Below are 288,358 nucleotides of genomic sequence, written 5' to 3' on the forward strand. Positions count from 1 at the left end.
TAATTGGGTAAGGATGTCGGGCACACGCATTATGTTAAGAGAAATAATGCAGTCAACCCTACGTTTGTCAGTTTAAATCTTAGTTTGTTATTCAACTAAGACGTTAACAACCACCGACTATCATAAGAGTTTCATGAGTTTGAACTCTTCAATCCGCTGTTGCATGATCATGTTGACACATCAAACATGTCAGCTATGATATTTATCGAGATCATTGATCTAAGACCCTCTGACAAATTGAATTTATCATGGTGCCCTCCCATTGTACTAGATGTTCAATCTCATGATATTGAACATCTTTACCTCCAGTTACTATTTGATGTTGATGCTCAAGAGGATTTTCGGTAGTTTAACAAGATACTTCAACTGGAATTTTCGGTATCTCTAGAGCTGTTATGGACATCAACGTCCGACCTTAGTCAGACAGAAGTGTCTAGGAAGCTCTCACTCAACTTATGAGGTAGCTTTGACGTTTTCATTCATTTTGAAAGAAGTTCGATCCTCTTATTTTCATAAAACCTCGATAACTAATGAAGCGATGATTCAACCTGCGAGAAAAACAATGAAGAACGGGTTTTCAGGGTTATTTGTATCATTATCAAAATAAAAGAAAAAAATACTTTTGGAATTTTCTATATTAAAAATATAATATATATATATATATATATATATATATATATATATATATATATATATATATATATTAAGATGCTATAATAGAAATAGAAAACAACAAATATTTAAAAACAATTGATTTTTAAAACCTCTTTGAAGTCCGAGTTTCATACTGAAATATATAAAAGCCTTCTTACTGAAGCGACCCGTCCTAATCTATAAGGACGAATACAATAACATATGGATACATTGCGAGGTATTTGACCTCTATATGATACATTTTACAAACATTGCATTCATTTTTTAAAGACAAACTTTCATTACATCGAAAGTTGACAGGCATGCATACCATTTCATAATATCCAATCTATAAATGACCTAATCTGTCATTTACTTAATAATAATCTCTGTTGAACTCAACGACTTGAATGCAATGTCTTTTGAAATATGCCATGAATGACTCCAAGTAATATCTTTAAAATGAGCAAACGCACAGCGGAAGATTTCTTTAATACCTGAGAATAAACATGCTTAAAAGTGTCAACCAAAAGGTTGGTAAGTTCATTAGTTTAACGTAATCATTCATTTCCATCATTTTAATAGACCACAAGATTTTCATTTCCATTTCTCATAAATAAACATCCCATACATAGGGATAAAAATCATTCATATGGATTAACTACCTGATAATTGACATTCACAAGATGCATATAGAATATCCCCATCATTCCGGGACATCCTTCGGACATGATAAATTTCGAAGTACTAAAGCATCCTCAACAATGGATGGGGCTTGTTGGGCTCGATAGATCTATCTTTAGGATTCACGTCAATTAGGGGCCAGTTCCCTAATTCTTAGATTACCAGACTAAAAGGGGCATATTCGATTTCGATCATTCAACCATATAATGTAGTTTCAATTACTTGTGTCTATTTTGTCAAATATTTATAAAAGCGCATGTATTCTCAGTCCCAAAAATATATATTACAAAAGCATTTAAAAAGGGAGTAATGAAACTCACGATACTGTATTTTGTAGTAACTATGCATATGACGGCATTGAACAAGTGCAGGGTTGACCTCGGATTCACGATCCTATATCAAATATATATTAACACATATAACGAACACATAATGGTATTCAACCCAGTTTATATATTTTAATTACATACTATGTTACTTATTTAAATTAGTATGTATTTATTATTTCAAATGTTATATATATCTATATATGTTATTTTTATATTAAAATAGTAAAGTAGACATACTTATGATATATGTAATAATTATATATATATTTTTTATATAAGTATCTTTTGTTTGTTAAAATAATAATTATGATAATACTAAAGTAATAATGATACTTATAATAATAATAATGATAATAATTTAATAATAATAGTAATGATATTTATTAATATTGATAATAAACATATTAATAAAAATAATACTTCTAGTAATAATAATAATAATAATAATAATAATAATAATAATATAGTTGTAAAAATAATAATTTCTAATAATAACAACGCTAATAATGATAATAATAATGTTATTAATAATAATAATACTTATAATAATAATAATGGTGATAAAGATAATAATACTTAATGCTTGATAATAATAATAATAATAATAATAATAATAATAATAATAATAATAATAATAATAATAATAATAATAATAATAATAATAATAATAATAATGGTAATGGTAATACTACCTCAAAGAAGTAGCCCTTAAAAAATGCCCAAGTCCGGGTTTGAACCCGCGACGTTCCGCTAACCCCAAAACAATCCTAACCATTCCTCCTATCATTTCGTTTCTGTTTAAACTCATTCGATCACATATGATGCGTATGAACTGCTTAACATATCCCTCATATTTCTATCATCATTACCATATTTTATTACCACCATTGCACATTATCATTTTCATCTTAACATAGCATCAACGTCATTATTATTAATCTTAATCGTTGTTTTCGTTTATCATCTACTTCGTTCATCATTAACGCTATCATCTATTATCGTTATCACGTTCATGTATAATCCTCCGCGAGTCGCGGTATTTCAAGCAGCAAACCCCGCGAGTCGCGGGGTATAATCATATATCATCATCTCGGCCCAAAAATTCAAATAGGGACACGGCCTAACCTGTAAACAGTTTTCGGCCCAGCTTGTAAACAAGTTCACGATGGCCCAACAGGAAAAGAAGGCACTCGGCCCACTTTAAAACAAATCACGGCCAAAAAAACAACGCATGCAAAGTTTAATAATTTGTTTATTTGCAAGTGGTTTGTGGTTGTCGGCCACAAAAACATTTGTTAGGCCAAAGCTTAACACAAGAAATTATACAATATGTTATACGACCACCAGATTGGTTAGGTCTAATCGTGTAATTCGATATCAATCCAATTATTGTGACGTCCACCAATATGATTATGACTAAAAAAATAGCTACGACAAACATATGGTATTTCAAATAGAAACAGTAACGGTATACGTAGCAATCGACCACTTAACAAGTGGGTTTTGACTTTTGGGTTACAACCGAACAAGAAGACAGTTGCAGCAACATGAAATAATTAACAGCTGAAATGGTTCGAAGGTGGGTTTATGGCGACGTTTTCAAGTGGTTTGGTTGATCGTAGCAGATGCAACAGTTAGGAATTCGAATAGCAGCTGCAGGAGAATTGTTTTTATGACGTTAATGACGATTGTAAGGTGGTGTTCTAGTGGTTTAACAACGAAGAGAGGGAAAGATATATATATATATATATATATAGAAGTTCGTTTGGTGATGGTACCGTGGTTGTTTCATGTGAAGGTGAATCATGATCATACACAGAAACAAATAATGGTGGTGGTGATTGTTTGTAATAATTGTTCGGTTAGCCATAGTAGTTGCTCACAATGAAAGTGTCAGGTTGATGTAGCCGGTGGTTTCTTGGTGGGGTTCGACTGAAACAGAAAAGCAGAAAGGGCAGAGAGAAATAGTGAGAGAGAGGAGATGGTGGCGTTTGGGTCGAACAGTTTTACAGAAAATAAGTAGGCAAGTTCAAGTAACAGTAGGTAATCAAATGGGTTTTGTAATTTCGGTTTAGCTTATTTGCAATAGAATCAATGGTGGTTTAGATGGTCTATTCAAACCAAAACGAAAACGAAAGCAACGGTAATATACACATATAGTAGCTGTGATCATTTTAGAAAAAAATGGGTGTTACATTGATTGTTGGTTGATCCAGGTGTTTTATCATGGTGGCCGATGGTTGTATATCACGAAGAAGAAGAACATAAAGTAGAAGAAGAACATAAAGTAGAAGAAGAAGTAAATTTGAGGTGGTGATGTTTATCTTGCATAAGTATATGCGTTTATATAAATAACCCGTATGTCTCTTAAATGTGAGGAGGTCAAACCAAAAACACAAACACCTAATAATAATATAATAATATTTGTCATTCAATTAAGAAATTTAAAATAGTAACCAAATTCAATCAAATGATCAATCAAGGAAAAATGTGGTGTCTAAACAAATTAACAATGATTGAATCTAATAATATCAACAATAGGGTAGCAGCCAGGGATTTGTCTCGTTATCAAATCATTGAGTATTATATCGTGGTACGTTGTTTACCAGTGGCAGATAAAAGTACTCAAATAAATTCCAAATTTTTAGGATAATTATATTTAATTATTTTTATCATTATGGTATAAAATTTGATCATTATTTTATTAAATAAAAATTACATCAACTGTCCCTCTCAATTATGGGTAAAATATAAAAAGTGTTAAAATTTAATAACTAAATCCTAAATACATTTTTAGTAAGCCTAAAATTTATAGAACTCATTTTTGGATCACCGTTTATTTTAAAATCACATAAGTTCATTTTTAACTTAATTAATAACTATCAAGATGACAAACGAGTGCTACGAGCATTTATTAAATAAATTTTAAATCACAGATATATATATTCAATATATTTTTCATATACATAAATAAATAAATAAATAAATATATATATATATATATATATATATATATATATATATATATATATATATATATATATATATATATATATATATATATTTATAGTAATATCATATATTATTTTTTTATTTACACAAATGAATTAAATCACATAAGTTTCTCTTTCATATTTATATATATATATTTAAATATATATGTATTTATTTACAGATAGTGGTTCGTGAATCGTCGGGAATAGTCGAGGGTAATTGCATACATGATAATAGTTCAAAATTTTTAAGTCTCAAGATAACAGACTTTTCTTATCGTGTATGATTCATATAAAGATTAAGTTTAAATTTGGTCCGAAATTTTTGGGTTGTCACACTTACACCCAAATTATTTTGAAAATGATTTTGAATGCCATTTATAGGCATTATCGATTTGACTTATCGACATTGCATTCCATTTTGGTGGTGGGTGGTGGTTAGAGGCGGTGGTTTGTGGTGGTGGTTAGACGCAGTGGGTGGTGGTGGTTGGTGGTGGTGGGTAGTGGAGGTTGGTGGTAGTGGTGGTTAGTAGTAGTAGTAGGTGGTGGTGGTTAGTGGAGGGTGATGGGTGGTGGGTGGTGATGGTTGGTGATGGTGGTGGTCGTAGTGGATGGTGGTAGTGGTAGGTGGTGGGTGGTGATTAGTTGTAGTGTTGGGGGGTGTTGCTGGTGGTTGGTGGTGGTGGTGGGGGTCGGGGTGGGGGTGGGGGTGGTCCATAATATGTTAATTTTGTGTTTTAATTTTATTAATTATAATTATGAAAATTACTATTTTGCCTATTCATTTATTTTAAGCTAAAATGATATTTTATGATAGTTTGTGGTTTACGTTAGCTTATCCCGTTTGTACTCATTTTAAGCTTAGCCACATATCTCGCCCATATATATAGTGTTTTAATTAAGATGGAAGTACTTATTTGGGGGAAGTGGGGGAAGTGGGAGAGGTAATTTTTTCTCTTTTTTGAATTTTTTTCAAACACTAACATCACATGAAAATATGAACATTTAAAAAAGACGCTTGTGATAAATGTTATTATTTTGGAAGGAAAATGCTCGAAAAAATAAATGATAACATGCATCATATATAATGTTTTAATTGAAGTTTTTTTTAAGGGGTTAGAAATTAGGGTTTAGAAATTAGAGTTTAAAAATTAGGGTTCAGAAATTAGGGTTTAGGGTTTAAAAATTAGGGTTTATGGTTTAGATTGAATTTTTAACAAGAACGGTTTAGAGTTTAGGGTTTTGGGTTTAGAGTATTGGGCTTAGGGACTAAACCCAAAACACTAAACCATATACCCTAAACTCTAAACCGGACTAAATTTATTTAAAAAAACTTCACATAAGATGAAAAAAAACTCTAATTAAAACTTCATATTTTCATGTTATCTTAATGTTTAAAAAAAAATATTTCAAAAAAACAAAGAAATAAAAGTAAAAAATTTACTTCTCATTCCCCCAACAAAGTGCTTCCCTCTTGATTATTTTATATATATATATATATATATATATATATATATATATATATATATATATATATATATATATATATATATATATATATATATATATATATATATATATATATATATATATATATAATACATATAATAATAATGATAATAATTAAAAGAAAAAATTACGCGGTTGGTCACTCATGTTTACCCATTATTTCACGTTGACCACTAATGTTTATTTTTGACTTGGTTGGTTACTCAACTATGCACTTGGTTTCGTGATTGGTCACAGAGTCTAACAGCCACTGAAATTTCCGTTAAAGTTAACCATGTGCCAAACACATGAGAGTATTTATGTCATTTTCTCAATTGTTTCATATCACACTTTCACCTTCATTTTGACCTCCATCTGTTCTCCATCTCAAACAATACTCGTATGCCCTAATATTAAATAACCAAATCAAAATATCAAAATCAAACACTAGTAATCAAACTAAAATATAATAATCAAAATCACACACACATTCAATCAAACAAACCCACAATCAACAAACCTCACTCATGACACTGTAAACAATTAAATATTAGGCAACTTCTTTAAAATTTAGGGATCTACAGCAACAAGAGTTAGGGATCTGGAGCCGACACTGTGACGCCCCGTACAAAAACATCGTGTACGGATCTCAACAACAGGTCCATTACAGGGTACAATACTACATGCTGTTTTAAAACAAGTTTTGCATTCATGAAAAGGTGACGTCTTTACCAACGTCAAATGTTTTACAAAGATAACGTGCTTCTACGAATAGAAAGCATTAACATAAGTACATGACACAAGGTCATTACAAAGCCATTATTCGAAAATAACATAAGTTGTGAATGCAAAATAAAAGTTCCATGCTTGAGACATCTCTAAACAATGCAGCAGAAGTCTAACACAGCGAGTCTGTAACAGCAAGACTATAACAACAAGTCTAACAGCGGTAGCAACAACGTCTAAGCACCTGAGAAATACATGCTTAAAAAGTCAACACGAATGTTGGTGAGCTATAGTTTGTCTGTAATCAGTAATGTAATGTAGACCACAAGATTTCGTATTCAAAACAGTATGAAAAGTATATGCTTATCCGTGGGCACCCGGTAACTAACTTAACAAGTAATATCACCCCCTAAAAGTACACCTAACAAGTGCGTAAGTTTACACAGTATCAAACACCTGTTAAATGCTAGCGCGACTAGCCCGAGTGGGGATGTTAAACCCTATGGATCCATATCTAAGATTCGCGTTCACCGGTTCATAAACCAATGACTAAACATTACCGAGCTAAGGGGAATCTTTGTGCCGTTATGTCACCCACACATATATAAAGTTTAAGTACTCATCTCTAGTATGTAAATCATAAAAAGCACATGTATTCTCAGTCCCAAAAATAGTAAAGTAAAAAGGGAAGCTATAACTCACAGTGAATGTGCGGTAAAGTCGATATGAAAAGTATGCAAGTAGTAAGTCGGTCCGAAAGGTCCTCAACCTAACTCAAAGGTTACTAGGTTAGTATATTGTCCCCAAAAGTTTAAAAGTGAATAATTTAAGCCTTAAGTATCATCATCATCATCATCATCATCATTCGTAAAAGATAAAGTAAGTTTTCAACAAGAATAGAGATCTAAACAAAGGCTGAGTTCGGATAGCTTCTATGACCTCTATACAAACCGAAAAGATGCGTGGTCAGTGGTCAAGGCTCCGTATGTGAGTCCTTGTACCGCTATCCAATTTTCATATCCTAACTCAATGTCGTTTGACCGTGGCGACGGTTCAAGCGCGAGTAGGTCAGAATTTTTCAGCACGTCGTTACAAAGGCGTAGTGATTTTCGGAAGGCTATAAATCCTAAACCGTATATCGGATTTAGACAAGTCTTGAACGAAAAGTCATCTACTCGAACTGAAATATCTGAAAATCAACTTTCTAGAAGTCCCAGGAGTCTGATCAGACCACGAAAAACAGAAAACAAGTGCTCCGGTGGGTTTCTTGGTGCTTGATGATTATCACGGTTCTCATCCTTGATGCTTGTAAGCTTCAAGTGTACAACTCTTTGATGTTTTAGCATTACTTTGACCAAGTGTCAACCATCAACACACAACTAAGAGTAAAAGCTAACATTCTACAAGTTTTGAACATCAAGGTTGTCTCTTTATTGCATAAACACAATAAAGCTTCAACCTTTGTCCTTTTGACACAAGTTTATGCATCTTCATCATATGAGATGATGAAGACTTGATTTTTATTACCATAAAAATCATAAAGAAAAGTTCCAAGTAAGTGAGATCTACAATAATAACTTAGATCTTCAAGTATTAAGAAACCCTAAGCTAGAAAGCTTGGATCTTTACAAGATTAATGAGACCATAAGCTAGAAAGCTAAGATCTAGTAAAAGTAATGAGACCATAAGCTAAAAAGATTATATCTTAAACAAAATAATGAAACCCTAAGCTAGAAAGCTTGGATCTTTAATGTTCTTGAAGATCCTTAAAGCAAAAGGCTAGATCTTCAAGTTTCATGAAGATCATAAACACAAGTTTTGATCTTTTTAACAAAATAATGAGATCATAAGCTAGAAAACTTAGATCCAATAAAGTAATGAAGATTCAAAGCTAGAAAGCTTGAATCTTTCATGTTCTTGAATGATTCAAATCAAAGTTTGAATCTTCAAGATATAACAAGATCAAGAAGCTAAAAAGCTTGATCCTTTAATGATGATGATGATGTCGAAAATTAAGAAGGAAGAAGAAGAAGAAAATCAAGAAACTTACAAGTTTTAGTGTGAGAAAGACTAGAGAGAATTAGAGAGCAAGTGTGTGTAAAATATGAATGAGATCAAGTGTGAAATGGGAGGAATGAGCTTGGTATTTATAGTGGAATTGATGAGGGTTGGCCGTGAGCATGGAGAGGGGACAATGGGACACCTTTTTGCTTTTTGCTTAGTGGTGGTCTAAAGGTGGTGCTTATTGTTGGGATCCCATGCAACATGTATGCTAATGGTTAACAAAAATGCTAGTATGTTAGCTCATATTAATGGATTTTTGTCCTACTTCTTAATGATTGATAATCCATTTAAAATTGGGCTAACTTAAAAGTCCAATAACTAAAGTAGGGTGGGCTTAAGTCCAATAAGGTAGAAAGTCTAACAAGACTAACTACTGTGCATTAGTAAATTACTAAGCGTAATTAAGCAACCAATAAGCCAAGTAATTGTCATTAGAAAATAACAATTAGTTTCACGTAGTCATAATATTCCAATTATGACCAAAATTAATCGTGTACAGGGTACATAGCTCGTTCTAAACGTCCAGTGACACCAACGGTCATAAAAGTATTCGAGGATCAAGTTAAGTAACTACGTACTTAATAACACGTTTTAAAATATAAACGAAAGTAATCAACATGAATAATGATCTCAGAATATAATATAGCTCGGTACGCACAAATACGCAGTTTTGTGAAAGTAATAAGCACAATAATATAAGTTGAAAAAGTCGGGTCGTTACATTACCCACCTGTTAAAGAAAATTTCCTCCCAAAATTTTAAGCTGTGGTAGACGGTAGAGTCGGGAAAAGGTGAGGATACTTCTGCATCATCTGATCCTCTCATTCCCAAGTAAACTCGGGTCCTTGTTTAGCATTCCAACGGGCTCGGACAATTAGAATCTTGTTGCGTTTCAAGGTCTTGACCTCACGGTCCATAATTTCAATAGGTTCTTCCACGAAGTGGAGTTTGTCATCAATAATAAGCTCATTCAGTGGTATGATGAGTTCTGGTTCAGCCAGACACTTCTTCAGATTCGACACGTGGAAAGTGGGATGTACTACACTTAATTGAGATGGAAGATCCAAACGGTAAGCGACGGGTCCAATACGCTCCAAAATTTCGAAAGGACCAAAATATTGCGAATTTAGCTTCCCACACTTTCCGAAACAGATTACACCTTTCCAAGTTGTGACTTTTAACATTACGCGGTCACCTACTTGAAATTCGAGATCTTTTTGTTTAAGGTCGGCAAAGCTCTTTTGACGATCACGGACCGTCTTGAGCCTTGCTTGGATTTTGTAACGACCCAACCCGTTATACAAACGAATACGCGTAATATATTATTTTTTTTATAAGAGCAGGGTGCGCGGCGCATAGCCCCTTGTGTGCGCGGCGCGCACAAGGGCTGGCAGCCCGCTGTCCAAAATGTTCAAATTCTGATTAAAGATCTCCCACTTCCCGACACTTTTAGATGAAATGCTTTTCAAATCATATTATAATAGTTAAAACTAACACGTTTCGATGATAAAACAACTTTTACGAAACCGGGCCCACATATGCTGAACTACGAGTTTCGTACAAATATAAGTTTCGACCACATTAGTTTAAATTTCAAACTACACTTTGAGCATGGTGTTTGGGGGTTAAACTACCCAAATCTCGGTCAAACTTCAAAAGGTTAAACGTCCAAAAGCTTCCCCTAACATAACGAAGCGGGATCACTAATCCAAACGAACTCCCTTACCTTTGTCCACGCCGGAGCCTATAAAAAGGTAAACAACGAGAGGGTAAGCAAAACGCTTAGTGAATGCAATAATTATACACATACATATATAATATACCTACTTGCAATCACTTACACACAAACCGCATACATGCTAGTAATAAAATTAGCATACCATCTCAAGTACGAAGCTAATAATCTCCAAAACCGCAACTAGCATAATCAATAGCATATAATTGACATAATATAATATGCTACAATATAATACACAACCATGGTTAACCATTCTAGCATCATGGTGCTACCGGCTCTTTGGTTCACACCATATGCATCGGTTATGATGCTACAGGCTCTTTGGTTCACATCACAACCCGAGTCATACTCGCGCTAAATGCTACTGGCTCTTTGGTTCACAGTATAACACACGCACTATGATGCTACCGGCTCTTTGGTTTACATCATAACACAATCGCACCTACTATGGAACTACCGGCTCTTTGGTTCATACCATAGCATCAAATAAATACATTATATACATACGCATATAATCATCCCACTCACCTTGTATCCAAATCGAAGGTAAGCCCACAAGCTCTTCAACCGTTAACAAAATCAACTATAATATTAATATAAAGTCAACGCTCAACTAGTTGGACTAACACCAACAACCTACACATGTGCATTTAATGACTTAATGCATTAAATCACCCATTTACACCAAAACCATCCAATTAAGGTCAAGACCATCATGAATCACTAAAAACTAGTGATTACGGTCCAACAACGCTAACTACCACAAAATCGGGGTATTTCATAACCATCTTTCCCAATTAGGTCAATCATTGCCCAATTGACCATTTTAAAGTCAACACACCCATTTCGGGTCATCCACTAACCCAACTAACACCCATTTACTTAGTAACTAGGTGTGCTAGTAATTAACTAACCAATTAAGACTCATAAACACCAATCAACACTTTGAAACCCTAGGTTAGTTGTTATTGAGTCCTCATGACTCAATCTTACCCAAGAACACCCAAAATCACCAAATATGGGTTTTATGTTCACCATTCACCCAAACCCTGACCCTTATATAAATCAAAGTAAGGAAATCAAAGTTAGAACATACCACAACAACCAAAACGTAGCTAAAGGCTAGATGAACAACTTTAATACTTGAGCTTTAACCCGAATCAAGCTTCTTCCTCCTTGATTTGAGCTTTCTCTATCTCAAAGGGTTTCTCTCTCTAAAATTGAAGTGGAATTGAAGGTGGTGTTGGTGTTGTGTTGAATGTGTTTCAACCACCACAAAACTGGCCATAAGTGCCCTAAACCCGGCCTCAAGTGAAAATACAACAATGCCCTTCACTAAATCTTAAATTTAAAACAGGAATCTTTGCACAGGGCTAATGCGTGGCGCCACACTTAACCCTGCGCAGCGCACACAAGTGTCTGTGCAGCTTTTGACTTCTGTTTAACTGCACAATGTTACCCATGCTCTATGTACCATATTTACACTGCTGTGCAATAATAAATTAGGTCTTACAACTCTCCCCTACTTGAATCGGAGCACGTCCTCGCGATCCAAGCCGCATGACAAGCGGGAAGATACACTAACACAAACTCTTCGGGCTCCCAAGTAAACTCGGAACCTTTACTACGATGCCATTGAACTTTATAAGTTCTTACCTCTTTATTCCTCAACCGTTTGACCTTCTCATCGAGTATAGCCATCGGCTCCTCAATATACTCCAACTTATTGTTTAGCTCAATTTCGTCTAATGTAATGACCCGCACTTTTTCGATCGTTCTATAATTATAAGATTAATATTTACATAAATTAAACCTTACCAACATGATAAGCAATCCAAATTGTTGAGATTTATGTTTTTGAAAAGAGTTTTACACAACGTTTGACCGTCTAGTTTGACCGATGATATCACGAACTATATAACATATGATAATTATATGTTTGTGTATATATATGTATATATACATATTTAACATGATCTAAGAATGTTTTAATACCTCATTTTGTATTAATAACAATAAGTTATAAGTATATTTTGAAACTACTAATTTAAGTTTTCAAAACGATAACCATACGTAACGTCATTTGACATAAATACTTATGACCTATAATGTTTATACATATATCGTATATATATAATGTATTTAATCACTTTTTAAGGACTTAAATACATAAAACCATATAAGTATATTCACAAAAGATAGCTATATTTGAATCCTCATTCCGTTTTCACAAGATTTCTATACGTATATCTGGAGTATATGTACCCGTATCATACCTAGCTTCTATACGTATTTACTATTGGTATATACACATCAAATCACCACCAACCAGCCCTTGTTCATGCCCTAGGTATAAGGTAATTGGAATTTGGAAGCTTATTGACTAATTACATAAGATAACAAACTAAAATCTTGTCATGAACACCTTAGTTCCACGTTTTTTATAAGCTTCATGGGCACTTCATTTTGATTCAAATTTCTACATCATTTCTTAGTTAAACACACACTCTTCCATAACCCTTAAACACCTTCAACAATTCAGCAAGTTACCATGAAGATCTAGCTCAAAAACAACCCTTAATCATCATAAGAAAAACCTTCCAAGAACACTTCAATAATCCTTTCAAGAATACAAGTTTATTTCCAACCTTTTGATCCAACTCCATTACTCTTTTGGTTCTAGGTTTTTACTCCTCTTTTACAGCAATCTTGTCCAAGTAACTTGAGATAGTAACTTTGTTCATAACCTTATTCGATTCATATATATATAGCTATCTTATTTTATGGTATAAAATTTTAACAACAAGAACATAGTTTGAATGTTTTCAAACTTGTTTGCAAACTAAATAGATCCTTCTAACTTAACTTTTAAAATACTTCAAGACCTGTAATATATCATAAATATATTCTAATTTAACAAGGTATAACTTGGTTTTTCAAAAAATACCTTAAAAACTGTTTTTACGACGTCGGAGTGCAACCGGGGGCTGTTTTGGGTTGGATAATTAAAAACTATCTTGAACCTTGAATTGGAGGTTTATTTTCTGGAAAAATGATAATTACTATGAATATGATAACACATAAAAATTTCATGATTTAACTCAAAGTATAAGTATTTTTAGAAAAATAATCATTTAAGGTTGTTTACATGATGGAAAATGATTAACTTCATAAGTTTCACCAAAGTTTGACCTATGACCTGTGATTTCGAATACAAACTAAGGTATTTACAGTTCATATTCTTAAATAAGGACACGATCCAAGGAAGTGGCAAGTTGAACCAACGAAAACGGAGTTGTAACGAAGAAACTATGACCAAAACAAAATCGGATATCCAAGACTAGTTTAGCCACGAAAATAATTGGAGAAAAATTAAATAAATCACATCTTTTTAAAATAACATGATATTTTATATATATGTACTCATAATTTAATTTTATATATTTCAGGATCACCCGTAAACAATACCAGAAGATTAATCATAAGATCCCATGATTGTACGCAACACGTCATTTGACAACACCGGTACTTTATGTACGCAACACGTCATTTGACAACACCGGTACCGTGGGTCAAGATTAATCCCGACCAATACGAATACGATGGGGGTTTTATTTATTTCGATGGGGGTTTTATTTATTTATTAAACACCTAAATATGAACCATTAAAATTGAATTGCTAACTACGGACTAAGAAGACATTAAAAGTATTATAAGTATATATATGTGCCGATTGTTTAAAATGAAAATATATTGATAAATTATATATGGATAGGTTCGTGATATCAACCGGAGACCAAGTCAAAATATATATATCTTCAAGGCAAAAGTGAGTATATAGTCCCACTTTTAAACTCTAAGTATTTCGGGATGAGAATACATGTATTTTATGTTTTACGTTATGGACACAAGTAACTGAAAAATATATTCTACGTTGAGTTGTACCACTGGCATACTTCCCTGTAGCTTGGTAACTATTATTTACAGCGGTATTGTAAACGCGAATCCTGTTGATAGATCTATCGGGCCTGACAACCCCAACCGGACTGGACGACCAGTATTCAACGGTTGCACAGTAATTCGTTTCGTGACTACACTTGGTACGGTGTAGTAAGATTTCATAATAAAGGGAATATGCGACGTGATTAAATGTTAAGTATGGTTACCAAGTGCTCAACCACTTAGAATATTTTTATTAAAATGTTTATATGTGAAATCTTGTGGTCTATATATATATATATATATTGCTGCCAGCATTAAACCTATATCTCACCAACTTTATGTTGACGTTTTAAACATGTCTATTCTCAGGTGATAACTAAAAGCTTCCGCTGCAACATGTTGAATTTAAACAAGATCTTGAGTATGCATATTTGTGTCAAAAATAAAACTGCATATCGGAGGATTTGTAATGTAAAATATGCTAGAAATCGTATTGTTATCATCACATGTAAAGTTTGTAAGTCTAAGATTATCGCTAAACGATAATCATCTTTTTATTGTCTAAAGCTTGTATTAAAATAAGAGTTATGGTTTGTAATGTAAAATAAATGCAGTTGTTCTTTTAAAAATGTCGCATATAGAGGTCAATACCTCGCAATGAAATCATACGTTATCTAACTTGTTCTTATGGTTAAGGACGGGTTATGACATGTGGTATCAGAGCGGTGGTCTTAGCGAACCAGGTTTGCATTAGTGTGTCTAACTGATAAGTCGTTAGGATACATTAGTAAGTCTGGACTTTGACCGGGTCTGATTTAAAAACCATTGCTTATCATTGTTGGTTAAAATTTATATGTAAATATTATGTAGTACTAATGTGTTAGTTGTTGTGTGATAGATGTCGGGCTCAAAACTTGTTATCACATTCAGCGACTCCGAATCAGAATCTTCAGATGGTGTTCCAGTCATTAACCTATCCGATGACGAAAATGATATCTTTGGGGAAGACTCACAAATTCCGGATGAACCAACTATAAAGAACTCGGAAAGTGAACCCGAGGAGGAAAGTGAACCCGAGGAGGAAAGTGAACCCGAGGAAGAAATACAGGAAATTACGAAAGACAAGTTCGAACTAGGAAAGAAACGAAAGGCTAATGAATTAGAAAATTCAAATCCCGAGTTTAGCGAGGATGATGTGGCACCAACTCCACTAGACACTACCACCCCTATTCCCGCTATTCCTATTCGTTCTATCCCGGCATCCAGTTCTTCAGCCCCACCGCCAAAATATAGGCAGACAGCTAGGATAAGCGTTAGGCCATTCCTTGAACCTAAACGTCCTAGAAAATAGACCAAACGATGCACTGCCGTATTAAACCATGGGATCATATAATGTTTTGTATAATATTACTAGTGTGGTTTGCTTAATATTCGATGTAAGATAAGCATATGTAAAATAGTGAAGTATGAAATACAATAATTTTCCATGGTTAAGTATTATTTAGATGGTAGTAATTGGTTCTGTACTAAGCTATTAAGTATGGACATTAACGGGTAGGTACTACCCTAGATATAATTATAAAATGCTAATAAGAAGAAAAGGCTTTTATAATAATACCTGGTTCATATTATTAACAAGCTATAATGTACTATAAATACACACTACATCTATAATAATCCATGTGAATAATTATTTTCTTTCATTAGGAAATGGCGCGATTGAATCGAATGACGGAACAAGAAGTCGAGGAATTCATCAACCAACGAGTGAACGACAGAATGTTATGGGTCGAGGCTGCAAGAGCTGCTGCAGTTAACCCAAATCCTCGTGTAGGATGTACCTACAAGACTTTTCAAGCTTGCAAGCCCTCATCATTCAGTGGAACGGAAGGACCGATCGGTTTAACCCGGTGGATAGAAAAGATGGAGACTGTGTTTAAAATCAGTGGTTGTGTTGAAAAGGACATGACCAAGTATGCATCATGCACTTTACAAGATAGTGCACTCACGTGGTGGAAAAATTATGTGAAGGCTGTAGGAGGAGATGTAGCTTATGATACTCTATGGGAAGAATTCAAAACAATGTTAATCAACGAATATTGTCCAAGGAACGAAGTTAGGAAGTTGGAAGATGAATTACGAAGTCTGAAGGTTGTTGGTACTGAAATCACCAACTACAATCAGCGATTCATGGAATTAGTTTTGCTATGTCCTGAATTGGTTCTAACCGAAGAACGGAAGATTGAAATGTACAAAGATGGTTTGCCCACAAAGGTCAAGGCAAACGTTACAGCATCGAAACCTAAGACAATTCATGAAGCTATAACCATGGCAAACGAGCTAATGGATCAGGTCATCTTGGATAAAAAAGCATCCAATACTGATGTGAAGGTATCAGGTAACAAAAGAAAGTGGAATGGAAGCTATGATCGAGGTAATCAACAACAATCTTTTAAGAAACAAGAAACCACGCAAGGTGCGGGTAGTGGTTCAGGCTTTGGTTACAAAGGACAAAATCCTTTATGCAACCGATGCCACAAACATCACTTTGGTTACTGTAATGTGGTATGCAACAAATGTAATCGAAAGGGTCATCTGGCTGAAGATTGTAGGGCTCTCGTTACAAATACAAATGGTACCAAGACTCCTGCCACCAATGCAAATAGAACTGCTTTGGCTACCGTTACTTGTTTTGGGTGTGGAAAACAAGGTCATTATAAGAGCCAGTGCCCGAATCCAGAGAAGAATATCGGACCTGCACGTGGGAGAGCATTTGTTATTAATGCTAGAGAGGCATGTGAAGACCCGGAGCTTGTTACGGGTACGTTTACCATTAATAACTTATCAGCATCTATTATATTTGATACTGGTGCCGATAGAAGTTACGTGTGTAGAAATTTTTACACTAAACTGAATTGTTCATCATTACCTCTAGATGCTAAGTACATGATTGAGTTAGCTAATGGTAAACTAATTAAAGCCGATAAAATTTGTCGTGATTGTGAAATAAAGTTAGCCGGAGAAACGTTTAAAATTGACTTGATACCCGTAGAATTAGGAAGTTTTGATGTAATAATCGGCATGGACTAGATGTCCAAAGTAGGAGCTAAAGTTGTGTGTGCCAAGAAGGCAATTCGCATTCCTGGTAAGGATAAAATGCCGGTGATGATTTATGGAGAGAAGGGTAATTCAAAGCTAAAACTCATTAGCTGTTTGAAAGCCAAGAAGTGTTTAGAAAAGGGATGTTATGCTATTCTAGCACATGTTAATAAAGTCGAAAAGAAAGAAAAAGAGAAGTGCATCAACGACGTGCCTGTGGCAAGAGATTTTCCTGAAGTTTTTCCGGAAGAGTTGCCGGGATTACCTCCATTTAGATCTGTAGAATTTCAAATAGATTTAGTACCAGGAGCTGCACCAGTTGCCCGTGCTCCATATAGACTTGCACCGTCCGAGTTAAAAGAACTTCAGAGTCAGTTAAAAGAATTACTGGATCGTGGATTCATACAACCAAGTACTTCACCATGGGGAGCTCCGATTCTATTTGTTAAAAAGAAAGATGGATCTTTTAGGATGTGTATAGATTATCGTGAATTAAATAAGTTAACTATCAAAAATAGGTATCCACTACCGAGAATTGACGACTTATTTGATCAACTCCAAGGATCATGTGTGTACTCGAAAATTGACCTAAGATCGGGCTATCATCAATTACGCGTCAAAGAAGAAGATATACCGAAAACTGCTTTTCGGACACGTTACGGTCATTACGAATTTTTGGTCATGCCGTTTGGTTTGACGAATGCGCCAGCTGTATTCATGGACCTCATGAATCGAGTTTGTAGTCCATATTTAGATAAGTTTGTTATTATTTTCATTGATGACATTCTTATCTATTCCAAGAGTGAGCAAGAGCATGAGCAGCATTTAAGGTTAATATTAGAGTTGTTGAGAAAAGAACAGCTATACGCTAAATTTTCTAAATGTGCTTTCTGGTTGAAAGAAGTGCAATTTCTTGGCCACGTTGTTAGTAGCAAAGGAATTCAGGTTGATCCAGCAAAAATTGAAGCCATTGAAAAATGGGAGACTCCTAAGACACCAATGCAGATACGCCAATTTTTGGGTTTAGCCGGTTATTATAGAAGGTTTATTCAAGATTTTTCCCGAATAGCTAAGCCGTTGACAGCATTAACGCAAAAAGGAAAGAAATACGAATGGACCTCGGAGCAGGAGAACGCATTTCAATTACTGAAGAAGAAGTTAACTACGGCGCCTATTTTATCGTTACCAGAAGGGAACGATGATTTTGAAATATATTGTGACGCTTCGCGACAAGGTTTTGGTTGCGTTCTTATGCAACGGAAGAAAGTTATTGCATACGCATCCCGACAATTGAAGATTCACGAGCGGAATTATACGACGCATGATCTAGAACTGGGAGCAGTCGTGTTTGCATTGAAGATATGGAGACACTACTTGTATGGGGTTAAATGCACTGTGTTTACTGATCATAAAAGTCTTCAACAAATTTTTGATCAGAAACAGTTGAACATGAGGCAACGTAGGTGGGTCGAGCTGATAAACGACTATGATTGTGAAATTCGTTATCATCCCGGGAAAGCGAATGTGGTGGCTGACGCACTAAGCAGAAAGGAACGAGAACCAATTCGAGTACGAGCGATGAACATAAAAATTCGCATGAATCTCAACTCACAAATCAAAGAAGTTCAACGAGAAGCACTTACTAAAGAAAATATAGGAAATGAAATAATGAAGAAGTATGAGAAGCAACTCATTATGCGGGAAGATGGAATTCGATATTTTGCAAATCGTATTTGGGTACCGAAGTTGGGTGGATTAAGGAAGTTGATATTGAATGAGGCACATAAGACAAGATATTCGATACATCCTGGAGTTGGAAAGATGTACCAAGATCTTAAGACACATTATTGGTGGCCTAATTTAAAGACAGACGTTGTAACATATGTTGGGGAGTGTTTAACTTGTTCCAAAGTCAAGGCAGAACACCAGAAGCCGTCAGGGTTACTTCAACAACCAGAAATCCCAGAATGGAAATGGGATGGTATTACCATGGATTTCATCACGAAGTTACCAAAGACTGCCTGGGGATATGACACCATTTGGGTAATTGTTGATCGTCTTACCAAATCTGCACATTTCTTGCCTATAAAGGAAACAGATAGAATGGAGAAATTATTACGATTATATATAAAGGAAATAGTTTCAAGGCATGGAATACCTATTTCCATTATATCCGATCGGGATAGTAGATTTACATCAAAGTTCTGGCAATCACTACAAGAGGCCCTAGGAACTCGTTTAGATATGAGCACCGCATATCATCCGCAAACTGACGGGCAGAGTGAAAGAACAATTCAGACTCTTGAAGACATGCTCAGGGCATGTGTGATCGATTTTGGAAACGGATGGGATAAGTATTTACCATTAGCAGAATTCTCGTATAATAATAGTTATCATGCGAGCATTAAAGCTGCACCATTCGAAGCACTGTATGGAAGGAAGTGTAGATCTCCTATTTGTTGGAATGAAGTAGGAGATCGACAATTAACTGGTCCCGAGATCATACACGAAACGACTGAGAAGATAGTACAAATCAAGGAGAGATTGAAAACAGCCCGTAGTCGCTAAAAGAGCTACGCCGATGTCCGAAGGAAACCATTAGAGTTTCAGATCGGGGACATGGTTATGTTAAAGGTGTCACCGTGGAAAGGTGTAATACGCTTCGGAAAAAGGGGTAAACTAAACCCAAGATATGTAGGCCCGTTCAAGATCATCGAACGCATTGGACCGGTAGCTTATCGACTCGAATTACCACAACAACTCGCCGGAGTACATAATACATTTCACGTCTCGAACCTTAAGAAGTGTCTTGAAAAGGAAGATCTCACCATTCCTCTTGAAGAAATCCATGTCGATGAGAAACTACAATTCATCGAAGAACCAATCGAAATCATGGACCGTGAAGTTAAACAGCTCAAGCAGAGCAACATACCGATCGTTAAGGTTTGTTGGAATGCTCGAAGAGGTCCTGAGTTTACTTGGGAACGAGAGGATCAGATGAAACAAAAGTATCCACACTTGTTTCTCGATGACGCAAAATAGGTACAATTTTAAAATTTCGGGACGAAATTTATTTAACGGGTAGGTACTGTAATGACCCGCACTTTTTCGATCGTTCTATACTTATAAGATTAATATTTACATAAATTAAACCTTACCAACATGATAAGCAATCTAAATTGTTGAGATTTATGTTTTTGAAAAGAGTTTTACACAACGTTTGACCGTCTAGTTTGACCGATGATATCACGAACTATATAACATATGATAATTATAAGTTTGTGTATATATATGTATATATACATATTTAACATGATCTAAGAATGTTTTAATACCTCATTTTGTATTAATAACAATAAGTTATAAGTATATTTTGAAACTACTAACTTAAGTTTTCAAAACGATAACCATACGTAACGTCATTTGACATAAATACTTATGACCTATAATGTTTATACATATATCGTATATATATAATGTATTTAATCACTTTTTAAGGACTTAAATACATAAAACCATATAAGTATATTCACAAAAGATAGCTATATTTGAATCCTCATTCCGTTTTCACAAGATTTCTATACGTATATCTGGAGTATATGTACCCGTATCATACCTAGCTTCTATACGTATTTACTATTGGTATATACACATCAAATCACCACCAACCAGCCCTTGTTCATGCCCTAGGTATAAGGTAATTGGAATTTGGAAGCTTATTGACTAATTACATAAGATAACAAACTAAAATCTTGTCATGAACACCTTAGTTCCACGTTTTTTATAAGCTTCATGGGCACTTCATTTTGATTCAAATTTCTACATCATTTCTTAGTTAAACACACACTCTTCCATAACCCTTAAACACCTTCAACAATTCAGCAAGTTACCATGAAGATCTAGCTCAAAAACAACCCTTGATCATCATAAGAAAAACCTTCCAAGAACACTTCAATAATCCTTTCAAGAATACAAGTTTATTTCCAACCTTTTGATCCAACTCCATTACTCTTTTGGTTCTAGGTTTTTACTCCTCTTTTACAACAATCTTGTCCAAGTAACTTGAGGTAGTAACTTTGTTCATAACCTTATTCGATTCATATATATATAGCTATCTTATTTTATGGTATAAAATTTTAACAACAAGAACATAGTTTGAATGTTTTCAAACTTGTTTGCAAACTAAATAGATCCTTCTAACTTAACTTTTAAAATACTTCAAGACCTGTAATATATCATAAATATATTCTAATTTAACAAGGTATAACTTGGTTTTTCAAAGAACACCTTAAAAACTGTTTTTACGACGTCGGAGTGCAACCGGGGGCTGTTTTGGGTTGGATAATTAAAAACTATCTTGAACCTTGAATTGGAGGTTTATTTTCTGGAAAAATGATATTTACTATGAATATGATAACACATAAAAATTTCATGATTTAACTCAAAGTATAAGTATTTTTAGAAAAATAATCATTTAAGGTTGTTTACATGATGGAAAATGATTAACTTCATAAGTTTCACCAAAGTTTGACCTATGACCTGTGATTTCGAATACAAACTAAGGTATTTACAGTTCATATTCTTAAAGAAGGACTCGATCCAAGGAAGTGGCAAGTTGAACCAACGAAAACGGAGTTGTAATGAAGAAACTATGACCAAAACAAAATCGGATATCCAAGACTAGTTTAGCCACGAAAATAATTGGAGAAAAATTAAATAAATCACATCTTTTTAAAATAACATGATATTATATATATATGTACTTATAATTTAATTTTATATATTTCAGGATCACCCGTAAACAATACGAGAAGATTAATCATAAGATCCCATGATTGTACGCAACACGTCATTTGACAACACCGGTACTTTATGTACGCAACACGTCATTTGACAACACCGGTACCGTGGGTCAAGATTAATCCCGAACAATACGAATACGATGGGGGTTTTATTTATTTCGATGGGGGTTTTATTTATTTATTAAACACCTAAATATGAACCATTAAAATTGAATTGCTAACTACGGACTAAGAAGACATTAAAAGTATTATAAGTATATATATGTGACGATTGTTTAAAATGAAAATATATTGATAAATTATATATGGATAGGTTCGTGATATCAACCGGAGACCAAGTCAAAATATATATATCTTCAAGGCAAAAGTGAGTATATAGTCCCACTTTTAAACTCTAAGTATTTCGGGATGAGAATACATGTATTTTATGTTTTACGTTATGGACACAACTGAAAAATATATTCTACGTTGAGTTGTACCACTGGCATACTTCCCTGTAGCTTGGTAACTATTATTTACAGCGGTATTGTAAACGCGAATCCTGTTGATAGATCTATCGGGCCTGACAACCCCAACCGGACTGGACGACCAGTATTCAACGGTTGCACAGTACTTCATTTCGTGACTACACTTGGTACGGTGTAGTAAGATTTCATAATAAAGGGAATATGCGACGTGATTAAATGTTAAGTATGGTTACCAAGTGCTCAACCACTTAGAATATTTTTATTAAAATGTTTATATGTGAAATCTTGTGGTCTATATATATATTGCTGCCGGCATTAAACCTATATCTCACCAACTTTATGTTGACGTTTTAAACATGTGTATTCTCAGGTGATAACTAAAAGCTTCCGCTGCAACATGTTGAATTTAAACAAGATCTTGAGTATGCATATTTGTGTCAAAAATAAAACTGCATATCGGAGGATTTGTAATGTAAAATATGCTAGAAATCGTATTGTTATCATCACATGTAAAGTTTGTAAGTCTAAGATTATCGCTAAACGATAATCATCTTTTTATTGTCTAAAGCTTGTATTAAAATAAGAGTTATGGTTTGTAATGTAAAATAAATGCAGTTGTTCTTTTAAAAATGTCGCATATAGAGGTCAATACCTCGCAATGAAATCATACGTTATCTAACTCGTTCTTATGGTTAAGGACGGGTTATGACATCTAATGGCATCCATGAAGAGTCATCCACAAGACACTTACGGAGATGGGAAACATGAAATGTATTATGGATCCCCGCAATCTCTTCGGGTAATTCCAAATGATACGCAACTTCACCAACACGAGCTAAAATCTTAAATGTCCCAATAAACCGAGGAGCTAACTTTCCCCGTTTTCGAAACCGAATAATACCCTTCCATGGAGAGACCTTAAGCATCACCATGTCACCTTCTTGGAACTCAATCAGTCGCCTTTGTTTGTCGGCATACGACTTTTGTCTATCTTGAGCCGCTTTCAAATGAGTCCGAATCATCTCAATCATGCTATTCGTCTCTAAAACCAAATCGGTACTCTCGATTTCCCTTTGTCCCACTTCACCCCAAAAAATCGGAGTTCGAAACCTCCGCCCATAAAGCATCTCATAAGGTGGCATCCCGATACAAGTATGATAACTATTATTGTACGAGAATTCCACCAAAGGCAAGTGCTCATCCCAACTACCACCGAAATCAATAATACACGCCCGTAACATATCCTTCAATGTTTGATTCGTACGTTCGGTTTGACCGTTGTTTGAGGATGGTACGCCGTGCTCATTCTCAATTGTGTACCCATATCTTCATGAAACTTATTCCAAAACTGAGATGTGAAACGAGTGTCTCGATCCGAAATAATAGATATAGGGACCCCATGTCTTGATATCACCTCCTTGATAAACAACTTCAACAAAGCCTCCGACGATATCGTTTCCCGAATGGGAAGAAACAAAGCACTTTTCGTCAACCGATCAACTATCACCCAAATCGTATCAAATTGGGTTCTCACCATATTTGGCAACTTTGTAATGAAATCCATGGTAATGTGCTCCCATTTCCATCTCGGGACTTCCAACGGTTGCAACTTACCATACGGCTTTTGGTGCTCGGCCTTAACTTGCAAACACGTGACACATTGTTCAACATACTTTACAACATCACGTTTCATGCCCGGCCACCAATACTCTTTCTTCAAATCGAGATTCATCTTCGTTGCGCCCGGATGAATGAAATACTTTGACTTATGTGCTTCGTCAAGTAGCACTCGTCGATAATCTCCCATTCTAGGCACCCACACTCTTCCTTGAAAAGACAACAAACCATGCGGACCTAAAGTAATAGACTCCGTTTGTCCCACGATTCGTTCCTCATGCTTATTGTTAACAAAAGCTTCAATTTGAATCTCACCGAGCTTTACAAGAAAATCGTTACTAATAATCATGCGTAACGATCCTACTCGTATCGCCGGATGTTGACTCTTTCGACTTAACTCATCCGCGACCACATTCGCCTTACCCGGATGATAAAGTATTTCACAATCATAATCTTTCACCACATCCATCCATCTTCGTTGACGATAGTTCAAATCTCGTTGATCAAAAAGATGTTTCAAACTGTTATGATCCGAATAAATTGTACACTTGACGCCGTACAAGTAGTGGCTCCAAATTTTTAACGCATGTACCACCTTCGCCAATTCAAGATCATGAGTCGATATCTCGTTTCGTGTTCTTTTAATTGTCGAGAGGCATAAGCGATGGCTTTACCTCTTTGCATTAGAACACACCTGAGCCCATTTAAAGACACATCACAATAAACCGTCATGTCTTCTACCCCTTCCGGCAATACTAACACCGGAGCTTGACACAACTTCTCTTTTAACAATTGGAAAGCAATCTCTTGCTCGTTTTCCCAATTAAATCTCGCGTTCTTTCTTGTCAACTTCGTCAATGGAGAAGCAATTTTAGAAAAATCTTGGATAAACCGACGATAATAACCGGCCAATCCGAGAAAACTTCGGATTTTCGTAGGCGTAGTCGGTCGTCCCCAACTCTTTACCGTTTCAATCTTCCCAGGATCTACTTGAATACCATTTTTGTTCACAATATGGCCAAGGAATTGAACTTCCCTTAGCCAAAATTCACATTTGGAGAATTTTGCATACAACTTCTCCTTCCGCAATGTCTTCAACACACCACGCAAATGATGTTCATATTCCTTCATACTCTTCGAATAGACAAGTATGTCGTCAATGAACACAATCACCAACTTGTCCAACATAGGTTGGCACACTCGGTTCATAAGATCCATGAATGCCACTGAAAGGACCCGTCCTAATCCACCTGGACGAAGTCATCAACATTTGGTCCCATTGCGATGATCGGCTCCAAGTAATGTCCTTATATTGAGCAAATGCACAGCGGAAGACTTAATTCGTACCTGAGAATAAACATGCTTTAAAGTGTCAACCAAAAGGTTGGTGAGTTCGTAGGTTTATCATAACAATCATTTTAATATGTTAATAGACCACAAGATTTCATAATCATAAACATAATACACTCGCAAGTGTATGTAAAGCATTCTAAGTGGTTGAGCACTTGGTAACCATACTTAACATTTAATCAACGTCTCATATTCCCTTTATTATGAAATCTCACTACACCGTACCAAGTGTAGTCACCAAAACGAAGTACTGTGCAACCGTTGAATACTGGTCGTCCAGTCCGGTTGGGGTTGTCAGGCCCGATAGATCTATCAACAGGATTCGCGTTTACAATACCCATGTAAATAGTAGTTACCAAGCTACAGGGAAGTATGCTAGTGGTACAACTCAACGTAGAATATATTTTTAAGTACTTGTGTCTATTTCGTAAACATTTATAAAAGTAGCGCATGTATTCTCAGCCCAAAAATATATATTGCAAAAGCAATTAAAAAGGGAGCAAATGAAACTCACTTTTGCCTTGAAGGTATTTAATTCGACTTGATCTCCGATAAATATCACGAACCTAACCATATATATAATATATCAACATATTTTCTTTTTAAGTAATCGTTACATATATATATATATATATATATATATATATATATATATATATATATATATATATATATATATATATATATATATATACTTTTAATACTTTTAATATTTTTCTTAGTCCGTAGTTAGCAGTCCGATGTTAGTGGTCCACAATTAGTTGCTTAAATAAAATAAATAAAGACCCCATCGTATTCGTATTGATCAGAATTAATCTCGACCCATGGTACCATGTTGTTAAATGGCGTGTTGCGTACATAAAGTACCGTGTTGTCAAATGACGTGTTGCGTACAATCATGAGGTCTTATGATTAATCTTCTCGTGTTGTTTACGGGTGGTCCTGAAATATATAAAATCAAATCATAAGTAATTATTATTAATTAGAAAAAATATGATTAATTTACTTTTTCTCCAAATATTTTCGTAGCTAAACTAGCTTCGGATACCCAATCTTGTTTTAGTCGTAGTTTCTTCATTACAACTCCGTTTTTGTTGGTTCAACTTGACACTTCCTTGGATCGAGTCAAATTTTAAGAATATGAACTGAAAATACCTTAGTTTGTATTCGAAATCATAGGTTATAGGTCAAACTTTGGTGAAACTTATGAAAGTGATCATTTTCCATCATAAAAACAATATTTAATGATCATTTTTCTAAAAATACTTACACTTTGAGTTAAACCATAAAATTTTTATGTGTGAACATATTCATAAGAAATATCATTTTTCAAGAACATGAACCTCCAATTCAAAGTTCAAGATGGTTTTTAATTATCCAACCCAAAACAGCCCCCGGTTGCACTCCGACGACGTAGATTCAGTTTTTAAGATGTTCTTTGTAAAACCAAGTTATATCTTGTTAGGTTAGCATATCATTATGATATATTACAGGTCTTGAAGTGTTTAAAAAGTCAAGTTAGAAGGATCTATTTAGTTTGTGAACAAGTTTGAAATCATTCAAACTATGTTCTTGTTGTTAAAATTTTATACCACAAAATAAGATAGCTATATGAATATGAATTGAATAAGATTATGAACAATGTTACTACCTCAAGTTACTTGGACAAAGTTACTGAAAAAGTTAAGAAATAATCTTGGAATCAAAGAGTGGTGGATTTAGATCAAAAGGTTGGAAGTAAACTTCTTCAAATGGGTGGTTATTTTGATATGTTCTTGAAAGAGTTTTCTTATGGTGTTTAAGGCTTGTAATTGAAGCTAAATGATGGGGAAAATGCTTGGAGATGATCAAGTATGAAGTTAAGAGTATTTTGAGAGAGAAATGAGGGTGTAGGTATGAGAAAATGGAGTGAAGAAATGGTGTTCATTTATAAAAACGTTTTTAGTTTATAAAGAAAGAAAAGGATTCCTAATTTTGTTTTCTTACTAATAATTCATACTACTTGACAAATTCTAGTTACCTCATATCTAGGGCAGTAATAATGTTGATTAGGATGTTGATTTGATGTGTATATACCAATAGTAAATACGTATAGAAGCTGGGTATGATACGGGTACATATACCCTAGATATACGTATAGAAATCTTGAGGAAACGGAACGAGAATTTAAATATAGCTATCTTTTGTGAATATACTTATATTGTTTTATGTATTTAAGTCCTTAAAAAGTGATTAAATACATTTTATATACGATACATGTATAAGCATTATAGATTATAAGTATATATATCAAAGAATGTTACGTATAGTTATCGTTTTGAAAACTTAAGTTAGTAGTTTCAAAATACACTTATAACTCATTGTCATTAGTACACAATGAGATGTTAAACCATCCTTAGATCATCTTAAATATATATAAATACATATATATATACACACAAACGTATAATTATCGTATGTTATATAGTTCGTGATATCATCGGTCATATTGGACGGTCAAACGTTGTGTAAAACTCTTTTCAAAAACACAAGTCTCAACAATTTGGATTGCTTATCATGTTGGTATGGTTTAATTTATTTAAATATTAATCTCATAAGTATAATTTGGTCGGAAAATTCCGGGTCATTACAGTACCTACCCGTTAAAGAAATTTCGTCCCCGAAATTTGATAGAGGTTGTTATGGATAACAATAAGAAGGTTTTCATGACAAATATAAGGTGATAATAGAGTTTTATCATCATTGAGTAATGTAGATAAAACGATTCGATTATGCGAAGAATATAAATGAGACTATCGTAAAAGAGTGAGATGAGTAAAATATATTCGTCTTAACCGATGACGTAGTTATGATTGATTTCCGGGATTTAAGGGATTTAAAGAGAATCTTACGTAATAAGATTTGGTTCTTTGGTGATTAAGGAAATCAGGATCTTCTTTGATTATATGCAATAATCTGTTTCGATTGCTCTGTCAGATATTTCGCTATAAATTCACCCCTTCGTTTCCTTATTTTCCACGACTCACACCTTCTATTCTTTCTCCCTTGATTCTTACTTTAAAGCATTCATCAATATGCTCCATCCAGTCCTGATTCTTGATATACTCCTAACTTTTATATCTGTCATTCTTCTTTTTCATCTACCACCAGAAGAATCTATTTACTTCTACTATACTCTTGTGTTTATAGTGTTTCTAATTCTCTCGTGTCTCTATATTGCTATCTGCATCGATATACACGGTTTGTAATTTTGGGGTTATTATCGAAGTTTATATTCTTCATTATTTTTCGGAGCTTCATGCTTTCGTTTTCTCTTCCCGACTTCGAGTCAAGCGAGTAATGGTCCGGAATTTGTAGATATGAAATTCAGAATGAACATAGCTAATGCTCTAAGAAGAAAATGGTAATAGAACGATTTTGATTTGTTAAATTACCAGAATACCCTGGAGAAGACCGAGTCATCCAGAAAAATATTCTCTTGATATGTTTAGAGATTAGATAGAATGTAAGAGTCATGTAAATGGCACATGATGACGGTACTGTGAATCATCATGCTTCATTAGAAACTCAGCATGACTTACTGTAATATAATGACGTTGATCAAGTGTCATTATATTATACTAATCCATGCTTCAGTTCCCAACACTACTTCAAAACATTCATATTTTAAACTCCAAGGTTTCAGAATTTAGAAACTAACACAGTTTCTTTTATGTTGCAGATATTACGGAGAGATAAATGATCTCAGATAAGAATAGTTGTGAAAATATCGCCAGAAATATGGAGGATATTTATAATAGAACATACGAGAATATCTTAGAATTTCTAATATCAATGGATGATGAAGAAGATTTGTCTGTGAAGGTTTAGAATGAGAAATAAGATGCTTGCAAATAAGTTTGAAATCATTCAAACTATGTTCTTGTTGTTAAAATTTTATAGCACAAAATAAGATAGCTATATGAATATGAATTGAATAAGATTATGAACAATATTACTACCTCAAGTTACTTGGACAAAGTTACTGAAAAAGATAAGAAATAATCTTGGAATCAAAGAGTGGTGGATTTAGATCAAAAGGTTGGAAGTAAACTTCTTCAAATGGGTGGTTATTTTGATATGTTCTTGAAAGAGTTTTCTTATGGTGTTTAAGGCTTGTAATTGAAGCTAAATGATGGGGAAAATGCTTGAAGATGATCAAGTATGAAGTTAGGAGTATTTTGAGAGAGAAATGAGGGTGTAGGTATGAGAAAATGGAGTGAAGAAATGGTGTTCATTTATAAAAAAGTTTTTAGTTTATAAAGAAAGAAAATGATTCCTAATTTTGTTTTCTTACTAATAATTCATACTACTTGACAAATTCTAGTTACCTCATATCTAGGGCAGTAATAATGTTGATTAGGATGTTGATTTGATGTGTATATACCAATAGTAAATACGTATAGAAGCTGGGTATGATACGGGTACATATACCCTAGATATACGTATAGAAATCTTGAGGAAACGGAACGAGAATTCAAATATAGCTATCTTTTGTGAATATACTTATATTGTTTTATGTATTTAAGTCCTTAAAAAGTGATTAAATACATTTTATATACGATACATGTATAAGCATTATAGATTATAAGTATATGTAACGACCCGACCAAAACCGTTATTGACGGCGCCGTTAACTTAGGTCCCGTTGCGTGGTCGTAGTCCCTATATGAGACTCGTTTGACCAAAATTATGTCGCATTCATTTGAAAGGTACAAGACTTGCAAGTTTAGTTTACAAAACCGTTCGACAACAAGTCTAAGTTTACAAAAGTCATAAAGTATAAATGAAATAACTTGCGACATAATTAGTTTAAAAACACAGTTGCTATAAATAGCGTAAGTATGTAAACAAAAGTTTGAATCCCAAAGGTGCTATCACTAGCGTATGTATGTATGTATCTTGACTCCAAGCAAATAATCAGAGTGTATGCATGTATGCTTGACCCCAAGCAAGTATGAGTGTACGCGGAAGCATGTATCAAATAGCCAAGTATGAACCTGAGAAACATATAGAAAACTGTCAACGAAAAAACGTTGGTGAAATCATAGGTGTTTGTAATAAACGTTGTTTTTGAACCATAAGATTTAGTATTCCCATAACGTTGATTATCATAATCGTTTGCATTCCAAAAGTATTGTTCGCGAGCACCCAATTATCAAGACTTAACGTTTCCTTCCATAGAACCCCATCACAATAGTGTTAGAACATACATTGTTTCTCGAAAATATATTTCATCCGTAGACGGTAGCGAACCGTCCGTAATGAGGGTTTGTCAAACCCGTATGGCCACACAATATAAGTTCTCGCTTACACCCTGCAAGTGTAACTAATGATAATCGAATTGAGGATTTTTGTTCTAACTCGCTGTGGAATGTTTGTTTCCTTGTACTTGTGTTCAAAGTAATAAAGTATGTAGTATAAAACTGTATATGTTTCTCATCCCATAATTTAAAAGTATAAAAGTTGTTGAAAGATGGGACTATGATCTCACCTCGAGTGCACGAGTATAAAAGTACTTCACAAAGTAACGTATGCATGAAAGTTGCTTAGCCTTGACCTAAACAAGTAAGTTGTATCAATTAACCGGTTACGACACAAGGTCGGGTGAAATGTGTTCAATTAGTCCTATGGCTCGTTACGACTCGATTAGTATAGCATGTGAATCATGTTGTCAAGTTTCATGCAAGAATCACGTATAAAAGCATGTTAGAACATTCGCATAAAAGTTTGGTTAAGTTTGACTAAAAGTCAAACTTGGTCAAAGTCAAAGTCAACGGGGTCGGGTCGGGTATCCGACAATTTTCCCCTGATGAGAAATCATATATGAACACAATAGCCGATTTTCATGTTAATCGGGGTTACGGTTAAGCGAGAAACATTTTGAGAACATTTAAAAACACAATAGCCTGGCCTGGGGGTTTTGCGCGGCGCGCAATGGGTTGCGCGGCGCGCACCCAAGTGTAAAACCAGGTCAGAACTTGACTTAAAGGGCCATTCATCTGGGATTTTGGATTCGCGCGGCGCGCGGTGGTATGCGCGGCGCGCATACCTGGGAAAAATGCTGTTTGCAGAAAAATGGTCCAAGTCACGAACCAAAACATTTTCCAACCCAACTCTTGACCCGCAAACACTTATAATGCCTATCATATATCGTCGAAAAGGTATTTTGACGAGGAATACAACTAACTACCTTTCACAAGCAAAAACATCAATTACAATAATCGAAAACTCGTCAATTGATCAAGAAAGGTTTATTTTCAAAGTTTCAAGTTCGTAAAACGTATTTTATGATTCGGGAATCCAATTTACACATACGATATGCCGTTTCGAAGGTAATTAAGCATACATTGCATCTAAACACTTACTAATAACATTTCATGGCATTTGAAACATCAAAAGCTTGTTTTAAGTCTATCAAACCCTAACCAAAATCCGCAAAAATCAATATTCATGTTTTTGAAGTTTCCTTAATCAACCTACGCATCAAAACGAAGCTAGTGATACTAGTAACACAATTAAAACATGAACTTTAACAATCAAACAAAATTTAATCTTCCAAAATGCAAGATTAAGCAAACCCATTTCCAAGTTCATACTAGTTACTCCAAATCAACAAATCGAGCAAACAAAACATATATTCATGTTATACACGAGCCATAGACACTAACTAACACAATTTCAAGTCAAAAACACGAATTTATAGAAATCTAGAGTTTTTAGAAAGTTACCCAAACTTGATGAAATTGGTATCAAAATGTAGAGGATGAAGAGAGGATCACGAAAATGTAATTTGTTTTGTTGCTAGCTCCCTAAACCGAATTTAGATGATGATTTTGTGTTTGAGGTTTTGAGAGAATAAAAATGGAAGTAATGAAATGGGGAGGTTGAAATGAATGGAGGAGGGTGAAGGTTGACTAGTTGACCTAGTCATCTCTTTGCCCTCTTGGCAAGTTTAGTCCCTCAAGTTTCAAAGCGGGTGCGGGAATTAACCAAACGAATATTTTAAAAACGCTCGAGTAAACGAGTGATGTTATAATTAAATAACGGGAAAATTAAGAACGTTGGTCAACGGAAACTACGAATTTAAATAACGAAAGGTATTATTTTTTAAAAAAAATAGTGTCGCAAATAAATTTAACGGAAAAACGCGGGATGTTATATTACCTACACCTTAAAAGAAATTTCGTCCCGAAATTTAGTTGGAAGTAGTAGTCGTTGAATCTTCCTCGAGATCTTGCATTGTAAATTCTACGGATAAGTGAAGGTACGTCCTTGGGCATTTCAACGAACTTCGACGGTCGGGATTTTTACGTTGGATTGAAGTTTGGTTTCACGATTCATAATTTCAACCGGTTCTCCTAGGAAGTGGAGTGTTATCGTCGATAGTGAGTTCATCAAAGGAGATAACAAGTTCTCGTTTCGCAAAACACGTCTTTGAGTTGATACATCGAATGTAGGATAAACGGAGACCCAAAATGAGTCGGAAAAATCTAAACGGCTAGCGACGGGTCCAAAACACCCCAAGAATTTAAAGGATCGAAATATAGCGGATTTAGCTTCCTACGTTTCCCGAAACGGATTGCACCTTTCCAAGGTGCGACTCTTAACGTGATGCGGTTTCCCATGGAATTCGAAAGGTTTACGTGTAACATCGGCATAGCTCCTGGTGATTACGAGTCGCGTTGGGTCTTGCTTGAATATGAATAAATCCTCTCGATTGCTCATGAATAAGCTCGGCCCCGGTGAATTGATCATCGTTTACTTTGTTCGACAAAAGAGAATGACGTTTCCAGTCACATGTGGTTTCAAAAGGTGTGACGTTAAGAATCGAATGATAACTATCGTGGTAAGAGATTCTGGTTAAAGGCAAGACTTTTCTCAAGTGGTTTGAAGTTGGTAACACAAATTCGTATTACGGTTTCCAAGGTTTGAATCGTATGTTTGTTCGGTCCGTCGGGTTTTGGATGGTACGCGGTACTCATGTCTAAACGTGGTCCCGAGACTTTTTGTGAGGCACTCCAAAATCTAGAAGTGAAACGAGGATCTCGATCCGAAACGGGGTACATTTCCCTAAGGCATATTGAACAAGTTTGCTAGGAATTGAAAACGTTAGCTAGGACAAGTTTCTCAAGAAAATTCGCGTCGCGGAAGATTTATCGGTTTTCAAAAACGTTCGTCGGGACAAATTCTCATCGGTTTCTGAAAAAAAAAACGTTCGTCGGGACTATTCACCCTCGAGGTGAATACTAGTATAACGTGGAGAGTCTCTCCCTCCATTGAGAGTTTAGAGTAAAGATTTCCTGAACCGGAAGTACGAGTGTGATGAGAGAGAAGTTTCCGCCTCGGTGCGAGCATAACGAGTAAATCGCAATTAGTCAATAAGACTGTGCGAGGACGAGATAGTATACACGTGTAACATACGGTTGAAGTCGAGAGGAATCGGTAATTCATTCGGAAGCATAAGTACAGTTCGACAAAAGTCGAAGGGGTGTCCCCAGTATGGTTGTTATCAATATTCTCGGAGTTTTCGGATGTCCAAACCTGAAAATATGAAGTCATGTACATGGCGCATGGTGGTGTTTAGGTTGATCGAGTCTAACCACCATCACGCGTCACTAGAAACTTTGGTATGTCTTACCGTAATATAACCACGTTGATCGAGTGTCGTTATATTAAGCTAACTCATACCTCCATCCCCACATCACTCTATAGATTCAAGTTCGTGTAATCGTGAAGTTTAAAATAAACAAAGTGTAACGACGTCTCTAACGTGACTCGTATTGAATCGAAAGAATTAGTGCAACTATAAAGAAGCGTTCCCCGAGGGAAGTGTATAAATGATTGTTCACGTCAATGTGGTTCGAGTCAGACAATAAGGTATTCAGGTATGAAAAGAGTAACGAGTCATGATAACGAGTAGCACGCAACCGTAGTGATAAATGTTGATGACGATACTCACCTAGAGTAGTGATGGTAGTAACACCAAAAAGTAGATAGTAAGAAACACCAGTGGGAAACCGATAGTAAGTTGAAACGGTGGCAAATAACAATCCGGGAGACAGAGTTCTCGAACAAGTGTGACTAATGCAGTCGTCGTCATCCATACGTGTATGAATCATGAATTTACGTGTGTTACCAAAAAGTGGCGGAATACGAGTTCGTATGATGAAGGTTGGGTACCATTAAAAAGTTTGCCTAAGAATGATTCAAGTATAATGCACAAGTAGTCAAGTAAGTGCTATCTATAGCAAATGTATGTCAGAATGCAAATGCTAACTATCCGGTTGTAGTCTAGACTCACTAATGCGTCCTAACGACTCTGTTAGACACACTAATGCACGTCCTAGTTCCCTACAACCAACGCTCTGATACCACTTGTAACGACCCGACCAAAACCGTTATTGACGGCGCCGTTAACTTAGGTCCCGATGCGTGGTCGTAGTCCCTATATGAGACTCGTTTGACCAAAATTATGTCGCATTCATTTGAAAGGTACAAGACTTGCAAGTTTAGTTTACAAAACCGTTCGACAACAAGTCTAAGTTTACAAAAGTCATAAAGTATAAATGAAATAACTTGCGACATAATTAGTTTAAAAACACAGTTGCTATAAATAGCGTAAGTATGTAAACCAAAGTTTGAATCCCAAAGGTGCTATCACTAGCGTATGTATGTATGTATCTTGACTCCAAGCAAATAATCAGAGTGTATGCATGTATGCTTGACCCCAAGCAAGTATGAGTGTACGCGGAAGCATGTATCAAATAGCCAAGTATGAACCTGAGAAACATATAGAAAACTGTCAACGAAAAAACGTTGGTGAAATCATAGGTGTTTGTAATAAACGTTGTTTTTGAACCACAAGATTTAGTATTCCCATAACGTTGATTATCATAATCGTTTGCATTCCAAAAGTATTGTTCGCGAGCACCCAATTATCAAGACTTAACGTTTTCTTCCATAGAACCCCATCACAATAGTGTTAGAACATACACTGTTTCTCGAAAATATATTTCATCCGTAGACGGTAGCGAACCGTCCGTAATGAGGGTTTGTCAAACCCGTATGGCCACACAATATAAGTTCTCGCTTACACCCTGCAAGTGTAAGTAATGATAATCGAATTGAGGATTTTTGTTCTAACTCGCTGTGGAATGTTTGTTTCCTTGTACTTGTGTTCAAAGTAATAAAGTATGTAGTATAAAACTGTATATGTTTCTCATCCCATAATTTAAAAGTATAAAAGTTGTTGAAAGATGGGACTATGATCTCACCTCGAGTGCACGAGTATAAAAGTACTTCACAAAGTAACGTATGCATGAAAGTTGCTTAGCCTTGACCTAAACAAGTAAGTTGTATCAATTAACCGGTTACGACACAAGGTCGGGTGAAATGTGTTCAATTAGTCCTATGGCTCGTTACGACTCGATTAGTATAGCATGTGAATCATGTTGTCAAGTTTCATGCAAGAATCACGTATAAAAGCATGTTAGAACATTCGCATAAAAGTTTGGTTAAGTTTGACTAAAAGTCAAACTTGGTCAAAGTCAAAGTCAACGGGGTCGGGTCGGGTATCCTACAATTTTCCCCTGATGAGAAATCATATATGAACACAATAGCCGATTTTCATGTTAATCGGGGTTACGGTTAAGCGAGAAACATTTTGAGAACATTTAAAAACACAATAGCCTGGCCTGGGGGTTTTGCGCGGCGCGCAATGGGTTGCGCGGCGCGCAATGGGTTGCGCGGCGCGCACCCAAGTGTAAAACTAGGTCAGAACTTGACTTAAAGGGCCATTCATCTGGGATTTTGGATTCGCGCGGCGCGCGGTGGTATGCGCGGCGCGCATACCTGGGAAAAATGCTGTTTGCAGAAAAATGGTCCAAGTCACGAACCAAAACATTTTCCAACCCAACTCTTGACCCGCAAACACTTATAATGCCTATCATATATCGTCGAAAAGGTATTTTGACGAGGAATACAACTAACTACCTTTCACAAGCAAAAACATCAATTACAATAATCGAAAACTCGTCAATTGATCAAGAAAGGTTTATTTTCAAAGTTTCAAGTTCGTAAAACGTATTTTATGATTCGGGAATCCAATTTACACATACGATATGCCGTTTCGAAGGTAATTAAGCATACATTGCATCTAAACACTTACTAATAACATTTCATGGCATTTGAAACATCAAAAGCTTGTTTTAAGTCTATCAAACCCTAACCAAAATCCGCAAAAATCAATATTCATGTTTTTGAAGTTTCCTTAATCAACCTACGCATCAAAACGAAGCTAGTGATACTAGTAACACAATTAAAACATGAACTTTAACAATCAAACAACATTTAATCTTCCAAAATGCAAGATTAAGCAAACCCATTTCCAAGTTCATACTAGTTACTCCAAATCAACAAATCGAGCAAACAAAACATATATTCATGTTATACACTAGCCATAGACACTAACTAACACAATTTCAAGTCAAAAACACGAATTTATAGAAATCTAGAGTTTTTAGAAAGTTACCCAAACTTGATGAAATTGGTATCAAAATGTAGAGGATGAATAGAGGATCACGAAAATGTAATTTGTTTTGTTGCTAGCTCCCTAAACCGAATTTAGATGATGATTTTGTGTTTGAGGTTTTGAGAGAATAAAAATGGAAGTAATGAAATGGGGAGGTTGAAATGAATGGAGGAGGGTGAAGGTTGACTAGTTGACCTAGTCATCTCTTTGCCCTCTTGGCAAGTTTAGTCCCTCAAGTTTCAAAGCGGGTGCGGGAATTAACCAAACGAATATTTTAAAAACGCTCGAGTAAACGAGTGATGTTATAATTAAATAACGGGAAAATTAAGAACGTTGGTCAACGGAAACTACGAATTTAAATAACGAAAGGTATTATTTTTAAAAAAAAATAGTGTCGCAAATAAATTTAACGGAAAAACGCGGGATGTTACAGTATATATATCAAAGAATGTTACGTATAGTTATCGTTTTGAAAACTTAAGTTAGTAGTTTCAAAATATACTTATAACTCATTGTCATTAGTACACAATGAGATGTTAAACCATCCTTAGATCATCTTAAATATATATAAATACATATATATATATATACACAAATGTATAATTATCGTATGTTATATAGTTCGTGATATCATCGGTCATATTGGACGGTCAAACGTTGTGTAAAACTCTTTTCAAAAACACAAGTCTCAACAATTTGGATTGCTTATCATGTTGGTATGGTTTAATTTATTTAAATATTAATCTCATAAGTATAATTTGGTCAAAAAATTCCGGGTCATTACAGCCACCGGTGCATTCGTAAGACCAAAAGGCATAACTGCAAACTCAAAATGCCCGTAACGCGTTCGAAAGGCCGTTTTCTCAATATCTTCCTCACGGACCCGCATTTGGTGATAGCCGGACCGTAAGTCAATTTTAGAAAAATAAGTCGCGCCTTGAAGTTGATCAAACAAATCGTCAATCCGAGGTAATGGATAGCGATTCTTGATCGTCACTTTATTCAACTCCCGATAATCGATGCGCATCCGCATACTACCATCTTTCTTCTTCACGAATAAAACTAGAGCGCCCCATGGCGAAGCACTCCGTCGGATAAAACCCTTTCAAGCAAATCTTGGGTTTGATTTAACAACTCTTGCATTTCCATTGGTGCTAAATGATAAGGATTTTTAGCAATGGGAGTAGCCCCCGGAACCAACTCAATGTGAAATTCAACTTGTCTTTCCGCCAGAACACCCAGTAATTCATCCGGAAAAATGTCTTAGAATTCACTAATCACCGGAATTTCACGAATGGATGGTGGCTCTTCATGAGTATCAACTACATGAGCAAGAAAAGCCATGCCATCACTAACAAGAAAACGGCGTGCCCGTGCATAAGTGCATAATGGCACATGTCTTCTCCGTCTCTCGCCACAAATAATTAACTCTCCCCCACTTGGGGTCTTCACATGAATAGACTTTTCGCGGCATGCAATATCGGCCCTATAACGATCGAGCTAATCCATACCAACAACAATATCGAATTCACCCAAGGTCATCGGGATATGATCAATTTTAAATGTTTCGGTACCAAACACAATATCACAATCATTACAAACATCAACCTCTAGCACGGTCTTACCATCCGCTATTTCAACTTCTACCGGATGACTCAACTTAGCTAGCGATTTATCAAGCTTAGACACAAATCTTGGAGAAACAAATGATAAATTAGCACCGCTATCAAATAGGATCCTTGTTGGATTAGAGTTAACCATGAAAGTACTTGAGACAACTTCGTTTGATTGCTTGGCCTCAACATGGGTCATTAAGTAATTTCGTCCCCTCCCCGCCGCATTTTCTAGCTTCTTAACTTGATCATTCCTCAAATCGGGACATTCCGTCCTTCGGTGACCCTCTTTATTACAATTAAAACAAACGATTTTGTTGGAAGATTAGTTCGTACAATCACGGGCCATGTGCCCTTGTCGACCACAATTGTAGCACGTGGGTCCAAAACCCTTAGAAGCCCCATTTTTCACACTACTGGCGCTCTCAATCACACTCTTACTCTTCTTGTTTGAGTGGCTAGTAGCTTCAAATTTTCGTTTGCCAAAGGTGAAGTCAGTCTTTCTCGGAGCAAGCGACTCAAAACCCTTAGCGATATCAAACAACTCATCAAAAGTTCTGAATTCCTTCTAATCCTTTCTTGGTAGTTATCATTCAAGGTTCGGTAGAAATCTTCTTTCAACATATGGTCATTCCCGACATACTCCGGGAAAAATTGGGTCTTTGATAAGAAAGTGGACTTGAGAGTGTTCAAATCCATTGACCCTTGCCTCAAAGTACGCAACTCGTCCTTAAGCCTCGAAAGATCAGCCGAAGTTCGGTACTCCTTGAAAAATTCCTCCTTAAACTCGTCCCACGTCAAACTCATGCTTTGTTCTTTGCCATAAAGTCAAATTTTCACATCCCACCACAACTTGGCATCACCCCTCATCATGCTACTACCATACATTGTCCTTTTATCGAGAGGGCACTCACTAGTACGAAAAGCCCCCTCCATGTCGGAGATCCAACGAGCACTATTGAGCGGGTCTCGTTCACCCTCAAAGGTGGGAGGTTGAGCATCTTTGAAATTTTTATAGTGGAAATCTCGCCTTCTAACGTTATCCTCTTGAAGAACAATTTTAACTTGTTCCTTGACTAGATTGACTACTTGCTCATCAATCGAATCCAAGAACATCTTCTTAACATCCTCTAAAAAGGCCGCATGATGCCTTTGCATAATGGCCTCAACCTTGGCCGTAAACTCGACATCCTCACTCGTACCCCCTTCATTGTTCTCGGGTCCGTTTCTCGTCTTCATACTATAAACCGGAAATAGGTTAAACAATGAAACGAAAGGACATAACATAAAAGCATATATGTACATCTCACACCACCCCATCTTGCTCAACAATCGTCGTACATCACTTGTTTGACACGATTTGAACCCGTAACAATGGTAGTCAATCTTTGTTACGCGAGCACGTAGCATTAACTTGCTAGTACAACGTCTATCTCGCTTGATGATTGCAAATACAACACAAAACAATTAGCGCATAGCTAGTTCACCTAAACCTAGGCACTAACAAATCCCCGGTCTGACCCGTCTCCTATAAGTCCCGCATAAAGCGCATTCACAATAAAGTCTAAGTCTAGGCACCTATCTCAAGTCACCTAAATCCCTTAGACCATGCTCTGATACCACTGTAACGACCGAACCCGTTATACAAATGAATACGAGTAATAAAAAAAATTATAACAGCAGGGTGCGCGGCGCGCAGCCCCTTGTGTGCGCGGCGTGCACAAGGGCTGGCAGCCCGCTGTCCAAAATGTTCAAATTCCGATTAAAGATCTCCCACTTCCCGACACTTTTAGACGAAACTCTTTTCACATCATATTATAATAGTTAAAACTAACACGTTTCTTTGATAAAACAAGTTTTACAAAACTGGGCCCACATATGTCGAACTACGAGTTTCGTACAAATATAAGTTTTGACCACATTAGTTTAATTTCCAAACTACACTTTGAGCATGGTATTTGGGGGTTAAACTACCCAAATCTCGGTCAAACTTCAAAAAGCTAAACGTCCAAAAGCTTCCCCTAACATAACGAAGCGGGATCACTAATCCAAACAAACGCCCTTACCCTTGTCCACGCCGGAGCCTATAAAAAGGTAAACAACGAGAGGGTAAGCAAAACACTTAGTGAATGCAATAATTATACACATACATATATAATATACCTACTTGCAATCACTTACACACTAACCGCATACATTCTAGCAATACAATTAGCATACCATTTCAAGTATGAAGCTAATAATCTCCAAAACCGCAACTAGCATAATCAATAACATATAATTGACATGTTACAATATGCTATAATACAATACACAACCATGGTTAACCATTCTCGCGTCATGGTGCTACCGGCTCTTTGGTTCACACCATACGCATCGGTTATGATGCTACCGGCTCTTTGGTTCACATCACAACCCGAGTCATACTCGCGCTAAGTGCTACCGGCTCTTTGGTTCACACTATAACACACACAATATGATGCTACCGGCTCTTTGGTTCACATCATAGCACAATCGCACCTACTATGGCACTACCAGCTCTTTGGTTCATACCATAGCATCAAATAAATACATTATATACATACGCATATAATCATCCCACTCACCTTGTATCCAAAACGAAGGTAACCCCACAAGCTCTTCAACCATCAGCGAAATCACTTATAATATTAATATAAAGTCAACGCTCAACTAGTTGGACTAACACCAACAACTTACGCATGTGCATTTAATGACTTAATGCATTAAATCACCCATTTACACCAAAACCGTCCAATTAAGGTCAAGACCATCATTAATCACTAAAAACTAGTGATTACGGTCCAACAATGCTAACTACCACAAAATCGGGGTATTTCATAACCATCTTTCCCAAATAGGTCAATCATTACCCAATTGACCATTTTAAAGTCAATACACCCATTTCGGGTCATCCACTAACCCAACTAACATCCATTTACTTAGTAACTAGGTGTGCTAGTAATTAACTAACCAATTAAGACTCATAAACACCAATCAACACTTTGAAACCCTAGGTTAGTTGTTATTGAGTCCTCATGACTCAATCTTACCCAAGAACACCCAAAATCACCAAATATGGGTTTTATGTTCACCATTCACCCAAACCCTGACCCTTATTTAAATCAAAGTAAGGAAATCAAAGTTAGAACATACCACCACAACCAAAATGTAGCTAAAGGCTAGATGAACAACTTTAATACTCGAGCTTTAACCCGAATCAAGCTTCTTCCTCCTTGATTTGAGCTTTCTCTATCTCAAAGGGTTTCTCTCTCTAAAATTGAAGTGCAATTGAAGGTGGTGTTGGTAGTTGTGTTGAATGTGTTTCAACCACCACAAAACTGGCCATAAGTGTCCTAAACTCGGCCTCAAGTGAAAAGACAACAATGCCCTTCACTAAATCTTAAATTTAAAAACAGGAATCTCTGCACAGGGCTAGTGCGTGGCGCACACACTTAACCCTGCGTGGTGCGCACAAGTGTCTGGGCAGTTTCTGACTTCTGTTTAACTGTACAATGTTACCCACGCTCTATGTACCATATTTACACTGCTGTGGAATAATAATTTGGGTCTTACAGATTTGGACAATCTTCTCAGTTGTTTCATGGACGAGTTCGGGTCCGGTGATTTATTTTTCACCTACTTCGGACCAACAGATAGGAGAACAGCACTTGCGGCCATATTAAGCTTTGAAAGCTGCGGCCTTAATGCATGCGTGATAACTATTGTTGTAAGAGAATTCGGCCAGCGACAAATGCTTCTCCCAAGCTTTCCCGAAATCAATAACACAAGCTCGTAACATGTCCTCCAAGGTTTGAATCATACGTTCACTTTGTCCGTCGGTTTGCGGGTGATACGCGGTACTCATATCTAAACGTGTTCCCAAAGCTTCTTGTAAAGTACGCCAAAATCTAAAAGCGAAACGGGCATCTCGATCTGAAATAACCGATAAGGGTACACCATGAGGAGATACAGTTTCCTTTATGTATAGATGCGCCAGTCTCTCCATTGTATTGGTTTCCTTCATGGCTAGGAAGTGAGCAGATTTGGTAAGACGGTCAATAATAACCCAGATGGTATCATAACCGCCTACCGTTTTCGGTAACTTCATGATGAAGTCCATCGTTATTCCCTCCCACTTCCATTGCGGGATCTCAGGTTTCTGAAGTAACCCGGATGGCCTCTGATGTTCGTCCTTGATCTTAGAACAAGTTAAACACTTTCCAACGTAAGTCGCAACATCCTTCTTGAGGTTTGGCCACCAATATTGCTCTTTGAGGTCGTGGTACATCTTACCAGCTCCTGGATGAATCAAATACCTTGATTTGTGGGCTTCGTCAAGAATAAGGCTTCGTAAATCCCCATAACTAGGCACCCAAATTCTTCCAGTGAAATATCAGATTCCATTTTCTTTAACCTCGAACCGAGTGACGAGAATGTTCAAGTATTCATGAGAAATATTCTCCTCTTTGAGAGCTTCCTCTTGGGCTACACGGATTTGGCTATTGAGATTCGTGTGAATGGTGACCTTCAAGGCTCGGACACGAAGAGGTACCATTCTTTCCTTTCGGCTCAAGGCATCAGCTACAACATTTGGCTTGCCAGGGTAGTAGCGAAGTTCACAATCATAATCGTTCAACATCTCGATCAACTGTCGCTGCCTCATGTTCAGCTGCTTCTGATCGAATATGTGTTGGAGGCTTTTGTGGTCGGTGAAGATAGTGCTCTTGGTTCCATACAGATAGTGTCTCCACAGTTTGAGTGCAAAGACAACAGCTCCAAGCTCGAGATCGTGAGTCGTGTAGTTTAGCTCGTGAATCTTCAGTTGTCGGGAGGCGTAAGCAATAACCTTCTTCCGTTCATCAACACACACCCAAAACCTTGTCGGGAGGCATCGCAATACACAACGAAGTCATTTTTGCCTTCGGGAAGGGATAAGATAGGTGCGGTGGTTAACGTCTACTTCAGGGTTTGGAATGCCGACTCTTGCTCAGTTGCCCAAACGAACTTCTTCCCTTTGTGAGTTAATGCGGTCAAAGGACGAGCAATCAAAGAGAAACCTTCGATGAATCTACGATAGTAACCGATGAGGCCTAAAAATTGGCGGATATGAGTAGGAGTGGTGGGAGTTTCCGACTTGCTGATGGCTTCGATCTTTGCGGAATCGACTTTGATACCCTGATCGCTCACAATATGACCTAGAAATTGAACCTCCTTCAACCAAAATTCACATTTGGAGAATTTGGCATAGAGTTGCTCCTGTCTCAAGAGTTCAAGCACGAGTCGAAGATGTTGCTCATGTTCTTCTTCGCTTTTGAAATAGATTAGGATATCGTCTACGAATACGATACCTAATTTGTCTAGGTATGGCTTGCATACGCGATTCATGAGATCCATAAATGCCGCAGGTGCATTAATTAAACCGAATGGCATCACGAGAGACTCATAATGACCATAACAAGTTTGGAATGTAGTCTTCAGTACATCACTCTCCTTCACCCTCAACTAGTGATAACCTGATCGTAAATCGATCTTGGAGTAAACGCTGGATCCTTGCAGCTGATCGAACAGATCGTCAATCCTGGGAAGGGGATACCGATTCTTGATCGTCAACTTGTTCATTTCACGATAATCGATACACATGCAGAAAGATCCGTCCTTTTTCTTCACGAACAAAACAGGTGCGCCCCAAGGCGATGAACTCGGTCGGATAAATCTACGGTCTAGCAATTTCTGTAGTTGACTCTGCAACTCTTGCAGTTCGGAAGGTGCTAGTCGATAAGGTGCTTGAGCTACAGGTGCAGCTCCTGGTATTAGATCAATCTGAAACTTCACTGATCGTAGCGGGTGTAATCCTGGCAACTCTTCTGGAAAGACGTCGGGAAATTCGTTCACAATTCGCACTTCATCCACGCTTTTCTCCTCAGTTTCTAATTTCTTCACATGTGCTAAAACAGCAAAACGCCTCTTTTTCATGACCTTTTGTGCCTTTATGCAACTAATAAGGTTCAGCTTCGGGTTACATCTCTCTCCGTAAACAATTAGTGGCTCACCATCTTCGCGAGGTATACGAAGAATCTTCTCTCCTTAAATAACTTCTGCTTTCACCTTGGACAACCAGTCCATACCGACTATCACATCAAAGCTCCCCAACTTAATGGGTATCAAATCAATCTCAAAATCCACACTAACTAAGTTTATTATACCTCCTCGGCCAATTTGATCAACTTTCTCAAGCTTTCCATTGGCTACCTCAACAAGAGTACTCTCCTCCAAAGGAACTAACGACCAATCTATCTTAGAGCAAAAATGTCTACATACATAACTCCTATCGGCACCAGTATCAAATAAGATAGAAGCTAATAGTTTATTGATGGTGAATGTACCTGTAACCAAGTCAGGATCCTCGCGGGCACATCTGGCGTTCATGTTGAAAACTCTTCCACGTGCTGGCCCGACATCCTTCTTCTTGTTAGGATATTCATTCCTGAAGTGGCCCTGCTGACCGCACTCATAGCACTTCCTTGGTCCATTTGGGTTTGTCCTCACGACTGGGGTGTTGCTCTTACAATCTCTGCCGATGTGTCCAGACCTTTTACACTTCTCACACACTACGTTGCAATATCCAGTATGATTCTTGTAGCATCTCTTACACTAGCATCTCTTACACTGAGGAAGGCTACCATTGTAGTTAGGGTTAGGGTTAGGGTTAGGGTTAGGGTGAGGGTTCCTCCAGTCATTGTTTCCCTTAAAGTTCTCATACCTCTTAGCTGGGTTCTAATCAAAACCTTTACCCTTGTTTCCATCCCACTTACGTTTCCCATTACTAGATCCCGATTCTGATTTCACCTTCTCTGGCTCTTGGCGGGTAATTTGATTCATCAGGGTATGCGCCATGCGCATAGCTTCCGGGACATTTACTGATTTCGAAGAAGTGACATTTCCCCGAATGTCCTTGGGAGTCCCTACAAATACCTCTCCATTTGTTTGTACTCCGGAGTAACCATTGTGGGGCACATTAAAGCTAACTCCAAGTACCTTCGGTTATAGCCATCAAGGTCAGTTCTTACAACTTTCAGTTCCCAAAATTTCGCTTCCATTTTCTGAATTTCGGTTCTGGGGCAGAATTCCTCGATCATAGCCCTCTTAAACTCCTCCCAGGGTGTTGCATAAGCTTCGTCAATTCCCTGAGCCTGGGCAAATGTATTCCACCAAGTCAAAGCGCCATCCGAAAGCGTGCACGATGCGAACTTGGTCTTATTCACTTCGGAGCAGTTACTCACACGAAACACAGATTCCAACTTCTCAAACCATCTCGTCAACCCAACTGGTCCTTCTGTTCTACTGAAATTGTGGGACTTATAACTCTGAAATTCCTTGAAAGTGCACCCATTCTGAATGTTCTGGTTAGCCGGTGGAGCTTGGGGGTTGGCATTTACCATAGCTGTGGCTACTCGAGCGGCTATCATCTCCTCAATCTGTGCTGCTGTGGGCATTTCCCTTGGACCTCTTCCATTAGCCATCGGTCTTCCAAACAAAAATTTCGACTTAAGTCAAAATCCATTGACCATTATTTAATAACGTCATAGCAGAGGGTAAACAACATGGAAGCAATACAATACACGTTAACTAAGCATGGCAAACAAGCAGCAGACAGCACAAAAGTCAACATGCAATAACTTAAATTAAACGCCGCACAATAATTCAAATAGCAGTAATTCCATTAATAATAAGAAAATTGCATACAACTTCATAAAGTTCGTACAATACATGAATGAAAAACATGAAACTATCAACGGAGTACATAATGAAATCTAATACAACAGTCCTAGGGTGAAGGTGGGTAAATGATGTCCATCATGTGGGACACCTGGTCCTCGAGCTCAGTCACCTGAGTACGTAAGGCATGCACTTCCCTCGTCAGCTCCTCGATGGTAGGTGGTGCAGGTGGTGCCGGCGGTGCAGATGGTCCAGATGATGCGGATGTAGCACTAGAAGTATACGCCACTAAGTGGGCGATCTTACGCACAAATGGATCGGCAGAATACGGTACAACCCGCTTACGGGCTGTGACCCTAACCAACTATCCATGTGCGTTCACGAACGGCTTACCTCCATTAACCCCTGGAATAACAGTACCATCGTAGCGGTATTGCTTCTTCGGCGGTGTAGAGGATGGCGATACAGGCTCCTCCTCAGAATCCTCGTCAGAATCCTCCTCGGAATCCTCATCAGAATCCTCCTCGGAATCCTCTTCGCTGGTGTCATCGGATGATGATCCGTCTGAATCGTCTGAAGGTAGTGCAGGTACATCACGGGCGGGAGAAAGTGTCTGGGCGGTGGTCATGGTCCGGTATCTGCTAGGTGAAATCGGCATGACTCGTCCGTCAGCGGTGCGTCTGACCCAATGTTCATGCTCAGTACGGAAGGGACCGTCCCCGTTTCCCCCAGGGATGATAGTACCATCAGAATGATGTTGTGGCCCCGGGAGTCTAGGTCTAGGTGGAGCTGGGATCTCTTCGGGTAGCGGTGAGTCAGCAACAATAGTGGGCGGGGTAGCAGATGTATCTGAGTCACTCTCGAAGTCACTGGTCGTGGGCGGCATGTATGACATCTGAACAAGGAAAAATAACTTTTTCCATGTCAGTAAGACATATAGCAAGCACGTAATCAGGCACTACAGCATCCTAGCAGTACATAGCATGGCAATAGTAACAGTATCAAATAAAAGTAACATGCAATCAAAGGCAGATAGTAGCATGCAGTAGTGAGAAAATAGCAGTAGCATACAGCGAGTTCACATAGCAGTAAAAGTAAGCATTAGCATGCAGCAGTTTCGCAGAAACAAGTAAACGAGCAAGTTGTAGATTAGTCCTATTAGTGAATCCTACTCGACTCGGTCAAGACACACTAATTCAATCTAATTCCCTACAACCGATACTCTGATACCAAATGTGACGCCCCGTACAAAACCATCGTGTATGGATCATCAACAACAGGTCCATTACACGGTACAATACTACATGCTATTTTAAAACAAGTTTTGCATTCATGAAAAGGTGACGTCTTTACCAACGTCAAATGTTTTACAAAGATAACGTGCTTGTACGAATAGAAAGCATTAACATAAGTACGTGACACAAGGTCATTACAAAGCCATTATTCGAAAATAACATAAGTTGTGAATGCAAAATAAAAGTTCCATGCTTGAGACATCTCTAAACAATGCAGCGGAAGTCTAAAACAGCAAGTCTGTAACAGCAAGATTATAACAGCAAGTGTAACAACGGTAGCAACAACGTCTAAGCACATGAGAAATACATGCTTAAAAAGTCAACACGAATGTTGGTGAGCTATAGTTTGTCTGTAATCAGTAATGTAATGTAGACCACGAGATTTCGTATTCAAAACAGTGTGAAAAGTATATGCTTATCCGTGGGCACCTGGTAACTAACTTAACAAGTAATATCACCCCCTAAAAGTACACCTGGCAAGTGCATAAGTTTACGAAGTATTAAACACCCGTTGAATGCTAGCGCGACTAGCCCGAGTGGGAATGTCAAACCCTATGGATCCATATCTAAGATTCGCATTCACCGGTTCATAAACCAATGACTAAACGTTACCGAGCTAAGGGGAATCTTTGTGCCGTTATGTCACCCACACATATATAAAGTTTAAGTACTCGTGTCTAGTATGTAAAACATAAAAAGCGCATGTATTCTCAGTCCCAAAAATAGTAAAGTAAAAAGGGAAGCTATAACTCACAGTGAATGTGCGGTAAAGTCGATATGAAAAGTATGCAAGTAGTAAGTCGGTCCGAAAGGTCCTCAACCTAACTCAAAGGTTACTAGGTTAGTATATTGTCCCCAAAAGTTTAAAAGTGAATAATTTAAGCCTTAAGTATCATCATCATCATCATCATCATCATTCGTAAAAGATAAAGTAAGTTTTCAACAAGAATAGAGATCTAAACAAAGGCTGAGTTCGGATAGCTTCTATGACCTCTATACAAACCGAAAAGATGCGTGGTCAGTGGTCAAGGCTCCGTATGTGAGTCCTTGTACCGCTATCCAATTTTCATATCCTAACTCAATGTCGTTTGACCGTGGCGACGGTTCAAGCGCGAGTAGGTCAGAATTTTTCAGCACGTCGTTACAAAGGCGTAGTGATTTTCGGAAGGCTATAAATCCTAAACCGTATATCGGATTTAGACGAGTCTTGAACGAAAAGTCATCTACTCAAACTGAACTATCTGAAAATAAACTTTCCAGAAGTTCCATGAGTCTGATCAAACCCCGAAAAAAAGAAAACAAGTGCTCCGGTGGGTTTCTTGGTGCTTAATGCTTATCACGGTTCTCATCCTTGATGCGTGTAATCTTCAAGTGTACAACCCTTTGATGTTTTAGCATCACTTTGACCAAGTTTCAACCATCAACACACAACTAAGAGTAAAAGCTAACATTCTACAAAGAACATCAAGGTTGTCTCTTTATTGCATAAACATAATAAAGCTTCAATCTTTGTCCTTTTTGACACAAGTTTATGCATCTTCATCATATGAGATGATGAAGACTTGATTTTTATTACCATTAAAATCATAAAAAAAGTTCCAAGTAAGTGAGATCTACAATAATAACTTAGATCTTCAAGTATTAAGAAACCCTAAGCTAGAAAGCTTGGATCTTTACAAGATTAATGAGACCATAAGCTAGAAAGCTAAGATCAAGTAAAAGTAATGAGACCATAAGCTAAAAAGCTTAGATCTTAAATAAAATAATGAAACTCTAAGCTAGAAAGTTTGGATCTTTAATGTTCTTGAAGATCCTTAAAGCAAAAGTAGAACAACCCAACCCGTATTTAAACCGGCCCATAAAATTTTTTCTTTATAAATCATTAAAATCATTAACATTTAGGTCCCAATTATGTTTCCAAAAACATCTTTAATACAATAGTAAGTTTAATAAAATTTAAAACATTTAATACATGAGTTAAATAACCAACAAAACCGAGCATGGTAATTGGGGATACGCTACCCAATCCTAATAATTCCAAAAGCACATCTTCTAAAGTAAACTACGCGAGTCCACTAGTCCCCACGCTTACCCGAGTCACCGACTCCATGAAAATCTATAAAAAATGTAAACAACGAGAGGGTAAGCTAACGCTTAGTGAGTGAGAATATACTACATACATATATATGCATAAAATGGACACGCCACACAAGTAATCAAATAACGCATACCGGAGCATCCAAGCATAAAGGCAAGCTAAGCTAAGCTAAGCATACCGTATGGTCACTAAGCAACTAGCTAAGATAACAACAAATATAAGTTCACCAACGACGGTGTGAACAACGCCAATAAACTACACCCAGAGGGTTAGCTACATCACAACGCACAACCATGGTTAACCAATAGTACAAGGAATGGTACTCGAATTTCCCATCGGTGTTCGCAACAACCATTAGAGTACTTAACACGTCGTACACTAATCCCGCGGGTGGCATCTTAACACGTCGATGCTTCATCCCGGGTGGCGTCTTAACACGTCGACACTTCACCCGCGATAGTCCTTGGAGTGGCATCTTAACACGTCGATACTTTACTCCGAGTGGTGTCATAACACGTCGACACTTCACTCTTCATCTTACCTGAGGTGGCATCTTAAAACGTCGATACTTCACCCCCGAGTGGTGTCTTAACACGTCGACACTTCACTCGTCACGTGAGATGTGGTGTCTTAACACATCGACACTTCACAACTCATGCTACACAAATAAATACATTATATTCGTACACGAATAATTATTCCACTCACTTCTCAATATCAAAACCCACGTCATCAGGGTTACTCATCCACAACTCAATACCAACCCTTCGTCATTGGGGTTATATAATCCACATCACAAGCACATGTGATAATGTACACACAAAGTGTGCACCTCGCCAAAGGTTGTCAACCAAAACGCACAACCGTGCCAATTGGACCTATACACAAGTCCATCAAACCCACCTATATGTGAAGTGGGCTCTATAACCGAGAACCACTTCACCCGACCAGCACCCATCCTACACATACATATGCACATAGGATATTAACACTCACCTTGTCGCCTTGATGAATGCCACCGAATAATCCGCAACTCGCTGATGGAATGTACCTATTCCATTTATCACATAACAAACAACATAATTAGGGTGGAGCACAAACCAACCCATATCGACAACTAGTGCAAATTCGACCCAATTGCACTTCCAAGTCCAAAACGCGCCCAAACTAACCAATAATCACTAACACTAGTGACAATGGTCCTAATGCACCAATTAAACCCAATCACAAGTGTTAAATACCAATCTTGCCCAACTTAACACCTAAACCCTAATTTTGACCCATTTCAAAATTAGTCAACCAAACACACCCAAATGAATTCCAACACTTCCATAATCACTAATTATAGTGATCACACTCAATTTAAAGCCCTAAACAAGGCTAAATCATCAACCAACCCAAAACCTGCCTTCATCACTAATAAACCCGAATCCTAGTTATTATCTTCCATTAACAACTAGTGGGGTTCCAAGTATGAACATACAATCAAACACCCTAAATTTGGATGAAGAACACGAAAACGAAATTTGGAGTTAGAGCTTACCGCTAGTATCATCTTGAAGCTAAAAACAAGGAGAACAAACTTGTCTCTTACGCTTTCGATCAAAACCCGCTTCTTCCTTTCCAAATATCCCTTTGAATCAATTGGGGTTTGAAGTTTTTGAGAGGAAAATGAGAAGAAAAGGAAAAAGAAATGAAGAAATGAAATGAGTGGATGGGATTAAGATCTCAACTCTGGCTCACACGCAAAAAGACCAAAATGCCCTTGAACCTTATTCAAAATTACTAAAATCTGGTACCAGTTCGTCAGTATCGCCGCGCCGCAGCCACCTGTATCACGCCGCGGCATTAGGCGTGGTCTGCTGCCTGTCTTACCATGCCTCCTGATTCTGAATTGCTTGTATTGTCGCGCCGCGACCTTTAACATGGTCTGATCCGTTTTCTAGCACACATGAACTTCGCACACGAACATCTCTCAATTCTTCATACACTAGTCGTACCTACACAATACTCTTATATATCACGTACGGGAAAAAATGGGGTGTTACAAAAAGGCTAGATCTTCAAGTTTCATGAAGATCGTAAACACAATTTTTGATCTTTTTAACAAAATAAAGGGATCATAAGCTAGAAAACTTAGATCCAACAAAGTAATGAAGATTCAAAGCTAGAAAGCTTGAATCTTTCATGTTCTTGAAGGATTCAAATCAAAGTTTGAATCTTCAAGATATAACAAGATCAAGAAGCTAAAAAGCTTGATCCTTTAATGATGATGATGATGTCGAAAATAAAGAAGGAAGAAGAAGAAGAAAATCAAAAAACTTACAAGTTTTAGTGTGAGAAAGACTAGAGAGAGAATTAGAGAGCAAGTGTGTATAAAATGTGAATGAGATCAAGTGTGAAATGGGAGGAATGAGCTTGGTATTTATAGTGGAATTGGTGAGGGTTGTCCGTGGGCATGGGGAGGGGACAAGGGGACACATTTTTGCTTTTTTCTTAGTGGTGGTCTAAAGGTGGTGCTTATTGTTGGGATCCCATGCAACATGTATGCTAATGGTTAACAAAAATGCTAGTATGTTGGCTCATATTAATGGGTTTTTGTCCTACTTTTTAATGGGGCATAATCCATTTAAAATTGGGCTAACTTAAAAGTCCAATAACTAAAGTAGGGTGGGCTTAAGTCCAATAAGGTAGAAAGTCTAACAAGACTAACTAGTGTGTATTAGTAAATTACTAAGCGTAATTAAGCAACCAATAAGCCAAGTAATTGTCATTAGAAAATAACAATTAGTTTCACGTAGTCATAATATTCCAATTATGACCAAAATTAATCGTGTACAGGGTACATAGCTCGTTCTAAACGTCCAGTGACACCAACGGTCATAAAAGCATTCGAGGATCAAGTTAAGTAACTACGTACTTAATAACACGTTTTAAAATATAAACGAAAGTAATCAACATGAATAATAATCCCAGAATATAATATAGCTCAGTACGCACAAATACACAGTTTCGTGAAAGTAATAAGCACAACAATATAAGTCGAAAAAGTCGGGTCGTTACAGCCACAATCCGACCTCCAACAATCGTCGCAATTAGAAATGGATCTGGAGCTTAACAGGATTTAGATCCGGATATGGAGCTTCATCTGAAATTGATATCTCACTGGAGTGCACATATGGATTTGTCAATCTTCAGTAAACACTACGGTGATGATGATTGGAGGAGGCGATGAAGAAAATTGTTAACAAGATATTGATGATGATGATGATGATGATGATGATGATGAAGAAGTTGAATTAAAAGGTAAAGTTGATGATGGAGTTTCATTAATTAGACATTAGACATCACAAACAAATATGAGTGTGGAACCATATTTCGCTCTTTTATTTATGTATAACAACGTGCATAAATTTGTGATTACGGTGATTTGATAAAATTTTGAGATGTTATTTTAATTTTAATTTTGATTTTGATTTGAATTAGTTTGAGAATGTAATGATGATAAAGATGGTTGAAGATCTGATTAGAATATTTAACAGGTATGTGGAAAAGAGAAAGTAAAATGACCAACTTACTCTCACATGAGAGGCATGTGACAACATTTAAGTAAAAATTATAATGCTTGTTAGACCAAGTGACCAACCATGAAACAAGTGTATATTTAGGTGACCAACTACGTCAAAAATAAACAGTAGTAGTTAACGTTAAAAATTGGGTAAACATAAGTGACCAATCGTGTAATTTTTTCTAATTAAAACACAGTGGTTACAACATGTCAGTAGATACATCTATGATATTCGTAATAGAGACTGATATTGAAATATTATAAAAATTAGTAACAATAACAATACTATGAATGAGATGATACTCACACACTCATTTTTGATCCATACACACTTAAGTTACTATTATATCTTTATTTACAATAATGAGAGTTCAACTCCCTAGATAAATTTAGGGATATAATTGTAAGTTTTATGATAAAAAGTGTGTATTGATCAAAACTCGGTGTGTGAGTATCACCTTCTAACATTAGATTATGTACACTAGCATAGTTAATTTACAGAATAATAATAATATAATAATAATTAAAATTTACAATTACAATAAATAAAATATGTATTAATTGATTAAGAAGAGAGTCCGAGTCACTCAAGTTATAGAACGTGAGCCTAAAATTTAGCTTATAAGTTGATCCATATTAATTACCATTCCTCTCAATTTTGTGGGTAATGACCCATTAATTAGTTTAAGGTATTGAGAATTCTTATGATAAACTACCAAACACCTTCAATTATGGTCATATCCATATCTTATGTTCCATTACCCCAACCAAACATGCCCTTAATGATGTTATAATGAAAATCATACAAAGCAATGCATAAAGCATTTCATGACTAAACAAGATACACACCAAACTAAAGTACTACCCGATCTCTCAACACATCATTTTTTTATTTCTTACATTTACATTACATATTACGTAACTAGTTTTATGAGCCCGTGAGTTGCACGATATTTATATAAATTAGTAGCTGATAACGTTAATATTGATATTCATCAAATGTATAATACAATTACAATAAAAGAATCTTTTATTACTGATAACATTTGTATTGAATACATTAGCATTGAATAATAACGCATAAATTATGAGCCCGTCAGTTGGAATCATTTTATGTTCAATTAACAAATAATCGATAAAACACCAAACATGATCCTTAAAAAGTTGTTTTAAAATCGAGCGTTAAGAATAATATTTTATGTACATTTTTAATTGTATATGCTTTTAGTACAAACTAATTACATTATATCAAAATCTCAGACGAAGCAGAACAAGTGTGTTGCACGAAAACGTAAAAATTAAAAAAATAATTACTTATAAGCAACAATCATTATATGAACCCGTCCGCTGAACGGAATTGTAACAAATAATAAATAATCAACATAAGTATAACAATAAATGAGTATTTAAAAATAAAAGAGGTTAGTTTAGTTATGAACTAAAGATATTATAAAAATCAATTGTAAATAGTTTTATGAATCCGTCAGTTGAATGAAAACGTACAAAATACTAAATAATTAATCCTGAGAACAACTATATGCATGAGTCTTTTAAAGATAAAAATAAAATCAACATTTAACAATATTGCAGTAATAAAAATAGAACACGATTTTATCCCCTATTTTAATTAGAATTAAATTTGGTAATAATTTGGAATATGTGATTAGGGGTACGATTTTACTACCTATTTTAATTTAATTAAAATTAAATTTGGAATGCTAAAGTAATATATTATTAAGTTAAATTTATCAAGATTGCATTTGATATACATATACTTCGAGTTGTATTTGATAACTCAAATATATTAATATTAAATATTAATATTTAATTTTTAATTCGATTTTAATAATAAAATGACATGAAAGGATTTGTTTAATTGAGAATTTTACACGTAGGATTATTTAAATTAGATTAATTAAGAGAATGACACGTAGGATTTATTTCACACGTTTTATAATAATGTACTAGTGAAATGACCCATGAAATCACGGGTTTGTTTAAACGAAACAATTTAATGACATGTTTAGGTATTAAGTGAATGTAAATGCTAAGTCATTTATTTTAATGACCCGTTTGACTAAGAAACTTGTCGTTGTTTTTACAAATATATAGAGACATGTATTTTCGCATACATATGTAACGTGATTAATTTCGTAAAAAGAATTAATATTTTAATATTAATAATATAATAATTATAATTATAATTATTATATTAGAAGTAAATAATAATAATAAAGTTAGCTCAAAGTTGAGTATTTATATTTTCAATAATAATAATAATAATTAGTAATAATAAATGCGTGTTAAATGATTTAGAAAATTAAAATATAATTTATTATATATAGGTTGTACAATATGCTTTAAAATTTGGGTGTTATGTAGAAGATTTTATAATTTAAGAGAGATTATTGTTTCCTTTTATAAAAGATTTCGTATTATTTTTTAATTAAATTAATATAAAATTATGACATCATCATTATTAAAATTAAAAGTAATTATCTTAATAATGACATCATCAGTTTAAAGCTTTATATGACTATATAAATAGATAGATAGATATATATTACATAATAATAATAAATATAGCCCTGTGAGTTAAAAAGACAAAATTGCCCTTGTGAACAGTAACTGCTCATCACATATAGTATTATGTATAATAATAATAATAATAATAATAATAATAATAATAATAATAATAATAATAATAATAATAATAATAATAATAATAATAATAATAATAATAATAACAACAATAATAATAATAACTAGAAAAAAATTCGACCGCGCTTGCTGCGGTTGTATTCAACGCGCGGTCAAATTTGGATATACGTTGTATGGTACCTAATATATCTAGTAGGTTGGGTTATTTGTTGGACATGTATGTATATGTATGAAATACAGCCCGAAATATTTAGTTTTTTTACGATGTTCATTTCACGTATAGTTAGTCTCGTTGTGTTCGTAAAATTATTTCGAGTTGAACGGTGGTCTCGGAAAAATTTAACTCGCACCGAACGAGAATATAGGGCCTGTTATTTAGTTTTTTTAACGATGTCCGTTTTGCGTATAGTTAGTCGCGTTGTGTTCATCAGATTTTTTCGAGTTGAACGGTGGTCTCGGAAAAATTTAACTCGCACCGAGCGAGAAGATCGGGCCCGTTAAAAATTCGGGTGGAATTAGTTTCTTTTATTTTAATAAAATTATATAATTACGTTTTCTATCCCCGAAAAAGTGAAAACTCGAGGGACCGTTGTGTAAAGTTAGCCGAAGTTGAGGGACCGATTGTAGTGTGAACGCAAACCTAAAACGAAAATTCGATATAACTGAAACGACGAATCTGACCATGCATTTTAGTATATAGGGATAAAATAAAATAATAATAATAATAATAATAATAATAATAATAATAATAATAATAATAATAATAATAATTTACACCATATTTTTAACCAACTAGCTATTAATTAATTAAACAATAGAAATCAACACGATCTCAATACCCAAAACAGTAACATCCTCACACCCAGTCAACGCAACCAAATTCACGGTCACATACCCTTCGTCATCGATATCCGTATTTTCTAACAACTCGTTTAACCCGAACCTCGCAGCACTTGAGATCCTCATTTTCATCATATTACCAGGGGCAGAACTTAGTGTTGTATAAATGGGTTATCCGCCCCGTCTGGATTTAAACGGAAAAAAAATTTACACTAAAGAAAATTTACCGAAAAATAATGTTTTTAGTGTTTTTAGTGTATGGGGGTTATGTTATATTACCGTGCTCCACAAACCTACTCGCGTACTCCGAATTTAACAGTGTCGCTTCTTCACCACCTTCTTCAACGTTATCATTCACAAACACATCAAATTTAACAAACTTTTCACTACTAAACTCAAGTACCGAGTAATTAATAGGTAAGCCATTGTGTTCTTACTTCGATTGTTATCATCCCTCCATTCATCGGAGGTTTATTCATTTTTAATTCGATTTTATCGAATTACATACAGTTTCATGATTTATTGTGCGCTAGTGTTTCTGTTTCATCCGGCTAAAATTCAACGAAGGCGTATGCCCAAAAACCAACAGATTAAAGTTCGAATGATGCTTCCGATGAGCATTCGATGTAGCACTTGTGGAAATTATATTTATAAAGGTACCAAGTTTAATTCGTGTAAAGAAGACGTTATTGGAGAGGTGTGTTATTGCATACAGTACTTGTATATGTTAAGGATAAAGATGACATTTAAATATCAAACGGATAAACTCAATCTTAGTATTAGAGTCTAATGTGAATACATGTTGTATATCAGATAGCATTAGTTTATCTCCTACTTAGTTGCTAATTTGTTACTTGTACTCCCTTATATATTGTATTCTTCATAATCTAGAGCAGATACGATCTAATTTTTTTTCTCTTTTTCTTCTTCTTCAATCGACCGCAAACTATGTCGTCTCATACAATACCTAATGATGTGGATCCAACTTCGCCCATCATTGTTGTCTCCCTTAACAACATAATCAAACTAACCTCCATGAATTACCTTTCATGGAAGTTGCAAATCCAAGCAATCCTTGATGGCTATGATATGTTTAAGTATCTTGATGGCTCATTCCTTGCACCCACATCGCCACCTCAAACTAATCAGCAACCCTCTGTAAACAAGGCGTATATCACTTGGATGCGTCAAGATAGGCTCCTGTTTGGCGCACTCCTGGGCACCATAGACCCATAGATTGTTCCTCTTGTTTCATCGACTACAACGAGCAAAGCCTTGTGGGATACACTTGCTAGCACCTTTGCTAGTGCGTCCAGAGGACACATCAAGCAACTCAAACTGCGACTCAAAAACATCGCCAAAGGCACTCAATCCATAACGGATTACATGAACTCAATCAAAACATGCATTGATCATCTTGCACTCCTTGGTACAATTACTCCGCCAGAAGATGTCACTGATCGAGTCCTCTAAGGTTTGGGCAATGAATATCAAGGTGTTATTGACGTAGTTAATGCTCGTGACAAGGCAATTTCTTTCACCGAGCTACATGAAAAGCTAATAAATAGAGAGATGGTTATCCAATCGCAACCAATACTCCCAACACTTCCTGTTACAGCCAATTACACGTTTACTCGCTCGAACAATCGAACACCTTCTCAAGCAGCCTCTCGACCGAGCAACTATTAAGCGTCACAGTCCAGGAACAACATGAATTTTACTGGTGCAAGACCTTTCTTAGGCAGGTGTCAATGGTGCAATACTAAGGGGCATTCTCTTCAAAAATGCCCCACCTTCACTGAAAAACATCCTGCTATCACGCCACCATCTCATCGCAACTCACCTCAAATCAATGCAACCACCACCACTTCCGCACAATCATCAACTCAGTAGCTACTCGACTCCGGAGCATCTCATCATGTGACCAACGATCTTGCCAATCTATCACTTCATAATCCCTATAACGGCACAGACGAAATCATTATTGGAGATGGTAAGGGTTTAGTTATCACACATACTGGATCTACTTCGATCCATACAGCTTCCAAATCTCTTTCTGTCTCTAATGTACTATATGCTCCTAATATGCAACAAAATATTTTATCTATATTTCAACTCTGCCTTGATAAGTATCTAATAATTAGCTTTACTTCTGACTTCTATGTTGTGAAGGATCGGCTTACAGGAACCACTTTGATCACGGGGCCACCTAAACATGGAGTATATCAGATTGCTTCATCCATCAACTCCATCGTTGCATATTCAAGCGTTCGAGCATCTCTGAAGGACTGGCACCATCGCCTTGGCCACCCTTCTTCCATTATCTTTAAATCTCTTGTTACTTTGTTAAAATTAGATTTACCTAGTACTGTTTCTTTCCATTGTAATGCGTGTGAGTGCAATAAAAGTCATAAGTTATCGTTTCATATTAACATTGTTCATTCTAATGCACCACTTGATGTTATTTACAAGGATCTTTGGACTTCTCCAATTCACTCATTTGATGGTCACAAATACTATGTTGCCTTTATTGACCACCATACACGCTACTTATGGTTATATCCTCTGAAAAAGAAATCTGACACTAAAGCAGTTTTCAAACGCTTCAAAGCTCTAGTGGAAAAACATTTCAATACACCCATTAAAACCCTATATTCAGACAATGGAGGGGAATATGTTGCCCTTTCTGAATTCTTGGAACATAATGGTATCTCGCAACTAACTACCCCACTACACACCCCTGAACATAATGGTATTGCCGAACGCAAACATCGACATATAGTTGAAACCGGATTATCCCTACTCTCTCATGTAAACTTACCTACGGTATTTTGGTCACTAGCATTCACAATAGCAGCCTACTTAATCAATCTCTTACCTACACCTCTCCTCTCCAACATATCACCCTATCAGTCAATATTCGGGATTGTACCTGATTACCTTAAGCTCCGCAGTTTTGGGTGCCTCTGCTACCCATGACTTCAGCCATACTCACAAACTGGATGCACGCTCCCAACCTTGCATCTTTGTTGGATATTCAGCAACTCAAAGTGCCTACTATTGTCTCGATCCACTAACACACAAGATTTATACATCTCGTCATGTCAAGTTTGTGGAAAATGAATTCCCTTATGCTACTCTCTCCAACACAAATCACCCACCTGAGTCCACAAGCTTAGAACACTGGTGTAATCTTGAGGTGCCACTAATGCCACCTACTGACCCATCATCACCTCCTACAGTATCCACTCCAACTTATGAACCAGTGGCACATGAACCGTCCTCTCCATCTACGGCTACTCCACCACCCTCCCAACAGACGGTTAATCCACCTTCACCTATGTTAGTACAATAACCGGTGATTTGTATTGATATGGGGATATGCAAGTCACTGAGATTGGGATTGAGTAATTATGGTTTTGGTTATGTTTGCTGGCGATTCCCTGAAGGTAACAGTCAGAGGACTGTTTTAGGCCACCGAAGCAAATGGTATAACATGATTATGTTATTATGTGTGTATGGATTGAATGTGGAATATTTCCTGCATTCTATACCATTTATAAGTGGGATGAAACGGCTTTCCATACCAGTTCGCTAGTTCCCAATGATTTTGGATCACTAGTTGACTTTCCCTTTTGGTAAACCTGTAGAGGAAAGTGAGCTTGTCCCCTTTCCTTTGTGGTACAGGCGTGCACCGAGCTAGGAATAGTTTCGCTAGCCTTGACTTTGTAATTGACTGAGGTTTTATGGGCTCCAAGCTCACTATTGTTGCTCCGATTCCATGACCTCGTTCACTATAGCTGAAGTTTCCTTCATTCCATATATTGTAGCCATATCCTCCGAAAAAAACTTTGAAGCTGATAAACGGGTCGGAGGTGGGGTACAGTATCAAGCCCCCCAGTTTAATTTTACGAAGCGTTAATATCCACATATGAGCTTCGTTAAGTTAAACTTAGTAATAATTACTTTTGCTTCATTGATTTGACAATTAACTGCGCCGTTTAATACTTTTGTCCCCGAAATTACCTTTTTGCCCTTAATGAGAGAATCTTGTCTGTCTTGGAGTTGAGGGTACGATCGTCCAATGGTCTTTCGTTTATCGAGGGTACCCTGCAGTTTGATTTGACAGCCACCTTTCTCTTTTCCTTAAGGTTTTAACCCTTCCTCTACTCCCTCTTATCTTTGCTTAATTTCCATTCAAACTTTTACTTTTCTGGAAACCTTTCTTCTTCGCATACTAAGGTACTCTCAATTTCTTCTTACGTTTTTCTTTTTTGTTTATTTTTACCATGTCTAAACGTGGTATTAAGGCCTCTTTTAGCGATGTTAATCCCTCCTTGCTGTCGTATTTGATTGAAATGCTTGGTTTGAAATCTGGCGATATCGTTATTCCAGCTGGCGATAAGCACATCTTGAATCCTCCTAAGGGTTACATTGGTGTGTATACCCAATTGTTTACCGAGTGTAACGTTAGGGTTCCTTTTTCTTCTTTCCTTCTCAGTGTTTTAGACTACTTTAAAGTGAATATTTCTGTTTTTCATCCCTTGGCTGTGAAAAAGGTTATGGTTTTTAAGGTAATGTGTAGGGCTTATGGCGGTGAACCTTCTGTTGATCTTTTTCGCCGCTTCTTTCGCACTGGTGGTACCGGTGATTGGGTTACTGTTCAAAAATGAAAGAGTAGGAGAGGTGCTCCTTCTCCTGTTTATTGCTTCGCTTCCCAATTTCCTGACGTTCGTAATTGGAAGTGTTCTTTCATTTTTCTGAAAAAATCCTTTTTGTATCCGAAAGATTATCCTTTCGTTTATGATCCTGAGAGGGCATTTGTTCCTAAAGAATACAAGGATCCTATCCCTTTTGTTCCTGAAGATGATGCTTTATTTAGGAGGATTTGTAACCATCCCATCATACCTGCTACTTACCCAGACGCTATATTCTTTAAGTTAGGGATGGCACCTGGATGGGAGGAGGGTACTGTTACTCCTGTGTTCTTTTATGGAGAGCAGGGTATGTTTCGTTTTTATTTTTTTTATATCATTGGTTACCTTTCTAACTGCTTACATTTTTCAGTTGTGCTTTTGGCAGAGATGTCTTTGAGGAACGTTGTCAAGGCCCAAGGGTTGAAAGAGTATACTGTTGCTGTCCGAGCTAGGTCGACTGTTGTTAAGGATGTTGGATCCCCTTCACATTCTGGTTTCATGGAGATATCTAGTAAGCCAAAGGCTGATCATGTCGAAGTGAGTTCGTCAAAGGTTAATACTAAGGAACAATTGAAGCGAGTGGAAGCTCCTATTGATGTAGATACTCAAGATGACCAACCTCTTGCATCTCTTTCACCAGGAGTTGGGGCCAGGGTGGCACAACGCTACAAAGCTAAAGGTGTGATGAAGCGAAAGGCCCATCCTGATGTTACTTCTGTTAAAAAGCCAAAGTTCGGCCAGCTTAAAGACGAAGCAAGTGATGACATTGTTACTGCTAACCCTTTGTTTGGTATGCTTTACTTCAAGTTTTGCTTTATTAGTCCTTTCTTGTTGTTTTGTTATTTATTTCTTTGTTTGTTTGCAGATCTGCCCGTGTATTCTGAAGTTCCTGCTCCGAACAACTACTTTGATCTCGTTGATAGTCTCATTCCTGATAACTGGGGGAATTCTTTTCCTGATGACATGAAGAGTTTTCATGATGCCTATTCTGTTATCAATTTTCAAGCTGTTTCTATGGGTCATATTGCTTCTTCCCTCCTACAGAAGCGTACTGCGGAGCTTGAATCTTTGAGGGAGTGTTATGTTTCTATGGCTGAAAGGGTTAAGAAGCTTGAGAAGGAGATATTAATGGCTCCTAGCTATGTAGAGAAATTGAAGGCTGCCTGCGATGAAATTGCAGGTTTACAGAGGCAGGTTAAGGTGGGCGAGGTTCAAAAAGTGGCCATTACTGACGAGTTAAAAGACTACAAGAAGCGTTGTGAGGTGTTGAAGTCTGATTACTCTCAAGTCGTTTCTCAGGTTATTCCTCATGCTTGTCAGCAATTACTAAAAAGTGCAGATTTTGGGCAACTTTTTGGTAACGTGGTGTTAGCTTTAAAAGTTCAGGCCAGGTGTGAGGTGATAGGAGATTTGGCGTCTAAGGGGGTTATGCAGCTTGCTGACTTTGTCGATTATACTGACCAGGGAAAGGCGATGGTTGACTCTGCTTTTAATGAGCTTGAGCAAGATGATTTTGATTATGTCAAGACCATCTCAGCCAAAGTTTATGCCAAGCCTAGTGAGCTTTTGAAGACTCTTGCTACCGTTGTTCCTGCGGTTCATGGAGATGATGAAGAAACTCTTCTGGAGGTTCCTGAAGCTATGGGGGAGTCTGGAAAAGTTGATGCCCCCATTAATTAGTTGTTGTTTGTAATCGTTTGAAACAATTACCTTCTTTTGTTTGGCCTAGGTGCCTGGGCTTTATTGCCCTTTTTATTTGAACAATGGTCATGTATGGCATAACTCTATTTCATTTAATTTTAGCATGCTTTTTATTATGTGTTACCATAGATTTTTATCCTGCTTGGATGGGTAAAAACTATCTACCTTGCAGGATGGTGGTGCAGTGATCACTTTTAAGGAAAACTTGTTTCCTTACGTCGAGTATTCCGGAGCATATTTTGCTTCGTTGCTCGGTATAGTGTGGATTATGACAGGGTTATTTTGCCGGCTGTCATTTTTCTCACATAATTCTCCGTATGGAGTTTTAATTTTGTCAAGACATTAATTTATCAAAAGTAGTTGAGAAATTCATTAAGTTTCGTGTAGGAAGTTTATAGACTTCAACTACCAATATTGCATCTTTCAACTACGTGTTACAAAATAAGAAGTACAAGACTTCTAATAATAAAACTTCTTGAGGTTGGTTGCATTCCATGCCCTTGGTATAGGTTTACCGGTTGTTGTTTCCAGCTTGTATGAGCCTTTCCCAACACTTGTGCAATCACATAGGGGCCTTACCAATTTGGTCCTAATTTTCCTTCGTATTCCACCTTGCTTGCACTGTTTAACCTTAGGACATATTCTCCTACATTGAAGGTTGAGGGTTTTACTCTCTTGTTGTAATAGCCTTCAATTATTCATTTGTATGAGGCCTCCTAAATCACAGCTGCTTCTCTTCTTTCCTCGAGCAGATCCAAGTTAACTCGAAGATTTTCTTCGTTGTTTTCATTGTTCGCCGTTCTTTCTGTTAGTACTTGTGTTTCTGCGGGGAGAACGGCTTCTGTTCCGTATGAAAGGCTGTAAGGGGTTTCACCATTACTTCGTTTTGGAGTTGTCCTATGTGCCCACATCACCAAGGGAAGCTCCTCGACCCACCCCTTTCTGCATTTACCTAAGCGCTTCTCTATTCCTTTGATTATGTCTCGGTTTGTTACCTCCACCTGTCCATTACCTCGGGGATGATATACCGAGGTGAAGCTTTGCTGGGTTTTCAATTGCTTGCAAAATTTTTGGAATATTCCTTCTGCGAATTGTTTCCCATTGTCCGAGACTGTTTCTTGGGGAACTCCAAACCTGCATACGATGTGTGAAATGTCCCGTTCATATTGATTATAAACGTTCCATATTAATTGATTTCGTTGCGAGGTTTTGACCTCTATATGAGATGTTTTTCAAAGACTGCATTCATTTTTAAAACAACCATAACCTTTATTTTATCAATAAAGGTTTCAAAAGCATTACGTAGATTATCAAATAATGATAATCTAAAATATACTGTTTACACACGACCATTACATAATAGTTTACAATAGAAATATATTACATCGACATATGTTTCTTGAATGCAGTTTTTACATAATATCATACAAACATGGACTCCAAATCTTGTTCTTATTTTAGTATGCAACAGCGGAAGCTCTTAATATTCACCTGAGAATAAACATGCTTTAAACGTCAACAAAAATGTTGGTGAGTTATAGGTTTAACCTATATATATCAAATCGTAACAATAGACCACAAGATTTCATATTTCAATATACATCCCATACATAGAGATAAAAATCATTCATATGGTGAACACCTGGTAACCGACATTAACAAGATGCATATATAAGAATATCCCCATCATTCCGGGACACCCTTCGGATATGATATAAATTTCGAAGTACTAAAGCATCCGGTACTTTGGATGGGGTTTGTTTGGCCCAATAGATCTATCTTTAGGATTCGCGTCAATTAGGGTGTCTGTTCCCTAATTCTTAGATTACCAGACTTAATAAAAAGGGGCATATTCGATTTCGATAATTCAACCATAGAATGTAGTTTCACGTACTTGTGTCTATTTTGTAAATCATTTTTAAAACCTGCATGTATTCTCATCCCAAAAATATTAGATTTTAAAAGTGGGACTATAACTCACTTTCACAGATTTTTACTTCGTCGGGAAGTAAGACTTGGCCACTGGTCGATTCACGAACCTATAACAAATATGTACATATATATCAAAGTATATTCAAAATATATTTACAACACTTTTAATACATTTTAATGTTTTAAGTTTATTAAGTCAGCTGTCCTCGTTAGTAACCTACAACTAGTTGTCCAACGTTAGATGTACAGAAAAAAATTGATATATATTATCTTGAATCAATCCACGACCCAGTGTATACACGTCTCAGGCTAGATCACAACTCAAAGTATATATATTTTTGGAATCAACCTCAACCCTGTATAGCTAACTCCCACATTACTGCATATAGAGTGTCTATGGTTGTTCCAAATAATATATACACATGGGTCGATATGATATGTCAAAACATTTGCATACGTGTCTATGGTATCCCAATATTACATAATATATTAGAATACATTATAATACAATATAAGTTAGCTAGGATATGATTAATATAGATTTGTTACCAATTTTCACGTTGCTACAACACGAAAAATTATCCAATCTTGTTTTACCCATAACTTCTTCATTTTAAATCCGTTTTGAGTGAATCCAATTGCTATGGTTTCATATTGAACTATATTTTATGAATCTAAATAGAAAAAGTATAGGTTTATAGTCGGAAATATAAGTTACAAGTCATTTTGTAAAGGTAGTCATTTCAGTCGAAAGAACGACGTCTAGATGACCATTTTAGAAAACATACTTCCACTTTGAGTTTAACCATGATTTTTGGCTATAGTTTCATGTTCATAAGAAAAATAATTTTCCCAGAAGAACAAATTTTAAATCAAAGTTTATCATAGTTTTTAATTAACTAACCCAAAACAGCCCGCGGTGTTACTACGACGGTGTATGTCCGGTTTTACAGTGTTCTTCGTATTTCCAGGTTTTAAATAATTAAGTTAGCATATTATATAGATATAGAACATGTGTTTAGTTAATTTTAAAAGTCAAGTTAGAAGGATTAACTTTTGTTTGCGAACAAGTTTAGAATTAACTAAACTATGTTCTAGTGATTACAAGTTTAAACCTTCGAATAAGATAGCTTTATATATATGAATCGAATGATGTTATGAACATCATTACTACCTCAAGTTTTCTGGATAAAGCTACTGGAAATGAGAAAAATGGATCTAGCTTCAAAGGATCCTTGGATGGCTTGAAAGTTCTTGAAGCAAAATCATGACACGAAAACAAGTTCAAGTAAGATTTTCACTCGAAATAAGATTGTTATAGTTATAGAAATTGAATCAAAGTTTGAATATGAGTATTACCTTGTATTAGAAAGATATCTTACTGTAAATAATAAAGATTTCTTGAGGTTGGATGATCACTCTACAAGATTGGAAGTAAGCTAGCAAACTTGGAAGTATTCTTGATTTTATGAAACTAGAACTTGTAGAATTTATGAAGAACACTTAGAACTTGAAGATAGAACTTGAGAGAGATTAATTAGATGAAGAAAATTGAAGAATGAAAGTGTTTGTAGGTGTTTCTGGTCGTTGGTGTATGGATTAGATATAAAGGATATGTAATTTTGTTTTCATGTAAATAAGTCATGAATGATTACTCATATTTTTGTAATTTTATGAGATATTTCATGCTAGTTGCCAAATGATGGTTCCCACATGTGTTAGGTAACTCACATGGGCTGCTAAGAGCTGATCATTGGAGTGTATATACCAATAGTATATACATCTAAAAGCTGTGTATTGTACGAGTACGAATACGGGTGCATACGAGTAGAATTGTTGATGAAACTGAACAAGGATGTAATTGTAAGAATTTTTGTTAAGTAGAAGTATTTTGATAAGTGTATTGAAGTCTTTCAAAAGTGTATGAATACATATTAAAACACTACATGTATATACATTTTAACTGAGTCGTTAAGTCATCGTTAGTCGTTACATGTAAGTGTTGTTTTGAAACCTTTAGGTTAACGATCTTGTTAAATGTTGTTAACCCAATGTTTATAATATCAAATGAGATTTTAAATTATTATATTATCATGATATTATGATGTATGAATATCTCTTAATATGATATATACATTAAATGTCGTTACAACGATAATCGTTACATATATGTCTCGTTTCAAAATCATTAAGTTAGTAGTCTTGTTTTTTTACATATGTAGTTCATTGTTAATATACTTAATGATATGTTTACTTATCATAATATCATGTTAACTATATATATATCCATATATATGTCATCATATAGTTTTTACAAGTTTTAACGTTCGTGAATCACCGGTCAACTTGGGTGGTCAATTGTCTATATGAAACCTATTTCAATTAATCAAGTCTTAACAAGTTTGATTGCTTAACATGTTGGAAACACTTAATCATGTAAATAACAATTTCATTTAATATATATATAAACATAGAAAAGTTCGGGTCACTACAGTACCTACCCGTTAAATAAATTTCGTCCCGAAATTTTAAGTAGTTGGAGGTGTTGACGTATCTTCTGGAAATAAATGCGGGTATTTCTTATTCATCTGATCTTCTCATTCCCAGGTGAACTCGAGTCCTCTACGAGCATTCCATCAAACCTTAACAATTGGTATCTTTTTTTGCTTAAGTCTTTTAACCTCACGATCCATTATTTCAACGGGTTCTTCGATGAATTGAAGTTTTTCGTTGATTTGGATTTCTTCTAATGGAATAGTGAGATCTTCTTTAGCAAAACATTTCTTCAAATTCGAGACGTGGAAAGTGTTATGTACAGCTGCGAGTTGTTGAGGTAACTCAAGTCGGTAAGCTACTGGACCGACACGATCAATAATCTTGAATGGTCCAATATACCTTGGATTTAATTTCCCTCATTTACCAAATCGAACAACGCCTTTCCAAGGTGCAACTTTAAGTATGGCCATCTCTCTAATTTCAAATTCTATATCTTTTCTTTTATCGACTTTGGGTGGTTTTCAACCGTTGTTGAATTTGGATGATCTTCTCGGTAGTTTCTTGTATTATCTCCGGACCCGTAATCTGTCTATCCCCCACTTCACTCCAACAAATCGAAGACCTGCACTTTCTACCATAAAGTGCTTCAAACGGCGCCATCTCAATGCTTGAATGGTAGCTGTTGTTGTAGGAAAATTCTGCTAATGATAGATGTCGATCCCAACTGTTTTCGAAATCAATAACACATGCTCGTAGCATGTCTTCAAGCGTTTGTATCGTCCTTTCGCTCTGCCCATCAGTTTGTGGATGATAGGCAGTACTCATGTCTAGACGAGTTCCTAATGCTTGCTGTAATGTCTGCCAGAATCTTGAAATAAATCTGCCATCCCTATCAGAGATAATAGAGATTGGTATTCCATGTCTGGCGATGACTTCCTTCAAATACAGTCGTGCTAACTTCTCCATCTTGTCATCTTTTCTTATTGGCAGAAAGTGTGCTGACTTGGTGAGACGATCAACTATTACCTAAATAGTATCATAACCACTTGTAGTCCTTGGCAATTTAGTAATGAAATCCATGGTAATGTTTTCCCATTTCCATTCCGGGATTTCAGGTTGTTGTAGTAGACCTGATGGTTTCTGATGTTCAGCTCTGAACTTAGAACACGTCAAACATTCTCCTACATATTTAGCAATATCGGCTTTCATACCTGACCACCAAAAATGTTTCTTAAGATCCTTGTACATCTTCCCCGTTCCAGGATGTATTGAGTATCTGGTTTTATGAGCTTCTCTAAGTACCATTTCTCTCATATCTCCAAATTTTGGTACCCAAATTCTTTCAGCCCTATACCGGGTTCCATCTTCCCGAATATTAAGATGCTTCTCTGATCCTTTGGGTATTTCATCCTTTAAATTTCCCTCTTTTAAAAATCCTTGTTGCGCCTCTTTTATTTGAGTAGTAAGGTTAGTGTGAATCATTATATTCATAGATTTTACTCTAATGGGTTCTCTGTCCTTTCTACTCAAGGCGTCGGCTACCACATTTGCCTTCTCTGGGTGGTAACGAATCTCAAAGTCGTAATCATTCAACAATTCAATCCACCTACGCTGCCTCATATTCAGTTGTTTCTGATTAAATATGTGTTGAAGACTTTTGTGGTCGGTATATATAATACTTTTGACCCCATATAAGTAGTGCCTCCAAGTCTTTAATGCAAAAACAACTGCGCCTAATTCCAAATCATGCGTCGTATAATTTTGCTCGTGAATCTTCAATTGTCTAGACGCATAAGCAATCAGCTTCGTCCGTTGCATTAATACACAACCGAGACCTTGCTTTGATGCGTCACAATAAATCACAAAATCATCATTCCCTTCAGGCAATGACAATATAGGTGTCGTAGTTAGCTTTTTCTTCAATAATTGAAACGCCTTCTCTTGTTCATCCTTCCATTCAAATTTATTCCCTTTATGCGTTAATGCAGTCAAGGGTTTTGCTATTTTGGAGAAATCTTGGATGAATCTTCTGTAGTAACCAGCCAATCCTAAAAATTGACGTATATGCTTCGGAGTTTTTGGGGTTTCCCACTTTTCAACGGTTTCGATCTTTGCCGGGTCCACTTGGATACCTTCTTTGTTCACTATGTGACCGAGGAATTGAACTTCTTCCAACCAAAATGCACACTTTGAAAACTTAGCGTACAGTTTTTCTTTCCTCAATACTTCTAGCACTTTTATCAAATGTTCTTCGTGCTCTTGATCATTCTTTGAGTAAATAAGTATGTCATCGATGAAAACAATGACAAACTTGTCAAGATATGACCCACACACTCGGTTCATAAGGTCCATGAACACAGCTGGTGCGTTAGTCAATCCAAACGGCATAACCATAAACTCGTAATGACCATAACGCGTCCTAAAAGCAGTTTTTGGAATATCATCCTCCTTTACTCGCATTTGATGATATCCAGAACGTAAATCGATCTTTGAATAAACCGACGAGCCTTGTAGTTGATCAAATAAGTCGTCAATTCTTGGCAGTGGATAACGGTTTTTGATGGTAAGTTTGTTCAACTCTCTGTAGTCAATACACAACCTAAATGTACCATCCTTCTTCTTGACAAACAAAACAGGAGCTCCCCATGGTGATGTGCTTGGTCGAATGAAACCACGTTCTAATAGTTCTTGCAGTTGGCTTTGCAGTTCTTTCCTCTCGCTGGGTGCGAGTCTATAAGGAGCACGAGCTATCGATACAGCTCCTGGTACAAGATCTATTTGAAATTCAATAGATCGATGTGGAGGTAGTCCCGGTAATTCTTTCGGAAATACATCGGGAAATTCTTTTGCAACGGGAACATCATTGATGCTCTTTTCTTCAGTTTGTACTTTCTCAACATGTGCTAGAACAGCATAGCAACCTTTTCTTATTAGTTTTTGTGCCTTCAAATTACTAATAAGATGTAGCTTCGTGTTTCCCTTTTCTCCGTACACCATTAAGGGTTCTCCTTCTTCTCGTACAATGCGAATTGCATTTTTATAACATACGATCTCTGCTTTCACCTTCTTCAGCCAGTCCATGCCAACTATTACATCAAAACTCCCTAACTCTACGGGTATCAAATCAATCTTAAATATTTTGCTACCCAGTTTAATTTCTCGATTCCGGCATATATAATCTGCTGAAATTAATTTACCGTTTGCTAATTCGAGTAAAAATTTACTATCCAACGGCAACAATGGACAACTTAATTTAGCACAAAAATCTCTACTCATATAGCTTCTATCCGCACCCGAATCAAATAAAACGTAAGCAGATTTATTGTCAATAAGAAACGTACCTGTAACAAGCTCCGGGTCTTCTTGTGCCTCTGCCGCATTAATATTGAAAACTCTTCCCCAGCCTTGTCCATTCGTGTTCTCCTGGTTCGGGCAATTTCTAATAATGTGGCCCGATTTTCCACATTTATAACAAACTACATTGGCATAACTTGGTCCGACACTACTTGCTCCGCCATTACTCGTTCTGACACCATTTGTTCCATTCGTTCTGTTAACCCCTGGTCCGTAGACCTCACACTTCACCGCGCTATGACCATTTCTTTTACACTTGTTGCAAAATTTGGTGCAGAATCCCGAGTGATACTTTTCACACCTTTGGCATAGCTGCTTCTGATTGTTGTTGTTGTTGTTGTTGTTGCAGTTATTATTGTTGTTGGGATGATTGTTGTAGTTGTTGTTGTTGTTGTTGTTGTTGTTGTTGTGGTTGTTGTTGTTGTTGTTGTTGGGCCGTTTGTTGTAGTTGCGATTGATGTTGCGATTGTTGGGATAGTTGTTGCGATTATTGTTGTAATTGCTGTTGTTGTTGTATTGGTGATTCTTATCACCGTTTTCCTCCCACTTTCTTTTGACTTGCTTCACATTGGCCTCTTCAGCCGCCTGTTCTTTAATTCTTTCCTCAATCTGGTTCACTAGTTTGTGAGCCATTCTACATGCATGTTGTATGGAGGCGGGCTCGTGTGAACTTATATCTTCTTGGATTCTTTCCGGTAATCCTTTCACAAGCGCGTCGATCTTCTCTTCCTCATCTTCGAACGCTCTCGGATACAATAGGCACAATTCTGTGAATCGTATTTCGTACGTGGTAATATCAAATCCTTGGGTTCGTAACCCTCTAAGTTCTGTCTTGAGCTTATTGACCTCGGTTCTGGGACGGTACTTCTCGTTCATCAAGTGCTTGAATACTGACCACGGTAGTGCGTAAGCATCATCTTGTCCCACTTGGTCTAGATAGGTATTCCACCATGTTAACGCAGTACCTGTGAAGGTATGCGTAGCGTACTTCACTTTGTCCTCTTCAGTACACTTACTTATGGCAAACACCAATTTGACCTTCTCGGTCCACCGTTTCAATCCGATCGGTCCTTCGGTTCCATCAAATTCCAAAGGTTTACAGGCAGTGAATTCTTTGTAGGTGCATCCTACACGATTTCTTGCGCCGTTAGCTGCATTGCTAGATTTGGAGTTATTGTTGGTATGTAGCGCAGCCTGTACTGTGGCTATGTTTGAAGCAAGAAAGGCACGAAATTTCTCTTCGCTCATATTCAAGGTGTGTCGAGTAGTCGGTGCCATTTCCTTCAAAATAGTCAAATGAAACGAGTTAATCATATAGAATATCAAGAGTAGTCAATAGTATTTCGTAGCGTAATATGAACTTATTTATAAAAGCTCTTTCTTCATATTAGCATTTTATACTCTTTAATTCGGGTAGTACCTACCCGTTAAGTTCATACTTAGTAGCTAACATATCATTTCAACTACTACAATTCTATATGAAAAACTAATCACAAAAAAAAAAAAAAAATCATATTCAAACCTTTATACAATAACTTGCAAACTTACAATACCGCTTTTTTTTACATATAGCATGAAATATAGCACATAAAACTTTGATACAAAGTAGTTGCGAAGATAATTCGAGTAAATAAATAAGGCGTTCAGCAAAGGCAATAAAGACACGTAATTCATACGTCCAGAAACAAGTCATGCATTCTGGTTTTACTAATACCACTTCCCATCCTTGGTTTTGTGGAACATAACCATTGTGACCGATAGTAAGACACTGTGTTGTAACATCGTCAAAAGGATGAAGGTTACGTAATGACCAACAATCTCGTAATAACCTAAAAACCTCATTTCTTACCCCAATTACCGACTCCGTCACTTGTGGGAACGTTTTGTTTAATAGTTGTAGCCCGATGTTCTTGTTCTCACTTTGGTGAGAAGCGAACATTACTAACCCGTAAGCATAACATGCTTCTTTATGTTGCATGTTAGCTGCTTTTTCAAAATCACGAAGTCCTATATTCGGATATATTGAGTGAAAATAATTTCTTAACACGTTGCGTAAAATAGCATTTGGGTTCCCCGTAATATATGCGTCAAATTAAACACATCGTAACTTATGGATTTCCCAATGTGATATCCCCCATCTTTCGAACGAAATCCTTTTATAAATCAAGGCATTCTTGGAACGTTCTTCAAATGTCTTACAAACTGATCTCGCCTTAAATAGTTGTGTCGAGGAATTCTGACCGACTCTAGACAAGATTTCATCAATCATGTCTCCGGGTAGGTCTCTTAAAATATTGGGTTGTCTATCCATTTTGTATTTTTATACTGTAAAATAGACAAGAGTTAGATTCATAAAAAATACTTATTAATATAAGCAATTTTTACATATATCATAAAGCATAAGCACACTATATTACATATATTACACCACACGAATACAACTATCTTATTCCGACTCGCTCGTTTCTTCTTCTTCTGTTTTGGTTCGTTTTGCCAAGTTTCTAGTGATATATGATGTTCCCCTAATACGAGCCGTCATTTTCCACATTGGTTTAGAAAAACCTGGTGGTTTAGAGGTTCCCGGGTTATTGTCACAACTTAAGAAATACGGGTGTTGACGATACATATAAAGTTCATCGTGTTTGGAATCAAATTTCTCTATTTTTATGCCCTTTCCCTTATTGTTCTCTTTTGCCTTATTAAATTGTGTTGGGGTAATTTCTATAACATCATCAGAATCCTTGTCGGGATTCGATTCATCGAAGAATTGGTAATCCTCCCAATACTTTGCTTCCTTGGCGGAAACACCATTGACCATAATTAACTTTGGTCGGTTGGTTGAGGATTTTCTTCTACTTAACCGTTTTATTATTTCCCCCACTGGTTCTATTTCTTCTTCCGGTTCCGATTCTTCTTCCGGTTCCGACTCTTCTTCCGGTTCCTCTTCGGGAACTTGTGAATCAGTCCACGAATCATTCCAATTTACATTTGACTCTTCATTATTATTAGGTAAGTCAATGGGACTTGTTCTAAAGGTAGACATCTATCACATAATATCAAACACGTTAAGAGATTAATATATCACATAATATTCACATGTTAAAAATATATAGTTTTTAACAAAAATGTTAAGTAATCATTTTTAAAGAAAACACGGTCGAAGTCCAGACTCACTAATGCATCCTAACAAACTCGATAAGACACACTAATGCAAATTTTCTGGTTCTCTAAGACCATTGTCCGAGACTGTTTCTTGGGGAACTCCAAACCTGCATATGATGTGTGAAATGTCCTGTTCATATTGATTATAAACGTTCCATATTAATTGATTTCGTTGCGAGGTTTTGACCTCTATATGAGACGTTTTTCAAAGACTGCATTCATTTTTAAAACAACCATAACCTTTATTTTATCAATAAAGGTTTCAAAAGCATTACATAGATTATCAAATAATGATAATCTAAAATATACTGTTTACACACGACCATTACATAATGGTTTACAATAGAAATATATTACATCGACATATATTTCTTGAATGCAGTTTTTACATAATATCATACAAACATGGACTCCAAATCTTGTCCTTATTTTAGTATGCAACAGCGGAAGCTCTTAATATTCACCTCAGAATAAACATGCTTTAAACGTCAACAAAAATGTTGGTGAGTTATAGGTTTAACCTATATATATCAAATCGTAACAATAGACCACAAGATTTCATATTTCAATATACATCCCATACATAGAGATAAAAAATCATTCATATGGTGAACACCTGGTAACCGACATTAACAAGATGCATATATAAGAATATCCCCATCATTCCGGGACACCCTTCGGATATGATATAAATTTCGAAGTATTAAAGCATCCGGTACTTTGGATGGGGTTTGTTAGGCCCAATAGATCTATCTTTAGGATTCGCGTCAATTAGGGTGTCTGTTCCCTAATTCTTAGATTACCAGACTTAATAAAAAGAGGCATATTCGATTTCGATAATTCAACCATAGAATGTAGTTTCACGTACTTGTGTCTATTTTGTAAATCATTTATAAAACCTGCATGTATTCTCATCCCAAAAATATTAGATTCTAAAAGTGGGACTATAACTCACTTTCACAGATTTTTACTTCGTCGGGAAGTAAGACTTGGCCACTGGTCGATTCACGAACCTATAACAAATATGTACATATATATCAAAGTATATTCAAAATATATTTACAACACTTTTAATACATTTTGATGTTTTAAGTTTATTAAGTCAGCTGTCCTCGTTAGTAACCTACAACTAGTTGTCCAACGTTAGATGTACAGAAAAAAATTGATATATATATTATCTTGAATCAATCCACGATCTAGTGTATACACGTCTTAGGCTAGATCACAACTCATAATATATATATTTTTGGAATCAACCTCTACCCTGTATAGCTAACTCCCACATTACTGCATATAGAGTGTCTATGGTTGTTCCAAATAATATATACACATGGGTCGATATGATATGTCAAAACATTTGCATACGTGTCTATGGTATCCCAAGATTATATAATATATTAGAATACATGTATAATACAATATAAGTTAGCTAGGATATGATTAATATAGATTTGTTACCAATTTTCACGTTGCTACAACAAGAAAAATTATCCAATCTTGTTTTACCCATAACTTCTTCATTTTAAATCCGCTTTGAGTGAATCAAATTGCTATGGTTTCATATTGAACTATATTTTATGAATCTAAATAGAAAAAGTATAGGTTTATAGTTGGAAATATAAGTTACAATTCATTTTTGTAAAGGTAGTCATTTCAGTCGAAAGAACGACGTCTAGATGACCATTTTAGAAAACATACTTCCACTTTGAGTTTAACCATGATTTTTGGATATAGTTTCATGTTCATAAGAAAAATCATTTTCCCAGAAGAACAAATTTTAAATCAAAGTTTATCATAGTTTTTAATTAACTAACCCAAAACAGCCCGCGGTGTTACTACGACGGCTTATGTCCGGTTTTACAGTGTTCTTCGTGTTTTCAGGTTTTAAATCATTAAGTTAGCATATTATATAGATATAGAACATGTGTTTAGTTGATTTTAAAAGTCAAGTTAGAAGAATTAACTTTTGTTTGCGAACAAGTTTAGAATTAACTAAACTATGTTCAAATGATTACAAGTTTAAACCTTCGAATAAGACAGCTTTATATATATGAATCGAATGATGTTATGAACATCATTACTACCTCAAGTTTTCTGGATAAAGCTACTGGAAATGAGAAAAATGGATCTAGCTTCAAAGGATCCTTGGATGGCTTGAAAGTTCTTGAAGCAGAATCATGACACGAAAACAAGTTCAAGTAAGATTTCCACTCGAAATAAGATTGTTATAGTTATAGAAATTGAATCAAAGTTTGAATATGAGTATTACCTTGTATTAGAAAGATATCTTACTGTAAATAATAAAGATTTCTTGAGGTTGGATGATCACTCTACAAGATTGAAAGTTAGCTAGCAAACTTGGAAGTATTCTGAATTTTATGAAACTAGAACTTGTAGAATTTATGAAGAACACTTAGAACTTGAAGATAAAACTTGCGAAAGATTAATTAGATGAAGAAAATTGAAGAATGAAAGTGTTTGTAGGTGTTTTTGGTCGTTGGTGTATGGATTAGATATAAAGGATATGTAATTTTGTTTTCATGTAAATAAGTCATGAATGATTACTCATATTTTTGTAATTTTATGAGATATTTCATGCTAGTTGCCAAATGATGGTTCTCACATGTGTTAGGTGACTCACATGGGCTGCTAAGAGCTGATCATTGGAGTGTATATACCAATAGTACATACATCTAAAAACAGTGTATTGTACGAGTACGAATACGGGTGCATACGAGTAGAATTGTTGATGAAACTGAACGAGGATGTAATTGTAAGCATTTTTGTTAAGTAGAAGTATTTTGATAAGTGTATTTAAGTCTTTCAAAAGTGTATGAATACATATTAAAACACTACATGTATATACATTTTAACTGAGTCGTTAAGTCATCGTTAGTCGTTACATGTAAGTGTTGTTTTGAAACCTTTAGGTTAACGATCTTGTTAAATGTTGTTAACCCAATGTTTATAATATCAAATGAGATTTTAAATTATTATATTATCATGATATTATGATGTATGAATATCTCTTAATATGATATATATACATTAAATGTCGTTACAACGATAATCGTTACATATATGTCTCGTTTCAAAATCATTAAGTTAGTAGTCTTATTTTTTTACATATGTAGTTCATTGTTAATATACTTAAAGATATGTTTACTTATCATAATATCATATTAACTATATATATATCCATATATATGTCATCATATAGTTTTTACAAGTTTTAACGTTCATGAATCACCGGTCAACTTGGGTGGTCAATTGTCTATATGAAACCTATTTCAATTAATCAAGTCTTAAAAAGTTTGATTGCTTAACATGTTGGAAAAACTTAATCATGTAAATAACAATTTCATTTAATATATATATAAACATGGAAAAGTTCGGGTCACTACAATGTGTTCCCAGACGAATTTCTGTATTTGTTTACCAGTGATTGTTGCCAACGATTTTGCTTTAGCCCACTTGGTGAAGTAGTCAATTGCTACCAGAAGGAATCTTGGGCTTCCTGGTGTATCATTGATGGGTCCAACTATGTCTATTCCTCATTTCACGAAAGGCCACGCAGATGTGACAGAGATTAGTTCTTGTTTGTGCAGCCTCGGGACATTTGAGTGAATTTACAAGACTCACAAGTTTGTAGCACCGTCATGTATCATGGTGTATTGTAGGCCAATAGTACCCTAGCCTCATGATTTTGGTGACTACTGACCTTGGACCGGCTTGTAGACCACATATCCCTTCGTGCATCTCTTGGATTATGACAGTTGCTTGCTTTGGCCCTACACATCGAAGCCATGGGGTGAGGAAGGATCTTCGGTATAATGCTCCGTTCATCATTTTGTACGAAGGTGCTTTTATCCTTATCTTCCTTGCTTCGTTTCTATCTTCTGGTAATTTTCTTGTCTCAAGATATACCTGTAGCGGGGTCATCCATGTTACCTCATCTTCTTGTATGAGGTCATTGACTTCTTCCTCTAGGATTGATTTCTTCTCTAGCACCTCCACCAAAACTTCTTTTGCGAGGTGCTTAAATGTCAGCGAAGCAAGTTTACTCAGTGCGTCTGCCTTCTTATTTTGACTTCTTCGGACATGCTCGATATTGAAACTTTTGAAGCTTTCGATCAGTTCTTTTGCTTTTGACAAGTACTGTTGGATGGTGGGTTGCTTTGCTTCAAAGGTGCCCTTGATCTGGTTGGACACTAGCTGTGAGTCAACAAAGGCTCGGAGATGAAGGATTTTTAATTCCTTCGCCATTCTCAATCCTGCTAGGAGACTTTCGTAGACTTTCGTATTCTGCTTCATTATTGGTTGTATCAAATTCAAAAAGAAGTGCATAAGTGAACTCTTTCCCTTCGAGATTTACTAACATTAGACCAGCACCTGATCCATCGGAGCTTGACGCACCATCGGTGTACAACTTCCACTCTTCATTTTCGATCCTTGGGGTGATGACTTGGGTTGAGTTCTTCGTGTCTTCTTCATTTACACTATCTGTTTCGGCGATGAAATCTGCTAGAACTTGTCCTTTGATTATATGCCTGACCCGGAACTCAATGTCATGCTCTCCTAACTCAATGGCCCATTTGGCCATTCTCCCCGATTTTTCAGGTTTTGAGAGCACTTGCCTGATTGGTTTATTAGTAAGTACCACTATCTGATGTGCTTGGAAGTATCTTCGAAGTTTCCTAGCCGTATAGACGAGTGCTAGAGTGAGTTTCTCGAGTTCTGGATAATTCAGCTCGGCTCCGTGTAGTACTCATCTGATGAAGTATATTGGTACTTGCGTTCTCTCTCGTTCGGTGACCAATACTGTGCTGATGCATTCTTTAGAAGCAGCCATGTATAAGAAGAGTGTTTCTCCTTCTTCGGGAGAGGTTAAGATAGGGAGTTTGGCGATGTATTCCTTCATTTCAATGAATACCCTCTCTGCTTCTTCGTTCCATACAATTTTCTTTTTTCCCAAGCATCCCTTCAGAATTCTAAAGAAGGGTAGTTGTTTCTCTGCTCCCTTTGACACGAATCTACTGAGTGACGCTAGCTTCCCATTCAGGCTCTGCAGCCTTTTATGGTTGTGGGGGTTTGGAGTTGTTTTAGCCTGTCCACTTTTTTCGGATTCTCCTGGATCCCCTTTCTGGTGATGTAATACCCATGGAATTTTCCTTCTTCAACCTCGAAGGAACATTTCTTCGGGTTCAGCTTCATGTTTATTGCCCGAAGCTTGTCAAAAGTTTCCTGAATATCCTCTATTAAATTATCTTCTTTCCGACTTTTGATTACCATGTCATCTACATAGGCTTCCAGATTTCTTCCCAGCTGATTGTGAAAGGCTTTGTCGACTAGCCTTTGATAAGTTGCCCCTGCATTTTTTAGACCGAAGGGCATCTTTTGATACAATAAATTCCCTTGCTGGTGAAGAAGGATGTTTTTTCTTCGTCCTCCTTAGCCATTTTGATTTGATGGTACCCTTTGTAAGCATCTAGGAAGCTTTTGTATCGGTACCTGGTTAAGGATTTGACTTTCCAATCGATTTCGGGTAGAGGGTAACAATCTTTGGGATAGGCTTTGTTGATATTGGTGAAATCAACGCACATTCTCCATCCTCCATCTGACTTTTTTACCATCACGGGATTAGCGACTCACGAGGGATATTTTGCTTCGCGAATTATTCCTGCCTTTAACAGGCCTTCTACTTCTTTACAGGCCGCTTAGTCCCTTTTCGGTGCCAAATTTCGCTTTTTCTGATGCACTGGTTTGAGGTGTTTGTGCTCATTGAGCAGATGCTCCGTTACGAAGGGCGACCCTTGCACATTGATGGTTCGTGGTATCCCGGTCATGTCGCTATTCTCCCAAGCAAATACGTCCACATTGGCTTGAAGTAACTTCCGGAGCTTTTACTTGGTGGATGCTGGCAAGTTTTTTCCTATGCTGATCTGTTGATCCTGAAACATCGGGTTTACTGATATCTTTTCTACTTGGGGATCTTCCTCCGAAGCTTCTAGGACACACTCGGTTGGCTTTTTCATCGTTTCTTTTATGGCTAAGATTACCTTATTCCTGTCTTACATTGATGCGAGGGTGCCGATCCCTCATGGGTATGGAATTTGACCATTTGATGCACCGTGGATACGATTATGCCCATCTTTTTCATAGCTACCCTCCCGAGCAGGATGTTATGTGGGGAGTTTGCTCGGACTACCACGAAATCAATGGTTTCTGTTCTTGCTAATGGTGGTTCCCCTATTGTGAAGTCGAGATCAATTTCTTCGATGGGCCAACACCTCTCTTCGGAGAATCCAACTAAGGGTATTCTTGGGGCGCCTAACCGTACTCTGATAGCGGGACTTAGCCGTTCGAAGCAATGTTCGTACATTACATCATAAGAACTTCCACTGTCGAGGTATATCCTTCGTACCTCTCAGTTGAAAATCTTTCCATTTATGGTGACCGGTAGGTCCGAAGGACATATGGTATCGAGGGCTGGGAACGACACTTCACTCCATTCTCTGGCGATACGGCATCTTTCTCTTTTCTTAAAAGGCTGGTGTGAATCTATTGCCAGGATAGCATTTTCTGGTTCTTGCCTCGTATCCTCTATTTTCTTTTCCTGTACCCTTTCTTTCTTTGGTTCCCGAATTCCCTTTATGAGATGGGACAGTTTGCCCGACTTAACAGCCTACTCAATGGCTGTTTTGAGGTTGAAGCATTCATCCATATCGTGCACAAAATCGTTGTGGAAGTCACAAAACTTGGTCATGTCCCTATTTCTTCCTCTATTGGACATCTTTCCTGGGGCTTTGAATTTGTTGGCAGCTTTCTCTGTTGCTAGGATTTCCTTGGGAGTTTTTATTAATGCCCCTAGGATCCCAGCTCCAGTTTCTCTTCGATAAGGGTAGAATCTCCCCTATCCTCTTTTCTACCATATTTATCGTCCCTTCTTTATGATTTCTCTTTTCGCCTATTCATGGGGGTGTCGTCTAGGACGAAGTTACCAGCTATTTCCTTAGCATCTAACCATATGTATGCCTTTTCTAACAAAGCTTCGTAAGTGCTTGGTAGGTCTCGGCTAAGATGTTCAATGAGAGGCCTGACCCTAGATCCGTAGAGTAACCCAGATATTCTTTGAGATTCTGGAAGGTTGGGGATTTGCTGTGTTTCGTTGGTATACCTAGTGATCAAGGCTCTAGAACCTTCACTATCCTATTGCTTTATCCCATGAGCGGCCACATGATTCTTCTTGTGTCGCTTTCGCTGACTGAACTTAGACGTAAATTGCGTTTTAGGTCGTCGAAGCTAGCTACAGAGTCTTTTGGTAGGGAGTCAAACCAAACCCTAGTATCTCCTTTTAACATGTAAGAGAATGCATGCCATGCTACGGGTATGTCCCATTTAGCCATTCGTGCTGCACCCTCGAATATACTAAGGAAATCATCAGGGTCGTCTTTTCCCTCGTAGTAAATTAGATGCGAGGGTATTTTCATTCCATCGGGGAATGAACAGTTTTGGATGTAAGATACGAACGGGGTTTTTTGGTTTATCCAGAAGTTGCTGTTGACCACGATAGGGGGTAGTATCTGATGACCTTGGGTGTAGCACATCCCCCCTTGGTTAGGAGGATATATCCAGGTGGTGGTCATTTGTTGTGGTGGGTGGTTCCAATTTTGGAAGTTGTAATGACCCGAACTTTTCCATGTTTATATATATATATTAAATGAAATTGTTATTTACATGATTAAGTGTTTCCAACATGTTAAGCAATCAAACTTGTTAAGACTTGATTAATTGAAATAGGTTTCATATAGACAATTGACCACCCAAGTTGATCGGTGATTCACGACCGTTAAAACTTGTAAAAACTATACGATGACATATATATGGTTATATATATAGTTAACATAATTTTATTATAAGTATGTATCTCATTAGGTATTTTAACAATGAGTTATATACATAAAAATGAGACTATTAATTTAAGAAACTCGAAAACGATATATATAACGATTATCGTTATAACAACGTCTTATTAGGTACATATGAATCATATTAAGATATTGATACACTTGGTTAATTATGTTAAATGATAAGTAAATATATTATTAAGTGTATTAACAATGAAATACATATGTAAAAATAAGACTACTAACTTAATGATTTCGAAACGAGACATATATGTAACGATTATCGTTGTAACGACATTTAACTGTATATATATCATACTAAGATATATTATATATCATAATATCATGAAAATATAACAATTTAACATCTCATTTGTTATAATAAACAATGGGTTAACAACATTCAACAAGATCGTTAACCTAAAGGTTTCAAAACAATGTTTACATGTAACGACTAACGATGACTTAACGACTCAGTTAAAATGTATATACATGTAGTGTTTTAATATGTATTCATACACTTTTGAAAGACTTCAAGACACTTATCAAAATACTTCTACTTAACAAAAATGCTTACAATTACATCCTCGTTCAGTTTCATCAACAATTCTACTCGTATGCACCCGTATTCGTACTCGTACAATACACAGCTTTTAGATATATGTACTATTGGTATATACACTCCAATGATCAGCTTTTGCAGCCCATGTGAGTCACCTAACACATGTGGGAGCACTCATTTGGCAACTAGCATGAAATATCTCATAAAATTACAAAAATATGAGTAATCATTCATGACTTATTTACATGAAAACAAAATTACATATCCTTTATATCTAATCCATACACCAACGACCAAAAACACCTACAAACACTTTCATTCTTCAATTTTCTTCATCTAATTGATCTCTCTCAAGTTCTATCTTCAAGTTCCAAGTGTTCTTCATAAATTCCAAAAGTTCTAGTTTCATAAAATCAAGAATACTTCCAAGATTGCAAGTTTACTTCCAAGTTTTCTAAATCCATTCCAAATAATCATCCAAGATCAAGAAATCTTTGTTACTTACAGTAGGTTATCTTTCTAATACAAGGTAATAATCATATTCAATCTTTAATTCAATTTCTATAACTATAACAATCTTATTTCGAGTGGAAATCTTACTTGAAATTGTTTTCGTGTCATGATTCTGCTTCAAGAACTTTTAAGCCATCCAAGGATCCTTTGAAGCTAGATCTATTTTTCTCATTTCCAGTAGGTTTATCCAAGGAACTTGAGGTAGTAATGATGTTCATAACATCATTCAATTCATACATATAAAGCTATCTTATTCGATGGTTTAAACTTGTAATCACTAGAACATAGTTTAGTGAATTCTAAACTTGTTCGCAAATAAAAGTTTATCCTTCTAACTTGACTTTTAAAATCAACTAAACACATGTTCTATATCTATATGATATGCTAACTTAATGATTTAAAACCTGGAAACACGAAAAACACCGTAAAACCGGATTTACGCCGTCGTAGTAACACCGCGGGCTGTTTTGGGTTAGTTAAATAAAAACTATGATAAACTTTGATTTAAAAGTTATTATTCTGGGAAAATGATTTTTATTATGAACATGAAACTATATCCAAAAATTATAGTTAAACTCAAAGTGAAAGTATGTTTTCTAAAATGGTCATCTAGACGTCGTTCTTTCGACTGAAATGACTACCTTTACAAAAATGACTTGTAACTTATTTTTCCGACGATAAACCTATAATTTTTCTGTTTAGATTCATAAAATAGAGTTCAATATGAAACCATAGCAATTTGATTCACTCAAAACGGATTTAAAATGAAGAAGTTATGGGTAAAACAAAATTGGTAAAAACTACTCATTTTAGCTACGTAAAAATTGGTAACAAATCTATTCCAACCATAACTTAATCAACTTGTATTGTATATTATGTAATCTTGAGATACCATAGACGCGTATACAATGTTTTGACCTATCATGTTGACACATCTATATATATTTCGGAACAACCATAGACACTCTATATGTGAATGTTGGAGTTAGCTATACAGGGTTGAGGTTGATTCCAAAATATATATAGTTTGAGTTGTGATTAATATTGAGATACGTATACACTGGGTCGTGGATTGATTCAAGATAATATTTATTGATTTATTTCTGTACATCTAACCGTGGACAACTAGTTGTAGGTTACTAACGAGGACAGCTGACTTAATAAACTTAAAACATCAAAATATTTTAAAACTGTTGTAAATATATTTTGAACATACTTTGATATATATGTATATATTGTTATAGGTTCGTGAATCAACCAGTGGTCAAGTCTTACTTCCCGACGAAGTAAAAATCTGTGAAAGTGAGTTATAGTCCCACTTTTAAAATCTAATATTTTTGGGATGAGAATACATGCAGGTTTTATAAATGATTTACAAAATAGACACAAGTACGTGAAACTACATTCTATGGTTGAATTATTAAAATCGAATATGCCCCTTTTTATTAAGTCTGGTAATCTAAGAATTAGGGAACAGACACCCTAATTGACGCGAATCCTAAAGATAGATCTATTGGGCCTAACAAACCCCATCCAAAGTACCGGATGCTTTAGTACTTCGAAATTTATATCATATCCGAAGGGTGTCCCGGAATGATGGGGATATTCTTATATATGCATCTTGTTAATGTCCGTTACCAGGTGTTCACCATATGAATGATTTTTATCTCTATGTATGGGATGTGTATTGAAATATGAAATCTTGTGGTCTATTGTTACGATTTGATATATATAGGTTAAACCTATAACTCACCAACATTTTTGTTGACGTTTAAAGCATGTTTATTCTCAGGTGAATACTAAGAGCTTTCAATGTTGCATACTAAAATAAGGACAAGATTTGGAGTCCATGTTTGTATGATATTGTGTAAAAACTGCATTCAAGAAACTGATTTCGATGTAACATATTTGTATTGTAAACCATTATGTAATGGTCGTGTGTAAACAGGATATTTTAGATTATCATTATTTGATAATCTACGTAAAGCGTTTTGAACCTTTATTTATAAAATAAAGGTTATGGTTTGTTTTAAAAATGAATGCAGTCTTTGAAAAACGTCTCATATAGAGGTCAAAACCTTGCAACGAAATCAATTAATATGGAACGTTTTTAATCAATAAGAACGGGACATTTCAGTTGGTATCCGAGCGTTGGTCTTAGAGAACCAGAAAATTTGCATTAGTGTGCCTTATCGAGTTTGTTAGGATGCATTAGTGAGTCTGGACTTCGACCGTGTTTTCTTTAAAAATGATTGCTTAACATTTTTGTTGGAAACTATATATTTTTAACATGTGAATATTATGTGATATATTAATCTCTTAACGTGTTTGATATTATGTGATAGATGTCTACCTCTAGAACAAGTCCCATTGACTCACCTAATAATAATGAAGAGTCAAATGTAAATTGGAATGATTCATGGACTGATTCACAAGTTCCCGAAGAAGAACCGGAAGAAGAATCAGAACCGGAAGAAGAATCAGAACCGGAAGAGGAGGAACCGGAGGAAGAAATAGAACCAGTGGGGGAAATAATAAAACGGTTAAGTAAAAGAAAATCCTCAACCAACCGACCAAGGTTAATTATGGTCAATAGTGTTTCCGCCAAGGAAGCAAAATATTGGGAGGATTACCAATTCTCCGATGAATCGGATTCCGACGAGAATTCCGATGATGTTATAGAAATTACCTCAACTGAATTTAAAAACGCAAAAGAAAATAATAAGGGAAAGGGCATAAAAATAGAGAAATCTAATTCCAACCCCGATGAACTTTATGTGTATCGTCAACCCCCGAAGCCCTTAAGTTGTAACAATGACCCGGGAACCTCTAAACCACCAGATTTTTCTAAACCGTTGTGGAAAACGACGGCTCGTATTAGGGGAACATCATATATCCCTAGAAACTTGGCAAAACGAACCAAAACCGAAGAAGAAGAAACGAGCGAGTCGGAAGAAGATAGTTGTATTCGTGTGGTGTAATATATGTAATATAGTGTGCTTATGCTTTATGTTATATGTAAAAATTGCTTGTATTAATAAGTATTTTTTTTTTTGAATCTAACTCTTGTCTATTTTACAGTATAAAAATACAAAATGGATAGACAACCCAATATTTTAAAAGACCTACCCGGAGACATGAATGATGAAATTTTGTCTAGAGTCGGTCAGAATTCCTCGGCACAACTATTTAAGGCGAGATCAGTTTGTAAGACATTCGAAGAACGTTCCAAGAATGCCTTGGTTTATAAAAGACTTTTGTTCGAAAGATGGGGGATATCACATTGGGAAATCCATAAGTTACGATGTGTTTACTTTGACCCATATATTGCGGGGAACCCAAATGCTATTTTACGCAACGGGTTAAGAAATTATTTTGACTCAATATATCCGAATATAGGACTTCGTGATTTAGAAAAAGCGGCTAACATGCAACATAAAGAAGCATGTTATGCTTACGGGTTAGTAATGTTCGCTTCTCACCAAAGTGAGAACAAGAACATCGGGCTACAACTATTAAACAAAAAGTTCCCACAAGTGACGGAGTCGGTAATTGGGGTAAGAAATGAGGTTTTTAGATTGTTACGGGACTGTTGGACATTACGTAACCCTCGTCCCTTTGACGACGTTACAACACGCTGTCTTATCAATGGCCATAACGGTTATGTTCCACAAGACCAAGGATGGGAAGTAGTCCTAGTAAAACCAGAATGCATGACTTGTTTCTGGACGTATGAATTACGTGTCTTTATTGCCTTTGTTGAACGACTTGTGTACTAGCTAGAATTATCTTCACAACCATCTAGTATCAAATTTATTGTGTGCTATATTTCATGCTATATGTAAAATAGCGGTATTGTAAGTTTGTAAAATATTGTGTAAAAGTTTAAACGCGAAATATTATTATGATCAGTTTTTCATATAGAATTGTAGTAGTTGAATTGTATATTAGCTACTAAGTATGAACTTAACGGGTAGGTACTACCCGAATTTAGACTTATAAAACGCTAATATGAAGAAAAAGCTTTTATAAATGAGTTCATATTATGCTATGAGATACTATTGACTACTCTTAATATTCTGTATGATTAACTTGTTCCATTTGAATATTTTGAAGGAAATGGCAATAACTACTCGACACACCGTGAATATGAGTGAAGAGGAATTCCGTACTTTTCTAGCTTCGAACATAGCCGCAGTACAGGCTGCGCTACATACCAACAACAACCTTGGATCTAGCAGTACAGGAAATCGTGTAGGATGCACCTACAAAGAATTCACTGCCTGCAAACCTTTGGAATTTGATGGAACCGAAGGACCGATCGGATTGAAACGGTGGACCGAGAAGGTCGAATCAGTGTTTGCCATAAGTAAGTGTACTGAAGAGGACAAAGTGAAGTACGCTACGCATACCTTCACAGGTTCTATGTTAACATGGTGGAATACCTATCTAGAGTAAGTGGGACAAGATGATGCGTATGCACTACCGTGGTCAGCATTCAAGCACTTGATGACCGAGAAGTACCGTCCCAGAACCGAGGTCAATAAGCTCAAGACAGAACTTAGAGGGTTACGAACCCAAGGATTTGATATTACCACGTACGAAAGACGATTCACAGAATTGTGCCTATTGTGTCCGGGAGCATTCGAAGATGAGGAAGAGAAGATCGACGCATTTGTGAAAGGATTACCGGAAAGAATCCAAGAAGATATAAGTTCACACGAGCCCGCCTCCATACAACAGGCATGTAGAATGGCTCACAAACTAGTGAACCAGATTGAGGAAAGAATTAAAGAACAGATGGCTGAAGAGGCCAATGTGAAGCAAGTCAAAAGAAAGTGGGAGGAAAACGGTGATAAGAATCACCAATACAACAACAACAGCAATTACAATAATAAGCGCAACAATTATCCAACAATCGCAACATCAATCGCAACTACAACAAACGGCCCAACAACAACAACAACAACAACAACAACAACAACAACAACAATCTTCCCAACAACAATAACAACCGCAAAAACAACAACAATCAGAAGCAGCTATGCCAAAGGTGTGAAAAGTATCACTCGGGGTTCCGCACCAAATTTTGCAACAAGTGTAAAAGAAATGGTCATAGCGCGGCGAAGTGTGAGGTCTACGGACCAGGGGTTAACAGAACGAAAGGAACAAATAGTGTCGGAACGAGTAATGGCGGAGCAAGTAGTGTCGGAGCAAGTTATGCCAATGTAGTTTGTTATAAATGTGGAAAACCGGGCCACATTATTAGAAATTGCCCGAACCAGGAGAACACGAATGGACAAGGCCGTGGAAGAGTTTTCAATATTAATGCGGCAGAGGCACAGGAAGACCCGGAGCTTGTTACGGGTACGTTTCTTATTGACAATAAATCTGCTTACGTTTTATTTGATTCGGGTGCGGATAGAAGCTATATGAGTAGAGATTTTTGTGCTAAATTAAGTTGTCCATTGATGCCATTGGATAGTAAATTTTTACTCGAATTAGCAAACGGTAAATTAATTTCAGCAGATAATATATGCCGGAATTGAGAAATTAAACTGGGTAGCGAAATATTTAAGATTGATTTGATACCAGTAGAGCTAGGGAGTTTTGATGTAATAGTTGGCATGGACTGGCTGAAGAAGGTGAAAGCAGAGATCGTATGTTATAAAAATGCAATTCGCATTGTACGAGAAGAAGGAGAACCCTTAATGGTGTACGGAGAAAAGGGCAACATGAAGCTACATCTTATTAGTAATTTGAAGGCACAAAAACTAATAAGAAAAGGTTGCTCTGCTATTCTAGCACACGTCGAGAAAGTACAAACTGAAGAAAAGAGCATCAATGATGTTCCCGTCACAAAAGAATTTCCCGATGTATTTCCGAAAGAATTACCGGGACTACCTCCACATCGATCTGTTGAATTTCAAATAGATCTTGTACCAGGAGCTACACCAATAGCTCGTGCTCCTTATAGACTCGCACCCAGCGAGATGAAAGAACTGCAAAGCCAACTACAAGAACTATTAGAACGTGGTTTCATTCAACCAAGCATATCACCATGGGGAGCTCCTGTTTTGTTTGTCAAGAAGAAGGATGGTACATTTAGGTTGTGTATTGACTACAGAGAGTTGAACAAACTTACCATCAAAAACCGTTATCCACTGCCGAGAATTGACGACTTATTTGATCAACTACAAGGCTCGTCGGTTTATTCAAAGATTGATTTACATTATGGATATCATCAAATGCGAGTAAAGGAGAATGATATTCCAAAAACTGCTTTTAGGACGCGTTATGGTCATTACGAGTTTATGGTTATGCCGTTTGGATTGACTTACGCACCAGCTGTGTTCATGGACCTTATGAACCGAGTGTGTGGGCCATATCTTGACAAGTTTGTCATTGTTTTCATCGATGACATACTTAGTTACTCAAAGAATGATCAAGAGCACGAAGAACATTTGAGAAAAGTGCTAGAAGTATTGAGGAAAGAAAAACTGTACACTAAGTTTTCAAAGTGTGCATTTTGGTTGGAAGAAGTTCAATTCCTCGGTCACATAGTGAACAAAGAAGGTATCCAGGTGGACCCAGCAAAGATCGAAATCGTTGAAAAGTGGGAAACCCCAAAAACTCCGAAGCATATACGTCAATTTTTAGGATTGGCTGGTTACTACAGAAGATTCATCCAAGATTTCTCCAAAATAGCAAAAACCTTGACTGCATTAACGCATAAAGGGAAGAAATTTGAATGGAAGGATGAACAAGAGAAGGCGTTTCAATTATTGAAGAAAAAGCTAACTACGGCACCTATATTGTCATTTCCTGAAGGGAATGATGATTTTGTGATTTATTGTGACGCATCAAAGCAAGGTCTCGGTTGTGTATTAATGCAACGGACGAAGGTGATTGCTTATACGTCTAGACAATTGAAGATTCACGAGCAAAATTATACGACGCATGATTTGGAATTAGGCGCGGTTGTTTTTGCATTAAAGACTTGGAGGCACTACTTATATGGGGTCAAAAGTATTATATATACCTACCACAAAAGTCTTCAACACATATTTAATCAGAAACAACTGAATATGAGGCAGCGTAGGTGGATTGAATTGTTGAATGATTACGACTTTGAGATTCGTTACCACCCGGGGAAGGCAAATGTGGTAGCCGACGCCTTGAGCAGAAAGGACAGAGAACCCATTCGAGTAAAATCTATGAATATAATGATTCACACTAACCTTACTACTCAAATAAAGGAGGCGCAACAAGGAGTTTTAAAAGAGGAAAATTTAAAGGATGAAATACCCAAAGGATCGGAGAAGCATCTTAATATTCGGGAAGACGGAACCCGGTATAGGGCTGAAAGAATTTGGGTACCAAAATTTGGAGATATGAGAGAAATGGTACTTAGAGAAGCTCATAAAACCAGATACTCAATACATCCTGGAACGGGGAAGATGTACAAGGATCTTAAGAAACATTTTTGGTGGCCAGGTATGAAAGCCGATATTGCTAAATATGTAGAAGAATGTTTGATGTGTTCTAAGGTCAAAGCTGAACATCAGAAACCATCAGGTCTACTACAACAACCTGAAATTCCGGAATGGAAATGGGAAAACATTACCATGGATTTCATTACTAAATTGCCAAGGACTGCAAGTGGTTATGATACTATTTGGATAATAGTTGATCGTCTCACCAAGTCAGCACACTTCCTGCCAATAAGAGAAGATGACAAGATGGAGAAGTTAGCACGACTGTATTTGAAGGAAGTCGTCTCCAGGCATGGAATACCAATCTCTATTATCTCTGATAGGGATGGCAGATTTATTTCAAGATTCTGGCAGACATTACAGCAAGCATTGGGAACTCGTCTAGACATGAGTACTGCCTATCATCCACAAACTGATGGGCAGAGCGAAAGGACGATACAAACGCTTGAAGACATGCTACGAGCTTGTGTTATTGATTTCGGAAACAGTTGGGATCGACATCTACCGTTAGCAGAATTTTCCTACAACAACAGCTACCATTCAAGCATTGAGATGGCGCCGTTTGAAGCACATTATGGTAGAAAGTGCAGGTCTCCGATTTGTTGGAGTGAAGTGGGGGATAGACAGATTACGGGTCCGGAGATAATACAAGAAACTACCGAGAAAATCATCCAAATTCAACAAAGATTGAAAATCGCCCAGAGTCGACAAAAGAGCTACGCGAACACTAAAAGAAAAGATATAGAGTTTGAAATTGGAGAAATGGTCATGCTTAAGGTTTCACCTTGGAAAGGCGTTGTTCGATTTGGTAAACGGGGGAAACTAAATCCAAGGTACATTGGACCATTCAAGATTATAGATCGTGTCGGACCAGTAGCTTACCAACTGGAGCTACCTCAACAACTCGCGGCTGTACATAACACTTTCCACGGCTCAAATTTGAAGAAATGTTTTGCTAAAGAAGATCTCACTATTCCGTTGGACGAAATCCAAATCAATGAAAAACTTCAATTCATTGAAGAACCCGTCGAAATAATGGATCGTGAGGTTAAGAGACTTAAACAAAATAAGATACCGATTGTTAAGGTTCGATGGAATGCTCGTAGAGGACCCGAGTTCACCTGGGAGTGTGAAGATCAGATGAAGAAGAAATACCCGCATTTATTTCCAGAAGATACGTCAACACCTCCAACTGCTTAAAATTTCGGGACGAAATTTATTTAACGGGTAGGTACTGTAGTGACCCGAACTTTTCCATGTTTATATATATATTAAATGAAATTGTTATTTACATGATTAAGTGTTTCCAACATGTTAAGCAATCAAACTTGTTAAGACTCGATTAATTGAAATAGGTTTCATATAGACAATTGACCACCCAAGTTGATCGGTGATTCACGAACGTTAAAACTTGTAAAAACTAGACGATGACATATATATGGTTATATATATAGTTAAAATAATTTTATTATAAGTATGTATCTCATTAGGTACTTTAACAATGAGTTATATACATAAAAATGAGACTATTAATTTAAGAAACTCGAAAACGATATATATAACGATTATCGTTATAACAACGTCTTACTAGGTACATATGAATCATATTAAGATATTGATACACTTGGTTAATTATGTTAAATGATAAGTAAATATATTATTAAGTGTATTAACAATGAAATACATATGTAAAAATAAGACTACTAACTTAATGATTTCGAAACGAGACATATATGTAACGATTATCGTTGTAACGACATTTAACTGTATATATATCATACTAACATATATTATATATCATAATATCATGATAATATAACAATTTAACATCTAATTTTTTATAATAAACAATGGGTTAACAACATTCAACAAGATCGTTAACCTAAAGGTTTCAAAACAACGTTTACATGTAACGACTAACGATCACTAAACGACTCAGTTAAAATGTATATACATTAGTGTTTTAATATGTATTCATACACTTTTTAAAGACTTCAAGACACTTATCAAAATACTTCTACTTAACAAAAATGCTTACAATTACATCCTCGTTCAGTTTCATAAACAATTCTACTCGTATGCACCCGTATTCGTACTCGTACAATACACAGCTTTTAGATGTATGTACTATTGGTATATACACTCCAATGATCAGCTCTTAGCAGCCCATGTGAGTCACCTAACACATGTGGGAGCCATCATTTGACAACTAGCATGAAATATCTCATAAAATTATAAAAATATGAGTAATCATTCATGACTTATTTACATGAAAACAAAATTACATATCCTTTATATCTAATCCATACACCAATGACCAAAAACACCTACAAACACTTTCATTCTTCAATTTTCTTCATCTAATTGATCTCTCTCAAGTTCTATCTTCAAGTTCCAAGTGTTCTTCATAAATTCCAAAAGTTCTAGTTTCATAAAATCAAGAATACTTCCAAGATTGCAAGTTTACTTCCAAGTTTTCTAAATCTATTCCAAATAATCATCCAAGATCAAGACATCTTTGTTACTTACAGTAGGTTATCTTTCTAATACAAGGTAATAATCATATTCAATCTTTAATTCAATTTCTATAACTATAACAATCTTATTTCGAGTGGAAATCTTACTTGAAATTGTTTTCGTGTCATGATTCTGCTTCAAGAACTTTCAAGCCATCCAAGGATCCTTTGAAGCTAGATCTATTTTTCTAATTTCCAGTAGGTTTATCCAAGGAACTTGAGGTAGTAATGATGTTCATAACATCATTCGATTCATACATATAAAGCTATCTTATTCGAAGGTTTAAACTTGTAATCACTAGAACATAGTTTAGTTAAATCTAAACTTGTTCGTAAATAAAAGTTAATCCTTCTAACTTGACTTTTAAAATCAACTAAACACATGTTCTATATCTATATGATATGCTAACTTAATGATTTAAAACCTGGAAACACGAAAAACACCGTAAAACTGGATTTACGCCGTCGTAGTAACAACGCGGGCTGTTTTGGGTTAGTTAATTAAAAACTATGATAAACTTTGATTTAAAAGTTGTTATTCTGGGAAAATGTTTTTTATTATGAACATGAAACTATATCCAAAAATTATAGTTAAGCTGAAAGTGGAAGTATGTTTTCTAAAATGGTCATCTAGACGTCGTTCTTTCAACTGAAATGACTACCTTTACAAATAAACCTATACTTTTTCTGTTTAGATTCATAAAATAGAGTTCAATATGAAATCATAGCAATTTGATTCACTCAAAACGGATTTAAAATGAAGAAGTTATGGGTAAAACAAAATTGGTAAAAACTACTCATTTTAGCTACGTGAAAATTGGTAACAAATCTATTCCAACCATAACTTAATCAACTTGTATTGTATATTATGTAATCTTGAGATACCATAGACACGTATACAATGTTTCGACCTATCATGTCGACACATCTATATATATTTCGGAACAACCATAGACACTCTATATGTGAATGTTGGAGTTAGCTATACAGGGTTGAGGTTGATTCCAAAATATATATAGTTTGAGTTGTGATCAATACTGAGATACGTATACACTGGGTCGTGGATTGATTCAAGATAATATTTATCGATTTATTTCTGTACATCTAACCGTGGACAACTAGTTGTAGGTTACTAATGAGGACAGCTGACTTAATAAACTTAAAACATCAAAATATTTTAAAAGTGTTGTAAATATATTTTGAACATACTTTGATATATATGTATATATTGTTATACGTTCGTGAATCAACCAGTGGCCAAGTCTTACTTCCCGACGAAGTAAAAATCTGTGAAAGTGAGTTATAGTCCCACTTTTAAAATCTAATATTTTTGGGATGAGAATACATGCAGGTTTTATAAATGATTTACAAAATAGACACAAGTACGTGAAACTACATTCTATGGTTGAATTATTAAAATCGAATATGCCCCTTTTTATTAAGTCTGGTAATCTAAGAATTAAGGAACAGACACCCTAATTGACGCGAATCCTAAAGATAGATCTATTGGGCCTAACAAACCCCATCCAAAGTACCGGATGCTTTAGTACTTCGAAATTTATATCATATCCGAAGGGTGTCCCAGAATGATAGGGATATTCTTATATATGCATCTTGTTAATGTCGGTTACCAGGTGTTCACCATATGAATAATTTTTATCTCTATGTATGGGATGTGTATTGAAATATGAAATCTTGTGGTCTATTGTTACGATTTGATATATATAGGTTAAACCTATAACTCACCAACATTTTTGTTGACGTTTAAAGCATGTTTATTCTCAGGTGAATACTAAGAGCTTCCGCTGTTGCATACTAAAATAAGGACAAGATTTGGAGTCCATGTTTGTATGATATTGTGTAAAAACTGCATTCAAGAAACTGATTTCGATGTAACATATTTGTATTGTAAACCATTTTGTAATGGTTGTGTGTAAACAGGATATTTTAGATTATAATTATTTGATAATCTACGTAAAGCTTTTTGAACCTTTATTTATGAAATAAAGGTTATGGTTTGTTTTAAAAATGAATGCAGTCTTTGAAAAACGTCTCATATAGAGGTCAAAACCTCGCAACGAAATCAATTAATATGGAACGTTTTTAATCAATAAGAACGAGACATTTCAGAAGTAGGCATGGTTGGTTACTGGTGGTACCGAAGCGTTTGGTTGGTTACTTACAGGGGTTAGCTCCACACATGGTATGTTGGGGGTGACACGGGTAGGTATTGTGACGACCCAGAAATTTCTGACCAAATTTAAACTTAATCTTTATATAATTCCGACTTAATAAGCAATGAATTTTAATAAGTCTTGAACCTCCGGAAAGAGTTTTACACAAGCTTTTGGTCACCCTTTTATTCCGACGATTCACGAACGTCATAACTTGATTTAATTGTTTAATTGTTTAATTATTGTGTATATATATGGATTTATATATATTTAACTTGAAAATATGATAATTAAATATCTCATTAAGTATATTAACAAAGTGTTATATATATATATATATATATATATATATATATATATATATATATATATATATATATATATATATATATATATATATATATATATATATATATATATATATATATATATATATATATATATTCATACTACTAATTTAAAGAGTTTTTTTTGAACAATATATATGTTACTATTTAAACGACGTAATTAACAGATGTTAAAATGTATTTACATATAATGTATTACGAGTGTAAATACATTCTTACAAGTATTGAATACACTTTATAATATAGCAATACATATAAAGGATAGCTATACTCGTATTTCCGTTCAATTTCCTCAAAGAATTCTACTCACATTTATATGGTATTTTTACCCGTATTATACACAGCTTCTAGAAGTATTTACTATTGGTATATACCAATAGAAATCTGCAATTATTTGTGTAATATGTCATCCATGACCTAATAAATTTAATATGTCATGCATGACTTAATACAATTTAACTTATCTTAGATATTTTCACTAAAAGCCAAAATTATAAGCTTATAAATAAGGACCATTTTAACTCATTTTTACTCCACATTTTATTAAACTAAAAATACACACTTGAATGCTCTCATATCATAATTTAATCTCAGCAACTTTCCTCTTCATAATCAAGATAAAATATTTCTCAAAATCCTTGTTCAATTCCTTGTATAGTTGCTATCTTATTATACTTATAAAACTTGTAAAAACTAGAACTTGTTTTGGTGAACACCAAGCTTGTTTGAAAAACTAATCTAATATTTCTAACATAACTCTAATAACACTTATTTATATGTATTATGATGTTATATTAAGTTAATATAAGAACTTATAACTTGTACATATGAAGAACACCTTGAAACTTAACATATATCCTTTAATCTCCATTCGGTAAAAAGCGGGCTGTTTTGGGTTGGGAATTAAAAACCTATCTTAGACTTTGAGTTCGAGGCTAAGACTTTGGAAATATGTTAATATATGTAAATAAGACTTCCAGTATTTTTTTCATGATTTTAGACAAAGTGAAAGTATTTTACCAAAAATCATATATTGGGTGGATGCCGGGATTCTTCCAAATCTGTCCACCGGCACAAAAAGAGGGTAAACCTCTGAATATTAATATATGGGCTGAACTTTTCAAATTTTTTTTGAAAAATTAACTTCTTAAGGAATCCATAGCAATTTTATTCACTTTTAACGGAGTTGTAATGAATATTTGGCGAGTAAAACAAAATCTGCTAAAATTAACGTTGTATGGACGAAATTTATATTGTAAAAACTGTATTAACCATATCCTTGCTAACTTTTCCTATATACTATATATATTTGGACATGTTATCATTAGTATAACAAATTATTATTATCTTAGTTAATTCTGAGATTGTATATATATATAATAATCTTGGTACATTCCTTGACAATAAGTATACAATACGTTTTGATAAATCCTAAGACAATACGTACACAATACATCTTAGTTAATTTTAAGAAAATACGTATACAATACATCTCTGGGTTGATGCAAAGACAATACGTATATAATACGTCATGGGGTAATTCTAAGATTATATAAATATACCGATTAGTGGACTGTTGGACTTTTCGGACTATTTTGGACTACTAACAAAGGACTACTAACAATGGACTACTAACATAAAATGTTAAAAATTATTATATAAGTATTCTATGAACTTGTTTTATTTTATTCATATGTCATATTATTATCTGAATCGTTATTATTGTTATAGGTTCGTGAATCCAAGGACGCCGGTCATATTTTTAATAAGTTGAAAACTTATTATTAATATACTTTTACTACTGTGAGTATATAGTCCCATTTTTAAACTCCAAAAATATTTTGGGATGAGAATACATGCATTTTATGTTTTACGCTATGAACACAAGTACTTAAAATATATTCTACGTTGAGTTGTACCACTTTGCATATTTTTCCCTAATAGCTTGGTAACTAATATTTACATGTTGTAAGAACATGTAAGCGCGAATCCTATTGATAGATCTATCGAGTTTGACAACCCCAACCGGGCTAGTCGCTCTAGTATCGTAAACGGTTGCATAGTACTTCGTTTTTACTACACTTGGTACAGTGTAGGGAGATTTCATAATAAAGGGAATATGCCACATTAATGGTTAAGTATGGTTACCGAAGCGCTCAACAACTTAAAGAATACTTTTATACACTTGCGAGTGTACATATATTTATAACTATGAAATCTTGTGGTCTATATTTATATCGATGCTAAACCTATATATCTCACCAACCATTGTGTTGACTGTTTAAGCATGTTTGTTCTCAGGTCCTTAAGAAAGTCTTCCGCTGTTGCATTATCTGAGCAATTATCTGAGCAAGCTGTGCATGGAGTCTCATGCTTTGGTTTAAATAAAGTGTTGCATTCAATAAAACATTTGTCATGTATTATATTCGATTGTTATGTCACGTGTGTAGTATTTGGAAATCGATGTATTTTGGGGAATATTTCTTAAATAATCACCCATTTGTTTAAAACATGCATTATGTATAATAATGGTGTGTTTTTTTAGAAACGAATGCAATATTTTCTAAAACGTATCATATATATGTCAAATACCTCGCTATGGGACCAATGAATAATGTACCGCGTTTATAGTAATATGTATGGGTCGTTTCAATTGGTATCAGAGCGGTGGTCTTAGCGAACCATGTCTTGCATTAGTGTGTCTAACGGATAGTTATTAAGATGCCTTAGTTGTAGTGACCCGAACTTTTCCATGTATATATATATATATATATATATATATATATATATATATATATATATATTAATTGAGATTGATATTTACATGACTAAATGTTTCCAACATGTTAAACAATTAAACTTGTTAAGACTTGATTAAATGAAATAAGTTTCATATAGACAATTGATCACCCAAGTTGACCGGCGATTCACGAACGTTACAAATTTGTAAAAACTACATGTTGTGGTATATATAGACATGTATATATGGTTGACATGAGATTATGATGAGTAAGTATCTCACTAAGTATATTAACAATGTGTGATATACATAAGAAATGAGATTACTAAGTTAAGAAACTCGAAATGATATATATAACGATTATCGTTATGATAACGTCTACTAAATACATATGTATCATATTAAGATATTGATACACTTTATTTAACATGATAAAATGATATTTAAATATATCATTAAGTGTGTTAACAATGAACTACATATGTAAAAACAAGACTACTAACTTAATGATTTCGAAACGAGACATATATGTAACGATTATCGTTGTAACGACATTTAAATGTATATATATCATATTAAGATATATTAATATATCATAATATCATGATAATATAATAATTTAACATCTCATTAGATATAATAAACATTGGGTTAACAACATTTAACAAGATCGTTAACTTAAAGGTTTCAAATCAACATTTACATGTAACGACTAACGATGAATTAATGACTCAGTTAAAATGTATATACATGTAGTGTTTTAATATGTATTCATACACTTTTGAAAGACTTTAAGACACTTATCAAAATACTTCTATTTAACAAAAATGCTTACAATTACATCCTCGTTCAGTTTCATCAACAATTCTACTCGTATGCACCCGTATTCGTACTAGTACAATACACAGCTTTTAGATGTATGTACTATTGGTATATACACTCCAATGATCAGCTCTTAGCAGCCCATTTGAGTCACCTAATACATGTGGGAACCATCATTTGGCAACTAGCATGAAATATCTTATAAAATTACAAAAATATGAGTAATCATTCATGACTTATTTACATGAAAACAAAATTACATATCCTTTATATCTAATCCATATGTCAATGACCAAAAACACCTACAAACACTTTCATTCTTCAATTTTATTCATCTAAGTGATCTCTCTCAAGTTCTATCTTTAAGTTCTAAGTGTTCTTCATAAATTCTATAAGTTCTAGTTTCATAAAATCAAGAATACTTCCAAGTTTGCTAGCTTACTTTCAATCTTGTAAAGTGATCATCCAACTTCAAGAAATCTTTCTTATTTATAGTAAGATATCTTTCTAATACAAGGTAATACTCATATTCAAACTTTGATTCAATTTCTATAACTATAACAATCTTATTTCGAGTGGAAATCTTACTTGAACTTGTTTTCGTGTCATGATTCTGCTTCAAGAACTTTCAAGCCATCCAAGGATCCTTTGAAGCTAGATCCATTTTTCTCATTTTCAGTAGTTTTATCCAGAAAACTTGAGGTAGTAATGATGTTCATAACATCATTCGATTCATACATATAAAGCTATCTTATTCGAAGGTTTAAACTTGTAATCACTAGAACATAGTTTAGTTAATTCTAAACTTGTTCGCAAACAAAAGTTAATCCTTCTAACTTGACTTTTAAAATCAACTAAACACATTTTCTATATCTATATGATATGCTAACTTAATGATTTAAAACATGGAAACACGATGAACACCATAAAATCGGATATACGCCGTTGTAGTAACACCGCGGGCTGTTTTGGGTTAGTTAATTAAAAACTATGATAAATTTTGATTTAAAAGTTGTTCTTCTGGGAAAAATGATTTTTCTTATGAACATGAAACTATATCCAAAAATCATGGTTAAACTCAAAGTGGAAGTATGTTTTCCAAAATGGTCATCTAGACGTCGTTCTTTCGACTGAAATGACTATCTTTACAAAAACGACTTGTAACCTATAATTCCGACTATAAACTTATACTTTTTCTGTATAGATTCATAAACTTAAGTTCAATATGAAATCATAGTAATTAGATTCACTCAAAACGGATTTAAAACGAAGAAGTTATGGGTAAAACAAGATTGGATATTTTTGATCTTTTTAGCTACGGGAAATGTTTAACAAATCTATACAAATCATATCTAGCTAACTTATATTGTATTATACATGTATTCTAATATATTATGTAATCTTAGGATACCATAGACACGTATGCAAATGTTTTGACATATCATATCGACCTATGTATATATATTATTTGGAACAACCATAGACACTCTAAATGCAGTAATGTTGGAGTTAGCTATACAGGGTTGAGGTTGATTCCAAAAAATATATATACTTTGAGTTGTGATCTAGCCTGATACGTGTATACACTGGGTCGTGGATTGATTCAAGATAATATATATCGATTTATTTCTGTACATCTAATTATGGACAACTAGTTGTAGGTTACTAACAAGGACAGCTGACTTAATAAACTTAAAACAGTAAAATGTATTAAAAATGTTGTAAATATATTTTGAACATACTTTGATATATATGTACATATTTGTTATAGGTTCGTGAATCGACCAGTGGCCAAGTCTTACTTCCCGACGAAGTAAAAATTTGTGAAAGTGAGTTATAATCCCACTTTTAAAATCTAATATTTTTGGGATGAGAATACATGCAGGTTTTATAAATGATTTACAAAATAGACACAAGTACGTGAAACTACATTCTATGGTTGAATTATCGAAATCGAATATGCCCCTTTTTATTAAGTCTGGTAATCTAAGAATTAGAGAACAGACACCCTAATTGACGCGAATCCTAAAGATAGATCTATTGGGCCTAACAAACCCCATCCAAAGTACCGGATGCTTTAGTACTTCGAAATTTATATCATATCCGAAGGGTGTCCCGGAATGATGGGGATATTCTTATATATGCATCTTGTTAATGTCGGTTACCAGGTGTTCACCATATGAATGATTTTTATCTCTATGTATGGGTTGTATATTAAAATATGAAATCTTGTGGTCTATTGTTACGATTTGATATATATAGGTTAAACCTATAACTCACCAACATTTTTGTTGACGTTTAAAGCATGTTTATTCTCAGGTGAAAATTAAGAGCTTCCGCTGTTGCATACTAAAATAAGGACAAGATTTGGAGTCCATGTTTGTATGATATTATGTAAAAACTGCATTCAAGAAACATATGTCGATATAATATATTTCTATTGTAAACCATTATGTAATGGTCGTGTGTAAACAGTATATTTTAGATTATCATTATTTGATAATCTACGTAATGCTTTTGAAACCTTTATTGATAAAATAAAGGTTATGGTTATTTTAAAAATGAATGCAGTCTTTGAAAAACGTCTCATATAGAGGTCAAAACCTCGCAACGAAATCAATTAATATGGAACGTTTATAATCAATATGAACGGGACATTTCTATTGGTATCCGAGCGTTGGTCTTAGTGAACCAGAAAATTTACATTAGTGTGTCTTACCGAGTTTGTTAGGATGCATTAGTGAGTCTGGACTTCGACCGTGTTTTCTTTAAAAATGATTGCTTAACATTTTTGTTGGAAACTATATATTATTAACATGTAAATATTATGTGATATATTAATCTCTTAACATGTTTAATATTGTGTGATAGATGTCTACCTCTAGCACAAATCCCATTGACTCACCTAATAACAACGAATAGTCGAATATATATTGGCAAGATTCACAAGTTCCCGAAGAACAGGAAGAAGAGGAAACGGAACCGGAAGAAGAGGAACCGGAAGAAGAGGAACCGGAAGAAGAGGAACCAGAAGAAGAAGAGGTTCCGGAGGGGGGGAATAGTAGGAACCATAGAAAACCGGTCAAATAAAATAAAATCCTCAACCAATGGACCAAAGTTAATAATGGTCAATGGTGTTTCCATTAAGGAAGCAAAATATTGGGAAAATTACCAATTTTCTGATGAATCGCATCCTGATGAGGATTCCGATGATGTTATAGAAATTACCCCGACCTAATTTAATGAGGCAAAAGAAAATAATAAGGGAAAATGCATCAAAATAGAGAAATCTGATTCCGATCCCGATGAACTTTATATATACCGTTAACACCCGTATTTTCAATATCGTGACAATAACCCGGAAACCTCTAAACCACCAGGTTTTTCTAAACCAATGCGGAAAATGACGACTCGTATTAGAGGAACATCATATATGTGACGACCCGGGAATTTCCGACCAAATTTATACTTAAATCTTTAAATGAATTCGACACGATAAGCAAAGTTAGTTATATTGAAGTCTCATAAACTTTGAACTTTGTTCATGCATACATTTGACCTTTGAACTATTTTATGTAATCAATTACCCTTTAACTATTACCAACGATTCACGGAAAATTATTTATAAATAAATATGTATATATATATTAATTTGGAATATTGAAATGAAATTAAATGATTAGAAGTAAGAATGTAAAATAATTTATAAGATAATAAGATGATTAATAAACTAAAGCTATAAAATATATATGATTTCTCTAAATAATTATTATGTATATTGGTTATATATATAAAAGGTTTAAATATCATATCTTATTATTAGTAAAAAGTATATAACATATAAAATTACTATATTAAATGTAATTACAAGTTTAAAATATAATTGTATTACTAAAATTATTATTGTTACCATTATTAATATTAATATTAATATTAATACTAATATTAAAATCAGTATTAAGGAAAGTATTATTTCACTATATGTAATGTCAGATAAACTAAAATTAATAATATTACTATTTAGTACTTCCTTATGATTAAAAATAGATATTAATAATAATAATAATATCATTATTATTAAATAATAAATATGGAATTTAATACAATTATTTTGTTATATCACCGTTATTATTAATAATATTACTATCATTATTAATATCATCAATAATATTATCATTAATATAAACAAAATTATAACTTTAATTATTTTAATTAATGTTATTATTAGATATTATTATTATTAATATCATTAGTTATATTGAGAACTCATACAATCTATTATTATTATCAATACTAATATAATTATTATCATTTTTATGATTTATATTATCATTATTATAAATTACTATTATTAATATAATTATTACTTATTAACTATTAATTATTAATTATTGGATAAAATCATACGCATAGAATCCAATCAGATTTAGGTCTGCATCAAGTTTTATTTTGTGACGATCCGGAAATTTCCGATCAAATTTAAACTTTATCTTTATATTATTCCGAAACGATAAGCAAAGTGTGTTAAGTTAAATCTCAAGAATTTTAAATTGTGTTCATACATTCATTATAACCTCGACCAAATTCCGACGATTCACGAACCGTTATATATAAATAAATATGTATATATATGTATATATATATATATATATATATATATATATTATAACTTAAAAATATTAATAAAGTATTAAACGTATAATACTTTACATGAACGTATTTGTTTCAATATGTTTATCGATGGAATTAGAAGATAATATCAAATGATTGATTTATCAGATACATTGTGATATGATTACGGGTCTATGTTATAAGGTCCACTGTGATTTAAGAAATCTATTCTCTTTGATGACATTCGGAAAATGGTAAAGTGATTTATAAGTAAGAACGTGGAGTGTAAATAACTTAGATGTTGGATATCGACAAGTTAAGTAACTCGACATTTTTCATTAAGATTATTTCATACGTTTATTTAACCTTTGAACTTTATCGCATTCTTCACCAACAGACTGTAATTTAAAAACTTGAAACCTATTATGAAAATATATGATTTTACTTTTCTAAAACGTTTTATGATATAACGATTTCCATTATTTTAACCTTTAAACAAAATGCTTCTTAAATATATTTAGTTTTGGAAAACAAAATTATCATATTTATTTGATTTAGTTTCAAACGTACAAAAATGTTTTCAGTTTAAAAAGAACTTTATTATTAAAACGTATATAACTTTTATAAATATCTAGAACCATTTTTAACAACTCATTACTTAACCAGTATGATAAAGATAACGATATTTATATTTTATTTTATTAAATATATAACAATTTAAATTAATATTATATATATTTATACGCGTATTATACGTACATAGTTTTATACTTTTACTATACTTAAACTTTACCTTTACTTTATTTTTACTTTACCTTAACTTTAATAATTCATACTTTAATAATTCACTTTAATAATTCATACTTTAATAATTCACTTTAATAATTCATACTTTAATAATTCACTTTAATAATTCATACTTTAATAATTTACTTTAATAATTCATACTTTAATAATTCACTTTAATAATTCATACTTTAATAATTCATACTTTAATAATTCACTTTAATAATTCATACTTTAATAATTCACTTTAATAATTCAAAAATCTATTATAAATAGAATTCAATAGGTTTCATTATTTGATAGAAACTTGAAAATATTTTCTCTAAAATCCCTCAATCAATTTACATATATATATATATTTACTCCGTATTATTTCAAGATATTATCAGTATACATAAAATATTACGACGGAGTGCTGTCCGAGTGATTTCGAAATTGTTTTTCGAGCGGGATAGAGCTAAGGAAATTATGGGTTAAAGCTATGGAGGTTATGGGTATGGTTCGGGAGTATTGCTCGTGAGTCAAACTAGTGTTTATCATCTCCGTTGCGTCTACATACTTCTTCTGCAATATTGAATCTCAATATTGATACGTTCGTGAATCCAAGGCCAACATTGCACTTGTTCTATGACGTCATATGTATTTTTACTACAAAATACAGAATTGTGAGTTTCATTTGCTCCCTTTTATATATATTTTTGGGACTGAGAATACATGCGCTGTTTTTATAAATGTTTTACGAAATAGGCACAAGTACTAAAACTAATTCTACGTGGGTTTAAACCAGAAATATACCCTTAGCTTGGTAACATTAAACTACTTGTCTATGTACGGTAGGCGTGAATCCTAAAGATAGATCTATTGGGCCTGACAAACCCCATCCTGACTATGAGATGCTTTAGTACTTCGAGGTTATTTTAAACACACCTGATCTGGTGTACTTCAGAGGGTAAAACATGAACGTTAAGGCTTGTTACCAGGTGCCTACAACTTATAGAATACTTTTATACACCTGCGAGTGTACATATATTTATAAACGGAAATCTTGTGGTCTATTAATATATTGAAATGATTGTTATGATAAACCTATGAACTCACCAACCTTTTGGTTGACACTTTAAAGCATGTTTATTCTCAGGTATTAAAGAAATCGTCAACGACTCTACCCTATGGAGCATGGCACAACTATTCGACCTTAACACTTATGCAAGTCCTAAACCGCTTATCATTTCATAACAATGGTTTAAGCCTAGATAATCCCTATCGTGGGTTATCCAAGTCCCTTAAACCACAGCTCTGATACCAACTTTTAACGCCTTTAAACGAGTAAAATTTTTTTTTTTTTTTTTTTTTTGAAAAACAGAGTCACTGCCCGGACAAGGCATATGCCGCGGCGCGGTTTGCCTTGTCGCGGCGCGACACAACGCGGGAAACTTTACACATCTTAACCCAGTTTCTGATATCAACTTCAGGCCATTGCCGCGGCGCGGAGGGCTTTGCCGCGGCGCGACACAACTCGTGTCCAGGATCTGACCTGCAACTTTTTATTTAAACCAAATTTTACACCTTTCATCATTTTTCCAACACAATCAAAACTGCATAATTCATACACAAACTTAAGGAAATAGTTTCTAATATCATTAAACATTCGCAAACATCTTTTAAACATCAAAACATGTTTTCATAATCTAAACCATCATTTGGTCCCAAATTTGACAATAACAAACATGACACATTCAAAACACTAGGCGTTGATAAGCGGTAACCGTAGAGCGTGTTTACAAAAGGGACTTGCAATACCACTTACACTAATGCCAATGCTCCCCTAGCGCTTCAAACGGGCTCCTTACCTTCGCGATGAACCTTAGCACTTAAAACATAAAACATCATGGGAGTAAGCTTTTACACTTAGTGAGTTATAGGAAAGTAGTAAAACATAAAACATAACACTTATCCTTCAACCCATCGGTTGTTTGCTTACTTTCGGATCTGATTCATTCATACCATAGGCATGACTTACTAGGCCAACCCTAGTAATCATACCTAAGCTAACCATAGATATACTAAATATGCCTAAGCTATCATCATTTCATTTCATCATCATTTCAAACATAGACATTTAATGTGTCTAAGCTAAAACAAACCATAGGCAAGATTACTAGCAATGTAATAACCTTGCCTAAGCTAAACATCAACCATAGATACAATTATTAGGCTAACCTAATAATTCTATCTAAGCTACATATATAGTGCACTTAGTCGTTACTCTCTTGCACGGATGCAATCCGAGAACACTAAGCCACTCTTGACCCGCCCATATTACCCCCTATAAACTCACCTTGCTTAATTGAATTTCCTTGATCACTTGTAACCTCTTTTCCTTGATTAGCACCTATACATGAGCTAATCCCATTAATCACACAACTCAACAAAATCACAACTTTCATGAATCATTGCATCTTTCTATACTTATACATACATTCTAGCCTTGATCTCATCTTTTCTAAGATAAGAATATTACCAATTGAACTTCATAACTTTAATCATGTACATTACTAGTTCATCTCTTTTAGTAATACATGCAACTTTCCACCAATCTTTTCATTATTCATTTAATAAGTTGCATACAATCCAATTCCATTACTAACACCCTTAAGTTATTACTTAATCAAATTCCATAACTTACAATAATAACAATAACTCAAACATGAACATCCTTCTTCAAAATTACTAACTAAAACACATGAACATCTCATTGAGACATTTTATCAAACACTTGGTGTGCATGACTAGAAATTTAACTAGAACATCACTAAATTCATCATATTCATACCATAAATCCAAAATGCAAGTTCATGCTTAATTCTTCTTCCAAATCAATGACAATTTCATTTTAACTCAAACAATTGTGCACCATTCAACAACTAGCAACTTCTTAAGCATAAATCTCATCATTATCACACAATAAAAGCAATACATAGACATAAAATTCATACCTTGACTTTTAGAGTTTAAGAACCCTAATTGTGCACAAAGAGAGTGAAATTGGAAGATTAAAGCTTGCTAGAGTGATTAAGGTGTGTTAGATTTCACAAATCTTCAATTGCATGAGCCTAATTTCAACAATTTGTGGTTTCTTCCTCCTTCTCCCTCAACATCGACATACACACACATACAGGAGGTTTTTCTGTATAATTTTTGTGAATAACTCAATTTCCAGCATTTTAATTCCTTTTTATTTAAATTAACTTTGGCCTAATTGCACTTTCTACCCTCCCCATCACATCTATAGCTAGGAAGGTCCTTAATTCTAACTTTGCACCATTAGTCCTTCTTAACTTAACCAATAAACTTAACTTTTGTCCATTTAACATAAAATAACTTTTACCAATTAATTTCTTAGCAATAAAATTTCACATAAAATAATACCTTAAATAATTGGGATGTTACAACTCTCCCCCTCTTGGATCGTTAGCGTCCTCGCGAACCATTCTTGATGCAACGACGGATAATACTTCATGAGCCATTCTTCGGGTTCCCATGTACATTCGGAACCTTTTCTAAATTGCCATAATACCTTCAACAATATAACCGACTTATTTCTCAAGCGCTTAACCTTTTGCTCCAAAATCTTTATTGGCTTCTCCGCATATCTTAACTTATTATCGACCTCAATTTCATTCAAAGGAACATAGGTTGATTCATCCGCCAAACACTTTCTCAATTGCGACACGTGAAACGTGTCATGTATATTACTCAATTCTTCGGGTAAAGCCAAACGGTAGGCTACCTTCCCAACTTTCGCCACTATCTCAAATGGTCCCACGAACCTTGGACCCAATTTTCCCCTCTTTCTAAAACGAATGATGCCTTTCCATGGAGAAACTTTTAGCATCACTCTATCACCTACTTGAAATTCTATCGGTTTTCTCCTTTTATCTACATAAGACTTTTGTCGATCTTGTGCCGCCTTCATTCTTTCACAAATTTGGTCGATCATCTCGGTGGTTTGTTGTACTATTTCCGTGCTTCCTAATTCTCGTTGACCCACTTCGCCCCAACAAGTCGGGGTTCTACACCTTCTTCCATACAACATCTCATATGGTGCCATTCCAATTGTAGAGTGATAACTATTGTTGTATGAAAACTCAACTAAAGGTAAATGAGTATCCCAACTTCCACCGAAATCGATGACACATGCTCTCAACATATCCTCAAGAGTTTGTATAGTCCGTTCACTTTAACCATCCGTTTGCGGGTGAAACGCGGTACTTATATATAACTTAGTACCCATTTCCTCTTGAAACTTTCTCCAATATCGTGAGGTAAATCGGGTGTCTCGATCCGAAACTATAGAAACCGGCACTCCATGCCTTGCAACAACTTCCTTCATATACAACTTAGACATTGCTTCCGATGACGAAGCTTCTCTTATTGCCAAGAATAATGCACTCTTAGTCAATCTATCAACAATAACCCAAATTGCATCGTGTTGTCTAGGGGTCTTAGGCAACTTAGTCACTAAATCCATGGTAATATGCTCCCATTTCCAAACCGGTACCTCTAAAGGTTGCATCTTACCATAAGGCATTTGATGATCGGCTTTCACTTGAAGACAAGTAAGACACTTGTGCACATACTTAACTATATCCCTCTTCATTCCCGGCCACCAATAGTCTTTCCTTAAATCTCTATACATTTTCGTAGCACCGGGGTGAATCGAATACTTAGATTTGTGAGCTAAGTCAAGGAGCTCACTTCTAACACCACTTTGCAAAGGTACCCAAATTCTCCCATATCCAAGTCTTAATCCACGAGAATCTACCACAAAATCATCAACTTGCCCCTTGATCCTTTCTTTTCTCACGTTTTCGGGCGATAATGCTTCACCTTGTGCAACACGAATATCATCAAATATTTGAGGTGATATTACCATGGCCAAACTCGTTATCTTAATCGGTTGATGACTCGACTTCCTACTAAGAGCATCCGCTACCACGTTCGCTTTTCCGGGGTGATATAAGATCTCACAATCATAATCTTTCACCAAATCGAGACCTCTCCTTTGCCTATCATTCAGATCCCTTTGATCAAATAAATATTTTAAGTTCTTATGATCGGTATAAATGGAAAACTTAACACCATAAAGATAATGACGCCAAATCTTTAAAGCAAAAACTACGGCCGTTAATTCTAAATCATGCGTAGGATAACGTTTCTCGTGTTCCTTCAATTGTCGGGAAGCATAAGCTATGACCTTCCCATTTTGCATCAATACACACCCTAAGCCTTTCTTAGAAGCATCACAATAAACCGTCATGTTCTCATTCCCTTCCGGTAAAACCAATATGGGCGCTTGAACAAGCTTCTCCTTAAGGAGTTGAAACGCTTGTTCTTGCTTTTCTTCCCATTTCCATGGCACACTTTTACGAGTCAACTTGGTGAGTGGGGTGGCTATTCTAGAAAAATCTTGTATAAACCGTCGATAATACCCCGCTAAGCCTAGAAAACTCCTAACCTCGGTAGGATTCGTAGGTGGTTCCCATCTCATAATTGCTTCTATCTTTACCGGATCAACACAAATACCCTTCTCATTAATGACATGACCCAAAAATTGAACTTCACGAAGCCAAAACTCGCATTTAGAGAACTTAGCAAACAACCTTTCTCTTCTTAAAGTCTCTAATACTTGTCTTAAATGCACCGCATGTTCCTCTTCATTCTTAGAATATACCAAAATGTCATCAATGAATACAATTACAAATCTATCAAGCATCGGTCGACAAACTCTATTCATCAAATCCATAAACGCGGCCGGAGCATTTGTTAACCCAAACGGCATAACCACAAACTCATAATGACCATACCTCGTTCGAAAAGCCGTTTTAGGAACATCTTTTTCCCTCACTTTCAATTGATGGTAACCCGACCTTAAATCTATCTTTGAAAAGAAACTTGCACCTTGTAGTTGATCAAACAAATCGTCTATCCTCGGCAACGGATACTTATTCTTAATAGTGACCTTATTCAATTCTCTATAATCAATGCACATTCTCATAGTTCCATCCTTCTTTTTCACAAATAAAACCGGAGCTCCCCATGGTGAACTACTGGGACGTATAAAACCTTTATCTATCAAATCTTGTAATTGAGTCATCATTTCTCTCATCTCCGACGGGGCTAATCGATAGGGAGCTTTGGCAATTGGCATGGCCCCGGGTATCAAATCTATTCTAAACTCTACCTCTCGTTCGGGAGGTACACCGGGCAATTCACTTGGAAACACATCCGGAAACTCGTTAACTATCGGTACATCATCTAATTCAACAATTTTTTTCGAATTATCAACAACATGTGCTAAAAACGCACAACATCCATGAGACAAAAATCTTTTAGCCCTAGCATACGTGCATATAGGAATAGCACGCCTAGCTCGCTCCCCATAAATCCATATAACTTTCCCATTTGGCGATTGAACTAACACAATTTTCTTACGACACAAAATTATCCCTTCATTGTCATCTAACCAATCCATACCCACAATTACTTGAAATTCCCCCATATGCATGGGTATTAAATCAATGACAAACTTTTCATCATCCAAAACAATTTCACACCCCTTAATGATACTATATACCATCACGGTTTTATTATCCACTATTTCAACCTCTAATGGGTGTTCTAACATACTTGGGGTCATATTAAAATGCTTACAAAAAGAATACGATACAAACGACCGCGTAGCACCGGAATCAAACAAAACATGCGCAGGTAAAGAGTTTACAATAAAGGTACCTGACACCACATTTTGGGACTCCTTCGCTTCGAGTGCGGTAATCTGATGAGCTCGGGCCCTTGGTCGGCTATCACTAGTCTTCGGTTCCGTCTTAACCTCTTTCTTAACGCTACCACTAGCTAAATCCTTCTTGTATTCCGGACATTCGGCTTGAAAGTGACCTTTCTCAAAACAATAATAACATTGCTTACCTTTCTTAGGACATTCGGCGGCCCTATGACCCGGCTTCCCGCAAGAGTAACAATCAGTGGTACCCGCTTTACATTCACCTGTATGATTCTTACCACACCTAGTACACGACTTGGCTTCTTTCCCACCGCTCTTACCCGACACAAAACTCCCTTTTGACTTGTGCGGGGATTCGGAACCAAACTTACCCTTCTTCGGACTAACATTATGCATCGCCTTAGAGTCTTGATCTAACTTTCGCTTAAACGCCGCCTTCTTCCTAAGTTCATGCTCTCTAACTAGTGCTCTATTCATCATTTCGGCTAAGGTCTTATAGGTGCTCTTGTCGATAAATTCACTTATCTCGGGATTCAACTTTTCATGATAATGATCCATCATCAACTTGGGACTTGACACAAAGTCCGGACAAAAACGAGACTTATCATTGAACTCGGCATTAAACTCGGTCACCGATTTACTTCCATGCTCTATATTCATAAACTCGGATTTCAACCTACTAACCTCGGCGGGTGGAGCAAATTGGGTCATAAACATTTCACGGAACTTGTCCCATGAGAAACTTATAGCCACGTCTCGCCCATGAGACTTAACTATGAAATTCCACCACTCATAACCACTACCCTTCATTTGATGAGCCGCATAAATTACCTTTAAATGCTCGGGGCATTCACACAACATAAAAGTTTCTTCAATCTCATCGATCCATCTTTGACTAACAATTGGGTCAACCTTACCATGAAACTCCGGGGGATGGCAATTTGCAAAGTTCTTATATTCAAATCGATCATCCTTCCTTCTTGGGGCTTCTACCTCTTCTTGTCTTACCCCACTTCCCCCTTCGCCTCTTAAAGTAGGGTTATTAGCAATAAGAGTCTTTAACTTCTCGTCTAATTGATCGTTTATCAATGTCTTGATCTTTTCTAACAAGGTTGGGGTATAACGTATCAAGGCTTGCCCTATTTGCCCTGAAATGTCATTTGGCATGTTAACTTCTTCGGATTCATTTTGAGAGTCTTCAGTAGACTCCATGGATAGGGTGTGGACGTACTCGTCGTCCTCCTCATTACCTCTATTCGGTGATACAATAGCCATTCTAAAAATTACATTCAACTCGTTAGTTCAAATACCTACATCATCATCATAACCAAACAAATCGAAAGAATTCCTAACTCGATTCACCATGACCATAGTAGACGTTCATGTGTACTAAAATGAAGTAATAACAATGGCCTGTTGTTATTACACCATTCCATTACACATTTAATCTACTAAGACATCATGGCTAACGAGTATCAAACTCCTTACATAAACCAATCAAAATCTCAATCATTAAACTACAAGTCTCGTCAACGACTCTACCCTATGGAGCATGGCACAACTATTCGACCTTAACACTTATGCAAGTCCTAAACCGCTTATCATTTCATAACAATGGTTTAAGCCTAGATAATCCCTATCGTGGGTTATCCAAGTCCCTTAAACCACAGCTCTGATACCAACTTTTAACGCCTTTAAACGAGTAAATTTTTTTTTTTTTTTTTTTTTTTTGAAAAACAGAGTCACTGCCCGGACAAGGCATATGCCGCGGCGCGGTTTGCCTTGTCGCGGCGCGACACAACGCGGGAAACTTTACACATCTTAACCCAGTTTCTGATATCAACTTCAGGCCATTGCCGCGGCGCGGAGGGCTTTGCCGCGGCGCGACACAACTCGTGTCCAGGATCTGACCTGCAACTTTTTATTTAAACCAAATTTTACACCTTTCATCATTTTTCCAACACAATCAAAACTGCATAATTCATACACAAACTTAAGGAAACAGTTTCTAATATCATTAAACATTCGCAAACATCTTTTAAACATCAAAACATGTTTTCATAATCTAAACCATCATTTGGTCCCAAATTTGACAATAACAAACATGACACATTCAAAACACTAGGCGTTGATAAGCGGTAACCGTAGAGCGTGTTTACAAAAGGGACTTGCAATACCACTTACACTAATGCCAATGCTCCCCTAGCGCTTCAAACGGGCTCCTTACCTTCGCGATGAACCTTAGCACCTAAAACATAAAACATCATGGGAGTAAGCTTTTACACTTAGTGAGTTATAGGAAAGTAGTAAAACATAAAACATAACACTTATCCTTCAACCCATCGGTTGTTTGCTTACTTTCGGATCCGATTCATTCATACCATAGGCATGACTTACTAGGCCAACCTTAGTAATCATACCTAAGCTAACCATAGACATACTAAATATGCCTAAGCTATCATCATTTCATTTCATCATCATTTCAAACATAGACATTTAATGTGTCTAAGCTAAAACAAACCATAGGCAAGATTACTAGCAATGTAATAACCTTGCCTAAGCTAAACATCAACCATATATACAATTATTAGGCTAACCTAATAATTCTATCTAAGCTACATATATAGTGCACTTAGTCGTTACTCTCTTGCACGGATGCAATCCGAGAACACTAAGCCACTCTTGACCCGCCCATATTACCCCCTATAAACTCACCTTGCTTAATTGAATTTCCTTGATCACTTGTAACCTCTTTTCCTTTATTAGCACCTATACATGAGCTAATCCCATTAATCACACAACTCAACAAAATCACAACTTTCATGAATCATTGCATCTTTCTATACTTATACATACATTCTAGCCTTGATCTCATCTTTTCTAAGATAAGAATATTACCAATTAAACTTCATAACTTTAATCATGTACATTACTAGTTCATCTCTTTTAGTAATACATGCAACTTTCCACCAATCTTTTCATTATTCATTTAATAAGTTGCATACAATCCAATTCCATTACTAACACCCTTAAGTTATTACTTAATCAAATTCCATAACTTACAATAATAACAATAACTCAAACATGAACATCCTTCTTCAAAATTACTAACTAAAACACATGAACATCTCATTGAGACATTTTATCAAACACTTGGTGTGCATGACTAGAAATTTAACTAGAACATCACTAAATTCATCATATTCATACCATACATCCAAAATGCAAGTTCATACTTAATTCTTCTTCCAAATCAATGACAATTTCATTTTAACTCAAACAATTGTGCACCATTCAACAACTAGCAACTTCTTAAGCATAAATCTCATCATTATCACACAATAAAAGCAATACATAGACATAAAATTTATACCTTGACTTTTAGAGTTTAAGAACTCTAATTGTGCACAAAGAGAGTGAAATTGGAAGATTAAAGCTTGCTAGAGTGATTAAGGTGTGTTAGATTTCACAAATCTTCAATTGCATGAGTCTAATTTCAACAATTTGTGGTTTCTTCCTCCTTCTCCCTCAACATCGACATACACACACATACAGGAGGTTTTTCTGTATAATTTTTGTGAATAACTCAATTTCTAGCATTTTAATTCCTTTTTATTTAAATTAACTTTGGCCTAATTGCACTTTCTACCCTCCCCATCACATCTATAGCTAGGAAGGTCCTTAATTCTAACTTTGCACCATTAGTCCTTCTTAACTTAACCAATAAACTTAACTTTTGTCCATTTAACATAAAATAACTTTTACCAATTAATTTCTTAGCAATAAAATTTCACATAAAATAATACCTTAAATAATTGGGATGTTACATATTGTGAATCGTTTATAATGTATATGAACGGGTCCTTTCATATTTGCGTTTTGTTTTTTTTTGGACTACAAATCCTCTATTTCAGATTCCATTACAAAATAGAAGAGTCCAACAATCTATACATATCATTGTCTCATTTATTTATTCTCTTTATTTTTTTTCTCTGACTTCATATATGTGGAAGATTTAGAGTTGCCATTTTCAATTTATAATCGTCAAATTCCTTGAATTATTGGAGAATTATTTTTGTCATAAATTATCATTATCAATCATTAATACCAGTAGTCTATATGAATCGAAAAAAAAAATCAAACTGATGCAAAATAAATAAAAATAAAAATCGCTGGTTCTTTGCTGCTTCATCTTTTTTTGCCATAATTCGAATACGAACTGATTTTAAAAATCTAATAACGCAATCTTGTTAGGAATCATACACCTAAACTATCTATAAGTTTTCATTACTTAATTTCTCCATTTGATTATGAATTTCGAAGTCAAAGTTTCTGCAACAAAAAGTCAAACATTGTTCTTCAATTAAATTTGAGTTATCTGTTGTAATTCAGGTCCAATTGAGAATTTGGAAAGTTTATATGAACGATTCAGGTCCAATTTGAGTTCTCTATTTCATGTTATGACCTTGGTCCAAAACATTCTTAAAAATTGAAATCGTATTTTTTTTTTGTATTGAAACAGCGACATCAGCATCTTTCAATGGGAGTTGTTTTAATTTTTTTTTTTGTTTATCAAACTGAGATAACGAGTATAAGCGTTTATATATTGTTATGAAATCCAAAAACCAAATTAATGTTAGGATTAATTGTACCACAGGTTGAGCTGTTATGATTATGAAGAAGATGTAATGGGAAAACGGGTTATATATATATTAGTGGGCTTTAAAAACAGAAATGAATGAGGTGGAGTTATGGTCGTGGGTGCTAGCGTGTAGGTGAGAGGTCTTAGGTTCGAGACTCGACTGAGCCATTATTTTTTTTAAATCCGATTAACTTGAGGTAGTTTCATCTTTTCATTATTATTATTATTATTATTATTATTATTATTATTATTATTATTATTATTATTATTATTATTATTATTATTATTATTATTTGAATATTAATGATTATCATGATATTAAGTATAATTTTGAGAGTATTATAAATGCTAGTAGTATTATTATCCTAAATACTAGTATTACAATTAGTATGGTAATTATTATTGTAAGTATCATAATTGTTAACTTTATTATAACTACAAGTGTTATATCTATTATTGTTTTTATTATAAATATTAACTATGATATTATTATAGATTTCGAAACTTTAATATTAGTATTATTATGATGAATATGAAAATAATATAAATTATTATTATAGATATTAGTATTAATATCTCTTTATGAACAAAAATTAACATAAGTAATATTAGTTATATTATCACAAGTATCATTATTATGTAATTACTAAAATTAGTATCATGATTTTCATTAACAAGTGAATTTAATATTTTACAAGTAATCAAAACTATCATTTTATTTCAAATAGCTACTTTGTACCAAAAAATATACTTAATACATATATTATAATTATATTAATAGTTTATATACTTACATATCAAACATAATAACAATAGTTATATAAATATTTATATATAACAAACTAATTATATATATATATATTTTTTTTGTAATACTAACCATAAATATATAGATATATTAATATGACTAAATATATAGATATTAAATATTTTGAACATATACACAAACTAAATAACATAACAAAATTAATACTTTTACATTATAAAATGAATCTAAATTATTAATATAAAAATAACATAATTAATAAAGTTATATCAATATAATTTTGATCAATTACAGTTATGTGTATTAATAAATATACAAATGATATAGGTTCGTGAATCCGAGGCCAACCCTGTATTGTTCAGTTGTTCAATGTCGTCATATGTATTTTTACTACAAAATACAATAGGTGAGTTTCATTTGCTCCCTTTTTAAATGCTTTTGCAATATATATTTTTGGGACTGAGAATACATGCGCTGCTTTTATAAATGCTTTACGAAATAGACACAAGTAATCGAAACTACATTCTATGGTTGGATTATCTAATCGAATATGCCCTTTTTATTAAGTCTGGTAATCTAAGAATTAGGGAACAGACACCCTAATTGACGCGAACTCTAAAGATAGATCTATCAGGCCCAACAAGCCCCATCCAAAGTACCGGATGCTTTAGTACTTCGAAATTTATATCATGTCCGATGGAGGATCCTGGAATGATGGGGATATTCTTATATGCATATTGTGAATGTCGGTTACCAGGTGTTCAATCCATATGAATGATATTTTTGTCTCTATGCACGGGACGTATGTTTATGAGAAATGGAAATATGAAATCTTGTGGTCTATTAAATTTATGAAATGATTATTTATGTTAAACTAATGAACTCACCAACCTTTTGGTTGACACTTTAAAGCATGTTCATTCTCAGGTACGAAAGAAATCTTCCGTTGTGCATTTGCTCATCTTAAAGATATTATTTGGAGTCATTCATGACATATTTCAAAAGACGTTGCATTCGAGTCGTTGAGTTCATCAAGATTATTATTAAGTCAATTATAGTAAGATATATTACGAAATGGTATGCATGTTGTCAACTTTCGATGTAATGAAAGATTGTCTTTTCAAAAACGAATGCAATGTTTGTAAAATGTATCATATAGAGGTCAAGTACCTCGCAATGTAATCAACTGTTGTGATTCGTTTAGAATCGATATGGACTTCGTCCGGATGGATTAGGACGGGTCCTTTCAATATATCCCTAGGAGATTAGGAAAAGGAACCAAGTCCGAAGAAGAAGAAACCAGTGATTCAGATTAGAGGGGTGTGAGCATGTTGTGTAATAAATGTATTGTAGTGTGCTTGTAATTTTATGTTCTATGTAAAAATTGCTTGTATTGTTTGTTTTTACGAATCTAATCCTTGTCTATTTTACAGTATAAAAACAAAATGGACGTTAAGGGTAGACAACCGAATATTTTAGAAGACCTACCAGAGGATATGATTGAGGAAATCTTGTCTAGAGTTGGTCAGAATTCATCAGCACATTTAGTTATGGCAAAATTAACTTGTCAAACATTTAAAAGACTTTCTAGAAATGCCTTAGTTTATAAAAGGGTTTCCTTTGATAGGTGGGGTATATCGCATTGGGGAGACCGTAAGTTACGCCGTGTTTTCTTTAAAGCGTTAAATGCGGGGAACCCAAATGCAATTTTACGCTACGGGTTAAGAACCTAATTTGACTCAACATATCCCAACATAGGATTTCGTGAATTAGAAAGAGCTTCTAACATGCAACATAAAGATGCATGTTATGCTTACGGGTTAGTGATGTTCGCTTCTTACCAAAGTGAGAAAAAGAACATCGGATTGCAGCTTTTAAATAAAACTTTCCCACAAGTGACGGATTCAATAGTTGGGGTGAGAAACAAGGTTTTTAGATTATTACGGGGCTGTTGGACATTACGAAACCCTCGTCCTTTTGATGACATTACAACATGCTGCCTAGCTAATGGTCATAACGGTTATTTTCTACAAGACCAAGGATGGGAAGTCGTCTTAGTAAAACCAGAATGCATGACTTGTTTCAGGATGTATGAATTACGTGTCTTTATTGCCTTTGCTGAACGCCTTATTTATTAACTAGAATTATCTTTGCAACTACTTTGTATCAAAGTTTTATGTGCTATATTTCACGCTATATGTAAAAAAAAAGTGGTATTGTAAGTTTGCAAGTTATTGTATAAAGGTTTGAATATGATATTTTTTTTTTTGTGATTAGTTTTTCATATAGAATTGTAGTAGTTGAAATGGTATGTTAGCTACTAAGTATGAACTTAACGGGTAGGTACTACCCGAATTAAAGAGTATAAAATGCTAATATGAAGAAAGAGCTTTTATAAATAAGTTCATATTACGCTACGAAATACTATTGACTACTCTTGATATTCTATATGATTAACTCGTTTCATTTGACTATTTTGAAGGAAATGGCATCGACTACTCGACACACCTTGAATATGAGCGAAGAGGAATTTCGTGCCTTTCTTGCTTCAAACATAGCCGCAGTACAGGCTGCGCTACATACCAATAATAACTACGAATCTAGCAATGCAGCTAACGGCACAAGAAATCGTGTAGGATGCACCTACAAAGAATTTACTGCCTGCAAACCTTTGGAATTTGATGGAACCGAAGGACCGATCGGATTGAAACGGTGGACCGAGAAGGTCGAATCGGTGTTTGCCATAAGTAAGTGTACTGAAGAGGACAAAGTGAAGTACGCTACGCATACCTTCATAGGTACTGCGTTAACATGGTGGAATACCTATCTAGAGCAAGTGGGACAAGATGATGCTTACGCACTACCGTGGTCAGCATTCAAGCACTTGATGAACGAGAAGTACCATCCCAGAACCGTGGTCAATAAGCTCAAGACAGAACTTAGAGGGTTACGAACCCGAGGATTTGATATTACCACGTACGAAAGACGATTCACAGAATTGTGCCTATTGTGTCCGAGAGCGTTCGAAGATGAGGAAGAGAAGATCGACGCATTTGTGAAAGGATTAACAGAAAGAATCCAAGAAGATATAAGTTCACACGAGCCTGCCTCCATACAACAGGCATGTAGAATGGCTCACAAACTAGTGAACTAGATTGAGGAAAGAATTAAAGAACAGGCGGCTGAAGAGGCCAATGTGAAGAAAGTCAAAAGAAAGTGGGAGGAAAACGGTGATAAGAATCACCAATACAACAACAACAGCAATTACAACAATAATCGCAACAACTATCCCAACAATCGCAACATCAATCGTAACTACAACAAACGGCCCAACAACAACAACAACAACAGCAACTACAACAATCATCCCAATAACAATAACAACCGCAACAACAACAACAATCAGAAGCAGCTATGCCAAAGGTGTGAAAAGTATCACTCGGGGTTCTGCACCAAATTTTGCAACAAGTGTAAAAGAAATGGTCATAGCGCGGCGAAGTGAGAGGTCTACAGACCAGGGGTTAACAGAACGAAAGGAACAAATGGTGTCAGAACGAGTAATGGCGGAGCAAGTAGTGTCGGAGCAAGTTATGCCAATGTAGTTTGTTATAAATGTTGTAAACCGGGCCACATTATTAGAAATTGCCCGAACCAGGAGAACAAGAATGGACAAGGCCGTGGAAGAGTTTTCAATATTAATGCGATAGAGGCACAGGAAGACCCGGAGCTTGTTACGGGTACGTTTCTTATTGACAATAAATCTGCTTACGTTTTATTTGATTCGGGTGCAGATAGAAGCTATATGAGTAGAGATTTTTGTGCTAAATTAAGTTGTCCATTGACACCGTTGGATAGTAAATTTTTACTCGAATTAGCAAACGGTAAATTAATTTCAGCAGATTATATATGCCGGAATCGAGAAATTAAACTGGGTAGCGAAATATTTAAGATTGATTTGATACCCGTAGAGTTAGGGAGTTTTGATGTAATAGTTGGCATGGACTGGCTAAAGAAGGTGAAAGCAGAGATCGTATGTTATAAAAATGCAATTCGCATTGTACGAGAAGAAGGAGAACCCTTAATGGTGTATGGAGAAAAGGGCAACACGAAGCTACATCTTATTAGTAATTTGAAGGCACAAAAACTAATAAGAAAAGGTTGCTATGCTGTTCTAGCACACGTCGAGAAAGTACAAACTGAAGAAAAGAGCATCAATGATGTTCCCGTCGCAAAAGAATTTCCCGATGTATTTCCGAAAGAATTACCGGGACTACCTCCACATCGATCTGTTGAATTTCAAATAGATCTTGTACCAGGAGCTGCACCAATAGCTCGTGCTCCTTATAGACTCGCACCCAGCGAGATAAAAGACCTGCAAAGCCAACTGCAAGAACTATTAGAACGTGGTTTCATTCGACCAAGCACATCACCATGGGGAGCTCCTATTTTGTTTGTCAAGAAGAAGGATGGTACATTTAGGTTGTGTATTAACTACAGAGAGTTGAACAAACTTACCATCAAAGACCGTTATCCACTGCCAAGAATTGACGACTTATTTGATCAACTACAAGGCTCGTCGGTTTATTCGAAGATCGATTTACGTTCTGGATATCATCAAATGCGAGTAAAGGAGGATGATATTCCAAAAACTGCTTTTAGGACGCGTTATGGTCATTACGAGTTTATGGTTATGCCGTTTGGATTGACTAACGCACCAGCTGTGTTCATGGACCTTATGAACCTAGTGTGTGGGCCATATCTTGACAAGTTTGTCATTGTTTTCATCGATGACATACTTATTTACTCAAAGAATGATCAAGAGCACGAAGAACATTTGAGAAAAGTGCTAGAAGTATTGAGGAAAGAAAAACTGTTCGCTAAGTTTTCAAAGTGTGCATTTTGGTTGGAAGAAGTTCAATTCCTCGGTCACATAGTGAACAAAGAAGGTATCCAGCTGGACCCGGCAAAGATCGAAACCGTTGAAAGGTGGGAAACCCCAAAAACTCCGAAGCATATACGTCAATTTTTAGGATTGGCTGGTTACTACAGAAAATTCATCCAAGATTTCTCCAAAATAGCAAAACCCTTGACTGCATTAACGCATAAAGGGAAGAAATTTGAATGGAAGGATGAACAAGAGAAGGCGTTTCAATTATTGAAGAAAAAGCTAACTACGGCACCTATATTGTCATTGCCTAAAGGGAATGATGATTTTGTGATTTATTGTGACGCATCAAAGCAAGGTCTCAGTTGTGTATTAATGCAACGGACGAAGGTGATTGCTTATGCATCTAGACAATTGAAGATTCACGAGCAAAATTATACGACGCATGATTTGGAATTAGGAGCGGTTGTTTTTGCATTAAAGACTTGAAGGCACTACTTATATAGGGTCAAAAGTATTATATATACCGAACACAAAAGTCTTCAACACATATTTAATCAGAAACAACTGAATATGAGGCAGCGTAGGTGGATTGAATTGTTGAATGATTACGACTTTGAGATTCGTTACCACCCGGGGAAGGCAAATGTGGTAGCAGACGCCTTGAGCAGAAAGGACAGAGAACCCATTCGAGTAAAATCTATGAATATAATGATTCACACTAACTTTACTACTCAAATAAAGGAGGCGCAACAAGGGGTTTTAAAAGAGGGAAATTTAAAGGATGAAATACCCAAAGGATTGGAGAAGCATCTTAATATTCGGGAAGACGGAACCCGGTATAGGGCTGAAAGAATTTGGGTACCAAAATTTCGAGATATGAGAGAAATGGTACTTAGAGAAGCTCATAAAACCAGATACTCAATACATCCTGGAACGGGGAAGATGTACAAAGATCTTAAGAAACATTTTTGGTGGCCAGGTATGAAAGCCGATATTGCTAAATATGTAGGAGAATATTTGACGTGTTCTAAGGTCAAAGCTGAACATCAGAAACCATCAAGTCTACTACAACAACCTGAAGTCCCGGAATGGAAATGGGAAAACATTACCATGGATTTCATTACTAAATTGCCAAGGACTGCAAGTGGTTATGATACTATTTGGGTAATAGTTGATCGTCTCACCAAGTCAGCACACTTTCTGCCAATAAGAGAAGATGACAAGATGGAGAAGTTAGCACGACTGTATTTGAAGGAAGTCGTCTCCAGACATGGAATACCAATCTCTATTATCTCTGATAGGGATGGCAGATTTATTTCAAGATTTTGGCAGACATTACAGCAAGCATTAGGAACTCGTCTAGACATGAGTACTGCCTATCATCCACAAACTGATGGGCAGAGCGAAAGGACGATACAAACGCTTGAAGAGATGCTACGAGCATGTGTTATTGATTTCGGAAACAGTTGGGATCGACATCTACCGTTAGCAGAATTTTCCTACAACAACAGCTATCATTCAAGCATTGAGATGGTGCCGTTTGAAGCACTTTATGGTAGAAAGTGCAGGTCTCCGATTTGTTGGAGTGAAGTGGGGGATAGACAGATTATGGGTCCGGAGATAATACAAGAAACTACCGAGAAAATCATCCAAATTCAACAACGATTGAAAACTGCCCAGAGTCGACAAAAGAGCTACGCGAACAGTAAAAGAAAAGATATAGAGTTTGAAATTGGAGAAATGGTCATGCTTAAAGTTTCACCTTGGAAAGGCGTTGTTCAATTTTGTAAACGGGGGAAACTAAATCCAAGGTACATTGGACCATTCAAGATTATAGATCGTGTCGGACCAGTAGCTTACCAACTGGAGCTACCTCAACAACTCGCGGCTGTACATAACACTTTCCACGTCTCGAATTTGAAGAAATGTTTTGCTAAAGAAGATCTCACTATTCCGTTGGACGAAATCCAAATCAATGAAAAACTTCAATTCATTGAAGAACCCGTCGAAATAATGGATCGTGAGGTTAAGAGACTTAAGCAAAACAAGATACCGATTGTTAAGGTTCGATGGAATGCTCGTAGAGGACCCGAGTTCACCTGGGAGCGTGAAGATCAGATGAAGAAGAAATACCCGCATCTATTTTCAGAAGATTCGTCAACACCTTCAACAGCTTAAAATTTCGGGACGAAATTTATTTAACGGGTAGTGTAACATCCTCTATCGGGCCTAGATGTAAGATTACTAAAGTGCCCTTAAGTTAGTATTGTGTTATTATATGCTTTTATTTTTATTTAATATTTATTATTATTTAATGATGTGGTTAGGACCAGTTTGTGACAAGGGTCACAGAACAAGTTTGTTTATTTATTTTGGACTTCGTTTGAGCTGCCAAATGATGTACGAAAGATATCAGATAACTGATAAATACCCGTGTGTTGCACAGTGTGGGAATTTAACCCAATTAAGTGACTAGTGTGCTGGTTCCTTTCTCATTTTCCAGACTCTTCCACACACACCCGTTCTTCATCTCCCTCACCTACCAAACCCTAATCCTTGATACTTGTTTTAGAGCTCAAATTGTTTATATTATTGTGTTCCTTGTGATTCACTGATTCTTTTAAGGTAAGGTTTGTATCATTTCGTGAATTAATCTTTGAGAAAATGGAGTTTTTGTGTTAGTTTTTCATAAAAGTGTAAATTGGGTCAAAATGGGTTGATTTGGTGTTGTTAGTGTCAAAACCTTGTGGGTTTGTGTTTCTAAATGATCAGTGTACTTGATTTGGCAAGTTTTAAGGTTAAAAACGAGCTCTAGGTCGAGAATTGGTGAGTTTGGTGAGAAACCCGTCACTTTGGCAGCTGCTGCTGCAGATGAACTACCCTCGGCCGACGGTCTCTGACCCTCGACCGATGGTGTCTGACGATCGGCCGAAGGACTAGACCCTCGACCGATGGTGTGAGTCCTTCGACCAACGGTTAAAATTTTAACTATCGACCGATGGTGTAGTCCCTCGACCGATGGTGTAGTGACGATCGGCCGACAGTCCCCGACGATCGGCCGATGGTCTTAGACAGTGAAAATTTTACTAAGTGTTGATTTTTAGCCGTTATGATGCCTGTTTGTATTTTGGTGTTCAGGATGTAAATTTTGAAAGTGCACAAGTGTTAAGCAAAAAATTTTAGCGGACAGATTTTCTGACAAAAATTTCTGTATTGCGTTATTTGATGTTAATGGACAAAAACTAACTTGTGTATATGTCTTTCTCAGGAGAAAAGGAGAAAGAGAAGGTTCAGTGATTAGATAGCAGAATACCTTCTCGTTGGCTGGTAATCGATGAGTGGGACTAACTGGAGAATATAGTATATAGAAGCATGTTATATTATGATTGCCATGCTTGTTAGATATACTTATTGTTGTGGTTAGTTAGTTCCTTGTGATGACTGCATGTTAGTTGATGCTTGTCTGCTGGAGCCCAGTGCGTCCCTATTGTGTGGTAGCCTCGGTAGGAGAGATCAACCAGTGGGTTGGGTTCCTCTGTGGTAGCCTAGACAGCCGTGGTGTATATATATGTGAATGACGCGTCCGTCGCGTGTGGATTATGTATATACATACGGTGGTGGAGGAACTTCTGGTAAGACCCAGTCCGATCAGCTGGTGGTTAATGGTTTGGCCGAGCTGCCAGAGTCTCTGTAGATGGCACTTGGGTGATGTTTATGTGTTAGACTATTGAGACATGATTAGTGTAACACTTATGTATGCTATGGCCTGTAGTTAGTCGTACTCACTTAGCTTCGTGCTAATTCCCCTCTATCTCCTCCCTGCAGGTTGTTAGCTTTTGTAGATAGTGTTTTTGGGAGAAGACGAGCATGATGATGTTATGTTTGACAGGGTTAACTCTGATGTGGTCTTTTAGAATACGAACCTTGTACTTTTGAAAACAGAATGTATTTACGTCTTCTCCGTATTAACATGTATTTTGTAATCACACGTGACACTGGTTGTCTTAGCAATAGTTAATGTTTATTTCGTAATTAATAAATCAATGCTTCCGCCACGTTTAAAAAAAATAGCGGTGTCACAAGTTGGTATCAGAGCTGAGTTTGGCAGCATGTGCATTGTGATCTAAATGTCATGTTCCCAAACTTAGAAGAGTCATGTCAAACATAACATGTTGGGGATGGGTTAAGTGAGTACTAGGACAGGTTATGTGTTAGTTGTTAGTACTAACAGAGTTTATACTAAGCTTTAGTGTGAGTGTTGTGGTAGTGCAGTAATGGCAGATAACGAAGCTAATGTAACTGGCCCTGCTGCCCCTGGAACTGGTACATTTAGAGCTCCTGACGAAGATGGACATGTGTCTTCAGAAGAAGAAACTTCTCAAGAAGTAATAGAACTTCAGAGTCGGTTACTAGAAGCTCAGGAGAAAATTAAGGAATTGGAACAAGAACGGGCGCAATGGAACCTTAATACCACTGCGTTAAACACAACCTTTCCTCCTAACCTTTATAATCAAGCCGGTGGCAGTTCCCAATCACAGTTTCCACAAAATACCTATCAAAACTATCAAATGCCATTTCCGTTTAACCAGACTTTTCCTAATCAAATGATGTACCCATTTCAAGTCCCTGAGATAAGAAGGAAGTGTACCTATAAACAATTTATGGACTGCAAACCTCCTGAGTACAGCGGACACACAAACCCTACGATGACCCTCAATTGGCTAAGAGAAGTGGAGAGGGCGTTAGAAGCATGTTTTTGTGAGCCAGAATCCATGGTGTTATTTGCTAGTAGGCTTCTCAAAGGTGAAGCAATGGAATGGTGGGACTCTATCACTGCATATTTACCTAAAGAACAGATCAGTCAAATTACCTGGGAACAATTTGCTGCTAAAGTTCGTGAGCAGTATTGTTCTGAGTATGAGATGGAAAGATTGAAAACTGAATTTCTGAGTATGAAGATGATAGAAAGTATGACAATTGATGAAGTTTTCAGAGATTTTACATCTAAGTTAAGGTTTGTTCAGCAACGGGTACCAACTGAGAAGGATAAGATCCAGCATTTCATGCGGGTAATTAAGCCAGAGTATAGAACAGTTGCGAGATTTGCAACAACCTTGGCGCAGGCTCATGAGATGGCTAAGGTTACTGAAGGTGATGTAATGGCAGCTAAAAGAGAAAGTTCAAAAAGTGGATCTTTTGGGGGAAAATCAGAAAGTCAATCGGGTGGTCAGTCTGTTCAGCAATCAAGTAAGCAATCAGGATTTCGTGGTAAGAAGTCAGGTGGGTTTAAACAGAAAAGTAAGTCTGGTATGAGTGGGTCGGGTTCAACTCAGTCTGGGTGGTGTAATGTTTGTAAGTCAACCCATACCGGCCCGTGTTCTCCAATGACCAGAAGGTGTTTGAAATGTGGAGTGTTATGTCATGAATCAACAGCTTGTTCTTTTAAGTCTAATGTTTGTTGGAGTTGCCATCAAGAGGGGCATAGATCTGCAAATTGTCCATCTGCGTCAATATCCAGTTCTGGGGCAGGGTCAGGGGCGAGGTCGGTTACCTCTGGGGGATCTTCTGCTTCTACTGCCGGGCAGAAGAGAAAGAATCCTCCAACAGCAGAGGCAAGGGCTTTTCAGATGACGGTAGACACTGCAACCGCTACCGATGACGTCATTACCGGTATGTTCTTGGTTAATTCCTTGCCAGCTCGTGTGTTATTTGATTCTGGAGCGAATCGTTCTTTTATGTCCTTAGGCTTTTGTGATAAGTTGAAGTTGCCTGTTAGGATGTTAGATGCGCCTTTGGGGATAGAAGTAGCTGATGGTAAAATGGTTCCATGCACATCATCTGTGTCTGGAATTACCATCGAAATTGATGGCCATTCCTTTCCCTTAACCTGTTTGTTGATGCCTATACTTAGCTTTGATGTAGTCAGAGGCATGAATTGGTTAAGAGCTAATAGGGCTAATATTAAGTGTGATAAGAAGATGATTTCTTTCCGTTTGGCTGACGGATCCCGAGTGATAGCTAGGGGAGAGCGCAGTGGACTTAACTTCCTTATGGTTTCCTTAATGAAAGTTCAGAAGGCAATATCGAAAGGGTGTGATTCATTCTTAGCCTATGTGATTGATGTTAAGAAAGAGAAGAAGCAGGTGACCGATATTTCCGTTGTGTCAGAATTTCCAGAAGTATTTCCAAATGATTTACCAGGGTTACCTCCAGTACGTGAAGTAGAGTATAAAATTGATTTGGTTCCCGGTGCTACGCCAGTTGCAAAAGCTCCTTACAGATTAGATCCGTCAGAAATCCGAGAAATGATGTCTCAGATTCAGGAACTGTTAGATAAGGGGTTTATCCGACCAAGTTCTTCACCGTAGGGTGCTCCTGTTTTATTTGTGAAAAAAGAAAGATGGGTCTCTTCGTATGTGTATAGATTACCGCGACTTAAATAAGAGAACAATCAAGAATAAGTATCCGTTACCAAGAATAGATGAGTTATTTGATCAGCTACAGGGTGCTTCCTACTTCTCAAAGATTGATTTACGTTCAGGGTATCATCAGGTACGTGTTGCAGAGAGTGATATACCGAAAACAGCGTTCAGAACTAGATATGGTCATTACAAATTTTTAGTTATGCCATTTGGATTAACAAACGCGCCAGTAGTGTTTATGGATCTCATGAACATGGTGTGTCGTCAGTATCTTGACAAGTTTGTGATTGTCTTCATAGATGATATCTTGATATATTCGAAAACCGAGAAAGATCATGCTACGCATCTGAGATTGGTGTTAGAACTTCTGAAACAGGAACAGTTGTACGCTAAGTTCTCCAAATGTGAATTTTGGCTGCGGGAAATAGAGTTTCTGGGTCATGTGATTTGTGAACAGGGTATTAAAGTAGATCAGTCTAAGATAGAGGCCGTAATGAATTGGAACTCACCGAAAACGCCGACAGAAATTAAGAGTTTTCTGGGTTTAGCAGGTTATTACCGCAGATTTATTAAAGATTTTTCTAAAATAGCAGGTCCGTTGAATAAGTTAACTAGAAAAGATGTAACCTTTCGATGGACTTATAACAAGAAAAGGCTTTTCAGACTCTCAAACAGTTGTTATGTCAAGCGCCAGTTTTAGCTTTACCAGAGGGAACAGAAGATTTTGTGGTTTACTGTGATGCGTCGTGTGCAGGTCTGGGTTGTGTTTTGATGCAGAGAAATAAAGTCATAGCGTTTGCTTCACGACAGTTAAAGAATCATGAACGAAATTACTCTACTCATGATTTAGAGTTAACTGCAGTTGTGTTTGCCTTGAAGCTTTGGAGACACTATTTGTATGGTACGCATTGTGAAATCTATACAGATCATAAGAGTCTTCAATATATTTTTTCGCAGAAAGAATTAAATATGCGTCAACGTCGATGTTTAGAATTGATTAAAGACTATGACTATGAGATTAAATACCATCCGGGTAAAGCAAATGTGGTCGCAGATGCTCTGAGTCGCAAGAAAACAATCGAAAATGTTAGATTTATGAGAATTGAGATAGTTTCAGACTTGATTGATCGATTGAAAACCGTTCAGTTAGTAGCTTTGAATGACGAAATCCTAAAGACTGAGCAAATGACTAAAAGAAAATTTGACCTATGTAATGATTCTAGAGGATTAAAGACCTATAAGGACCGAATTTAGGTGCCTATGCTTGGATATTTGAGGGATTTAATCCTTACTGAAGCGCATAAATCGAGATTATCAGTGCATCCTAGTAGTACAAAGATGTATAGAGACTTGAAAACATTGTATTGGTGGCCGACAATGAAGACAGATGTTGCAAATTTTGTCGAAAAATGTCATATTTGTGCGCAAGTTAAGGTAGAACATCAGAAACCGTTTGGATCTCTAAGACAGTTAGAAATTCCTCAGCGGAAATGGGATCATATAATGATGGATTTTGTAACCAAGTTACCCCGAACCCAGAAAGGTCACGACATGATCTGGGTGATAGTGGATCTCCTGACAAAGAGTGCTCACTTCTTAGCTACTCGTGAAACTGCTTCGTTGAGTGATTTGGCAGAGTTGTACTTAAAAGAAATAGTTAGTAGACATGGTGTACCGTTATCTATAGTTTCCGACAGAGATACTCGGTTTGTATCTGAAAGGACCCGTTCATATACATTATAAACGATTCACAATAGTTGATTACATTGCAAGGTATTTGACCTCTATATGATACATTTTACAAACATTGCATTCGTTTTTAAAAGACAATCTTTCTTTACATCGAAAATTGACAGGCATGCATACCATTTCATAATATCCACTATCCAACTATAAATTGATTTAATAATAATCTTTGATGAACTCAATGACTCGAATGCAACGTTCTTCGAAATATGCTATGAAAGACTCCAAGTAATATCTTTAAAATGAGCAAATGTACAGCGGAAGATTTCTTTAACACCTGAGAATAAACATGCTTTAAAGTGTCAACTAAAAGGTTGGTGAGTTCATTAGTTTATCATAATCATTTATTTCCATCATTTTAATAGACCACAAGAATTTCATTTCCAGTTCTCATAAATATACGTCCCATGCATAGAGACAAAAATAATCATTCATATGAATTGAACACCTGGTAACCGACATTCACAATATGCATATAAGAATATCCCCATCATTCCGGGATCCTCCTTCGGACATGATATAAATTTCGAAGTACTAAAGCATCCGGTACTTTGGATGGGGCTTGTTAGGCCCGATAGATCTATCTTTAGGATTTGCGTCAATTAGGGTGTCTGTTCCCTAATTCTTAGATTACCAGACTAAATAAAAAGGGGCATATTCGATTTCGATAATTCAACCATATAATGTAGTTTCGATTACTTGTGTCTATTTCGTAAAACATTTATAAAAATTGCGCATGTATTCTCAGCCCAAAAATATAAAGGGTAAAAAGGCAAATGAAACTCACCATACTGTATTTCGTAGTAAAAATATATATAACGTCATTGAACAAGTGCAAGGTTGGCCTCGGATTCACGAACCTAAATTAATTGTATATATTTATGTGTTGGTCAATATTTGTCTAACAAATTAGGTCAAGTCATAGTGTACCACAATCCTAATGCTCGAGACTAATATGCAAAAGTCAACAAAAGTAAATTTGACTCAAAATAATTTCCAAAAATCTATACATGATTAATATATAGTTTAAATATCGTTGTTTTATATTTTTAAATATTTTTAAAAGATTTATTAGAGTAAATAATATAATTTATTTATTAATAAATAAAATTTTATATTAAATTTATATAATAAAATATACTTTTATATATATTAAGTAATAAAATTTATAGAGTTCATTTAATATCATAAAGATAATATGATTGGTATTATTAAAGTAAGTTATTACACGTAGTAAAATATGTTTGTATCACATATTTATTTTATAAAATGATATATGTAATGATAGTAAGTAAAAGTTGTATTATTTTGTAATAATAATTATTATTATAAAAATATCAATATTTATAATTACTAAGATGACGTTATGATAAAACGATAATTCTAATTATGATAACTTTAATATTTACAATAATTTTTAATATTATCTTTAAAATAATAATTCTATTTAAAATAATAATAATAATGATATTTTATAGTAACAATGACATTTCTATTAAAATGATAATTTTTGTTAAAATGATAGTTTTAATACTAACGATACTTTTAATAATAATAGTAACGATAAAAATAATAAGAACGATAATTTTATCTAAATCAATATCTTATAATATTTTAATTTCATCATGATACTCTTACCCATTATTTCCTAATCGTTTCGTTTAATAGCTTTTAATCGTCTTTTATATCGTGTTCATAATAATGATAATAATAGTAATCAAAATAATTAGGTGTTACAAATATTTGTTTTAATTACACTAATATTAATAATGATAGTTACTATAACATTATTAACGATAATACTAATAATTATCTTAAAATATAGTAATAATAATAATAACAATAACAATAACCATTTTTAAATAATGATATATATATATTAATAATGATAATAATAATAATACCAATAATAATAATAATAATAATAATAATAATAATAATAATAATAATAATAATAATAATAATAATAATAATAATAATAATAATTGGATAATTGGATAATAATAATAATAATACTAATTATAACTTTAACGATAATAACGATAGTAATAATAAAAAAAATAACAATTTTTAATGATAAATCCCTTTTATTGATAAAGATAATAATAATGATAATAATAAGATAAAACTAGAACGATGATAAAAATGACGATAATAATAATCATTTTTAATAAAAATATCGAAAATTCAATTGATTATAACTTCTAATCCGTTCATCGAAACCATTCGATATCTAAAGGAAAAGTTCTTAATTTTTCGCTAGCTTTCCAAGGACATGCATATCTTATACCTTATCTCAACCGCAAGTGTAACTAATTCAACATTCAACCTAACCTGTCTAATGGCAATATCAAAAGTACAAGCATGCATAATCCTAAATACTCGAGCACTAGTCAGGGATACACTATTAGTATGTAAAAGTTAAATTATGAGTACTCACGTATCAATATTGAGATTCAATATTGCAGGAAAGGTACGTAGATGCAACGGAAATGATAAACACTATATTGACCTCACGAGCATACCCATGAACCATACTCAATCACCTCCATAGCTATAACCCATAATTTCCTTAATCCTATCTCACTCAAAAAACAATTTCAAAATCACTCGGACAGCACTCCGTCGTAATATTTTATGTATACTAATAATATCTTGAAATAATACGAAGTAAATATATATATGTAAATCGATTGAGAGAGTTTAGAGAAAAATATTTTCAAGTTTCTATGAAATAATGAAACCTATTGAATTCTATTTATAATAGATTTTTGAATTATTAAAGTATGAATTATTAAAGTATGAATTATTAAAGTGAATTATTAAAGTATGAATTATTAAAGTGAATTATTAAAGTGAATTATTAAAGTATGAATTATTAAAGTGAATTATTAAAGTTAAAGTAAAGTAAAAATAAAGTAAAGGTAAAGTTTAAGTATAGTAAAAGTATAAAACTATGTACGTATAATACGCGTATAAATATATAATATTAATTTAAATCGTTATATATATTTAATAAAATAAAATATAAATATCGTTATCTTTATCATACTAGTTAAGTAATGAGTTGTCAAAAGTGGTTCTAGATATTTATAAAAGTTATGTACGTTTTAATAATAAAGTTCTTTTTAAACTGAAAACGTTTTTATACGTTTGAAACTAAATAGATCAATCGAGTCTTTATGAGATTCAATCTTTCACTATCCTTTGTCTAGTTCTCAATGATTAACAATTTGTTCTTATTTATAAATCAGTTTACCATTTTCCGAATATTGTTAAAATGGAAAGATTTCTCAAATTAACGTGGGCCTTTCAACAGAGACTTGTAATCATAATTCAATATATCTGATAATTCAATCATTTGATCTTTTCTTCTAATTTCATTGATAAACATTTTGAAACAGATACAATCATATAAAGTATTTAATCTAATATTTTGTTTACGTTTCAAGTTATAATATATATACACATATACATATATAATCATATTTGTTTAATGGTTCGTGAATCGTTGGAACTTGGTCGAGGTTTAATGAATGTATGAACATAGTTTAAAATTCTTGAAATTTAACTTAACAAATATTGCTTATCGTGTCGGAAAAATATAAAGATTAAAGTTTAAATTTGGTTGGAAATTTCCGGGTTGTCACAGTACCTACCCGTTAAAGAAATTTCGTCCCGAAATTTGAGTGGAAAGGTCGTGAATGATAATAAGTATGTTTTCATGATGCATACGGGCTGAAAATTAGAGTTTTATTATCAGCGAATAATTTGGATAAACAATCCATTTATATGAAGAGTACGAATGAAGCTAACATAGAAGAGTGAAATGAGTAAGTGTAGATTCATCTTATCATTTGACGTAGATATGATTGATTCCCAGATTTCAAGGGATTTAAAGAAAATCTTCTTAATAAGATTTGACTCTCCGGTAATCAAGGGAATTAGGATCCGCTTTAAATGTGATCGTCCATTTTAATTGTTCTGTCGGAGATTTTCTTATAAATTCACCTCCTTCGTTTCCTTACAACTCACACCTTCTGTTGATGCATTTTATGCAAGTCCCTAGACATCTACCCACGTCCATTACAGGTACAACAGTTTATAGGCCACCGTGATTGCTCGTTATTATCCTATCCGTGTTTGTATGTGGTTACAGGAACTGCAGGAACGAGATTTAGATGTTTGACTATGTTAGACTTAGTCAGACGTACGAGTGAAGCCTCACTAGTACGGCTGACAGGCTCATACGCACGGTTGATGCTGAGCTAAGTCACAATTACAACCTAAATGAGAAGACACGAGTGAGTGATCACCCGTACGGCTGATGAAGCCAACTCGTACGTGTGATGAATGAATCGTATGGGTGAGTCAACATCAGGGGTATATAAAGTCTTATGTTCTTCATTTAAGGTTAAGCCTCTCATTTGTTACACACACTCAGATCTAGTGAGCTCCTCCGATTTTCTCTCAGTCCAAATCACCCAGGTGGTGAATAATAGCTCTAGGTGTTGATCTAATCACACTTGATTTAGTTGTGGTTTGACTAAATTAATCAAAAAAAACTTAACCTATTCACTAGAGGGTTTGATTCACTTATTCCGCCATTGTGTGAGTTAAATCTGTTAATTTCTAAGTTCCTAGTCATGTTTTATCACCTTCTATTCTTTCCCCCTCAACTCATATTTTAAAGTATTCATCAATATGCTCCATCCAGTTCTGATTCTCGATATACTTCTAACTTTTATATCGGCCATTCTTCTTTTTCATCTACCGCCGGAAGAATCTATTTACTTCTACTATACTCTTGGGTTTATAGTGTTTCTAGTTCTCTCGTGTCTTTATATTGCTATATGCATCGATATATATGGTTTATAATTTCTGGTTTGTCGTTGGGCTTTATATGTTTCCTTATATTTCAAAGTCTCTGCTTCTGTCTTCTATAATCATTATCATTCACAGTTAATGCTCTCTTTTATTTCTGCAATTTATACCCCAATTTCTATTTCGGAGTTTTGTCCTTTTGTTTCTTCTTCTTGCGATTAAGCACCGCTTGTAATGGTCCAGAATTCATAGATATGAATTTCAGAATGAACATTGTTAATGTTCTAGGAAGGAAATTGTGATGGCACGATATTGACTTGTCAAATTACTAGAATACCTTGGAAAAGGCCGAATCATCAAGAAATATTTTCTTGATATTTTAGAGGTTAAATAGAATACAAGAGTCGTATAACATGGCACATGATGATATTATGATCTGTGAATCATCACGTTCCATTTAGAAACTCAGCATGACTTACTGTAATATAATCACGTTGATCAAGTGTCATTATATTATACTAATTCATGCTTCAGTTCCCAACACTACTTCAAAATATTCCTATTTTAAACTTGAATGTTTCAGAATTTAGAAACTAAAATAGTTTATTTTATGATGTAATACAGATAGTGCGAAGAGGTAAATGATTTCAAATAAGAAAAATTAAGAAAATATCTTCATAAATATGGAGGATATTTATAATGAAAGATATGATGATATTTTAGAATTTCTAATATCAAAGGATGATGAACAATATTGTCCGTAGGGGTTTAGAGTCAGGAGCAAGGTATTCGTTAATGACTTCAGCAGGTACTGAATCATTTGGATCCTTTGAAGTCAAGTTCGGTCTTTGTAATTTGTCCAAAGCCTCCTTCCTACTTTGCTCAATCCGTTTTCCAGTTCCAAAACTTCTCTTTTTCTGCGCTTTGCCAGCACACTTCATCATTATCATCCGGCTTTTACCGTTTAAAGTCGTTTTTAGTTTTTGCTGCTTCATCAGCATTTTTTTCCATTTTCGGAGAACCAATTCTTAGTTCGGAGTGTTTTTCAGAAACTTCACATTCAAATTAAGTCCAGAAGATAGACGTTATATATACACATATAACTGTTGGCGTAGACATGCTGCGAGATTTCAAAATACTGATTGCTAATTCCCAATGATTCGTATGGCAATTCTCATTACAAGATACGAATGAGTAAATGATGGGGTTTCAATAAATAATTATAATGACTTTTTGGAGAGGCTAAAGTCAAAGGGTAATGAAGTTGTTGGTACATCTGCTAATAATGTGGTGGAATGTAAAAGGTTCCCTGGTAACGATGGTGTATATCTCAAGGTTATAATAAGGTTAGTCTGACTGAAAAGTTGAAGTTGACTTGGTGGAGCTGTGACAAACCTGGCTACTTTGAATAGGAGTCGGAAAGTTATTTTTGCTAATAAATGCCAAAGAATCTGACGCGGATACGTTGTTTAAACTTTTACTTTGGTTTCAAGAGTTTTTCGGGTACATAACTGTGGGTAACATGTGGTTGGATCATCATCTCTATTGCTCATCATTCGAAGTGTCTTCAAAAATTTTCGAAGGGTTTGAACACAGATTGTAATCGTTAACATACATTTGATGTTCTAACACAGTTTTGAAGTCAAAATATAGCTTGGGAAAGATGTAAGGATCTAAGAGTGATGATTTTGGTCATATCTCAAGTTGAATTTTGAGATTTCAAAATCAGAATATGTAATTAAATTTTGAATGAGTATGGTTGTTTTGATTTCTATAAAAGAATGTATATTGTTGTGAAAGTAGGGAGTATAATGGATGATTTGCTGAATCAGATTCGAAGAATGTAACATATTAATTGTGAATTTATATATCTCTCGGGTATTACCTACCCGTTAAAAAAAATTCACAATTAATATTTTGTACAAAAGAATTTTATTACAGTCTTTATGAATATATATATATATATATATATATATATATATATATATATATATATATATATATATATATATATATATATATATGTATATTTTCTTCAGATGTAACATAGATTTAATGAGTTAATGTTAAATTAAACTCATTTGATTTACGGTTGAAACTAGAATTGAATAATCCCTAAAGGCTTTAAAAAGTACATAACTTTTACGCAGTATTTCTTTAATGACATTGAAATTATGAATCAATACTTCGTTATTTGTTGATGTATGATGTTCGGTTCGTGGAATTCTTGTGAATTTCGCAAAGTACGAATGATGTTATCTGAAAAGGTTCGGGTACATCGATGATGAAAGTGTAAAATCAAATATATACTTGATTTATTATGAATTGGAATTTGTTGAATTTCGACAGAGATTGTAGTTAACGCTGGTTAAGTTGCGGCCGAAGGACGTACATTATTGCATATTTGTAATATGAATTAACCGAGTAGTTAAGATTCACACACAATAGTTTAGCACGGAAAGATTTATTTCAATATATATATATATATATATATATATATATATATATATATATATATAATATACATATAATTTCTTCAGAGGGAATGAGTTACTTCTTCATAACTCGTTGATACAATATACACGTTATTGATTCATAATGATGTCCACAGTGATTCTTGAACTGACGGAGTTTGTGATGTTATCGGTGTTGTTGATTCGGATGTTGACTGTACTGACGATGCTGGTAACTCTGACGGTACTGCTGATGCTGTTGGTAAAGCAAGTTTAGCTTGTTAATCACACACCATTTTTATCAGGGTTTCTACTCTTCCTTCTATCATTTTTGGTTCGCTTAACTGATTTATGGTTAGGGCTAGATTAGATAATCTCTAACACTTTAGAGATTACATAATCGCCGCAGAATGTTTCTCCAATGACGTTATGAATTAATACTTCGTCAGTTATTGTTGTTGGTACTCCTTGGTATCTATGGTGCGTATGACGTTGATGCTCGTGGGACAGATTGTGAAGTTGAGGTTTACGACGCGGTTGTGGTTGGAGGTGGTAATGGTACTGTTGGCGTTGATGATGGTGGTACTGGTTATGCTGCTGATGCTGCTGCTGGTGTTTGTAATCTCTGCACCATATTCTCCAAAGTCACTACCCGAGCGCGAAGCTCGTTGACTTCTTCTATTACACCGGGGTGATTGTCGGTTCGGACGAGCGGATAAATAAAATCTAAAATTTGATGTAATATATAATCGTGACGAGATACTCTGGAAATGAGCGAGAACATGGTGTTTCGGACAGGTTCGCCGGTAAGTGCTTCAGGTTCTTCGTCAAGAGGGCAATGTGGTGGATGGAAGGGATCACCTTCTTCTTGTCTCCAATGATTGAGGAGGCTACGAACCCATCCCCAATTCATCCAAAATAGGTGATGACTGATTGGTTGATCTATTCCGGTCACACTGCTTCCGGAGCTTGAATGGGATTCCATTTCGGAATCTGAGTGACTTGAACTGATGACGAATTCCATTTCGTACGATTGGATAAAAGATTTTTTTTCTCGATATGAAATGATTTTGGCTAACGGATGGTATTCTAATTACATAGAATATATATATATATATATATATATATATATATATATATATATATATATATATATATATATATATATATATATATATATATATATATATATATATATATATATATATATATATATATATAGATCAAAAGATTCCGTAGATTACGGAGGACTTTGCGGGATATGTCAGGCAAAGGTTAAAGTAACAGATACGATAAGATATGATTTAGCAGATATGCTAAGATATGAATTTTTGTCTATACACTATTCATGCAATCAATGCAGCAAGACGTGTCTTAGACTAAAAATGATAAGCAGGTAATTTCCTGAGGATGATAAGTAATTAATTTTCGACACAAAATGATTAGCAAAACTTTTGACATGCAGACACGGTCAAAGTCCAGACTCACTAATGCATCCTATCGACTTATCAGTTAGACACACTAATGAAGACCTGGTTCGCTAAGACCACCGCTCTGATACCAACTGAAAGGACCCGTTCATATACATTATAAACGATTCACAATAGTTGATTACATTGCAAGGTATTTGACCTCTATATGATACATTTTACAAACATTGCATTCGTTTTTAAAAGACAATCTTTCTTTACATCGAAAATTGACAGGCATGCATACCATTTCATAATATCCACTATCCAACTATAAATTGATTTAATAATAATCTTTGATGAACTCAATGACTCGAATGCAACATTCTTCGAAATATGCTATGAAAGACTCCAAGTAATATCTTTAAAATGAGCAAATGCACAGCGGAAGATTTCTTTAACACCTGAGAATAAACATGCTTTAAAGTGTCAACCAAAAGGTTGGTGAGTTCATTAGTTGATCATAATCATTTATTTCCATCATTTTAATAGACCACAAGAATTTCATTTCCAGTTCTCATAAATATACGTCCCATGCATAGAGACAAAAATAATCATTCATATGAATTGAACACCTGGTAACCGACATTCACAATATGCATATAAGAATATCCCCATTATTCCGGGATCCTCCTTCGGACATGATATAAATTTCGAAGTACTAAAGCATCCGGTACTTTGGATGGGGCTTGTTGGGCCCGATAGATCTATCTTTAGGATTCGCGTCAATTAGGGTGTCTGTTCCCTAATTCTTAGATTACCAGACTTAATAAAAAGGGGCATATTCGATTTCGATAATTCAACCATATAATGTAGTTTCGATTACTTGTGTCTATTTCGTAAAATATTTATAAAAATTGCGCATGTATTCTCAGCCCAAAAATATAAAGGGTAAAAATTCAAAAATGAAACTCACCATACTGTATTTCGTAGTAAAAATACATATAACGTCATTGAACAAGTGCAAGGTTGGCCTCGGATTCACGAACCTAAATTAATTGTATATATTTATGTGTTGGTCAATATTTGTCTAACAAATTAGGTCAAGTCATAGTGTACCACAATCCTAATGCTCGAGACTAATATGCAAAAGTCAACAAAAGTAAATTTGACTCAAAATAATTTTCAAAAATCTATACATGATTAATATATAGTTTAAATATCGTTGTTTTATATTTTTAAATATTTTTAAAAGATTTATTAGAGTAAATAATATAATTTATTTAATAATAAATAAAATTTTATATTAAATTTATATAATAAAATATACTTTTATATATATTAAGTAATAAAATTTATAGAGTTCATTTAATATCATAAAGATAATATGATAGGTATTATTAAAGTAAGTTATTACACGTAGTAAAATATGTTTGTATCACATATTTATTTTATAAAATGATATATGTAATGATAGTAAGTAAAAGTTGTATTATTTTGTAATAATAATTATTATTATAAAAATATCAATATTTATAATTACTAAGATGACGTTATGATAAAACGATAATTCTAATTATGATAACTTTAATATTTACGATAATTTTTAATATTATCTTTAAAATAATAATTCTATTTAAAATAATAATAATAATGATATTTTATAGTAACAATGACATTTCTATTAAAATGATAATTTTTGTTAAAATGATAGTTTTAATACTAACGATACTTTTAATAATAATAGTAATGATAAAAATAATAAGAACGATAATTTTATCTAAATCAATATCTTATAATATTTTAATTTCATCATGATACTCTTACCCATTATTTCCTAATCGTTTCGTTTAATAGCGTTTAATCGTCTTTTATATCGTGTTCATAATAATGATAATAATAGTAATCAAAATAATTAGGGGTTACAAATATTTGTTTTAATTACACTAATATTAATAATGATAGTTACTATAACATTATTAACGATAATACTAATAATTATCTTAATGATAATATAGTAATAATAATAATAACAATAACAATAACCATTTTTAAATAATGATATATATATTAATAATGATAATAATAATAATACCAATAATAATAATAATAATAATAATAATAATAATAATAATAATAATAATAATAATAATAATAATAATAATAATAATAATAATAATAATAATAATTGGATAATAATAATAATACTAATTATAACTTTAACGATAATAACGATAGTAATAATAAAAAAAATAACAATTTTTAATGATAAATCCCTTTTATTGATAAAGATAATAATAATGATAATAATAAGATAAAACTAGAACGACGATAAAAACGACGATAATAATAATCATTTTTAATAAAAATATCGAAAATTCAATTGATTATAACTTCTAATCCGTTCATCGAAACCATTCGATATCTAAAGGAAAAGTTCTTAATTTTTCGCTAGCTTTCCAAGGACATGCATATCTTATACCTTATCTCAACCGCAAGTGTAACTAATTCAACATTCAACCTAACCTGTCTAATGGCAATATCAAAAGTACAAGCATGCATAATCCTAAATACTCGAGCACTAGTCAGGGATACACTATTAGTATGTAAAAGTTAAATTATGAGTACTCACGTATCAATATTGAGATTCAATATTGCAGGAAAGGTACGTAGATGCAACGGAAATGATAAACACTATATTGACCTCACGAGCATACCCATGAACCATACTCAATCACCTCCATAGCTATAACCCATAATTTCCTTAATCCTATCTCACTCAAAAAACAATTTCAAAATCACTCGGACAGCACTCCGTCGTAATATTTTATGTATACTAATAATATCTTGAAATAATACGAAGTAAATATATATATGTAAATCGATTGAGAGAGTTTAGAGAAAAATATTTTCAAGTTTCTATGAAATAATGAAACCTATTGAATTTTATTTATAATAGATTTTTGAATTATTAAAGTATGAATTATTAAAGTATGAATTATTAAAGTGAATTATTAAAGTATGAATTATTAAAGTGAATTATTAAAGTATGAATTATTAAAGTGAATTATTAAAGTATGAATTATTAAAGTGAATTATTAAAGTTAAAGTAAAGTAAAAATAAAGTAAAGGTAAAGTTTAAGTATAGTAAAAGTATAAAACTATGTACGTATAATACGCGTATAAATATATAATATTAATTTAAATCGTTATATATATTTAATAAAATAAAATATAAATATCGTTATCTTTATCATACTAGTTAAGTAATGAGTTGTCAAAAGTGGTTCTAGATATTTATAAAAGTTATGTACGTTTTAATAATAAAGTTCTTTTTAAACTGAAAACGTTTTTGTACGTTTGAAACTAAATAGATCAATCGAGTCTTTATGAGATTCAATCTTCCACTATCCTTTGTCTAGTTCTCAATGATTGACAATTTGTTCTTATTTATAAATCAGTTTACCATTTTCCGAATATTGATAAAATGGAAAGATTTCTCAAATTAACGTGGGCCTTTCAAGAGAGACTTGTAATCATAATTCAATATATCTGATAATTCAATCATTTGATCTTTTCTTCTAATTCCATTGATAAACATTTTGAAACAGATACAATCATATAAAGTATTTAATCTAATATTTTGTTTACGTTTCAAGTTATAATATATATACACATATACATATATAATCATATTCGTTTAATGGTTCGTGAATCGTTGGAACTTGGTCGAGGTTTAATGAATGTATGAACATAGTTTAAAATTCTTGAAATTTAACTTAACAAATATTGCTTATCGTGTCGGAAACATATAAAGATTAAAGTTTAAATTTGGTTGGAAATTTCCGGGTTGTCACAGTATCGAACTTATGGAACAGTTTACAACAGAATCTGGGTACGCGTGTGAATCTGAGTACGGCTTATCATCCACAAACAGACGGTCAGAGTGAACGAACGATTCAAACGTTAGAAGACATGTTGAGAGCGTGTGTCTTAGAATATGGTGGTTCTTGGGATTCACATCTTCCACTTATAGAGTTTGCTTACAACAATTCATATCATTCGAGTATCGGAATGCCACTGTATGAAATGTTGTATGGTCGAAAATGCAGAACTCCTACGTGTTGGTTAGAAGCAGGTGAGAAACAATTTGCAGGTCCTGAAATTGTTCATATAACCGCGGAAAAGGTCAAAATTGCACGTGAGAAATTGAAAGCAGCCAGAGACCGACAAAAGATGTATGCTGATCCGCGCAGACGTCCTGTGACATTTAATGTTGGTGATCGTGTATACCTAAAAGTTTTCCCATGGAAAGGGGTGATCAGATTCGGTAAACATGGTAAATTAGCGCCGAGATTTATTGGGCCATTTCTAATCATAGAAATTCTGAATGATCAAACTGTTGAAACAACGATTGAAAACCGCCCAGAGTCAACAAAAGAGCTACGCAGACAGTAAAAGAAAAGATATAGAGTTTGAAATTGGAGAAATGGTCATGCTTAACGCTTCACCTTGGAAAGGCGTTGTTCGATTTGGTAAACGGGGGAAACTAAATCCAAGGTACATTGGACCATTCAAGATTATAGATCGTGTCGGACCAGTAGCTTACCAACTAGAGCTACCTCAACAACTCACGACTGTACATAACACTTTCCACGTCTCGAATTTGAAGAAATGTTTTGCTAAAGAAGATCTCACTCTTCCGTTGGACGAAATCTAAATTAATGAAAAACTTCAATTCATTGAAGAACCCTTCGAAATAATGGATCGTGAGGTTAAGAGACTTAAGCAAAACAAGATATCGATTGTTAAGGTTCGATGGAATGCTCGTAGAGGACCCGAGTTCACCTGCGAGCGTGAAGATCAGATGAAGAAGAAAAACCCGCATCTATTTCCAGAAGATTCGTCAACACCTTCAAAAGTTTAAAATTTCGGGACGAAATTTATTTAACGAGTAGTGTAACATCCTCTATCGGGCCTAGATGTAAGATTACTAAAGTGCCCTTAAGTTAGTATTGTGTTATTATATGCTTTTATTTTTATTTAATATTTATTATTATTTAATGATGTGGTTAGGACCAGTTTGTGACAAGAGTCACAGAACAGGGTTGTTTATTTATTTTGGACTTCGTTTGGGCTGCCAAATGATGTACGAAAGATATCAGACTATTGATAAATACCCGTGTGTTGTACAGTGTGGGAATTTAACCCAATTAAGTGACTAGTGTGCTGGTTCCTTTCTCATTTTCCAGACTCTTCCACACATACCCGTTCTTCATCTTCCTCACCTACCAAACCCAAATCCTTGATTCTTGTTTTAGAGCTCAAATCGTTTATATTATTGTGTTCCTTGTGATTCACTGATTCTTTTAAGGTAAGGTTTGTATCATTTCGTGAATTAATCTTTGAGAAAATGGAGTTTTTGTGTTAGTTTTTCATAAAAGTGTAAATTGGGTCAAAATGGGTTGATTTGGTGTTGTTAGTGTCAAAACCTTATGGGTTTGTGTTTCTAAATGATCAGTGTACTTGATTTGGCAAGTTTTAAGGTTAAAAACGAGCTCTAGGTCGAGAATTGGTGAGTTTGGTGAGAAACCTGTCACTTTGGCAGCTGCTGCTGCAGATGAACTACCCTCGGCCGACGGTCTCTGACCCTCGACCGATGGTGTCTGACGATCGGCCGAATGACTAGACCCTCGACCGATGGTGTGAGTCCTTCGACCAACGGTTGAAATTTTAACTATCGACCGATGGTGTAGTCCCTCGACCGATGGTGTAGTGACGATCGGCCGATGGTCTTAGACAGTGAAAATTTTACTAAGTGTTGATTTTTAGCCGTTATGATGCCTATTTGTATTTTGGTGTTCAGGATGTAAATTTTGAAAGTGCATAAGTGTTAAGCAAAAAATTTCAGCGGACAGATTTTCTGACAAAAATTTCTGTATTGCGTTATTTGATGTTAATGGACAAAAACTAACTTGTGTATATGTCTTTCTCAGGAGAAAAGGAGAAAGAGAAGGTTCAGTGATTAGATAGCTGAATACCTTCTCGTTGGCTGGTAATCGGTGAGTGGGACTAACTGGAGAATATAGTATATAGAAGCATGTTATATTATGATTGCCATGCTTGTTAGATATACTTATTGTTGTGGTTAGTTAGTTCCTTGTGATGACTGCATGTTAGTTGATTCTTGTCTGCTGGAGCCCAGTGCGTCCCTATTGTGTGGTAGCCTCGGTAGGAGAGATCAACCTGCGGGTTGGGTTCCTCTGTGGTAGCCTAGACAGCCGTGGTGTATATATATGTGAATGACGCGTCCGTCGCGTGTGGATTATGTATATACATACGGTGGTGGAGGAACTTCTGGTAAGCCCCAGTCCGATCAGCTGGTGGTTAATGGTTTGGCCGAGCTGCCAGAGTCTCTGTAGATGGCACTTGGGTGATGTTTGTGTGTTAGACTATTGAGACATGATTAGTGTAACACTTATGTATGCTATGGCCTGTAGTTAGTCGTACTCACTTAGCTTCGTGCTAATTCCCCTCTATCTCCTCCCTGCAGGTTGTTAGCTTTTGTAGATAGTGTTTTTGGGAGAAGACGGGCATGATGATGTTATGTTTGACATGGTTAACTCTGATGTGATCTTTTAGAATATGAACCTTGTACTTTTGAAAACAGAATGTATTTACGTCTTCTCCGTATTAACATGTATTTTGTAATCACACGTGACATTGGTTGTCTTAGCAATAGATAATGTTTATTTCGTAATTAATAAATCAATGCTTCCGCCACGTTTTAAAAAAAAAAAATAGCGGTGTCACAGGTAGGTACTATAGTGACCCGAACTTTTCCATGTTTATATATATTAATTGAGATTGATATTTATATGACTAAATGTTTCCAACGTGTTAAGTAATCAAACTTGTTAAGACTTGATTAAATGAAAAAAGTTTCATATAGACAATTGATCACCCAAGTTGACCGGCGATTCACGACCGTTACAAATTTGTAAAAACTACATGTTGTGGTATATATAGACATGTATATATGTTTGACATGAGATTATGATGAGTAAGTATCTCACTAAGTATATTAACAATGTGTGATATACATAAGAAATGAGATTACTAAGTTAAGAAACTCGAAATGATATATATAACGATTATCGTTATGATAACGTCTACTAAATACATATGTATCATATTAAGATATTGATACACTTTATTTAACATAATAAAATGATATTTAAATATATCATTAAGTGTGTTAACAATGAACTACATATGTAAAAACAAGACTACTAACTTAATGATTTCGAAACGAGACATATATGTAACGATTATCGTTGTAACGACATTTAAATGTATATATATCATATTAAGATATATTAATATATCATAATATCATGATAATATAATAATTTAACATCTCATTAGATATAATAAACATTGGGTTAACAACATTTAACAAGATCGTTAACTTAAAGGTTTCAAATCAACATTTACATGTAACGACTAACGATGACTTAACGACTCAGTTAAAATGTATATACATGTAGTGTTTTAATATGTATTCATACACTTTTGAAAGACTTCAAGACACTTATCAAAATACTTCTACTTAACAAAAATGCTTACAATTACGTCCTCGTTCAGTTTCATCAACAATTCTACTCGTATGCACCCGTATTCGTACTCGTACAATACACAGCTTTTAGATGTATGTTCTATTGGTATATACACTCCAATGATCAGCTCTTATCAGCCCATGTGAGTCACCTAACACATATGGGAACCATCATTTGGCAACTAGCATGAAATATCTCATAAAATTACAAAAATATGAGTAATCATTCATGACTTATTTACATGAAAACAAAATTACATATCCTTTATATCTAATCCATATACCAATGACCAAAACCACCTACAAACACTTTCATTCTTCAATTTTCTTCATCTAAGTGATCTCTCTCAAATTCTATCTTCAAGTTCTAAGTGTTCTTCATAAATTCTATAAGTTCTAGTTTCATAAAATCAAGAATACTTCCAAGTTTGCTAGCTTACTTTCAATCTTGTAAAGTGATCATCCAACTTCAAGAAATCTTTCTTATTTATAGTAATATATCTTTCTAATACAAGGTAATACTCATATTCAAACTTTGATTCAATTTCTATAACTATAACAATCTTATTTCGAGTGGAAATCTTACTTGAACTTGTTTTCGTGTCATGATTCTGCTTCAAGAACTTTCAAGCCATCCAAGGATCCTTTGAAGCTAGATCCATTTTTCTCATTTCTAGTAGTTTTATCCAGAAAACTTGAGGTAGTAATGATGTTCATAACATCATTCGATTCATACATATAAAGCTATCTTATTCGAAGGTTTAAACTTGTAATCACTAGAACATAGTTTAGTTAATTCTAAACTTGTTCGCAAACAAAAGTTAATCCTTCTAACTTGACTTTTAAAATCAGCTAAACACATGTTCTATATCTATATGATATGCTAACTTAATGATTTAAAACATGAAAACACAATGAACACCATAAAATCGGATATACGCCGTTGTAGTAACACCGCGGGCTGTTTTGGGTTAGTTAATTAAAAACTATGATAAATTTTGATTTAAAAGTTGTTCTTCTGGGAAAATGATTTTTCTTATGAACATGAAACTATATCCAAAAATAATGGTTAAACTCAAAGTGGAAGTATGTTTTCCAAAATGGTCATCTAGACGTCGTTCTTTCGACTGAAATGACTACCTTTACAAAAACGACTTGTAACCTGTAATTCCGAATATAAACTTATAATTTTTCTGTATAGATTCATAAACTTAAGTTCAATATGAAATCATAGCAACTAGATTCACTCAAAATGGATTTAAAACGAAGAAGTTATGGGTAAAACAAGATTGAATATTTTTGATCTTTTTAGCTACGGGAAATGTTTAACAAATCTATACAAATAATATCCTAGCTAACTTATATTGTATTATACATGTATTCTAATATATTATGTATTCTTGGGATACCATAGACACGTATGCAAATGTTTTGACATATCATATCGACCCATGTATATATATTATTTGGAACAACCATAGACACTCTATATGCAGTAATGTTGGAGTTAGCTATACAGGGTTGAGGTTGATTCCAAAAAATATATATACTTTAAGTTGTGATCTAGCCTGATACGTGTATACACTGGGTCGTGGATTGATTCAAGATGATATATATATCGATTTATTTCTGTACATCTAATTATGGACAACTAGTTGTAGGTTACTAACAAGGACAGCTGACTTAATAAACTTAAAACAGTAAAACGTATTAAAAATGTTGTAAATATATTTTGAACATACTTTAATATATATGTACATATTTGTTATAGGTTCGTGAATCGATCAGTGGCCAAGTCTTACTTCCCGACGAAGTAAAAATCTGTGAAAGTGAGTTATAGTCCCACTTTTAAAATCTAATATTTTTGGGATGAGAATACATGCAGGTTTTATAAATGATTTACAAAATAGACACAAGTACGTGAAACTACATTCTATGGTTGAATTATCGAAATCGAATATGCCCCTTTTTATTAAGTCTGGTAATCTAAGAATTAGGGAACAGACACCCTAATTGACGCGAATCCTAAAGATAGATCTATTGGGCCTAACAAACCCCATCCAAAGTACCGGATGCTTTAGTACTTCGAAATTTATATCATATCCGAAGGGTATCCCGGAATGATGGGGATATTCTTATATATGCATCTTGTTAATGTCGGTTACCAGGTGTTCACCATATGAATGATTTTTATCTCTATGTATGGGATGTATATTGAAATATGAAATCTTGTGGTCTATTGTTACGATTTTATATATATAGGTTAAACCTATAACTCACCAACATTTTTGTTGACATTTAAAGCATGTTTATTCTCAGGTGAATATTAAGAGCTTTCGCTGTTGCATACTAAAATAAGGACAAGATTTGGAGTCCATGTTTGTATGATATTATGTAAAAACTGCATTCAAGAAACATATGTCGATGTAATATATTTCTATTGTAAACCATTATGTAATGGTCGTGTGTAAACAGTATATTTTAGATTATCATTATTTGATAATCTACGTAATGCTTTTGAAACCTTTATTGATAAAATAAAGGTTATGGTTGTTTTAAAAATGAATGCAGTCTTTGAAAAATGTCTCATATAGAGGTCAAAACCTCGTAACGAAATCAATTAATATGGAACGTTTATAATCAATATGAACGGGACATTTCATTAGTGAGTCTGGACTTTGACCTTAACTGCATGTCAAAAGTTTTGCTTTATCATTTCTAGTCGGAAATCATCTGCTTATCACCCTTAGAAAATTGCATGCTTATCATTCTTAGTCTAGACACATCTTACTGCATTGATTGCATAAATAGTGTATAGACAAAGTTCATATTTTAGCGTATATGCTAATTCATATCTTAGCGTATCTGTTACTGTAAACTTTACCTAACATATTCCATAAATTCCTCCGTAATCTATGAAATCTTTTGCTCTATATATATAGATATTCTATGTAATTAGAATACCATCCGATAGCCAGAAATCATTTCATATCGAAAAATCCTTTATTCAATCGTACGAAATGGAACTCTCCACTAGTTCAAGTCCCTCGAATTCCGATATGATGGATCAACCAATTAGCCATCATCTATTTTGGATGAATTGGAGATGGGTTCGTAGTCTACTTAATCATTGGAGACAAGAAGAAGGTGATCCCTTCCATCCACCACATTGCCCTCTTGGTGAAGAACATGAGGCACTTACCGGCGAACCCGTTCGTAACACTATTTTCTCTCTCCTTTCCAGGATATGCCGCAACGAGTATAATATTAATAATATTATTGAGGCTATCCGACCTTTACTCTGTATCTTGCATGGTGAATTATTTAGTTAAAGAAAATTTACTGTCATGAAAAGCAAAACTTCATTAGCAAGTGCATCCTACATCATTTCATTCCCTTTATAAAGCTCTTGACCTTTCTTTTTATTCAAAAAACTTTAAACATCTTCTTTCACAATACAAAACAAAACAAATTCTCATCATCTATATTTACATCAAACCACTACCAGCACTAGCAGCAGCATTACCAACAACATCACAAGCCTCAACATCGCAAGCCGCATTACGAGCATCAACATCATATGCACCGCAGGCACTGAGGGAGACCAACAATAATGAGTGATGAAGTATTAATTCATTATTTCATTTACGTTGAAGAAATATTCCGCGGTGATTATGTAATCTCTAAAGTTTTAGGGATTGTTCATTTCTAGTTCCAACCGTAAACCAAATGAGATTAATATAATATTAACTCATTAAATCCATATTACATCTGAAGAAAATATACATACATATATTTTCATAAAGATTGTAATAAAAAATTTTTTTTGTACAAAATATTACTTGTGAAATTTTATTTTAACGGGTAGGTAAAACCCGAGAAATACTTAAGTTCACATTAATATGTTACACTGCACATTTTCAATGATGTTTCGACAATCGTTAATTATACTCTCTCCTTTCATAGCAATATACATCATTTCACAAAATTCAAGACAACCATTTTCCATACCAATTCAATTACATATTCTGATTTTGACAGATCAAAATCCAAGTCAAGATTTAAGAAGTGCCATCAATCTTAAATTCCTACATCCTTCAAAATCATACTTTAAATTCAAAACATACTAGAACATCACTTTCATTCACAATACTCATAAAGATATTCGTATCATTCAAGATTCACGACGAATTCATTATACGGATATTGACGATGACAATCTGCGTTTAAACCCTTCACGAGTCTTAAAAACACCTCAATTAAGAAACAATCGAGAAGATGATCCAACCACACGTTATCTATGAAAAGAAGAACTTATGCATAGAGTCATACACCTGGAAAACTCCCGGAACCCAAGTAGAAGTTTAACACGTATCCGTGTCAGATCCTTTGGCATTTATTACCAAAAATAACTTTTCAATACCTTTTCAAAGTAGACAGTTTTGTCACAGCTCCAGCTAATCAACTTCAATTTTTCATTCGAATAAGCCTTATTATAACGATTACCCCTTCATCATTGTTACCGGGGAACCTTTTATATCTCGCAATATTAGCAGTAAACTTACCAACAACTTCATTGATCTTTGAACTTCCGAAAAATCATTATACTCATTGAAACTGCATCATGTACTCATCCACATCTTGTAACAATAATTTCTATACCAACTACCAGGAATTAGCAATCAGTATTTCGAATCTTGCAACGTTTCTACATCAACAGTTATATGCATACCTATAATAATTATCTCTTAGAATTATGATCTTCCATTCTGAAATTCTTTAAAGCGCCCAACCTATGAATCAGTTCTCGAAATTTTGAAAAATGCTGATGAAGCAGCAAAAACTGTAAACGACCTTAACAGCCAAAAGTTTGATGATAAAGAATAGTGCGTTGACAAAGATCAGAAAAGAGAAGGTTTGAAACTGGAAAACGGATTGAGTAAACCATGAAGGAGGCTGTGGACAAATCACAGAAACTAAACCTACCTTCAAAGAATCCAAATGATTCAGTGTCTGCTGAAGTCATTAATGAATACCTTGCTCCTGACTCTAAACCTTTGTGGATAAATCTTCTTCATCACCTTTCGATCTTAGAAATTCTAAGATATCATCGTATCTTTCATTATAAATATCCTCGATATTTCTGAAGATATTTTCGTAACTATTATTATCTAAAATTATTCATTTCTACACGCTATCTGTGTTATATCATAAAAGAAACTGTTTTAGTTTCTAATAATCTGAAACCTCTAAGTGTAAAGTATGAATGTTTTTGAAGTAATGTTGGGAACTGAAGCATGAGTTAGTATAATATAATGACACTTGATCAACGTGATTATATTACAGTAATTCATGCTGAGTTTCTAAATGGAACGTAATGATTCACAGACCATAACGTCATCATGTGCCATGTTACATGACTCTTACATTCAATCTAATCTCTAAACATATCAAGAACATATTCTATTGATAGTTCTATCTTTTCCTTTGGATTCTGGTAATTTCACAAGTCAAATTGTGCTATTACAATTTCTCTCTTAGAGCATTAGCTATGTTCATTCCGGATTTCATATCTATGAATTCTAGACCATTATTCGCTTGACTTGAAGTCGGGAAAAGAAGACGGAAGCATGAAACTCCAAAATATAAGGAAAAATATAAGCACGAAGACAACGCAGAAATTACAAACTGTGAATATTGATGCGTATAGCAATATAAAGACACGAAAAAACTAAGAACACTATAAACCCATGAGCATAGTAGAAATTAACGGATTCCTCCGGTGGAAGATGAAAAAGAAGAATGACAGATGTGATAGTCAAGAATATATCAAGAATTAAAACTGGATGGAGCATATTGACGAATGTTTTGGAAGTACGAAGAAAGGAAGAAAGTATAAAAGATGGGAGATGTGGAAATAAGGAAACGTATGAGGTTGATTTATAGTAAAATATCTGACAGAGAAATCGAGACAGATTATTGCATTAAATCGAGGAGGATCATAATTTCCTTAATCGCCAAAGAATTAAATCTTATATAGATTACAAAGATTTTCTTTAATCCGGGGATCAACCGTGTTGACGTCAAAAGATAAGACGAATCCCTATTTTCTCATTTCACTCTTTTACGATAGCTTCACTAATACGTTTCGAGTAATCGAATTATTTTATCCATATTTCTCAATCATGATAAAACCTTATGAATCAACTTATATTCGTCATAATAACATTCTTATTGTTAGCCATGACGACCTCGATCAAATTTCGGGACGAAATTTCTTTAACGGGTAGGTACTGTGACGACCCGAAAATTTTCGAACAAATTTAAACTTAATCTTTAAATAATTCCAACTTAATAAGCAATGAATTTTAATAAGTATTGAACCTCCGAAAAAGAGTTTTACACATGCTTTTGGTCACCCTTTTATTCCGACGATTCATGAACGTCATAAATTGATTTAATTGTTTAATTATTGTGTGTGTATATATATATACATATATATATATATATATATATATATATATGGATTTATATATATTTAACTTTAAAATATGATAATTAAATATCTCATTAAGTATATTAACAAAGTGTTATATATATTTTCATACTACTAATTTAAAGAGTTTTTTTAACAATATATATGTTACTATTTAAACGACGTAATTAACTTATGTTAAAATGTATTTACATATAATGTATTATGAGTGTAAATACATCCTTACAAGTATTGAATACACTTTATAATATACCAATACATATAAAGGATAGCTATACTCGTGTTTCCGTTCATTTTCCACAAAGAATTCTACTCGCATGCATACGGTATTTTTACCCGTATTATACACAGCTTCTAGAAGTATTTACTATTGGTATATACCAATAGAAATCTGCAATTATTTGTATAATATGTCATCCATGACCTAATCAATTTAATATGTCATTCATGACTTAATACAATTTAACTTATCTTAGATATTTTTACTAAAATCCAAAATTATAAGCTTATAAATAAGGACCATTTTAACTCATTTTTACTGCACATTTTCTTAAACTAAAAACACACACTTGAATGCTCTCATATCATACTTTAATCTCAGCAACTTTCCTCTTCATAATCAAGGTAAAATACTTCTCAAAATCCTTGTTCAATTCCTTGTATAGTTGCTATCTTATTATACTTATAAAACTTGTAAAAACTAGAACTTGTTTTGGTGAACACCAAGCTTGTTTGAAAAACTAATCTAATCTTTCTAACATAAATCTAATAATACTTATTTATATGTATTATGATGTTATATTAAGTTAATATAAGAACTTATAACTTGTACATATGAAGAACACCTTGAAACTTAACATATATCCTTTAATCTCCATTCGGTAAAAAGCGGGCTGTTTTGGGTTGGGAATTAAAAACCTATCTTAGACATTGAGTTCGAGGCTAAGACTTTGGAAATATATTAATATATGTAAATAAGACTTCCAGTATTTTTTTCATGATTTTAGACAAAGTGGAAGTATGTTATCAAAAATCATATATTGGGTGGATGCCGGGATTCTTCCAAATCTGTCCACCGGCACAAAAAGAGGGTAATACTCTAAATATTAATATATGGGCTAAAATTTTCGAATTATTTTTGAACAATTAACTTCTTAAGTAATCCATAGCAATTTGATTCACTTTAAACGGAGTTGTAATGAATATTTGGCGAGTAAAACAAAATCTGCTAAAATTAACGTTGTATGGACGAAATTTATATTGCAAAAACTATATTAACCATATTCTTGCTAAATTTTCCTATATCCTATATATTTGGACATGTTATCATTAGTATAACAAAATATTTTAATCTTAGTTAATTCCGAGATTGTATATATATATATATATATATATATATATATATATATATATATATATATATATATAATAATCTTGGTACATTCCATGACAATAAGTATACAATACGTTTTGATAAATCTTAAGACAATACATACACAATACATCTTAGTTAATTCTAAGACAATACGTATACAATACGTCTCTGGGTTGATGCAAAGACAATACGTATACAATACGTCATGGGGTAATTCTAAGATTATATATATATATATATATATATATACCGATTATTGGACTGTTGGACTTTTCGGACTATTTTGGACTACTAACAAAGGACTACTAACAGTGGACTACTAACATAAAATGTTAAAAATTATTATATAAGTATTCTATAAACTTGCTTTATTTTATTCATATGTCGTATTATTATCTGAATCGTTATTATTGTTATAGGTTCGTGAATCCAAGGACGCCGGTCATATTTTTAATAAGTTGAAAACTTATTATTAATATACTTTTACTACTGTGAGTATATAGTCCCATTTTTAAACTCTAAAAATATTTTGGGATGAGAATAAATGCATTTTATGTTTTACGCTATGAACACAAGTACTTAAAACATATTCTACGTTGAGTTGTACCACTTTGCATATTTTTCCCTAATAGCTTGGTAACTAATATTTACATGTTGCAAGAACATGTAAGCGCGAATCCTATTGATAGATCTATCGGGTTTGACAACCTCAACCGGGCTAGTCGCTCTAGTATCGTAAATAGTTGCATAGTACTTCGTTTTTACTACACTTGGTACAGTGTAGGGGGATTTCATAACAAAGAGAATATGCCACATTAATGGTTAAGTATGGTTACCGAAGCGCTCAACAACTTATAGAATACTTTTATACACTTGAGAGTGTACATATATTTATAACTATGAAATCTTGTGGTCTATATTTATATCGCTGCTAAACCTATATATCTCACCAACCTTTGTGTTGACTGTTTAAGCATGTTTATTCTCAGGTCCTTAAGAAAGTCTTCCGCTGTTGCATTATCTGAGCAAGCTGTGCATGGAGTCTCATGCTTTGGTTTAAATAAAGTGTTGCATTCAATAAAACCTTTGTCATGTATTATATTCGACTGTTATGTCACGAGTGTAATATTTGGAAATCGATGTATTTTGGGGAATATTTCTTAAATAATCGCCAATTTGTTTAAAACATGCATTATATGGTGTGTTTTTTTTAGAAACGAATGCAATATTTTCTAAAACATATCATATAGAGGTCAAATACCTCGCTATGGGACCAATGAATAACGTACCGCGTTTATAGTAATATGGACGGGTCGTTTCACTTAAGTTCTTTATCACCGATCTGATATGATCATAATTATTCAATACAAAGTTCTTATCTATCAACGGTGGTGGTTCTGCGGAATGCGAGCCATGGGGGTTTGTCGAGAAGAGCATAGCTGGAGTGGCGGGTGATCTGGTTAAGGTTCCCACGGTTGAGAACTCTAGTTGTGTTGAATCTGAGGCTTGTGTGATTCTGGGTGGCGTGAAGCCTGGAGGTATGTGACTGGAGTCCGCCATTGCGTCAGTTCTTGCTCAACAAAATGAATAAGATGTGAGTCACACGGATGGCGCCAATTGTTTGTACAATAACCGTCGATTTGTATTGATATGAGGATATGCAAGTCACTGAGATTGGGATTGAGTAATTATGGTTTTGGTTATGTTCGCTGGCGATTCCCCAAAGGTAACAGTCAGAGGATTATTTTATGCCACCGAAGCAAATGGTATAACATGATTATGTTATTATGTGTGTATGGATTGAATATGGAATGTTTCCTGCATTCTATACCATTTATAAGTGGGATGGAACGGCTTTCCATACCAGTTCGCTAGTTCCCAATGATTTTAGATCACTAGTTGACTTTCCCTTTTGGTAAACCTGCAGAGGAAAGTGAGCTTGTCCCCTTTCCTTTGTGGTACAGGTGATGTGTTTTCTAGGGTGTATGAAACGGTTATCAGTTTTATATTATTTACTACAGGAAATTACCTAAATTAAACTAAAACACAATAGGCAAGTATACCTATCGTATAGTAATATAGCTAGGGTAAAGTCCGGGAGGTCGATCCATGGACACTTTTATTGGGTGCTTTACTAGGTTATTTAGGTAAATTAAGTAACTAAGTTAGATTTAGTAATATATAGTAATTTTAGTAACTTCGGGGGATTTACCGTTTAACGACTGGTTTGTCTTTTTAGCTTTTCTTTTTAATTTAAACAACAAGATAATAAATTTAAACTAGATTATAACAATGAAGTAAATAAAAATTACTGCGGTAAATAAATATTACTTTAACTAAATGAGATGAAAATACAGTAAAAGAGTATTATGCTTATTTAACTTCCGTAGTTACGATGTTTGACTTTTACTTTTTTACTTTTTTACCCTGGGTTAATTGTCTTTGCACCTATAGAATATTTAATATGTCCACATGGAGTTGTCCAACGCAGTCCTATAATTACAAGCATCAAATGCGAGTGTCATCGTTATTCTATCTTGTAACCACAGTCAAATATTCTAACTAATTACTATTTAGATGGTTTGACGCGGTTGTCACGTATGTCAATAATTACACCAGTTGTCACTGAATGTAACCCACCTTAATTTTAACTAGTCTTTTAACTATTAATCCATTCACGTGTCTGTTTCAATGAATAAAAATAACCCGTCTTCCTTGTCCGGTCAACGTATGTGATTATTTATACATGTAGTAAATTATAAATAGTGGTAATTTAACAAGTTGTCACTTAATTATTTTACCATACCCATTAATAGTTAAAACCCCAATCTTCCTTAAGGTCGTTCTTTATCTAAATATTAATCGTTGTACAAATTAAATCAACCCATTTTCTATTTTTAGTCAAACATAATAACTACTTGGGTTAAATAAGCATAATAACAAATTAGTTACAATACATAATAAAAGAGTAAATAAAACTTACACAAAAGTTCTTAGCTTCCATTAATTCAATGTGGTAGAAACTTGATAGAAATCACTCGTGCGATAATCTTTTTACAATACCCAAGCTACTAATTTACTACAAGTGAAATTGAAATTGAAACTGAAAATAAAATTACTCCGTAACTTGACTACTTCTCTGTCTCACTCTCATTCTCGTTTGTTAACACACTTCTTTATATTCATGAATTGTAGTTTGTTGGTGTCCTAGTGATCCACACTTTTTTTTGTTTATTTAATTATGTGTAGTAAAGACACACTCATGTATGTGTCAGGGAGTATATTTAAATTCCCAACTTTGCCTTCCCTTTGCAAAATTAGAATGATATCCAGGACCTAAATTAATAATATACTCTGTAATAGTCGATCATGCTTCTCCATTTACTCTCCTTTTTTATTGCATTCTTTACTTTTGCATTTTTAACACAAAGTAGGAGCCCCATCAGTAGCATGACCAATTATTTATTTGGTTTATTCCTTTTGTGACTCTGTCATAATAATACTCCATAGTACATCATGACTTGACCAAACATTGCCACTCATATCAATACTTTTGTTTTGTTTAAGAAAAGAAGCCACCAAGATGATCAAATTTATACTCCATTTAATAACTATGATTCCATCCATCGAATTTCGATATTTCGGCTTGTTGTAACGATAGTTTGTTTCCTAGCATTTTGAGCTTTATTTCCTTGTACCTTGTGCTTTTTGACTTGTATATCTTCAAGTATGCATTAAGATCTTGTACCTCTTGGAGTATAACGTGTACATTTGAGGCATTTTGACTGGTTTCTCAATTAATTCTTCATTTTCGCACTCTGTCTTCACTTTTATTTATTTATACAATTACAATGGAAATATGATACAATTACATATGAAAATTTATTATTTAGGAGAGATATTGTGACTAAATATATGTTCATTTTGAGCAATATCAACCTCCCCACACTTTGAACATTGCTTGTCCTCAAGCAATACAGAACTAAAAATACTCCGAAATAATAGGAAATCACACTTCACACAATTTATTCTTTTATTTTTCACACTCTATTTCACACTATATACAATGATGATGATTTCTTTTTGCAAGTCACGATACAAATTCCGTCAATTCAATTCAATACAACGAACAAGTTTCAAGTTAATGAAACTTAAGGGTTGTAGTTAAAGCCTTACGTGACTTAGAAAAATTTGGATCCTTAGGAAAAGTAGGAACCTGATGAAAACATTTTGTATTTTGAAAATGCATGCTAGTTTTTACACTAGACACGTTTTCCAGATTAACCCATCACCGGTGTAAGTTTTCATAAACATTTTTGTGGGTTGTGGGTTTCGTATTCTCTTTTGATTTTAAGGTAAAAACTTTCGGTTTTGTGTACCCACTGCTAACCCTGTATCGGAAAGCACACATCTAGTTTACTTGTTCCGTATATTACCTTATGGCAAACTACCGTCCGGTTGCAAAGCAGAGCGATGAACAAGAAACTGTTAAGCCGATGTCTTTTAAGACATTGCATAAAATCATGGTCAATATCGCGTTGGATGCAATTACTATCCTTGGTAGGAGAAATAGTAAAGATCACCCTAGAAGTTTTTGGTCTGGCACAAGGTCCTGTCTCCGACCATGCTATGCAACCACCGTTCTCACGGTTGACACCTGATTTGGTTCAGGTGACCTAATGAATTCCGGTGAATTTCTAGGATTTTACGTTCAACAGTAATGAACGTACTGAAAATAAGTTCTTAGAAAACAAATCGGTTTTATATTTTTCAAAACATTTTCTCGATCAAGTTCAAGTATAGATATCATCGAACTCCATGAGTTTGTAATTCTCAATCTTTAAGGTCAACCTCAAGGATTGAGTAATATCAGGCTTAAATGCTGATTTTTAATCTTTAAGGAGATTATCCTTTCTGGGGATCTGATTCATCAGTCTTATCCAGCTGATTTGCAAGGCGTCCTCCCCATTTTACGAGACAGATCCTCTCATGGATAAGATAAGTCTAACCACTTGGCGACCCTGTTTGATGCTGAGGTCCGTGGATTTCCAGCTGATTTTCAAGAAAACTTTACAAGGTTTTTCGTAGACTCTACAGCTGGTCTGGACGACAACTTCTTGACCTAAATCAAGAAGCGCATTTCTTTTTCGGAAGACTTTACTTCCTCTAAGGATGGAATTGAGTCATCCTGAAGACTTGTTGTATTAAAATATTAATGTTTTTCTTAAGGAAAATAAGATTTTATGAACACATTTTGATCTTTTAAAAACATTTTGTAGGAAGGGTCAGTTGGGTGCAACACTATCCCTTATAGTGTAGATCGCCCTTTTAGTTCTCCAATTGGCCCATGTCTCGGTTTCGATCACTGTTCTTTATGGATTACAACAAAAGTACCTGCAAAACTTCGCACAAACATGTGATATGCAGTTTAAAATAAATAGATTGGTTAATCTCCCCACACTTGGCTTTTTCTTTGCCTTTTTATTCTCCTCTATTCTATTAAATAAATTCAACATTTGTGTTGTTTCTCAATTTATGTCCATTTTAGGTGACGACAGTTTCAGTAAATTTTACTTAATTTTACCGTTCATAAATATATATATAAACATGATTTGAATTTATTTAGCTAAAAATTTTTAAATTTTTCACAAAATTTAAAGAATAAGCCAAGTTTATAAACCGAGAGAATTATAACCCCTCCCCACACTTGAGATCATGCAATGCCCTCATTTGCAATGAAATCAGACAAAAATTAGAATTCACGAGGGCAAATAGTATAGAAAGGGAGTTAAAACCTCTTAGAGCCAGAAAGCCCTAACTTGCGCTGTTTGGAGTTGAATTGTTCTTTATTACCAATATCTTCTCTTGTTCACATGTTTCGTCAAAAATTAGTTACTTTTGCTGAACTTACTGTCAGTCTATGAACATGCCTTGTTTTACATATTTTCACACAACAAACAAAACAAACAAACATGCACGCAAAGACACACATTTTATTATTATTATTATTATTATTATTGTTATTATTATTATTATTATTATTATTATTATTATTATTATTATTATTATTATTATTATTATTATTATTATTTTATTATTTTTTTATTTTATTATTTTACAATACTTAAAATTAATAACTTGCAATAATAATAAAATTTGCGCCCCGTCCTTAGGTAGGGTAATTTTGGTTTTATCACCTATTCTTACCCGCGACAAATTATTATAATTATCATTTCAAGTCGATACATAGAAAATAAAATCACACAAAAGAATTAAATTTATTTTTGGTATACTTTAAATTAATAAGGATAAAATAACGATAACAAAATTCTCGCCCCACCCTTGGGTAAAGTAAATTCAGTGTAAACACTTAATCTTAACTCGCGACCAATTTATAGCAATCGCCATTTTAAAGTTATTAATCATAAGTAAATTTTTATCCCACTTAAGTCAAATTATCTTTAATAATAATAACAAAATTTTCCGTTCTAGTGTGATTTCAGCAGGAACTTAATTTCACTCATGAATATTTTGAAATCGTTATATTAAGTATTTGACTTAAGATATTTATATCTTCTCAATAAACGATATTCCCTAATTCAAAATTTAAATTTTTGTTTGATAACAGTAATTTCAGTTTTAGGTACCTAATTTTACCGATAACCAATTTAAACACTTAAATTAAAGGATATATCGCTTGAAAGCCGAAGATTGAATGCATTTAAACAAATAAACAAACTTAAAATACAAATACATTATTCTTTACAAATAATCATACATGTTTATCACACAATAGCACACTAAAATAAATCACACAACAAACTATTACACTCGCACACTTGCACACTCGCACACTCGCACACTTGTGAGAATTTCAGAATCTCACAAAATTATCATCTTGAAAATGACCTGAGCGAATTGCTTCGAAAGCGAGTCGACCAAGTTGATTTTCCATAGCTTCATATGCGTACCATCTCGGGTTTAGTAATTTTTCTTGGAAACACTTGACTGGCCCTTCTCGGCATAAAGTTACAAACTCGAAATTAGAATAAGTTTGATTCTTGGGGCATTTCCCTTCGTGGGACCATTTTCCTCACTTGTAACATTTCTCGAGTTGTTTTGCCCTTCGTTTTGCAGCAGATTTAGATGTACCTTGTGCGAAATTAACTTTGTTATGTTCTGCTCTTTTCTCTTTTCTAATAGCAGTCATTTTCTCCCTGATCTTCAACACCATATCAATTGGTAAGGTGTTGATCAGTGCGTATATGTGAAGAGAATGGTTTTGATCGACCGAAGTGCGTGACTTATGCATCTGAAAACAAATAGAATCAAAAATAAAACACACAAAAGAAAAGTAAAAATTTAGAATGGGGGGAGAAGACTAGTTCTTTAGGGTCTGCTAGGGAAAGACCAATCGGATTCCATTCTTGAAAAACTACATAAGAATAGAATATCAAACACGAGATCTTTCTCTCTCTTGGAACATTCGACTCCCCCCACACTTAGTTAGCTGTGGTGTCGAACTTATGATTAAGATCATTATCAATCTCTCGTGGTCCATCAAAATAGTGTTTCAGCCTGTGTCCATTTACTTTGAATGGTTTATCATTTGAGTCCACTAATTCGACCGTTCCATAAGGTAAAACTCTTGTAACTATAAACGGTCCTGACCATCTAGTTTTTAACTTTCCAGGAAATAGTTTAAATCTAGAATTGAATAGAAGGACACAGTCTCCTTCATGAAACACTTTTTTGTTTAAACGTTTATCGTGCCATTTCTTTGTTTTTTCTTTGTAGATGAGTGAGTTTTCATATGTATCATGCCTTAACTCATCTAATTCGTTCAGCTGGCTTAAACGTAATCGTCCTGCTTCATGCAAATCAAGATTGCATGTCTTAAGAGCCCAAAATGCTTTATGCTCAATCTCAACCGCGAGATGACATGCTTTTCCGTAAACGAGTCGAAAAGGTGTGGTTCTAATTGGAGTTTTATAGGCTGTTCAAAAGTCCCAAAGAGCATCCTCCAATTTTGTAAGACCTGGATTCTGATTCTGCCCAGTCGCGCGCCGCGCGGGGTTATGGCGCGCCGCGCCATATGTCGCTGGCAGACCCCTTTGGCTATTTTAGAGTTTTTAAAAGGGCATTTTGGTCTTTTCGCATTTGAGCCAGATTTGGGGACTTAACCTCATCCACTCATTTCATTTATTCATTTCTTTTTCCTTTTCTTTTCATATTTCTCTCAAGAACTCAAACACCCATTTGATTCTAAGGGATTTTTGGAAAGGAAGAAGCGGGTTTTGATCTTTGGCGTAGTAGATAAGTTTTTTCCCCTCGTTCTTAGCTACGCGGTGATACTAGTGGTAAGCTCTTACTTCGAATTTCGTTTTTGTGTTCATCATTCAATTTTGGGGCTTTTGATTGTATGATTCATAGATGGAACCCATTTAGTTGTTAATTGAAGATTAACACCAAGATTCGGATTTATAAGTGTTAAAAGCGGGTTTTGGGTTGGTTAATGATTTAACCATGTTTAAGACTTGTAAATGGTGTATAATCACTAGTATTAGTGATTATTGATGATTTGGAGACCTTTAGGGTTCTTGTGGTTGACTAATTTTGACTAGAGTCAAAATTAGGGTTTGTTGATGATTATGACCCGAATGTCGATTCGATGAGGTTTATAAACTTAAAATGGATTAAGTTGAAGTATAAAACCGAGTTATATATGTTTTGGTGTCAAAACTTGTAATTTGTGAGATTTTGACTTTATGGGTCAAAATTAGGGTTTATGGGCGTTTTTGAGAACGATAAGTGTTTAACACTTGTGTTTGGGTTTAATTGGCATATTAGGACCATTTTCACTTGCATTATTGAATGTTGGTTAGTTTGGGCGTGGTTTGTGCTTGAAAGTGCATTTGGGTCGAAATTGCACTAAGTGTCGAATTGGGTTGGTTTGTAAATCCATCCTAATTGTGTTATGCTATTTATGATAATGGAATAGGTATATTCCTTCGGCGAGTTTCGGATTATTCGGAAGCGTTCATCAAGGCGACAAGGTGAGTGTTAATATCCTATGTGCATATGTATGTGTAGGATGGGTGCAGGTCGGGTGAAGTGGTTCTCGGTTATAGAGCTCACTTCACATATAGGTGGTTTTGATGGACTTGTGTATAGGTCCAATTGGCACGGTTATGCATTTTGGTTGACCTCCTCTTGGCGAGGTGTACACTTGTGTGTACGTTATCACATGTATTGTGATGTGGTTTTGGATAACCCCGATGTGGTGGATTTTATAATCCCGTGATCGTGGGTTTTGGTATTGGAGAAGTGAATCGCGTGTAGTTCGGATTCATGATGACGCGTCTAGTTCGGTCATCTTATTGAGGTAGTAATCTCGTGTGGTTTCGGATTACTAAGGCTCGTGTAGTTCGGCCAACCTCAATGTCGTGAAGATAGTAATCTCGTGTGGTTTCGGATTACTAAGGCTCATGTAGTTCGGCCAATCTTCATTGTGGTACTTGGTTCTCGGTATTGGGTTAAAGGGTTAACCTTGGTCGTATATATATTGTTATATATATTAATGTATTATTGAGTTGTAGCTAACCCTCCGGGTGTAGCTTATTGGCGTTGTTCACATCGTCGTTGGTGAACTTACTTGTTGATATCTTTAGCTTGTTACTTAGAGATCGTACTGTATGCTTAGGGTAGTGGCCTTATACAGGGATGCTTCGGTATGCGGTATTTGATATTTGTGTGGCGTGTCCATTTTATACATATATATGTATGTAGTATGTTATCACTCACTAAGCGTTAGCTTACCCTCTCGTTGTTTACATTTTTATAGATTTGCTTGGATGCGGTGGCTCGGGTAAGCATGGGAACTAGTGGACTCGCGTAGTTGCTTTAGAAGGCTTGCTTTTGGATTTGATTAAGATTGGGTAGCGTATCCCCAATCGCCATGCTCAGCTTTATTTTGTGCTAAAAATCATGTGGTTGAAAACTTGAATTTTGTACGAAAGTCGTAAAACTTATTTTTATGAATGGAACGTGTTAGTTTTTCATATATGAATATGTTGTGAAAAGCGTTTTGTCTAAATACGTCGGGAAGTGGTCAAACATTTTCACGTTTCAAGACTTTTTGGACAGACCAGATCGGCGCGCCGCGCGGGGTACTGGCGCGCCGCGCCAGTTGCTGAACAAACAAATTTTTTTTTGTGATACTTTAAGCGGGTTCGAACGTGGTTTGGTTTGGGTTGTTACAAGTGGTATCAGAGCATGGTCTAAGGGATTTAGGTGACTTGAGATAGGTGCCTAGACTTAGACTTTTGTGTGTGCTTATTTGTAGCAGGACTTGTAGGATTACGGGTCGGAATAGGTTATAGTTAATGCCTTGTTTGTAGGTGGACTAACGTTTATATTAGTAATGCGGATATTATTAATATATTAATTGTGTTGTGATAATAATTCTCGCGTATGTGCATATCGCGTAGAATTTTGTTTGTGTTTGTTTATATCATCGAGCGAGGCGGTCATTGTACTAACGAGTTGATACGGCGTGTGTGCATAATAAGGACTTGCAAACCTTATTACGGGTGCAAATCATGTCTTCCAAGTGAGGTACGACGAGTGTTTAGCAAGATGGGGCGGTATTGTGTGTGTGCTTTATACGTTCGTGATCTAATCGCTTTGCATTCCTTAGAATGGCGACGGGAAACGGGATCGAGACGAACGATTTGGAGTTTAACGCTAGAGTTGCGGCCGCCGTTGCGGAGCAAATGGGTGCGTTGGAAGAAAGAATGGATAGGAGGTATTCCGAATTTCGGAGTAGCAGTGAAATGGAGCGTTTTCTTAAGAGTTTCATGAGGACTAAACTTCCGATGTACCATGGGAAACCGGATCCTTTGGTAAGCACCACTTGGATCTCGGATGTCGAAGGGTGTTTTCGAACGATTGAATGTCCTCCCGAGAAGAGGACAAGGCTTACTACGAGCTTGTTGCGGTGTAGAGCAAAGGATTGGTTGGATGGTAAGATTGATCTTTTCGGTGGTGAACCGTTTATGGCGTTATCATGGGACGAGTTTAAGAAGGAATTCTTCAAGGAGTTCCGAACTTCAGCCGATTTGTCGGAAATGCGTAATGAGTTGCAAAATTTGCAACAGGGTTCTATGGATTTGAATACTCTCAAGACGACCTTTATGGTGAAGGCTCGTTTTTGCTCGGAGTATTTGGGGAATGATCATTTGTTGATGCAAGATTTCTATCGGACCTTGAATGATGACTTGAAGAATAAAATTAGCCGGGGTCAAGCGAAATCGTTTGCGGAGTTATTCGCCTTGGCTAGAGGTTTCGAGTCGTATTCACGATCCAAGAAGAGTGAACCTGCAAGTGAGAGAAGGGTTGTTTCGTATGGTACTCCGAGTAAGAGGACTAAGGGTCCGAGTGTGAGCACGGGTGGTATACGGACGGGTATATCGGATTCTAGTGCGTCTAGATGTTACAATTGTGGCATGAGGGGTCACAAGTCTTGGGAATGTGCGGTACCAGAGGGTGATGGCATGGTGTGTTTCAATTGTCAAGAGGAAGGACATCGTAAGTCGGAATGTCCCAAGTTAGCGGGGACGGGTGCGGCAAGGAGACGTTAAGGTACGTTTCATTTTAATAAATATGTCCTTTGATTATTTATTATGTGCCGTTGAGTTTGAGTTTATTAAATGCATTGTGTTGTGCATGTTGTTGTTATGGGTGACGTTCCTAATGGAAGTACCCTATGGTGACGTTTGATTGTCGGGCGAAGGGCGTAAGACTTGGTGCAACCAAGCATTCCTTAGTATTTGGGAAATGTTTCTACCACGCCATGGAAATGGGTTTTGGTGTTCGATTGTTAAGCGCGTGTTCGCTTGGGTGTTGAAGTTGATGAACCATGAGGTTCGGCGGGTGGGATGAAACCCTTGAAATCAAGTGTTTTGGATCTCGAAGTATGTTGGTAAAGGAGTCTACGTGACGCGACATTAGGTGCCTCTTTTATACCTACTAGCGTGGTGTTCGACTCCGATTATGTTGTGGTTACATTGTACTTAGGGTACCGAAGTGAAACCCTTAAGTACATGAGTGACTAGGTGGAATTTGACAAACTAAAGCAATTGGATGATTGCGAGGGTATGGTTTGTGTAATCGTGGTACACTTTTCGTTCGAAGTGTTTAAGGATTGATTGAAATCCTTCGTGTGCTCAAGGTTGGAGCAAGATGTGGAGATGGGTCGTGTGAACCCAATTGTTGGTAAAGTCTATGTTTGGTAGCATTGTACAGTTGTACAAGATGCAGTTATGGAACGTAATTCCAAGTGGGGGAGTTACACTCCCGCACGAGGAAGTTCTAGTGTGAGATTTCGGATGACGTTTTTAGTAGATCCGAAAATTGTGTTGTGAAAGGACCCGTTCATATACATTATAAACGATTCACAATAGTTGATTACATCGCGAGGTATTTGACCTCTATATGATACATTTTACAAACATTGCATTCGTTTTTAAAAGACAAACTTTCTTTACAACGAAAGTTGACGGCATGCATACCATTTCATAATACATCCAACTATAATTGACTTAATAATAATCTTGATGAACTTAATGACTCGAATGCAATGTCTTTCAAAATATGCCATGAATGACTCCAAGTAATATCCTTAAAATGAGCTAATGCACAGCGGAAGATTTCTTTAATTCCTGAGAATAAACATGCTTTAAAGTGTCAACCAAAAGGTTGGTGAGTTCATAGGTTTATCATAACAATCATTTCAATATATTAATAGACCACAAGATTTCCGTTTATAAATATATGTACACTCGCAAGTGTATAAAAGTATTCTATAAGTTGTAGGCACCCGGTAACAAGCCTTAACGTTCATGTTTTACCCTCTGAAGTACACCAGATCAGGTGTGTTTAAAATAACCTCGAAGTACTAAAGCATCCCATAGTCAGGATGGGGTTTGTCAGGCCCAATAGATCTATCTTTAGGATTCGCGCCTACCGTATATAGACAAGTAGTTTAATGTTACCAAGCTAAGGGTATATTTCTGGTTTAAACCCACGTAGAATTAGTTTTAGTACTTGTGCCTATTTCATAAAACATTTATAAAAACAGCGCATGTATTCTCAGTCCCAAAAATATATATAAAAGGGAGCAAATGAAACTCACCATACTGTATTTCGTAGTAAAAATACATATAACGTCATTTAACAAGTGCAAGGTTGGCCTCGGATTCACGAACCTATATTAATTATATATATTTATATGTTGGTCAATATTTGTCTTACAATTTTTGGTTAAGTCATAGTGTACCACAATCCTAATGCTCGAGACTAATATGCAAAAGTCAACAAAAGTCAACTTGACCCAAAATGACTTCTAAAATTTATACGTGTTTATTATATAACTTAACTATAGTCATTTTATATATTTAAATATATTTGTTAGATTTTATAATAATAAAATTCATTTGTTAATAAAAATTTATATTAACGTTTATATATGATAAAATATACTTTTATATATCTTAAGTAGTAAAATTTATAAAGTTCACTTAATATCGTAAAACTATAGTGGTAAGTATTATTAATGTAATTATATTACGCGTGGTGAAAAATATCTTTGTATCCCCTATTTATTTGATAAAATAATATTGATCATAATAATAATAAGTAAAAGTTGTATTATTTTGTAATAATAATTATTATTATTCTATAAAAAATAACAATATTTATATTTACTAAAAATGTTATTATGATAAAATGATAATACTAACATAAAAGTAATAATGATATTTTATAATAACAACGATATTTCTATTAAAATAATAACGACGATAGTAATAATAATCATTTTAACAATAATACTAAAATTCAGTTGACTAAAACTTCTAATCCGTTCATCGAAACCATTCGATATCTAAATAAAAAGTTCTTAATTTTTCGCTAGCTTTCCAACGACATGCATATCATATACCCTATCTCGGTAGCATATATATCTAATTCAGGATTCAACAAACCTATCTACGGACAATATCGAATGTACAAGCATGCATAATCCTATATACTCGAGCACTAGTCAGGGATACACTATTGATATATAAAAGTTAAGTTATGAGTGCTCACGTATCAATATTGAGATTCAATATTGCAGGAAAGTACATAGACGCAACGGAGATGATAAACACTAGATTGACCTCACGAGCATACCCATGAACCATACCCATCACCTCCATAGCTATAACCCATAATTTCCTTAGCTTCGACTCATTCAAAAAACTATTTTGAAATCACTCGGACAGCACTCTATCGTAATATTTTATGTATACTAATAATATCTTGAAATTATACAGAGCAAATATATATATATATATATATATGTAAATCGATTGAGAGAGTTTAGAGAAATATATTTTCAAGTTTCTATGAAATAATGAAACCTATTGAATTCTATTTATAATAGATTTTTGAATTATTAAAGTGAATTATTAAAGTATGAATTATTAAAGTATGAATTATTAAAGTAAATTATTAAAGTATGAATTATTAAAGTGAATTATTAAAGTATGAATTATTAAAGTGAATTATTAAAGTTAAAGTAAAGTAAAAGTAAAGTAAAGGTAAAGTTAAAGTATAGTAAAAGTATAAAAACTATGTATGTATAATACGCGTATAAATATATATAATATTAATTTAAATCGTTATATATATTTAATGAAATAAAATATAAATATCGTTATATTTATTATACTGGTTAAGTAATGAGTTGTCAAAAGTGATTCTATATATTTATAAAAGTTATATACGTTTTAATAATAAAGTTCTTTTTAAACTGAAAACATTTTTGTACGTTTGAAAATAGATTAATAGAATATTATGGAAACCAATTCTCCACTAACTTTTGTCTAACTTTCGTAAATGACACTTTTTATTTTTATTTATAAAGAGCTTTACAAATTATTCCGAATATCGTTAAAAGGAATAGATTTTCTCAATCATAGTGGACCTCTCAACAGAGACTTGTAATCATAATTCAATGTTTCTGATAATTCAATCATTTAATATATTTTTTTTATTTCGTCGATAATCATATTGAAACAAATACGTTCATGTAAAGCATTATACGTTTAAATACTTTGTTGACATTTTCAATTTATAATATATACACATATACATACATATTCATATATGTTCATTTAATGGTTCGTGAATCATTGGAATTTGGTCGAGGTTTAAATGAATGTATAAACATAGTTTAAAATCCTTGAGATTTAACTTAACAAACATTGCTTATCGTGTCAGAATAATATAAAGATAAAGTTTAAATTTAGTCAGAAATTTCCGGGTCGTCACATGTTGGGACCTAGTTCTGGTCGATTTGTGGTAGAGAACAATTTCAGTTAGATTGTACTTATGGTTTGGATTTAAATTATCACCTAGGTGGTAATGTGGTAAATCTCGTTGAGAGATAATGGAAGTGTTGGGCGAGCAGGGTGAAATCCCTCGGTTAAGGGATGTGCGTATCGGATCCTCTTTTAGAGAACTATTGTTGGGTACCTATGTTTGATATAGGTGGTTCTTGCTCGATTGTGTGAATGGTTAGTGGTATCCGTTAGGATTCACTATGGCGTAGCAGAGCGCGATGTTACGCTACTCGTTGTTCGAGGCCAAAAGGGCGTTGATTGATGAAGCATGACCTTCGGGGTCCGCTGACTTCATCATGGTAGTACGTGATTGGTGGAGCATGACTTTCAGGGTCCGCTGACTTCATCATGGGCGTGGTGTTATATCGGTGAAGCATGACCGTTGACGGGGTTCGCTGACTTCATCCGGTGTTGAGATTGGGAGTAGTGTTATATCGGCATGGTATAACATTTTCGGGAAATGCGAGTACCGGTGGAAAATGCGAGTACCATTCCTGTGTTGAGATTGTGGATCGCGTGTGTTTGCGAATTCACGATGACGCGTGTAGTTTCGGTCATCTTATTGTGGAAGTGAATCGCGTGTAGTTCGGATTCACCAACGACTCGTGTGGTTTCGGTCATTGTATTGAGGAGTGAGTCTCGTGTAGTTCGAATTCACAAATGACACTTTTTATTTTTATTTATAAATAGCTTTACAAATTATTCCGAATATTGTTAAAAGGAATAGATTTTCTCAATCATAGTGGACCTCTCAACAGAGACTTGTAATCATAATTCAATGTTTTTGATAATTCAATCATTTAATATATTTTTTTTAATTTCGTCGATAATCATATTGAAACAAATACGTTCATGTAAAGCATTATACGTTTAAATACTTTGTTGACATTTTCAATTTATAATATATACACATATACATACATATTCATATATGTTCATTTAATGGTTCGTGAATCATTGGAATTTGGTCGAGGTTTAAATGAATGTATAAACATAGTTTAAAATCCTTGAGATTTAACTTAACAAACATTGCTTATCGTGTCAGAATAATATAAAGATAAAGTTTAAATTTAGTCGGAAATTTCCGGGTCGTCACAGTACCTACCCGTTAAAGAAATTCCGTTCCCGAAATTTGATAGAGGTTGTCATGACTAACAATGAGAATGTTATTATGACGATTATAAAGTTTTATCATGACTAAGAAGTATGGATAAAATAATTCGATTACTCGAAACGTATGAGGGAAGTTATCGTAAATGAAGGAAATAAGATTATAGTGATTCGTCATATCTTTTGACGTCATCACAATTGATCTCCGAATTTAAAGAAAACCTTTGTAATCTATATTGGATTTGATGCTTCGGTGATTAAGGAGATTATGATTCTCTTCGAATTAATGCGATAATGCATCTTGATTTCTCTGTCGGGTATTTCACTATAAATCCACCTCATTTGTTTTCTTACAACTCACACCTTCTCAACTCATATTTTAAAGTATTTGTCAATTTGCTTCATCCAGTGCTGATTCTTGATATACTCCTCACTTTCATATCTGTCGCTCTTCTTTTTCATCTGCCTCCGGAAGAATCTATTTACTTCTACTATACTCTTGGTTTTATAGTGTTTTTAGTTCTCCCGTGTCTTTATATTGCTATATGCATTGATATATACGATTTGTGATTTCTGGGTTGTTGTTGGGTTTTATATCTTCCCTTATATTTCAAAGTCCTTGCTTCTTCTATAATCATTGTCATCCACAGTTAATGCTCTCTTTTATTTACTATGATTTATACTCCCATTTCTAGTTTGGAGCTTTGTCCTTTCGTTTCTTCTTCTTGCGATTAAGCACCGCTTGTAATGGTCCATAATTCGCAGATATAAATTTCGGAATGAACATTGTTAATGTTCTAGGAAGGAAATTTGTAATGGCACGATCTTGATTTGTCAAATTACCAGAATATTCTGGAAAAGACCGAATCATCAAGAAATATTTTCTTGATATTTTAGAGGTTGAAGAGAATACAAGAGTCATGTAACATAGCACATGATGACGTTATGATCTGTGAATCATCATGTTCCATTTAGAAACTCAACATGAATTACTATAATATAATCACGTTGATCAAGTGTCATTATATTATACTAACTCATGCTTCAGCTCCCAACACTTCTTCAAGAATATTCCTATTTTAAACTCGAATGTTTCAGAATTTAGAAACTAAAATAGTTTCTTTTATGATATAATACAGATAGCGCGAAGAGGTAAATGATTTCAGATAAGAATAATTATAAAAATATCTTCAGAAGTATGGATGATATTTATAATGAAAGATACGATGATATCTTAGAATGTCTAATATCATAGGATGATGAAGGATATTATCCGCAGGGGTTTAGAGTCAGGAGCAAGGTATTCGTTAATGACTTCAACAAGTACTGAATCATTTGGATTCTTTGAAGGTAGGTTCAGCCTTTGTGATTTGTCCACAGCCTCCTTCATACTTTTCTCAATCCGATTTCCAGTTCCAAAGCTTCTCTTTTTCTAAGCTTTGCCAATATACTATCCTTTATCATCCAACTTTTTACTGTTAAGGTCGTTTACAGTTTTTGCTGCTTCATCAGCATTTTTCAAAATTTCGAGAACTGGTTTGCAGTTTAGGGTGTTTTTCAGAAATTTCTCATTCAAAGAATGTAAGTCTTGGAGGTAGACGTTGTGTGTATATGTAATTATTGATGTAGACATGCTGCGAGGTTTCAAAATACTGATTGTTGATTCTCAATAATTGGTATGGAAATTCTTGTTATAAGGTACGAATGAGTATGATAGGGTTTCGATAATTATAATGATTTTTTTTGGAAAGTCAAAGATCAATGAAGTTGTTGGTAAGTTTATTGCTAATGTGGTGAATATAAACGATTCCCCGGTAACGTTGGCGAAAGGGCAACGTATCTATCGAGGTTATAATAAGACTAGTCCGACTGAAAATTCGAAGTTGACTTGCTGGAGCTGTGATAAAACTGGCTACTTTGAAAAGGAATTGAAAAGTCATTTTTGCTAATAAATGCCAAAGGGTCTGACACGGATACGTGTAGAACTATGACTTTGGCTTCGAGAGCTTTTTACGTACATAACTGTGGGTAATATGTGGTTGGATCATCATCTCGATTGTTCATTGTTTGAAGTGTCTTCGAAAACTTCGGAGAGTTTGAACACAGTTTGTAATCGTTAATATACATATGATGTTCTAACACAGTTTTGAAGTCAAAGTATAGCTTTGAAAGATGTAAGAATCTCAGATTGATGATACTGTTTATATCTCGAATTAAATTTTGCAATTTCAAAATCAGAATATGTAATTGAATTTGAATGAGTATGGTTGTTTTGATTTTTATGAATGAATGTATATTATTGTGAAAGTAGGAAGTATAGTTGATAATTTGCTTAATCAGATTCGAAGAATGTAACATATTAATTGTGAATTTATATATCTCTCGGGTATTACCTACCCGTTATAAAAATTCACAATTAATATTTTGTACAAAAGAATTTTATTACAGTCTTTATGAAAATATATATATGTATATTTTCTTCAGATGTAACATAGATTTAATGCGTTAATATTAAATTAAACTCATTTGATTTACGATTGAAACTAGCATTGAGTAATCCCTAAAGACTTTAGAAATTACATAACTTTTACGGAGTATTTATTCAATAAAATTGAAATTATGAATTAATACTTCGTTATTTGTTGGTGTTTGTGGAATTCTTGTGAATTTCGCAAGGTACGAATAATGTTATTTGAAAAGTTTCGAGTACATCGACGATGAAAGTGAAAAATCAAACTTATATTTGAATAATTCATTTGATTTATTATGAATTGGGATTTATTGAATTGAGGCAGAGATTGTAGTTAATGATGGTTAAGTTGTGGACGAAGGACGTACATTATCGCATATTAGTAACATGAATTAACCGAGTAGTTAAGATTCACACATAATAGCTTAGTACAGAAAGATTTATTATGGTCTAAAAATTTATATATATAAGATATACATATAAATCCTTCAGTGGAAATGAGTTAATACTTCATAACTCATTGATTAGACATACTTGTTGTTGATTTATAATGATGTCCACGGTGATTCTTGAACTGACGAAGTTTGTGATGTTATAGGTGCTGCTGATTCTGACAACGCTGATGGCACTGACTGTACTGTTGATGTTTATGGTACTGTTGATACTGTTGGTAAATCAAGTCTAGCTTGTAAACCACACATCATTCTTGTCAGGGTTTCTACTCTTCCTTCTATCATTTGGGTTCACTCATCTAATTTATGGTTAGGGCTAGAATAGATAATCTCTAAGACTTTAGAGAGTACAAAATCGTAGCAAAATGTTTCTCCAATGAAGTTATGAATCAATACTTCATCGTTTGTTGTTCTTGGTATTCCTTGGTATCTATAGAGTGTATGTCATTGGTACTCGTGGGATATAGGTTGTGATGTTGAAGTGTGGGATGCGGATGTTACTGTTGGTGGTAGTGATGGTATTGTTGGTGTTGCTGATGGTGGTACTGGTTATGCTGCTGGTGCTGCTGTTGGTGTTTGTAACCCTTGCACCATATTCTCTAAAGCCACTACTCGAGCGCGAAGCTCGTTGACTTCTTCTATTACACTGGGGTGATTGTCGGTTCGGACAAGCGGATAAATAAAATCTAGAATTTGATGTAGTATATAATCGTGACGAGATACTCTGGAAATGAGAGAGAAAATGGTGTTTCGGACCCGTTCGCCGGTAAGTGCTTCAGGTTCATCGCCAAGAGGGCAATGTGGTGGATGGAAGGGATCACCTTCTTCTTGTCTCCAATGATTGAGGAGGCTACGAACCCATCCCCAATTCATCTAGAGTAGATGATGGCTAATTGGTTGATCCATTCCGGTCACACTGCTTTCGGAACTTGAGTGGGATTCCATTTCGGAATCCGAAGGACTTGAACTAATGACGAATTCCATTTCGTACGATTGAATAAAGAATTTTTCGATATGAAATGATTTTCCGGCTATCGAGTGGTATTCTAATTATATAGAGCAAAAGGTTTCGTAGATTACGGAGGAATTTACGGAATATGTCAGGCAAAGTTTACAGTAACAGATACGCTAAGATATGAATTAGCAGATATGCTAAGATATGAATTTTGTCTATACACTATTCATGCAATCAATGCAGTAAGACATGTCTAGACTAAGAATGATAAGCAGACAATTTCCGACAAAAATGATAAGCAAAACTTTTGACATGCAGACACGGTCGAAGTCCAAGCTCATTAATGCATCCTAAGGACTATCAGTTAGACACACTAATACAGACCTAGTTCGCTAAGACCACCGCTCTGATACCAACTGAAAGGACCCGTTCATATACATTATAAACGATTCACAATAGTTGATTACATCGCGAGGTATTTGACCTCTATATGATACATTTTACAAACATTGCATTCGTTTTTAAAAGACAAACTTTCTTTACAACGAAAGTTGACGGCATGCATACCATTTCATAATACATCCAACTATAATTGACTTAATAATAATCTTGATGAACTCAATGACTCGAATGCAACGTCTTTCAAAATATGCCATGAATGACTCCAAGTAATATCCTTAAAATGAGCTAATACACAGCGGAAGATTTCTTTAATACCTGAGAATAAACATGCTTTAAAGTGTATAAAAGTATTCTATAAGTTGTAGGCACCCGGTAACAAGCCTTAACGTTCATGTTTTACCCTCTGAAGTACACCAGATCAAGTGTATTTAAAATAACCTCGAAGTACTAAAGCATCCCATAGTCAGGATGGGGTTTGTCAGGCCCAATAGATCTATCTTTAGGATTCGCACCTACCGTATATAGACAAGTAGTTTAATGTTACCAAGCTAAGGGTATATTTCTGGTTTAAACCCACGTAGAATTAGTTTTAGTACTTGTGCCTATTTCGTAAAACATTTATAAAAACAGCGCATGTATTCTCAGTCCCATAAATATATATAAAAGGGAGCAAATGAAAATCACCATACTGTATTTCGTAGTAAAAATACATATAACGTCATTTAACAAGTGCAAGGTTGGCCTCGGATTCACGAACCTATATTAATTATATATATTTATATGTTGGTCAATATTTGTCTAACAATTTTTGGTTAAGTCATAGTGTACCACAATCCTAATGCTCGAGACTAATATGCAAAAGTCAACAAAAGTCAACAAAAGTCAACTTGACCCAAAATGACTTCTAAAATTTATACGTGTTTATTATATAACTTAACTATAGTCGTTTTATATATTTAAATATATTTGTTAGATTTTATAATAATAAAATTCATTTGTTAATAAAAATTTATATTAACGTTTATATATGATAAAATATACTTTTATATATCTTAAGTAGTAAAATTTATAAAGTTCACTTAATATCGTAAAACTATAGTGGTAAGTTTTATTAATGTAATTATATTACGCGTGGTGAAAAATATCTTTGTATCCCCTATTTATTTGATAAAATAATATTGATCATAATAATAATAAGTAAAAGTTGTATTATTTTGTAATAATAATTATTATTATTCTATAAAAAAAATAACAATATTTATATTTATTAAAAATGTTATTATGATAAAATGATAATACTAACATAAAAGTAATAATGATATTTTATAATAACAATGATATTTCTATTAAAATAATAATGACGATAGTAATAATAATCATTTTAACAATAATACTAAAATTCAGTTGACTATAACTTCTAATCCGTTCATCGAAACCATTCGATATCTAAATGAAAAGTTCTTAATTTTTCGCTAGCTTTCCAACGACATGCATATCATATACCCTATCTCGGTAGCATATATATCTAATTCAGGATTCAACAAACCTATCTAAGGACAATATCGAATGTACAAGCATGCATAATCCTATATACTTGAGCACTAGTCAGGGATACACTATTGATATATAAAAGTTAAGTTATGAGTGCTCACGTATCAATATTGAGATTCAATATTGCAGGAAAGTACATAGACGCAACGGAGATGATAAACACTAGATTGACCTCACGAGCATACCCATGAACCATACCCATCACCTCCATAGCTATAACCCATAATTTTCTTAGCTTCGACTCATTCAAAAAACTATTTTGAAATCACTCGGACAGCACTCTATCGTAATATTTTATGTATACTAATAATATCTTGAAATTATACAGAGAAAAAATATATATATATATATATATATATATATATATATATATATATATATATATATATATATATATATATATATATATATATATATATGTAAATCGATTGAGAGAGTTTAGAGAAATATATTTTCAAGTTTCTATGAAATAAGGAAATCTATTGAATTCTATTTATAATAGATTTTTTAATAATTAAAGTGAATTATTAAAGTATGAATTATTAAAGTGAATTATTAAAGTATGAATTATTAAAGTATGAATTATTAAAGTGAATTATTAAAGTATGAATTATTAAAGTGAATTATTAAAGTATGAATTATTAAAGTGAATTATTAAAGTATGAATTATTAAAGTGAATTATTAAAGTTAAAGTAAAGTAAAAGAAAAGTAAAGGTAAAGTTAAAGTATAGTAAAAGTATAAAAACTATGTATGTATAATACGCGTATAAATATATATAATATTAATTTAAATCGTTATATATATTTAATGAAATAAAATATAAATATCGTTATATTTATTATACTGGTTAAGTAATGAGTTGTCAAAAGTGATTCTATATATTTATAAAAGTTATATACGTTTTAATAATAAAGTTCTTTTTAAACTGAAAACGTTTTTGTACGTTTGAAAATAGATTAATAGAATATTATGGAAACCAATTCTCCACTAACTTTTGTCTAACTTTCGTAAATGACACTTTTTATTTTTATTTATAAATAGCTTTACAAATTATTCCGAATATCGTTAAAAGGAATAGATTTTCTCAATCATAGTGGACCTCTCAACAGAGACTTGTAATCATAATTCAATGTTTCTGATAATTCAATCATTTAATATATTTTTTTTAATTTCGTCGATAATCATATTGAAACAAATACGTTCATGTAAAGCATTATACGTTTAAATACTTTGTTGACATTTTCAATTTATAATATATACACATATACATACATATTCATATATGTTCATTTAATGGTTCGTGAATCATTGGAATTTGGTCGAGGTTTAAATGAATGTATAAACATAGTTTAAAATCCTTGAGATTTAACTTAACAAACATTGCTTATCGTGTCAGAATAATATAAAGATAAAGTTTAAATTTAGTCAGAAATTTCCGGGTCGTCACATGTTGGGACCTAGTTCTGGTCGATTTGTGGTAGAGAACAATTTCAGTTAGATTGTACTTATGGTTTGGATTTAAATTATCACCGAGGTGGTAATGTGGTAAATCTCGTTGAGAGATAATGGACGTGTTGGGCGAGCAGGGTGAAATCCCTCGGTTAAGGGATGTGCGTATCGGATCTTCTTTTAGAGAACTATTGTTGGGTACCTATGTTTGATATAGGCAGTTCTTGCTCGATTGTGTGAATGGTTAGTGGTATCCGTTAGGATTCACTATGGCGTAGCAGAGCGCGATGTTACGCTACTCGTTGTTCGAGGCCAAAAGGGAGTTGATTGATGAAGCATGACCTTCGGGGTCCGCTGACTTCATCATGGTAGTACGTGATTGGTGGAGCATGACTTTCAGGGTCCGCTGACTTCATCATGGGCGTGGTGTTATATCGGTGAAGCATGACCGTTGACGGGGTTCGCTGACTTCATCCGGTGTTGAGATTGGGAGTAGTGTTATATCGGCATGGTATAACATTTTCGGGAAATGCGAGTACCGGTGGAAAATGCGAGTACCATTCCTGTGTTGAGATTGTGGATCGCGTGTGTTTGCGGATTCACGATGACGCGTGTAGTTTTGGTCATCTTATTGTGGAAGTGAATCGCGTGTAGTTCGGATTCACCAACGACTCGTGTGGTTTTGGTCATTGTATTGAGGAGTGAGTCTCGTGTAGTTCGAATTCACAAATGACTCGTGTAGTTCGTTCATTCTTTTGGGATAGTGACTCTCGTGTAGTTCGGATTCACTAAGGCGCGTGTAGTTCGGCCAATCCCGATTGTTGTTGCGGTGAAGGTAGTGAGTCGCGTGTAGTTCGGATTCACTAAGGCGCATGTGTTTTCGGCCATCCTTCGTGTTGTGTGATCTGTCGGTTGTTTTATACACTGATGGTGGGGTCGTAAGGACCATGACGTTTGATCTATTGGTTGTTTTATACACCAATGGTGGGGTCGTAAGGACCATGTGTGATCTATCAGTTGTTTTATACACCGATGGTTGGGTCGTGAGGGCCATGATATTTGATCTATTGGTCGTTTGATACGCCAATGTTGGGGTCGCGAGGACCATGTTGTATGTTTAGTGATGCGATAGCCGTGTTTCGCTCACATGTTGTTACGGGTGTGACAATAGTCGATTTTGTACACCTTGGGATCTAGCGTTGCCATAATCATTTTGGGCGCTATCGGTTTTAACCGTTGGATTATGATGTTACGGTAGTTGCGTATTGGTCGCATTGCGCACTACAAGGGATGTTTAGTGTTAAGGGTAATCCGTAAGGATTCGCTTCTTTGCGGTCTTCGTCAGTTTAGATGGTTGACTTTATTTTGATGTGCGGTGGTTACTAGTGATGTACTTGGTATGGTATGCTTTGGGTTGATATCTCGGTTCGTGACTGGTTTAGTATTTCTTGGTGTGAGGGATTGAGCATGGTTTTAGTGCTCGGGATTACGAGTTTGATAAATCGCGGGTGACGATTTTAGTTGTTAGAGGCGATTTGTTGGGAAGAATTGTCTAGGAAAGTTCGGATTGGGATATGATTGAGGACCGTTGAGTGAGTCCGAATTGGTTAAGTGGTGAAGATCACGACGTGATCGATTTTAAGTGGGGGAGAGTTGTAAGACCTGGATTCTAATTCTGCCCAGTCGCGCGCCGCGCGGGGTTATGGCGCGCCGCGCCATATGTCACTGGCAGACCCCTTTGGCTATTTTAGAGTTTTTAAAAGGGCATTTTGGTCTTTTTGCATTTGAGCCAGATTTAGGGACTTAACCTCATCCACCCATTTCATTTATTCATTTCTTTTTCCTTTTCTTTTCATATTTCTCTCAAGAACTCAAACACCCATTTGATTCTAAGGGATTTTTGGAAAGGAAGAAGCGGGTTTTGATCTTTGGCGTAGTAGACAAGTATGTTCCCCTCGTTCTTAGCTACGCGGTGATACTAGTGGTAAGCTCTTACTCCGAATTTCGTTTTTGTGTTCATCATTCAATTTTGGGGCTTTTGATTGTATGATTCATAGATGGAACCCATTTAGTTGTTAATTGAAGATTAACACCAAGATTCGGGTTAATAAGTGTTAAAGGCGGGTTTTGGGTTGGTTAATGATTTAACCATGTTTAAGACTTGTAAATGGTGTATAATCACTAGTATTAGTGATTATTGATGATTTGGAGACCTTTAGGGTTCTTGTGGTTGACTAATTTTGACTAGAGTCAAAATTAGGGTTTGTTGATGTTTATGACCCGAATGTCGATTCGATGAGGTTTATAAATTTAAAATGGATTAAGTTGAAGTATAAAACCGAGTTATATATGTTTTGGTGTCAAAACTTGTAATTGGTGAGATTTTGACTTTATGGGTCAAAATTAGGGTTTATGGGCGTTTTGAGAACGATAAGTGTTTAACACTTGGGTTTGGGTTTAATTGGCATATTAGGACCATTTTCACTTGCGTTAGTGAATGTTGGTTAGTTTGGGCGCGGTTTTTGCTTGAAAGTGCATTTGGGTCGAAATTGCACTAAGTGTCGAATTGGGTTGGTTTGTAAATCCATCCTAATTGTGTTGTGCTATTTATGATAATGGAATAGGTACATTCCTTCGGTGAGTTGCGGATTATTTGGAAGCGTTCATCAAGGCGACAAGGTGAGTGTTAATATCCTATGTGCATATGTATGTGTAGGATGGGTGCGGGTCGGGTGAAGTGGTTCTCGGTTATAGAGCTCACTTCACATATAGGTGGTTTTGATGGACTTGTTTATAGGTCCAATTGGCACGGTTGTGCGTTTTGGTTGACCTCCTCTTGGCGAGGTGTACACTTGTGTGTACGTTATCACATGTATTGTGATGTGGTTTTGGATAACCCGATGTGGTGGATTTTATAATCCCATGACCGTGGGTTTTGGTATTGGAGAAGTGAATCGCGTGTAGTTCGGATTCATGATGACGCGTGTAGTTCGGTCATCTTATTGAGGTAGTAATCTCGTGTGGTTTCGGATTACTAAGGCTCGTGTAGTTCGGCCAACCTCAATGTCGTGAAGATAGTAATCTCGTGTGGTTTCGGATTACTAAGGCTCGTGTAGTTCGACCAATCTTCATTGTGGTACTTGGTTCTCGGTATTGGGTTAAAGGGTTAACCTTGGTCGTATATATATTGTTATATATATTAATGTATTGTTGTGTTGTAGCTAACCCTCCGGGTGTAGCTTATTGGCGTTGTTCACATCGTCGTTGGTGAACTTACTTGTTGATATCTTTAGCTTGTTGCTTAGAGATCGTACGGTATGCTTAGTGTAGTTGCCTTATACAGGGATGCTTCGGTATGCGGTATTTGATATTTGTGTGGCGTGTCCATTTTATACATACATATGTTTGTAGTATGTTATCACTCACTAAGCATTAGCTTACCCTCTCGTTGTTTACATTTTTATAGATTTGCTTGGATACGGTGGCTCGGGTAAGCGTGGGAACTAGTGGACTCGCGTATTTGCTTTAGAGGCTTGCTTTTGGATTTGATTAGGATCGGGTAGCGTATCCCCAATCGCCATGCTCGGCTTTATTTTGTGTTAAAAATCATGTGGTTGAAAACTTGAATTTTGTACGAAAGTCGTAAAACGGCCGATGTGGGCCCGGTCTCGTAAAACTTATTTTTATGAATGGAACGTGTTAGTTTTTCATATATGAATATGTTGTGAAAAGCGTTTTGTCTACATACGTCGGGAAGTGGTCAAACATTTTCACGTTTCAAGACTTTTTGGACAGACCAGATCGGCGCGCCGTGCGGGGTACTGGCGCGCCGCGCCAGTTGCTTAACAAACAAATTTTTTTTTTGTGATACTTTAAGCGGGTTCGAACGTGGTTTGGTTTGGGTTGTTACAAATTTCATGGACCACTCCTTCGGATTTGCACCTACATTTTTCTTTAGAATACGTTTTAATGTTCGGTTAGTGTTCTCAACTTGTCCACTTGTTTGTGGATGATAAGCTGTCGATATCTTATGAGTTACCCCATATCTTTTAAGAACTTTCTCAAGTTGAGCGTTGCAAGAATGTGTACCCCGATCACTTATCAAAGCTTTTGGTGTTCCGAACCGTGCAAAAAGACGTTTCAAAAAGTTGACTACAACTCGTGCATCATTTATTGGGAGAGCTTGCGCTTCCGCCCATTTGACACATGATCAATAGCAACGAGTATGTAGAGATTATTATGAGATTTTGGAAAAGGGCCCATAAAGTCAATGCCCCAAATGTCGAAAACTTCGCAGACTTGAATGGCATTTTGTGGCATCTCATCGCGTTGACTTATTCTCCCAACCCTTTGACATGCATCACATGATTTACAGAGAAGATGGGCATCCTTGAAAAGAGAAGGCCAATAGAATCCAGCCTCGTAGACCTTTCTTCCCGTGAGTTGAGGTCCGTAATGCCCTCCTGTAGGTCCTGTGTGACAATGTAGTAAGATTTGTCTAGCTTCATTCCCGAATACGCACCTGCGTATTACTCCATCGAGACAATTTTTAAACAAATGTGGATCCTCCCAAAAGTAGTGTTTAATGTCGCTAAAGATTTTCTTTCGTTTTTGGTACGACATACCCTTTTCAAGAAATCCACATGCCAAATAGTTTGCGATTGGTGCGAACCATGGTGGTTCTTCAATCTCAATCTTCATGAGATGTTCATCAGGAAAGTCATCCTGTATCGCGGATTCATCGAGAGTATCTAGTTTAGGGTTCTCAAGACGTGAAAGATGATCGGCGGCAAGATTTTCTGCTCCCTTTTTATCTCGGATTTCGATGTCAAACTCTTGCAGGAGCAAGATCCAACGAATTAGGCGTGGTTTAGCATCTTGTTTTGAAAACAAGTACTTAAGAGTAGAATGATCGGTATAGGCAACTGTTTTTGCTAGAACAAGATATGATCAAAATTTATCAAAAGAAAAAACTATAGCAAGGAGTTCCTTTTCAGTGGTTGTGTAGTTCATTTGTGCTCCTTGTAAAGTCTTACTAGTATAGTAAATGGGTTTAAATCTTTTTTCTATCCTTTGACCTAAAATGGCTCCTATTGCAAAATCACTTGCATCACACATGAGCTCAAATGGAAGGGCCCAGTTTGGCGCTATCATGATTGGCTCAATGGTGAGCTTTTCTTTGAGAATGTTGAAAGATTTAATACATTCGTCCGAGAAGACAAATGGATTATCATTTTCGAGGAGTTTGTTCATTGGAGTGGCAATTTTAGAAAAATCTTTAATGAATCGTCGGTAAAAACCGGCATGCCCTAGAAAACTCCTAACTCCTTTGACATTGGTAGGATGTGGAAGTTTAGCAATTACATCAACTTTTGATTTATCCACTTCAATTCCTTCACTTGAGATTTTAAGACCTAGAACGATGCCTTCTTTAACCATGAAATGGCATTTCTCCCAGTTAAGCACTAGATTTGATTTCTCGCATCTAATAAGCATTCGTTCAAGATTTGAAAGACACGACTCAAAAGAGTCACCGAAGACTGAAAATTCATCCATGAAAACTTCCATGCATTCTTCTATCATATCATGAAAAATCATCATCATGCACCTTTGAAAGGTTGCAGAGGCATTGCAAAGTCCGAATGGCATGCGTTTGTACGCAAAAGTGCCATATGGGCATGTGAAGATGGTTTTCTCTTGGTCTTCGGGTTCGATTGGGATTTGAAAATACCCTGAAAAACCATCAAGGAAACAATAGTAACTGTTTCATGCTAACCTTTCCAATATTTGATCGATGAAAGGTAAGGGAAAATGATCTTTTCTGGTGACGTCATTTAATTTTCTATAATCAATGCAAACACGCCTTCTAGCTACAGTCCGAGTAGGAATAAGCTCATCTTTTTCATTTGTGATCACGGTAATGCCACCTTTCTTAGGTACGCATTGCACCGGGATTACCCATGGACTATCAGAGATGAGATAAATTAAACCTGCATTAAGTAGTGTAATTATCTCTTTCTTCACCACATTTTTCATGTTAGGGTTTAGTCTTCGTTGACGTTGCACACAAGGTTTAAAATCATCTTCCATGAGAATTTTGTGTGTACAATATGAAGGACTTATACCCTTGATATCATGGATCTTCCATGCAATAGCTGATTTGTGGGCTTTTAACATGGAAATCAATTGAGATTTTTCGTTTTCAGAAAGGAAGAATGAGATTATTACAGGTAATTGAAATTCACCATGCAAATATGCGTATTTCAAATGGTTTGGAAGTGGCTTTAATTCCAATGTTGGTGCTTCTTCAATCGATGATTTGTACCTATATCTGTTTTCCTCTTTCAGAACTTGAAGTTCTTTTGTTGTTGGTTCGTATTCATTAGCCATGAGTGTAGCTAATAATTCAGCTTCATCAATTGGTTCTGTTCCTTCTCCTAAAGAACATTCGCCTGTTCCTTGTAATTCTGGAAATTCTTGTAACAATTCTTGATGTTCATCTATAGTTTGCATATAATTGCACGCGTCATCTGTAGATTGAGGTTGTTGCATGGCCTTATCAACAAAAAAGGTCACACTCTCGTCATCTATACTTAGGGTCAATTTCTTACCAAACACGTCTATTATTGCTCTAGCCGTTTTTAAGAATGGTCTTCCTAAGACAAGAGGAACTCGAGAATCTTCTTCCATATCCAGAATCACAAAATCTGCTGGGAATACTAAAGTACCAACTTTAACTAGCATATTCTCCATTATCCCTCTAGGATATTTGATTGATCGATCAGCTAGTTGTATGCTCATTCGTGTTGGTTTTAACTCTTCAAGGCGTAGTTTAACGTATAATGAATAAGGCATTAAGTTAATACTAGCACCTAAGTCTGCTAATGCTCTTATTGAATCAAGACTACCCATTAAACATGGAATTGTGAAACTTCCGGGGTCGAAGAGTTTTTCGGGTATCTTGTTCAATAATACTGCGGACATGCATCATTCATTGTGACAGCTGAAAGTTCTTCCATTTTCTTTCTGTTTGTGATCAGGTCCTTCAAAAACTTCGCATATCTTGGCATTCCTAAAATTACATCGATGAAAGGAATATTGACGTTTATTTGTTTGAACATGTCAAGAAACTTTGATTGTTCGGCTTTGAGTCTTTCTTTTCTTTGTTTGCTCGGGTAAGGAAGCGGTGGTTGATATAGTTTAACGTATGGTTTAGGTCGTACTGAACCTTCTGGGATTTCAGCTTGTTGTTCATTAGCTTTCTCAATTACTGGTTCAGTCACCTTCTCTGGTTCTGGTTGTGGTGATGGAACAGGATAATCGAAAATGACTGGTATAACAGGTGGTGTAAGCGTCAAACCACTTTGGATGGTAATCGCTTTGGCTGTTTCGTTTCGAGGGTTGGTATTCGTGTCGCTCGGTAAACTCCCTGGCTTTCTTTCACCAATTAACCTTGCTAAGTTACTTACTTCTTGTTCCAAGTTTTGGATAGAAGCTTGTTGGTGTCTGAATGATTGCGAGTTTTGTTCATTAGTTTGTTTTTGAGATGCAACAAACTGTGCTTGGGATTCCATGAGCTTTGTCATCATTTCCTCCAGGTTTGGCTTTTTCTCGTCGGTTTGTGGTGGCTTATTAAGAAAACCAGGTCTTTGCTGATTGCTAGTACCTTGTTGGTTATACGAGTTATTCTTAGGCCCATTTGGATTGTATGGGGTGTTGTAAGGTCGGTTAAAATTATTCCTTGGCGGTTGATAATTATTTTGATAATTATTTCCCGACCTTTGGTTCATGTAGGAAACATTCTCACGTTGTTCCATCGTTTGCTCAACACCGAAACAATCTTTCGTCAAATGTGGCCCCCACACTGCTCACAACTGATTCGTATCGCGTGAATATCTTTAGTCATTTTTTCCATTCATCTATCGACAGCATCTAACTTTGAGGAAATGGAATCAAAGTCGTGGTTAGAATCGGCTCTAGCCGCTTTAGATGAACGAAAGATATCTTTTTCCTGGTGCCACTCATGTGAGTGGGATGCTGTATTATCAATAACTTTGTGAGCTTCAGTTGCGGTTTTCTTCATAATGGAACCACCAGCTGCTGTGTCGATGTATTTTCGTGTAGCAACATCGCATCCTTGGTAGATTATTTTCACTATTTGATAAGTGTCTAAACCATGCTGAGGACATCCTCTCAACAACTTTCCAAATCTTGTCAACGCCTCATATAATGTTTCATTTGGCTTTTACGCGAACGTAACAATTTCTCCTTGAAGTCTCACGACTTTAGATGCCGGAAAGAATTGTTTAAGAAATTTCTCAACTAAAACATACCATGTGTCAATCGCTCCTTCAGGTAGTGATTCTAACCAATCTTTGGCTTCTCCCTTTAAAGTCCAGGGAAACAACATGAGATAGATCTGTTCATCCTCAATTTCTCTGATTTTAAATAGAGTACAGATCCTATTAAAGATTCGAAGATGTTCGTTTAGAACTTCTTTTGGCGTACCACTAAATTGACACTGATTAGTTACCATGTGTAGGATTTGTCCTTTGATTTCATAATCTGGCGCATTAATGTCTGGTTGAGTAATGGCATGACCTTGGCCAGTGCGTGTGGCTCTCATTTGATCTTCCATACTTAGAGGTTCCTGATTTTCCATGATTGAATTTGTTGAATCTGAATCACTAGAGGATTCTGATTTAAAGGTTTCTTCCTCGACAATCTCCAGATGCTCAATGATTGCTTCTAGTTCGTAAATCGGGTTTTCGGAAAGTTGAATCGGCGAGGACGCACGATTCGATGATGATCCTAACGAAAAATTTATCGTAGTGAGATTAGCTAGATTCCTAGATCGTGTTACAGGTGGTGAACGTATTGGTGATTTTTTCAATTTGTACATTCATAACCTATTACAACTAAGAATTAACTATATCTTATAAAAATTCCTAATTTATTAATTTAAAAATTCTTTTTAAACTAAAAATGATAACTAGAGAGAAAAAAAATTATTTTATTATATTTATTATTTAAACTAATTTTATATTTTATAAACTAATCTTTATATTTTAATACGAATTATCCTAAAATTTCTAATTAATTAAAGCTAATTAAAAACCTGATTTAAAAATAATTAAACACTTAACTCTAATTTAATAAAGAATGAAAAAGTGGCATGAAAAGAGGAAGTTTTGAGTTAGGATCTTTTTCTATATATGGAGAATTAATATAGTAATAGTACACTATCTCATGCTCAATCACAGTACCCAAAAACTCCCAATTTACTTCCTTCTTATTTATAGTTATAGTAATGTAGTAATAGTAATTTATTTTGTACCTTGTATTAGTTTTTTCGGTTTTTTTTTTTTTTTTTTTTTTTTTTTTTTTTTACAATCTCAAATCTAGTAACAGACAAATGGGACAGACAAATAGGAATCCAAGGTTAGTATAGAGACTGACACACATACATATACTCGATAAAAAAATAAAAAAAAATAAAATAAATAAAAATAAATAAAATAAAATAAAATTATATCTACACTTCTATCCACCAACTCAAGTTTCAAGGAGCAAGTTTGAAATTTACCCCAACATCGATTGTTCCCAACAAAATGATTCTAAATTTTCTTTTTTCTTTTTTTATAATTTTTTTTCTTTTAGAAACTTGTGCGCTTTATGTTTTAAAATTATCTAACTACTACATCGTGTTCAACCTTTTTTTTTTTTTCAAACCGTGACACCAAATTCAAAATATTCTAAAACTCGATTTTCAATCCATAATAAAAAAAATTCGTTTTTTTTATTTATTTTTTTATACCAAGTCACATGAGGAACTAGTCACAAGTCAACATATTCCATGGACATCAATTATTTCCAAAAAGCTAGTTCCAACACAGATTGTATTTTATTTTAATTTTTTTTCAGTTTTAATTATTATGTACTAACTAAAATTATCTAAAAATTATTTTTATTACAAATTCTAACTTAACTACTGATGTACTCTGTGAAGACACAAAAAGTGTCCCCGGCAGCGGCGCCAAAAACTTGATGTATTTTCTAGGGTGTATGAAACGGTTATCAGTTTTATATTATTTACTACATGAAATTACCTAAATTAAACTAAAACACAATAGGCAAGTATACCTATCGTATAGTAATATAGCTTGGGTAAAGTCCGAGAGGTCTATCCATGGACACTTTTATTGGGTGCTTTACTAGGTTATCTAGGTAAATTAAGTAACTAAGTTAGATTTAGTAATATATAGAAATTTTAGTAACTTCGGGGGATTTACCGTTTAACGACCGGTTTGTCTTTTTAGCTTTTCTTTTTAATTTAAACAACAAGATAATAAATTTAAACTAGATTATAGCAATGAAGTAAATAAAAATTACTGCGGTAAATAAATATTACTTTAACTAAATGAGATGAAAATACAATAAAAGAGTATTATGCTTATTTAACTTCAGTATTTACGATGTTTAACTTTTACTTTTTTACTTTTTTACCCTGGGTTAATTTTCTTTGCACCCATAGAATATTTAATATGTCCACCTGGAGTTGTCCAGCGCAGTCCTATAATTACAAGCATCAAATCCAAGTGTCCTCGTCATTCTATCTTATAACCACAGTTAAATATTCTAACTAATTACTATTTAGATGGTTTGACGCGGTTGTCACGTATGTCAATAATTACACCAGTTGTCACTGAATGTAACCCACCTTAATTTTAACTAGTCTTTTAACCATTAATCCATTCACGTGTCCGTTTCAATGAATAAAAATAACCCGTCTTCCGTGTCCGGTCAACGTATGTGATTATTTATACATATAGTAAATTATAAATAGTGGTAATTTAACAAGTTGTCACTTAATTATTTTACCATACCCATTAATAGTTAAAACCCCAATCTTCCTTAAGGTCGTTCTTTATCTAAATATTAATCGTTGTACAAATTAAATCAACCCATTTTCTATTTTTAGTCAAACATAATAACTACTTGGGTTAAATAAGCATAATAACAAATTAGTTACAATACATAATAAAAGAGTAAATAAAACTTACACAAAAGTTCTTAGCTTCCATTAATTGGATGTGGTAGAAACTTGATAGAAATCACTCGTGCGATAATCTTTTTACAATACCCAAGCTACTAATTTACTACAAGTGAAATTGAAATTGAAACTGAAAATAAAAGTACTTCGTAACTTGACTACTTCTCTGTCTCACTCTCCTTCTCGTTTGTTGACACACTTCTTTATATTCATGAATTGAAGTTTGTTGGTGTCCTAGTGATCCACACTTTTTTTGTTTATTTAATTATGTGTAGTGAAGACACACTCATGTATGTGTCAGGGAGTATATTTAAATTCCCAACTTTGCCTTCCCTTTGCAATATTATAATGATATCCAGGACCTAAATTAATAATATACTCCGTAATAGTCGATCATGCTTCTCCATTTACTCTCCTTTTTTATTGCATTCTTTACTTTTGCATTTTTAACACAAAGTAGGAGCCCCATCAGTAGCATGGCCAATTATTTATTTGGTTTATTCCTTTTGTGACTATCATAATAATACTCCATAGTACATCATGACTTGACCAAACATTGCCACTCATATCAATACTTTTGTTTTGTTTAAGAAAAGAAGCCACCAAGATTGATCAAATTTATACTCCATTTAATAACTGTGATTTCATCCATCGAATTTCGATATTTCGGCTTGTTGTAACGATAGTTTGTTTCCCAGCATTTTGAGCTTTATTTCCTTGTACCTTGTGCTTTTTGACTTGTATATCTTCAAGTATGCATTAAGATCTTGTACCTCTTAGAGTATAACGTGTATATTTGAGGCGTTTTGACTGGTTTCTCAATTAATTCTTCATTTTCGCACTCCGTCTTCACTTTTATTTATTTATACAATTACAATGGAAATATGATACAATTACATATGAAAATTTATTATTTAGGAGAGATATTGTGACTAAATATATGTTCATTTTGAGCAATATCAACAGGCATGCACCGAGCTAGGAATAGTTTCGCTAGCCTTGACTTTGTAATTAACCGAGGTTTTATAGGCTCCAAGCTCACTATTGTTGCTCTGATTCCATGACCTCATTCACTGTAGCTGAAGTTTCCTTCGTTCAATATATTGTAGCCATATCCTCCGAAGCAAACTTTGAAGCTGATAAACGGGTCGGAGGTGGGGTACACTATTAACCTATTATCACTCGCTCGCGAAACCAAATATTCAAACCCAATCCCAAATATGCCAACATCACCACTATTTCTTCTCAGTTTCTTGAACTTACAACTGTCACATAAGCAATGCGTGATCCTGACTGGTATGCTGCGATGCACACCGAATTGAAAGTACTCCAACATCTTGGCACATGGGAGCTTGTACCTCCAGATTCCTGGCACAATGTCGTAAAGTGCAAGTGGATTTTTCGAATAAAATACAATCCCGATGGAACCATTGAGCGCTATCGTGCTCGTCTAGTTGCTAAAGGATTTCAACAATGAGCCGGTGTTGACTACACTGAAACGTTTAGTCCTGTTGTTAAACCGGCTACCATTCGCAATTTACTTACTCTCGTTGTTACCCACAACTGGGCACTACGACAACTTGATATTAATAATGCATTCTTAAATGGTACGTTACAGGAACAGGTGTACATGACACAACCACCGGGATTTGCCGATGCTCAATTTCCATCTCATGTGTGCAAGCTCAAGAAAGCAATTTATGGTCTAAAACAAGCTCTGCGGGCTTGGTACACTGAGCTTACACACTTTCTTCAGGGCTGTGGCTTTACTCGTTCCTTATCAGACACGTCACTTTTCATCAACAAACGTGAAGCTGCACCTATTTACTTGATCGTTTATGTGGATGATATTGTCCTCACCAGCCCTAGTGTGAGTTCCTTAAATGCTTTTGTCACCAAACTATCACATCGATTTTCATTAAAGGACCTAGGTGATCTCTCCTATTTTCTAGGTGTTGAGGTTATTCCATCTAAACATGGTCTCTTTCTAAGTCAACGGAAATATATAATTGATCTTCTGGCTTGAGCTGATATGTCTAATGTGAAACCAGCAGCTACACCAATAGCTACTACTTGCTCGTTGCAGCTTAACTCGGGCACTCTCATTGATAATCCTACTGAATATCGCATGCTCGTTGGAGGACTTCAATATCTGTCTCTTACGCGGCCTGATGTTGCATTCACGGTCAACATATTATCTCAGTTTATGCAAGCCCCGCGCACAGATCATTTGGCAGCGTTAAAGTGTTTATTACGTTACTTGGCAGGTTCTCTTGATCATGGTATTACACTTTATCAGAACTCTCCCTACAATCTTCATGCCTTTTCGGATGCTGAATGGGCAGGAGATAAGTTTGACTATGTGTCTACGATGGGCTATGTTGTGTTCTTTGGCAAGAATTCGAATTCATGGAGCTCTAAAAAGCAACGTTTCTTATCTCAATCTTCAACCGAAGCCGATATAAAGCCGTTGCATCTACCATGGCTGAGATCTTACGGGTGTGCAACTTATGGTACAAAATGGGTGTTCCTACTACTGCTAAACCGGTGATATATTGTGATAACTTGGGTGCAACTTTACTTAGTGCTAATTCGATATTTCATTCTCGCATGAAACATCTTGCATTAGCTTATCATTTTGTTCGAGAACAGGTTCAACTCGGTACTATTCGGGTTGCTCATGTGTCAACTGCAGATCAACTTACTGACCCACTGACCAAAGCCTTACCTCGAGATCAATTTGTAAATGTCATGTCCAAGATCAGGCTCTCTACACGGTCGTCCATCTTGCGGGGGCATGTTAAGGATAAAGATGACATTCAAATATCAAACGGATAAACTCAATCTTAGTATTAGAGTCTAATGTGAATACATGTTGTATATCAGATAGCATTAGTTTATCTCCTACTTAGTTGCTAATTTGTTACTTGTACTCCCTTATATACTGTATTCTTCACAATCAATAAACTTATGGTTTGTCATAAACTCGTACAGTATAACTTCCTTTCATATTCAGATTGTATAGTACAGTAGCATTTTAAGCTTAATGATATGCAAGCGGCTGACGTTATTTATCTGTGTAGACGTATCTTGGAATTCAAATATTCAGATTTTATTTTAAGTGCACAAAGTGTTCAGTTGAGATTACCATGAAGACAGACCCTCAAAACTTTGATTACACTGTTGAATTGGGAGCTGCGAGAAATTTTGAACCATGGTGCGCAGAAGATGAGGTAAACTTTTAAGCACAATATGAGATAAATATGTCTTTCCTTGTTGATTACGTGTATTAGTAGTGGCAAATCTGACTCGTTTACTTGTTAATGTGTCAATGTGGGTAGTGTTTTGTTTCACCTGAGTCAGCTGCAAAATTTTGGCTAAAAGAAGGGTGAGTCAAACGCGTTGAAAGTTTGCTAAAGTTATATTTTGATGCATTCAACATTTTAAGTTGTCTTATTCTGATATTTAAATTATATTGGTATTAACATGTTTTTTTTGTAATCATAGTTAGATGATTAATCATAAATGAAACATAGACAAAAAAAAAGTGTATGCGGGTCAACCCACCTGGCATGGGTATAGACCCGCACTTAAAACAGGTGGTTTGGGTTGAACCGGCTATTGATGAGCATATGGTTTCTTAATTATGAACATGTGCATTGTTTTAGGTTGGCGAGGAGGAGAAACTAAAATGAGATGCTGAAGAGATGGGAGATGCAATGAAGTCGTTGGAGAATATAACACTCGATTCAAAATGAGAGATGGAATGAAATGAAGTCCATGAAGGTTTTTGTTACAACTACACACGCATTCATATATATTTACTGATAATAAACTATCTTATATACTGAAATACATTTTTTCTTTGTTTTGCAATCAAGGCATGCACATGTAAGCGTGGATACAATGCTTGAAGCCTTGCAGCGATCATCTCCAATATAGGTACCGACAATCGATTAATAGATCTTCTATATTGTCAACACTATTTTTGTACTACACTATTGTTGTTTACATTGTTTCATGATCGATCTACAGCAAGATGATAAGCTTGAAGAGGAGGACGAAGCACTTATAAAATCTATCTTCGAGGTTAATAAAACACTTTTGATCATGATGCTATGTTTTCTATTTCGTATGAGTTGTTTTGTTATTTCAGAAGACATGTTATTGGATTACACTTAGGGATTAGTCAAACCAAATTTGATCGGTCTTAGTGCAAGTGAATTAAAAAGAGAATTTAACCTTTGAAAAGGGTTCCTTCGGTTAAATGGGAGATAGATGTGGTGGTGTTGTTTGTCTTTTTTCGAGCCTCCAAGGTAAGCTACAGAAGAAGGTTAGTGTGCATGAAATGACCGGTTGATTGATTGGCCCTCAAATAAGGCCAAAGGATGCTATTTATAGATTGATAAATGACGGTTATGCATGATAGTCATTATGATAGCACCCATGATCTGTAACTGCCACTAGAACCTCCTAATCATGCCTACAACTTATTCCACGTATCCACGTTCCTGAAATGTAGGGACGTGGTCCAGCTCAGCAATACCGGGTCAACCTTGTAACTACGTCACTCTACCAATCGCGTGACGGCTACTTAAGTACATGAGTTGTCCATTTGACTGGACATCGCGTGTGTTTCACGTGACACAGCTTTAGGTTCCCGGTAAGCTCGTGTGATGGACGTCATGCGTGTCACGTGACCAGACACGTGACGTGACGTACGTCATTAAGTCCCCCCAGTTTGGTTAGGTACAAAAGGTAATTATACGTGACCAAACTATGTGACTGTAAGCCTAATTATCGCCACAGGTAAGTCATGCGAAATGACAGCATTTATGCATTATAAAATGATGATTAATCGAATTTTATAATATTTAAATAACATCATGAGTGATTCTGACATCGAAAACGTCCAATCAGCCGCCAAATTTACTGCTCCCTAGGTAAACGCCATCATGGTTACAGCTGTAAAAAATGGATAGACGCGAATCGAACAGCCATGAAGCGATGATGGAAAGACACGTGTACGTTTTAGATTAAAGCCCATGGTTGAGGCCCACTCAAAGTATTTCCTATAAATAGGGGCTTTAACCCTTTTCATTTTTACTTAATCCTTTCGCACACAAATTAATATTTAATTATGTTGCTGATCTTTCGTGTCCTGCATTCTGCCTTCGCATACCGTTTCATTTATTAAAAAGGTTAAGCCATTAATAATGTCGAAGGCGGACGTTGCTACGGAACGCAGTAACGTTACTTTAAATTTACTCGAGGATTTCATAATTGATTATCCTCCGCTTGCCGGATGGCATACAATGGTGGCGACGGATGAACAACGCGCCCATACGCCACCAACCGATCATTTTACGCTGTATATTAAAGCCATATCGGTTGGGAACCTACGCTTACCGCTGACGCCTTTCGTGGCGTCCGTGTTGGAACACTACCAAGTTGGTGTTTCCCAGTTGCATCCTCACGCGTGGCAACGCGTGATTATTTTTGAAATGTTTTTCCGGGGGCAAGGTCGTGCGGCGCTTTTGAACGTTTTTTGTGCGACGTTCAAATTGTAAGCATCTGGCAAAGGCTGGTACACGTTTGAAAAGAAGTGCAATTTTACTTCAAAGAAATCCCCATCCCTTCATGACTGGAGGGATATGTATATATTTGTTCACCAGGACGCGCTAGGAGAAGGGCATGCCCATCTGATCCCATGGCATTTTACTCATTCTCCGGAGTTGTCTAAGACACCAGAGCAGACTCCAAAGGAAAAAGATCTCTTCAACTTTTGTAAGGACACTGAGATTGACATGCGTCCTTACCCCGACGTGATGCTAAAGCTGGGTAACGTTCAGTGTTACTGGCCTTCAGCAAATAAAGTGCCAATGGTGATCTACAACGGAATGGGTATGCTCTTCTTGCCGTAGCGTTCTTGTAATTTTTCTCGTTCCACCTATTTTATTTATATTTATCATTTATGTTTTGCAGAGATGGATTTTGGTTAAGCCATTAATCGCCCGAGCACTGAAGGGCTCAAATTTAAAGAGGTGCCGGTGTTGAAGTTGCCGGAAGGTGATCCCCGGAAGCCGATGGAACCTGCCGTTAAATCTTCGACCACTGCTACTACCGAAACGGAAGGAGGGGCTCAAACTCAATCTTCAACACACATCACTAACCCTGAGCCGATATCCGTTTCCGCGTGGAATCCTCCTATTGGGCAAAAGCGTTACAGTCCCGCAACGTTCCTAGTTACTCCTGGGGTAACAAAAGAGTCAAGACTACCAAGGAGATAGCTGAAAGCAACTTGGAAAGCTTTCAGTATGAGCCCAGCCACGGTGGGTATTATTATAATCTTGACAATAATCCTAACACATCACCGAGGTTGCAATGGCAGAAACTAATAAAAGTTATTGTTTCAGGGGGTCCGGCCAATCCTCCAGTGGTCAATATTGGAGACATATCTCACGTGAAACAACCCGAAAAGGTTGTCACGTTGTCAAGCTCCGGCACTGGTCCCGGCCATCAACAGTCAAGTCATCACAGCGAATCCCAGGAGCTTCCTAATTCTTTCAGGTTTGGCAAACAACCGACGTTTTCTCATCTTAACGTCATATGGGACATGTCCCATGGGGACGCGTACTCCCAATTTGAGTACCTTCAAAGGATATGCCCCATTTCTCTGGTGGATGAGCTTAAAAATATGTCGGACAATGCTGCGCATCGAGCCCGTATACAACATATTCATCAGGGTCTAGCATTGACCCGTGATGAGATTGTTCGTTCAAACAACGCCGAGCAGCGTTGTCGTCAGGTAGAGTCACTGGTGAAGGAGGTTGGCGATGAAGCTAAGATGTTAAGGGAGGAGATGGAGGGCCACAAGAAGGCTACGGCGGAGGTTCAGCATGAAAAGCCGGTGACGTTAAGGGAGGCACAGCGAGCTGCCAAGAACTTAAACACCATTATGGATAAGGAAAAACAGGCCCTTGCAGACTTAGTGGTGGCCCATCCCTTCATGACTGGAGGGATATGTATATATTTGTTCACCAGGACGCGCTAGGAGAAGGGCATGCCCATCTGATCCCATTGCATTTTACTCATTCTCCGGAGTTGTCTAAGACACCAGAGCTGACTCCGGAGGAAAAAGATCTCTTCAACTTTTGTAAGGACATTGAGCTTGACATGCGTCCTTACCCCGACATGATGCTAAAGCTGGGTAACGTTCAGTGTTACTGGCCTTCAGCAAATAAAGTGCCAATGGTGATCTACAACGGAATGGGTATGCTCTTCTTGTCATAGCGTTCTTGTAAGTTTTCTCATTCCACCTATTTTATTTATATTTATCATTTATGTTTTGCAGAGATGGATTTTGGTTAAGCCATTCGTCGCTCGAGCACTGAAGGGCTCAAATTTAAAAAGGTGTCGGTGTCGAAGTTTCCGAAAGGTGATCCCCAGAAGCCGATGGAACCTGCCGTTAAATCTTCGACCACTGCTGCTACCGAAACGGAAGGAGGGGCTCAAACTCAATATTCAACACCCATCACTAACCCTGAGCCGATATCCGTTGCCACGCTGAATCCTCCTATTGGGCAAAAGCGTTACAGTCCCGCAACATTCCTAGTTACTCCTAGGGTAACAAAAGAGTCAAGACTGCCAAGGAGATAGCTGAAAGCAACTTGGAAAGCTTTCAGTATGAGCCCAGCCACGGTGGGTATTATTATAATCTTGACAATAATCCTAACACATCACCGAGGTTGCAATGGCGGAAACTAATAAAAGTTATTGTTTCAGGGGGTCTGGCCAATCCTCCAGTGGTCAATATTGAAGACATATCTCACGTGAAACAACCCGAAAAGGTTGTCACATTGTCAAGCTCCGGCACTGGTTCCGGCCATCAACAGTCAAGTCATCACAGCGAATCCCAGGAGCTTCCTAATTCTTTCAGGTTTGGCAAACAACCGACATTTTCTCATCTTAACGTCATATGGGACGTGTCCCATGGGGACGCGTACTCCCAATTTGAGTACCTTCAAAGGATATGCCCCATTTCTCTGGTGGATGAGCTTAAAAAGATGTCGGACAATGCTGCGCGTCGAGTGCATATACAGCATATTCATCAGGGTCTAGCATTGACCCGTGATGAGATTGTTCGTTCAAACAACGCCGAGCAGCGTTGTCGTCAGGTAGAGTCACTGGTGAAGGAGGTTGGCGATGAAGCTAAGATGTTAAGGGAGGAGATGGAGGGCTACAAGAAGGCTGCGGCGGAGGTGCAGCATGAAAAGCTGGTGGCATTAAGGGAGGCACAGCGGGCTGCCAAGAACTTAAACACCGTTATGGATAAGGAAAAATAGGCCCTTGCAGACTTAGTGGTGGCCCAAAAGGAGTTAGCTGAGGAGAAGGCGAGCAAGGAGCTCCTCGCTACTCAGGTTCAAGAACTAACCGTTGCCCACAAGAAGGAAACGGATGATTTTCAATAGTTACGCTCTATGATTCCCCACATCTTCACAAAGGCCATCACGTCGCCTGCGGTCATGGGACCGTTCGGCAGGCTACTAGACGCTGCTAAAAGTGTAGGGGATTTAGAAATGTACATCGTCATGAATGAACAGGTTACTCTTCCGGATCCGCTATCAGACGCAGTCCAGAATGGTTTTGATCTGGACGCGTATGATAAGTATGACGTGGCTGCGAAGGAGGTGAAGGCGGTCAAGGTTCCATTCATCGAGGCCATTGGGAGTCAGCCGGGATTGGATACGGCCAAGATCGAACAGATGATTCTCGAATAGTTTAGGGCCTTTGTAACTTTTTCTTTTTTGGATGTAATTGTAACCATTTTGTGAATGGATGTAATTATATTTGCCATGTTGCAATTATTTTCATTAATGTGTATCGCTTAGAAAATATTCGTCACGCTGTCGTCGTCACGGTAGCGTGGTGTGTCAAGGTTATACTTGATAAATGTCATGACTAGCATGTATCTAGACCATGCCAGGATGAATGCGGCGGATACGAAACCCGAAAGCATCCAGTTACGGTGTCACTTCAACATAGGTTCAACGCGAAGCGCCGTTCATGCCGTCTGAAAGCTAGAATATTCTTTGTTCAAGGTGTGTGTAACATATGAATGGGCTTATATTTACATTTTGTATAAAAACACCGAAGTGATGCCATAAGCAGTTACGTAATGCATTAAAGAAACAGGAATGTGCATTAAATTCAAATAAACCAATCCCTTGCGCATCGCGCTTACAAATTTGTGATGATCAGTCACATAATTAAAAGAAACATTGAAAATAGAAAATATAGTTCAACGTGCAAAAATATTCTAAACATAGAATTTCTTGAGATTGGTTGCATGCCATGTACGTGGCACGAACTTGCCATCAGGAGTTTTCAAATTGTACGCCCCGTTACCGAGGGCGCCCACAACTTCATACGGACCCTCCCAGTTAGGTCCTAGCTTGCCAAGGTCTTCAACTCTGCTGGCATTATTATTGCGCCAAACGTAGTCACCGGGACGGAACGAACGTTCGCGCACACGCCGGTTGTAATACTTGGCGATTTTCTGCTTGTTAGCCGCTTTGCGTATCGCCGTCATGCATCGGCGCTCCTCTAACAAGTCCATGTTTTCCCTTAACTGTATCATATTAGCTTCCTCGCTGAATTCCATGACACATTGTGTCGGAACCGCAATTTCTGCCGGGATGACCACCTCTGAACTGTAAACAAGGCTAAAAGGTGTTTCGCGATTGCTTCCTTTTGGTGTGGTGCGGAACGCCCACAGAACCATTGGCAACTCATCTTCCCAACCTTTCCTATCCATATCCAACCTACCTCTGATGCCGGATACAATGTCCCTGTTAGTGACTTCAACCTGTCCATTAGCTTGAGGGTGAGTGACAGAACAATACGTTTGCTTGATATTTAGCCTTTCGCACCAAGCTCGAAATGGATCGTGTGCGAAATACTTTCCGTTGTCACTGACAATATCGTGTGGTACCCCGAAACGGCATACTATCTCTTCCCAAATGAAATTCAACCCATTTTGTAAAAAAGTCAACCGCTACAACAAGGTGCCATCCATCAGGGAACGGGCCAACCAAATCGATTGCCCACTTGTAGAATGGCCAAGCCAATGTGACGGGTATCAACTCATGAGATGGTGCATGAATTTGTGGCGCGTGGCGTTGACAAGAAATTCAATTCTTGATTACATCACTAGTGTCACGGTACATGGATGACCAGTAATAACCCAAACGCATGATTTTTCCTAAAACAGTCCGAAACCTCGAATGCATTCCACAAGTTCCTTCATGCACTTCCCTTATTACTGTTTCAGCCTCTTGTGGACCCACACAATGCAATAATGGACCCAAGAACGACTTCTCGTAAAGCACGCCGTCACATATAACATACATGGGAGCCTTCATGCCGACTTTCTTGGCCGTTACGCTGTCAGCGGGTAACGTTCCATCTTTTAGATAGTCGACGATTGGGTTCATCCAAGTGTTTACCTCCTCAACTGGTGCCGCCACCTGTAAAGCATCACGTTACAATTGTTATGGAATTTATTTTACCAAGCTAGCGGTGTAGGTTTTATAAGCGCGACGGCTTGATACCTGTACCACGTCGGTGGATTTTTGGTTGACGACCTCCACCCATACGTCCTTAGCGAAGTGACTGAATGTCAGCGAAGCAAGCTTGCTGAGGGCGTCAGCCTTTTTGTTCATTGACCGCGGTACTTGCGTGATTGAAAAAGAGTCAAATTTGTTGGCCAGCTCTTCCGCCAATTTCAGATATTTTTGCATTTCAGGATCCCGGGCCTCGAATGATCCGTTCACCTGATTTGCCACCAGTTGTGAATCGACTGCCACCTTTGGTGCCTTGATACCCATTTTTTCCGCAATACGTAACCCGGAGAGCAACGCTTCATATTCTGCTTCATTGTTAGAAACAGAGAAAGCGAAACGTAAGGTGTATGTGTGTTCCTCGCCGTCGGGGCTTCTAAGTATCAGGCCGGCACCAGCCCCGTCTGAACTCGACGCTCTGTCAGTGTATAGTTCCCACGTGACGGTTTGGGGTGCCGTTTCGTTGGCAGCTGTTGGTGGCCCTGAGTTAATGAATTCTACCATGAAATCGACCATGATTTGCCCTTTGATGGCGTTACGCGGCGCGTAGCTAATTTCATGCTCTCCCAGTTCAATTGCCCACTTTGCCATCCATTCGGAGATTTTCGGCTTGCTTAAAACCTGCCATGAGAAGGTTAGAAATGTTCTTTGACGTATATGCTCATTCCAAAGACATCGTACCTATTTGATAGGCGTATCTGTTAGTACCAAAATGTGATGCGCTTGGAAGTATCGCCTCAACCTCCTTGCGGTATGAACTAGTGCATAGACGAGTTTCTCGACTGGATTATAATTGACCTCGCCATGCTGCAAAATGTTGCTGACAAAGTATACCGACATTTGGGTTCCGTCGAGTTCCGCAATTAATACCAAGCTGATCGCTTCAGCTCCTGCTGCTAAGTAAACGGTTAAAGTTTCTCCTGAAATTTTTGGAACGTCAGTAAACAAGTATGTAATGTCTGTCATTAGCTAAAACAAACACTTTACCCGATACTGGAGCCATTAATGTAGGTAGGGTTTTGATTAACGCTTTCATGTCTTGAAAGTCATTTTCTGCTTCCGACGTCCAGTTAAAACTTTTGCCTATGCACGCCTTTAACACCAGAAAAAATGGTAGGGAGCGCTCCGCTGCTTTTGACAAGAACCTGGACAACACTGCTAGATTCCTGTTCAAGCTTTGTACATCTTTTTTCGTACGCTGCGATAACATCTCATCCACCGCCTGAATCTTCTTCGGATTCGCTGTAATGCCTCGTGGCATCACGACGTGACCAAGAAAGTTTCCTTCCTAGAAACCAAAACTGCATTTCTCCGGGTTGAGTTTCATATTGATTTTCCTCAAGGAATCAAACGTTTCTTGGATATCTTTAAGGAGAGACGGCTCCGTATGGCTTTTGATTACTATATCATCAATGTACACTTCAACGTTTTGTCCTATCTGGTTCTTGAAGGTGGCGTCGATCACTCGTTAATACGTTGCTCCGGCGTTCTTTACTCCAAAAGGCATCGTAGTATAATAGAAGATGCCGTGATCAGTGTGAAATGTCGTCTTATCTTCATCTCCTTCTGCCATTTGAATCTAATGGTACCCTTTGTATGTGTCAAGGAAGCACTTGAATCGGTGTCCGGCAGCGATTCGACCTTCCAGTAAATTTCAGGTAGCGAATAGTTATCCTATGGGCATGCCTTATTGATGTCTTTGAAATCAACGCACATGCGCCATGCCCCGTTGGCTTTCTTGACTAGTACCGGGTTTGTAACGACCCGGATTTTTCCGATCGTTTTACACTTATAAGATTAATATTTACATAAATTAAAACTTACCAACATGATAAGCAATCTAAATTGTTGAGATTTATGATTTTGAAAAGAGTTTTACATAACGTTTAACCGTCTAGTTTGACCGATGATATCACGAACTATACAATATATGTTAATTATACGTTTGTGTATATATATGTATATATACATATTTAACATGATTTAAGGATGTTTAAATATCTCATTTTGTATTAATAACAATAAGTTATAAGTATATTTTGAAACTACTAACTTAAGCTTTCAAAACGATAACTATACATAACGTTATTTGACATAAATACTTACGACCTATAATGTTTATACATATATCGTATATATAATGTATTTAATCACTTTTAAAGACTTAAATACATAAAACAATATAAGTATATTCACAAAAGATAGCTATATTTGAATCCTCATTCCATTTTTCACAAGATTTCTATACGTATATCTAGAGTATATGTACTCGTATCATACCTAGCTTCTATACGTATTTACTATTGGTATATACACATCAAATCACCACCAACCAGCCCTTGTTCATGCCTTATGTATAAGGTAACTACTTTTGTTATTTAGTATGACAATTTCACATGATTAAAAGATCTTTTCACATAATTACAAATTTATACACCTTTTACACCACCATAAATACATGCATCCATTTTCAATTTTTGGAACATCATTTCTCTAGCTAAACACACACACTTACTAGCCTCATGTCTCTCTAAGAACTCCAGCAAAAATCCTCTCAAGAATCACCTTAAACACCACCATAAAAAGATCAACAAAAACACTACAAAAATACAACTTTCAATTCAAGTTTATGTCTTAAGTTGCTTCCAATCTTTCATCCAATTTCATCACTCTTTTGGTTCTAGGTTTTTACTCCTCTTTTACAGCAATCTTGTCCAAGTAACTTGAGGTAGTAACTTTGTTCATAACCTTATTCGATTCATATATATATATAGCTATCTTATTGTATGGTATGCAATTTTAACAACAAAAACATAGTTTGAATGATTTCAAACTTGTTTGCAAACTAAATAGATCCTTCTAACTTAACTTTTAAAATACTTTAAGACCTGTAATATAACTTAAATATATGCTAATTTAACAAGGTATAACTTGGTTTTTCAAAGAATACCTTAAAAAACTGTTTTTATGACGTCGGAGTGCAACCGGGGGCTGTTTTGGGTTGGATAATTAAAAACCATCTTGAACTTTGAATTGGAGGTTTATATTCTGGAAAAATGATATTTCTTATGAATATGTTAACACATAAAAATTTCATGATTTAATTCATAGTATAAGTATTTTTAGAAAAATGGTCATTAAATGATGTTTTTGTAACAAAAATGATTAACTTCATAAGTTTCACCAAAATTTGACCTATGACCTATGATTTCGAATACAAACTAAGGTATTTACAGTTCATATTCTTAAAGAGGGACTCGATCCAAGGAAGTGGAAAGTTGAATCAACGAAAACGGAGTTGTAACGAAGAAATTATGACCAAAACAAAATCGGATATCCAAGACTAGTTTAGCCACGAAAATAATTGGAGAAAATTAAATAAATCACATCTTCCTAAAGTAACATGATATTTTATACATATGTACTCATAATTTAATTTTATATGGTTCAGGATCACCCGTAAACAATACGAGAAGATTAATCATAAGATCTCATGATTGTACGCAACACGTCATTTGACAACACCGGTACTTTATGTACGCAACACGTCATTTGACAACACCGGTACCATGGGTCAAGATTAATCTCGACCAATACATATACGATGGGGGTTTTATTTATTTCATTGGGGGTTTATTAAACAACTAAATATGAACCATTAAAATTGAATTACTAACATCGGACTGCTAACTACGGACTAAGGAATTATTAAAAGTATTAAAAGTATTAAAAGTATATATATGTGACGATTGTTTAAAAAGAAAAGGTATTGATATATTATATATGGATAGGTTCGTGATATCAATCGGAGACCAAGTCGAAATTACATATCTTCAAGACAAAAGTGAGTATATAGTCCCACTTTTAAACTCTAAATATTTCGGGATGAGAATACATGTATTTTATGTTTTACGCTATGGACACAAGTAACTGAAAAATATATTCTACGTTGAGTTGTACCACTGGCATACTTCCCTGTAGCTTGGTAACTAATATTTACAGCGGTATTGTAAACGCGAATCCTGTTGATAGATCTATCGGGCCTGACAACCCCAACCGGACTGGACGACCAGTATTCAACGGTTGCACAGTACTTCGTTTCGTGACTACACCTTGGTACGGTGTAGTAAGAATTCATAATAAAGGGAATATGCGACGTGATTAAATGTTAAGTATGGTTACCAAGTGCTCAACCGCTTAGAATATTTTTATTAAAATGTTTATATATGAAATCTTGTGTTCCATTGTTATAACGCTGCTAGCATCAAACCTATATATCTCACCAACTTTATGTTGACGTTTTAAAGCATGTTATTCTCAGGTATGAATTAAGTCTTCCGCTGTGCATTAGCTCATGTTAAGGATACTACTTGGGACCTTTTAAGCCATGATACAAAGACGTTGCATTCGAGTCATTGGAGTTCAATAGAGAATATAAATAAGTAAATGACAGATTAGGTCATTTGGATATTATGAAATGTTAGACGAAAATGTCAAATATTGATGTAATGATAGTTTGCCTTTTAAGAATAAATGCAACGTTTGTAAAATGTATCATATAGAGGTCAAGTACCTCGCAATGTTATCATATATTATTGTATTCGTCCCTATGGATTGGGTCAGGTCGTCTCATGTGGTATCAGAGCGTTGGTCTTAGCGAACCAGGCCTTGCATTAGTGTGTCTAACTGGTAGTTGTTAAGATGCATTAGTGAGTCTGGACTTTGACCGTGTCTACATGTCAAAAGTTTTGCTTATCATATCTAGTCGAAAATCATCTGCTTATCATCCTTAAGAATTGCCTGCTTAGTATTCTTAAGTCTAGACACGTCTTACTGCATTTGGTGCATCGATAGTGTATAGACAAAATTCGTATCCTAGCGTATCTGTTGCTATAGACATTGCCTGACGAATTTCAAAGATTCTCCGTAATTCACGGGATTTTGAGTATTATAAATACATATGTAAATTATGTATTGAAGAATACCAAACCCAACTCCTATAATCTATTCCAAACCAAAAATTCATTTCCCCGACTGTACAAGATGAACTCCGCGTCCAGTTCGAATTCCTCCGACTCCGACAGCTACGCTGATATGGATTTCCATTCGGGCTCCGAAGGCAGCGTCACTGGAATGGATCAACCAATTTCTCATCATCTATTCTGGATGAATTGGGGATGGGTTCGTAGTATACTAAATTATTGGAGACAAGAAGAAGGTGATCCCTTTCACCCACCGAATTGCCCCATTGGCGACGAACCTGAAGCACTTACCGGCGAACCTGTTCGAGAAACCATTTTCTCTCTCATTTCTCGAGTATCTCGCCACGATTATATCCTATCCCATATTTCGGATCTTGTTCATTCGCTCACTCCAACCGCCAATCATCCTGGTGTACTAGCAGAAATTAACGAACTTCGCGCTCGTGTGACGGCTTTGGAGAACACGGTGCGAAGGTTACAAACACCAGCAGCAGCACCAGCAGCATAACCAGTACCGTTAACAACATCAACCTCGCAATCTTCAGTACCAGTAGCATCATCGATGTCAACGACATCATCAGCATCAACACCAACCGTATCATTACCACCACCAACAATCACATCCGCACCACGTACCTCAACATCATCATCTGAACTTCGAATATGATCTTTGTTCTACATATCATTCTACACCGATTACCTCTTCTTTACGTATCGTTCTTCGTTCGACATGACGATTATGTAATCTCTAATGTTTTGGAGATTATGTAATCTAGTAATAACGATAAATCAAATGAGTTGAATATTTTATTGACTCATTAAATTCATAGTTACCTCCGAAGAAAATATATATGCAAATATATTTTCATAAAGATTGTAATTAAAAATTTCATTCGTACAAACTGTTAATGATGAAAATATTTTAACGGGTGGGTAGTACCCAAGGAATATTTAGAATTCACATTAACAAGTTACACTGTACATTCTTCGAATCTGATTCAACGATCATTTATTATCCTACTTACAATTACCGATATACGTATCCGTTCACCCCAGATTAACCATTTCCATTTAAATTTCATATTTGGATTTTTACCTATCCGAATCCAACAAGTGGCATAATGAAGAAACATTGGCAAAATAAAAATTGTTAGAAACAGATGAATTAATTAATTGAAATTGTGATAGGATTACACGCTAACTGTTCCGGCTAACTGTTCCCAGCTAACTGATTAATATTTAATTTATCGCAATTTACATTCTTGCAATTTTAATTTCTGTACTTTACATACCGTCGGGACACATGTACAACAACACGTCGGATTAATTCTGAGACAACACGTTGTATAATGGGTCATGATATATATTTATTTATTTTACGCATTTTAAATAACGGGACACGTATACAAGGTTTCGACTTATCATATTGATCCATCTATATATATATTTCGGAACAACCATAGACACTCTATATGTGAAGGTGGGAGTTGGCTATACAGGGTCGGAGTTGATTCCAAAATATATATATACTTTGAGTTGTGATCGACACCGAGACCATTACACGGGTCACGATACGTATTAAGTAATTCGAATATTATATATTTAGTTCATATATGAATTTATTGAACCATTGGACAATCGGACTATTGGACTGCTAACTTCGGACAATTAAAAATGAGTTAAAATGATGATTATTACATATGAAACTAAACAATCCTTCAAGTTTGCCACTTGATTCTATTTTAAACCTCATTTGTATCTTGACGATTACAATTCGCATTCACAACTTTTCATGATTCTTGAAAACATCTCGATCGAGAAGTTCAACCAGCCGCACCTCGTCTACGGAATAAAGATTTATGCATACAGTTATGCACCTAAAAATTTTTGAACTCGAAGTTATAGTTAAAACGTATCCGCATCGAATTCCTTATCATCCATTAGCAAAAACAATCACGCGATTCCTTTTCAATTAAATAATTTTGTCACAGCTCCACTTCGATATCTCAGTAAGACTACTCTTATTACAATCTCGATATATATATATATACGTTGTTCTTTCACCATCGTTACCGGAGAACCTTTTATATTCCATCATATTACCATCAGCGTTTAATCATCTAAAAATACAATTCTCCTTAAACCATCTTGGTTTGATAACCAATGACCCAGATCCGATAACTTTGAAAATACTGACGAAGCAGCATGTTGTAGAAGGTCTTAATGACCAAATGTTGATGATAAAAGAAGGAAGTGTTAGGAACGCTCGATAGAAAATTGGTACTGAAAACCGGATTGAACAAACCATGAAGGAGACTCTGAACAAGTTACAAGGACTAAACTTGTACATAAAGAATTATGACGATTCTGTAGCAAACACCTTGCTTCTGAATCTAAACCCTTACGGGTCAATCTTCATCATCATCCTTCGACATTAGAAATTCCAAGATATTATCATATCTTTCATTATAAATATCCTCAATATTTCTGAAGATATTTTCACCACTATCCTTATCTGAAATCATTTATCTCTCTGTAATATCTGCGTTACAATATAAAGGAAACTGTGTTAGTTTCTAAATCCTTCAAGTTTAAAATAGGAATGTTCTGAAGCAGTGTTGGGAACTGATGCATGAACTAGTATAATATAATGAAACTTGATCAACTTCATTATATTACAGTAAGTCATGTTAAGTTTCTAATGGAATATGATGATTCACAGTACCGTCATCATGTGCCATGTTACACGACTTTTACATTCTATCCAATTCCGAAACATATTAAGAACAAATCATCTTGATAGTTCTATTTTCCTGGATATTCTGGTAATTTGACAAATCAAAATCGTGCCATTACCATTCCTTTCTTAGAGCATTAGCTATGTTCATTCCGAATTTTATACCTACGAATTTTGAACTATTGATCGCTTGACTCAAGGACGGGAAGAAGAAACGAAGGGACAAAGTCCCAAAATAGAAATTGGGGTATAGATTACAGCAAATAGGAGAGAGTATTAACTATGGATGACAATGATTATGGAAAACAGAAGCAGGAGCATCGAAATATAAGGAAAGATATCAAACCCAATAACCACCCAGAAACTACAAACCGTGTGTATCAATACGTATGGCGACGTAAAGACACGGGAGAATTAGAAACATTATAATTCCAAGAAAATCATAAAAGTGAATAGATTCTTCTAGCGGTAGATGAAAGAGAAGAATGAAAGATATGAAAGTTAGAAGTATAACAAAAATCAGAACGGGATGAAGCATTTTAAAGGATACCTTAAGGTATGAATTAGAGGAGGAAGAGTAAGAGATGTGAGGTATGGAAGTAAGAAAGGGAAGGAGGTGGATTTATAGTGAAATATCCGACAAAGAAATCGAAACAGATTATTGCATTAAATCAAAGGAGATCCTGTTTTCTAAATCATCGAAGAACCAAATCTTATTACATAAGATTTTCTTTAAATCCCTTAAATTCTGGAAATCAATCCTAATCTCGACATCGGTTAAAACAATTCTATATTCACTCATTTCATTCTTTTGTGATAGCTTCACTCGTGCGCTTCACATGACCGAATTGTTTTATCCATATCTTCCAATAATGATAAAACTCTATTAATACCTCATATTCGTCATGAAAACATTCCTATTGTTATTTATGACAACCTCTACCAAATTTCGGGACGAAATTTCTTTAACGGGTGGGTACTGTAACGACCCGGATTTTTTCGATCGTTTTACACTTATAAGATTAATATTTACATAAATTAAAACTTACCAACATGATAAGCAATCTAAATTGTTGAGATTTATGATTTTGAAAAGAGTTTTACATAACGTTTAACCGTCTAGTTTGACCGATGATATCACGAACTATACAATATATGTTAATTATACGTTTGTGTATATATATGTATATATACATATTTAACATGATTTAAGGATGTTTAAATATCTCATTTTGTATTAATAACAATAAGTTATAAGTATATTTTGAAACTACTAACTTAAGCTTTCAAAACGATAACTATACATAACGTTATTTGACATAAATACTTACGACCTATAATGTTTATACATATATCGTATATATAATGTATTTAATCACTTTTAAAGACTTAAATACATAAAACAATATAAGTATATTCACAAAAGATAGCTATATTTGAATCCTCATTCCATTTTTCACAAGATTTCTATACGTATATCTAGAGTATATGTACTCGTATCATACCTAGCTTCTATACGTATTTACTATTGGTATATACACATCAAATCACCACCAACCAGCCCTTGTTCATGCCTTATGTATAAGGTAACTACTTTTGTTATTTAGTATGACAATTTCACATGATTAAAAGATCTTTTCACATAATTACAAATTTATACACCTTTTACACCACCATAAATACATGCATCCATTTTCAATTTTTGGAACATCATTTCTCTAGCTAAACACACACACTTACTAGCCTCATGTCTCTCTAAGAACTCCAGCAAAAATCCTCTCAAGAATCACCTTAAACACCACCATAAAAAGATCAACAAAAACACTACAAAAATACAACTTTCAATTCAAGTTTATGTCTTAAGTTGCTTCCAATCTTTCATCCAATTTCATCACTCTTTTGGTTCTAGGTTTTTACTCCTCTTTTACAGCAATCTTGTCCAAGTAACTTGAGGTAGTAACTTTGTTCATAACCTTATTCGATTCATATATATATATAGCTATCTTATTGTATGGTATACAATTTTAACAACAAAAACATAGTTTGAATGATTTCAAACTTGTTTGCAAACTAAATAGATCCTTCTAACTTAACTTTTAAAATACTTCAAGACCTGTAATATAACTTAAATATATGCTAATTTAACAAGGTATAACTTGGTTTTTCAAAGAATACCTTAAAAAAACTGTTTTTATGACGTCGGAGTGCAACCGGGGGCTGTTTTGGGTTGGATAATTAAAAACCATCTTGAACTTTGAATTGGAGGTTTATATTCTGGAAAAATGATATTTCTTATGAATATGTTAACACATAAAAATTTCATGATTTAATTCATAGTATAAGTATTTTTAGAAAAATGGTCATTAAATGATGTTTTTGTAACAAAAATGATTAGCTTCATAAGTTTCACCAAAATTTGACCTATGACCTATGATTTCGAATACAAACTAAGGTATTTACAGTTCATATTCTTAAAGAGGGACTCGATCCAAGGAAGTGGAAAGTTGAATCAACGAAAACGGAGTTGTAACGAAGAAATTATGACCAAAACAAAATCGGATATCCAAGACTAGTTTAGCCACGAAAATAATTGGAGAAAATTAAATAAATCACATCTTCCTAAAGTAACATGATATTTTATACATATGTACTCATAATTTAATTTTATATGGTTCAGGATCACCCGTAAACAATACGAGAAGATTAATCATAAGATCTCATGATTGTACGCAACACGTCATTTGACAACACCGGTACTTTATGTACGCAACACGTCATTTGACAACACCGGTACCATGGGTCAAGATTAATCTCGACCAATACATATACGATGGGGGTTTTATTTATTTTATTGGGGGTTTATTAAACAACTAAATATGAACCATTAAAATTGAATTACTAACATCGGACTGCTAACTACGGACTAAGGAATTATTAAAAGTATTAAAAGTATTATAAGTATATATATGTGACGATTGTTTAAAAAGAAAAGGTATTGATATATTATATATGGATAGGTTCGTGATATCAATCGGAGACCAAGTCGAAATTACATATCTTCAAGACAAAAGTGAGTATATAGTCCCACTTTTAAACTCTAAATATTTCGGGATGAGAATACATGTATTTTATGTTTTACGCTATGGACACAAGTAACTGAAAAATATATTCTACGTTGAGTTGTACCACTGGCATATTTCCCTGTAGCTTGGTAACTAATATTTACAGCGGTATTGTGAACGCGAATCCTGTTGATAGATCTATCGGGCCTGACAACCCCAACCGGACTGGACGACCAGTATTCAACGGTTGCACAGTACTTCGTTTCGTGACTACACCTTGGTACGGTGTAGTAAGAATTCATAATAAAGGGAATATGCGACGTGATTAAATGTTAAGTATGGTTACCAAGTGCTCAACCACTTAGAATATTTTTATTAAAATGTTTATATATGAAATCTTGTGTTCCATTGTTATAACGCTGCTAGCATCAAACCTATATATCTCACCAACTTTATGTTGACGTTTTAAAGCATGTTATTCTCAGGTATGAATTAAGTCTTCCGCTGTGCATTAGCTCATGTTAAGGATACTACTTGGGACCTTTTAAGCCATGATACAAAGACGTTGCATTCGAGTCATTGGAGTTCAATAGAGAATATAAATAAGTAAATGACAGATTAGGTCATTTGGATATTATGAAATGTTAGACGAAAATGTCAAATATTGATGTAATGATAGTTTGCCTTTTAAGAATAAATGCAACGTTTGTAAAATGTATCATATAGAGGTCAAGTACCTCGCAATGTTATCATATGTTATTGTATTCGTCCCTATGGATTGGGTCGGGTCGTCTCAGGGTTAGCCACCCAGGTTTGGTAGCGAACCTCTCTCAATATGTTGGCGTCAACAAGCTTTTCTACTTCCTTACGCAGGAACGCGCGCCATTCCTCTTTTCTTCTGGCGTACGGGTGTTATGCTTGGATTAACATTTAGATGATGTTCTGCTGCCTTCCTTGGAACTCCTGTCATGTCTGACTCTTGCCAAGCGAAAACTTCAGCGTTATTAGACCGCAACTCGCATAGGGCACTCTTAGTTTCTTCCGAAAGGGTGTTGCCGATCTTAATGACCTTTTTAGGAAATGTGTGATTGATTATGACGCCCCCTCTTGTTTAGTAGGTGCCGGCTGTGAGACCGGTTGGTTGATATCAGGGCATACTTGAGCACGGTCCGAAAACAAAGTTGCTACGCCTTCCCTTGTGGGGGACTTCAGCATACCGTGAACAGTAGAAGGTATGGCACCTAAATCTTGAAGCGCTGTCCGTCCCAGAATCACATTGAACTTGGATTGGCTACGAACTACTACGAATGTTAATTGTACGGTACGGGAATGATAGTCATCTCCTAGTGTCACATCGGTATTGACACGGCCCAAGGGCCAAGTCGTTTCACCTGTGAAACCCACAACGGGGTGCAATGGAGGTTTGACCTTATCTCGTACGTCCTGCGGTAACTGCAAAAAACGATGTTCATAGATTACGTCTACAGCGCTACCCGTATCGCCATAAATACTGTGACGACCCGGCAATTTCCGATCAAATTTAAATTTAATCTTAATATGATTTCGACACGATAAGCGAGGTCTGTTAAACTGAATCTCAAAAACTTTGAACTATGTTCATGTATACATTTGACCTTTGACTGTTCCCGACGATTCACGAACCAATGTTGTAAATAAAAATATTGATATATATAAAAATAAATGTAAATATACATATAATAATTTAAAAGTAATAAAATATAATTTAAATAATAAAATCAAATATGTAAAATAAGAATTAAGTGTAATTTAAAATGAACATACATATATATGATTGCTATTAATAGTTACTATATTGTAATATATAAAAGATATAAATATTATGTGTAAATATTAAATATTCAGTAGTTGTTATTTATTAATATATTATATTACAAAATTAATAATAAATAATATTAAGATATCAAATTTAATTATAATTAAAATGTAGTTACTAAAGTAATATTATTATTACTTTCAATATTAATATCAACATTAATATTTTTAATATCATTATTTTAAATATATAACATATAAACATGAAAGTTGATGTATATAAATATTATTAATAATATTACTATTGTCATTGAAATTAATAGTATTATTATCATTAATAATGTTATTATTATGATTAATATTATTAATATTACTAAAGTTTTTATTTTATCATAAAATTATAAGTATCATTACTTTTGTTACTTTTATCAATAATTTTATCATTACTAGTGTTATTTGATATATTTATTATTAATTCTAATATTATTATTATTAGTATTTTTAAATAATATTTGTATTATTATTATTATTAATCATTAATTACATATAATCATACGTACAGATATATGAATCCATTTTCTTTCAACATCCACTTTTAAAAATTTGTCTGTGTCTCAAAAGCTGATTTCAAGAATCAATCCAATTGCAATTAAAAATCGAATTTAGTACAATTCATTATCTGTTCTTTTTATTTTCTTTGTTGTTTCTTTTTATTACGGAATAATCTTGTTACACGTCCATTTCAATCCCTTTACCAAACAGGAATTCGTCCATTACATAGAGATTAAATCGATTGTGTTGAATTAAAACAGAAAAATATATCTAAAAGGAAACCGTACCCTCTGTATTGAACTCAAATTGACATAATTTGAAATCGAAGCAATCCTCACAATCTAATGATACAGAAGCGTTAGGAATCACATATATAAACTATTTGTAATTTTCCAGCTTTCAATTCATTCTATTTACTCTGAATTTCGAAGTCAAACTATAAAAAGAAAAAGTTAAAGAATGTGTTCATCTTAAAATTCGAAATCGTTTCTGTGTTTTTGATATAATTAATGATGCAGAAAGCTTCCATGGTTGATCTAGAACGTATTTCATGTAGGAATTTCCAGTTAAAACGATACCAACCTTAAAATTCAATTATTTGTTCTTCATGGGTTTACAAAGACTGTCTTGTGTTTTATCATTTTTTTTTATGAATTACACTTAATCAGTTGGTATCTATTAATAGTTAAGGACGTAAAAACAATAAGTAATTCATGAATTGTATTGATTAATATCTCAGTCGATTTGAAGTTAAGAACATGAAGAAGAAAGATTAAATAAAGTAATAACCGGTTATAAACATTTTAAGGGATATAATTTCAAAAATATCACAGATGGCCAGATGGTGTGGGAGTGTTTTTTGTTAGCAATAGGCCTCGGGTTCAAACCCAGCTTGTGGCATCTATTTTTTTTTTTAAAAGCGTTTTTGAGGTAGTTTTTAATTTCAAAAATCATTATTTATTATTATTATTATTATTATTATTATTATTATTATTATTATTATTATTATTATTATTATTATTATTATTATTATTATTATTATTATCATTTAGTTATCATTGTTATTATTATTATTATTATTAATATTATTATTATTATTATTATTACTATTATTATTATTATTATTATTATTATTATTATTATTATTATTATTTTCATTATTATTATTGTTATTATTATTAAGTATTAGTATTATTATTATTGTTAGTATCATTATTATTAAGTATTACGAATATTATGGTTATCACTATTAATATCAATATTATGAATATGGTTATTTTTGTTATTATTATCATGAAAATGATAAAATGTATTATTATTAATATTAGTATCATTTCATAACTATTAGTATTGTTATTATTAAACTTATTATCATCATTATTACTACTAATATTACAAAGTATCATTATTAGAATCATCATTTAAACATTAAAATAGGTATTATTATTACTAACATTTCTATTAAAACTATTATTATTAAAATTACCGTTATTATTAAAAATAGTATTTCCATAAAAACTATCATTTTATCTTATCATTATTATCATTATTACTATCATCATTATTATTAGTATTATAATTACTATTATTATGCTTATTCTAGAAACTAATAAATTGTAAACAAAAGAAATTTGTATAAATATATAGTTATTACATAAGTATACTAATATTACTTAATATTATGTTTTAACTAATATAATATGATTTATATTAATATAACGTTAAATAATTCATATATCAAATAAGTAATATAATACATTATAAGTACTAATGAAATTGTATATAAATATTAAACTAAATATATAATAAAATGTATATATACTTGTTCGATTACGATTATGAGTATTAATATATATACAAATGATATAGGTTTGTGAATCCAAGGCCAACCCTGCATTGTTCAGTATCGTCGTGTGAATATTTTTACTACAAAATATTGTATTGTGAGTTTCATTTGCTCCCTTTTTAAATGCTTTTGCAATATATATTTTTGGGACTGAGAATACATGCGCTGTTTTATATCTGTTTTACGAAATAGACACAAGTACTTAAAACTACATTCTATGGTTGGATTATTAAACCGAATATCGCCCCTTCAAGTCTGGTAACCTAAGAATTAGGGAAATGGCCCATAATTGACGCAAATCCTAAAGGTAGATCTATCGGGCCCAACGAGCCCCATCCAGGGTATAGATGCTTTAGTACTTCGAGGTATTATTTACTATATTAGCTGCGCGCTGTATACTGGGGGATATTCTATATGCATCTTGTTAAGGTCGGTTACCAGGTGTTCAATCCATATGAATGATTTTTATCTCTATGTAGTTTGCGAAATGCCTGATTTGAGAATGATGTTTATGAAAATATGAAATCTTGTGGTCTATTAAAATGATGGAAATGAATGTTTATTATAAACTAATGAACTCACCAACCTTTTGGTTGACACTTTAAAGCATGTTTATTCTCAGGTATGAAAGAAATCTTCCGCTGTGCATTTGCTCATTTTAGAGATATTACTTGAAGTCATTCATGACATATTTCAAAAGATGTTGCATTTGAGTCGTTGAGTTCATCATGATTATTATTATGTCAATTATAGTTGGATATATTATGAAATGGTATGCATGCCGTCAACTTTCAATGAAATGAAAGTATGTCTTTTAAAAATGAATCCAATGTTTGTTAAATGTATCATATAGAGGTCAAGTACCTCGCGATGTAACCAAATGTAATGTATTCGTCCAGATGGATTAGGACGGGTCCTTTCAAATACGTGATACCCGGCAGCGTCCGATTGTTGCAGTGATTGTTAATGGTAGGTCTGTTGGACAGACCTTCCAAAATGCCGGGAACGTGATAGGTGCGCATTCCCAATCTTCTAGTGCCTCGGCTTTCCTTATGTGACCCGAATGCCACATCTGAATCATGTGAATGTGCTTTTCATGTGCTTTATCTTTTCCTTTCTGCCACGCGATGTGACGACCCAGAAATTTCCGACCAAATTTAAACTTAATCTTTATATGTTTCCGACATGATAAGCAAAGTCTGTAATGTTGAGTCTCGAAAATCTTGGAACTATGTTCATGTGTTCAATTGACCTTCGACTGCTCTCGACGATTCACGAACAATTAATTGTAAATAGATATATGTGTATGTATATATAAATAATAATTCGAAATATAATTTGAAGTATTATATGTTGTTGTTATTAAAAATTAATCAAATAAAAATAGGATATTATAATAATTATCATTTAAAATATATCTCTATATATAAATAAAGTATATTAAAAATAAATATTAAATGATTGTAATACTCGTTTGATGTTTTGATTGATATTAAGCAAGTTAAATTCAAACATATGTAATTTTAAAATAAACGGTGATATGAAAATGAGTTCTATAAATTTTAGGCTTATTAAAAATGTATTTAGGAACTATTTGTTAGGTTTTAACACTTTTTATATTTCACCCATAAATGAGAGGGACAGTTGATGTAATTTTTATTTAACAAATTAAGGATCGAATTTTATACCATAATGACCAAAATAAATAAATATAGTTAATTTAAAAATATGGAATTTTTCTGAACATTTTTATTCGCCACTGAGTTACACAACGTGGTACGATATACCAGTCCGTGAAAACTGTCAGCAGTATACTTACAATATAATGTCACGAGAATATAAATTTGTACTGTGTTACTTTTCATTTGATTGGTGTTTAATTTCCTTTTGACTTATGGATTATTAATATTAGTATTATATTATATAGTTAAATGATATATAGATATATACCCACTAACACCACTCAACTTGTGCTTATTTTCTGTTTTACAAACACCACCGACAACCCATCACTGTACATGATTGTTATGATTGACACTATGATTGAATTCGATTAAAATAAAATTACTATGTGGGTTTTGTCATTTGTTCCCCACTATCTTGAAGATTTACAGAGTACATATTAAATATATACATATAACTCGCAGAGATATATATGTGAAGATCGCCACTTCAAATAAAATAAAAATAAAACCCACTTGTATTATTTGCTCTGCATAAACCACTAACCCACTACTATGCTAAACCATCATCATCAATTCATTGCAACTATACTTTTTTTTTTGGTTTCTTGTCCGAAGACCACAACAAACCACCAAGATCGTCCATCACCATACTACTCTCAAATCCCCACCTTCAATCTATTATTTTTTACTTGTTCGGTCACTACAACGAGAACCCACGATTGCAATCATAACATGTAACACCCGTTTTCAGTTACGTGTTATTTCGAACGACATTCGAAATACAAGGCATGTAAGCATATATTTGGATCCCAAATAAAGTTAGATTTGATGTTTTAAAACCTTACCATTGGATAGTAAATCTCATTACGTTTCCAACGATATTTGATTCATAAAAAACGGAGCTACGGTTTGAAAGTTACTCCCAAAACAAGATTCAGTTTCAGTCTCAGTTGGTTTGGACGCCGTCCAGCCATTTTGGACGCCGTCCAAATGGCCTGACGGGCCAGCTGTGAAATTTTAAAGTTTTAAATAGAGGGCATTTGAGTCTTTTCACTTGGGGATCATTTGGGCCATCAAAACTGATCTAAACTCACCCTTATCCTCATTTTCACCCACAAACACTCCCAACTAAACCCGAGAGAGAGAGAGAGAGAGAGGAGTTTCTAGAGCGAGGAAGCTTGGATTAGTGATGAAGGTGGTGATTTTTGCCCAAATTGGAGTGGTTCTTGGTGCTTGTTGGTGATTCTAGCTACTAGAGCTCGTTTTGGTGCTTGAGGTAAACCCTAATACGAATTGTAGTGTTTGATTTCTTGTTTGAGTTAGGGTTTATGTTAGTTAGAGTTATAAACCCATTTATTGTGAAATTTAGGGTTTTGGGTAAGATTCATGTAAGTAAGCCTAAATGGGTGACTTAGGGTTTCAATTGATGAAATTGTTAGTTTGGACCTTGCATGTGTTGATTAAACCTTAGAACACTTGTGTTGACTTGATTTTTGGGTGTAAACCCTAATTTAGGTCAAAATGGGTTAAATGGGTATTTTGGGTCAAGTAAGCTTGATTCAGTGTCAAATGAAATTTTGAGTCGAGTTTTGGTGAATCAAGTATGTAAATACTTGATTTAGGTGTTAATTGATGTTTTTGAAATATAACCACTAGTCGTTAGTGATTATGGGGCGCTTTATGACTTTGGTCAAAATGAGTAATTTAAATTAGGTCAAAATTGAGGATGACACTAATTTGGATTAAATGAATGTTAAATGCTTTTGTTAAGCGTTAAATGATTTTTTGGATGTAATTACTCGTGAAAAGTGATTTTAGGTTAAAGTGATATTTTAACATAAGTCAAAGGTAGTCAAAAGCAATATGGGTCAATATTGCACGTGTAGTGACCCGAACTTTTCCATGTTTATATATATATTAAATGAAATTGTTATTTACATGATTAAGTGTTTCCAACATGTTAAGCAATCAAACTTGTTAAGACTTGATTAATTGAAATAGGTTTCATATAGACAATTGACCACCCAAGTTGACCGGTGATTCACGAACGTTAAAACTTGTAAAAACTATACGATGACATATATATGGTTATATATATAGTTAACATGATTTTATTATAAGTATGTATCTCATTAGGTATTTTAACAATGAGTTATATACATAAAGATGAGACTATTAATTTAAGAAACTCGAAAATGATATATATAACGATTATCGTTATAACAACGTCTTACTAGGTACATATGAATCATATTAAGATATTGATACACTTGGTTAAGTATGTTAAATGATAAGTAAATATATTATTAAGTGTATTAACAATGAAATACATATGTAAAAATAAGACTACTAACTTAATGATTTCGAAACGAGACATATATGTAACGATTATCGTTGTAACGACATTTAACTGTATACATATCATACTAAGATATATTATATATTATAATATCATGATAATATAACAATTTAACATCTCATTTGTTATAATAAACAATGGGTTAACAACATTCAACAAGATCGTTAACCTAAAGGTTTCAAAACAACATTTACATGTAACGACTAACGATGACTTAACGACTCAGTTAAAATGTATATACATGTAGTGTTTTAATATGTATTCATACACTTTTGAAAGACCTCAAAACACTTATCAAAATACTTCTACTTAACAAAAATGCTTACAATTACATCCTCGTTCAGTTTCATCAACAATTCTACTCGTATACACCTGTATTCGTACTCGTACAATACACAGCTTTTAGATGTATGTACTATTGGTATATACACTGAATGATCAGCTCTTAGCAGCCCATGTGAGTCACCTAACACATGTGGGAACCATCATTTGGCAACTAGCATGAAATATCTCATAAAATTACAAAAATATGAGTAATCATTCATGACTTATTTACATGAAAACAAAATTACATATCCTTTATATCTAATCCATACACCAACGACCAAAAACACCTACAAACACTTTCATTCTTCAATTTTATTCATCTAATTGATCTCTCTCAAGTTCTATCTTCAAGTTCTAAGTGTTCTTCATAAATTCCAAAAGTTCTAGTTTCATAAAATCAAGAATACTTCCAAGATTGCAAGTTTACTTCCAGGTTTTCTAAATCCATTCCAAGTAATCATCCAAGATCAAGAAACCTTTGTTACTTACAGTAGGTTATCTTTCTAATACAAGGTAATAATCATATTCAAACTTTAATTCAATTTCTATAACTATAACAATCTTATTTCGAGTGGAAATCTTACTTGAAATTGTTTTCGTGTCATGATTCTGCTTCAAGAACTTCGAGCCATCCAAGGATCCGTTGAAGCTAGATCCATTTTTATCTTTTCCAGTAGGTTTATCCAAGGAACTTAAGGTAGTAATGATGTTCATAACATCATTCGATTCATACATATAAAGCTATCTTATTCGAAGGTTTAAACTTGTAATCACTAGAACATAGTTTAGTTAATTCTAAACTTGTTCGCAAACAAAAGTTAATCCTTCTAACTTGACTTTTAAAATCAACTAAACACATGTTCTATATCTATATGATATGCTAACTTAATGATTTAAAACCTGGAAACACGAAAAACACCGTAAAACCGGATTTACGCCGTCGTAGTAACACCGCGGGCTGTTTTGGGTTAGTTAATTAAAAACTATGATAAACTTTGATTTAAAAGTTGTTATTCTGAGAAAATGATTTTTATTATGAACATGAAACTATATCCAAAAATTATGGTTAAACTCAAAGTGGAAGTATGTTTTCTAAAATGGTCATCTAGACGTCGTTCTTTCGACTGAAATGACTACCTTTACAAAAATGACTTGTAACTTATTTTTCCGACAATAAACCTATACTTTTTCTGTTTAGATTCATAAAATAGAGTTCAATATGAAACCATAGCAATTTGATTCACTCAAAATGGATTTAAAATGAAGAAGTTATGGGTAAAACAAGATTGGATAATTTTTCTCATTTTAGCTACGTGAAAATTGGTAACAAATCTATTCCAACCATAACTTAATCAACTTGTATTGTATATTATGTAATCTTGATATACCATAGACACGTATACAATGTTTCAACCTATCATGTCGACACATCTATATATATTTCGGAACAACCATAGACACTCTATATGTGAATGTTGGAGTTAGCTATACAGGGTTGAGGTTGATTCCAAAATATATATAGTTTGAGTTGTGATCAATACTGAGATACGTATACACTGGGTCGTGGATTGATTCAAGATAATATTTATCGATTTATTTCTGTACATCTAACCGTCGACAACTAGTTGTAGGTTACTAACGAGGACAGCTGACTTAATAAACTTAAAACATCAAAATATATTAAAAGTGTTGTAAATATATTTTGAACATACTTTGATATATATGTATATATTGTTATAGGTTCGTGAATCAACCAGTGGCCAAGTCTTACTTCCCGACGAAGTAAAAATCTGTGAAAGTGAGTTATAGTCCCACTTTTAAAATCTAATATTTTTGGGAAGAGAATACATGCAGGTTTTATAAATGATTTACAAAATAGAAACAAGTACGTGAAACTACATTCTATGGTTGAATTATCGAAATCGAATATGCCCCTTTTTATTAAGTCTGGTAATCTAAGAATTAGGGAACAGACACCCTAATTGACGCGAATCCTAAAGATAGATCTATTGGGCCTAACAAACCCCATCCAAAGTACCGGATGCTTTAGTACTTCGAAATTTATATCATATCCGAAGGGTGTCCCGGAATGATGGGGATATTCTTATATATGCATCTTGTTAATGTCGGTTACCAGGTGTTCACCATATGAATGATTTTTATCTCTATGTATGGGATGTGTATTGAAATATGAAATCTTGTGGTCTATTATTATGATTTGATATATATAGGTTAAACCTATAACTCACCAACATTTTTGTTGACTTTTTAAGCATGTTTATTCTCAGGTGATTATTAAGAGCTTTCGCTGTCGCATACTTAAATAAGGACGAGATTTGGAGTCCATGCTTGTATGATATTGTGTAAAAACTGCATTCAAGAAACTTATTTTGTTGTAACATATTTGTATTGTAAACCATTATGTAATGGTCGTGTGTAAACAGGATATTTTAGATTATCATTATTTGATAATCTACGTAAAGCTTTTTAAAACCTTTATCTATGAAATAAAGGTTATGGTTTGTTTTAAAAATGAATGCAGTCTTTGAAAAACGTCTCATATAGAGGTCAAAACCTCGCAACGAAATCAATTAATATGGAACGTTTTTAATCAATAAGAATGGGACATTTCAGTTGGTATCCGAGCGTTGGTCTTAGAGAACCAGAATTTTGCATTAGTGTGTCTTATCGAGTTTGTTAGGATGCATTAGTGAGTCTGAACTTCGACCGTGTTTACTTGAAAAATGATTGCTTAACAAATTATTTTGGAAACTATATATTTTTAACATGTGAATATTATGTGACATATTAATCTCTTAACGCGTTTGATATTATGTGATAGATGTCTACCTCTAGAACAAGTCCCATTGACTCACCTAATAATAATGAAGAGTCAAATGTAAATTGGAATGATTCGTGGACTGATTCACAAGTTCCCGAAGAGGAACCGGAAGAAGAGTCGGAACCGGAAGAAGAATCGGAACCGGAAGAAGAATCAGAACCGGATGAAGAAATAGAACCGGTGGGGGAAATAATAAAACGGTTAAGTAAAAGAAAATCCTCAACCAACCGACCAAGGTTAATTATGGTCAATGGTGTTTCCGCCAAGGAAGCAAAATATTGGGAGGATTACCAATTCTCCGATGAATCGGATTCCAACGAGAATTCCGATGATGTTATAGAAATTACCCCAACTGAATTTAAAAAGGCAAAAGAAAATAATAAGGGAAAGGGTATAAAAATAGAGAAATCTAATTCCAACCCCGATGAACTTTATATCTATCGTCAACCCCCGAAGTCCTTAAGTTGTAACAATGACCCGGGAACCTCTAAACCACCAGGTTTTTCTAAACCAATGTGGAAAACGACGGCTCGTATTAGGGGAACATCATATATCCCTAGAAACTTGGCAAAATGAACCAAAACCGAAGAAGAAGAAGAAACAAGCGAGTCGGAATAAGATAGTTGTATTCGTGTGGTGTAATATATGTAATATAGTGTGCTTATGCTTTATGATATATGTAAAAATTGCTTGTACTAATAAGTATTTTTTTTATGAATCTAACTCTTGTCTATTTTACAGTATAAAAACACAAAATGGATAGACAACCCAATATTTTAAGAGACCTACCCGGAGACATGATTGATGAAATCTTGTCTAGAGTCGGTGAGAATTCTTCGGCCCAACTATTTAAGGCGAGATAAGTTTGTAAGACATTCGAAGAACGTTCCAAGAATGCCTTGGTTTATAAAAGGCTTTCGTTCGAAAGATGGGGGATATCACATTGGGAAATCCATAAGTTACGATGTGTTTACTTTGACGCATATATTGCGGGGAACCCAAATGCTATTTTACGCAATGGGTTAAGAAATTATTTTGACTCAATATATCCAAATATTGGACTTCGTGATTTAGAAAAAGCGGCTAACATGCAACATAAAGAAGCATGTTATGCTTACGGATTAGTAATGTTTGCTTCTTACCAAAGTGAGAACAAGAACGTTTCCACAAGTGACGGAGTCGGTAATTGGGGTAAGAAATGAGATTTTTAGATTGTTACGGGACTGTTGGACATTACGTAACCCTCGTCCCTTTGATGACGTTACAACACGCTGTCTTATCAACGGCCATAACGGTTATGTTCCACAAGACCAGGGATGGGAAGTAATCCTAGTAAAACCAGAATGCATGACTTGTTTCTGGACGTATGAATTACGTGTCTTTATTGCCTTTACTGAACGACTTGTGTACTAGCTAGAATTATCTTCACAACCATCTTGTATCAAATTTATTGTGTGCTATATTTCATGCTATATGTAAAATAAGCGGTATTGTAAGTTTGTAAAATATTGTGTAAAAGTTTGAACGTGAAATATTATTATAATCAGTTTTTCATATAGAATTGTAGTAGTTGAATTGTATATTAGCTACTAAGTATGAACTTAACGGGTAGGAACTACCCGAATTTAAACTTATAAAACGCTAATATGAAGAAAAAGCTTTTATAAATGAGTTCATATTATGCTACGAAATACTATTAACTACTCTTAATATTCTGTATGATTAACTTGTTCCATTTGACTATTTTGAAGGAACTGGCACCGACTACTCGACACACCGTGAATATGAATGAAGAGGAATTCCGTACTTTTCTAGCTTCAAACATAGCCGCAGTACAGGCTGCGCTACATACCAACAATAACCTTGGATCTTGCAGTACAGGATATCGTGTAGGATGCACCTACAAAGAATTCACTGCCTGCAAACCTTTGGAATTTGATGGAACCGAAGGACCGATCGGATTGAAATGGTGGACCGAGAAGGTCGAATCGGTGTTTGCCATAAGTAAGTGTACTGAAGAGGACAAAGTGAAGTACGCTACGCATACATTCACAGGTTCTGCGTTAACATGGTGGAATACCTATCTAGAGCAAGTGGGACAAGACGATGCGTACGCACTACCGTGGTCAGCATTCAAGCACTTGATGAACGAGAAGTACCGTCCTAGAACCGAGGTCAATAAGCTCAAGACAGAACTTAGAGGCTACGAACCCAAGGATTTGATATTACCACGTACGAAAGACGATTCACAGAATTGTGCCTATTGTGTCCGGGAGCATTCGAAGATGAGGAAGAGAAGATCGACGCGTTTGTGAAAGGATTACCGGAAAGAATCCAAGAAGATATAAGTTCACACGAGCCCGCCTCCATACAACAGGCATGTAGAATGGCTCATAAAGTAGTGAACTAGATTGAAGAAAGAATTAAAGAACAGACTACTGAAGAGGCCAATGTGAAGCAAGTCAAAAGAAAGTGGGAGGAAAACGGTGATAAGAATCACCAATACAACAACAACAGCAATTACAACAATAATCGCAACAATTATCCCAACAATCGCAACATCAATCGCAACTACAACAAACGGCCCAACAACAACAACAACAACAACAACAATAGCAGCAGCAACTACAACAATCATCCCAACAACAATAATAACTGCAACAACAACAACAATCAGAAGCAGCTATGCCAAAGGTGTGAAAAGTATCACTCGGGGTTCTGCACCAAATTTTGCAACAAGTGTAAAAGAAATGGTCATAGCGCGGCGAAGTGTGAGGTCTACGGACCAGGGGTTAATAGAACGAAAGGAACAAATAGTGTCGGAACGAGTAATGGCGGAGCAAGTAGTGTTGGAGCAAGTTATGCCAATGTAGTTTGTTATAAATGTGGAAAACCGGGCCACATTATTAGAAATTGCCAGAACCAGGAGAACACGAATGGACAAGGCCGCGGAAGAGTTTTCAATATTAATACAGCAGAGGCACAGGAAGACCCGGAGCTTGTTACGGGTACGTTTCTTATTGACAATAAATCTGCTTACGTTTTATTTGATTCGGGTGCGGATAGAAGCTATATGAGTAGAGATTTTTGTGCTAAATTAAGTTGTCCATTGACGCCTTTGGATAGTAAATTTTTACTCGAATTAGCAAATGGTAAATTAATTTCAGCAGATAATATATGTCGGAATCGAGAAATTAAACTGGTTAGCGAAACATTTAAGATTGATTTGATACCAGTAGAGTTAGGGAGTTTTGATGTGATAATCAGTATGGACTGGTTAAAAGAAGTGAAAGCAGAGATCGTTTGTTATAAAAATGCAATTCGCATTATACGAGAAAAAGGAAAACCCTTAATGGTGTACGGAGAAAAGGGCAACACGAAGCTACATCTTATTAGTAATTTGAAGGCGCAAAAACTAATAAGAAAAGGTTGCTATGCTGTTCTAGCACACGTCGAGAAAGTACAAACTGAAGAAAAGAGCATCAATGATGTTCCCATTGCAAAAGAATTTCCCGATGTATTTCCGAAAGAATTACCGGGATTACCCCCACATCGATCCGTTGAATTTCAAATAGATCTTGTACCAGGAGCTGCACCAATAGCTCGTGCTCCTTACAGACTCGCACCCAGCGAGATGAAAGAACTGCAAAGCCAATTACAAGAACTTTTAGAGCGTGGTTTCATTCGACCAAGCACATCACCGTGGGGAGCTCCTGTTTTGTTTGTCAAGAAGAAAGATGGTACATTCAGGTTGTGTATCGACTACCGAGAGTTGAACAAACTTACCATCAAGAACCGCTACCCAATATCGAGAATTGATGACTTATTTGATCAACTACAAGGCTCTTCTGTTTATTCAAAGATTGACTTACGTTTCGAGTATCATCAAATGCGGGTGAAAGAAGATGATATTCCAAAGACTACTTTCAGAACACGTTACGGTCATTACGAGTTTATGGTCATGCCGTTTGGTTTAACTAATGCACCAGCTGTGTTCATGGACCTTATGAACCGAGTGTGTGGACCATACCTTGACAAGTTTGTCATTGTTTTCATTGATGACATACTTATTTACTCAAAGAATGACCAAGAACACGGTGAACATTTCAGAAAGGTGTTAGAAGTATTGAGGAAGGAAGAATTGTACGCTAAGTTTTCAAAGTGTGCATTTTGGTTGGAAGAAGTTCAATTCCTCGGTCACATAGTGAACAAAGAAGGTATTAAGGTGGATCCGGCAAAGATAGAAACTGTTGAAAAGTGGGAAACCCCGAAAACTCCGAAACACATACGCCAGTTTTTAGGACTAGCTGGTTACTACAGAAGGTTCATCCAAGACTTTTCCAGAATAGAAAAACCCTTGACTGCATTAACGCATAAAGGGAAGAAATTTGAATTGAATGATGAACAAGAGAAAGCGTTTCAGTTATTGAAGAAAAAGCTAACTACGGCACCTATATTGTCATTGCCTGAAGGGAATGATGATTTTGTGATTTATTGTGACGCATCAAAGCAAGGTCTCGGTTGTGTATTAATGCAATGAACGAAGGTGATTGCTTATGCGTCTAGACAATTGAAGATTCACGAACAAAATTATACGACGCATGATTTGGAATTAGGCGCGGTTGTTTTTGCATTAAAGACTTGGAGGCACTATTTATATGGGGTCAAAAGTATTATATATACCGACCACAAAAGTCTTCAACACATATTTAATCAGAAACAACTGAATATGAGGCAGCGTAGGTGGATTGAATTATTGAATGATTACGACTTTGAGATTCGTTACCACCCGGGGAAGGCAAATGTGGTAGCCGATGCCTTGAGCAGGAAGGGCAGAGAACCCATTCGAGTAAAATCTATGAGTATAATGATTCATAATAACCTTACTACTCAAATAAAGGAGGCGCAACAAGGAGTTTTAAAAAAGGGAAATTTAAAGGATGAAATACCCAAAGGATCGGAGAAGCATCTTAATATTCGGGAAGACGGAACCCGGTATAGGGCTGAAAGGATTTGGGTACCAAAATTTGGAGATATGAGAGAAATGGTACTTAGAGAAGCTCATAAAACCAGATACTCAATACATCCTGGAACGGGGAAGATGTACAAGGATCTCAAGAAACATTTTTGGTGGCCGGGTATGAAAGCCGATGTTGCTAAATACGTAGGAGAATGTTTGACATGTTTTAAGGTCAAAGCTGAGCATCAGAAACCATCAGGTCTACTTCAACAACCTGAAATCTCGGAATGGAAATGGGAAAACATTACCATGGATTTCATCACTAAATTGCCAAGGACTGCAAGTGGTTTTGATACTATTTGGGTAATAGTTGATCGTCTCACCAAATCAGCACACTTCCTGCCAATAAGAGATGATGACAAGATGGAGAAGTTAGCATGACTGTATTTGAAGGAAGTCGTCTCTAGACATGGAATACCAATCTCTATTATCTCTGATAGGGATGACAGATTTATTTCAAGATTCTGGCAGACATTACAGCAAGCATTAGGAACTCGTCTAGACATGAGTACTGCCTGTCATCCACAAATTGATGGGCAGAACGAAAGGACGATACAAATGCTTGAAGACATGCTACGAGCATGTGTTATTGATTTCGGAAACAGTTGGGATCGACATCTACCGTTAGCAGAATTTTCCTACAACAACAGCTACAATTCAAGCATTGAGATGGCGCCGTTTGAAGCACTTTATGGTAGAAAGTGCAGGTCTCCGATTTGTTGGAGTGAAGTGGGGGATAGACAGATTACGGGTCCGGAGATTATACAAGAAACTACCAAGAAGATCATCCAAATTCAACAACGGTTGAAAACCGCCCAAAGTCGACAAAAGAGCTACGCTGACATTAAAAGAAAAGATATAGAATTTGAAATTGGAGAGATGGTCATGCTTAAATTTGTACCTTGGAAAGGCGTTGTTCGATTTGGTAAAGGAGGGAAATTAAATCCAAGGTATATTGGACCATTCAAGATTATTGATCGTGTCGGACCAGTAGCTTACCGACTTGAGTTACCTCAACAACCACTTTCCACGTCTCGAATTTGAAGAAATGTTATGCTAAAGAAGATCTCACTATTCCGTTAGATGAAATCCAAATCAACGAAAAACTTCAATTCATCGAAGAACCCGTCAAAATAATAGATCGTGAGGTTAAAAGACTTAAGCAAAACAAGATAACCAATTGTTAAGGGTCGATGGAATGCTCGTAGAGGACCCGAGTTCACCTGGGAGCGTGAAGATCAGATGAAGAAGAAATACCCGCATCTATTTCCAGAAGATTCGTCAATACCTTCAACAGCTTAAAATTTTGGGACGAAATGTATTTAACGGGTAGGTACTGTAGTGACCCGAACTTTTCCATGTTTATATATATATATTAAATGAAATTGTTATTTACATGATTAAGTGTTTCCAACATGTTAAGCAATCAAACTTGTTAAGACTTGATTAATTGAAATAGGTTTCATATAGACAATTGACCACCCAAGTTGACCGGTGATTCACGAACGTTAAAACTTGTAAAAACTATACGATGACATATATATTGTTATATATATAGTTAACAAGATTTTATTATAAGTATGTATCTCATTAGGTATTTTAACAATGAGTTATATACATAAAGATGAGACTATTAATTTAAGAAACTCGAAAACGATATAAATAACGATTATCGTTATAACAACGTCTTACTAGGTACATATGAATCATATTAAGATATTGATACACTTGGTTAATTATGTTAAATGATAAGTAAATATATTATTAAGTGTATTAACAATGAAATACATATGTAAAAATTAGACTACTAACTTAATGATTTCGAAACGAGACATATATGTAACGATTATCGTTGTAACAACATTTAACTGTATATATATCATACTAAGATATATTATATATCATAATATCATGATAATATAACAATTTAACATCTCATTTGTTATAATAAACAATGGGTTAACAACATTCAACAAGATCGTTAACCTAAAGGTTTCAAAACAACATTTACATGTAACGACTAACGATGACTTAACGACTCAGTTAAAATGTATATACATGTAGTGTTTTAATATGTATTCATACACTTTTGAAAGACTTCAAAACACTTATCAAAATACTTCTTCTACTTAACAAAAATGCTTACAATTACATCCTCGTTCAGTTTCATCAACAATTCTACTCGTATGCACCCGTATTCGTACTCGTACAATACACAGCTTTTAGATGTATGTACTATTGGTATATACACTGCAATGATCAGCTCTTAGCAGTCCATGTGAGTCACCTAACACATGTGGGAACCATCATTTGGAAACTAGCATGAAATATCTCATAAAATTACAAAAATATGAGTAATCATTCATGACTTATTTACATGAAAACAAAATTACATATCCTTTATATCTAATCCATACACCAACGACCAAAAACACCTACAAACACTTTCATTCTTCAATTTTCTTCATCTAATTGATCTCTCTCAAGTTCTATCTTCAAGTTCTAAGTGTTCTTCATAAATTCCAATAGTTCTAGTTTCATAAAATCAAGAATACTTCCAAGATTGCAAGTTTACTTCCAGGTTTTCTAAATCCATTCCAAGTAATCATCCAAGATCAAGAAACCTTTGTTACTTACAGTAGGTTATCTTTCTAATACAAGGTAATAATCATATTCAAACTTTAATTCAATTTCTATAACTATAACAATCTTATTTCGAGTGGGAATCTTACTTGAAATTGTTTTCGTGTCATGATTCTGCTTCAAGAACTTCGAGCCATCCAAGGATCCGTTGAAGCTAGATCCATTTTTATCTTTTCCAGTAGGTTTATCCAAGGAACTTAAGGTAGTAATGATGTTCCTAACATCATTCGATTCATACATATAAAGCTATCTTATTCGAAGGTTTAAACTTGTAATCACTAGAACATAGTTTAGTTAATTCTAAACTTGTTCGCAAACAAAAGTTAATCCTTCTAACTTGACTTTTAAAATCAACTAAACACATGTTCTATATCTATATGATATGCTAAATTAATGATTTAAAACCTGGAAACACGAAAAACACCGTAAAACCGGATTTACGCCGTCGTAGTAACACCGCGGGCTGTTTTGGGTTAGTTAATTAAAAACTATGATAAACTTTGATTTAAAAGTTGTTATTCTGAGAAAATGATTTTTATTATGAACATGAAACTATATCCAAAAATTATGGTTAAACTCAAAGTGGAAGTATGTTTTCTAAAATGGTCATCTAGACGTCGTTCTTTCGACTGAAATGACTACCTTTACAAAAACGACTTGTAACTTATTTTTCCGACTATAAACCTATACTTTTTCTGTTTAGATTCATAAAATAGAGTTCAATATGAAACCATAGCAATTTGATTCACTCAAAACGGATTTAAAATGAAGAAGTTATGGGTAAAACAAGATTGGATAATTTTTCTCATTTTAGCTACGTGAAAATTGGTAACAAATCTATTCCAACCATAACTTAATCAACTTGTATTGTATATTATGTAATCTTGAGATACCATAGACACGTATACAATGTTTTGACCTATCATGTCGACACATCTATATATATTTCGGAACAACCATAGACACTCTATATGTGAATGTTGGAGTTAGCTATACAGGGTTGAGGTTGATTCCAAAATATATATAGTTTGAGTTGTGATCAATACTGAGATACGTATACACTGGGTCGTGGATTGATTCAAGATAATATTTATCGATTTATTTCTGTATATCTAACTGTCGACAACTAGTTGTAGGTTACTAACGAGGAGAGCTGACTTAATAAACTTAAAACATCAAAATATATTAAAAGTGTTGTAAATATATTTTGAACATACTTTGATATATATGTATATATTGTTATAGGTTCGTGAATCAACCAGTGGCCAAGTCTTACTTCCCGACGAAGTAAAAATCTGTGAAAGTGAGTTATAGTCCCACTTTTAAAAACTAATATTTTTGGGATGAGAATACATGCAGGTTTTATAAATGATTTACAAAATAGACACAAGTACGTGAAACTACATTCTATGGTTGAATTATCGAAATCGAATTTGCCCCTTTTTATTAAGTCTGGTAATCTAAGAATTAGGGAACAGACACCCTAATTGACGCGAATCCTAAAGATAGATCTATTGGGCCTAACAAACCCCATCCAAAGTACCGGATACTTTAGTACTTCGAAATTTATATCATATCCGAAGGGTGTCCCGGAATGATGGGGATATTCTTATATATGCATCTTGTTAATGTCGGTTACCAGGTGTTCACCATATGAATGATTTTTATCTCTATGTATGGGATGTGTATTGAAATATGAAATCTTGTGGTCTATTATTATGATTTGATATATATAGGTTAAACCTATAACTCACCAACATTTTTGTTGACGTTTTAAGCATGTTTATTCTCAGGTGATTATTAAGAGCTTCCGCTGTCGCATACTTAAATAAGGACGAGATTTGGAGTCCATGCTTGTATGATATTGTGTAAAAACTGCATTCAAGAAACTTATTTTATTGTAACATATTTGTATTGTAAACCATTATGTAATGGTCGTGTGTAAACAGGATATTTTAGATTATCATTATTTGATAATCTACGTAAAGCTTTTTAAAACCTTTATCTATGAAATAAAGGTTATGGTTTGTTTTAAAAATGAATGCAGTCTTTGAAAAACGTCTCATATAGAGGTCAAAACCTCGCAACGAAATCAATTAATATGGAACGTTTTTAATCAATAAGAACGGAACATTTCAGCACGTGTTGGGGTTTTTGATGTATTTGGCGTTTGAAATGATTACTACATAAGTAGTAATTTAGTGTTAAGACCTAGGTTGGTCTAATTGGTGTCAAGTATAATTTGAGTTAAATTGTACTTTGTACAGTGGGTTTAAATTACCACCCGAAGTGGTAATTGGTTTGTGTCCATTAGGTGTTAAATGGGCGGGTTTTGGCGAGCAAGGTGTGATCCCTCGGCAAGGGGATGTTTGTGTCGGGTTCTCTTTTAGAGAATGGCTATTTATGTGTATATTGTATCTATATGTGATATAGGTGGTTACTTGCTCGGATTTGAGGACGGAGATCATGTTATACATGACTTGTGCGGGCATTCCAAGGTGAGTGGAATAATTATATATGTATGTATATGATTTATTTGCTTGTGGGGTATGGGTTTGAAGTTCGATGTTGACGATACCATATCCTAGAGTAAATTGTTTGTTATGATGTATGGATTTAAAGTTCGATGTTGACGATGCCATACCACTATTGTTGTTGGATGAGGGTTTAAAGTTCGGTGTTGACGATACCTCATGTATGGAGTTAAAGTTCGATGTTGACGAAGCCATACCACTAATGTAGTTGATGTGCTTGAAGATCGTGTCCTTTTATTTTGATCGAATTTAGATTGAATTTATTACACGAATTGGTTGTGATTATATGGTGTTCTTCTGATTTCGGATTGATTTCACACATATAGGCAACTTTGTCCTATCCGTATAGTAATAGTTTATTTGGTAAATCCGGTTCGTTCCACAGGGAAATGGAGTTTTCAAGGTTTTAATCGCTAAAAGTTAATCTATTAAAAGGGGGATTTTGGATTAGGGTTTACTACTTAATTGAACGGAATTTAAATTTAACTAAAACGAAATAACTAAATTAACGACAATAAAAATACAATTTAACTAATTTGACAAAATAGAAGAAATAAGGTTTTTCATGGCAATATAGCAAAATAGTAAAAAGTAATTAAAATTTACTATATGGTAAAAAGTGAAATTGAAGAGATTTAAAATAAGGTAAAGTAGTGGCTACTAAAATATGTCTCCTCTGGATTTATGGATTGTTTTTAAGTCCGGTTATGATGTTTTAATATATATCCTTATATTTTATCTTTCGATTTATAAAGATTTAACTAACTAAAATTAAATCTAACTTTCGTTTCGATCTCGTTTTAGCGAATTAAATTATACCCCGATTATTTAAATTAAGATTTAATCCATTTTTTACTTTCGTTAAAACCAAAATTATAACGGTCTTACCCTTTTTATAATTACAAGATTATATAAGCTATAATATTACCCAAACCATCGAATCACACTTCTAAATTGTTGTCAATAATTTGTCCATATGTCCATCTAGATCCCGAGGTGTTGAAGCATAATTTATGTCAATTTAATGCACTTTCGTTTATCAATTTTAATAAATTATGTGATAAGGGTGAAAATATTAAATTATATAACAATGGGTCGGTGATTAAACTTAATATTAAAAATAGTCAAAGTTACATCATAATATTATAATATGGTTCAATCCATTTGTCCAGAGGTTCTACATTTTAGTTACCACTATGGATATTTAGTAGGACATTATAACGGCGTAAAAATATAAATTATATAAAATGGACATAATAACAATAATAAATAAATAACAATAATAACGACGATAATAATAAATATTACTATAAAAATAATAATAATAATAATAACAATAGTAATAACAACAATAATAACGATACGCGAAAATAAAGTTGGGACGTGGAGACTTACAGTGAGTTGGAACGGTAAAAAGCGATATTATTAGCGTAGCGGTACACGGACAGAACTTCGACTTAAAACCCGTAAATTAAACGTTACAATAACTTTATTATTAAAGTAAACTTAAATTATAATTATAATTATAAATATATATTATGAATATTACAGAAGAGAAATGAAAACTGATGTATATAAAGCTCTAGCAAACTGGCTTTTTATAGATATGTGGCCTGCTACAGTAACTCATGCGATCGCATGGGTTTTATGCCTATTTCCCATGCGGTCGCATGGCCGCCAGATCCAGCTCACAATTTTTTGGATTTTTACTTGTCAACATATTATAAAAATATATATAATATATAAATAATTTATATAATTATTTAAATATTATATTATATTCTTGTGCATAGTTGACTCATAATTTTGGCTCCGATGTCTCGTACATTTACGCCCGGTTTATGTCTCAGTCCCGGTTTCTCGAACGTCTTTTCGTACAATTTAATATCGTGTAATTTGCGTTCCGCGACTTACATTCTTGTCAATCTTTAGACGTTTTTCTTCGATAATTTAAACCACTTGGAGTGTAACTTGTACGTTTGAGCATTTTGGACGTTATTGCCTTTTAAATCTTTGTTTTCGACTTTAAATCTTCATTTTTGAGCGATCTTCGTCTTTCGATTTCGCACTTATTTATTTAAACAATTACAACTAAAAATAAGGAAATTACAATTAAAAACATTACATTTTGGAACGATATTGTGACTAAATATATGTTCGTTTGGAGCAATATCAATTATCCCTACACTTGAACGTTGCTTGTCCTCAAGCAATATATATCTTGAAATAAAACAAACTTCACAGAAATCACTTCTTTATTCTTCACACATTATACATCAGTGATTTTGGTGCGACTGTATAAACAATGATAGTAACAATAGAACCATGGTTAAAGGTGGGTATGTCATCCACAGTTGCCTCAGGTTCAGGTCAACGACACTTGCAATCAAATAGCCGATTTACTTTCGGTTTCCAAAGCAAGGTGCACATTTAAACGGCGGTTTAAAGTCCCACATGACTATGAAAATTTAGATCCTTAAGGAAATTGGATCTTTATGAAAACTTTTGATATTTTGAAAATTTAAGCTAGATTTTACCCTAGACAAGTTTTCCGGAATAACCCTTCACCGGTGTTAGCAAAATGATTTTGTGGGTTTTGTGGGTTTCAGATTTTTAAAATTTTAGCTCAAAACTAATGGTTTTGTGTCACCCACTTGCTAATCCTCGTATTAGGAAAGCACACGTCCAGTTTACTTGTCCCGTATATTACCTTTCAGTAAACTACCGTCCGGTTGTAAAGGAAAGCGATGAACAAGCAACTGTTAACGCAATGTCTAATGACATACATTTGATTATGGTCCACAACGTGCCGGATGCAATTACTCTCCTTTGTATGATAAATAGTAAGGATCACCCTATAATTTTTCGGTCTGGCACAAGGTCCTGTCTTCGACCATGCTATGCAACCACCGTTCTTACGGTTGACACCCGACTTGGTTCAGGTGACCTAATGAATTCTGATAAATTCTTAGGATTTTACGTTCAATGGTAATAAGCGCATTGAAAATGGGTTTTCAGAAAACAAATCGGTTTTAATTTGATCAAAATATTTTCTCGTTCAAGCTCGAGTTTAGATATCATTGAATTCCATGAGTTTGTAATTCTCAATCTTTAAGGTCAATCTCAAGGATTGAGTAATATCAGGCTTAAAAGCTGATTTTTAATCTTTAAGGAGATTATCCTTTCTGGGGTCTGATTCATTAGTCTTATCAAGCTAATTTGCACGGCGCCCTCCCCATTTTACGAGACAGATCCTCTCATGGTTAGGATAAGTCTGACCACATGGCGACCCTGTTTGATGTTGAGGTCCGTGGATTTCCAGCTGATTTTCGAGAAAACTTTTCAAGGTTTTTCGTAGACTCTACAACTGGTCTGGACGACAACTTCCTGACCTAAATCAAGAAGCGCGTTTCTTTTTCTGAAGACTTTACTTCATATTTAATGATTGAATCGATTCATCGTGTAGACCCATCTTTTCTTCCATTTTCACAATTTAATGGGTAAAACAAATTATACAGCCCAAAGCAAAAGTACCTGCAATAAACTTCGTACAAACATGTGATAATAGCTCATATATATTGACAAATCTCCCCACATTTGGCTTTTTCTTGTGTCTTTTTATTTCTAATAAATAAATTCAAGCGTTTTAGTTGTTTCTCAATTTATGTCCTTATTTTAGGGTAACAATAATTTCGGTACCCACACCTACTTTTATCGTTCATAAATATATTAAACAAGATTTGAATTCATTTAGTTAAATTTTTTCTAATTTTTCACAAAATTTAGAAAATAAGCCTAGTGTAAACCCGAGAGAATTTATAACCCCTCCCCACACTTGAGATCATGCAATGCCCTCATTTGCAATGAAATCAGACTATATTAAATTCACGAGGGCAATTAGAATAGAAAGGGAGTTAAAACCTCTTTAGCTAAAAAGCCGTAACTTGCGGGATTTGTTTAATCTGTTGATGTTGATTTGTCCGTCATTCAAAATTTTCCGTCATCTTTTCATATGTTTCGCCAAAAATTGGTTGCTTTTGCTAAACTGAATTTCAGTCTTTGAAAATGCGTCTTTTACCCTTATTAGTACATAAAATAAACTACAAACATATATACATATTTTTGAAGTTTGGCATATTACCCCACATTCATATAATATTTTTGCCATACTTTAGATCAATAATATTAAAAATAATGATAACAAAATTTTTCGCCCCGTCCTTGGGCAAAGAAATTTCGGTTCTATGACCTAGTGTTCAACTCACGACGAATTTTAGAAATTATTTTTTTTAACTTAATGAAATAAAGTAAATTTTGTTTTTAAAATCACACAAAACTTAAATTTAAAAAGCAAATTAATTTCATACAAAACTAAAAAAATTCAGAATGGAGGGAGAAGACTAGTTCTTTAGTGTCTGCTAGCGGAAAAGACCAATCGAGCTCCACTCTTGAAATAATTTGAAACGTTTTAAGAAGGCGAGTGGTTAGCTAAAATTACCCTGAATTCATTTGTACTTAGGGTAGAATGTGATGTCATCTCTTTCAGTGTTGTTGAACCCTTCATAGTAGAATTTAAGTCTGTGACCATTCACATTGAAAATACCACCATTCTTGTCATATAACTCTACGTATCCGGATGGAAATGCTTGTTTTACTTCATACGGTCCCCTCCATCGGGACTTAAGTTTCCCAGGTGAAAACTTAAAACGTGATTGAAAAACTAGAACTTTGTCCCCTGGTTCAAATGTTTTCTTCTCTTTTAAGCGAGCATCGTGCCATTTCTTAGTTCTCTCTTTGTAAGATATTAAGTTTTCATATGCTTGAAGTCTTAGCTCGTCTAATTCATGCAATTGTAAGAATCGATTTTCTCTGGCTTCCACAAGGTCTATATTACATTCTTTTATTGCCCAGTACGCCTTGTGTTCAACCTTGACAGGTAGATGACACGCCTTACCATATATTAATCGAAAATGAGTGGTACCAATGGGCATTTTGAATGCGGTTCTAAATGCCCATAGGGCATCATCTAGCTTTCGATGCCAGATTTTAGGATTATTCTTAACTGTTCTTTCTAAAATTCGTTTAAGACCTCGATTTGTGTTTTCAACTTGGTCACTCGTTTGAGGGTTGTAAGAAGTTGAGAAACGATGATTAACTCCATACTTTTTAAGTACTTTCTCGAGTAATTGATTTGTAAAATGAGTTCCACGATCACTAATTAATGCTTTTGGAAGCCTGAATCGTGATAAAAGGTTTTTAAGAAAGCTGACAATAACTCGAGCATCGTTAGTGGGTAGAGCTTTTGCTTTAGCCCATTTAGAAACATAATCAACTGCTACGAGAATGTATTTGCATTTGTTAGAAGCGGGGAACGGACCCATGAAGTCAATACCCCAAATGTCAAATACTTCGCATACTAGGATGCTTTGTTGTGGCATTTCGTCTCTCTTGGAGATATTTCCGGATCTTTGACAAGCATCACAGGTTTTTACCATGTTGTAAGAATCTTTGAAAATAGTTGGCCAGTAAAAACCTGAGTCAAAGACCTTCTTAGCTGTATAGCTTGGTCCGAAATGTCCGCTAGCTGGTCCTTGATGACAGTGCTCTAGAATTTGTTGAGCTTCTTTACCGTATACACATCGATGAATAACTTGATCTGCTCCTATACGAAAGAGATTAGGGCTTTCCCAGAAGTAAAATTTCAGATTAGAAAAAAATTTCTTCTTTTGCTGATAAGTTTGATTTTTAACAAGAATTCCTGCGGCTAGATAATTGGCAAAGTCTGCAAACCATGGAATTTCTTCTTCCGTTTTAATTTTCATAAGGAACTCGTCTGGAAAAGTATCGTGAATAACAGATTCGTCAAGTGTTTCTAAGTTAGGATTTTCAAGACGGGACAAGTGATCCGCAGCAAGATTTTCAGCACCCTTTTTATCCTTGATTTCAATGTCGAATTCTTGTAGGAGAAGAATCCAACGAATTAGTCTAGGCTTAGCATCTTGCTTCTTGAATAAGTACTTTAGGGCTGAATGATCGGTATAAACAATTGTTTTAGATAATACTAGGTAAGATCTGAACTTATCGAAAGCAAAAACTACTGTAAGAAGCTCCTTCTCAGTAGTTGTGTAATTCAACTGAGCTCTTGTAAGTGTTTTACTTGCATAGTATATTGGTTGAAATTTGTTATCTTGACGTTGACCTAAAACGGCTCCCAGCGCAAAATCACTAGCATCACACATTAGCTCGAAAGGTTTGGACCAGTCGGGTGATACCATAATAGGTGCATTCGTAAGTTTCTCTTTCAGAATGGAGAAAGCATTTAGACACTCGTCATTGAAATCGAATGTATTGTCTTTCTCAAGAAGTTTAGTTATGGGTCGAGCGATTTTGGAAAAATCCTTTATGAATCGTCGATAGAATCCCGCATGACCAATGAAACTAGGAATTCCTTTAACATTGGTTGGAGGAGAAAGTTTTGAAATGACGTCTATCTTAGCTTTGTCTACTTCCATTCTAGCTCGAGAAATCTTGTGTCCTAAAACAATGCCTTCCTTCACCATGAAGTGGCATTTCTCCCAGTTTAAAACAAGATTTGATTCTTCACAACGAATTAGCATTCGTTCATGGTTTGAGATACATGAGTTGAAGGAGTCTCCAAAAACAGAGAAATCATCCATAAAGACTTCTATACTTTCTTCAATCATATCATGAAAAATTGCCATCATACACCTTTGGAAGGTGCATGGTACGTTGCATAATCCGAATGGCATTCGTCGGTAGGCAAAAGTACCAAATGGACAAGTAAATGTGGTCTTGTCTTGGTCTTTTGGATCAATTGAAATTTAAAAATAACCGGAGAATCCATCAAGGAAACAGTAGTAATCTTTTCCCGCCAAACGTTCTAGCATTTTGTCGATAAATGGTAGCGGGAAATGATCTTTCCTTGTGGCGTCGTTTAGACGACGATAGTCTATACAGACTCTCCACCCAGTGACTGTTCTTGTAGGAACGAGTTTGTTCTTATCATTTAAAATAACAGTCGTACCCTCTTTTTGGGTACTACTTGTAAAGGACTTACCCAAGGCTATCGGATATAGGGTAAATTAACCCGGTATCAAGTAATTTGATTACCTCCTTTTTTACAACTTCTTTCATGTTAGGGTTTAACCTCCGTTGCCTTTGTACCACGGGTTTAAAATCTTCTTCCATTAGAATTTTTTGAGTACAATAAGCAGGGTTAATACCTGGAATATCAGTTGTTTTCCAAGGAATTGCCTTTTTGTGGGTTTTTAAAATAGACATTAACCTACCCTTTTCGTCATTGGAAAGTTTTGATGAAATTATGACAGGTAATTGTGACGTTTCTTGGAGATAAGCATACTCCAAATGTTCCGAGATTTCTTTAAGTTCCAAGGTGGGTGGTTCTTCTAAGGAAGATTTTATCCGGAACCTATTACCATCGGTAATTTCTTCAAAAGGTTCATCTTCCCCGGGAATTTCTTCTTTCACGTATTCTTCATCAGTGACTACCTTTAACAGCTTGTCTAACTCTATATCGACATCAAAATCTTCATCTTCACCCATCAGGGTGAAATCTGAGGTGTTGACATTTAATAGTTCTTGTAGTTCTTCCTCAATACAACAATCAACAATGTCTATTTGGAAACATTCGTCATCAGGAGACATAGGGTGTTTCATAGCCTTATCTATGTTCAATATAATTCTATCCTCCCCCACACCTAAGCTGAGATTTTTCTCTTTTACGCGCACAATCGCGTCTGCAGTATTTAGAAAGGGACGCCCTAGAATTAGGGGAACCTTACTATCTTCTTCCATTTCAAGAACAATGAAATCAGCAGGAAATATTAAGTGATTTACTTTAACCGGTAGGTTTTCAGCAATGCCAATAGGATAGTTGTAAGTTCTATCAGCTAATCGTATACACATCCTAGTTGGTTTTAAATCACCTAAGTTCAATTTTAAGTACAGGGAGTGAGGCATAAGGTTAATGCTCGCTCCTAAATCAGCTAATGCATCGTACATTACTGAATCTCCCATTAGACAAGGAATGATGAAACTTCCAGGATCTCCAAGTTTTGGTGGCAAATTTTGCTTTTGCAAAATTGCTGAGCATTCTTCATTAAGGAATGTGGTTGAAACTTCTGCATATTTTTCTTTGTCTACTATAAGATCTTTGATAAACCTTCCATAATTCGGCATACCCGCAAGAACATCTACAACGGTACATTTATACAAATTTGCTTAATCATGTCAGCAAACTTGTTGTATTGTGCTTGTAATTTATCTTTCTTCAAACGTTGCGGATATGGAATTGGAGGTTTGTATACCATCAATGGTGGTTGATTTTGAGTCTTTGGTGCACTTGTGGTTGGCATCGTATTTTCTTCCACCACAGGTTCGTTTTCTTGTGAAACATGAATAGGAGTGAGAGGCTTTGGAATCTCTGGGTTAATGGTTAACCCAGTTCGCGTAGTGATTGAATTAACTTGTGAAATATTACTTGAATTTTGAGTTTCCTTACCCTTAGGGTTTGGTTGCGTGTTTGATGGTAAAGTGCCCGATTGCCTTTCAGCAAGTAATTGGGATATTCTTCCCATATCTCTTTCAAGGTTATGAATTGACGCTTGATGATTCCTTTGTACTTGCTCGTTTTCCGTTTAGGATTGATGAAGTTGTCTCTTCACTTGCTCATTCGTTTCTGATTGACTTTTGACAAAATTCATCATAACTTCTTCAAAGTTAGATTTCTTCTCTACTGGTTACGTGTTATGATTTTGTTGTTGATATGGTAATTGAGGTAACAGTTGTTGTTGAAAATTTTGTTGAGGTGGAAATGGAGGTTGGTTTCAATTGAAAAAGCCAGGTGGTCCATTTCTTTGAAAAGCAAAATTCTTCGGGTTTTGATATCCTGGCTTTGCAGGTTGATAATTAGAATTTCCTCCTTGAAAATTTCCTTGTCTTTGATTGGCCATAAAATTAACTTGTGCTACTGAGTTCATTGGCCGATCATTGATATCACAATCTTTCGTGAAATGTGGCTGTCCACAGATTTCACATCCTACTTGCAATGCTAAAACTGTTGAATTTAGTTTCTCTATTTCTCTTCCAAACTTTTTGAATTGATTCGACAGTGAAGCTATGGTTGTGTTGTTATCTTCATTTTCTTCAAGGCTTGCCACCGTCCTTCTAGTTAGTTGATCTCTAGACGGTGTCTATTCAAAAGTATGAACTGACATGTCTTCTAACATGTCATACGCTTGATTTGGTGATTTGTAAATAAATACTCCTCCAGCAGAGGAATCTAATATACCACGAGTATGTTCATCAATGTCACGATAAAAAGTTTATACTATTTGCCCTTTTTGTAATCCATGTTGCGGACAATTTCCCAGGCATCGTAAAGAGTTTCATCCGCCTTTTGTTTAAAAGTGGTGATTTCAGTTCTAAGTCTTTCGGCTTTTGCCGGTGGGAAAAATCGGGTAATGAATTTTTCTCTTAATTCGTTAAAAGTTGTGACAGAATCAGGTTTTGATGCTTTCAACCATGCTTTTGCATCTCCGATTAACGAGTACGGAAAAGTTCTTAACTTAAATGCATCTGAAGAAACATCTTTGTTTTTGTACAGTTCACATAAATCTTTAAAAGCTTCTAAATGTTCTATCGGATTGTTGTTAAGTCTTCCGTCAAATTGGTTTTCATGAACCATGTGCATAAACTGCCCCTTGACTTCCCAGTTTTCAGCCTCAATTTTAGGTCTTCTTATAGGTGCAAGTGCGAGAGGGGGAACAGTTTGTCTGGTATTCCACATCGGTAGATCATTTGGATCAGGTGTTACTTCAGCCATTTCTTCTTTAATGACGATGTTTTCAGGTTCAGTTTTGATTTCTGGTTGACCACTAGTGTTTCCTACTTGTTTTTTGATATTTTTCGGTGTTTTTAGTTGACTAGTACTACCTAATTTTTTTTGTTTTTCTTGTTTTAATCTTTTGTTCAAATTTCTTTCAGGCTCTGGATTAAGTGCAACGAGTTTAGGATTTCCTGAACGGGTCATACAATTACAAAATTGTATGTAATCTTGAAGGATTTATTCACTAAGTGTATAAACATTGAACTTTCTTGAAAATGAATTTTCACGAAAGGATCGAATAACATAAAAACAATGATAAAAACCTTTTGTTTTTCTTCTGATTTTGCCCACGTTTCGAATAGCCAAAAGATGCAGCAGAGGGGCAGGATTCGTTTGGTCTCAATATAATTGAGTACTGTTTGGCTCCAATAACCCAGTCCACGTACAAATCCAACTATTACTACGAATCAGAAAAATTATCTATTTATTTAACTGCCAACTTCCCCGGCAGCGGCGCCAAAAAGTTGATGTGCTTGAAGATCGTGTCCTTTTATTTTGATCGAATTTAGATTGAATTTATTACATGAATTGGTTGTGATTATATGGTGTTCTTATGATTTCGGATTGATTTCACACATATAGGCAACTTTGTCCTATCTGTATAGTAATAGTTTATTTGGTAAATCCGGTTCGTTCCACAGGGAAATGGAGTTTTTAAGGTTTTAATCGCTAAAAGTTAATCTATTAAAAGGGGGATTTTGGATTAGGGTTTACTACTTAATTGAACGGAATTTAAATTTAACTAAAACGAAATAACTAAATTAACGACAATAAAAATACAATTTAACTAATTTGACAAAATAGAAGAAATAAGGTTTTTCATGGCAATATAGCAAAATATTAAAAAGTAATTAAAATTTACTATATGGTAAAAAGTGAAATTGAAGAGATTTAAAATAAGGTAAAGTAGTGGCTACTAAAATATGTCCCCTCTGGATTTATGGATTGTTTTTAAGTCCGGTTATGATGTTTTAATATATATCCTTATATTTTATCTTTCGATTTATAAAGATTTAGCTAACTAAAATTAAATCTAACTTTCGTTTCGATCTCGTTTTAGCGAATTAAATTATACTCCAATTATTTAAATTAAGATTTAATCCAGTTTTTACTTTCTTTAAAACCAAAATTATAACGGTCTTACCCTTTTTATAATTACATGATTATATAAGCTATAATATTACCCAAACCATCGAATCACACTTCTAAATTATTGTCAATAATTTGTCCATATGTCCGTCCAGATCACCGAGGTGTTGAAGCATAATTTATGTCAATTTAATGCACTTTCGTTTATCAATTTTAATAAATTATGTGATAAGGGTGAAAATATTAAATTATATAACAATGGGTCGGTGATTAAACTTAATAATAAAAATAGTCAAAGTTACATCATAATATTATAATATGGTTCAATCCATTTGTCCAGAGGTTCTACATTTTAGTTACCACTATGGATATTTAGTTGGACATTATAACGGCGTAAAAATATAAATTATATAAAATGGACATAATAACAATAATAAATAAATAACAATAATAACGACGATAATAATAAATATTACTATAACAATAATAATAATAATAATAATAATAATAATAATAATAATAATAATAATAATAATAATAATAATAATAATAATAATAATAATAATAATAATAACAATAGTAATAACAACGATAATAACGATAATAACGATACGTGAAAATAAAGTTGGGACGTGGAGACTTACAGTGAGTTGGAACGTTAAAAAGCGATATTATTAGCGTAGCGGTACACGGACAGAACTTCGACTTAAAACCCGTAAATTAAACGTTTCAATAACTTTGTTATTAAAATAAACTTAAATTAAAATTATAATTATAAATATATATTATGAATATTACAGAAGAGAAATGAAAACTGATGTATATAAAGCTCGAGCAAACTGGCTTTTTATAGATATGTGGCCTGCTACAGTAACCCATGCGGTCGCATGGGTTTTATGCCTATTTCCCATGCGATCGCATGGCCGCCAGATCCAGCTCACAATTTTTTGGATTTTTACTTGTCGACATATTATAAAAATATATATAATATATAAATAATTTATATAATTATTTAAATATTATATTATATTCTTGTGCATAGTTGACTCATAATTTTGGCTCCGATGTCTCGTACATTTACGCCCGGTTTATGTCTCAGTCCCGGTTTCTCGAACGTCTTTTCGTACAATTTAATGTCGTGTAATTTGCGTTCCGCGACTTGCATTCTTGTCAATCTTTAGACGTTTTTCTTCGATAATTTAAACCACTTAGAGTGTAACTTGTACGTTTGAGCATTTTGGACGTTTTTGCCTTGTAAATCTTCGTTTTCGACTTTAAATCTTCATTTTTGAGCGATCTTCGTCTTTCGTCTTCGCACTTATTTATTTAAACAATTACAACTAAAAATAAGGAAATTACAATTAAAAACATTACATTTTGGAACGATATTGTGACTAAATATATGTTCGTTTGGAGCAATATCAGTAGTGATATTCGATGAGGGCTTAAAGTTCGATGTTGACGATACCTCATATGTTGGTTTTAAGTTCGATGTTGACGATACCACATTAAATGGGACGGATGGGATTTAAGTTCGATGTTGACGATACCATTCGTAGAGCTAGCCTTGAGATCTTGAATACTAATGGATGTTGTGAACATCAACGTTTTATGTGTTGTAGTGTAGCATATTATTGTTCGAGTTATATGCTATTGTTTGTGCTAGCTTGTGTATTGGAGATTTAGCGTTATACTTTGCGATGGTATGCTAATTATATTGCTAGAATGTATGCGGTAATTGTGTAAGTGATTTCAAGTAAGTAGGTTATATATGTATGTGTTTAATTATTGCATTCACTAAGCTTTATGCTTACCCCTCTCGTTGTTTACCTTTTTACAGGTATTGTGAATTTGAAGCTAACTAGTTGTTAGACTAGACGCTTAGGAGCACTTGGGCTCGATGGGGTAGCTTTTGGATATTTGGACGAGGATGGGGGATTTGGTAGTCCCCGGGATTATGCTCATGGTATCGGGTTGGGTTGTAGAGTCCTAATCCGTGTATATATATATAAGTGGGTTGAAATGGTCACTTTGTCGTAATTTAGGTCGATGTAGGTCCGGTGTTGTAAAACTCAATTTTATTGTGGAAATCTCTTAATTATAATTATACTAATGTGTTGTGAAAACCGTTTCGTTTAAAAGTGTTGGGAAGCGGGTTTTCCGCCCGCGTGAAACTGAAAAACTAATCAGGAACTTTTAGTTCAATTGGACGCCGTCCTGATTTTGGGACGCCGTCCTGTCTTTTGTAACTGGACGCCGTCCAGAGACCTGGACGCCGTCCAGAGACCTGGACGCCGTCCAGATGGTCAGGCACATATTTAAATAAAAAAAAAAGTTTGTCGTGTTTTTGGTAATACGAAGTCGGGTCGTTACAAGTGGTATCAGAGCATAGTCTAAGGGAATTAGGTGACCTTGGAATAGGTGCCTAGTCTTAGACTTATTGTCGGTTGTGCGTTATTTGCGGCACTTGTAGGAATACGGGTCGGATTGAGATTTGTTGGTGCCTTAGAGTAGGTGACTAACTAGGACTTGTTTTTGTCCAAAGTGTGATTATGTGGTGCCTTTTTTCGTGTGTAAATTAGTGCCTTAGACAGATAGTGCCTAATGTAAGTAGGCGAACTTGGACGTTGTTTCAGTGATAGTTACCTAGGTTGTAGGTTGACTTGTGGTTGTGGTGTACTTGTGTACGTTTATTATTATATTGTATATTGGTGTATATATACAGGTATATTTTGTGCGGTATCCTAGGGATGAATCTATTGGAGAGATTCGAATGTTTGGCGGTTTTGAGTTATCAAGTTCACGGTAAGGACTTTGGTCATTCGGGTACTAGGAGTTAATCGCGTGTTATTTTGTGTGAATGTCGCGTCAGTCCAGGTAAAGTACTTTGCGTGACCATGTGAAAATGGTAAGGTACGCATTTGTAATAGTGACCGATCACCATTATTACGAAAGTGTATTTTGACATCAAGCATGACATGACGAGTACCGAACGGAGGAAACGTGGTGTGACACCGCTAAATTTTTTTTTTTTATACGTGGCGAAAGCATAATATTAATTAAATACGATATCAACAATTGTACAAACCGATGTCACGTGTCATTAAAACAAATTACATATTAACAGGAAAAGACGTAAATACATTCTGTTATCAAAAGTACACGGTTCATATTCCAAAAGACCACATCAGAGTTAACCCTGTCAAACATAACATCGCCATGCCCGTCTTCTCCCCAAAAGGCGACATTTACAAAAGCTAATAACCTGCAGGGAGGAGATGGAGGGGAATTAGCACGAAGCTAAGTGAGTACGACTAACTACAGGCCATAGCATACATAAGTGTTATACCAATCATGTCACATAGTCTAACATACAAACATCACCCAAGTGCCGTCTACAGAGACTCTGGCGGCTCGGCCAAACCATTAACCACCAGCTGATTGGACTGGGGCTTACCAGAAGTTCCTCCACCACCGTATGTATATACATAATCCACACGCGACGGACGCGTCATTCACATATATATACACCACGGCTGTCTAGGCTACCACAGAGGAACCCAACCCGCAGGTTGATCTCTCCTACCGAGGCTACCACACAATAGGGACGCCCTGGGCTCCAGCAGACAAGCATCAACTAACATGCAGTCATCACAAGAACTAACTAACCACAATAATAAGTATATCTAACAAGCATGGCAATCATAATATAACATGCTTCTATATACTACATTCTCCAGTTAGTCCCACTCACCAAATACCAGCAAACGAGAAGGTGTTCAGCTATCTAATCACTGAACCTTCTCTTTCTCCTTTTCTCCTGAGAAATACATATACACGAGTTAGTTTATGTCCATAAACACCAAATAACACAATACAAAAAATTTTGTCAGAAAACTGTTCGCTAAAAATTTTCTGCTTAACACTTTCAAAATTTACATCCTAAACACCAAAATACAAACGGGCAGCATAACGGCTAAAAATCAACACTTAGGTAAAATATTCTGCCCTGGACACTCAGTCGGTCGACTGACTCTTACAGTCGGTCGACTGTCGACACAACCGGTCGACTTACCTTCCCAGTCTGTCGATTCATTTGGTATTACATCAATCGGCCGAAGGTAAATCTCAGTCGGTCAGTTCACTCAACAGTCGGTTGGTTCAACCCTCAGTCGGTCGACTGTCGACCGACAGTCAGCCGAGTGTGTTCATCTTCATCAGAAACTGAACAAAGGCTACGGACTTCACGATGAAATCCTCAAATCTCGATCTAGAGCTCGTTTTAAACACCAAAATCGACCACAACTTGTTCACTACTTGTTATAGACTCAAAACACACAACAATTTGATCATAACAACACTTAAATCACTTATTTTGACACAAATTTACACTTTTATGAAAACTAACACAAAACCTTAAATTTCACAAAGATTGGAGCATGGAAGCTTGTGATTCTTACCTTAAAAGAATCAGTAAATCACAAGGAACACAAAGATATGAACAATTTGAGCTCTAAAACAAGAATCAAGGATTAAGGTTTGATTGTAGGTGAGGAAGATGAAGAACGGATGTGTTTTGGGAATTTTCTAGAAATGGGAAGAACACAGCCCACTAGTCACTTAATTATGGATAATTCCCACACTGTGTGACACACGGGTATTTATCATTTATCTGATATCTTTCGTACAACATTTGACAACCCAAACGAAGTCCAAATTAAATAAACAAACCTGTTCTGTGACCCTTGTCACAAACTGGTCCTAACCACATCATTATTTAATAATAAATATTAAATAAAAATAAAAGCATATAATAACGCAATACAAACTTAAGGGCAATCTAGTAATCTTACATCTAAGCCCGATTGAGGATGTTACAAATCTACCCCCCTTAAGAAGATTTCGTCCTCGGAATTTGGTCAAGGTCAAACAAATGGGGATAGCGCGCCCTCATTAACTCCTCGGTTTCCCACGTCAAGTTAGAACCTAAACTGTGCCGCCATTCCACTAACACCATTGGAATCTGTTTCTTTCTTAACTTTGTGACTTTCTTGTCCACTATTCTAACCGGTTCTTCCACTAATTTCTTAGTCAAATCAACTTTCAAATCCTTCAACGGAAGCTAACTCTGATGGAAGATCTAAAACAACAGTTTGATCATTCAGAATTTCTATGATTGGAAATGGCCCAATAAACCTCGGAGCTAGTTTACCACGTTTACCAAATCTGATCACCCCTTTCCATGGCGAAACTTTCAGATAAACACGATCACCTACATTAAATGTCACAGGACGTCTGCGCGGATCAGCATACATCTTTTGTCGGTCTCTGGCTGCTTTTAACTTTTCACGTGCAATTTCAACCTTTTCTGCAGTTATCTGAACAATTTCGGGACCTGCAAATTGTTTCTCACCTGCTTCTAACCAACACGTAGGAGTTCTGCATTTTTGGCCATACAACATTTCATATGGCAGCATTCCAATACTCGAATGATACGAATTGTTGTAAGCAAACTCTATCAGAGGAAGATGCGAATCCCAATAACCACCATATTCTAAGACACACGCTCTCAACATCTCTTCTAACGTTTGAATCATTCGTTCACTCTGACCGTCTGTTTATGGATGATATGCTGTACTTAAATTCACACGCGTACCCAGATTCTGTTGTAACTATTCCAGAAGTTCGATACAAACCTAGTATCTCTATCGGAAACTATTGACAACGGTACACCATGTCGACTAACGATCTCTTTCAAGTACAACTCTGCCAAATCACTCAACGAAGCTGTTTCACGGGTAGCTAAGAAGTGAGCACTCTTTGTCAGACGATCCACTATCACCCAGATCATGTCGTGTCCTTTCTGGGTTTGGGGTAACTTGGTTACAAAATCCATCGTTATATGATCCCATTTCCACTGAGGAATTTCTAACTGTCGTAGAGACCCATACGGTTTCTGATGTTCTGCCTTAACTTGCGCACAAATATGACATTTTTCGACAAAATTCGCAACATCTGTCTTCATTGTCGGCCACCAATACAATGTTTTCAAGTCTCTATACATATTTGTACTACCTGGATGCACTGATAATCTTGATTTATGCACTTCAGTAAGGATTAAATCCCTCAAATCTCCAAGCATAGGCACCCAAATTCGATCTTTATAGGTCTTTAATCCTCTAGAATCATTGCATAGGTCAAATTTTCTTTTGGTCATTTGCTCATTCTTTAGATTTTTGTCATTCAATTCTACTAACTGAACGGTTTTTAATTGATCAATCAAGTCGGAAACTATCTCAATTCTCATAAATCTGATATTTTCAACTGTTTTCTTGCGACTCAGAGCATCTGCGACCACATTTGCTTTACCCGGATGGTACTTAATCTCACAATCGTAGTCTTTAATCAATTCTAAACATCGACATTGATGCATATTTAATTCTTTCTGCGAAAAGATATATTGAAGACTCTTATGATTTGTATAGATTTCACAATGTGTACCATAAAAATAATGTCTCCAAAGCTTCAAAGCAAACACAACTGCAGTTAACTCTAAATCGTGAGTAGGGTAGTTTCATTCATGATTCTTCAACTGTCGTGAAGCATACGCTATAACTTTATTTCTCTGCATCAAAACGCAACCCAGACCTGCACATGACGCATTGCAGTAGACCACAAAATCTTCTATTCCCTCTGGTAAAGCTAAAACCGGCGCTTGACATAACAACTGTTTGAGAGTCTGAAAAGCCTTTTCTTGTTCATCAGTCCATCAAAAGGCTACATCTTTTCTAGTTAACTTATTCAACGGACCTGCTATTTTAGAGAAGTCTTTGATAAATCGGCGGTAATAACCTGCTAAGAAAACTCTTAATTTCTGTCGACGTTTTCGGCGAGTTCCAATTCATTACAGCTTCTATCTTAGACTAATCTACTTTGATACCCTGTTCACAAATCACATGACCCAGAAACTGTACCTCCCGCAGCCAAAATTCACATTTGGAAAACTTAGCGTACAACTGTTCCTGTTTTAGAAGTTCTAATACCAATCTCAAATGTGCAGCATGATCTTTCTCGGTTTTCGAATATATCAAGATATCATCTATGAATACAATCACAAACTTGTCAAGATACTGACGACACACCCTGTTCATGAGATCCATAAACACTGCTGGCGTGTTTGTTAACCCAAATGGCATAACTAAAAATTCATAATGACCATATCTAGTTCTAAACGCTGTTTTTGGGATATCTTTCTCTGCAACACGTACCTGATGATACCCTGAACGTAAATCAATCTTTGAAAAGTAGGAAGCACCCTGTAACTGATCAAATAAATCATCTATTCTCGGTAAGGGATACTTATTCTTTATTGTTCTCTTGTTTAAATCACGATAATCTATACACATACGAAGCGACCCATCTTTCTTTTTCACAAACAAAACAGGAGCACCCCACGGTGAAGAACTTGGTCGAATAAACCCCTTATCTAACAGTTCTTGAATCTGAGACATCATTTCTCAGATTTCTGACGGAGCTAATCTGTAAGGAGCTTTTGCAACTGGCGTAGCACCTGGAACCAAATCAATTTTATACTCTACTTCACGTACTGGAAGTAACCCTGGTAGTTCATCTGGAAACACTTCGGGAAATTTTGACACAACTGGAATATTGGTCACTTGCTTCTTTTCTTTCTTAACATCAATCACGTAGGCTAAGAACGAGTCACATCCTTTCGATATCGCCTTCTGAGCTCTCATTAGGGAAACCATAGGGAAGTTAAGTCCACTGCGCTCTCCCCTAGCTATAACTCGGGATCCATCAGCTAGACGGAAAGAAATCATATTCTTATCACACTTAATATTAGCCTTATTAGCTCTTAACCAATTCATACCTATGACTACATCAAAGCTAGGTATAGGCATCAGAAAACAGGTTAAAGGGAAGGAATGGCCGTCAATTTTGATGGTAATTCCAGACACATATGATGTGCATGGAACCATTTTACCATCAGCTACTTCTATTCCTAAAGGCTCATCTAACATCCTAATAGGCAACTTCAACTTATCACAGAAGCCTAAGGACATAAAAGATCGATTTGCTCCAGAATCAAATAACACACGAGTTGGCAAGGAATTAACCAAGAACATACCGGTAATGACGTCATCGGTAGCGGTTGCAGCGTCTACCTTCATCTGAAATGCCCTTGCCTTTGCTGTTGGAGGATTCTTTCTCTTCTACCCAGCAGTAGAAGCAGAAGATCCCCCAGAAGTGAATGACCTCGCTCCTGACCCTGCCCCAGAACCGGCTCTTGACGCAGATGAACAATTCACCGATCTATGCCCCTCCTGATGGCAACTCCAACAAACATTAGACTTAAATGAACAAGCTGTTGATTCATGACCTAACACTCCACATTTCAAACACCTTCTGGTCATTGGAGAACACGGGCCGGCATGGGTTAACTTACAAACATTACACCACCCAGACTGACTTGAACCTGATCCAATAATACCAGACTTAACTTTCTGTTTAAACCCGCCTGACTTTTTACCACGAAATCCTGATTGCTTACTTGATTGCTGAACAGACTGACCACCCGATTGACTTTCTGATTTTCCTCCAAAGGATCCACTTTTTGAACTTTCTCTTTTCGCTGCCATGATATCACCTTCAGTATTCTTCGCTATCTCATGAGCTTGTGCCAAGGTTGTTGCAAATCTCGCAACTATTCTATATTCTGGCTTAATCACCCGCATAAAATGCTTAATCTTATCTTTCTCAGTTGGTACCCACTGTTGAACGAACCTTAGCTTATATGTGAAATCTCTGAAAACCTCATCAATCGTCATACTTTCTGTCATCTTCATACTCAGAAATTCGGTTTTCAATCTTTCCATCTCATACTCAAAATAATACTGCTCACGAACTTTAGCAGCAAATTGTTCCCAGGTAATTTGACTAATATGTTCTTTAGGTAAATATGTAGTGATAGAGTCCCACCATTCCATTGCCTCACCTTTGAGAAGCCTACTAGTAAATAACACCATGGATTCTGGTTCACAAAAACATGCTTCTAACGCCCTCTCCACTTCTCTTAGCCAATTGAGGGTCATCATAGGGTTTGTGTGTCCGCTGTACTCAGGAGGTTTACAGTCCATAAACTGTTTATAGGTACACTTCCTTCTTGTTTCAGGGACTTGAAATGGGTGCATCATTTGATTTGGAAAAGTCTGGTTAAACGGAAATGGCATTTGATAGTTTTGATAGGTATTTTGTGGAAACTGTGATTGGGAACTGCCACCGGCTTGATTATAAAGGTTTGAAGGAAAAGTTGTGTTTAACGCAGTGGTATTAGGGTTCCATTGCGCCCGTTCTTGTTCCAATTCCTTAATTTTCTCCTGAGGTTCTAGTAACCGACTTTAAAGTTCTATTACTTCTTGAGAAGTTTCTTCTTCTGAAGACACATGTCCATCTTCGTCAGGGGCTCTGAATGTACCAGTTCCAGGGGCAGCAGGGCCAGTAGCATTAGCTTCGTTATCTGTCATTGCTGCACTATCACAACACTCACACCAAAGCTTAGTATAAATTCTGTTAGTACTAACAACTAACACATATCATGTCCTAATACTCACTTAACCTATCCCCAGCATGTTATGTTTGACATGACTCTTCTAAGTTTGGGAACATGACATGTAGATCACAATGCACATGCTGTCAAACTCAGCTCTGATACCAACTTGTGACACCGGTAAATTTTTTATTTTTTTTATACGTGGCGGAAGCATAATATTAATTAAATACGATATCAACAATTGTACAAACCGATGTCATGTGTCATTAAAACAAATTACATATTAACAGGAAAAGATGTAAATACATTATGTTATCAAAAGTACACGGTTCATATTCCAAAAGACCACATCATAGTTAACCCTGTCAAATATAACATCGCCATGCCCGTCTTCTCCCCAAAAGGCGACATTTACAAAAGCTAATAACCTGCAGGGAGGAGATGGAGGGGAATTAGCACGAAGCTAAGTGAGTACGACTAACTACAGGCCATAGCATACACAAGTGTTATACTAATCATGTCACATAGTCTAACATACAAACATCACCCAAGTGCCGTCTACAGAGACTCTGGCAGCTCGGCCAAACCATTAACCACCAGCTAATCGGACTGGGGCTTACCAGAAGTTCCTCCACCACCGTATGTATATACATAATCCACATGCGACGGACGCATTATTCACATATATATACACCACGGCTGTTTAGGCTACCACAGAGGAACCCAACCCGCAGGTTGATCTCTCCTACCGAGGCTACCACACAATAGGGACGCACTGGGCTCCAGCAGACAAGCATCATCTAACATGCAGTCATCACAAGAACTAACTCACCACAACAATAAGTATATCTAACAAGCATGGCAATCATAATATAACATGCTTCTATATACTATATTCTCCAGTTAGTCCCACTCACCAAATACCAGCAAACGAGAAGGTGTTCAGCTATCTAATCACTGAACCTTCTCTTTCTCCTTTTCTCCTGAGAAATACATATACACGAGTTAGTTTATGTCCATAAACACCAAATAACACAATACAGAAAATTTTGTCAGAAAACTGTCCGCTAAAAATTTTCTGCTTAACACTTTCAAAATTTACATCCTAAACACCAAAATACAAACGGGCAGCATAACGGCTAAAAATCAACACTTAGGTAAAATATTCTGCCCTGGACACTCAGTCGGTCGAATGACCTTCCCAGTCGGTCAATTCATTTGGTATTACATTAATCAGCCGAAGGTAAATCTCAGTCGATCGGTTCACTCAACAGTCGGTCAGTTGTCTTCGTCAATCGGTCGGTTCAACCCTCAGTCGGTCGACTGTCGACCGACAGTTGGCCGAGTGTGTTCATCTTCATCAGAAACTGAACAAAGGCTACGAACTTCACGATGAAATCCTCAAATCTCGATCTAGAGCTCGTTTTAAGCACCAAAATCGACCACAACTTGTTCACTACTTGTTATAGACTCAAAACCCACAACAATTTGACCATAACAACACTTAAATCACTTATTTTGACGCAAATTTACACTTTTATGAAAACTAACACAAAACCTTAAATTTCACAAAGATTGGAGCATGGAAGCTTGTGATTCTTACCTTAAAAGAATCAGTGAATCACAAGGAACACAAAGATATGAACAATTTGAGCTCTAAAACAAGAATCAAGGATTAGGGTTTGATTGTAGGTGAGGAAGATGAAGAACGGGTGTGTTTTGGGAATTTTCTAGAAATGGGAAGAACACAGCCCACTAGTCACTTAATTGTGGATAATTCCCACACTGTGTGACACACGGGTATTTATCATTTATCTGATATCTTTCGTACAAAATTTGACAACCCAAACGAAGTCCAAATTAAATAAACAAACCTGTTCTCTGACCCTTGTCACAAACTGGTCCTAACCACAACATTATTTAATAATAAATATTAAATAAAAATAAAAGCATATAATAACGCAATACAAACTTAAGGGCAATCTAGTAATCTTACATCAAGCCCGATTGAGGATGTTACACGTGGCATGGTTGGGGTAGAATCGGGATGAGTAGGAATCTTTTATGGGTTCCTAGGATATAGTGGTCTCGGGTGATGTGCTTGTTGTCACATTTGATTTGTTGTGAGTCAGAAATTTGTTACGGTGAATTTGGTTAGTTAAGGCGAGTGAGCAAACTCACGAGTTCGGCGTGTACTTAGTCACCCTAGGTAGTGGGTGCACTATTGAGATTGTCATTTGGTTAAAGTTACCCATCGTAACTAGAATAACCGATTACTGTGTATGTATGTGCGACGAGGACTTGAATCCCGTAATGGAACGTAGCAAGTCTAATGATTGTAGAATTGAGTTACACTCCGTAGAGTGTGGTTAGAGAATCGCGTAAGGATTCTAGTTATGAGTCGTCTTAGAATTGGCGAACCGAGGAGTCTTTGGGTCATTAAACTCATGGGAGTGGGACCCGTATGACGATGTTTTCGTTAGCATGTTAGCGTGTTATGGATTATAGGGTAACATTCCTAACGGAATATCCCTTGTTATAATGGTGGTGTCTATATTTGGAAGGGTGTAAGACTTGGTGTACCAAGCACCTCTTAGCGTTAGACGGAAGGTTTCGTTAGGCTATATCGTTTGGCCTTGAGGAAGTTGCGGGTAGTGTGTGATCGCTAGTAAATTTCATAAGACAATAAACCGTAAGGTTTGTCGGGTGGGTATGACTTCGGGTCATTATTATGGAGAGATGGGTGACATCGGGTGTATGGAACCTAAAGATCGAGTTTCTAAAACTCGGTTGATTGTGGTGGGAGTCTGCATGACACTACGTCAGGTGCCTCTTTATACCTGCTAGTGTAATGTTCAACTCCGGTAGTGGTTTGATCACTTTGTGATTAGGGTTCCCGTGAGATACCCTTGGAAGCATCGAAGATTTTAAATAGTGATCGACGGGTGATAGTAATTTGACGGTTGCGAAAGTTGAAGTTTAAGAGCATTGCAGTTAATATTTCTTATGAAGTGCCGGATGAGCGAATATTGTTGCTCTTAAGTGTTAGACGGGTAAGGATGACCGGTGAGCCGGTAATGGACTTAATGGTCGATTAGGTCGAAGGTTATGATGAAGCGTTGATATTGCGTTCGATACAATTATTGTGCCGGATTTGGTTACTCTTCTCCATGAGAGTGAGCAACTATTGATAAAGGTTCGTTGCATAGAAGGTCGGGTGATCTCGACTGTGATGCATGACTGATTGAGCAGAGTGGCATATGCCTAGTCATAGAGGCGTATGTAGGACTTTGGTGGAGTTCGCTTTGCGAACGGTGAAGAACTGTAAATTGTGATTGTAGTAGGAAGGTGCGATATCGTCGCGTGTATGACATTTCAAGTGAATGTGTATGTTGGCTCTGAGAGGCTGAAGTGAATGCATGGTGATTTGGAGTATATAACCAACGATGAGTATGGTAATGTGCAAATCGGAATTTTAATTTCGCGGGATGTTATCATCTTGGCGGTCAGAATATGGAGTTGAATCCTAAGTGGGGGAGTTTTTACTGTCGTATGAGGAAGCTCCGGTGGTGTTAGATCAAGTGAAGTGTAAGACTTCTTAGGTAAGGTGGTCGTGTAGTACCAAAGTGTGGTATGAGACCAAGTGCTAAGTTGGAGATCACAAAGGTAGGGAATGAAGTAGTTGTTGTAGGTGCTCTCATAATGTAAAATTTGGGTTGCTATGAAACTCGAATAATATTATTGAACGGGTACAAGTTCGATATTGTGGTGGATACTGCATTTTTCCTGTCGGGAAACGGGATCGTGAAAATTGTCAGTGGATTATTCCACTTTACGGAAGATTGTGAGGCGGAGAGTGTCGGTTCTGACTGTCTCCCGTAGAGACACGCGGATGCTGTTTGTTTGCGAGAGTGTGTACCCAAGTGATGTGACCCGTAGGTTGCATTAAAATGTCAAGGCCATCCTTAACGGACGTTCTGGGTAGGAAGGTTCACCCGGCGTTGGTAAATATTCTGTGAGTCGTGTGGCGAATTGCGGAAATCCGTGATGATAATTCGCTATTGACGGGATTCTAGTATACGATTAGTCTCCATGCTAGTACTAGGAAGCCGTCTTGTGTGGTTGTGTGGTTGTGTGGTAGGGTTTAGAGGAGGAACCCTGCATCGAGTGTTGATGTTTTGCTCAGCACGTGGTGTTTTATTGTCATCCTGGATTAATCCAGTGACGGATGATCGTGTGCGGATCGATTGATTGGGATGTGGTACTCCTAAAGTGATTATTTTGGGGTATCGAAAATTCTTCGTTGAAGGAATGACCGGTTGGGTAGTACGTTTATGAACCGTTGGAGTACGAAGTTTTAAGGAAGTATGAATCCTTCTCGATTTGGATTAATGCAAGACATGGTTCACGACGTAGTGGTTTTAGGCATTGAGTGATATGGTTATGAATGTAGCTTGTTGTGAGTTGTAGCAAGAACTTGAAGGGATATGTGGTGTTTCTTGTATTTTTCCTAAATGGGCATTCGGACGTTGAGTGTATGAGATATCGCTTGTTGCAGTAGTGCACGCTAGTGATTATTAGCGTGTGATGAGATTTTAGAAATTACGGAAGATGTTATGGTTGTCGGTGAATTGTTCTTCTTTTAGGATGATTGTGAAGTGTATGGTACGAGTTTGGATACTCGGCGTAGGAGCAAGCGGTTGCGGTTGTTTTGTCTCATGGGTTGATTACCCGATATTGTTGAAAATGACGGAATGAGAAGGACATTGGAAGAATATTATGAAGTTTTCACGGTGTACTTCCGAATGAGTGGTGGAAATTTGGTCGAATGGAATTGTGAAGTACGGTTGTTATGATATGATGCGTTAGTGTACGAAGCGAGATTTCGGATGTGTGATTACTACATGTGTGACTCCGCGTAGGAAGCGGAAATGTTCGAGTGAGAAGTTCTTGACTTCTAGCGTAGGTGCGGATCACAAGGACGTGATCCAATGTATGTGGGGGAGAGTTTTAACACCCGTTTTCAGTTACATGTTATTTCGAACGACATTCGAAATACGAGGAATGTAAGCGTATATTTGGATCCCAAATAAAGTTGGATTTGATGTTCTAAAACCTTACCATTGGATAGTAAATCTCATTACGTTTCCAACGATATTTGATTCATCAAAAACGGAGCTACGGTTTGAAAGTTACGCCCAAAACAAGATTCAGTTTCAGTCTCAGTTGGTTTGGACGCCGTCCAGCCATTTTGGATGCCGTCCAAATGGCCTGACGGGCCAGCTATGAAATTTTAAAGTTTTAAATAGAGGGCATTTGAGTCTTTTCACTTGGGGGTCGTTTGGGCCATCAAAACTGATCTAAACTCACCCTTATCCTCATTTTTACCCACAAACACTCCCAACCAAACCCAAGAGAGAGAGAGGAGTTTCTAGAGAGAGGAAGCTTGGATTAGTGATGAAGGTGGTGATTTTTGCCCAAATTGGAGTGGTTCTTGGTGCTTGTTGGTGATTCTAGCTACTAGGACTCGTTTTGGTGCTTGAGGTAAATCGTAATCCGAATTGTAGTGTTTGATTTCTTGTTTGAGTTAGGGTTTATGTTAGTTAGAGTTATAAACCCATTTATTGTGAAATTTGGGGGTTTTGGGTAAGATTAATGTAAGTAAGCCTAAATGGGTGACTTAGGGTTTCAATTGATGAAATTGTTAGTTTGGACCTTGCATGTGTTGGTTAAACCTTAGAACACTTGTGTTGACTTGAGTTTTGGGTGTAAACCCTAATTTAGGTCAAAATGGGTCAAATGGGTATTTTGGGTCAAGTAAGCTTGATTCAATGTCAAATGAAGTTTTGAGTCGAGTTTTGGTAAATCAAGTATGTAAATACTTGATTTAAGTGTTAATTGATGTTTTGGAAATATAACCACTAGTCGTTAGTGATTATGGGGTGCTTTATGACTTTGGTCAAAATGAGTAATTTGAATTAGGTCAAAATTGAGGATGACACTAATTTGGATTAAATGAATGTTAAATGCTTTTGTTAAGCGTTAAATGATTTTTTGGATGTAATTACTCGCGAGAAGTGATTTTGGGTTAAAGTGATATTTTAACATAAGTCAAAGGTAGTCAAAAGCAATATGGGTCAATATTGCACGTGTTGGGGTTTTTGATGTATTTAGCATTTAAAATGATTACTACCTAAGTAGTAATTTAGTGTTAAGACCTAGGTTGGTCTAATTGGTGTCAAGTATAATTTGAGTTAAATTGTACTTTGTAGAGTGGGTTTAAATTACCACCCGAAGTGGTAATTGGTTTGTGTCCATTAGGTGTTAAATGGGCGGGTTTTGGCGAGCAAGGTGTGATCCCTCGGCTAGGGGATGTTTGTGTCGAGTTCTCTTTTAGAGAATGGCTATTTATGTGTATATTGTACCTATGTGTGATATAGGTGGTTACTTGCTCGGATTTGAGGACGGAGATCATGTTATACATGACTTGTGCGGGCATTCCAAGGTGAGTGGAATAATTATATATGTATGTATATGATTTATTTGCTTGTGGGGTATGGGTTAGAAGTTCGATGTTGACGATACCATATCCTAGAGTAAATTGTTTGTTATGATGTATGGATTTAAAGTTCGATGTTGATGATGCCATACTACTATTGTTGTTGGATGAGGGTTTAAAGTTCGGTGTTGACGATACCTCATGTATGGAGTTAAAGTTCGATGTTGACGAAGCCATACCACTAATGTAGTGATATTCGATGAGGGCTTAAAGTTCGATGTTGACGATACCTCATATGTAGGTTTTAAGTTCGATGTAGACGATACCACATTAAATGGGACGGATGGGATTTAAGTTCGATGTTGACGATACCATTCGTAGAGCTAGCCTTGAGATCTTGAATACTAATGGATGTTGTGAACATCAACGTTTTATGTGTTGTAGTGTAGCATATTATTGTTCGAGTTATATGCTATTGTTTGTGCTAGCTTGCGTATTGGAGATTTAGCGTTATACTTTGAAATGGTATGCTAATTATATTGCTAGCATGTATGCGGTAATTGTGTAAGTGATTGCAAGTAAGTAGGTTATATATGTATGTGTATAATTATTACATTCACTAAGCTTTATGCTTACCCCTCTCGTTGTTTACCTTTTTACAGGTACTGTGAATTTGAAGCTAACTAGTTGTTAGACTAGACGCTTAGGAGCACTTAGGCTCGATGGGGTAGCTTTTGGATATTTGGACGCGGATGGGGGATTTGGTAGTCCCCGGGATTATGCTCATGGTATCGGGTTGGGTTGTAGAGTCCTAATCCGTGTATATATATATAAGTGGGTCAAAATGGTCACTTTGTCGTAATTTGGGTCGATGTAGGCCCGGTGTTGTAAAACTCGATTTTATTGTGGAAATCTCTTAATTATAATTATACTAATGTGTTGTGAAAACCATTTCGTTTAAAAGTGTTGGGAAGCGGGTTTTTCGCCCGCGTGAAACTGAAAAACTGATCAGGAACTTTTAGTTCAATTGGACGCCGTCCTGTCTTTTGTAACTGGACGCCGTCCAGATGGTCTGGCACATATTTAAATAAAAAAAAATTTTGTCGTGTTTTTGGTAATACGAAGTCGGGTCGTTACATAACAACCACCATATGAATCGCTGCAGTTTTCTGTTTCAAACGAAATTATCATCAAAAACCCACAAAACCACCACCGTTAAAACTGTTATGATCACGTTTCTATTTTTGCACTTAAACATCACCACCATCAAAACTGTTTTGCTGCTGTTGCAGCCAAGAAACACCACCGAAGCCATCACCATCAAGAACCATGAACCACCTTCTAACACCACGTGAAACCGCCACCACCTTCACAATTTTTTTCCTTTCTTCTTCTTTTAAGACGTCACAATACACCACCTATGTATTACTACTACTACTTTGTTGTTTCTATAATATTACTGTTACGATAATGTTGAAGATGAACAATACGCGAACGTAATTTTCTAAAACATTACGGGAACCGTATAACCCATTAATGAATGTACTGTTGCTGCTACATGGGTGTTTTTCTGTTTTCTATCTTTTTCAATCACGATGGGCCCGATATAAAGTGATGACGGTTTATGAATGATGCTACGGTCATGATGAATATTAAAGATGATGATGCGAGTAGATAATAAACACGATGATGATGATGAGGTTTGTTAATGATTATAATTAGGATTATGACTAGGATTATGATTATGATTATGATTATGATTATGATTAGGGTCGATGATGATAAATAGCTATGGGTCATGATATTATTGATACTTGAAGAAGAATGCTATTGATTTTGGTAATGGCATGATCACATGAGAATGATGATGATGGTAGTAAGATTATGATCGAGCATGATTATGATGAAAGTTACATTTATGTATGATGATGGTGATAATCTTCGATGATGAGAAAGATGATGATAGCGTATGTTCATGATGATGAATATGACGTGTTGATGATGCATGTTAATGATGATGGGATGGTAGATGATGCTATGATTATGATAATCTTATGTTAAGATGATGATGACGAAAATATTTAGATGATGATGGCGTAATTTTTTTCCTGTTATACTTCTACTGCCATTCGAATAGTACCAGGCCAAAACACAGAATCCCATTTGCATATTGGGTCATTATTTTATATAACACCCAGCCAAAATACCATCTGACGGCGTGTTAATTCCGGTCCCACAGTTAACAGTTATGCCCTCTATATGAGACGTTTAAAGCAATCGCATTTAATTTTATTTAAATTAATAACTTTCAAAAACAAAGTCAGAAATCCCAAAATAGAAACACTGTTGTGATCGTAACCACAAGCCAACAGTATTTAAACAGTATAAAAGTTTTAAATGCGAAAGTAAATAATGTTCTTTAAAATCAAATGCTGACTCCACGGCCAGACATGCAGCAAACACAGCGGAAGCATACCTCTTAAGGACCTGAGAATAACAACACGCAAAAACAGGTCAACAAATAATGTTGGTGAATCTATAGGTTTAAAGTAATGTAACAATGTCTAAAAAACAGTTATCAGAAAAATAGTTTAATTTCATTGACCACAAGATTCTATCGCAAGCATAAACCGAGAACCTGAATACTAGCAAAGACCCGAGTATATCCACTATACCCACCTTACCTCGTAAAATATTATACATTGTTCAGATGTATTAAATGTTCAAAGTAAATGCACCACTGCTTTTATAGTGGGTGAGGTTGTCAACCTAATGGATCCGTCCATCTAAATTGTGCCTACCAAATGGTATTAAAAGTATTCAAGCTAGAGACTTTTTTGAACAAACTCAATATGCATATGTGTAGTACTCATGTCAATATAAAGCATTTGAAAATGTAAATATAACAGTGTGCATTCTCATCCCTGAAAACATGTAAAAAGCGGGACCGTAGACTCACCTTTGAATAAGCTCGGAATGAAAGACAAATGACTTGTACGTTTTAGACCCGAGTAGTGTAACCTAAGTATACGTATGTAGGTTGGTCAATATATGTATCTTATATAAGTGTGGTTTCATAGTGTATGTTGTCTTATTGCTCGACTCGACGCGATTTAAAGTAAAAGTCAACTATATCATGCAAGTCAAACAAAGTCAACCGAAGTCAAACCGAAAGTCAAACTCGGTCAATGTGGTCAAATAAAGTCAACATCAGTAGTTTCATGTCAAATATTGGTCAACATGTCAAACCTAAGTCATACAATACGTTTTAGGTCATGAATAATCATTTTCATAATTTCAGTTTATCGTCATGCACCAAATTTACGAACACGTAACACACTTAGCACATTATCTCATAGTACAAAATTCAAGTAAATATGACAAACTCCAGATCATAACTAGACTCAAAATCAATTCCAAAAAGTCTGCCCAGGGACTCATACGACAATTAAAAGTCAGGAATCAGAAGGAATACATTTGGGGTTTGCCAGGTCAGTTTCTGACCGCGCACTGATTTCATTTCGGCTATAACCAGAGTTAGAAACATGCAATTGATACAAGACCAGTGGCCATAGTTCAAGGACAAATCAAAGTAACACATATCAAAAATCTAGCCACTTTTTTTTTGCCAATTTGTACAGTTTATTCGTGCAAGTTGATCATTCAGTTTTCAGTTCAAATCAGAATTCACATAAAGTATGGCTCTATTGTGCCCAATGCATAAGGTTTCAGAGATTGACATAAACTAAAAATAAGTCACATATCATATTAAGTTTAATTTTCCAGAATCATACATACTCAATAAATATACCAAATTTACAAAGTACAAAACCGTCTTCAATTTACAGATTCGATTCCCATTTCATTAGTCACATTCGCATACGATTATCCGAAGATCTAGATACAATTAGCCTATGATATCTACATGAAAGATGAAGTACTTTTTGTCTATTTTTCAAATATGCAAAGCTTCAATCACAGAAGTTAACATATTTTATCATACAAGGTTATTTTCATGCAAGTGCTGTATAAAACTTCATTTACACTAATTCTAGCATATCTCGGGCTATACATAAGCAAACGACATGATATCCTAGTCTAACTTGAGTGTTTTTAAATTATATTTCCAGTGGTATAAGTCTCACATGCCAATTCGTTTTCTATCAATACCAGATTTATGATCAAGCAACAATAACACAACGATAATTAAAATCGACATAACTTAATCATACGGAAGCGAAATCAAGCGAATCCAAAGCCTAAACTCAATAGTTTTTCGCAAGGAATCTGATTATAAGATAATAATTAACATTTGAAAAACTTAATTTTTCTGATCAAACAAATACAAATTCGTTTTTAAACCCTAGCACATCAAACAATCAAAATAACAACTACAATTAACACGTACGCGTATAGACTTGAGCAATTGACAACATAACTATGAAACTTTATAAAAATCAGATTTTTAAGAATTAGGGTTCATGCAATTATACCTTTGATCGCTAAAAGAATTATATCAACGCGTAGAGGAGATCGAGAATTGCAACTTTCGTGTTCAAGGTTTAATCTAAAAATCAAAAATTGATGGTGGTAGTAGGGTGATGGTGGTCGACGGTTTTGGGGAGAGGGAGAGAAGAAAACTGCGTTATATTTTTATTAATGATATTTAGGTTAAACACAAGCCTTAAATACTAGCCCTAATTATCCTAAATTGCACATAAGTCCCTCCACTAGTCAAAAATTAACAAAATAAGGGGGTGAGGGGGAGGGGTCGGCCGAATGGGGCCCACTATGGGTTCCCGGGCTCTCGTTTTGTAATCTCGTGTATTCGTGGTCCGTTTTAAGTGGCGTTTTGTCGTACCGAAGGCCCGGAACGCTAATCCGATCGTTAAACGCAACCAATCGCTTAATTTATTAAAATCCTAATAAATTAAATATTTTAATAAGTTAATAATTAATAAAATTAATTATTAAAATAAACTCGAGCGTTTCATTGCTCAAAAAGCTATTATCAAAATCGTATCGTTTTTATCGTATTTCATTATCCGAAATATTTATTTGAATTAATATCAACCCATATCAATTATTGAAACCCTCCAAAGGTCAAGTACGCATTTAATACATGTAAACACATAAAAGTTAAATAATCGCCGTTAAATAAACTAACGGAAGGTTAATGAAAGTAACGGAAAAATCAGGGTTGTTACATTACCCACCTGTTATTGAAAATTTCGTCCCGAAATTTTAGTGATCGTCCGCTGAAGTGGTTTCCTCGGGAAACAATTGTGAATACTTCAGCCTCATCTGGTCTTCACGCTCCCACGTGAACTCTGGTCCTCTTCTCGCGTTCCACCGAACTTTAACGATAGGAATTCTGCTTTGCTTCAACGGTTTGACCTCTCGGCCCAAGATTTCAACAGGTTCCTCAATGAAATGAAGTTTGTCGTCGATACGTAGTTCCTCTAAAGGAATAATCAAATTATCATCGGCTAGGCACTTCTTTAGATTGGATACATGGAAAACGTCATGAATACCGCTGAGTGCTTATGGTAGTTCCAATCTGTAAGCTACTGGTCCAACTCTTTCAGTTATCTCAAATGGTCCAACATAGCGAGGACTCAGTTTACCTCGTTTCCCAAATCGTATAACACCCTTCCAAGGTGATACTTTAAGCATAACTTTGTCTCCAACTTGGAATTCTATGTCCTTTCGTCTAACATTGACATAACTCTTTTGTCGACTTCGAGCCGTTCTCAGTCGTTCCTGAATCTGTAGAACTTTCTCAGTTGTCTCCTGAATAATCTCAGGACCTGTCAACTGACTATCTCCCAACTCGCTTCAACAAACGGGAGATCTACACTTCCTTCCATACAATGCCTCGAAAGGTGCAGCTTTAATGCTCGCATGGTAACTGTTATTGTATGAGAACTCAGCTAGTGGTAAATACTTATCCCATCCGTTTCTGAAATCAATGACACACGCTCTCAACATGTCCTCAAAAGTCTGAATAGTTCGTTCGCTCTGGCCATCCGTCTGGGGGTGATATGCTGTACTCATATATAAATGAGTCCCCATTGCTTTCTGCAATGATTGCCAAAACCTGGAAGTAAATCTGCTGTCGCAGTCGGATATAATAGATATAGGCACTCCATGCCTAGAGACGACTTCCTTAATGTAGATTTGAGCCAACTTCTCCATTTTATCAGTTTCCTTTATCGGTAAGAAGTGTGCGGACTTAGTGAGATGATCCACGATAACCCAAATAGTATCATGACCTCCCGCCATTCTCGGCAGTTTCGTAATGAAGTCCATGGAAATTCCTTCCCACTTCCACTGGGGAATCTCTGGTTGAATCAGTAATCCAGATGGCTTCTGATGCTCAGCCTTGACTTTAGCGCAAGTCAAGCACTTCCCGACATAAGTGGCAATGTCAGCTTTCAAATTTGGCCACCAATAAAACGCCTTTAAATCTTGGTACATCTTATCTAATCCCGGATGAATTGAGTATCTCGACTTGTGTGCTTCCTCCAACACTAGTTCTCTCAATCCACCAAACCTTGGTACCCAAATTCGGTTAGCAAAGTACCGTGTTTCGTCCTCCTTGATGTCAAACTTCTTATCCATCCCTTTGAGAAATTCAACATCAACATTCTCCTGTTTCATGGCTTCTTGTTGTGCTTCGCGAATTTGTGATGTGAGATTCGTACGGACAACTATGTTAAGTGCTTTAACCCTAAGAGGTTTCTCTCGCTCCTTTCTGCTCAAGGCATCTGCCACAACATTCGCCTTGCCCGGATGGTATTGAAGTTTGCAGTTATAATCATTAAGTAGTTCCATCCAATGTCGTTGTCTCATGTTGAGTTGCTTCTGATCGAATATGTGCTGTAAACTCTTATGGTCGGTGAAGATAGTGAACTTGGTTCCAAACAGGTAGTGTCTCCATATTTTGAGTGCAAAGACAACAGCTCCTAACTCAAGGTCGTGCGTAGTGTAGTTCTGCTCGTGAATCTTTAACTGACGCGATCCATAAGCAATAACCTTGTTTCGTTGCATAAGCACGCAACCCATTCCTTGACGTGAGGCATCACAATAAACAACAAAATCTTCACTTCCCTCGGGTAGAGACAATACTGGTGCAGTTGTTAACTTCTCTTTCAACAACTGAAATGATGTCTCTTGCGGTTCTGACCACTCAAACTTCTTGCCCTTATGAGTCAATGCGGTTAATGGTCGGGCGATCTTAGAGAATCCTTCAATGAATCTCCGGTAGTAACCAGCTAGACCCAAAAATTGCCTAATCTGCGTTGGCATCTTTGGAGTTTCCCAATTCTTAACCGACTCAATCTTTGCTGGATCGACCTGAATTCCATTGGCCCCTATAACATGGCCAAGAAATTGTACTTCTGGTAACCAAAAGTCACACTTAGGAAACTTTGCATACAACTGCTCTTCTCTAAGCATAGTCAATATCGAACATAGATGTTGTTCATGCTCTTCTCTGTTCTTGGAGTACACCAATATATCATCAATGAACACAATGACGAATTTATCTAGGTATGGCTTACACACACGGTTCATGAGGTCCATGAACACTGCTGGTGTGTTCGTCAAACCAAACGACATTACTGTAAACTCATAATGTCCATAACGTGTTCTAAACGTTGTCTTCGAGACATCAGCTTCTTTGACTCTCAATTGATGATACCCGGATCTCAAATCAATCTTTGAATAGCAGCTGGATCCCTGCAACTGATCAAATAAGTCATCAATCCTCGGTAGCGGATACCGATTCTTGATTGTCATCTTGTTCAATTCTCTGTAGTCGATACACAACCTCATCGACCCATCCTTCTTCTTAACAAACAGGACCGGAGCTCCCCAAGGCAAAGAACTCGGTCTAATAAATCCCTTTTCTAACAACTCTTGCAATTGACTAGACAACTCTTGAAGTTCTGGGGGTGCAAGTCTGTACGGTGCGCGAGCCACTGGTGCCGCTCCTGGCACTAAGTCTATCTGAAACTCAATTTCTCGATGCGGTGGGAGACCAGGTAATTCCTTCGGAAAAACTTCCAGAAATTCCTTAACTATAGGAATGTCTTCGGGTCTCCTTTCTTCTGGTACAATTTGGCTTACATGAGCCAAGAACGCGATACATCCCTTTCTCACGTACTTCTGGACTTTCAAGCAATTAATGAGATGTAATTGTGAGCCATTCTTCTCACCATAAATCATCATAGGTTCACCGTCAGCAATAGGGATACGAATAGCCTTTAGGTCACAGACCACCTCGGCTTTGTTATCAGCTAACCAGTCTATTCCAACCACAAGGTCAAAACTTCCCAGTTTAATAGGTATCACATTAATGCTAAAAGGCTTACTTTCTAACGTCAAAGTACAATCACGATAAATCTTATCAGCTCTCATCAAGTTACCATTCCCTAGTTCTATGGAATACACGTTATCTAGGGGAGAAACAGGTTTCTTAACATTGTGACAAATATCCTTTGATATAAAACTTCTATCAGCGCCAGTATCAAACAAAACATAAACAAGTTGATCATCAAGTGAAAACGTACCCGTGACTAGCTTTGGATCATCACGTGCTTCCGCAGAATTGATGTTGAACGCCCTTCCTCGAGCATTCCCATTATTGTTCTTAGAACAGTCCTTCTTGAAATGACCCGGCTGTCCACAACCATAACAGTTCTTACCACCATTAGCATTGTTCGCGTTGCTTGCAGTGCTGTTGTTGGTGTTGCTGTTGAGATTAACCTTGCAATCTTTTGACAAATGACTAAACTTCTTACAACGATCACAATTTAGAACAGAACAATTTCCAGTATGATGCTTGCCACACTTCTGACATTGTGGCTTTTTGCCCTTATACCCGGAGTTAGTTCCTGTGGTTCCAGTGTCGTTACGGTAAGAATCTTGCTTTTTGAACGGCTGTTGATTGAAATTCTTATCCTGACCACCGTTCCACTTCCTTTTACCATCGTTTGACTTATTCTCATTCACTGTAGTGCCCTTCCCTCTCTGGGCAATCTGATCTAACAGCAAACTAGCCATGTCAATAGCTTCTTGCATATTTGCGGGTTTTGAAGTAGTGACCCCGCCTTGAATGTTCTCACTCAGACGTTCAATATACAGTTCTACTTTACGCCTTTCCGGAGTAACCATTTCAGGACACATTAACGCCAACTCAAAGAACCTCTTGTTATAGGCGGTGAGATCGTTGCCTACTAACTTCAGCTCTCGGTACTCGCGTTCCATTTTCTTAACCTCGTTCCTCGAACAATACTCCTCGATTATTCTTTGCTTCAGAGTGTCCCAAGGTAGGGCATAAGCCTGATCATGACCCAGGGATTGAGCATAGTTGTTCCACCAGGTGAGCGCACTGTCTGCCAATGTGCCCGTTGCAAAGCCTACCCTGTCATTATCATTACAACCACTAATGCGGAAAACCGATTCGAGCTTCTCCAACCACCTAGTGAGACCAACTGGTCCCTCGGTTCTGTTAAAAGAATGCGGGTTGCAACTAGTGAACGTTTTGTAAGAACATCCATTACGGCCTTGTGTGCCGTTTCCATTAGTGTTGCTCGAGCCACCACAATCATTACTGTTTCGAGCGTTGTTGAATTCTCTTAGTAGTTCAGCTTTTTCAGTCGCGATTCCTTCAGCGACCATTCTCCTGATTTGGGCGGCGGTTGATTCCTTCGGAGGCATCTTCAACACAGAAAAACACACCAGGTCAGTGTCAAAACAACGCTATATATGAAAATATACTAGCAACGAGTGTTGAAGACTAGTAAATAATAGTACGAAAAGATTTGCTAGTAGTGAGAAGTAGTGTAAGTAGTGTTAGTAGTGTTAGTAGTAACACTAGTGGTAGTAGTAGTGGTACTAGTGTTATGTAGTGATAGTGGTGATAGTAACACTAAGTAGTAATATTAATGGCAATAGTAGTAGTATAACATAACACAAGTATTATGATCATACAAGTTACTAAATACAGAATATTACCACATGCAATAAAAGATAATAGTTACCAATAGCATAATCCACCATTAATATAAGTATAATCCAAGAGTGATAAGCTAAATTCCAAAGTAGTAAACCAAACAATAAACATAACGTGCTAATAGCCCGGTTCATAACACCCGGTAAGTCTTATATAATTAATTAAAGAAGGTATGGCGGATGAAAAAGGAAAAGAAGCTCATGGTCAACGACCCTTCACTTCCTCTTCTGTCGGGTACGGAAGGCAGGTCCATCATTCCTCGGCCTATTACGTTCCGCCTCTAACGCAGCAACCCTGGCAGTTAAGGCTGCTATCAGTCTCGCCATCTCAACGAACCTTGCTTCAGCCTCGTACGTATAAGTATTTATACCTGTGACTCTTTCCTCCATCCTCTCTAGATCATCAGGGTGCGGATATATCCTAGCAATATCGCTCAAGGCGTTAACACGATCAACAATATCCCTGTTACGGTTAGTATGAACCAAATCCAATGCATAAAGGTTCACGAGATGGTTAGGTATCTGATGCGGAGCAGGTACTGGTGCTGGGGCTGGAGCATTCACCTCAGCCACACTGGAGTCGCTGTCACTGCTTCCTGAATCCTGTGACATCTAACTCATAGTACAAGAACACAAACAAAACAGATTAGTGAAGTAAATAACGTTAGTCACAAAGTACTCATGTAATGACTAAGTCCCGGTCGTAGTCTAGACTCATCAAGGCGTCCTAATGACCAAATTAGACACACTAATGCAAGTCCTAGTTTCCCTACGAACCGTTAGCTCTGATACCAACTATAACACCCCGCCAAAATACCATCTGACGGCGTGTTAATTCTGGTCCCACAGTTAACAGTTACGCCCTCTATATGAGACGTTTAAAGCAATCGTATTTAATTTTATTTAAATTAATAACTTTCAAAAACAAAGTCAGAAATCCCAAAATAGAAACACTGTTGTGATCGTAACCACAAGCCAACAGTATTTAAACAGTATAAAAGTTTTAAATGCGAAAGTAAATAATGTTCTTTAAAATCAAATGCTGACTCCACGGCCAGACATGCAGCAAACACAGCGGAAGCATACCTCTTAAGGACCTGAGAATAACAACACGCAAAAACAGGTCAACAAATAATGTTGGTGAATCTACAGGTTTAAAGTAACGTAACAATGTCTGAAAAACAGTTATCAGAAAAATAGTTTAATTTCATTGACCACAAGATTCTATCACAAGCATAAACCGAGTACCTGAATACTAGCAAAGACCCGAGTATATCCACTATACCCACCTTACCTCGTAAAATGTTATACATTGTTCAGATGTATTAAATGTTCAAAGTAAATGCACCACTGCTTTTATAATGGGTGAGGTTGTCAACCTAACGGATCCGTCCATCTAAATTGTGCCTACCAAATGGTATTAAAAGTATTCAAGCTAGAGGCTTTTTTGAACAAACTCAATATGCATATGTGTAGTACTCATGTCAATATAAAGCATTTGAAAATGTAAATATAACAGCGTGTATTCTCATCCCTGAAAACATGTAAAAAGCGGGACTGTAGACTCACCTTTGAATAAGCTCGGAATGAAAGAAAAATGACTTGTACGGTTTAGACCCGAGTAGTGTAACCTAAGTATACGTATGTAGGTTGGTCAATATATGTATCTTATATAAGTGTGGTTTCATAGTGTATGTTGTCTTATTGCTCGACTCGACGCGATTTAAAGTAAAAGTCAACTATATCATGCAAGTCAAACAAAGTCAACCGAAGTCAAACCAAAAGTCAAAATTGGTCAATGTGGTCAACTAAAGTCAACATCAGTAGGTTCATGTCAAATATTGGTCAACATATCAAACCTAAGTCATACAATACGTTTTAGGTCATGAATAATCATTTTCACAATTTCAGTTTATCGTCATGCACCAAATTTACGAACACGTAGCACACTTAGCACATTATCTCATAGTACAAAATTCAAGTAAATATTAAAAACTCCAGATCATAACTAGACTCAAAATCAATTTCAAAAATTCTGGCCAGGGACTCATACGACAATTAAAAGTCAGGAATCAGAAGGAATACATTTGGGGTTTGCCAGGTCAGTTTCTGACCGCACACTGATTTCATTTTGGCTATAACCGGAGTTAGAAACATGAAATTGATACAAGACCAGTGGCCATAGTTCAAGGAAAAATCAAAGTAACACATATCAAAAATCTAGCCACTTTTGTTTAGCCAATTTGTACGGTTTATTCGTGAAGTTGATCATTCAGTTTTCAGTTCAAATCAGAATTCACATAAAGTATGGCTCTATTGTGCCCAATGCATAAGGTTTCAGAGATTGAAATAAACTAACAATAAGTCAAATATAATATTAAGTTTCATTTTCCAGAAGCATACATGCTCAATCAATATACAAAATTCACAAAGTACAAAACCGTGTTCAATTTACAGATTCGATTCCCATTTCATTAGTCACATTCGCATACGATTATCCGAAGATCTAGATACAATTAGCCTATGATATCTACATGAAATATGAAGTAATTTTTGTCTATTTTTCAAATATGCAAAGCTTCAATCACAGAAGTTAACACATTTTATCATACAAGGTTATTTTCATGCAAGTGCTGTATAAAACTTCATTTACACTAATTCTAGCATATCTCGGGCTATACATAAGCAAACAACATGATATCCTAGTCTAAAGTGAGTGTTTTTAAATTATATTTCCAGTGGTATAAGTCTCACATTCCAATTCGTTTTCTATCAATACCAGATTTCTGATCAAGCAACAATAACACAACGATAATTCAAATCGACATAACTTAATCATACGGAAACGAAATCAAGCGAATCCAAAGCCTAAACTCAATAGTTTTTCGCAAGGAATCTGATTATAAGATAATAATTAACATTTGAAAAACTTAATTTTTCTGATCAAACAAATACAAATTCGTTTTTAAACCCTAGCACATCAAACAATCAAAATAACGATTACAATTAACACGTACGCGTATAGACTTGAGCAATTGACAACATAACTATGAAACTTTATAAAAATTAGATTTTTAAGAATTAGGGTTCATGCAATTATACCTTTGATCGCTAAAAGAATTATATCAACGCGTAGAGGAGATCGAGAATTGCAACTTTCGTGTTCAAGGTTTAATCTAAAAATCAAAAATTGATGGTGGTAGTAGGGTGATGGTGGTCGACGATTTTGGGGAGAGGGAGAGAAGAAAACTGCGTTATATTTTTATTAATGCTATTTAGGTTAAACACAAGCCTTAAATACTAGCCCAAATTATCCTAAATTGCACATAAGGCCCTCCACTAGTCAAAAATTAACAAAATAAGGGGATGAGGGGGAGGGGTCGGCCGAATGGGGCCCACTATGGGTTCCCGGGCTCTCGTTTTGTAATCTCGTGTATTCGTGGTCCGTTTTAAGTGTCGTTTTGTCGTACCGAAGGCCCGGAACGCTAATCCGATCGTTAAACGCAACCAATAGCTTAATTTATTAAAATCCCAATAAATTAAATATTTTAAAAAGTTAATAATTAATAAAATTAATTATTAAAATAAACCCGAGCATTTCGTTGCTCAAAAAGCTATTATCAAAATCGTATCGTTTTTATCGTATTTCATTATCCGAAATATTTATTTGAATTAATATCAACACATATCAATTATTGAAACCCTCCAAAGGTCAAGTACGCATTTAATACATGTAACCATATAAAAGTTAAATAATCGCCGTTAAATAAACTAACGGAAGGTTAACGAAAGTAACGGAAAAATCAGGGTTGTTACATTTTACTTCTAGCGTTGAGCCAAAAACTTGTATTAATAATTGGGCCGAGTCATAGCCATTTCTTGTTGGGCCGAGACATAGCCTTTTTCTGTTGGGCCGAATTTTAGAGGAAGAGGAAGAGGACTACGATTCATGCATTATATAACATCATTTCGGGGTAAATTCAGAAAAGCGAGGTAGAGCAAGTGGTCTAGGAGGGTTTGTGTGGAACGAGAGGTCTTGGGTTCGAGCCTTGTCTGAGGCATTTTATTTTTAGGAAAGCATATATATATATATATATATATATATATATATATATATATATATATATATATATATATATATATATATATATATATATATGTACACATATGTACACATATATAATTGTACGCATATATATATATATATATATTATATTTATTATTATTATTATTATTATTATTATTATTATTATTATTATTATTATTATTATTATTATTATTATTATTATTACTAACATGACCATAATTATTATCATTAATAAGTAATTACTATTATTATTATTATAGGAATACAACTCTTTATTTATTATTAATATAATTGTATCAAATAAATATGAGTTATGTAACGACCCTGGATTTTCCAACGTTTAATTAATAATTATTATTATTAATACTTGTGTTTTATTAAATGTATTGTTTTTATACATTTACCTGTTACCGCAATTAACTTTTGAATGCACGAAACGTCTTTGTGACACACATACTTTTCACGAATGGTATTTTTAAATATCATTTACATTCATGATTAAGTTTTATTAATCATTTTTTTATTAACTATGGTTACTAGTTAATTACTTGGGCTTTTACTTGAATTATTATTTATTTGGACTTGGACTCATGATTAGTGGACTTAGAAGCCCACACTACACCCTTAATGGATTAATTAAGAGCCCAACATTATGTTAATGATGATTAAGACCTAACTAGATTGATTAAGTGGAAAGAATCTAGTTACTACATACTTACACCTAGTTCCCATGTAAGCTAACCTTATAACCAACTTTTGAACCAATACATGAAGTAACTAGTAGACTTTCCTCTTCCACTTGATGCCCTCCAAACCTACGGCCAACTAGTAACAAAGGGAGTTCCATTTCATTTTTTTTTCTTTGATACATATTGCAAGTATTCTTCACTTTTACACACACTTACTTACTACTTTCTCTCTCACATCTTTTTTCTCTCAAAATATTGTAAGTAACATATTTATTTTTCTTTCTTCTTTTCCTTTAAAGATCATCAAGTTTATCATCATTATTTGTTACTTGTAGTTGTTTGTTGTTGTAAGAATCAAACTTTCTAGTTTGTTCTTCATATCATCTTGTTTATTCAAGAACATAAAGAACCTAGGAGAATCAAGTTTATGTTTTGATTCTTCCATAAAACTTGTTAAAGAAAGTTCATGAGTTATAATCATACTTGTGATTCATGTTTGTAAACTTCAAGTTTACTTTCTTAAAGATCAAACTTTGGTTTAAATCTTTAAAGTATGAACAACCCATGAACTAGTTACTTGTTTACTTAGTTTATTACTTCATATTATGCACTTTAAATTCTTGTTTGTTGGTTATTGTTGGTCAAGTGTTACTAAGTTAACTTTGATCTCATTAATCTTGAACTAAAGTTAACTTTAAAAGTTCAAGAACATGTAAGTAAGCTTTCTTTAATTATAACTTTGTACACTTATGTTAGATCTAGACTTTTGAGTCATGGATCTTCAAGATCAAACTAAGAACTATGTTCTACATCTTAAGATCTTGATTAGTTAGTTATTTTCAAGTTTATAGTTCTACATTTCTTTTATATTTCATGTATGTGTTAAATCTAAGACTTTGATGTAACTTTGGTTCATCAAAACACTTGCAACACTTGATTGTGTTGTGCTACACATCTTAGACTTTCACTTGGGTTATGATGGTCAAAACTTGGTAAATATGATGTAAACCCATCAACGAGTTGTACACTTGAAGCTATATGCATCAAGGATGAGAACCGTGATGAACATCAAGCACCAAAACCCACCGGAACCTACTGTTTTTCTGTTTCTAGGTCTGATCAGTAAGACCTGGTGTCACACCCCCAAATTAGGGCCTAGGGTATTTGTGACTAATTATATCAAATCACAGTTGTATAAACAAGAACGACTCTATATGAGACGTTTTGAATAAAACATTTATTAATAAAACAACGGAAGCATTAAAAGTTTTACATCAAATTTAAACTGAACTAATAATAGGCTTAATGCAAAGTAAATGTAATGAAATGAAGACTCCATGTAGCAGCATTCAATTCATCAGGTAGCAATCATGGCAATCATCTTATTCGTCACCTGAGACAAAACATGCTTAAAGTGTTAACCAAAAAGGTTGGTGAGTTCATTAGTTTATCAAAATCAATCATTTCCGTTATAATAATAGGCCACAAGATTTCAGTTTCATAAATATCCGTACACTAGCAAGTGTATAAAAGCATTCTATAAGTTGTAGGCACCCGGTAACAAGCCTTAACGTTCATGTTTTACCCTCTGAAGTACACCAGATCAGGTGTGTTTAAAATAACCTCGAAGTACTAAAGCATCCCATAGTCAGGATGGGGTTTGTCAGACCCAATAGATCTATCTTTAGGATTCGCGCCTACCGTACATAGACAAGTAGTTTAATGTTACCAAGCTAAGGGTATATTTCTGGTTTAAACCCACGTAGAATTAGTTTTAGTACTTGTGCCTATTTCGTAAAACATTTATAAAACAGCGCATGTATTCTCAGCCCAAAAATATATATTGCAAAAGCAATTAAAAAGGGAGCAAATGAAACTCACCTTAAATAGCAGTTGAAGTATTCCACGCAAGAAAGGAAAGTAAAGCAAGTAAGTGACCGAGATATCAACTAGAAGTAGTTCTTTAAGAGAGAAATGAGAGATTAAGGTGTAAGTTTGAAATGAGAAATGTATGTGGTATTTATAGTTGAAAATGTTAGGTAAAAAAAAATTAAAATAAAATAAGTAAATCTTAAAAGTTAAAATAAGAAAAATTATTTTGTATTTTTATTAAAAGTAAATCTTAAAAGTTAAAATAAGAAAAAGTAGTTTGTATTTTTATTAAAAGTAAAATCTTAAAAGTTAAAATAAGAAAAAGTAGTTTGTATTTTTATTAAAAGTAAAATCTTAAAAGTTAAAATAAGAAAAAGTATTTTGTATTTTTATTAAAAGTAAATTTTAAAAGTTAAAATAAGAAAAAGTAGTTTGTATTTTTATTAAAAGTAAAATCTTAAAAGTTAAAATAAGAAAAAGTAGTTTGTATTTTTATTAAAAGTAAAATCTTAAAAGTTAAAATAAGAAAAAGTATTTTGTATTTTTATTAAAAGTAAATCTTAAAAGTTAAAATAAGAAAAAGTAGTTTGTATTTTTATTAAAAGTAAAATCTTAAAAGTTAAAATAAGAAAAAGTATTTTGTATTTTTATTAAAAGTAAATCTTAAAAGTTAAAATAAGAAAAAGTAGTTTGTATTTTTATTAAAAGTAAAATCTTAAAAGTTAAAATAAGAAAAAGTATTTTGTATTTTTATTAAAAGTAAATTTTAAAAGTTAAAATAAGAAAAAGTAGTTTGTATTTTTATTAAAAGTAAAATCTTAAAAGTTAAAATAAGAAAAAGTAGTTTGTATTTTTGTATTTATTTATTAAAAGTAGATATAGTTTTGATTTTTTTTTTGTATAAAATTCAAAAAAAAAAAATTTGTTTAATATATTTCTAAGAACATTTAACATTTTATTTCTATATTTGTTTAATTATTAAATACGAATTTTATATAAAAATTATTATTATATTTAGTTTTTATAAAAATTAAAATTTATGATTATTAATTTATAGTTTTTATTAGTTTTATAAATGTTATAATATTATGTATTATTTAGTTAATTATATATTCTATTAACTAAATAACAAAAGTAATATAAATATTATATATATATATATTCATTGATGTAATTATGTTATATTATATATCATAATCTTATTTATAATATTTATAATTATATTATTTATTTTAAGCGTACGTTTATTCGGTCAACGTTAAATTTATTCGAATATAACAACTCTAGGTATTTTAGTAAAATCGGAAGTCAAAAAGTGAGGGTTGTTATAGTACCTACCCGTTAAAAGAAATTTCGTCCCGAAATTTAGTTTTTGCCATCAATCAGCGTTGTTCGTACCTAAACGAGGATATTTATGTTTTATCTGGTCTTCACGTTCCCAGGTAGGTTCGGGGCCTTTCGTGAATTCCAACGGATAGAATATTGTTCTGTTTCATGCATTTAAATAATACGAACCCGAATTTCTTACAGGTTCTTCTATAAAGTGCATTTTATCATTAATGCGGAGGTTATCTAAAGGATTAATAAGAGTGTCATTTGACTTGGTTATCCTCAAAAGGGATGATGGTGTTATACGAGCATTTTAGTAAACTGAACACATGAAATGTGTTATGAATAGTATTGAGCTTATTTAAAACTTTGAGTGTTTATGTCACAATATTAGGGTAGACAAAACAGAGAGTAGTTCATGAAAATTATAGTCATGAAGTTTGATAGAGATCATCATTGTTTACAACAAGAATATTGTAATGATGAATATAAGTTGAAAAAATAAAGTTTTATCACTACTGAATAATATGGATAAAACGATTTGATTATAGGAAGTGTATAAACGAAGCTATTGTAAAAGAGTGAATGAGAAATTAAATGTTCGCCTTAACTTTTGACGTAGTCACGATTGATTTTTGGAATTCAAGGGATTAAAGGAAATCTTCGTAATCCATAAGATTTGATTCTCCGGTAATTAAGGAATTTGAAATTTTCTTTGATTAAATGAGGTGAATTGCTTCAATTGCTGTGTTTGGAATTTTACTATAAATTAGCTTCTTCCGTTTCATTATCTTCACCACTTCTATACTTTCTTCCTCAATTCATACTTCCAAAGATTGTGAGAATGCTCCATCCAGTTCTTATCCTGGATATTTTTCTGACTATCATTTCAGTCATTCTTCTTTTTCATTTATCACTAGAGGAATTTGTTTTCTTCTACTATTACCTTGGGGTTATAGTGTTTTTAATTCTCCCATGTCTTTACGTTGCAATACGTATTGATATACACGGTTTGTAATTTCGGTATCGTTATCGGGCTACATATTTTCCCTTATATGTCGGAGCTCTTTACCTTTTTATTCTCCTCTCGACTCTAAGTAAAGCGAGTAATGGTCCAGAATTTGTAGGTATGAAGTTTCGAATGGACCTACTGTTCTAAGCGTAATATCACGATTTGATTTGGTAAATTACCAGAATTACTGAGGATAGAACTATCAAGAATATATTTGCTTGATATGTTGAGAGATTAAGTAGAATGTAAGAGTCGTGTAACATGGCAAATGATGATTATAAAGTCTATGAATCATCATCTTCCATTAAAAATTTAGCATGACTTACTGTAATATAATCATGTTGGCCTGACGTCATTATATTATACTAACTCATGCTTCAATTCTCAACACTACTTCAAATCATTCAAAATTTGAATTTAAATTTTACGGAATATAGAAACTTAAACAGTTTTCCTTTATGATGTAATAAAGATATTGCAAAGAGATAATTAATTGCGGACAAGAATCGTTATTAAGATATCTTTAGAAATATCGAGGATATTTATAACGAAAGATATGATGATATTTTAGAATTTCTAAAATCGATGGATAATGAAGAAATTCTTCTGTAAGGATTTAGAATGCGTAAAAAGATCTTCTGTGATTTCCTTCAGAAATCGAATCATCTAGATTCTTTGGTTATAGGTTTAGTCCTTGGGATTTGTCCTTGGTCTCCTTCATGTTTTGCTCAATCCGTCTTTCAATACCAAATATTCTTTTGAGCTTTTCCAACACACAATTCTTTATTATCAAGTTTCTGGTCATTAAGGCCATCTACAGCTTTTGCTGCTTCATCAGCATTCTCAAGGTTAACTGATCTGAATCATTGATTATCAATCTGATATGTTTTCAAGGATTTTGAAGAATGTACAATGTAATATATTAATGTGAATGTTAGATATTTCTTGGGTATTACCTACCCGTTAAAATATTTTCACAATTAACAGTTTGTACAAAAGAATTTTTAAATACAATCTTTATGAAAATATACATACATATATATTTTCTTCAGATGTAATTATGGATTTAATAAGTTAATATAATATTAAACTCATTTGATTTACGGTTGAAACGAGAATAAATAATCTCCAAAACTTTAGAGATTACATAATCGTCGTGGAATATTTCTTTAATGAAGTTATGAATCAATACTTCATCGTTCATTGTTATTAATATACCTCAGTAAATGATGTTGATGCTCGTGGATTTCTTGTGAAATTCATAAGGCACAAATGATGTTTTCGAGAAATTTTCGAGTACATCGAAAAATAGGAGTGTAAAATCACACATGCATTTGAATAATACACTTAGTTTATTATGAAATGAAGTTTATTGTATTGAAGCAGTGATTAATGATTGTTAAGTCATTAACGAAGGATGTACATCATAGCGTATTAGTGATATGAATTAACCAAGTAGTACATACTAGTTAAGATTCACACGTAATAGTTTAGTACGAAAAGATTTATTATTGTTCCAAACCATATATATATAAAGTATACATATATAATTCTTTAGGAAGAATGAGTCAATACATCTTAACTCATTATTACTAATATTCCTTAGTATCTATGGGCGTATGATGTCGATGTTTGAGGTACCGATTATGATGTTGAGACGTGGGATGCTGATGTTGTTGTTGGTGAATCTGATGCTGTTGGTGGTGATGCTGATAGTACTGGTGGTGCTGGTGCTGGTGCTGGTGCTGCTTGTGGTACTTGGTTAGTAAGTGTGAGCCTAGCTACCAAATCGCGCACTATTTCCTCCAGGGTTTCTACTTTACGCTCGAGTCTATGGATTTGTTCTACCCATTCCACTGTAAGGTTTGTCAATTCTTGATATTTAGTTCGAAGTCTTCTAACTACTTCTAATAACCATTTCTGGTTAGAATTCGAGAGTAGAGGACGAATATTGTCGTTGGTTACATCGAGTCGACCTTCGAGGCGGAAAATCCTTGCGAAAAGAGTGAAAACGGTATTGCGAACAGGTTCGCCAGTAAGAGGATCGAGTACTCCGACGTTTGGTGGTAAGTTTGGCTCGTGATAAGGAGTACATTCTTCATTTCTCCATAGGGTGAGTATTTCGTGAACCCATCCCCATTTTCTAAAGAAATCACGGTAATTGATCGGTGGGTGTGCTCCTGTCACGCTATCTTTGGAGCTAGAAGAACTTGAGGAATTAGGTGAGAAATCCATATTATGTGTTTGGAATAGGGTTTGATATAAAATGGGTGTTGAATATTGAATGATATATTCATCTCCTTGAATACGTATATATAGCAGAAAGATTTCCGTAATTTACGGAGGTAATTTAGGAAAAGTGTTAGACAAGGTCTATTGGGAATAGATATGCTAAGATATGATTTGTCTATACTCTAATAATGGCAGTATGACGTGTCGAGATTATAAAATGATAAGTATGTAATCTAATAATCTTTCGATTAAAGACTTTCAATTCGTATACTGTGATAACCCTATGACATTTCCCGGTTCGCAAACCGATGCATAAAGGCATAACGCATATAGGTTCGTGATATAACAGGGAGTTATATACGTTTGAGTATGAATTATAGGAGTTTCAAAAAATCTTGGATAATATTTCATGTAATACATATGTAATACACAAAACCAGGATAGATGACTAGGTGAGTTGTTCTTAATAAGTTCACCACTTATTAAGTGCGTAAGTGACTAAGTGTTGTATGATCACTATAGTCAGGTTTGATATTGTGCACCATACCCAAACATCTATGCCACCGCCGAGTCACTTGAATGATCAATTGTTACCGGTTGGCCTAGGAATTCTCGACCAAAATCTAAGTTTGGCATTCGAAATCCACAAGCGTCCCATAGTGGTACCAAGGATCACCCTAGGCCTTAAGTAGCGTTGACGTTCGAGTAATTTCACATTATCGTGTATGTTATAATCTTAAGATTTAAATATAGTTTCTAAGGTATAGTGTAGCATTTATCAATTAAAGGCAACAATTAAAGGCACTATGGTCAAGGAAATTTGTAGTCCTACATTGCTAAGGTACCTAATTGTATAAGGCACACATAAAATGCAATCCTGGTTCTCTACAACAACCTGCTCTGATACCAATCTGTCACACCCCCAAATTAGGGCCTAGGGTATTTGTGACTAATTATATCAAATCACAGTTGTATAAACGAGAACGACTCTATATGAGACGTTTTGAATAAAACATTTATTAATAAAACAGCGGAAGCATTAAAATTTTTACATCAAATTTAAACTGAAATAATAATAATAGTCTTAATGCAAATTAAATGTAATGAAATGAAGACTCCATGTAGCAGCATTCAATTCATCAGGTAGCAATCATGGCAATCATCTTATTCGTCACCTGAGACAAAACATGCTTAAAGTGTCAACCAAAAAGGTTGGTGAGTTCATTAGTTTATCAAAATCAATCATTTCCGTTATAATAATAGGCCACAAGATTTCAGTTTCATAAATATCCGTACACTAGCAAGTGTATAAAAGCATTCTATAAGTTGTAGGCACCCGGTAACAAGCCTTAACGTTCATGTTTTACCCTCTGAAGTACACCAGATCAGGTGTGTTTAAAATAACCTCAAAGTACTAAAGCATCCCATAGTCAGGATGGGGTTTGTCAGACCTAATAGATCTATCTTTAGGATTCGCGCCTACCGTACATAGACAAGTAGTTTAATGTTACCAAGCTAAGGGTATATTTCTGGTTTAAACCCACGTAGAATTAGTTTTAGTACTTGTGCCTATTTCGTAAAACATTTATAAAACAGCGCATGTATTCTCAGCCCAAAAATATATATTGCAAAAGCAATTAAAAAGGGAGCAAATGAAACTCACCTTAAATAGCAGTTGAAGTATTCCACGCAAGAAAGGAAAGTAAAGCAAGTAAGTGACCGAGATATCAACTAGAAGTAGTTCTTTAAGAGAGAAATGAGAGATTAAGGTGTAAGTATGAAATGAGAAATGTATGTGGTATTTATAGTTGAAAATGTTAGGTAAAAAAAATTAAAATAAAATAAGTAAATCTTAAAAGTTAAAATAAGAAAAATTATTTTGTATTTTTATTAAAAGTAAATCTTAAAAGTTAAAATAAGAAAAAGTAGTTTGTATTTTTATTAAAAGTAAAATCTTAAAAGTTAAAATAAGAAAAAGTAGTTTGTATTTTTATTAAAAGTAAAATCTTAAAAGTTAAAATAAGAAAAAGTATTTTGTATTTTTATTAAAAGTAAATTTTAAAAGTTAAAATAAGAAAAAGTAGTTTGTATTTTTATTAAAAGTAAAATCTTAAAAGTTAAAATAAGAAAAAGTAGTTTGTATTTTTATTAAAAGTAAAATCTTAAAAGTTAAAATAAGAAAAAGTATTTTGTATTTTTATTAAAAGTAAATCTTAAAAGTTAAAATAAGAAAAAGTAGTTTGTATTTTTATTAAAAGTAAAATCTTAAAAGTTAAAATAAGAAAAAGTATTTTGTATTTTTATTAAAAGTAAATCTTAAAAGTTAAAATAAGAAAAAGTAGTTTGTATTTTTATTAAAAGTAAAATCTTAAAAGTTAAAATAAAAAAAAGTATTTTGTATTTTTATTAAAAGTAAATTTTAAAAGTTAAAATAAGAAAAAGTAGTTTGTATTTTTATTAAAAGTAAAATCTTAAAAGTTAAAATAAGAAAAAGTAGTTTGTATTTTTGTATTTATTTATTAAAAGTAGATATAGTTTTGATTTTTTTTTTGTATAAAATTCAAAAAAAAATTTGTTTAATATATTTCTAAGAACATTTAACATTTTATTTCTATATTTGTTTAATTATTAAATACGAATTTTATATAAAAATTATTATTATATTTAGTTTTTATAAAAATTAAAATTTATGATTATTAATTTATAGTTTTTATTAGTTTTATAAATGTTATAATATTATGTATTATTTAGTTAATTATATATTCTATTAACTAAATAACAAAAGTAATATAAATATTATATATATATTCATTGATGTAATTATGTTATATTATATATCATAATCTTATTTATAATATTTATAATTATATTATTTATTTTAAGCGTACGTTTATTCGGTCAACGTTAAATTTATTCGTATATAACAACTCTAGGTATTTTAGTAAAATCGGAAGTCGAAAAGTGAGGGTTGTTATACCTGGGCTGCTGTAACTATGATTTTCAGACATCTCTGTTCAAGTAGATAACTTTTCATATAGGACTCGTCTTAATCTGAGTTACGGTTTAGGATTTATGGCCCTCCGATCGTCACTATGTCCTTATTTCAGTAGGTATTGAGTCCGTGGTGACTGACCGAAGTCAGCCCTTGTTTTAAACTCTTTCCTTGAACAAAACTTACTTTACACCTTTTGTTTAATGATGAATGATGATGACCCTTAAGACCTTATTTACATACTTATAAATCTATTGGGAAAATTTACTGACTAAGTGATATTTGACTTAGGTTGAGGACCCGTTTGGACAACCTACATACTTGCTTATTTCCCGAGTCATACTTTACCGCTACATTATCATTGTGAGTTATAGCATTCCCTTTTTACTTTAACTATTTTAGGAACTGAGAATACTTGCGCATTTTACGTTTTACATACTAGGCACGAGTACTTAAACTTATATATGTGTGGGTTATACAACGGCATAAACATTCCCTTTAGCTCGGTAACGTTTAGTCATTGGTTTTTGAACCGGTGAACGCGAATCTTAGATATGGATCCATAGGGTTTGATATCCCCACTCGGGCTAGTAGCGCTAGCATTTAACGAGTGTTTAATACTTCGTAAACATACGAACTTGCCAAGTGTACTTTCAGGGGGTATAAACATTAAGTTAGTTACCGAGTGCCCACGGTTAAACATATACTTTATCATACTGATTTGAATTACTATTTGAAACGCTCTTTGTAGCACTGAAATCTCGTGGCTTACCTTACATTACTGTTATACTTAAACTATAGCTCACCAACCTTTGTGTTGACGTTTTTAAGCATGTTTTTCTCAGGTGCTTAAGGTTTGCTTCCGCTGTTGTACTAGTCTTGCTGTAGACACCCGCTGATTTAGAGATGTCACCGCATGAAACACTTTATCTTGCATTCAAACTTTAATACTTTTGAAACAATGATTTGTAACGACCTATGGGGTCACGTACTATTATTCATGCTTGCTATTCGTAGAAGAATACTTTTGGTTGTTAAACATTGATGTTGGTTAAGACATCACCTTTTGTCATGAATGCAACGTATTTTGAAATCGCATATAGCACTTAACCTTGTAATGATCCTGTTGTTGATGATTCGTACACGATGGTTTTGTACGGGGCATCACATTTGGTATCAGAGCATTGGTTGTAGGGAATTAGGTTGCATTAGTGAGTCTAAGACCGACCCGAATAGGATTCACTAATAGGACTAATCTACAACTTGCTAGTTTATTTGTTTCTGTGAAACTTACTGCATACTGCTGCTTGCTTTTACTGCTATATATCGCATACTGCTACTTGTAAACACTACTGCATAATGTTATCTGCTTTCGATTGCATGCTACTGTGTTATATTACTGCATGTTACTGCTTAGTACTACTGCATGCCACTACCTACTTCTACTGCTGCATGAACTTGTTGCATGCTACTGTTACCTTTTACTGCTATGTAAACTCGCTGTATGCTATTACTTACTCTCGCTACTGCATGCTACTATCTGCTTTTAACATGTTACTTCGGTATGATACTGTTACTATTGCCATGATACGTGCTGCTGTAAACGATCTAGGCTGCTGTAGTTGTTATGCCTGATTACGCGCTTGCTACATGTCTATTATTCGCTGTACCGACGTGGAGAACATATCCTTCCCAGTTCAGATGTTTTCCTGAACTACTTTCCCGCTCGTCTAACCCTAAGAACTAGTAGTGTAATCCACCTGTTATTACTGCTCCACCGTTCCAGAGATTGACACATTACTTCACGCAATCTAGAAGATTGTTCAGTTGACACATACCCTGTACGCTTTCATGACCGTCACTCATCACTTTCATTCTTCACCACTACTCGACGACCTAACGACACTTCTATACTTAGGCATTGGAGAAGTCGGGAAGGCATCTCCTTCCAACAAGCTCATATTGTCTTCCACTGATGCTCAGCCATACCCAAAGACTTGGGAGTCATCTCAAGACATATCATATCACTACATGCTACATGTACGACTCGACACGAGACCCAGATTGAAATTTTTTTAGAAAGGAACCTAACGACATTACCTGAACCCGAATATTTTGAAGAAATTTCGGGGCATTTAGGCATTGATGCATGACCTATGGAACTTACGCACCCACACCAAGAAACCGTGAGATTCATTATGTAGATTTTAATTTGAGACAACACAGATAAAGCACCGTTAGATGAAATTGAGTAGAACTTGAAGTGATCACGTTACACTGACCATATGAAGTGATATTGGAATGAACGTATGATTTGGTACAATATAATAACGCCAGGCCAGCGTGATTATATTGAAGTAAATCATGTAGAAGTTCCAATGTTACTACATGAGGAATATGAGGTGATCCAGGGAAAACTTTGGCAGGGATCACTTGAGCATACGCATTATAGTCTGTTAAAGGTAGGGAAGGAATAACCACGTAGCCCAGATACTATATAAGAAGGGCCTTGATTGCAGAATTGATAACCCGAAAATTTGTTATAGATATCGACACCTTAGACATTTAAGGAAAAAGTTCTCAAATAGGAAAAACTGTGCACTGACTTGCGGTAGAGCAATCGTTATCTCAGTTATGGAAACTCGCATGGATCTTGATTTTAGTTAGGGTGCGTTTCATCACAACATTTTATTGTCTCAAGGCTGTTTAATACTGGAGCGATAGAAACCTTATATCTAAGAACCTTAGTGTTATGACTAATAAGCCAATAACGACCATGAGGGTTGAGTATTCTATAGGACAAGAAAATTGTAAGCCGAGAAGGATAGAGAAATAATTTAAGATAGTACTTTAAGATTAACAGGTGGGTCATTTGGAGATGACCTCATATTAACCAAACTTGGAAGTTTTAATGTAGTAATTGAAAAGGATTAGTTACTTACACACAGGCATATGTTATTTGAGAAGATTGATAAAATTTTCACGGCAGTATAATAAGATTGGTTGGAATGAACCTTAAGATTAGCCTAACACCCATCAATTTGGGAAATTGGATGCAATAGTTGGGATGAACTTTAAGATTAACCTAATACTCATCAAGTTTGGAAGCTTTGATGAAATAGTTGGAACGAACTGACTTTCAAGGATGAAAGCAAAGGATATTTATAGTGAGAAAATTTTTCGTATACCTCGCGAGAACGGCAAGCTAAAATCCGTCTGGGTCATTGTTGACCGCTTCACCAAATCTGCTCACTTTCTACCCACAAGAGAAACCAATACAATGGACAAACTTGCACAACGATACAAAAAGGGAATTTTATCCAGTCACTTCAGCAATGGCTACTGTAACGACCCCGACAAATCGTCAAGTGACGGCGTCATCTACATGGGTCCCATCACCTGGTCATAAGTCTTTATGACAACGTTTGACCAAAATATGTCGCCTTCATTTCAAAATAAAGATTGTTTCCAAAGTTTACAAGAATTGTTCAACCAAAAGTTAAGTTACAAGGTTATAAGTACAAATGAAGTCTAGACGACACGGTTTAAAGTAAAGTCAAAAGACGCTCCATGAAATGCATGTATACTCGACATCCAATGCAAGTATCAAATAGTAAGCGGAAGCATGTTTCACATATCGTGCAAGCCCTGAGAAAAACATAGAAATCTGTCAACGAAAACGTTGGTGAAATCATAGGTTTAAGTAAGTAAGTGAGTAAAAGTAAGTAAGTCGAACCACAAGGTTTGAAAAGTTGAAATAATAGTAATACATTCTAAAAGTTAATATTCACGAGCACCCAATTATCAAAGCTTAACATTCCATCCATTGTATACCCCATCCATAGTGCTAGAACAAACACTGATTCTCGAAAATATATTTCATCCGTAGACGGTAGCGAACCGTCAAAGATGAGGATTGTCAACCCATATGGCCATATAACATAAGTTCTCGCTTACACCCGTCAAGTGTAACTAATGATAATCGAATTAAGGATTTTTGTTCTAAACTCGTATGTAGAATGTTTGTTTTCCCGTTCTTGTGTTCACTTAGTTCAAAAGAATCGTTTATGTTTTCTCATCCCAAATATAAGTTCAAAAAGAGTAAAAGTAGGACTATGATCTCACCTTGCGTGCAAGAGTTAATAAAGTACTTCAACAAGTAAACGCGTGCAAAGACAAAGCTAGTCTTGACCTAAACATATAGGTTATATCAATAACGGTAAACACAAACGGTCAAAGATGTTCAATTAGTCCTATGGCTCGTTACGACTCGATTATGTAGCATGTGAATCAATTAGTCAAGTTTCATGCACGATACAAGTAATTAAGCATGTTAGAACGATCGTATAATTGTTTGGTTAAGTTTGACTAAAAGTCAAACTTGGTCAAAGTCAAGGTCAACGGGGTCGGGTCGGGTATCCGACAATTTTCCCATGATGAGAAATCATTTATGAGCAGAATGGCCAAGTTTCATGTTAATCGGAGTTACGGTTAAGCGGGAAACATTTTGTGAAAGGAAAAATAAAAACAAAAATGAGCTGGGCATATGCGCGGCGCGCTATGGGTT

General features: G+C 35.1%; 1 protein-coding gene and 2 pseudogenes across 1 annotated transcript; 2 read left to right on the top strand and 1 right to left on the bottom strand.

Annotated features, from left to right (window-relative positions):
• Positions 1-57,830: 57,830 nt before the first annotated feature.
• On the top strand, positions 57,831-193,714 carry LOC139853447 (uncharacterized; annotated as a pseudogene).
• Positions 193,715-198,785: 5,071 nt separating this feature from the next.
• LOC139853448 (uncharacterized) lies at positions 198,786-201,349 on the bottom strand. The gene is made up of 5 exons (XM_071842843.1): positions 201,076-201,349; positions 200,797-201,008; positions 200,080-200,709; positions 199,675-199,995; positions 198,786-199,523 (listed from the first exon to the last, which is right to left on the bottom strand). The coding sequence occupies exons 1-5, from the start codon at positions 201,347-201,349 to the stop codon at positions 198,786-198,788; spliced, it is 2,175 nt and encodes a 724-aa protein (XP_071698944.1).
• A 40,509-nt stretch (positions 201,350-241,858) lies between these two features.
• On the top strand, positions 241,859-241,943 carry LOC139856715 (small nucleolar RNA R71; annotated as a pseudogene).
• The last annotated feature ends 46,415 nt before the right edge of the window (positions 241,944-288,358 follow it).

This window comes from Rutidosis leptorrhynchoides, chromosome 6, assembly GCF_046630445.1.
Source record: "Rutidosis leptorrhynchoides isolate AG116_Rl617_1_P2 chromosome 6, CSIRO_AGI_Rlap_v1, whole genome shotgun sequence".
Taxonomy (NCBI): Eukaryota; Viridiplantae; Streptophyta; class Magnoliopsida; order Asterales; family Asteraceae; genus Rutidosis; species Rutidosis leptorrhynchoides.

Bases quoted from the DNA above. Each gene is read 5' to 3' on its own strand.
- LOC139853448 (XM_071842843.1), bottom strand. From the start codon at position 201,349: ATGCCACGAGGCATTACAGCGAATCCGAAGAAGATTCAGGCGGTGGAT. The intron at 200,710-200,796 runs GTACTAACAGAT...TTCTCATGGCAG, and splicing joins TCCAAGCGCATCACATTTTG to GTTTTAAGCAAGCCGAAAAT. The intron at 199,996-200,079 runs GTATCAAGCCGT...GATGCTTTACAG, and splicing joins AATCCACCGACGTGGTACAG to GTGGCGGCACCAGTTGAGGA.